The sequence below is a fragment of the Paramormyrops kingsleyae genome, chromosome 6, assembly GCF_048594095.1.
Source record: "Paramormyrops kingsleyae isolate MSU_618 chromosome 6, PKINGS_0.4, whole genome shotgun sequence".
Lineage (NCBI taxonomy): Eukaryota > Metazoa > Chordata > Actinopteri > Osteoglossiformes > Mormyridae > Paramormyrops > Paramormyrops kingsleyae.
The window spans coordinates 22,575,339-22,863,696 of record NC_132802.1 but is presented as its reverse complement, the minus strand read 5'-3'; the positions used below and the strand labels follow the sequence as shown (position 1 = coordinate 22,863,696).

At 42.2% G+C, this 288,358-nt stretch overlaps 6 protein-coding genes across 22 annotated transcripts; 3 read left to right on the top strand and 3 right to left on the bottom strand.

The window, feature by feature from the left end:
• The first annotated feature begins 17,303 nt into the window (after positions 1 to 17,303).
• Positions 17,304 to 31,350, top strand: LOC111842268 (synaptoporin-like). The gene is made up of 5 exons (XM_023808684.2): positions 17,304 to 17,523; positions 21,366 to 21,490; positions 27,246 to 27,444; positions 28,814 to 29,005; positions 29,925 to 31,350. Exons 1-5 carry the CDS (start codon positions 17,500 to 17,502, stop codon positions 30,201 to 30,203), a joined length of 819 nt encoding a protein of 272 aa, XP_023664452.1. The 5' UTR covers positions 17,304 to 17,499; the 3' UTR covers positions 30,204 to 31,350.
• Positions 31,351 to 45,751: 14,401 nt separating this feature from the next.
• Positions 45,752 to 94,451, top strand: LOC111842282 (ataxin-7-like). 4 transcript variants are annotated; one of them, XR_011991912.1, is made up of 13 exons: positions 45,752 to 48,808; positions 48,971 to 49,039; positions 60,057 to 60,161; positions 77,837 to 78,083; positions 78,393 to 78,628; positions 80,210 to 80,292; positions 80,389 to 80,654; positions 80,827 to 81,022; positions 81,268 to 81,389; positions 83,904 to 84,903; positions 85,232 to 85,557; positions 93,538 to 93,630; positions 93,782 to 94,450. XR_011991912.1 is itself a non-coding variant. In XM_023808728.2 (12 exons), the coding sequence occupies exons 2-12, from the start codon at positions 48,592 to 48,594 to the stop codon at positions 85,247 to 85,249; spliced, it is 2,559 nt and encodes an 852-aa protein (XP_023664496.1). In that variant the 5' UTR covers positions 45,752 to 45,914; positions 48,584 to 48,591; the 3' UTR covers positions 85,250 to 88,943. The 4 variants fall into 4 exon arrangements, 2 of the variants coding, with proteins under 2 accessions (XP_023664496.1, XP_023664495.1); XR_011991911.1 differs by having other exon boundaries at positions 93,538 to 94,451; XM_023808728.2 differs by lacking the exons at positions 93,538 to 93,630; positions 93,782 to 94,450 and having other exon boundaries at positions 45,752 to 45,914; positions 48,584 to 48,808; positions 85,232 to 88,943.
• LOC111842284 (26S proteasome non-ATPase regulatory subunit 6-like) lies at positions 89,285 to 92,215 on the bottom strand. The gene is made up of 8 exons (XM_023808729.2): positions 91,888 to 92,215; positions 91,277 to 91,482; positions 90,856 to 91,001; positions 90,544 to 90,763; positions 90,331 to 90,439; positions 90,047 to 90,215; positions 89,805 to 89,882; positions 89,285 to 89,699 (listed from the first exon to the last, which is right to left on the bottom strand). The coding sequence occupies exons 1-8, from the start codon at positions 92,030 to 92,032 to the stop codon at positions 89,603 to 89,605; spliced, it is 1,170 nt and encodes a 389-aa protein (XP_023664497.1). The 5' UTR covers positions 92,033 to 92,215; the 3' UTR covers positions 89,285 to 89,602.
• Positions 94,452 to 97,833: 3,382 nt separating the features above from the next.
• LOC111842287 (uncharacterized) lies at positions 97,834 to 104,624 on the top strand. Its single transcript, XM_023808743.2, has 7 exons — positions 97,834 to 97,980; positions 98,983 to 99,078; positions 100,024 to 100,112; positions 100,197 to 100,390; positions 103,160 to 103,245; positions 103,904 to 103,993; positions 104,210 to 104,624. Exons 1-7 carry the CDS (start codon positions 97,978 to 97,980, stop codon positions 104,384 to 104,386), a joined length of 735 nt encoding a protein of 244 aa, XP_023664511.1. The 5' UTR covers positions 97,834 to 97,977; the 3' UTR covers positions 104,387 to 104,624.
• A 1,681-nt stretch (positions 104,625 to 106,305) lies between these two features.
• On the bottom strand, positions 106,306 to 159,099 carry LOC111842286 (prickle-like protein 2). 7 transcript variants are annotated; one of them, XM_023808735.2, is made up of 9 exons: positions 159,043 to 159,099; positions 158,466 to 158,539; positions 115,509 to 115,692; positions 111,806 to 111,919; positions 111,581 to 111,718; positions 110,499 to 110,702; positions 109,938 to 110,124; positions 108,797 to 109,726; positions 106,306 to 108,533 (listed from the first exon to the last, which is right to left on the bottom strand). In XM_023808735.2, the coding sequence occupies exons 1-9, from the start codon at positions 159,091 to 159,093 to the stop codon at positions 107,701 to 107,703; spliced, it is 2,715 nt and encodes a 904-aa protein (XP_023664503.2). In that variant the 5' UTR covers positions 159,094 to 159,099; the 3' UTR covers positions 106,306 to 107,700. The 7 variants fall into 7 exon arrangements, with proteins under 7 accessions (XP_023664503.2, XP_023664505.2, XP_023664504.1 ...); XM_023808737.2 differs by having other exon boundaries at positions 108,869 to 109,726; XM_023808736.2 differs by having other exon boundaries at positions 158,466 to 158,536.
• Positions 159,100 to 170,383: 11,284 nt separating this feature from the next.
• Positions 170,384 to 282,407, bottom strand: LOC111842290 (membrane-associated guanylate kinase, WW and PDZ domain-containing protein 1-like). 8 transcript variants are annotated; one of them, XM_072712895.1, is made up of 24 exons: positions 281,628 to 282,407; positions 238,451 to 238,567; positions 208,041 to 208,160; positions 207,077 to 207,274; positions 205,568 to 205,784; positions 201,651 to 201,733; positions 201,060 to 201,095; positions 199,515 to 199,572; positions 198,259 to 198,344; positions 197,282 to 197,401; positions 195,755 to 195,940; positions 195,008 to 195,631; positions 189,761 to 189,792; positions 188,087 to 188,366; positions 183,765 to 183,856; positions 183,236 to 183,428; positions 182,115 to 182,423; positions 180,079 to 180,282; positions 178,182 to 178,278; positions 177,444 to 177,510; positions 176,855 to 176,998; positions 176,582 to 176,720; positions 175,391 to 175,479; positions 173,250 to 173,444 (listed from the first exon to the last, which is right to left on the bottom strand). In XM_072712895.1, the coding sequence occupies exons 1-24, from the start codon at positions 281,923 to 281,925 to the stop codon at positions 173,388 to 173,390; spliced, it is 3,846 nt and encodes a 1,281-aa protein (XP_072568996.1). In that variant the 5' UTR covers positions 281,926 to 282,407; the 3' UTR covers positions 173,250 to 173,387. The 8 variants fall into 8 exon arrangements, with proteins under 8 accessions (XP_072568991.1, XP_072568988.1, XP_072568989.1 ...); XM_072712890.1 differs by lacking the exon at positions 175,391 to 175,479 and having other exon boundaries at positions 170,384 to 173,444; positions 201,060 to 201,092; positions 281,628 to 282,386; XM_072712887.1 differs by lacking the exon at positions 175,391 to 175,479 and having other exon boundaries at positions 170,384 to 173,444; positions 281,628 to 282,385.
• Between the last annotated feature and the right edge of the window lie 5,951 nt (positions 282,408 to 288,358).

Sequence of the window (288,358 nt, the reverse complement as noted above, 5' to 3'; positions counted from 1 at the left end):
ACCAAACACATCAAGCTGGACACAGAGTCAGGAGGACCTAATCAATACAAAGAGTTTCTTTATTAGTTTTGTTTTATTTATTTTGTTTGTTTTATTGAGTCATGTTCAAGTTATGAATATGACATATGAATATCTCATCAAATTCTAGGTCTGTCACGGTTGCAGGAAGCAGGGATGCCGTGAGGTCGGGTGAACGGGGGTTTATTTGGCATAAATAACCAAAAACCACAGGGCACACGCAAGGCCGACGTCAATGACCAGACAGGGGCAAGAATGACTAGGGAGCACTTAATACACAAGACTAATTAACAACAACTAGACACAGCTGGGAACACCGGGATTCCACACAAGGTAAATGAGGGGGTGTGGCACACGGGGGGGATCAGAGGAATTGGGCATGACAAGGTCAAATTAATGCAAGAATCCAGAATTTCTTTTTCGCATCACCGTACATTTATTGGAGCAGCTGATGCTGATATTCAGTGCTTTGCTCATTTCTACAGCTGAACTGTTTTCATGAGTAGTTCATGTTTAGGAAGTTGTTCAAGGGCACAAGGACCCCTTTAGCGACACAAGTACAAGCCGTCCCCGAGTTAATAATGAGCAACTTACGGACAACTTGTACTTCTGTGCAGACTCCCATGAAGCCTATTGTATTAAAAATTAAGATTGAATACAGTTGCTCGATATAAGCCAACATGCGCACTACTTTGCGACGCTCATGAAAACATTGCACGGCTTCAGGGGTTCATTGGCTTGAGGTACAGTATACTATCCTTTACTTTTATTATTACCATATAATAATAATACTTATTATTAGTATGTACTGTATTACTATTTTTGCAATTTAACTACATATTCAACTTAAAGACAGACCTAGGGAATGGGTCTTGTTCGTACCCTGTGGACTGTCTGCATGCAGCATTAGGCCGAAAGGTTGTGTACCTTTCATTTTTCTTGACTCTTGATTTTATGAAAGTAAACAGCTGCATCTAAAAAAATTTAATGAATATGCTGTATTTTACATCTGTCAGAAACAGTTGTGTTCCTTTGTCTTGGTTACATGCTTCTCTTTGGGGCTCTTTATCACAGAAAAATTAAAAATGTCTTTTTGCCATAGCAATTCATAATAGAAATTGTAGTAATCAATAAAAAAATAAATCTGACAAGTACCCCTGTTGCTGGAACCATATTAGTTATTGTGACCTTGAAGATTGCATTGAGGTTTCTCCATTTGTGCCAGGAAACTGACCCAGGATTGTGTATTTTAATTTTCTCTGACAAGCCACACAGTAGTCTGATGTTTGACATGTGTCTCTCAGACTGACAAAATAAACAATTGAACGTCATGCTTATCTTCAACTTGAAAATGTTCCCATGAATGTTTGTTGTAGAACATTTTCACAAAATAAACAAGCAAGGTATTTTTACAAATCAGCCATTCATAATATGCCTAATATTTTGGACCTAAATCAGAGGGTGCATGTTTATCTCAGTATTATTCTCTGCTACCTGCATTGAGTTAGTTATACCTTTTTTGTTTACTAAGAAACATACATGGATAAATTCAAGGAACCACTGGGTAATACGATACACAAAAGCTGCTTATAAATTTGTGAGTTTAACACTTTTTAATCTAAGTTTGTTCTCTTTATTCCAGATTTAGGTCTCTTTGCCCAAGGAGGCCTGATATTTTTTTTTCAATATCTAGGCACCTGCAGACAGCAGTATCTTATTTAGCAACGAGAAGAAAGAAATAAGGTCCCAAAGTAGTTTACCGACTGAAACTTTAGAGCAGAGTTTTTCATTTTAGACTGAATTAAAATGCATGAATGGCAAAGTTCACTGTGAAAAGAACGTGCCAGTGCAGCTAACAATATCTTCTGCTGCAAATAATTTCTAAAGCAATAAAGGTGAATACAAATCAGGTTTTGTATAGTTCACTGCACAGATATAGGACTCTTATGTAATCAATGGCAATATTTTATTTATAATCTATGTATATATGCAGCCTTTCATCAGACAATCACTCTTTGTTCCGCACAGATTGCACAGCAAGAAGCAGTAGAAGCCTAGATCAAGACTTAGTGGTCTTGACAATCTACGATCCCGGCTTTGATGGCTGTGAGCTTGTGAGTTGGGCATGGGGGTCGTCGTGCAGATCACACTGCACATTGCAGCTTCCTCAGTCTCCTCACTGCAGCCTTGTCGGGTCTCTCTTCTGCTCAGGCCTTTCGAGGGCCCTGAAGCCACAGGGTTTGCGTGGGTTTCTGGGAATGTTTTCCTGAGCTCATGGCACAGTTCCCATTATCCTCATCCTCAGGCACTGAGCATCTGCTCCTACCTTCATGGGTTTCGTAAGCAAAAGAACACGTGTGAACTATGCATGGTAGGAAGAAAAGGTCTGGAAATGAATCAATAAAAGGTAGCTAAATATTTCTACTTTTAATGTATGGTTAATATGCAAAATATAGTAGTTTACAGAAATGATTGATATTTATATAATGACTCGATCCAACAAAATCTAGCTGGTATATTTTCTTCTTTAGTATCTGAGCATTAAGCAGGCTGATGAAGATGCTCTATCACCGGTTTATATTTTGTATGACCATACTGTGTATTAACTGTGACCCTCAGCGGGAGCAATGGCAGCAAAAGGAGACAAGATGTGGTTCAGGATCTGTGCTGAGCTTTGCACTACACACAGCTGCCACCCTGTGGAAGTAAGCAGAAATTGTATATGATGACATATAACGTTGTTATATAATTCCTACATAAGAACTGTGAATATTTCTCAGATGATAAGAAAAAAAAACATATGCTTCATTTAGCTAAATAAAAGTGTAGTAATATGTGGCATTAGTGCTTGCATCTATCTATCTATCTATCTATCTATCTATCTATCTTATTTGCTTTTGTTTATGTGTTTATTATATATCTGATTTGCTTTTACCAAAATGCTGAATAAGACTCTGGCTCTTCGTGTCTTCCTGGATAACTCACTTTTCACCTTAAGCACAAAATGCAAGTGTGGTCATTCTACAGTTACGCAAAATGAAAATTCTGGAAAACTCGGCAAACCCGAGGAAACCAATTTAACGCAGCTCTGTGGTGCCTAACCACATTCTGTACACATTTCAGGATCTACACCCATTTTTCTAGATAATGGATACCAACTTCACAGAGGAATAGTTGTTACTGCGTTTCAGAATGGATAGGTCTCATTTGAATAACTGCTACTTGGCTTGAGTTTAACTGTTGAGTTTAATTAAATGATGGGGGTTCCCATTTCCCATGTCTGTACAGATCCTTACAGCCTTATAGGTCAGACACTTGATGAAAATTTATTAAGGAGAGACCTCTGTCTTCACACTGAAGTGTCCTTTTGACGTTACAAAACACAATTGCGACCTTCTGGTTTCTTTGAACTGGAGTCTTAGATGTTGTTACTTGTTGTAGTAAGTGGAATTGAGACAGAACATATGTCATTTAATTTTAATTGTGTACATTATGTGATGTCTGTGCATATGGAACACTATGAAGGCTATCTCCTGAATAAAAGCTATCTGTTGATTTCCAGGCCTGGGTCTCTGGCTCTCTGGCTATTATTATTATATTGTTGTTGTTGTTGATGCTTTTTTGCTATCAGACAAGCAGACAAACACTTTCAATTTTGGTATGCCTTAATGTATGATGACATTTTTTATTAATATTCTAATTAATATTGACTTATGGAAATGAAGGTAAGGTAAGCCTCAGTGCGCCCTAATATTTGGCACTGCTTTCAATCAGACTTATGCTACTTGCAATAGCTGAGAAAGACTGGAGATGATTATTGTTACCATTAGTTAGCGCAGACTGTCAGCATGAGCACTGGTTAAAGGAAAGCCTACAATTAACTGGCTGGTTTGGTCCAATATGGTCTATTAAAGTAGCCAGCTGGATGTGGGATACACGATTTGATGACTAGCGCAGCAGCACGATCGCATCCGGTTTGGAAGCCTTGGCTCTCTATTACCCAATTAGAAATCATATTGCGCGCAATGGCAGTCGCAATAAAGCCATTCTCCTAGTGATGGGTTAGTCTGAAGAAACCAGGCTTCACAAACACATTCCTACCTGTGTATTCAGCCAAAGACAGCCAGCTGCTGATCAGATTACATCATCATTCTCTTTAAGCTGAGAAGTGTGCTCATTCCTTACGTCTCATATCAATATTGATCCACACTTCTGCTGATGATAGTAAATAGTGTAACCAGTCCGATTATCTAATTGAATGCTGGCCAGTGTTTACCCCCATTAATCCTTCTTAGGATGTCTGGCATTTTGACTTTTCAGTAATTAAACAATACCCATCCATGTATATCAGGTCTGGCATTACTCACAGTGGCGAAAGCCTCTCTTACAGCCATCGCCCGCCGGGATACTGGACGTGGTTTTTGTCTGGGTTCTGCGAGTGAAATTAAGCAAGGAGATTCAGCTTTATCTACATTCTCTGAGTCCTGCATGGATTTCTAGAGTTCCTCTGGGGTCTCCACCATTACACTGGTGATCCATCCATCTTCTAACCCAAGCGTGGGCAATCTAATCCACAGAGGGCCGGTGTGTATGCAGGTTTTTGCAGCAACTTGCTAATTAGATTACTAATTAGAGTTCTGATTGGCTGAAGAGTCCACACACCTGGGTTTGAACAGCTGACCTAAAGGTTATCCCAAAAACCTGCATACACATAAGATTACCCACCCTTGTTCTAACCACTTATCCTGGTCAGGGTAATGAGGGTATCTGGGGCAGCACAGGGCGCAAAGGCTGGGGTACGCCCAGGGTGGAATGCCCATCCATGCACATACATGCATATATTTACATACGCAATCATACACTATGGGCAGTTTAGAGACACCATTTGCCTGACTGCATGACTTTTCACAATGTGGGGAGACCAGAGAAGCAACACAATGAGACAAAGAAGCTGCACAGAGTCAGAATGGAGAAAGGATTTAAGCCCTCAAACCCTGGATGTGTGGGACAACAGTGCCAGACACTAGGTCACTGCACTAATTAAGCCATAACTTCAAATAAAAAGAAATTCTACCGGATTAGTATTATCTGTGTACCAGTAAGTGTAGCATTTTCATTTTGTCAAATTCTTCTTCAAGCAGGAAAAAAGTGTGATTAATAAACAAAGGACCATATGTTGTATTTCTTTTTATATGTCTGAAATATAGAAATGTAATTTCTGTCATTTCATATTTGTCTGTTCTCTTTAAACCTTGACCAGGGGCCGATGGGTTTGTGGGCCAGCAATTTTTTTTTTAATCCCGGTGCTGCCATGAATTCCAATGTACTAGTACTTCGGTACCTGTGCAAATAGCACATAAAGTTTCAATTAAAATTCAATTTAATTCACGGTTTGTGAAGGCTCTGTATATTCTTTCCATGAGACTTCCAGACTCTCTGGCTTCCTACCATAGTCCAAAAGCATGCAAGAGAAATTACGTTTCTCCGTTGCCTAGCGAGCGTGTCTGTCTCCTGTCATGGACCGACATTCCATCCATGGTGTACCCCAGCCTTGGGCACTGTGCAGATATCCAGCTCTCCCACAACTCTGTACTGGATCAACTATTGACATATCTGTGGCTCACTATACATAAAGTCATCTCCTACAAATTTACTGGAGGAATTAATTGATTAAATGAATTATGTAGCTATAAGTAGAATCCTCTCTGGAGCAGTCAGCACAGGCTGTGGTCTCTTAATAGCGGGAAGTCAGAGCTGTTTGCTGCTCCTGGGTTAACCAACAGTGTTGCCATGTCACAATAATGAACCATATTCATCTTGTTCATGTAAAATGGTTTAAATTAATGTTTCTTTCATGAGCTCATCCTTGATTAAACATGGTCTTTTTAAGCCTATTTGACGATGATCCATCCATTTGTCCATTTTTCTCCCACTGTTAAAATGTTTGTATTACGGTACTGAGATGGAAATATTGTAGAAAGAGAAATATAGAAAGAGAAATATTGTGTGCATTATGTCGTCAATGGTAGGAGGGCTATTTTTACACTAAGCAGTAATATGAGTGAAACCGCAATGAAAAGGTGGTGAATAAGCCATTACATGCTTTCAGAGTAGATGAATAGAGGAGAGGCTTCTATACATTAGGAGCAGACTTGAAAACAGCAATTTCGATAAAGAGCTACTTAATAATGGGGGCTCTCATAGATTCGCTTTAGTAATGCGCTCTTGACCCATTCGTAATTTGCTGCCAACTCTATTGGCAGTTATATTTTTACAGCAAACGAAATCAAGGAAATAGTCAATACCTGAAAGTTAAAAACAAAATGTTATGTTATGAAAGTGGCATGGAGGAGCGAGCTGCTGCTCTGTACCTCTCAGGCTGTTTGAATCTGACTGCTGCTCTGTACCTCTCAGGCTGTTTGAATCTGACTGCTGCTCTGTACCTCTCAGGCTGTTTGAATCTGACTGCTGCTCTGTACCCCTCAGGCTGTTTGAATCTGACTGCTGCTCTGTACCTCTCAGGCAGTTTGAATCTGACTGCTGCTCTGTACCTCTCAGGCTGTTTGAATCTGACTGCTGCTCTGTACCTCTCAGGCTGTTTGAATCTGACTGCTGCTCTGTACCTCTCAGGCTGTTTGAATCTGACTGCTGCTCTGTACCTCTCAGGCTGTTTGAATCTGACTGCTGCTCTGTACCTCTCAGGCTGTTTGAATCTGACTGCTGCTCTGTACCTCTCAGGCTGTTTGAATCTGACTGCTGCTCTGTACCTCTCAGGCTGTTTGAATCTGACTGCTGCTCTGTACCTCTCAGGCTGTTTGAATCTGACTGCTGCTCTGTACCTCTCAGGCTGTTTGAATCTGACTGCTGCTCTGTACCTCTCAGGCTGTTTGAATCTGACTGCTGCTCTGTACCTCTCAGGCTGTTTGAATCTGACTGCTGCTCTGTACCTCTCAGGCTGTTTGAATCTGACTGCTGCTCTGTACCTCTCAGGCTGTTTGAATCTGACTGCTTCTCTGTACTTCTCAGGCTGTTTGAATCTGACTGCTGCTCTGTACCTCTCAGGCTGTTTGAATCTGACTGCTGCTCTGTACCTCTCAGGCTGTTTGAATCTGACTGCTGCTCTGGGTGTGTGGAGTTTGCATAGTTTCCCCGTGTCTTCCTGGGGTTTCCCGCAGGATCTCTGGTTCCCCCCCCCTCCGAAAGTGCAGAAACACACAGTCAGGCTAGATGGCATCTCTAGATTTCCTGCCCTGTATTTATGCATCACTGGGCACCAGGCAATAGGTTGGCATCCGGTCTAAGGTGTGTTTTCCTGCCTTGTTCTTTGAGCTGCATTGGAGAGGCTCCTCCCCCCCCCCCTCCCCCAACCATGTCCAGTATAAGTGGCTGGAAGATGGATGGTTTGCAAATAAAAATAGGTACTCTACATTAAATCCCTCTGTGCGCATGTTTGCACGTATAGATTTTCTCCAGAAGGCTCTGTGTTTCTCCTTAATGGGCACATGGACATGCTGGGTGAGCCCTCAGGGAGGGAAGGCATTAAGGTGAGTCGAGCATATGCACTGGGAGTGCTTTATATGCAGACCAGTAGGAACCAGTATATGGAGCATGTTTAGTGAGCTCGGGCACCATGACCAGATGGCCATAAGTCTGAAGAGAGTGATTTATTCATTCATTTATTTGGAGGTGGGACTATTCAAGGTTCAAGGTTTCTGAGGCTTAAGTTTTTACTGTCCCGTGTGATCTGAGGAACACAGTGAAATGCTGGTGCCGCACTTGCAGGGTAGCAGAATGTTACATGGAAGAAGTGAAGAAAGGAAAAAAGGAAGGACTCAAAAACTGCCTATTAGGGATTAAAAAAAGCTCTGGAGGTCCAAGGTGGAGTGGCAGCGCAGTGAGTGCAGCAGGGTGGCTCTGTGCAAACCTCTTGGGTTTGAACGGCGTCTCGCTGGTTCATAACCCCCGGTGCTGTAGCCCTGCCTCATGCCCCTTACTAGGTACCAGGGCCCCTGCAACCCAACCCAATTAGAACAGAGTTTCCCAATCCAGTCCTTGTGGACTAAGGGAAGTACTTAGAGATGAATGGATAGGGGGGCTGAATCTTTACTATGACTATTCATGACTTAAGCCAAGAAATATTTATTTCTTCCAACTGAGCAAAAACACGGACTGTCTGCAGGTCTACAAGGACTAGATTGGGAAACACTGAATTTGAAGAAGGATGGATACATATTCTGTTGGGAGTCATTTTATTCTTAAATTGCACACAGAACATATTTTATTCTGTGCTATGAGCGCAGGCAGCCATGACCAGGTGTTCTGACCAGGAGCAACAGGATCAGCTGTGATTTTTGGCTTCCTTCCACACCTTTGCCTCCTGGGCTCCTCTCAGTTACAGTAGCTACTGCATCTATGGTGCCTCGAGCCCATGGCCCGTGCTGGGTGCTGAAGGCAGCCAAGTTCAAGATCAAACAGGACAAGCAAGGAGTCAAAATCTGAAAGGTAGACCATGCAAACTCCATGCGCACGGAGTAGAAGTGAGACTCGAATCCCCAGCCTTATCAGCCCTTCTACGTTTACCATATTTGGTGAGACGAAAAAGAGGACGTGTCCTGGGATCAAAGCATTAATGAGTTTTCACGTTTGCAGAGCAATCAATCAGCGCTTCTCTCATGAATATTAATGAGTTTTCCCTAACCACCCTGTACAATGAAAATGGGGAAACCCAGATGTATGGCAGCCTTGCAGTTAACTTTCATTTTACAGTCTGCACACAATGGACAGATGCATGCAAGTCTTTTTCACATGAAAACAAAAATTAAGAGTCAAAGTGGCAAAAGTTTCCGGAAGTTGACCTCACTGGTGAGCAGGGTGACATGTAAGCACGTGCATATTGTTTCATTTTTAAAGTAAACGTGTGCATGAGCCTTGCAAACGCTGTGTGATGATACTGAGTGGCTGATGTATACTGAAAATTGGTGCCTTTTCCTTCACCTGGTACTCCGCTGTAACTTGTGAGACTGGGTCACACGGATCACAGCACTACACCTGCACAAATCGCCGATGTTTGAAAATACGTCTGGACACCTGGGCAGGGGCCCAAAAAGAGAATGTGTCTGGGAACCAACCCACCCCCCCCCCCGACAGATTACAGGCCTCATAAACATTACTCTACTGCTCTTTACGTCTCACTGCAGAGCTTAGGCCCTTCTTCTGAGCTCCTTCTCTGCCAGCGTCAGTAAGCCCTCGGTTAAACTGGCAGACTCTGCATCCTGGGACGGGACTCAATACACTCATGAAAGGTGGCAGCTTCACAATTGAATAGTAACGCGAGGAAATGATGGCACCCTAACCTCTGGGGGCAATCTCATCTCACCGGAACATGCCCCCCGAGATCCTGACAGCTAATAAAATGTGGAGCTCACAGATCCTGCTTTTAAAGGTCCTTCCCATAAACCGCCGGAGCCGCAGTAATGGAACGCAGCGCCCTGGAGCAGCCAAGCCCTCCTCCAGCCTCTCAACTCAAATTTACTGTGTGTCAGAGACAGACGGCGGTAAATGAGCATTCTCTTAATAGGGCCCATTCTGACAGCTCGCCTCCCGATTCTCAGAGGAGGACGTCGTCATTATAAGCTAGTCTATGGCCCTCACTGGTCCTTTGGTGTAGAGGATAAGTAATCCAGACTGGAGCATGAAGCAGACCCAAAGCACCTCATCAGAAGTATCAATGCATCCATACATTAGTTAAAAATAGATTATTTGTCAATCATCTATGTAAAAGTAACTCCCCTCGAACTGCAGTCCTTTAGAAAACCCCCGCCCCCCTCCCCGCACAAGCCCTGCTTTGGCCCTGCCTGTGACTTGAATGCTCAGGACACGTCTGACACCATTTCACTTGTGCATCATTAATTGAAGCCCGGCATTTGGTCACACAGCGATGGGTGTGTGTGGGGAGGGGGGGGGAACATCCCCCCCCCCCATAACGCTTCAGGGTTGTTGGGCGTTATGCCGGCCTGCGTGTGTGATTTAGGAAGAAAGCTGTGGCTGTTGCAACGAGTAAGCAGAGGGACTGGAGACCATCAGTGGGCCTACAGGCCTCACCGACATCAGCATGACATCCCCCCCATACCCCAACCTCTTAACAGTCTAACCCTAACCCCTCACCCCCCAACACATGCACAGAGACACACAATTATTTCACCTTGAATATACGCAGCAAATCATTGCATTAAGTGTTGCTCTTGTTCATTTAGAGCAGTGTTTCTCAGCCCAGTCCTCGGGGAACCACAGACGGTCCACGTTTTTGCTCCCTCCCAGCTCCCAGCCAATCAGGATCACCGAATGCCTGGAACAGGTGCACTGGGAGCTGAGAGGAAGCAAAAACGTGGACCGTCTGGGGTTCCCTGAAGTCTGGGTTGGGAAACACTGATTTAGAGCAGAGCTTGATTCCAAATCCAGGCCGTGTTTTCAGTTCTCCCAGGTAGTTTAATAATTACTGATTCTGATTGGCCAGAGGCTTCACACCTGGCTCAGAGGTAAAGGAATGCTGGAAAACCAGCAGTGCCCGGCCCTTGAGAATTGTGAATTGAATAGGCCTGATTTAGAGCAATGATGGTGAAACACCAAATGAGCTCTCATCTGATTTATTGTAATAAGTAAAATAAAATAAAACACATGTGGCAGCAGATGTCTTTAAGGTTAGCAGGTCTCTGATCTTCTGCTAAGCTTCTCCTGTTTTTTCATGACTCCTTTTTGGACAGTAAATCATTTTGCTGTCACCTTATCTCAGAACCAGTCAGATCACCAGGACGAAACTTGCCAACAATCCCTCCATGCTGTTTTTCACCAGTACTGGATTTCATGCCTCCTACAGAATGTTCTACAGTGATGGCAAGACACAAGGTTACAAACAATGCCTGGTAATAAAGGTCTGCAGCGTGTAGGAAAACAATAACTGAAAAGTCTATTTTACATCCCAGTGATAAGATATTTCAGATCTAGTTATCATATGTATTATTTATGCTAAAAACAAATATCAAAATCTCTGTTTCATGCATCTTATTCTGACCTGTCACTAAATTCAAATGGATGAAATGCCATGCAGTACCTGTTATTGTCAGAGGGTGGCAGCCATGTAATTTGAGCGCAATCTGGAGTGAGACCCAATCCATGAACTGACAGTTTCTCTTGGAGACACTGCTTATCAGTAGATGCTATGGCAGAGAAACACCTAAAGGTGTTAAACTCTGTTTTGCTCCCACGTGGTTCTGTATGTCTAGTGTGCTCAGTTATAGATAGGAATTATCTCTTCAGTGTTCATTTAACCATGAAGCCTTGATTTCTTTTTTTACCATAGGGAAATCCAGGTATGTGTGTATGGTAATAACAAAAACAGAGTTTGATTAAAGATATGATTAACTCTGAGTTAGCATTAAAATTGTTTTCTTATTGGTTCTTGAATTATTTCAATATATATTTCTTTTATTTTAAGATACATGAGCCCTAGATAGAGTGTTTGTCATTTGTTCCCCAAAAACCAGTTGAAGTATTTCCAAAGCTATAACCCATTGAACAACTGATTTATGAGATTGATCTAATAGAGATCAGTACAGAGAGACTCTCATCACACTGGGAAATGCTAATTAATGCTCTCAGGACAGTTGCAGCAGGATAAGGGGGAGGAGAGGCTGCGAAACAGGGCCTCTGTCAACGTCCTTAACGTGTACCTGGAGTTGGTGTTTCTGCGGTGCCTTATTAAAGCCTGGTTTGACGGCTCTTTGGAGTGCTTATAGCTAGGGGAGGGAAGCTTTCAGGCTTTAAATATGTCTGTGTGAGGCAAAGCAAATGACAGAAAGGGCTGTCAAAGCATGCGTGATGCAGAAGGGCTTAACCTGCATGTAAGTATTCTGTGAAACTTGTGAACGTCACCTCTTGTTATGCTGATTGTTAGTGGTGAAGGGTCTTATTAGGTTTAAATACACTCTTGTAAATATCAGTGTAATGTGCATGTGTATGGGTCCGTTGAGCATTCAGTTCCTGTGGTGATGTCTTATGGATATCTTATCTTCCCCCTGGTGTGATTGAGGTTCTGTTTTACATCTTCTAGGAAGACCAAACACTGCCAGAATCTGGAGAAAGCTGATTGCGAGGTATGTTTTATCTCCTCCATCGTGAAATCATTTCCTCTGGCAAATCACCACACAAGCGTTTAACATCTATAGTATAGATCACAGGTTGGCAGCCCTCTGTCTGGACCCCCCCCCTCCCCCCCAAGTAACTCCAGTTTTCCCAGATTTGCTTGGCCTTGTAGCCTTGGCAGCTGTGTTATTCTGTGAACTTCTCCTATTAAGAAGGCAGGGTGACTTGTGGTAGGCGCCTGTCATGTTAGTGACTGCCCCCAGAAGGCAAGAAGCTCTGAGAGCACCGATCCATCTGGGTGACATTACATCACCCCGCCCTCTCTGCCGTTTCCCTCCATTGCTTTTGAAAAGTGCGACACGGTGACATTTAATCACGCGAGTCTCTAAGAATGGCTGGCAAACGATCTGCGATTGTTTAATTAAACGGTTTGATGAAAGGCACGCAATGAGGTAAAAAAAATTGCAGCTAAACTGAAAATGCCATCCGCCATCAAACTGTGGCTTACAGGAGCAAAAATAGCCAATCAGTGCAGAAGAAAGACTTTCCACGTCTGGGTGCTGTTTGTTTGCTAGCGTCACCGGTATATTAAACCTGTGCTTAACATGGGGAGCCTTCAGAACAGCACCTGTCGGTCAGCCAAGACCGGGGTTTTGTTTGTATGCAGCGTCCTCCACATGATGGAACAGAGCAGCTTCTATCCAGAAACAGGAGGGGGCTTGCTGTTGGATCTCCTGCACCTAACTGACAAGTTCCTGTGCCTCCGGCCATATTTTTATCTTTAAATAAAACGGGGGGTGGCACCTGTAGCCTGAGAAGATTATTTGTGCTTGCATCCTTGCATAAAATGTACGACCTGTGTTTGTTCTAGAAAAAAACCTTGATTAAATTTTAACTCCGCTGACGTAAAAGTAAAGACGAGGCAACAAAATAATATTCATAACGAAAACGGTGATTGTATCTACTCTGGCAGTCAGGCTGCTCTCCTTTCTTGAAACCGAATGCAGCAGATCATTTTAGCGAGTATCCGAATAAAGGCTCCACCCAGGGACCATGCAGAGACGGAAACTGAGCTTAATTCCATCACAATCACTTCTTAGCCTGTAGAAGCACAGAGACATTCCGTTCTTTGCAAGCCCATCGGTGTAATATCAGTGTGCCTTCTCTGTCTACCTGACATCATTGCAAAAGCTGAATTCTAAGAATCTTGCTGAGTGTGACCCCAGCAGTGTTTGATGAGTTTGGGTGTCCTCTGAAAGTCAGTGTCTCATATAGTGCCTGTTTGAATGCATCTTTGCCATGGAAACGGCTGTTGTATGGCAGTACAAATGATCCTTTTAACACTCTCCATAATGCACACAATGTGTCTGAGATGTTATGCAGCACTACGCCTGTATATCAAATCAAATGGCTGTATATCAAATAAGGTTTTCAATAACAGTTTCTTTTTTAACTCAGCTGCATTGCATATGACCTCTTTCTCAGTACATAAAGAATCTCAAAAACACATGTTTTTTGGTGGGGGGGGCAAATGTCATCACCTACTGGATGGGGTCCTACGGATCATATCACCCACTGGATGGGATGCTGCGGGTCACATCTATCACTGCATGGGATGCTACGGATCACATCCTCCACTGCATGGGATGCTACGGATCACATCACCCACTGGATGGGGCGCTATGGATCACATCACCCACTTCTCGCAGTTCCTTTGAACAGCCATATGCGATCTTTTTTGTTTTCTTTTTTCACTGACTTACTGTCATGGGTGTCAGCAGGGTCTTCATTACTCACAGACATCATACGATCAAAAATAGGCCGAGAAAGTCAAATCTGATTTTATGACGAAGATGTCTGTTTTATTTTCTGTACTCTTGTTGCTGTTGGTCGAGATGTGCCCAAGATTCCTGGAATAAATGTGAAGATGGTGAACAAAAAAATAAAAATATACATGTATATATAGAGTGACTATGGAGTAACAGTGTGGTTCCCACATATAAATATCAACTTTACATCTTTTCCCAGCAGCCAGCCAGCTGCAGTGTTATGAATCAGCTTGACCTCCAAACGATGGCGACTTGGGTTGACTGGCTGGTATAGCTGGCGCACATTTGGCCAAAGAATCTTCAGATATGTTACTAAAATCTCTCAAGTTGCCCTTTTTCAGACCCATAGAAGCCAATAGCATAGATGACTGGGCCCTCTCCCATAATGTTCTGAACAAATAGGCTATATGAGAATATGTTAGGTACTATTCCTACTGTCTAGTAAATACTTATTCTTTGTGATTGGAGCATTTTCTTTCTTGGGCTTAATATGTCTCTTTTATTAGAATGCAGAATGAATTCTGTATAATTGTTTTGCACAGTATGATATCTATTTCCAAATAAAGCAATTATCCTGCCCAGAAAGTCAATGAGCAGTTTAACACGAATGACTTTAGTTACCCAACTTAAACCCATTCAGAATTTTTGTGCCAATATTACCATGGCAACTTAACAGAGGGGATGCAAGTTACTAACACATTTTTGTGTTAAAGTAAAACATTCTGTTCTGCGGTGTAGTGTTACGAGTCACAGCAGGAACAGTAATGCTGCTGACTGTTTGTTTTGCTCCCTGAAATCAATCAGTAAAAATATCTCACAAGAGGCACCAGCAACCAGTGAAGTACATTATATAACATCATGACTGTCTGTGAAATTGGGCAGAATATTTTACCAGTCCCTCACGTGTATTGTAATTTTAGTGCCGCGCCGTGTGTACGCGGAAGGGAATTCTGCAACCGAAAGAGTATTTATGGTCATCTAAACAACCCCCATCCATCCATCAAGCTCAGCGACTCTAGACTACTTTTTTTTCTGCTCCAGCAAGCTGGCTGTCCAGCTGTTGCTAATAGTGAAAGGAAGCTGAATGTTAATTAGATGTCACCGCTAATTGCAGTGATTATGTTTTAAGGAGCCTTTGGGAGAATGCACTCCTTGACCAGTATTGCATTTTTGGAAGGAACTTGCTGCTGCAGTATAGGAGGATCCGGCTTAATGCTGCCTTATTTTGCTGCGATGCGAGCCTGGCCGCCTGAGATTCTGCCCCGCAGAACCTCTTCAGTGCACCTTCCGTTGCCCTGCTCCTCACCTCCTGACCTGGCTGCCGTGGTACTGAACAGTAAAGGTTAGCGATGCGCACTGAATCAGGATCCGGTGGTTAGAATGGCCTTCTGCTCAGAGAACAAAGTAACCCATATGTTCAGTCATGTCCTCTCCGCCCATGTAAGGTCTATTTTTGTATCTGGTGCCTCCTGGCAGGACGATATATGTCCTGAGATGTTAGCATTGCGTTGCTGAGCCTCTGGGAAGACAGACGCTGTGCTCCGACTGTTGCTATGTGACTGACTGATTGACACTTTGTTGGGGGTGGGGGTGACAAACCTACAGGGAAGCTTCGAGGTCATGTATGCCAAGCAGCATGGCAGTATGGTGTCCGCGCTCTCGTCAGTGTGAGCCACTCAGGCCGGCAGCCATGCTGGTTTTAATAAAAGCACCTCGCCTTGTTCCGCGTGTGTGTTCTTGGTGTTCTGGGTGACCATCGCCTCACACTAAGGCTCAGTTCACTTGAAAATCCCATGGATTTTAGGCGACTCCTTCCTGTAAGGGAGGCAGTTGCCTTTTCTTGTTATATTCTGCATTTCAATGCTCCACTTTCAACTGCTTAATTCCTCTCTGTATTTGTCCATTCTTTTTGCTGGTCTTTCTTCCAGTTTAAGAACTTCTATGTCCACGCAAGTGCTGTGACGGGCAAGCAAGCGGTTTTCCTCATGAGGGTAGCAAAAAAAGTGTGACATAATCCCTTCAGCACTCCGTCCTCCTACTTATTAATGCTTCTGAAATAGATTTACTATGGTTATTCTCCAATTCCAAGCCAACACACTGTGGCATATTATAATTATAAAGACAGACATTCCAGCCAGCTCCCTCTCTACAAACCAGTCAGGGACCAGCTGGCATGAGGACTTACAGTGTGAGAACAAGAAAATGAGGTGAGGACTCGGAGTGGGGTAAACCTCATAACTGGGAGGCAAATACCCCAAACTGTCTTTACGGAGATTCATCCTTAAAGTGGCCGTTCTCCTGTAGCACTTCAGAGTGTGACGAAACAGCTCTCTCAGACTTTTGAGTGAAACCTAAGGGAATTTTAATGGATCAGTGTGAAGATCAGCTAATCAATTTATCTTAAATATTTAAAATATTACTTGAACATTTGAGACGTTTTGCGATACAGAAATCCTTCCCAGTTTAAAATTCAGTCAATCTGCTTCAGGTGCATATCCAGCAAGTTCTCATGCTTTTATATTGTATTCTTAGAATTTTCTCTAGCCTTGACTATTGAAACATTGTCATTGTTTATTACAATGACTTTTATCACACAGTTGAAAAGAGCCTCCTCTTCTAAATGATCTTCATAACGAAGGAATGAGTTTAAACACCAACGCTAGGCAATACTCCAAAATGAGGATGCGGAGGTTCTGCATTGTCTGCGGATCCCATCACTTTCCAATCACCTTTTATTTGATTGTTCTGAGGTCCCTGAGGGATTGGGGGGGGGGGAGGCTACTATCAGCACAATAAAGCCCCCAGGAAATCCAAGCCAATAGAAATACAGCAATAACTAAAAACAGTCACATGCAATGAAATACACACTAACTAACTAACTAACTGAGAGTTTTATTTACCATCACATGTTTAAGTAGCATGTGGGTTACCTGTAGAAAATGCAATGAGCAAATTAATTTTCCATTATATTATGGCATGTATGTATGTGTTTAGGCTGTATTTTGCTGCAATTATTGGATATTTACGTGCATTTTAAGAATCACAGTCTGTGTTTTGTCTTAGTTTTTCTTTGTTGCCACATTCTCAGCGTAAGTGGTTCTGAGTGGCAGTGCGTCGCTTTTAGCGGCATAACGATGATGTCTAAAGCATGCCTCTCATTCAACGACGTCCACCACATTCGCCTATGGCGGCTTTGGTCAAGTGTGTGGATGTTTGTGTGTGTGGGTGTGTGTGTGTATCAGACAGAGAGAGAGAGAGAGAGAGAGAGAGAGAGAGAGAGACAGGGGGGGAGTGGGAGGGAGAAGCCTGAATGTCTGATAGGGGCTTCTTCTCACTTTGTCTGAGCACTGAATCTCAGCCTTTCTCTCGACTCAAAGGGAATCAGAAGCAATTCTGGAGGGATCTTTTAGAGACTGATCTTATTAGAGATCTTATTAGCAACAGCCACTATATTATGAGAAGGAGTCTTCACTCCTACTCTGGACTGAGTTTGGATTGTCTTCCATTTTTTTAAATGTGTATGGTGATATTTGCTCCGGTAAGTTGTTGATGGCTTTTAATTTCTCTCCAAGTTTCCAAATTGCCACACTGGTGATCAGGGACACATTTACAATCATTCTGCTTTGAGAATGTAGATTAAAATATTAATTATGAACAGAATTTAAGCTGTTTCACAGTAATTTTACCTAGGCAATGAGGCATACTATTTATTCATTTCTTTGTCATTCTTAAAATTCAAGTTTTATTGATTTATTCCTCACTGTCTACCAAGGCCGTTATTGTTCTCAGTTTAGTCTCATTGAGTACTGTCATTATTGTGAACTGCGTAGTATGAAGCTGTTATATTGATGTGAATTTGTGAGCTGTATGTAAGTCCCCCCCCCCTCACCCCACTCTGTGCAGTTGCTCCAACCCTTGATTTATTAATAATGTGAAATGGGATATAAAGAGATCCACAGATTTATATGCCAGAGCTGTTTACTGTCGAAGACCCAGAAGCACTGGAGGTGTCTTTATAAAGGGTGACACAGATAACAGCTGTGAGATTCATTATTTACCACTGTGTCACCCATCTCCATCTTTTGTGCAGTAAGTCTCTGCTGTTTCAACAGGTTAAGCTCCCCTACTCTGCCTTCTGCCCCCCCACCACTGTCTCTCACTTTGCACTCAGCTTCGGTCTGAATTATTAATTCGCTTGACAGTTTAGCTTGGCAGTGCAAAATTTTGGTCGTTAACCTCCTTGCGTGCGTCCATCAAGGGAGAAAGTGGAGAGTTTCTCCTTTCTTGAGTGCCATCAAGTCTTGAAAGTGTCACATTGTGTTCCTGTAGCTTTTTTTTTTTTTGTTTTACACTGAGATGTGTGTTTTAGCATTACTTTCATGTCTTGCTATTTCCATTTTTTAAATTTAATTTAAAGTTTATAGAGAAAGCAGAACAGCACCAAATCTCAAATGAGGCATGCAAATGAGAATGCGTGCCGTGTCGCAGTTACACTCAAAGACACGTTTATCGAAACCTGCATAAAGTCAGTCTTCTCTGGCATAATGTTTATTTCATAATGGCAATTACAATGTTTGAATCGATACAGCATCAGTCAGCAGTATTTGTGTGTATTTACGCCTTATATTTCAGCTCTCTGCATCCAATCAGGGTTTGGGGCAGTGAAAGGGTTAGGAAGCACATCAACCATATTTCATTAAAACGGAAAGGATGAAACTTAAAAGTTGAAACTAAGGATGGTACTTGTTAGAGTTTTTTGAGAAACTAAAATGTCATTGTTCCTGTGAACATATTGGTGTAGGGGGGCTTTATATAGTAGCGTTACGTAGAGTTAATTCATTTTGTTGTGATTTGATGCATGTCAATATATGTGAGAACAGTTACCCTGTTCTATATACTTCTAGGTAGTTATTGCCTGTACATCCATCTCCCAGTTGTTTATGCTAAACTGACTTGGGGGGGGGCGGGGGGGTTGCAGTGTAGTGCACAATGCACCAGACAGAGTTCCAGGGGCTAATTGCATTATTTTTAATAATGCAATAATGCTATAATATTTTTATAATTTTGTTCATCTCTAATATAATTACTTTTAAAATTCAATTTATTAAATACATACAAGTTGTATGACTCTGTAAGAAATCATGAGTAACCCATATTCAGCTACACTCTCACCAGGTTTTTGTAAACAGTCTAGCCAGCTAGATTAAATATTAAAGAAATGTACCAGTCTGACTGAGACTGAAGCCATGGAGATAAAAATGAAATAACCCAGTTATTGGCTTAAATATCCTTATCCTCAAACTTTGGAATAATAGGCTATGTACTAGAGTTACACTGATCTGAGATTAATAATGTATTCCTGCATAATGAAATAGCACACAAATTATTGTGAAATGATACGAAATTTTAAATACAGTTTATAAATGTAAATTGAAAAAAAACAAAAAACAACTGCGATTGTGTTGCAAGGAGCTTGCAAACCCTCCCTAATCCACTTTGAGCATAAACCTACGCTGTGAAATCTGGAAATCTTAATGAACATCCCACTAACAGCAATACTCCTCGGAAGAACTGACAATTTATGGAAAGCATTATTAGGGACAGAAGTACAAGAAGAATCCCAGCAAAAACATGAAGCTTGCCTAAGATGATGTTATAGCTTTTTAAAGCACGCTACTGGTTCCTTCAGAACATTAATTAGTAAATGAGAAGCAACAGAGAAGATTAGGGATGATCTGAAGCAACCAACAGCCCAGTCATCTAGAAGGTAGCTTTTACAGTGTCATATTGTGATTACAGTCATGCATAACATGACCTGCAACACTTCGCATATTCCAGTTTCATAAATTAAATTATTGGAAACTTGACACCTATTAAACCTGACAGAAACCCCCCAAGCTGCTGCCCTACCCCCTCCCACATCTTTCCTGTAATGCATAAATTGTTTTTTTCTCATGGGATTTCCGTCAATCCATCTCTCCATCCCTCATGTTTTATAAGCAGAACTTCCTGTGTGAAATGAAGAAATAAAAGATGAATGCAAACATGTTCCGTGAGCGTCAGACTGAGTTATGATAACTCCTGCCTGCCAATGTCAGTCCTGTGAATATTAACCTGTTACACTGGCCCTGGCGCCTGGAGTGGCCAGTGGCTGCTGGCCTTTGAACACTGTGGGCTGGGAACTATTATTAGACAGTTTTGAAGTCAAGCCATTTCATTTCTAGTTGAAGCCTCTATTGGGTCAGCCTTGCTGGTAATGAGGATATTCTGTTAACCCTGTATTCATTCATCAAACATGCTTCAAACATCATGTTAGCGCAGTTGTCTGAATAGCAGAGGGAATACTCCCTCCTTTCCGCTGTGCTGTACAGAAATCAGTACTGATTACCTGTTAACATGGGAGAGACGTGTCTTAATTGAAATTGACCAGCCTCATTCTGTCACCAATATCACAGCCAGAAATAAACCAGTGGGGGATGTGGCAATTAGCGGAATGTACCTGTTTACCCACATAGAGCAGACTGAGAAAACATTTTAACTGGGAGCTACAAACTTCTCAGATAAATAGAAGCAGACCATATGGCGTGTACATCTATTTTTACATTCGTGGTTATAAAAACATGCGTGTATAGCTTTTAACACATGTTAATTATTTCTTCTTGTTTGGCCCTATGAATTAAACTTTCTCTGAAGGTAAATAGGATTTTAGCATACTTCCACAAATACAGAGGATTTTCGATAAGTTATCCTGATTTTATCAAAGTAGAACTAGCTTATTATAAATAAGAGACTTACTGGGGTGAGCAATAGTCTCTTTTTCAGGTTACAGTAATTGTGTATATTGGGCCAAGTGGTCACAGGTAAGGCTAAGGAGAAATTCAACAGACAGATATATTACCAGACCAGAATCCTCGTGCCCTGCTGAAACACCCCAAGGTCCTCGCATTGCCGTTTCTGTGCTTTCCATGCTAACGGTTTCCACACTGACCAGGGGAGCTTTTGCAGAAATGGGATTTTTCCACACATGCAATTCCTGGGGAGGTACGGAGGACTGACTTTCTGGAATAAGCTCTAACCATCATACGACAACCATCTCCATAACGAGTGTGTGTCGCCCGAATGGGAGATGCTGATATATGCCGACGAAGTGATCTTTTTGGGAGGTGCATTTTAGTCCGATTGAACTTGTGGGCAGAGATAAACAAGTGTGTCATTTTCATTCCCCAGTTCAAACTAGCAATCCATATTGCAGAAGTGATATTTGGTTCCTGGCAACCTATCATCTCAAAGGAAATTTGACACTGAAGGGTTTGGAGTAAATGAATAAATGAATGAATTAGAATGAAAACTTTCCTGCTCTTTTCTTTCTCCCCCCCCCAGCTTTTTGCCATTTTTGCTTTTGCAACATGCGGCGGATATACAGGCCAGCTGCGGGTTAGCGTGGACTGCATCAACAGGACAGAGAGCGACCGCCACATCACCGTCAACTTCACCTATCCATTCAGGTGACAGTCCCCAAAACTAGAACCATTCTCTGGTCCAGGTCTGTCTTCAAACAAATTATTTATTTCAGGATTTCAAAAAGCCTGAAATAAGATACGGTGATTCATCATTGTGTTATGCCTAAGAAGGTATTTCTGTCTAAACTTCCATTTGCCACTGGCTTTTAGGTGAGGTCTGATTTTATTAAAGACTTGACACTGCATTCAGTGAGAACCATTAATGTATTCTGAAAGACGTGCCATATGCTGTCAGAAGAGGTGTAATGGACATTAAGCGGGTTATTCTGGTCATCTGTGTTCACAAGGATAAAGGCTGGATTAAAAATTAATAAACAACTGCTGCTTGCAGAAGAAACCAAAAACACTATAGCATCTAAACCATGGCTCTCCAAATCTGCTGTGTTTTCAGTTCTCCCAGTATTTAGTTTAATGATTACTGATTCTGATTAGCCAGAGGCTTCACACTTGCCTCATGGGTAAAGGAAGGCTGGAGAATCATCCGTGGTCGGACCTTGAGGACCGTGATTTGAAAAGCTCTGATCTAAACACTACAACAAGTAATCGATAAAATGCAAAGCAGTCACAAAGTAAATGCAGTGCTTTACCTTGCAACATAAATTGATATTTCATGGATATTACGACTTTTGACCTTTCTTAGATCAGGCAGTTTGCCCTAAGAAGCTATGTCCCTCTGTGGCCCTCTATGGCCCTCTATGTCCCTCTATGTCCCTATATGTCCCTCTATGGCCGTCTATGTCCCTCTATGCCCCTATATGTCCCTCTATGGCCCTCTATGTCCCACTATGTCCCTATATGTCCCTCTATGGCCGTCTATGTCCCTCTATGTCCCTATATGTCCCTCTATGGCCGTCTATGTCCCTCTATGGCCCTCTATGTCCGTCTATGGCCCTCTATGTCCCTCTATGGCCGTCTATGTCCCTCTATGGCCCTCTGTGGCCCTCTATGGCCGTCTATGTCCCTCTATGTCCCTATATGTCCCTCTATGTCCCTCTATGTCCCTATATGTCCCTCTATGGCCATCTATGTCCCTCTATGTCCCTATATGTCCCTCTATGGCCGTCTATGTCCCTCTATGTCCGTCTATGGCCCTCTATGTCCCTCTATGTCCCTCTATGGCCGTCTATGTCCCTCTATGGCCCTCTATGGCCCTCTATTACCTTCTATGTCCCTCTATGGCCCTCTATTACCTTCTATGTCCCTCTATGTCCCTCTATGGCCCTCTATTACCTTCTATGTCCCTCTATGTCCCTCTATGGCCCTCTATGTCCTCTCTTAACAAAGCCATAATTTGCCATCAATACCAGATTCATCCTTTAAAGAGCCTTGGATTGTTACACCACTTCTTTTTTATTGTTAATTTATTATCAGTCATGAATTAAGGAGCTTTCCCCAGCTAGGACTGGACAGCCGTTATTTGTAGTGGTAGTCTCCTGCTTTCTGGAGCAGCACTCTTGTGGGTAGTTAACACTCATGCTTGACAGAAAATAATCCGCCAAAGGGAGCATGTGATCTTCTCAAGGTCAACAATGTTGCCATCAAGGCTTTCAGATGAGGCTTTTGTTTTCTCTGAAGAACCTCAGAAGCTGCCTGCAATCTCTGCCTGAAGCACAGAGAGCAGTGATAAAACACAGTCTCATCGCCCCCCCCCCCCGTACCCACACACTACAGCAGAGGGTCCTTCATTACAGAGGCTCTGCGTGTGTGGTCTGAGAGGTCCTCACTGGGCATGACATTAAACCTGGGGTCTAGTGCACATTGCTTCTCATCAACCTCCCCACTGTGTGGCCTCAGAAAAAGTGATTTTAATAACCTGAGCCCTGTGGCTATAGCTGGTAATGTTGTGAGGTACACTTTCTGTTAGTGACAAACTGTGAGATGCGTAAATGTGCCGTATTTGTAACATTGACTGTACTGTTCTCACCCCCCCCCCCCCCCCCCGCAAAGTAGCTCAGATGAGGAGCTCATGGTGATCAGGGTATTGCCATTATGTTTATCAGTTTTGGCATTACTCACACTGGCTAAAGCCTCTCTTACAGCCATTTTCCGCCTGGATAATGGAGGATGTTCTTTTTTGGTTCTGCTAGTGAAATTAAGCAAAGAGATTCAGCTTTATCTACATTCTCTGAGTCCTGCGTGGTTCCTCTGGGTCCTCCACCCTTACACATGGGGAGGTATTGACTGCTCTCATCCATCCATCTTCTAAGCATTCATCCTGGTCAGGGTCATGGGGTGCTCTGCAGTCTGTCCCAGGCACCATAGGGCAGAAGCGTGGAGTACACCTTGGATGGAACGCCAACCTACACATGGGGAGGTATTGACTGCTCTCATCCATCCATCTTCTAAGCATTCATCCTGGTCAGGGTCATGGGGTGCTCTGCAGTCTGTCCCAGGCACCATAGGGCACAAGCGTGGAGTACACCTTGGATGGAACGCCAACCTACGGAATAAACACAACCAGACTCTACGGGCAATTTAGAGATGCCAGTCAGCCTCACTGCATGTAATTGGACTAGTTTCTTTGGACTGCAGGAGGAAGCCAGCATGATTCAGAGAAAACATGGCCACATGCATAGAATGGGGGCAGGATTCAAGACCCAAGCCCCAGATGTGGGAGGCAACACTATTAATGAAAGAGACACTATTCCACCCTACGGTCATCATTAACATGTTCATTTCTGGCACAGAATAGCAGTTTTACATTCAGTAAAGCAAGCTTCCAAAAGTCTGATATGGACCAGAAGAGTTGAGTTAGTTTAAAGGAAAAATCATTGTTTATGTAAGGTCAATGTATTTGAGGTTGACACTACATGCGCAGGAAGTGAGACTGCATTTTCCTGTTAGAGTCCTGACATATGACATCATCCTGACAGTCGTGTTGTCATTTGTCTGTGTTATGAACTCATCAGGAGCCCTGAAAGCAGCCTGTAGAGGACAGAACAGCAAATCAGTCCTACACCATTCTATGTTTAGTCCGTGCTGATTAAACAATCCACATCATTCTTCATTCATTTTCACCTGTTTTTAAAATTTGTGGGATTCCTTGCTCTTCATCTATGTCTACATAGAATTTCAATTCAAACCAGTGTTCTTACTGAAAATCTTTCTGAAAAATGCCACCATACAGAGATCCTTACCGTTCCTCCAGTTTTACACAGTATATTATGTTGTGCGGCTCCTGTTTGACAGAAGCGCTCACGCCCCGTTAAAGTCCCCGCAGCCTTAGCCACCTCCTCTGCCAACCCGCTGCCAATCTACCACCACTTTCGCCCACATCAAGCAGTCAACGCCCCTCTCAATGCTGTTTACCCTCCTCCTTCTTCACAGAGATTCCAGTACGGCTCCTGCCAGTAAATCATCTATTTTTTCAGATGATTGGGAGCCTTCTACCATCTCTGTAGCATAAGCTACACTTCACATCATTATGTGTGGTCCCTGATCCATGGAAGTGATTATGTGAGGAAACTTCAATACTCTCATTATCATACTGGGTGCTATAAACTCCAGTTCATTTCATTACCTGCATCTACTGATGTCTGCCATACTGTTGTGCATTTGATAGATAAACTTTGACTAGACTTGACTTTCCAAATATTATCAGGCAACTTTTTAAATGCATCTTTGCGCTGTCTTTTCCATCATTTCCATCGTATGACTTAATTAAACTACAAGTCATGCCACGTTTCATATGTAGGCTAACAGGAGAGAACTATTTACTGTAGTGTTTCAACAGCAAAACATACAATATTTTGATTAAATGAGTGACTCATAAAATGAAGATATCTTGCTACATTTACCTGCACGCCTAATTACTGCCAGCTTCTCTCTTTTCAGGCTGCATAACGCCTAATGTACTGTGCATGACATTTGTGTACATGATTTTACTGTCTTTACCTGGCCATCTGCTCAACTGTCAGCAATCATCCCACCCAGGCACTTTGAAATGAAGATTGCATTTACCAACATTACTGCAAATTGAATGCAACCAGAAAGTGCGAGACACAGCAGAGGTAAATTGTGATAGACATCAGAGTCCTGGAAGCCCAGCTGAGTTAATCGTTACAAGATTAGGACAGCACTTGAGTCTCTCTGAGCAAAAAAAAAACGCCTCCATTGAAACCTCTTACATCTTGCGTCTCCGTAATTTGTGAAGCTGAAGGATTTCATAGGAAACAACTGGATATGAGATTAAACAGAAATCTGTACCCCATTTTTCATAACTGTCGACCCAGAATAGGTTCTCAATGAGCCTGAAGTCTATCCCCAGAAAGACAGGATAGAAGGCAAGGTATACCTCAGATGGGATGCCAGGGATCGCAGTGCACATTCGCCCATGCATAAACACATACTACGGGCGTTTTGGAAGCTTCAGGCCAGATAAGCCAGTTAAATCTTTGGATCAGGGGAGAAAACCTGTATGCATGACAACTTTGAGACATACGCAAACTCCACACACACAGTACTGGTAGCAGGGATTAAATTCACAACCCTGGTGGTAAGAAACCACAACCAGTGTTGGGCATTTCAGGTTCAGAAGCTACAAAACCAGACCAGGATTCTGTTTTTACCAACCAGTTCAGCATAAGGAGTCACTGTCACAGAGTACTCAGCTGCTGCGTAGAAACAAAATCATGGTCTGGATTTGTAGCTTCTGGACCTGAAATGCCCAACACTGGCCACAACTCAAAAAAAGATATTCACAGATTATCCATTTAACCAAGCAACTAAAAATAAGTGCACTCTCAGAGGAGTGACGCAGTGGTGCAGTGGTTAGTGCTGTTGCCTCACACCTCTGGGCCCCGGGTTTCAGTCTCCACCATGTCTTCATGTGTGTTGCATGTCCTCCCTGTGTGGTCAAGGGGTCTCCTCCAGGTCCTCCAGTCCCCTGTCATAGTCCAAAAACATGCTGAGGTCAATCAAAGTTGATGAAATTCCTGTAGGTCTGTGTGAGTGTGCCCTGTGATGAGTTGGTGCCCCATCCTGGGTTGGTAGCCCATCCTGGGTTGGTGGCCCATCCTGGGTTGGTGGCCCATCCTGGGTTGGTGGCCCATCCTGGGTTGGTGGCCCATCCTGGGTTGGTGGCCCATCCTGGGTTGCTCCCTCCCTTGTGTCCATTACCTCTGGGATAGGCTCCAGACCCCCCCCCCCCCCACTCAGTGCTTTTAGTCATTCGGAGTTCCTTCATGTTTACCTGCTTATTTCCATTCACACTGGACTGTGTGCAGTATCAGGAAATGTCTGGGAGCTATAACATGTCTTTCCTTGGATTTAACCTTGATGATTGATGCTCTGTTGATCCCCATGGAGAAATTCTCTTCATGCCTCCCCCAACTTGTGCTCTGTAGGTGAGAGCAAGCTGACTGCAAAGGGCAGCCATCCATAGCAGCACCCAGGAAATGGGGGGTTAAGGGCCTCACTCAAGGGCCCGCAGATCTACTGAGGCGAGACTGGAATCTGCAACCATCTGATCAGGGGCACAGAGGATTAGCACACTAAGCCACTTGCTGCCCCCTTAATCAACATAGTCACCGTGAATTGAATGAATAAAAGGTAGAAGACAGGGGTAACTGGGAAAAGCAAGCGTTCCTCTGTAAGAATGCAGAGGGCAGGCAGAGGGACAAGCAGGAAGACGGACGGATGGGGTGATGAGTGCAGGTGTTTTTGTGGTCTCATCTGCATGCCTGTATGTTTTGGCTGGTGGGTCAGTTTTGCTTTAAGCTTTTGTCCTTTTGGGCCACAGGTTAGACCAGGTTTACTTTGACACCCCCATGTGTGACGGGAAGCGGCGCGAGCGACTCCACCTGACCGGCAACTACTCCGCCTCCGCCGAGTTCTTCGTCACCACCGCCGTCTTCGCCTTCTTGTACTCCTTGCTGGCTACCGTGGTCTACATCTTCTATCAGAACAAGTATCGGGAGAACAACAGGGGACCCTCACTTGTAGGTCACATGCATAGTAATTTGGACCTTTGCTCTTGTTATTCCAGCTTCTCTCTTTTCCAGGACACATATTTGTATTAATAAGAATGCTGCCAAAGGTTTGTGTAGGGGGTTAGGGAGTCAGAATTTAGTATCTGCGGAGTCACAGTCATTCCTCCCTGCCCAAAAAAATAAAAGGCAAAATTTATTGACTGCTAGCAAAGAGAATTTTAATATCTTTTCCTTTCTGGAACTAATGTAATGTAATTATGGATAAGGCAAATCGGTTGGTAATATTTCTGAAGTATGAAAAAAGATTAATGACTGTAATCAATTTTTCTGCAATAAAACAAAACACCTCTTCCCAGAAAAAGTCCTGTATCATCTAAAATAATAACAGGAAAATGGTTATTTCACTTGAAGTTGAAACATTTATTATGATGTTGTTACGTTCTGATGAACCCATCGTAACTGGAAAATATCGTAAGTTGAACATGAATATGACAAGTAAATAAATACCTGCTGAGTCACTGAATAAGCAAAAATATTACTGTAACTGACTAAATATCAGTAATCAAAAAATAAAGTAGTATAAGTTTATTGGCTTAAATACAGAAAAAAAACAGTACAATACGTTGTTAAACGCTGTATTAAATATCTATACCTGCGATTGCTGCAGAGACAGGAAGCCTGGATGCTGCCATTGCCCAGCATCAGACGGGAATTTTGTACAGCCTGTCATTAGCACAGAAAGAGATCACAGTTCAAAACTGGCTACTGAATGTGCATCACCATAGAGTTGTAAAGTCAAAATATCATAAGTCGAACCACTGTAAAGCGAGGCGCATCTATACTTTGGTTTTCAAAAGGGGGGGGGGGGGTGTTGTAATAAACACGTATGATAATCTATGTCCTGGGTCTCCTGACGTCAGACGTACAGCTTTCTGTTCCATCAGAGTGTGCGTGATCGTAGCGCAGACCTTGATCCAGGATGATTCACTGTTTATCGTTTCATCTGCTACTTATTCTACAAACAGTCAGAGCAGCTGGATTTTTGCTGATTCTTGGAACAAAGGTAAATCCATCCTGGATTCCAGCCACAGCTGTTATGCTCAGAAGTATGAATTAGACTAGATCAAGGTCTATGCTGTATAAATACACAGGGGCCATGGCACGCAATTCTGACAATGCAGATTACCCAGAAGCCAAATGTGTCCACTTCTTTGATAGGGGTTTGTACAAGGAATTTTAATTCACTAAAACTGAATTGCATGGTGATTTGGAGAGACCTCTTCACTTCCCCAGACATGATGCCAACCTAGTCTATTCTCAGAAGCTTTTGCTGGTCCACTGAGTAAAATATTCTCTCACACCCCCCACTACAAACCAGGATTTCATGGTGACTGTGGTCTTCTCCTTCGCGTGGCTGGTCAGCTCCTGTGCCTGGGCCAAGGGTCTGTCTGATGTCAAGCTGGCAACGGATGCCAACCAGATCCTGTTGCTTGTCTCAGCTTGCAAAGTGCCAGCTAACAAGTGTGCCTCTGTGCATGGGCCCGTCTGGTCTGGCCTCAACACCTCTGTGGTGAGTCACAGAACCACCGCTGAGAATGTTTACAGTTACATTCCTGCATCTAGTTGCAGCATGGAATGAGTTTGCATAAAATCATGCAAAATATTGTTGCTATGCTTTTTATTTTAACTTCCCAGCGCAGTCCTTAGCAGTGTATTCAGGTTCCACACAAATTTATACAAGTAATATCTAATATTACACTTCCGTGTAACCCATAGTTTGTGGTAAAATGTTGCCCAAAGAACCAAGAGTATTTCATTTATTACTGTATTTTCAACTGAACAGTTGGACTGTGTGTGTGTGTGTGTGTGTGTGTGTGTATATGTCTGTGTGTGTGTGGCCAACATTGTGGAAACACGTAGCATATCTGGCATTACGCTTTAAAAATTACTGCATACATATTCATAGCAATGTTTATAAACAATCAAAGAATGTTTACAAATATATATTGGATGATTAACTGGAGCAATGGTTGAATAAAATTTTGTAATCTCTAAAAATTGGAAGTGTTTCCACAATTTTGGCAGTTTTTTGTGTGGATTATGTTTATATTACATTGCGTACAATGCAATTAAAACCTGTTGTTTTGACGTTGTGGAGACCATTTTTCAGGTCCGAAAAAAGATCTGTTAATGTAATCGAAAAACTAAAAATGCCAAAACTGTCATATTGAGTTTGGTTACTTCTGGTTATGGTTATTGCTGGGTAGGGGTTGTCGTCATTTTTGGATGAGAGTTTTCCCCATAGAAATGACTGGAGACTCCCCACAAAGATATAATTACAAATCTGTGTGTGTGTGTGTATTATGTTGATATTATATTTAGTTTTCAAATTATGAATCAATTATCACCATATTCACTGATCAATAGATATGTTTTTCTGTTGTTTTCTTGCTCCAATTTTCTTTGTTGGCTCTTCATTCTCCCTCCAGGTCTTCGGCTTCCTCAATTTTTTTTTGTGGGCCGGCAACATCTGGTTTGCCTACAAAGAAACAGGCTGGCACCAGTCGAACCCGAGATACCCCGCGAGGAGCACCTCAGAAAAGCGTGCCAGCAGCTTCCAGCAGAAGCCCTTCGAGTCACAGGCCAGCGTTGACCACTCCGGTGGAAATTTCAGCTCCCAACTGGTGGACCTGGGACACCATGCAAGCTATACCCAGATGGGCGAATACAACCACACTGGGCCCATCACCTTCACCAATCAGATTTGACCGCTTAGCCATAATTGTATTTAGTGGCCACACTTGCAGGCAGATAGGTGATCAGAGGTTGTTGAGTGGTGACAGGATTACAGTGGACCACAATGCATTACTGGTGCTGATGTGGAAAAGGAACATAGAGAGGGTGGAGCGTGCCTGACCTCCAGGGCAAAGACAGGGGTGTGTACCAGAAGGACACATAGTCAGGCTGCAAAGCTGGGGCACTAAGGTTCACTGTTTTCAGTAATGTACAATGCAAGGTTTCTGTTTTCCTTCACCGTTAATGTATTCAATATTTTATTGTGTGTGATTTACAAGTATTTACAAGTGATTTCTGTTCTGCTATTCTGTACTTGTTCGTTTGTTTGTTTATTCATTTTCCCAATAGATTTTTGCTCTTGTCAAGGATACCTTGGTAATTTGTATATTTATTAAAGATCTGACTGTGGATTATGCATGAGTGTGGTCAATGCCTGTCTGAGCAAATTATAGTTTTTTTTACATATCAAATGGCATTATTGTGAAATAATGAATCTAATAATACTGCTTTCCACTTCTCATACCATATGGGCTTCATTCGTGGGGTCATGTTTTGATAAGATAGTGATTCTGCCTACATATGAGATATATGCTTATGGTACCAATTTTGAAGTATGACCCTGGGAGTTCTATGAAAATGACTTAGTGAAGGTCTTGGATATTCTGTTTAATTAGTTTATTTTTTTCACATCTGAACATTTCTACATGTTTAAAACTTACTATCTCTGACAGAAGCTTTCAAGTGTGTTTTCTTTCTACTTATACATTTATAATAATATGCATAAACAATATTAAAAATAATAACTGTGGATTATTACTAATGCTACAATGTACATCACATAAAAAAGAAAAAGGTTTACATACTGCTGATTTTATTTTGTCTTCTGCCTTTAAATTTGTGGTGGGTGTAATTACCACGGGAACAGTATTGATATAAGTGTTAAAAAGAAATTCATGATGAATACTATTCTCATACTCTTTGTCTTCTACCACTGCTGTTGCATTTTAATGTGAGAAAGTCTGGATTCCTATGCTTTCTGTAAAGTGTTACTAATCATAACGTGTGAGCAATATTGTTAAAATGGTTAACAGAATGTGAATAAACTTGCACAAACCTTCAGCGTAGAATGATCTGTTTACATGGTTGAGAACTCAAAATCCCAACCTGACAGTGCAAATCGTCTCAAAAATCCTGGTTTAAAGATGAAATTTACCCAGATCTTTAAAAATTCAGTGATAGCAACTGCTTTGCATCTGATACTCCAGTGTATGAGCTTCCTAACAACAGAAGTTGTGAATATTAGGTCAATCATGCTGCTTCTATAAAGATCCTTGGTTGAATGCACAGAGATGTCAGGGGTAACTGGCATATACGGTACCAGTGCGAGTTTCTGTATTCAGTGCCATCGCCGATCTGTTTGCTGGAGCCTCCGCAAATTAAATAGCCCTTATGATTTTGCTGTGCTGAGTGGACGTATGAACTACACAAAGATCAGCGAGACACTGCAACTCTTTTTGTCCAAATCTGTACACAAATGCAATATTTTGATTTTTAACATCTTTGAATTAACTCAACTTTAGTTTTCAATAGTTCATCCTGTTTGTGCTATATAAACATTTATAGCCATTTTGAATTGCCATTCATTACTAAGTCACCCGAACTGGAAAGTTGGGATGGAAGATTTGAACTCTGTAGGGTGCAATTATTGCCTTTGTAGTTCAGATGGCTGTCTCAGCCAATATGAATAATAACTTCACTTTTTTAAGTATAAGAAGTTATTTTCACACAGCTTCTTGTGTCTGCCCCTAAATATTAATGATGTAAAATGCAGTTTGACATGTCCTATTAGAATTAAAAACCACAAATGAATCTATTGCACTGCTTGACACAGAAGCTAGTAGGGGGTACTTTTGATGGAAGAACTCCTTCAGGAACACTTGAACTGATTAATCTCTGTTCCTGTGGAGTCCTCTAGAATGCCATTAAGCATTCCATGGAGGAACATACTTTCCAGTTACGTTCCAGCGAAAACCACTACACCTTTCAGATGGTGTATGTTCTGTGTGCTCTCTGTTTCGGATTAATATAACCAGAAAACGTTCTATTTGTACTGTAAACAAAAGAACATTCCAAAACATTCCAAAAAAGTGCAACTTTTCTAGATTTTGGACCAGCCTTTTAATCTCACCTCACTCTGATGCCAGTGTCCCTCAAATCAATGTACCATATGTTTAAGTTGTCATGGCTCACCACACAGGGTGAACACAGATTAAAGTGAGAAGAGTGAGTCACAGCTGTGCATAACTGACCATTATGGTATCCATGAAACTCTGGACTCTAAATGACATAATTAATGTTCTTTATTTATTTATTTTCAGCAACTGTCAGACAGCGATCGGAGACATCATAAAGTCATGTCTACACAGGCATGTTAGTGTGGGACATAAGGGGAGCTAATCCAATCTTAATCCATCCAGCAGCATCCGGTGCGTGCAGCCAGCCTGGCTAGATGCTGGCAGGCTCCATCCCTCTCTGCCTTTGCACTCCAAACTGATTGGCCGGCAAGCTGCTACAAGGTTCGGTCCAACCTGACATCCCACCGAGCTCCTGTATGCTCTGAGCACTCAGGCCTACCTTCTCCTCCAACTGGCAGTCCTGTTACCATGGCAATGGGGGTAGATGTGATGTGCTGCTCTTTCCTGTGCTCCTGCGAGGGTCTCGGCGTGACTTCGGCAGCCTCTTGGTGAGAGAAAATGAGACTCGCTGCTCTTTGTTTCCATGGCTGGCTTCGGGGGTGGGGTGAGGTGGGATGGGGTGGGTGCTCATCTCATTTGAATTGAATTGTGCTGTTGTGTCTATGAAGGACTCCTGATTATTACACTGAGATGCTGTCTTTAATCTTAAACCTTATTGTCCATGTATCCTCCGCAACCACAAAAACAAAACACCGCAGGTTGTAGAAAAAAAGAATGCAGTGGCGAATTCCCAAGGAACTGCCCTATACTCCCAGATCTAAAGAGTAATCAGACTGTGAAATACACTTTACAACTAATGAACTTCCATGACCAAGATTATCCAGAGGAAGTAGGATTCTTTTTGACAGCCTTGATTAAAACCAGAGGTGATGCAGCAGTTACTGCTGCTGCCTCACAGCAAGAAGGTCCAGGGTTTGGCCCCCGGTCTGCATGCTCCCCCCGTGTTTACATGCATTTTTACTGGGGGCTCCGGTTTCCTCCCACGGTCCAAAAGCAAGCAGGGTAGGTTGATTGGTGTGTCTCAATTGGCCCTCTGGTTGTGTGGGTATGTGCACCCTGTGGTGTGTTGGTGACTGCCCAGGGTTGGTTCCTGCCTGCACCCATCGTTCCCAGGATAGGCTCTAGTGACCCCAATTGGGATTAAGTGGTTTCAGAAAATGGATGGGTGATTAAAATCAGTCATAATAAGTATTGTTACTTTTGAGGTGGTTGTTGCTGTTATTTTCTTCTTATTATTATTGTTGTTTTTCTTCTTGTTATTATTATTGTTGTTGTTGTTGGTGTTGCTGTTATAATCCACCAGAGAGATTTCACCTGTGTTTTTGTATTCCTACCTAAACAGATTTTCCCTTCCAAAAAGATTGCAGTGTGGTGCAATGGGAAACTCATAAATAACTTTGTATTAAGTTTTATCAGGTGTCACAATAATTATGATGATGATAGTTATTAATATTGTTCTTGTTGTTGACATAATGTTAATATAGGGATATTATCCTACATTTCAAGCAATACATGAAAATAGTTCTGAATATATCAACAAGAATCACAGCCAGTGTTCCATATGTAGTTATTAAACTAAACTAAAGCTCAGTTTTGTAATAGGAGTCTTTTGTAGAACAGTGTTAGGAAATCTTAGACTCTGTGTAAAGGCACTGCATCGGTGACTAATAGAAGCAATATTATATGTGAATTGTCATATATTTGAATACTAGGGTTTTAAGTGGTTTTTCGCTGACGGAAAGCAAGATCCACCAGACTAGAGAAAACATATGGAAACAACATAAAAATCTTACTGCAGAGATCATTGGATATGAAGTCTCATGTGGTCAATGACCACATGGGTCAAAGGGTATCGCCACAAATAGTTTTCCTCAACTGTGTTGGTGGAAATGAGAACAGTATATTTCATCCACACCACCCATAGATGTAAATACAGCACAATGAAAAGTCATTACCCTTGCAACCTCACTAATGATAGAAGACAAGAGGGGTAATTATGGTCTCCCAGAGTCAGAAGAATAAACGCAATGTTTAGAATACCCTCTGCAGGTGGACAGGCCACAGAGCTGTAGATGACTCTGAATTACAGTATAGATGCCCCATAATATGTAACAATTAGGCTGAGGCTATTGACAGGAAATTAGGGGTTGCTTCGTTATTCCTTCTATGCTTGTCTCCAAGTAGCAATTTCACAGTAAGCAGCAAAGAGGGAACAAAGAGCATGGTCTCTGGTTGCGCTTGCAGATTGTGACCTCTCAAGTCTGAACAGTAACAAAGTAAATATATATAGCAAACTTAGTGTAACATAGGGAATCCTGTGAACCAATAGTGTTGACGTGTTAATACTTTTTCATTTTCAGTTAAAGATAATAGCAGTTAATTTTCAGATGTATAATGCAGTCAACATGGTGCCTAATTTGTTTATTCAAATATTAATTTCAGCGGAAGAGTTGACATCTCTTTCATGAGAACAAAATTATTTTGCATTATTTTGTGCAATGCAAGTCAGCCTTAAAGGTTAGAGGTATCCATAAATTCCCCTGCCCATTTACAAATTTTGCATCCATCCATCCATCCATCCATCCATCCATCCATCCATCTATGCATCCTCCAACCACTTGTTATTAGTAGCAGTTTGTTAATGATCAAAGGGTGTGACTTCACATTGGTGGCAAGGAACAGCCAGTCAGACTGCCGTTGCTGCTTCATGCATCTTTTAATTTGAGGAAAAGATAGAGAGAATGTAAAAAGGCCGGGAGGTAATGATGCATTCTCCATTGACATCAGCAACATTGATTCCTCTGATGATGTGATTCATCATCACTGACATACCTCAAGCGCCACGCGTGACTTTCCTTCCAAATAAATGGCCGCGTTCTCTCTGTAGTGAATTCCTTGGATATCTGAAATTATTTTAATTTGGCTCCCGTGGTCGATGTAAATAGGATATTTAATGAGGAGCCTCCAAGCCGGCTTCAGGTGTTCCACAGCCAGCAGTGGCATACTAAACAGAGAGAAAAGCTCTTAACAGAGCTGGCTGGCACTGTACAAAAACTATATTTTACAACTTAATTAGCCCCAGTGAATTGTCTGGGAATACTCATGGAGATGGCTTTGTCACCTGTGCATTACAGGTATCAGTTTAAATGCATAATTATGAAATAGATTCCCACATAATCAGGCGGGACTTCTTTTTTAGTCCCACTTCATTGGAATGACTGAAGGATGGAAGGCTTTGCTATTTTTTTCCATTCATTGACCCCCTCGTCCCCTCCTTCGGAACAGGCTCCAGTTTTCAGACCCATCTGTTGTCACTGGCTGGGAAGCAGAACTTCTCTCTCTCTCTCTCTCTCTCTGTATCTTACTCTCTCTATCACAATAAACTGATGAAAGCCTCACTGAGCTGTATTTGTGTCTAACGTAGCTGTTCTTGCTCAGTCAGAACACACAACAATCTGGGGCGCAGCAGACGGCTGGAGAGCATCCATGGAAAGACACCAGAGCTTCGTGAACCTGAAGCTCACCGTGATAAAGTAAAAAAAAAAAAAATGGACCAAATTTTAGGTGGTGTCTACTATCCTAGCATCTTTTGCTCCCACAGTTGTACATTTTAACTAAATGTGCATTTTATTAGCTTCTGTGGGCTTTAGCAAACACTGTTTTAAGTGGCCTCTTTAGCCAAATAAATCTCATTTTCTTAATTAGGAACCAACCAAAGACCTGTTCAGGTTACACGTACCAAAGATCTATGTAACAAACCACTAACTTTGGAATGAACTAACCAAATGGTTAATAATGTTTATAAGATGGGGAGAATATAACAGATGTCCAGTGAGAGTGGGCAAAGTGAACAGAAGAGCATGTAATATAAAATTAGCTTCTGTGTTTTTCTGTGTTGGTCGATCCTACACTGCTGTAGCAATTACCAAGACTGCACACCCATTTTCATCACCTGTATGTTTCCTTCATGCTGAAGCAAAATCTACTGTCTTCAATTTTCGGCCCTGCTTTGCTTTCTGAAATGGAAAAAATTAAGTAAAGCTTCATTTGCAGAGGCACAGAGGAGTTTTCACATTTTGCTCTTCTTACAGTAGCAACACACACACACACACACATTTTTGAAGATTGCAGTCAGGCGTTTATTGAGTGCCCATGGAGATTATGTAGGGAGTTAATGTCCTTGTTCAAGAGCTTAAACTAGACATAACTATTCAGTCGAGCAGTTAAAGCGGTGACTTTGCCAACAGAGGAAATGCTCCAGGACACAGGGCCTGTTGGTCCTCCTCCACAGTAAGTTATATGTTACTCTTACAGCATTTTATGAGGTACAGATTGTTTCATTTATGTTTATTTCAAAATAAAACTTAAAAAATGCATCAAATGCTATACAACAATATTTAAATATGCCAAGTAAACCATGTATTTTAATTTTGTAAGTGACATTTTAAAAAGATTTTATAAACATAACATAAATTTACATTATTTGACAGTTTATAAATTATTCATTGTAAAACAGAGGTTAATTGGAGTTGCCAAATTGCCCAAAAGTGGATGTGTGTGAGTGACTGGTGTGTGTGAGTGTGCCCTGCGATGGGCAGGCCCCCCATTCAGGGTTGTTCCCTGCCTCGTGCCCATTACTTCCGGGATAGGCTCCGGACCCCCCGCGACCTGGTAGGATAAGCGGGTTGGACAATGGATGGATGGCTGGACGTGTGTGAGTGACTGGTATGTGAGTGTGCCCTGCGACTGGTTAGTGTCCCATCCTGGGCTGTTCCATGCCTTGTACTGATAGGCTCCTGACCCCCCACAACCGTGAACAGGATAAGTAGTTACAGAAAATGAATGGATGGATGGATTGCATATTAGGCATTGATTAAGAATACACTAATGAATATGAAAACCAAGCCCTTTTTAATCAATGCACATTAATATACCATTTATGCCAAGCAGATTCATGACAGCCATAGAGCACACTCTCTATGGGATACCAGTCCATCACAGGGCATTATGGGAATTTCAGAGACATCACTTATCATACTGTAGCTGCATGTCCTTGGACTGGGGGGGGGGGGTGTTTGTGTAGCAGGAGGAGAACATACAGTGCCCACACGAAGGAAAGGAGGGATTCAAACCCCCACCACCAAAGGTAAAAGGCAATAGTGCCACCCTCTGAGCCACCATCAGACCGAACTGGAAGCCATTTTACTGCATTTTATTTATTCTTCTGTTTATCTATCTATCTATCTATCTATCTATCTATCTATCTATCTATCTATCCATCTATCTATCTATGCATTTATCCTCATCTGCCCTCAGTATTTTTCCAGTTCAGTGGGTAACAAAAAACTAAAATTGTGATGTACAGAAACAGTATCTATCTAACCCTGGTGTTAATTGACATTTTCGTGCTGGTACTCATGTCTTTCCCCATTATATCACTCATTTATTTCCTCTTCAGATACTGTGTTGCATCCTAAACATTCTTCATATACTGTTTATATTCATCCGTCCATCTTATCCAGTGCAGGGTCCCTGATAGCCAAAAGTCAGTTACATAACATAAGGTTAATTAAAACTGTGTGCAGTTTAGCATCATTTCCACTTATATTTAGAAACAACCACAGAAGTATCAGCAAATGCACTTTATTAAAAGCGAAACGCATTTCCTGTGTTATTTCGAAGAGCAAACTGACTGTTTGAAATCTTGATCTTCAGGACCACCCTACCTGGAAACATTACGGTATTGTGTTCACATTTCATATGCTTAGCAGATGCTGTTATTGGAAAGCACAGCCCCCTCGCCGGCTGATCCACAGCACCCTCGCCGGCTGAGCCCCAGCACCCTCGCCGGCTGATCCACAGCACCCTCGCCGGCTGAGCCACAGCACCCTCGCCGGCTGAACCAAAGCCCCCTCGCCGGCTGATCCACAGCACCCTCGCCGGCTGAGCCCCAGCACCCTCGCCGGCTGAGCCCCAGCACCCTCGCCGGCTGATCCACAGCACCCTCGCCGGCTGAGCCCCAGCACCCTCGCCGGCTGAGCCACAGCACCCTCGCCGGCTGAACCAAAGCCCCCTCGCCGGCTGATCCACAGCACCCTTGCCGGCTGAGCCCCAGCACCCTCGCCGGCTGAGCCCCAGCACCCTCGCCGGCTGATCCACAGCACCCTCGCCGGCTGAGCCCCAGCACCCTCGCCGGCTGATCCACAGCACCCTCGCCGGCTGATCCACAGCACCCTCGCCGGCTGAGCCACAGCACCCCACACTGCTTTTGTGCACGGTAAGTATGCCTTGAAAATATTTTTGTACAGGTGGCCAGAATTTTTCTGCAATTAAAGGATCCAAGAATGCACAAATCTTATTTATTTAAGTATTTTTCTATGAAATTATTTGTATGAAATACATATGAAAGATAGTTCTTGGTTGAACTTTAAAGTCACTTATGTTTTAATTACTCATTAATTACATTTTAACATGTAAGTTGTTAATCTGATTTTCATTCAGGATTCTAACACACCTGTACCATTACTGCATGTTCTCCATGGTAATGTTCATTATGTCACTTGGCCCTCCCAGGCTGACCTGGCCCCCTCCATCCAGTCCTATCTTGGCAATCACATCTACAGAAGCACTTCCATAGCTACAGTACTATTAGTTATTTTGAATATGTCATTACCTCAGGACCAGATGGCAGAGTCAGCAGTAGAAATGCAAAAAAGGGAAAAAAAATGATTGGCAGAGTTTCAAACATTCATGTAGGGTGGAAAGAAAATGCAATTATAGCCTTCTATTTGAAGAAAGACTTTCTAAAACTCTCGAGAAGTGCCAGAGAGGAGTGTTGGAGAAGCTCCTATTACATCTACAGTGTCACAGTCCATATCTGCTAAAACGCACACTCACCTGGGGAGAAGGTGTGGGCTTTTTTTTCAATTCGAAATATTCATGCTCTGATTTTGAAATGCATCACGACAACGGTCTCACAAAAAAATTGCTCATTGTCTAGATCAAGAATTGCAGCACAGGTAAAGTATTGAAAAAATATATTAAATCTTTTACTTTTTGCTGTTGTCAAAGGGGAAACAAATGAATGCAGTGACATCTATACTCAGCTAGTAATCACAATCTCCCTCGACAGCCTGTTCATTTATAAACTCAGCATACACCGTCACAAACACATCATCTTAAACACATCACAAAAGCTCATCACAGTCCATTTTGAGTCTTTTTGGTCATTTCACCTCTGCTATGATTTTAGAGAGGAAAATTACAAGCATACACAATACTACAGCTCAACAATAAGTAACATGATAAAAGAGCATTTATATTACATCATCCTTCCCGGAAATGCTTATAACAGTGACATTTCCATGTACAATATGGAGCGAGGCCACCCTCACCTGGAAGGGACTGGCAGAGCGGACTAACTGGAACAAGAGGTTCTGATCTTTTCTATGATTATTCCCTTGGAGATTCTCGTGTGAGTGGAGAATGAGATATGATCAATTGTTGCCTTTTGTGTGAGTATATATTTTTTGCATTAAGATGATGTTTCTGAACTGGATACTACTCAGCTTGCCTTTCTCTTAGCTGTGACAATATTCCTTCAGCATCCAATGAGACATGGAAGTTAGTTCACAACTCTCTAAAAGCTGACCCTATAATATATAATAATATATGTCCTATAATAAATATCAGAGGTAGAGATTTCAGGTCCAGAGATTACAAATCCAGAACAAGATTTTGTTTCAACCAACTAATTGCGTATTCTGTGACTGTGACTCTTTATGCTCAACTGGTTGGTGGAAACAAAATCTTGGTCTGGATTTGTACTCTCTGCATCTGAAATCTCCACCTCTGATAAATACCATCGACTAACATCTAAATCAGGGTTCTTCAAATCTGGACCTCGATTCCAAATCCAGGCCTGTTCTTCCAGGTAGTTAGTTTAATAATTACTGATTCTGATTGGTCAGAGGCTTCAAACCTGACTGACAGGTAAAGGAAGGCTGGAAAACCAGCAGTGCTCGGACCTTGAGGACCGTGATTTGAATAACCCTGATCTAAATGCAAGAATAGGGGAAGGTCAGTACTCAGTGTGCTCAAAATGATGCCTTTAATGAGGTCTTGCCTAAACCTTTTAGGGACTCTTGACCTTTCTGGAAAGCTATACTTAAACACTGAAGTTTAGTTGCCTGTTTCCTGTAGAATCTCAGAAAAGAGAGCATGTGGGGTTCTGAATCACACTTATCCTTCTTTCTTTGTTGTGATACATGAAGGAACAGGCTAAAACAGCACATTGTGATAATAACTATGAAATGTACACACATTGCAGATTTCAAGTTAACTTTCATTTGCATTTGCAAATAGCATCACAGACCAAACAAATTATCAATTGGGTGCATCAAACAAACTTGAATTCAAGACTCAATTAACAGGAATTCATTTTACATCACATATCACATATTTGCACAGTATTTCTAATATGGTGCCCAAGCTGGTATTCTTATACCAGCAATTTTGCCATTATCTTGTATATTAATACAAATAACAAGCTAGGTTTTTATAGGATAGTGCTAATTGGTATTATGATTGCATTAGTGCTTCTCTTTTTGTTGCAAAGGAAAGAAAGGATTGTGATTGCCATTTTGATATTTTAAAAGTATGTATTTGATGGTGATCTAAAGAGAGAACACAGCCTCAGCATATAGAGAAAATTAAACACCTCTCAGTTTAAGCAGTCAGAGTATCCTTAGTTGTCTAACACTCATTGAACTCCTGCCTCTGAAGATGCTTTGGATATGTTACTGTTTACCAAGGCAATTACACAGATGAAGAGCTTCTACTTAAATCTCAAACCCTTGCTAACACCCTTATTGAAGAGTTTTTCTTTAACTTAATACATTTCTAATGAGTTTTCAATATACATACATATACAGTGGTACCTCAGTTCTCGAACTCATTAGAACTCGAATTTCTTAAATGTCGAACCAACCAGTTCGAAAAAAAAATTACCTAGAGCTTAATCTAAATCTCAGAATTCAAACCAAGAACGCCGACCAGATAACTTGTACGCGCGGGGAAATGAGTCACGCCGCACTCCCTCAGCGGAAACAAAGGGTAATGCTTCAGTCTCAGCCTCGCATTCCTGTGATAGCATCGTGCATGTTTACACTAACTGAATGCATATATTTAGACAGTAAAAATACATTTAGACAATGATAGACAGTAACAGTAATTATATAATAAAATACATTTAAAAATAAAGATTTCTTATTAATTATTTTCATATTAATAAAAAACCATTAATACGTTTAATTATAATAATATTGTTGTGCCGATCGGGGATGGAATGGAGACAAAGGCGCAGACGTCAGGGTATCGGGAATACGGGGTTTAATTACAGGTAAGGCAGGCAAAACGCAGACGGATAATACAATGACCGGACTATGGAAACAAACTGAAACGCGGATGAAATACAGAGGACTAATGACAACAACCAGAAACAGCTGATCACACGGGGATTCCACACAGGGTTAACGAGGGGGCGTGGCACAAGGAAGGAGCGGACGATTGGGGCAGGACACATTGTTTGGATACATTTATTTTCTTACTTTACAAATTACTGTTTTCATAAATGTGCTTAGATGTGTTTAGTACAGTATATGCTTTTCTTGTTTTATCTGGTTCATTTTGTGTTTAAATGCTTAAAAAAAACATATTTAGATGTAATTTTTTGGGGCCGGGAACCAATTAATTGGCTTTCCATTATTTCTTATGGGGAAAATTCGATCACAACTCAAACTTTTTAGGATTCGATCCGGAGTTCTGAACAGATTAAATTCGAGTTCTGAGGTACCACTGTACATTCACACTCAAACACACATTGGTCTACCTATCTAAATGGGGACCGTCCATTCATTTATATGGGAAAATCCCTAATCCCAATCACAACACCCTTAACCCCTAACCAGCCCTAACCTTAAGCATAAGTAACCAACCAAAAGACTTTTGGCACTTTTACTTTTTTGATTGCATTCACAGATTTTTATAAAATTGAGGTTATCCAAATGGGGACCTGAAAAAATGTCCCCAAAAGTAAGGAATTTTCAGGTTTTACCACACTCTTTGGACATTTTGGTAACCAAATGTGATCTATGCAAACCCACACATAAAGACACACACACACACACAGATACACTCAAAGTGATTTATTTTGGCAACCTTTAATCTTTATGCTTATTTAATGTAATCTGTCATCTTCCCTAAGCAGTATATCACATATAAATTGAATTTGGTGCAGACACCTTTGTTAACTACATTATTTGAAAATTATTTTTATATTGGCCAAATTTTATATAGTTTTGTCCATCCATCCATCTTTCAGAAACTGTTTGTTTAGCACACAGTATTGCTGAGCTGAAGCATGTTACATACTAGAGACATTGTCTGTGGTAGGTAGCTGGAGAACTGGAGGAAAACCACACGAATACGGAGAAAACAAAGCAGCCCAACACACCACAGGGGCCGCAAACAAACAACCTGAGAGGCAGCTCCCTTTGAATCATTTTCTGCTGTCTATAAATAGCGACGGCATTACCTTTTAACGCGCCATTCCGGTGGCCTGAGGTAAATCAGTGAGGTAGGAGCATCAGGTACGCTTTGCCTTTCATTCATTTTAATCACAAGTTGTGTGTAAAATTAAGTCAGACTATTATTTTTCTCTTAGTCCACTGTGAAATCTAAACGTCCCTTTGGGTTTCAATTATGGCTATTAGTGTCAACGAGATAATTAGTAGTGCAATTACATTTTAAATAGTTTTGACCATTGTTTGGCTTAGGCTGTTAGCCCCTGTTTCATTGAAATACTGTGCATGGTTTATGTTCATCAATATGAAACACTGCGCTTCGCCATAGCTCATTAAATGACTACTGCCATCTACTGAGGACCAACGTGATAAACCTGCACGAGCCAGTCCCAGTGGACCATTACATCTCTTTTCTTATTCATTACACACCTTTTTGAAGTCTGGATTTTACTGTATACAGTATACAATGCACAGAATGTGATGCAAGTTTGAAACTTCCCGCAAGAATCAATAATATGCCTTTGAGAAAACGTTGGAGTTGTTAACCCTGAAAGACTATGTTTGTGGAAATAAATTATACTGTGTTTTGTTATTGACCTGCTCTTTCCAATATTATCACGAGAACCTATTTTTAGAAGATTGTGCCTTTCTTATCCTGTGGCTTTGCACAATAGCAGGCCATTTATAGTATTGGCACCACTCCATGAAATGGATTAAGCACCGGAGATCAAATAACGCTAGCTTTTGAGTAAACCGGCTGTGTGTCCAGCACAGAGGAATGTAAGAGGTTGCTTAGGAACATTTCTCCACACCTCAGTCATGCAGAACTTATGGGGTAACAAGGCGCTGGGCCATGTCTGTGAAATATTATTACTGAGGCACCAGAACAGAGCATAAGGTGAGGTCTGATGTATGGTGACCTACAATTAACAAGTAATTATATAATGTATATTATAACCAAAATGAGATTAGATTATTTTGGTGATGTGGGAGATAATGAGATAAATGTCCTGGTATAGTGCTATTCTACAGATAGAAAAATATATTTTTGCGATATTTAGTTATTGATTATCCTTCGCATTCATTGTTAATTGTAATGATTCATAATAATTTACATAAATTTAGGAGGAACAATGAGATCATAAGTTTCTCTGCAAATTTTTATGATTTCAAATGTAATCTATATATTTCCAGAAATAATTAAATTATCGATACATGTCTGTATCTTTCTTCAGTTTTAATTTTCTTTATATTATTTAAAATAGCCTACGGCCATCCGTGTTTATGGTAACTCAGCTATTTTTTTCACCATAATGGGTAATGAGTTTTGATACTCTTTCACAGACCGATTTCATTGATATGATGTTTAAGAAACAGCTACATGTTGATTCTCCTCAATGCAATACTTGATTACAGTTTCCAATAATTGCTATTGCTATTTAAATATGCTTTAAAATTGTCATAATGATACTTTGGAAAAAAAATTGCTTGGTCTTTTTGGGTTGTGCAGGATACACAACAAGTTTTTTTCTCATTTAAAATGATGGAGGTGATGTTTGGTGATTTTCAGAAACGAATCAGTAACTCAAATAGGGGGAAACAATACAATATTGTGATTTTTATTTTAGTTATTTAATATAATGATCTGATCTAATCAACCAAACTATGTACAAATATAGTACATTATCGCCACCTACTGAACCACAATTTTAGCAGCGCTACAAGTGCAAATATATCCTCTACTGGCCGTAGAGTTTCAATATCATTTATCTGCATTACTGCCCCCTGTTGTAAAACAGTAAAATCGAATTTATGAACAGAACTGTAGCCCAAATACACATATTAATGTATGATATAAAACAAAAATGTTTACAGGCAAATATATAAGCCTAGTCATTTACTAAATCACCAAAAGCGATAAAAAAAATAAAGCAAGAACCCATGAAAAACGTGAACTGCATAAGATGTAACTAAGTAAATCTCAACTGCAATTTTAAGAAAACGAACACAATTTTATTACTGTAAATTAAAGCTATGACAAAATAGTAATAACAAGTTTTTAGAGTACAGCTTTCGACAGTTGTTTCTTGAAAAAAAAATATGTAGAAAGAAGATATTTATTTAAATATATTTGAAAGCAATTACAAAAATACCGACTTCATGCATGCAATATCGGCATCGGTCACACCAGTCATCACATTTTAAGATGTCATCGTAACGTAGGACTATTTTTTAAATATTGTGCATTCTTATTTTATTTCTCTAGTGAATAGTCAAATCATACGACGAAGGTGATGTGATGGATATCGAATTTCATATTCATATTTGGTTCATATGCAGATGAGTCTTTCTGTACAATGAAACATACTGGGATATACCTGCTTCTTCTCATTTGGAATCACTGGCAAATTGGTCAATAGTCATTAGTTGGCGCCCCGCTTTTGAAAGTGGTGTCAGAAAAGAACCGAGGTTCTCTTTGATAACGTGAATAGGTAAAGCAACTACATTACATTTTCCACCATGTTGGCTCTAACTATATGGGACTTGTGTGCACGAAGCTCTTAGAGCGAGAACCAAAATGGCGTCAGTTTCCTCATCAGTGTGCCCATTCTGTAACTAGCTCGCTGACCACAATCGACGTGCAATGCGTGCGGGAAAAGTTACGTACATGTCCCAGAATGCAGTCCGGTAAACAGGCATGGAAGCACCTGGTTGAGACCTCTACTATCAGTAAAACGTTAAATTAGATCTTTATTTTCAGTATTCAGTATTATATTGTCCGCTACATTCTGCGAATAAGGAGCGACGGGAAAATATAGTCCCTTTGACAAAGTTCTGCAATCAGGTAAGGTGTTAGCAGTTAATGACTGATTACCCAAAGCTAGCTAGCTCAGCGGCAGTGTTGTTCGGCTTATCGTTATTGGTTATGTTCCAAGCTAGGTCTATAACCACAATAAAATTATGCACTTTTCAGGATAAAACCAACAAAGGTACTTAAGCCGCCTCTTTTGGCATGTTTGTTTGATAGAGCTTTGCCATTATTTGAGGACTTTTTAGATGACTTAGCCAATAGGAGTATAAATCAATGTTAGACTTCTCACTAGCATTGACATCTAAGAAATGCATTATATGCTACCCTCAAATTCAAAGTTATGTTTTTTTCAAAATGTCTGCAATGGAATATGTATGACCATTCAAACACATGGTACACATTCTTGACGTCACTTCATAATTTGTGATGGTTGACAGTAAAAGAATTCTCGGTGAACTTTTGCGAATTTTTATATTGACTGTATCAATTTGTAATGTGATAATTAAGACAGCTTACTTAAAATATGTTTCGACTAATCAGTAATTTTCATAAACAAGCTACCATTGATTCAGTTTCGCTGTACTACGTAATCATTATGACCAAAGCAGTTGTTTGCTTGAAGGAACCTTCGAAATCTGCTTTGTGAAAAACAGTTGTTTAGATTAATTTGTATAATAAGGGCGTATTGAACTGTGAACGTTAGTATATTTTGTGGTTAACAGTGGATACGACATATCGGATTGGATTGCTGGTTCTTGCTTAAGTGACCAAGCAGCCCTGTGATCTCTGTGGCCAGGTTTATTCAGAACAGGCAGGTTGTCTGTAACAAATGAATAGAATTAATCCCTAAATAACAATGAATTATTTGAATCTTTCCTACATTCTTTGTTTGATACTGTATTAGTTTAACCTGACTACTTTTGCTGGTGGTGATCATTTAGCAAATTCATTACTTATTAAACTGAGCTTGAAGGTCACCATAATTTAACAGCTCCTTACACTGATGATTTTATTATTTCAAACACAGATTGGACTGTTGTTAGATCTGACATGACTTCATCTGTTTATAGCTGTTTCCATCATGTGTCATATTGCTGTTTAATGTTTCTTTAATTGATTCTAAATTTGATGAAATCTTTGCAAAATACCACAGCTGCCTTCTCCCCCCAGTTAAATTACACCATAGAATAAAAACCAAAAATGCAGCATCAGCATTTCTCAACTGGGAAGACACTAATTAGCCTTGGAGGGCATGAAACCATGTCCACTGAGCTTGGACCAGGCTAAGGGTGTGTGACAGCACAGAACACCACATGCAGCAATTCTAGATCGGATTGACGGAGATCTACAGCTTTGCTCGCGTTTCAGAAATATTGCAGAATGTTTTTTTTTATTTGAGATGAATATTGTTATCATTGCCAGTGAACATAGGCCTATTATACATTCAACAAATTCATATATATTTAAGAACTTTTCTTGGTTCAGTTATATGTTCAGTTGATCTCATGTTGAAGCCACCCTGTGATTTTTTTTTTTTTTAGCTTAATGAACATAATGACTTTATTTTTAGTTCATAGTGCTATTGTATAGCCACTTCACTGTACTGGATGTGCTGGAATGGTATGCAGGGTGTACTTTGGCTGGTGCCCTGCCCATAAACATGGTTGATGAAGTATGTATGGATGGGTATTATTAGTGACGATGATAAGGATAATTATCATGTTCATATCATGTCTTAAAGAAGTATAGTGTCTGTACACTTAGAAGCCTCTGTTCATTGACTATGTTCAGCAAACTATTATCATTATTATTATCCAGTAACCAATTTATATATTAAAATGTAATCATCTTGGTGATTTTCAGTGGATTTTATATTGGAATTCTCGGGACTGTAATTAAAAGCACTATAATATATTATAGCTTAATTCATTCCCTGTATAGCGTCTCCGTGTTGGAATTTGCTTTTGTAGTTCACTTTCATCTTTGCACTCTTCCATTGCCACTTTAGCTCTGACTAATAGAATTACGAGTTTATACAGGCTACTGATTGACGGTGGGCATGGAAACATGTTACCGGCGACCAGTTAACGAACGAGAAATAATGAAATTTAAAATAAAATGTTTTAGTAAATCGACGTGTTCCGCAAACTGCATCTTAGACATGCGTGTTCTTGAGGAAAGTTAGCTTTTATTTCAAACTTTTTATTAATGTCTTGGACCAGTTGTTGTTTTATGGCACTTCTCTGTGAAGAGGCATTGCTTGAAAAACTGTCCTTTTCACATGTAAATCTTAATTCTCGCACCGAGTCCAAGGCGCTGCTAGATGCTATTGGTTTAAATGGACGCTAATGTAAAATGTGGATCGTTTACCCTAAACGCCCCCGATTTGCGCCGCATTTGTGAAGTTGGCTTGGCTTCGCAGGTGAGTCCCCTAAAGTTTCACCGCGTCAGTACACGATCGTGCGCCGCACACTGCGCGATGCGCCTCGGCGGCGGTGTCATTTGTCAAAGCGGCCGCGACATCCGAACACCGGCCGCCTTACGACTCGCCGACGTCCGAGCGGCGCAAATGGGGGCGGCGGGTGGTGTGGTGTTAGTGGGTGGCGGTGGGGCGGGGGACGCTGTTTACGCGGCATCAATCGGTCCAGCGGGATCCCTTGTTAACCAGCTGGAGCGCAGATCGCCGTTTTGTTACATTGTAGCGGAAAGAATGTCGGAAAGGGCCGACGATGACGTCAGGGGGGAGCAGCGCAGAGCCGCCAGGCAGCCAAAGCAGCAACAGCAGCAGCAGCAGCAAATCCAACAGGGAGAAGGATCCACAGCAATGGCGACCGTGGGGGAGCGCAGATCTCTTCCCAGTCCCGAGATCGCATTGGGACAGCCCTGGAGCGAATGGATTGATGCTGCTAAATTGTACGGGAGCGACGGTGAGTTGCCTGCATTTCAAACCGAACCATCTTAACGAGCACGGCTGATCACGATTTTTCTCTTTTAGATAACGTGCAGTTTGAAGATACGCGAAACGCCAGAGACGAATAGTGCGGCACCAGCAAGTGTAAGCTAACTATTCCTCTGTGTCACCCGTTCAGGTGCCGAATCCGAAGAAAGTTTGAAAGAGTGCGGGAAAAATCGCGAAGCAATGAGGCTTTGCAGAGATGGTGAGCGTTTTCTGTTTTTCTTCCTGATTATTTGTATGAAGCTGTTTACTTTTGCGGATTTTTGTATGGAAAGACCTACTGGCTGGGGGGGAAAACGCTGCGTTCACTTTGAAGCAAGTGCATTAGTTGAGCCAGGGGTGGCAGAATGGGCCTAGAGCGATGAACCTGATCTACGCAGCTGGGACAGCATTTAAATGTAGGGAAATGCACGCGCACTTCTGGAAACAAAGGCATGCAACTTCGAACACGCCAGTGGGGATGAGCGCTCTGGGGTAATATTATTAGGCTGTGTTGTTTACTTTGAAGATGAGCCCCTGACTTGTTAGAGATACGATTTCAAATGTAAAATTGGTGCAGTGCTGCCGGTTGACAGTATTTACAGATAAAAGAGCTGCGTTGATGTAAGCTTTACTGGGCTTCTGCATGAGCTGTCACCTATAGTGTCACTAGGCCAGGTGTAACCGCTGGTGCACGCTGGCTTGCATGTATTTCAGCATTGCACATTTAATATGAATTTAGAGTATTTTTGGATATGACAGTGTAACACAACAGTTTTTTTGCAATTCTGAGAACGTGTCGTCTTTTATAGTAATTTTTGCATGGTCTTTTTACATACTCGACTGCATTATGTGCACCTAATAAACCATAAACTAACTGTAACCATCATACCAAGTGCACTGCAGTTAGTCAAAGCTTTCTGTTTTGTATCTGTTCACAGTAACTTTTTATTTAGACTTGGTAGCTTTGTTGTTGGGGGTTTGGTTGCCTTTCTGTTCATTAACATACGGCGCTTAAAAGTCCCTAAGCAGCTGCAGGCCCAGTCTCCCGTCCAAGTCATACCGTATATTTAAATAATGCCGTCTTGGAATTCGGAGCCAGCTGAGGGGACCGAACCTCTTGGGACGGAACGGTGAGACTGTGGTACACAAAGCTGACTTGCATTACAGAAACCAGAAAAAGCCGGGAAGCTGCAGTCTCCTCCGAGCGGGACTCGGCATGTCAATGTGCCTCCGCGGAATCTGGTGATGGCAGAGTTTTGTGTCGGTCTGTGTCGTGACCCTTGGAGTGCTGGTGTTTAAGGTTTTGGTGCTTATGATGGACGCAAGACAATGTGACATCTTTAGGTTTTCATGTGAATTGTAGTTGTCAGTTGGCTTAGTAGGTTAGGTGTTCGATCCCTGACTCTGTGTATGACCTGATTGCTTGTTTTACATGGGCTTCCTCCAAGTCCTTTGTGTTTCTTCTGTAATCTAAAACATCCAGTTAGCTAAGTTGTTGACTAAATTACCAATTGTGTGTGTGTCCTGCGATGGGCTTCATCCTGCCTTATTCCCTCCGCTACGTGGGGTCGACTACAGAATCACCACAGCCCTGTGCCGGATAAACACTTATGGAGAACTGACGCATGGATCTAAGGTGAAGCTTCTCAACTGAACGTAACCAAAGGTATCCGACCATGGATTGAATCCTTTAAATCATGACAGAACGTTTTGTTTAACACCACTGGAACCTAGAATGGCACCTTCAGAAGATGAGCACACAAATACACCACCTGGAATTGCTATGGAAGTCTTGAGAAGTCCTGCTTCACAAGGAGGTCGCTGTCAGTGACTTTCTTTATGGACTCCTGGGAAGGATGCCGTGTTTTGGGACGTCAGTATCAGAAGCCAGGCTGTACATACAGTATCATGTCGAACATGGTAACGTTTATGCTGTTTAAGCCAATCGTCCGAAGAGCCTCACCAAAGCCCCACAGGAAATCTTATTTTCTGTCAACACCCCCCACCCCTGAACCTCTGTAAATTGGAAATGGGGAATAAGATCAGGTGGAACTGGGATGATCAACACTGAAACCGCTGAACATATAACAAACCCTGAACTCTCATATTGTTTTAATGTGCCGGAAAAGAGACTGACATGAGAGCTGTGGATGCATCCATCCTGGATTTGGGGTGAAAGGTGTTATGAGGAATTCCTTCCTGCAGTGCCTTCTGGGACTGTTCACTGAAAACCCTTTTCTCCAGATTGACCTTCACCCTGGTAGTCGTCATCACAAGGCACCCAAGAATGATCCACCCCTGAATGTGCAGGAATGCACATCATGTTCCTCTCTGGATTCTAGTGGAACTGGCGTCGGTCTGGGAATATGCTGGGAGCTGGGGAGGCACCTTTGCAGAATGTTATACTGCCTCTGAAGCTCCGGAGTCCAGTGGATTGACCAGAGGGTTGCAGATTAAATTCAGGGATAGCCAGGCTGACCCCCCTGTGGTCTCTATCGGCCCAGTAGTGGATGAAAGGCAGTCGTTTACTGTCTTCTGATATTGTCAAAGTTGCTGCAATGAAAAATATTAGCCAGATGAGTGGACAGTTCTTTTTGTGGTCCATATCTGCATGGAATGTCGCCTCTGTTTCCTTTACGAAGAAGATGGTCGAAAATCAGCTGCTGCATATGTAATATGCGCACTACTTGCAATTACACAAAATCACAAATCTGAATATCATCTTCTGTTACCTGTCTAACAGCTAAAAGTCAGGAAAAGGGGGAGCCCTGTAATAAAAGTCTGCTTTTAGCACCTTAATCAACGTGAAATGAGAAGGAACTGTACAGTGGCTTAGCGGTGGCTAGGTGGCGCGCTGCCCCCGGTGGCCAGGTCAGGTTTGCGGTTCTGTGCAGCATTCACCGGGCCTGCTGCGTGCTGCTTCACAGCTGCTGTTTTTGTCAGACACTGTGCTTCCCTCTCAAAGCCCTTCCAGGCCTGACGAGGCGCCGGAGGTGATACGCTGGGCAGGGGGCCGGTGTGGAGCTGCTTCAGGGTTTTATTAGAACCAGTAAAATGTCAATATCTCAGAAAACATAAATTCTAAGGTACTTCTGCATTTAATATTTTGGATTTCCTTTTTAATGATAAAAGGCTGTAGAATGTGTTCTGTAGAGTGTGTGTGTGCGCGCGTTCGCACTTACATGCATGTCAATATGTTTACATATATAATGTAATGTAATTGACTGGCTCCAGGGAGGTCGGGACGAGGACAGGAGTGGTGATGAGTTTAATAAAAACAGCAGGTAGGAAAAGAATTGGCAGTTTTGGCATCAGCACTAGGAAAATGGTCACACAAGACCCAAGAGGGGTATGGGGTTGGTGAAGGTCACAGATGGGTGTGGGGTCATGCATTGTATGGCTGTAGCAGTACACATATTCGCTTTGTCCAGTTCGGTACATTTTTTGTTGGTTCGGTGGGTATATATTCGAACCCGGATATATGTTGTTGGAAACGCATCTAATGTGCTAATTCGCTGGAGACGATGTCATTCGAATGTGTGTACAACTGGAGCAAAGGCAGAAACAGCCTCTACAAGTTGGTCTTCCTAAGGGATTTAAGGCGTTTTTGCCAGGAAATTCGGACCTGGCTAACAAAATAATTATGGCTTAAAGTGATGTTTATTGCTACAGATATGCAACCACGCTCAGTAGAAAATAGGATTTAGATGAGATTTAATTCATTATGATTATGATGTTATATTTTAGATTTTTAAATTTTACATATTAATTTTTACAATGTACTAATAAATGTCTCTTACATTTTATTCAGACACTGACAGATGCATTGCTTTGGTTTACAACTGTTCCTAGTTGATTTGCAGTGTTAATAATGATCTGGGAAGATTTTTTTCCCTGCTGTGCAAAAGTTGCACTGAACAGTGAACCTAAAACCAGGCTGCTGTGAATTTTGTGTGCCGTTGCACCTCTAATGCATTGGGGTCTGGTACACGGTGCACTAGTCGGGGCATGAGGAATGGAAACCTCAGGGTTGCATAATGATTGAGAATACCTCCCCAGGGGAACTACGTGAATGTGCTGGATGTACATGTGGTCTCCTGAAAGGCAGGTGCAAAGCTTGAGATTGATGCCAGGTGGAAGGGGACATCAAGACCATAATGTCTTTTTGGTGTGTTATGTCTGACTATCACCTTAAATTCAGGCTTATCTTAATTTCAGTAGTGTCTTGTCAGTGAAGCTGGTTTGGCCTTACAAGATTGTTACATCCACTTGGGTGAAGGTGAAAGCCAGAGTATCTGAGAGACGCTGGTAGCATCCTTTGTGGGAGGTGTTTCAGGATATGGCGAAAGCAGCATTTGCCTGGGGGCATTCTGTGGTCTATTATACCGAGCTGCCCCAACATCAGCCCGTAATCTGCTTCACGATGTATTTCATCCCAAGTACATTCAGCAAGCTGTAAATTTGTCACCTGCCCCTCTCATTATGTCGTTGTTATATCGGCGATTAAGGTTCCACAAAATTTCTGCCTCCCTGGTAGCCCTTCAGGCAGGCGTTCTTCAGATTTTTGTAGTTCGAAATGAATTTTGACTAGCTGGATGAAGACCATTTAAAAAAATATATATGCTGGAGAATGTGTAATAAAAAAATTAAAGAATTTGTTGTGGAAGCATATTTTAAAGGCCATTTTTGTCATTTCACATTACCAGCCACTATATGACAGAGGCAACATTAACTGGGCACCAACAATAACTATGGGATGGAGTAGTCTGTCAGTATCACGGACATCAGGAGTGGAGAGCAAAAAGAAACTCAAATAGTCCTTTCAGCCAAATGAAATCCAGTGATAAATCGATCAACAATTTACCTTTAAAACACATTCACTTATGTACGATCAATCCAGATATTTTGTAATAATGACAACAAGCACAGCACTGTAACATTAACATTAAAGCACAGAGCAACGTAATCGCTTAACGTGACGAAAATATAACGAAGACATATAACAAATGATGAATAAGCTCGAGATTTATAGTTGTACTTACCCCTGAATACAACAAAATATTTTGTCCACGCTTTTCCCCTCAGTTACCCAGCCAGAAATACAGAAATTAAACCTCCAGACTTATCTGCTTTCTTTTGCTTCACTGTTAGCCATTACATTTAAAAAATCAGACAATTAACAATATCCTCATTAATGAAAACAGGCGGCTCACAACCATTTGTAACCAAACTTTTACTGTGTATGGGTCCCACCCAGTTATTTTCTCTCTTTACCATTATATAAAAGCATTTATATTACATTATTTTGTATCACTATATGCAGTGTACTGAATATGACTGGTGTGATGATAAAGCCCAATGGTTTGCATTAACATGCTTGGTGTACTCTTACTATGACCGACAATGCACCAAGATGGCGGCGTGAGGCGATGGCGCAATAAAATGCAACCCTCCTATGAATCAGGCTTTGAGCATACACTTTATAGCAGACAAACCATCATCACGATCAACATCTTGTTTCATAGGTGATCAAACTTCCCCCCCCCCCCCCCCCCCAAATAGCAAGTCAAAAGTGTAGAAAAGGCTAATAAAGGATGGAGTTTTATTTTACTTTGGGGATAATTTTTGATGGCCTGTCTGGCAGGTTGTCACCCAATGGGGAAACTTGTTCGTCTTGTGCTGTTGGGCTAGCGATTTTGCGAGCCGTGCGCCAGCAGTCAAGGAATATGTTGCAAACTAGCAGAATCGATCAGGATATCGTGTTTCTGTGACTGATGAATGTTAAAGCTGGATGATTATAAAGCAGGACAGGAAGAGTATCTGCACCCTAGAACATCTAATAATACTGTGGACTGCAAGGGAAATTAATAACTGGGATCTTAATCAAATCAAGCCTGAATTTTTACTTTAAGCACAAATAATCAAGTTTGTGATGAGAAGCCCCAGTGCATTGGAAAATACCATAATAATTGGGAAAGTTGAAGGTAGAAGTGGAAATGGATGGGCTTAGTCTTCACAACAGTGAACCTGTTATTGGGAAAGCTCAAGAGTCAGACCGGAGACAGGATATTTTGAAGGAATGTTGGCTGTATGGGCGGCATCTAATAATAACATGCAGCTAATGGACTGATTTAATTGCAGTGTGTGTACCATGTTAAAAGCTAGTTTTAAAGGAATTGTGGACAGTTTTCCCCCCTTCTTTTCTATAAGGACGAAGGCCTCTCCGCTCTGCTGCTCCTGCCTGGGTGAACGTGGCTATCAAAAACCCAGATGGACATCTTGCCGAGTGGCAGAAATTCTGCAGAATATCCTCAAAAGTGAACCACGTCATGATCCCCACGGCGTCCCTTAAGTCCCTGGTCGAGTCGCAGATTACGCAGCCTTATGAAGGTGCTCACGAAGCAGTGCTTCAAAGGAGCTGTGGGGAAAAGCCCTTTCTGCCCTTGATGGAAATGGCAGGTTACAGCATGAAACGCACATCAGTCCAGTTTGGAATTATCTAGGGTTTGTTTGCCTGTGTGAATGTTCCTCACAGTGTTGAAATTTTGGCAGTTTCAGTATGAGTAGATTATTTGTCCTGTGGATGGTTTAAGGCACCGAGGCCTTTGTGTGCTTCTCCTTCTAACCGGCCAGTCTAGTTGGGTCTGTACACGTCCGTTTCTGTTTTTAGCCAGTGAGAACACCCTCGCACAATTGAATCCCGAATGGCTGTTGCACTCAAGTTTCATGTATCTTTTTCATTATTTAGCGTAATCCCCCGCCCCCCCCAAAAACTGAAAAACAGACCTCGATTGTGCCTCCACTCTCTTTGTCCCTCCAGCAGAGGTCACTGAGGGCTTACGAGTTTTTACACCTGAAGGCTGTGCTTCGAGATATTTAAGGACAGGAAATGATCTTTGTTAATTTTAGGCTGTGGGCTGCTGTACTTATTTAAAAATGTCTGAGGTGAGAAAATGTCTAAAAGTAAATGAGCAAAGACCCCTGAATATAAACAGTCCCGTTTGCTGTGGGTTTGAAAACTAGCCCAAGTTTTCTTTATATCACTGTATCCTTTCAGGCTTGGAGCTGAAGTATAGCTCATCGGTCTTCTCAATAACTACTTGTGTTCCTGCATTCTGTTTTTGTATTTAACATTTATGGTTATGTTTCTGCCAGGAGTAAATCTGTGTAGCTGATTGCCCTGTAGGTGAGCCCTTGGTTTATCTGCTATCATAACCATTTTTAAACCCTTGACAGTGCTGCTCCGTATGGAGAATTGCGTGGGCCTTGGGATGCGCTGAAGTGCTGTGAATATCCGTCCATTTGTTTTGGAAACGTCCATTGTTTTGAGTCGACCGTCAGCAATAGAGATGCACCGATTGCAATTTTCTTGGCCGATTCCAGGTTTTTTGTGTGTGACCGGCCGATCCCGATTTTTGCCGACTCTGATTTTCTTTCTAAGAACTGTATTTGACAGCATATAAACAAAAATAAGCTTTTCTTCAATGAAAATTTTTATTTTCTTAATAAAAGAAATGATTAAACTTTACATTTTCCCCCAAACTGCACAAAGTTATGGGATCTTCTCTCACTTAAACAATCTCAAAATAAAGTGCTCTGTAACCAGACAGAGGTACAACTAACACTTAACTGAAAACTGTTCACGCAGCTTTATCCGACATATTTTACTTTACCAAACAACAGCAGGTGCAACAGATTTTAACAACAAAACAAATGACAGTTACTTATAATTTTCTAGTATGTTTAAATTCATCAGATAATTTTCTCTTTATTGGTGGGTTTTTTCATGGGTTACAAACCTTCAAATAAAACTGAAGTGTGCTATACTATCTTCCAAATAATAGGTGCAGGGTAATGTTATTAATACCAACATTGCATATCATGCACATACAATTATTACATCACTAGTAAACAAGATTAAGATTAGGCTTTTTCAAACCTTCATACTGTATGGACATTATAGCGCAGGGAGTTAAAGTTTCAATAAAACATGTTTACTCTGCCATAGGGAAAAAAAAAACCTTTTGCTACCGTAGCTTTGCAGTTTAATGGTTTCTTCTTTTCAGGATTATCTTGTACATGTTTAATAATCAGTTTAAAGTTTACCTCTGTTTCACCATGTTTTTGTGGGGATTCCCCACGGTTTACTTTGGCTTCACATGTCATACAAAGTGCAAGCCTAGTGTCATCTTCATTCATAGTGAAGACCTTCCATGTTACATGTGACACTGTTTCCTGCGCCGTTAGGTGTATGACGTGTGTTGCATGCATAAAACGGTCCGGTATGGTATCAGAAATACGGGAGACTGATCAACTGAAAATCGGCTGATTCCGGTGCCTGGCTGATCGACCGGTGCACCTCAAATCGGCCAACTTGGTAACCTCATACGACCTGTTCTTGTGGACTGAAGTCCTGCAGGTTTTATGGAATGCATTTTAATTACTCTGAAAAAGATGGGTGAGGTGTTTTGGTATCTAAATAATGACCAAATAAAAAATTCATGGCTCAGGTTGAGTGAGATCTGACATGCTGTGGCCCTCAGAGATCAGTGTTGGGTTTCCACATCATAGCTGGTTGTCTGGAGCTGAGGTTGGGCTTCACTCCTTTGTTGTGCTTGTCTTAGACTGCATGGAATGAGTCTGAGCAGTGCTGGCTATAACCTTGTCCACATTATTTGTAGTGGTGCTACATTACTCACTAGTGGTATATGTTTACTAGGGCTGAACGATTTATCGATTTCAAATCGAAGCTGCGATTTAGGGATATGCATTGTACAGCACATTTGAACGAGGGTTAAAAACTGTCTGAGAACAGTTTTACAAATTCATGCCATGCTACTTGTGTGATAGTCATTCTCACCAATCAGAAGTGCCGTGCTCCTCACATGCTAATCATGCTCACCAATCAGAAGTGGCCCAAGGTGGCTGCAGATACACCCACAAACAGCAAACGTGACACCCAAGGAAAAAGTTACATTTGTGATGCAAATATTGATACTGCTGCTGAGCTATAAGTGAATTACCTACTTACTGCATGGTCAGAGCTCGGCAGTAACTTCCTTTAACCACATACTTCTGCATATCACACCTTTCGTTTTTGTTATTGGGCCATCGTGTTAAGAAAACAATGGGACAGTCAGTAATCCTCACAACAGCTATCACCCTCAAAATGACGTAAAACCCGTAATACTCGTATTTGTCAAATTGTCATATATTAGTAGTCATTGAGGCACCTCTTTACAATAAGGCTCCCTTTTGCCACTTGTAAATACTAATAGTAGTAACTCATTAATAATAAAAAAACAGTGTTATAACTTATTTAAAATTGTCTATTAATAATTTACAAAGTGTTACAACGTAATTAATAACCAGATTATAAACCATTCATAAACCCTTTATATGGGTAGCCCTATTGTAAAGTGGTACTGTCATTGATTTAAGTATTAGTTTTGATTTGATTAATCTTGTGAAATTAATCTTAATGTCACTCTGGTAATAAAATAAAGCCTTTTTTAATATAAATACCAAATGAACTGATCACTTTAATTGCTATTACTGTAGGGGATGGGCGGTCATTTCTAAAAGATATAAAAATTGACACTTATGTTTTCTCATTCATTTTATATTTGTCGGAATAACGCAAGTTGCTTCAGTCAAACAGTGCTTTTTGCTTTTCATTTCAACTAAAATGCAGGGTTGCTAACTTTGAGATTTTCAATTCGGTTCAAGTCTGCACACATGTATTTACATATATGTAATAGTTTTATTACCTTGTAAATAGTGTGTAGGGTTTGCAAAGTACCCCAACGGTTTTGATGTAGCTAATTTTAAGTTCATAATATAATAATAATAATATAATATACACATACATTGCCCGGCCAAAAAAAATCACCATTTGAATTTATATCAGCAAATAGTTAAGAGCCAATGACTGTATCATTATTACAGCTCAGCAGCGTTATACAGCAATAAAGTAAAGTCAACTGAGTACCTGAATCTTCTGAATGGCCAGGTTACACCTCCGTCCATCATCAATGGATTTTTTTCTTCCCTGTTGGCATGGGAATACTCCAGGACAAGAATGCCAAGATTCATTGGGTTCGAATTGTCAAAGAGTGGTTCAGGGAGCATGAGGAATCATTTTCATGCATGACTTGGTCACCACAAAATTGTGACCTTAACCTCATTGAAGGTCTCTGGGATGTGATGAAGGAGGCTTTATGGAGGTTCAACTCACTTGTCAATATTGGATCTTGGTGAGAAAGTAATGCATTTTCTGGATGAAAATACAGGATGAGATGTTGCATAAGCTTGTGGAAACAATGCCATGACAAATGTGTGCCATAATCAAAGCTAAAGGCGGTCCAACAAAAAATTCAAATGGCGACTTTATTTTTTGGCCGGGCAGTGTATATTTGCCATAAGATTTACTTGAGCATGAGAGTCTGAAAGCGTTAGTGTCATGCCAGATGTGTGAGAGCTGGCAAACCTGAAGAAGAACATTTTAAAATTCGCATTTATATAAAAAATAACATTACTTTATACAATTGTTAACAAGCAGAAACTTTGAACATGAAATCACCAGTAAACTACGTCTATTTTTTCAACGTTTTATAAAATGCATACGTTTGAAAACACTTCAGCTCTACGATTTCAGGGCAGAGCAGCCACTCTGTTAGGGTCATTACGGCTTTTTGGTTAAGAATGTTAGATTTCGCTGCTGTTATTAACACCGATGGCACATTAGCACAACAGAGGGCTGCATACGTTGCCGTACGTCTTGCTTGGAGGTTAAAGAAGGTAGACATTCATTGGCACGGGGACCGGCAGTTCTTGTGTTTTAGGGGTCCAAGCAGCATCAGCTGCAAGATCGCAGTTTTTCTTTTAATTGGAATTTTAATTTTTAAAAATAATTTTTACTTAATTTAAGTCGAAGCTTTTGTGATAACTGTCTTTTTTAATTCCTTTTATTTAATCTTGGCTGATGGAACCTGGAACAGCACAGTCTGATTATTGGCTTAGATTTATGTAAGGAGGATGTTTCCAAATTGTTCCATCACCTGTCTACAACGATAAAACAAAAGTGTTGCAGTCCTGGTTCAGCTGGTAAACTTTTTTCTGTCTTGTCTGCTCCATGTTTCAGGCTGAGATGTTGCCAAATCTGTTAACCCCTTTTGTTCACAAGCAGTTTTTCTCTGGGAGTAGTTTTTGATGCTATTTGTTTGCCTTTCACTCAGACATGCCCATCTTTGGCCAGTGTCCTGCACAAGATGACTTCTACTTGGTGATGTGCAGCCACTGCAGTCAGGTGGTGAAGCCTCAGGCCTTTCAGGCGCATTACGGTAAGTGCAGTGAGACCTTCATTACTCTCTGTACTGATTCTCTGACTTTGATATGGCTGTGAAGCTGAAGCTTCTCAGAAAGAAGGTGAACTGGCTTAACAGTCTAATCCACTGTTAGATCAGGATTATTTGGGGAAGGACCTTTACTTTGTAGTATTCATTAACATCATGGGAAGTAAATGGTTACAACAGTCAAAGCAGGGGTGCTAAGACAACTCTGTCTTCTTGAAAGGTCAATGTTTTTGATTTTGAGAATGATTTTATGTGGAGCTGTTAAAAAGAGAGTACCTGGCTTTATTGGCATGTAAAAGATGTGAAAGCACAAGTAGTAAATAATGTAGCAATTGTATTACTTATGAGGATTTGCCCCAAGAATATATGAAATTGGTGATATGTTGTCTTTACTAATGGAACAGGAAACAAGGGTGATACTTTCTTTTGTTTGTAAAACTAAAACCAATATAATGCATTTATAGACGCTCCTCTACTTACAAACTTTCAACTTATGAACTTTGAGACTTACGAACGAAGAGGACTCTAAGTCCAAATTGTGTTCATTGGGCTCCCATTTCCTGTCCGCAGCATAATTTTTTTTTTCTGTGCTCCAATTCCGCCTAGTATTCTGGCCACTACTCCCGCCGCGCAGCAGCGTAGCGTGCGTACTCCCAGCATCCTAGTTCTTTGTACTTGCGTATACCCTTAAAATGATGTTGAATACTGACTTGAGAACATTTCAAGTTACGAAACGGCCATTCGGAACGTAACCCGTTCGTAAGTAGAGGAGCGTCTGTATTTTGCTTTTATCTTGCTTTGTTGTTAGTGGGTCTTCTCATTGTGGTTTGCTGGTATTGGCTGATACTCGTTAAAAACTATGACATTGGCATGAATCCAGTACGTCATTCTTGACCCTTATTGCCGACAAATATTTATACAGTCGAACCCACTTATCTCATCCTCGGTTAACTCGCCAACCCTATTAAGTCGACGTTTTTGAAGTGGAACCGCCAAATTCCCTCTTTGTCTTAGCATTTTCTCATCGGTTATGTCGATTCTTTTATGTCGCCGAACCCTAATATCTCGAGCACAAAAGAGGGCCAAAATCGCCACTTAACATCGGTTATCTCGATCCCCGTGACGATTCGTCGGCTTTTAAAAATGTATCACAAGTGCTAAACAGCGAGTATTCAAATCGCATTCGCATGGTAATTTGCTGAACAACGCAGCGGTGAAACGCGATCCAGGTAAAACTGTTTTAGACAGCATAAATAATATTGAAGCATTTGTTTTCAAGCAGACTGTTAAAGGCAAAAGCAACAAAGCATTTTAGACTTTGTAAAGAAACCATAATAACCGCTAGGGTGCATCAAACCCCCCAAGTGAAAAATATTTTCATGGCTATATAAAAAAAATGTTCTATCTGTACTAAAAACACACTGTGCAAAATAATTTGAAATTTGGATAAGTTCTACCGGGTCCACAACAGCCATGAAATTCTGAAATAACAGCAATAATTCATACTTTGGAATAGTTATACTGCAAGCATTAATGATTTCATGTTTTAGTATTTAAAGTGGTTAATAGTGGATATCGATGGCACCGGGGAAAAACCGCGTATCCAACAATTTTGTCAATTGTACAGGGGAACGTTTTTTCTAAATGGTGGAAGTAAAACGTGACCTAGATTTGAGAGCCCTTGTGAACATACTGAAAATACTGGTGCTAAAATCTGAGCCTCGTCCATGTTCACAAGCTACTCACTTCCAAATCACAGCACAGACTGATGTCCCTTACGCGAAAATTGCATGATATGAAATGGATGTGGTTTTGTTTAGTTGCTTTAGTTTCGTTCCCGCCCATTTTTCACTTACGCGGATTGCGCCATACTATAGTGCACTTACGCGGTTTTTCCCAGGTGCCATCGATATATCAGTCTTCTTGATGTTCACTATCAGTTCTTAAGATAGACATACTATTATACTTGCCAAGAAGTATATTGCTATTATATTGCTGCTGGAAGTATTGCTCTGTAACAGTAGGCCTATGCCCTATACACCTGTACCAACTATATCAGACATCAGACATGTATCACAATAATTTAATAATTTAATTTGTGCATTTAAAATATATTTGTGAACTTCTGAAGTACCTTCGTTTTTCTTGCGTTTATCATTATTTTTCATATTTTCAATCTAGATGTGGACCCGGTAGATGTTAATCAAAATTAACGAAATTTTGCCCAAATTATTTTTTCATCCGGTAGAACATATTTATTATACAGCCAAAAACATTTTGAAAATCAATGGGGATTTGATGCACCCTAATAACCGCGTGTATGATACTTTTCAGAGCTGTGTCAGAGCGAAATGACTCGTGAATTTAATTTTGACACTGGTTAGCTTTTTGTAAAAACGAACTACAGTACACCCCGCAGGTTTTTTGTGATTTTGTGAGCGATCTTTGTGTTTGCAATGTTGGAGAATGTAATTAAAGGTTTGTATCGAGAAACGACGGTGGTTTTTTATTGTATACAGGTAAATCTCTGCTGTTAGTTGGTGTACATATGCCTTTTGTTAGCCAACATGTATGTACATATTTATAGCATGCCGATCGCGGCAACGCCAAAAACACCAAAAACCCGTGCATGTACATTCTCAGTTACTAACGCACATAAATAAATTTCAAGCACATGTCAATATATTGCTGCCATATTGGTTTTCGGTTATCTCGATCATCGGTTATCTCGATGCTTTTTGGCAACCCCCTAGGCCGGCGACATAACCAGGTTCGACTGTACTTCAGTCAATATTCCAAGTTGGCAGTACCAGACTTAAAGACATAACTACAAAAATAATGGAGATGATTGCATTGGACAATCAGGCATTTTCCATAATAGAGGACCAGTGATTTTGTTGGCTCATTCACCAGAAGAGGTCTCAAAGTACCAGCAAGATTTGGCCCATAATATTGTTTTATATGACCCGTGACATGGCCCTCAGAATGATCTCTGTGGAAAAAGCTATCTACAAAAACCCTTTCACATTTGCGAAGGTTAGGGGTGGATGGTCCCCACAAATGTCAAAATTAGCAAATAATACTTGCCCCACCTGACGTCAACCCATAACAGTCCGCTAGCCTGAACAATACCATAAAAAGTCTATTTACCAATTTGTAAACAAACATTATTTTACTGTACACTTTGTATGTCAGATTAGCCATTTCCTATGAATAAATTTTTATATAATGTACAAACCATCTAAAGTATGCCCTCATATGTGTAAAGTTACTACTGTGCGCACTGGGGTCTCTACATTTCGGACTTAGTAAAAATGCTAAATTAATGCCACAGTAAAAATTAAGTGACTGCGTAAACTTGAGATTCCATGGTCACAAAAACTGTTAATGGGAGAGAGGCTGATTTCTGAGACAAAGCTGTGCAGTGTACCCAAGCCTTTTCAATATTAAAGATATAGTATGTACTTACATTGTAAGTACAGTGTATACAGTGTATTACTAATAGGTATATACAGTCAAGCACGGAATTATTCATACCCCTGCCAATTTTGACTTAAAGTTACTTTTATTCAACCAGCAAGTTTCTTCTTGATTGGAAATGACACAGGCATCTCCCAGAAGATAAGACGATGTACAAGAGACATCATTGTGGTAAAAAATATTTCTCAGCTTTTATTTACATTTTTTGAACAAAAAGTGGCATGTCAAAATTATTCATACCCTTCTCGATAATCAATAGAGAAGCCTTTATTGGCCATTACAGCAATGAAATGCTTCCTATAATTGCCGACCAGATTTTTGCATGTCTCCACTGGTGTTTTTGCCCATTCATCTTTAGCGATGAGCTCCAGCTCTTTCAGGTTGGAGGGTCTCCTTGCCATCACCCTGATCTTTAGCTCCCTCCACAGATTCTCAATGGGATTCAAGTCAGGACTCTGGCTGAGCCACTGCAAAACGTTAATGTTTTTGTCCCCTAACCATTTCTTCACAACTTTTGCTGTATGTTTTGGGTCGTTGTCATGCTGAAATGTCCAGTGGTGCCCAAAGCCAAGTTTCTCTGCAGACTGCCTAATGTTGTTGTTGAGAATCTTGATGTATTGCTCTTTTTTCATGGTGCCATTTACTGCGAATAGGTTCCCTGGTCCATTGGCTGAAAAACACCCCCAAAGCATTAGGTTCCCCCCACCATGTTTGACAGTGGGGATGGTGTTCTTAAGGCTTCTCCTTTTTTACGCTAAATGAAGTATACATCATTGTGGCCAAACAATTCAATTTTTGTTTCATCTGACCATAACACAGAAGACCAGAAGTCGTCTTCTTTGTCCAGATGAGCATTTGCAAAGGCCAAGCGGGCTTTTGTGTGCCTTATCTGGAGACGTGGCGTCCTCCTTGGTCTGCGTCCGTGGAACCCAGCATTGTGCAGTGTCCGTTGGACGGTGTGCCTTGAGACGTTGCCACCAGCAGAGCCCAGATTCACCAGGATGGCCTTGGTGGTGATCCTTGGATTCTTTTTCACCTCTTACTATCCTCCTGACCAACACAGGTGTCACTTTTGGCTTCCAACCACGTCCTCTGAGATTTTCCACAGTGCGAAACGTCTTGTATTTTTTAATAATACTTTGCACTGTAGCCACTGGAACTTAAAAAACATTTAGATGTGGCCTTATCGCCCTTTCCTGACTTGTGAGCAGCCGCAATGCACATCCACAGGTCCTCAGAGAGCTCCTTTGTCTCAGCCATGACTGTCCACAAACCAACTGCAGAGAGCTGCTGTTTTTCACCTGTTGAGTTGATTAAAACAGCTGTTCCCAATGAATCAGGGAAATTAGGATGCTTTAGAACAGCTTGCATTATTTGGAATGGTATAGAACTTTGGATTTTCCCATAGACTGTGACAGTTTGCAAAAAGTATGAATAATTTTGGACATGCCACTGCCTGTGTCATTTTCAATCAAGAAGAAACTTGCTGGTTGAATAAAAGTAACTAAGTCAAAATTTGCCAAGGGGTATGAATAATTCCGGGCTTGACTGTACTATATGGTTATATGTGATCCAACTCATTTTCAATATTGTCTTTGGCATCTGCATGATCTCCAAGTTTCTGTGATTTTTTTCGCTCCAGAAATTTAAGCTTCAAAAATAATCCTGTTTAATCGTCCATGGTCAACTTATGAGTAACCAAAGCCACGAATGTGAAGGGGTTACTGTAATGTCATTCCTGCAAGCCCACAACCTCTCTCCTCCCCCCTGTCTGGGCAAGTTTCACTGCCCGCACAACTGGCCCAAAGGTCAGCCAGTTATTGGTATCAGTCATATTAGGTCAGAACATGCAGTGCATCGCAGCTTTATGCATATGGGGCTGCATATCCAGAGACTGGTCAGAGTGCCTGGTCTACTTTTCAGTTTTCTGTTCCATCAGGCGGATGGCTGAGTATGTGTGCGTCCCACCTATGGGTGCAAGGCAGGGAATAACCCAGGATGGGACGCCAACCCATCACAGGGCACTCACACACCATTCACCCACACATGCACACCTATGGGCAATTTGGTAACTCCAGTTAACCTCAGCATGTTTCTGGACTGTGAGGGGGAGGGGGGCATGACAACACAGGGAGAACATGCAAACTCCGCACACAGGACCATGGCGGAGACTCGAACCCTGGTCCCAGAGGTATGAGGCAACCGTGCTAACCAACGCACCATCATGTTGGCCCACTTCCAAATTCCCTAAATCTCAATCCAGTCGAGCATCTGTGGGATGTGCTGAACAAACAAGTCTGAACTGTGCAGGCCCCATCTCGCAACGTACAGAGCTTAAAAGATCTGCTGCTAATGTCTTGGTACCAGATACCACAGGGCACCATCAGAGGTGTTGTGGAGTCGGAGCTGATTTGGTGGCACAAAGGGGGACCTACACAATATTAGGCAGGAGGTTTTAATGTTATGGCTGATCGGTGTCTGTCTCTTTAAGCTTTTTCGAAGAGAAAAGGAGCTCTGTCATCAGTCTTATTTCATGTTCAGCTTCTCTTGTGGTTATAAGATTTCTTTAGTGTATTGTTTTGTATGAATCTGTGTTATTTTAAGAGTATGAGTTTCCTCTGTTAGAGAAACTGATATCAATCAGTAAAGAGTATTGAGCTAAAAGTGTCGGTGTCTGGGGGGGGGGCGTGATATGGCCAAATCACAATCCATGTTATAGATCACGTTTTTTTTTTTTTTGAGATGCATCAATATGATATTCATTTGTACAATCAATTGCACGACAGTTCTTTCCCATTTTAGATGTGTGTTTTGTGGGATTCAAGCTGAACACTAAGGTTGCCAACAGTCTTGTTGCCACTCAGTGGGTGTGAGCGTAGCGACTTCTGCCTGCTGTGATGTAATGCGCATACCCTTTGCGGTACAAGGTGCATAAGAACATCGTATAAGAGGGTGACGATCTGGAAGCATTTTACGCTTTTAACAACTAATAGCACAGTGATTTGCCATCTTTGTTAAAGCAAAGTTTTTAGAGGTGGAAGCAGGGTTTACCGGAAAATCCCACTGAACAAAGTGCACTGTATTGTGCAAGACTACGCGAGTAATATGAAGAAAGCAATGGATGATTTGGGAGTCATTTTGCACAGATTGTGATGCATGAGGGGCTGCTATTGTAACGAAGTGTAAGTGACACTGTTGCCAGTGGGAGAAACATCGTGGGGCATTTTAAGCATTCGCCACTGGCGTATCCTCCCTTGGAAGATATTCAGATTGAACCACAAACGCCTCATAAACGCTTAAAACAAGATGTACAAATGAGGGAACAGGGCATTATGTATGTTACCAGTAGCCTATATCTCCTAATATCTAAAGTATAAATATTTATAATATATACATTTATTATATTAAAATAAAGAGCTCTTGTATCAGAATCTATATCGGTATGGGCAGATATGTGACGGATTCAGATCGGAACTGGAAAAATTGTGAATTGGTCCATCCCTATTTTTTTGTATACGTCTGCTTTGGAATAAGTTCAACTTTTTAGCTTGGTATACAACCTTTGTTTGGAATATGACTCACGTGCTAGGACTTGTATGGGTCAAAATGAGTCACGACACCACGCGCTGCCCTTGTTTACCTCTCGAGACAAAGCCAGGACTGCCCACCAGCTTCACCACCATGCTTTTGTATTTACGTATTTTAGTATTAAGCAGTGTTTTTAAATTATTTTAAAGAACCCCATCAATGTATAATATGCCAATAAGAGTAGATTTTTTTTTCCATGGGAACGGATTAATCATTTTCCCTCTATTTCATATGCGAAAAAATTGTTTGGTATACGTCCTGTTTGGTATAAGTCCAAGGATCTGGAACGGATTAATAATGGTATCGAGGTACCTCTGTATGTATTTTTTTTATTTACAAGCCAGCCAAATTGGAATGTGTGTAGTAATGTTCACCACTTAACCAGAAATTCCGTACTGAAACATTGCTTGTACCATTATTGTAATAAACTCAATTTATTAAGTTATGTGAAATACTGTACATATAAAAGAAACTGACTCCTTATAACAGAAATGCTTTTAAAAACTATACTGAAGTTTGAAGTACAAATGAACATTTGAACTTTGGTTTATAACATACACTTTAGAACAGATACAAACAAGTAATAGATGAATGAATTTCGTTGTGTTGCCCTTGAGATTGCAGCTAGAAACATCAGCACCTTTAGTATAAATTCTGAGGTCAGTTGGGGTAATGACCTATTTATGTATTTCAGTGCATCCTCTGGGAAATGAACTCTCTCTTTCCAGCCAGATGAGATTTTGAATATATCTGGTTATGCAACAGGCCTTATCTCATAGATCTCAATGAAACTACATTTTTTAAAAATAAAACTCAACAAGGTTCTCTGATGATTTTTAAAATTCTTAAAAAAAAATTCTGCCTACATTTGGACCATATGTGATCAGAGAAGATCTGTCCATGTCCGCCTTGCAGTATTTAGGGAAAACCGTTTTGTGGGGTTTCTTGTCTCTCTTGTGGCTTGTTGGCCATCATAGATGGGTATGAAGAACAGCCTCAGTGTACTGTTGGTAGTATTTGGGGCTGTAATGGAACACACATTCATCATGTGCCATTCGGTTACATCATTTTGGGTTCGGAAGACACAATGAAATGGATACATTTGACACAAGTGGAACATAAATGCTAATTCTGGCTGTGAGTTGGTTATGGCTAATGGCATAAATAAATTACACCACGGAAGAGAAAATGTCCCCACAAGGTAAAAAGTTCCAATCTGGTCCCCACAATGTAATAATTCCAAAACAGAAGGTTGTGTATTAATGTAATGTCTGTTCCCTGATTCACTATTTATTGGTTGCCCCTCAGGTGATAAGGCATGGGTGCTGTTTGTTTTTCACTGTCTTACGGCCTTTTTTTTCTCCATTTTCATTTTTAAATTCGGTTTCAGAAAAGTAGGGTTTGTATGTTTAGGTTGATTGCAGTGTCTGGCTGAGTGGGATAGTGCTGGTGTTTAGAAAGTCGATGGTTCACACTTACTAATATTCCTTGGCTAAAAATGAAGAACAACTTTTCAGCAGAGCTGCACAATGTGTGATGTTAATATGGACAATGCAGGTTATGCATGTACTGTGGTAGTCGGCTGGTTTGAGACCATCAAAAAGCTGCATTAAAACATTTTACTCTATCATAGGAAACAAAAAAAATTGACTATTGTTCCTTTTCTAGTGTTTCTTAATAAATTAGTTTGTTTACCGCTGCTGTTTTCGTGTGTTAGGGAAGCATAATCATTCTTGTTCTTTTGCTGGACTCATTCATAGACAGTGTGAAGAGTTTGTGAGAAATCTAGCTAAATTAGTGAGCAGAAGATCTGCTCATAAGACATTTGTCTTCCACTGTATGGATACATTTTGGATTCCATAGAGACGATATTCAGCAGAAGCCAGTCATTTTTTGGCACTGCTTTGTGTCTGTTGGCACAATTCCTGGCTGCACCTCTAACTTATTTGACAAACCTTGTTGGTATATAAGTTACATGGCTATTGGTTATTTAGGGTAAATTTTCAGCTCCTTTGTTTTATAGATTTTGCAGTATTTATCACAAAAATGTGAAATATAATGTGCATTTTTTCCAATGTTTTGCAGTAGGAGTGCAAATCATTGACCTAAGGTGGTTCGATTACAATTGATGAGGAAATGGTTTGATGCACCAGAAACCATTCACTTCTATAATGATTCGGTTTAATTAACACATTATTCAATTTATATTGATGATCTAAATTCAAACTATTTTTTTCCATCACAAATATATCATAAATATTACCACAGCAACTTAAGTACACGATTAATGGAATACTGACAAAGAATCTTACAACATAAATTTTTATTTTAGATATTAAAGGGGCAGTTCACTCCAAAACTGAAAAAAATGTTTGAGGGGCTATCTATCCATCTAGGTTGTTCTGCTGTTGTTTCTGTTGAATATAATAGGAGTGAAAGGTATTCTTTCTGTGGTGATTAAAGCGGTCAAAATACAATTGAAAAATGTCTCTTTCCAGAAATCATGACCAAGTTACTCAAGGTAATCCACAGACTTTGTAGTGAGCAGTTAAATGTAGGAACTATTTTCTTCTACCGAACTCCACGCATCATTTCTATCGCTACAAAGAAGATATGAGCACAAGCACCCTGCCGATATCGTCTGTGGATTATGATTTATGGTAAGCCACATTGCTACTGAATTTCAGATGTATGTTTTTGGCGCTAGTGTTTTTATATATTTTTTTGTGGAAAATAACAGATTGATCTGTGGGCCAAATTTCAGTCCGTTCTAAACATGTGGGGGGCTTGTACTTTAGGACCTCATTTTATTTTAGTAGTTGTGGCTTTAGCTCTGGTGCTGCTAACTTTGTATACTAGTAAAGTTGTGACCGAGATTGACACATCGGAATAATGACAATATCTTTATTTTGACAAATATTGATATATTGTAAGCTGTATTCAAGTGTTACTTAAAGTGATTTTTGCACTAATGTTGGTCTGCTAGATCTGCTGCTGCTTTATCTGGGTGTCATTAAAATCAGATTCCAGCTGCACAAGTTTTCTCCAGTGTTTGATCAAGACTGACACATTGGACCAATTGTCAATATCTTGATTAACAAATATCAGCCCTACTTCTAAGCGTTTTCCCCTGTCAGGGAGGTCCATTCCTCACCATAAATGTTTAAAGAGACCATATCTGGGCTTTATTAGATGGTTTTCTGCCAATGCCAATAAATTTTCAGAATTTAACGACTGACTGATCCATCTCGCTCTGCTTTGTTTGAAAGAAAAAATGGTTCTACTCAGCTGTTGAACAGCTTCCTCGCTTTGGTTTGTTCCCCGTGTCAGGAGCTTAAGTTGCATCTAATGGGTTTGGTATTTAAGTCAGCTATGAATGTTTCCATTTTTTCCTGATCCCACACACATGCTAAGTGTAAGACATTGATTTCTGTAACCTGTAGTGTTCCACCGGGGCGAGTGGGGAAGCGAGAGAGAGAGGGAAAAATTTGCAAGCTGGTTTCTCTATGAGAAAATTGTAAATTTGCATGTAATTTCATGCCTGGAATCAAATCCTTAGAAATATGTTGCAGGTTTGTCTTTTGCAGTGCAGCCACAGGGTTAGAAAAATGGCCTTGGATTTTAAAGCCAAATGGAGGAATTCATTTGGAGGAATTTTTTCACTCAAATGGTCAAATTTGTTAATCTGAAGGTTGTTCCAATACATAATGTATAGCTTCCCTTTTAAATTCTTTCACAAATGTGGTTTATAGTTTATTTTAGGGTAAATGCTGTTTTAATTTATTACATGTAATTTACATGTATAGAGCAGTACAATTGCCATCTTGTAGTAAAATGATGGGTATTGTTTTATAAGGTATGAGCACACCGATGATGGGAAACAGTTGGAAATGTATGTGGTGCAGGAAATGCCGGGAATTCTGTAGGCTAGTTCATACACCAGTTAGCCACATACACCAGTTAGCCACTATGCACAGACTTCTGCATGGTACATTTTGGGGCAGACTGTCATGGTTGGCACATGTGTACAGGATTGATGTTACACTCGACTGGCGGTCTATCAGTTCCTTACACACGATCAGTTGAAACGTACCAGTGCACAAAAAGTCCGCTTGGCAAGAAGTCTGCGTGGACACTCCTGATGAAGAAATTTACGTCATGTGTAACAGCATATAGACAAGTGGCAGAAACTGGAGATAAATTAGTCTGAAGTTTTTGTTTAAGGGCAAAGTAATTGTTTTATTATTTGAAAGCACTTGGACAGTTAGTTCTCTTTTGGTGTCGCATTTGATATGGTTTCCTGTGGGCATGAAGGAAATACGATTATGGTCGCGATCATGAATATCATCTTGAGGTTAAATTACTCTTAATGATGTTGTTCATTTGCACCTAGTTTCAGGGGGGCAGCTTGTGTGAGAGGATTGGCCGTATCATCTTGCTCTGTCTCTCATGTCTTTGTGTTTCCGTTTTAGATTATATAACATCCAGGGGTGCTGCTAGATCCAATTTAGAGTCACGTACCTGTAGCAGGGTACAATCATAGGAAAAAACCTTAATGAAGATGGACATATGCAAAGATGGTGTGAAGAGTGAACAGTTAGGGTTCCCTATATTTTATTTTCATTTATTTAAGAAATTTTGCACAATAAATTCCCTAAAATCTGTTTTTCATTGTTGTAGTTCATGGCAGAGTAACTTTAATAGGGGTAATGGGGCCTGAAAAACATGCACATAAAAATAGATAAATTTGTGTTAAGCAGGTTGTTTACCATATACATAATCTGGCAAGCAAAGAGGCTGGGCTGTACCCCTTTAATTGTGTTTCGGATCATCAGTACAGGTGGTTCACCACAGCGATTGCTTCCGGACATGAGCAGAGGGCGCCGGGAAGCTTCCGCATCCATTGAGGAGATATCAGAATGAAATTCTCCATTTGCATTACTGCAGCGCTGCAGCTGTGTGGACGCCACGGCAGGGCTGACGTCTTCGGGGTTCGGAGGTTCATTCGTGACCTCGGGTTTGTGACAGAACATTGGCCCTGTTTACCAGGATTACCCATCATCCCCAAAATTAGCGCTAGGTGATGTGAATAAACAAACGGCTTATCGTCAAATTTTAAAGAAAATGAGAAACTTTGATAAACTATGCATAAAGAAGAGTGTTTGATAGCACACATCGTATTACAGAAAGGAATGCAATTCCAACCAATCATAGTTGTCTTTTAAGAACAAACTTATTCCCAACAAACATACGGCAAGGTTGATTGAGTCAGCGAAGCACGCCACATGCTACAGTTCTGGTAATATATTATGGAAGAGACAAGCACTCCCTCAAAGGAAACTTCCTTGTGGCTATTGAGCTGTCGACCAACAACTTTTTTTTAAAAAAGGAGATGTTATGGGTAAATAAGTTAAATAGACAGTTGTTTGGCGGTACTTTGGATATTTAAAGTCCAACTTGCAACAGACTGGTGTGGTATAATGCACATTCTGCCAAAACTAAACTGGAAATTCTGTGAACTTATTTCACCACTTGAGGCTTTGCCGTTCAATAGAACACAGAATGCAAGCGCTTACAGTCAGACACCAGCAGTTACGGTTCCCGCTTTCAATCTGATGACACATCTCATCCTGTATTGCTTTAAAATGTGACAGCATTTTGTTCTTTAGTATGGGATGGATGGCAACCGGGGGTCAGCATTGTGGCGAATTCTGACACATTGTAATCAAAATAAAATTTTTCAACAGACATGATATTTAAAAATGTAGCCTTCGTTTTTTTTGCTTGTTTTTTAAGTCACTTGCCAGATAAGTCTTTCTAGGGACACAGCTGTCAATGTACGGACAGTTTGACGATTACTGGTGGCACCTGTGCCTGAAATATCAAGTCCGTCCCCTAAAACGAGGACCGTTACAGTCAGAGAGAGACAACAGACCCAGCAACAAACCGCACCGTCAGCGTTTTCTGATGTTATGACATGTTTCTGTATGATTTATTCACAAAATTGGATTTTTGTCCATGCAATTTGTCCTAATTTTTTTATGTTCTGAATCTGTTTAAGGGCAATTATAGGGGAATTTGGTCAAAAATGGAGCCTTGAAATAAAAAATAATGATAATCATCACAATGATATTAATATTGACAGGTATGAAAAATGCCACAATAAAACATTTTGCCGTATCGTCAAGCCCTACCTGGAATGCATCGCCACTAATTCCTGTGACTGTTGGGTAGCTGAAGCCTTCAGCCCTGCCTGGCCCGGGGTTTGAGGCGGAGGGCTTGATAGGCCTTTAACTCCCTGTCAATGAGCAGCCGAGCCGATATCTCTCTGCGGGGATCTGGTTTGGTGGCGTGCAGTTCAGCAGGTAAAGGCCCCTGTCACTGGCTGAGTGATGTCACTGCTTTTATCACCCGGCCGCCCCAGGGACCGTCTGACCCTGCCCTCTCACTTGAAGAAAAGTGTCTGCTAAATTAATAACATTTAAAAAATGCTAAATAAATGTTATGTAAGAGGAGATGTTTGCGGAGTATCGTCTTGGGTAACTCCTGAAGGAGCTGTATTGTGATGCAGTTATTCCCAGCAGCAGTTTTGCTAAATGCGTCAGGATTTTCATCGGATTGATTCTGCACAGTGCAGTTCCTGCGGCTATGAGATGCGCGCTCTGAGCAGAGCGCTGCCGGTTCGCAGCGCATGAAGAGTGTTACCTGTTAGCAGGCTGCTCTCTTACAGGCCTGGTGAACACTTCGCTCCCCAGGCGTGTTCAGCCACAAGCTGCATTTTTGCTGGAGGGGTTTATTTCACTTTAAGGAAATTGTGGGCTAGTTCGCAGCTAGTAATGCAGCAGATGAGAACGAGAGAGAATACGAGTGCATTAATGGTCATGTGTAACAAGGTAGGCTGATGTAAATGCAAAGATGCCATTAGCTTGGTGTAGTACCTCTGCTGATGTCTCTGCTTTGCTGCCCCCCCCCCCACCTTATGTGTTCAGTGCTGACTGTGAGCAGACACACACGCACCTACCAATGTATTTCCAGTTTTTGGTCTTAAATGCTACCTGGTTACTATTGACTTGATCAGCTTTTCGTTAAACAATGATTCCTAAAAAGTATAGATTGCATGAAGGTTGGTATAAAGATGTTCTCTCTAGAAAATGTTTTTAAGGGAGCAATACTAATGAAATGCTGATATCCTTCTGAATGAATGAATGAATCTTTGTCATCATACAAAATACAATGAAATTGGATGCAGTCCCTTTAGTATGTAGTATGTTTCTTGTATGTAGCTTACCACAGCATTTGCTCAGTGCTTGTAAAATGACTTCCTGAAAAGACTCCAGAGGAATTGTACTGTAGTGCCCTCTACTGCTGCTTTGGAGAATTACACAAGGTTCACATTTCACTAACTCGGTTCTTTTACTCAGTTAAGGCTTCTATCGGAATTGATCCACATTTTAGGCCATTTGTGTCATATTCAAAGTAATTTTGCTAAGGTACAGAGTCAGTACGGTAAGACCTCGGACATTCGCAAGATTACGTTCCAGAACCCGTTGCAAATGAGGAGGATTCGCGGATGTTTGATAGTCACTAAAAATGGTTTTTCTAGGTTATACCCTAAATATGCTCCCAAAACACTTAAATTTAATTTAAAAGTTAACTTAATACATTACCTTTAAAAACCAACCCTTTCAGTGTTTATAGCAAATGCGTCTCGAGAGGGAAATCCGGGATGCATTTGCTATGTATGTAAACATTAGCACCTTTCAAGAAATGCATAATTTTTGTGCGTTGAATTTACGTTAATGTGTACTTACTATTACAAAATAGTATATTAACTATTTTCTAATATTTATGTAACCATTAGCATTCCTGTCACGTATTGCCGGGGCACGGACCGGGGAAGCCGGGACAGGACTCAAGGAATTGGGGAACACGGGGTTTAATCAAAAGGTAAAGACAAGCAGGACAACGGAACAGGCAGCAAACTCAAAATGACGTTAAATGACCGGACTTGGGAAACATACTTAAATGCAGACTTAAATACACAGGACTAATGACAGCAACTAGAAACAGCGCTGATCACACGGGGATTCCACACGAGGTAGATGAGGAGGCGTGGCACACGGGAGGATCAGACGAGCAGGTCATGACCGTTCCAAAGGGAATAAACTTTGCGAATGGGATTCGTATCTTGTAAAGGTACAGTACAGTATGTACATAAAAAGGAACGCAGATGTGCAAAAAAATCGCGGATGCAAATAAGTTCGGTTCCAATGAAATTTTTGCGGATCTGTGAGTTCGCAAATCACGAAGCGCAAATGCACGAGGGCTCACTGTACTCTTGCTTTGATCAGACCTGCACTCTTGCTGCATGCAAATTGTCTTTACACGCTATTGAAGATTTATATCTTAGAGGTTTATATTTAGGCATTTAGAGCTTAAATGAAGACAGCAATGCTAATCTAGTGTCACCAAGAGGTCTGCATGCTCGTAATCCTCTTGCAGCCTCTTCCCTGAGCTTAATAGGACTGAGTAGGGTATTACTAGATCCTGGTGAGGACCATGACACACACGCCGCTCGTCTTCCTGTGATCTGTGTATGAAGAAGGCTAATAAAACTGAAAATCATCCAGCACTTGTGTCTTTAAGTATCATATATTATTATGGCTCCTTTTACCATTTGCTCTCTGAATTAGTTTGAACTTGTACTGTAGTATAATCAGTCACAACATAGATGCCCCCCCCCCTCCCCAAGACCTGCTGTATCTCCCTGCTGATGCCGGGTAATAATAAGGCCACCACAGCCTGTGCCTGTTACATGTGTGCAGCAATAAAGGCTGCCAACCCCCCGCCCAGAACGGGAGTCGTCCATTTGCATGAACAGGCACTGGTACGGCCCTGTTAGGTGGAGGGTGACTCCTCCCACAGACTTCCTCTGAGAGCACGTTGGCGCCTGCGCGGTCTCCACGCCACCAGCAGAGGGTGCCAGCGGGGCGTGACGCCAAGGCTTTCTGGAGGTGTGTGGACAGGAAGCAAACGAGTGTGGGCTTCATCTGTGGGACGGAGGATGCCATCTTGTACTAAAGACTGGGTGACCGTTTGAGGGCCGGTATAGCGGGCAGCCAGTCCGCGCGCTACTCCCTATTCCTGAGCAAGGGCCCAGCCCCCCCCCCCCCCATACTGGCCGCATGCCCAGATCTGCATGGAGTGGGAGGCAGGTGTGGGGAGTTGCCCGGCAGGACCGGTCCGGTGGGGAGAGGAGCAGGGTGGGACGGCCCCATGGCATTACCTGCTCGTCTCGCAGTATCTCGTGGTGGCACTCGCACCACGGCAGGTTCCGAGCGAGCTATCAGCTCCACACCGCTAAGCCCGACACCCGCAGCCCTGCCTCTGCATTACGCCGGGGTGCCGCTGGGCCGTTTCTCTGCGTCTTGTTTGAGGACCCGTACTGACGTCCATCACTCTGTTCTGCTGCTTCAGCCCTGGCTTGTTTGTGTGCATCGGTGGGATCACATCACACTCTCGTCTCCCAGTTTGCGTACTGAAATCTGACGACTGGTATTACTGCGTTTATTGTTTAGCAGTGGTGGAATAATTTCTTCTAATAATTGCAAAACTACAGTTTTACTCGTAATATGTGAAAGTGTGACCATCTGAAATGTGAATCTGCATGCGGCTGATGCACAGCACCCGAGTGTCTGCAGCTCCCCCTGCTGGATGTATTGTTTTATTCTGCGGGTTGTAACGCTATGCTTTATTTAGCTGCCAGAATGCAGTCGCTGTGGGCTTGTACTCCGCTAGAGCGACTCGTAGGGGTTTGTTACAGGTGAAATGGCTGCTCTTTCCCTCCGCACGCTTTTCTTGCCATTCGTCCTGTAGCTTTCATGGACTTCAGAGCTTGCGACTCAAAGCTCTTGTTTGCTAGATGGCAACCTGCGGAGATCTCCAGGCTGGGCAGCTGAAGGATTTCCTGAAGATCCGGACGCTTATTTTAGAAGCTGAGCATTAACTAAATGGATGCGGAGATGCCTGCTTATCTCTGTGGAGACCATTACTGTGATTATGAATATTCATTAGACTTAGTAGAGAACTTCAGCTAAACCCACTTGCATAGTTTTATATAATAAAATATTTTTTATGTGATGTGCTAGCAACATATTGTATAATTCACTTTTGTATTTGTAATTGTGTAGAGTCTCTGTTGCATCGTCTCATGCTACATCAGGAATATACTGCAAAATTAAGCTACCAGTGTCACAGGCTTATACAATATGGCCACCTTCTGTATTAATGTTTTGTTCTCTCGTTATTTTTGTGGCAGTGTGTCAGAATAAACAATGAGATCAGCCAGGGCAGCATGACAGTGTGGTTCTGTTGGCTACAGCCTTACAGCTCTGCTGCTTTGTCATAGTTTTTGTTCCTGCATCAGTTAAATTCTGTTGCTTTTCGTTATCGGAATGGAAGCCCCAGCATCAGCCTGTGGCCCTTACTCCCGCGTTCCAGGCACTGCCTTCCCTGGGTTCCTATGGAATTGTGGGTAAATTGGCTTATGGCGTCACACATGACCTTTGACCTGCCCATCCCCCCCTCCCCCACAGAGCGAAGGCACAGCTCCTCCAGCAAGCCCCCATCCTCCTCCATATCCACCTCCACGTTCCCCCTCTCCACTCTGCTGACCAGCTTCAAGGCCGGGGGGACCGGGGGTATAGGGGGGGCCGGGCGTACCCCCAACAGTAATGGCTCCTCCTCCAACTCCAAAATCCCCAAACTGGCCAAAGAGAAGTTTGCACATGGCATCCACAACAGCAGGCCCATGCTGTCTCACAAGGTGCTTCCTGATAAAACGTAAGTGCTCAGTGCTGGACTTTGACCAGTGGGTTTTGGGTTCAAATCACCCGAGGTCATTGCTGTGCTCAATGGCGTATGGCTTAAGAACTGTCGGGTGTTGAAGATACTGGGCAGGGACCTCCACTGCATGTGAGCAAAAACTGCGTTTATATGTTTTCATCACACTGCATGATGACAGTGACTTTATCTCGGCATTAGAATCTGCGAAATGCAGAGAGAGTTTGTGCAAAGCCAGCGTTTTAGTTTGGTAGGATTTTCAAAGGTGGATGGATTTCTGTTCAGTGCGTCCTCCCTGTTCCTCTGCAGAATAAGCCCCGGCGTGAAAGTGGACACGGCACCGGTGAAGGTGCTAGACACACCTCCCAAGCTGATCCACGCTTCCCCATCCTCTACCACTGTGAGCTCCAAGCCCAGCCTTACCTCCATACCAAAGGCCGCCCTGCTGGCCCCAGGGCCCATTCCCAATGGCAAAGTGCTCCTGTCATCACTGGACAAGAAGCAGGAGAACAGCACCAGCTATAAGAGGCAGAAAAGGATATCTGGTCAGTACTGAAACTGTTTGTTCCTCCACTGAAATCACAGTATGAGTAACAAATCAGGAACAACAACTAAGCTACCAACGAGCTGTGATTTGGGCTGCACCTGATAGCTGTTTTTGTAAGCTGGCAATTAGTCGATTAATGGACTAATTTGATGAATAATCCCCAAAAAAATTTGCGCTATTATAAAACTAAACACTAAACATTGTATTGTATAATAAAGTATAGTAAGGTTTACAAACTAAAAACTGTTTCAAATACATCAAATGAGGAATAAAGGGCTGATAGTAAAAGCAGGACAATTTTAATGAAAGTAATGCAGTTCAAGCAACACTGGATTCTCAATTTGCCAACAGTACAAACAGTCTGATAAGGTCTCAGGTTCAAGTAAAAATACTGTTACATAAACTCAAATATTTGCAGTATGGAGCAAAATTGGGCATCATCAGAATATGGTATACAGCGTTATTTTTGTTTGGCGAATGAACTGTTCCTTTTGAAAATACCATGTGGCAAGGTAAGTGACAAGCGTGATAGTTAATGTGTTACAAACAGGGATTGATGTTGCAATTACACAAGTACACATTAGCAGTATAAAGGGTTAAATTCACAGGTAATTTCTTGTCTTATCAGAACAAATGCATTCTTCCATAGTTTTTATTAAGAAAAACTTTCTTGTCATAACAGTGCAAATGCACATAAACTGTCCTGCCATGACATTGAGGGGTCAGCCGCCCAAGCCACACTGGATTGGTTTCGCAACGAGAACCGTCATGAGTCAAAGTTCACTTAAATGAACTCTGAGTGGAAACACCACTGTGCAGTTGGAATCTGATTTTGATAACACGCCGATGCGATTTAGCAGTCCAACATTAGTGCAGAATTCAGTTTAAATAACAGTTGAATACAATATATTAGTGCCAGCTAATATTTGCTAAAAATCAAGTTATTGGCATTATTATAGTGTCTGTCTTGGTCATTATTGTCAGCCAATATTGAAACTTTATATTTAGAGATAACAGCACCAGAGGTAAAGACATGTGTAGTCAAATAATGGAGGTAATTATATTTGCCATTTTCTATAGCAGAGGATGAGGGATTTCGTCAATTCATTCAGCACTTCTATGAGGTCTCAAAGTACTGACCAGCGACATCTCTGTAGTGCATTATTGAATCAGAACCACAGAGCAATCTTTTGTTTTTCACAGACTAAAAAAGGCAATGTAACGTTATTCCGCTAATCTCACCAAGCAAGCTCACCAAGTTTCACCACTGGCAAATGTTATCGGTGTGGGAAATCAGATAAAAATATGATGATTATCAGTATTATTCGGTGCTGCCGCTGCCTTTTTGCCCTTCGACTCACTAGTAGCTGGTCGGGGGCCTTGGACTTTCCCCCAAGCAGCCCACTGCGGCAGGGCAGCACCCTGAATGGGGTACCAGTCCATCCCAGCACACACGCACTGTGAGCGATTTCGAGGTCCGGGTGGCCTAATTCCACGTCAGATTCCCTGGAGGAAGCCGATGCAGATCAGAGAACACGTGCTCCTCAAATGACTTATTTCTCCTACCCTCCTCCAACAGAACGAGAGTTTAACGCGGATTTTCACTGTGGCGTTCTGGACCTGGTGACGCGGAAGCCATGCACGAGATCTCTGACATGCAAGGTGGGAGTCGAATCAGAGCCCCTGTCGGGCACGGTGATGGGTTAGTGTGACGTAACGGCTGGCCGCCAAGCTATAACTGGCCCGTGTGTCCCACAGACACATTCCTTAAGCCAGCGGAGGGCCGTTCAGGGCCGCAGGAAGCGCTTCGACACCCTGCTGGCGGAGCACAAGAGCAAGGCCAGGGAGAAGGAGACGCAGCGAACATCGGAGCATCCCCAGCAACCACCCCTTCTCAGGGACCCCCACCCCTCCCCGTCACGCGTCGTACATGACCTTCACCAGGGGGCGCCAGGCAATGGCACCTCCGAGGCCAAGCCCTCGCTCCCCAGCAAACCCAGACCTCACAATCAGAGTCTTCCAAGGTAGGTGTCCGGAAGCTTCCGTGTTCTGTTCGCCTTAGGCACCTCAGAAACCGTGGGCGACAAAGTTGGATTGGGCTCCCAACAGGATTTTGTGTTTTACGGAGGTGCAAAGCAGCACGAGATTGGACATGAGAATCGTCTTTTTTTTTCCTTCTTTCTAACCTTTTTGAAGGCTGCACTCCTCCTCGCACCCCTGTGGGAATGCCCAGGGAGAGCCCGGCCTGCTTCAGGACTCACTGCATCCCTCCACCGTGCCCCCCGATGGACCGCCCCGCCTCTCCAGCGATGAAGGCGAGAACGAGGAGAAGGAGGATGGCACAGACAAGCTGGACTGCCACTACTCAAGCCATCACCCCCGGCCGGCAGCTGTGAGTGTGCCATGCCCGGGTCAATTCTATCAGCTTCGCAAGTTGGCATGGAAACGATGGGTGGCGCCCGGCCGCTTTTCTCGTAAGGGGGGGGGGGGGCTCTCTCATGCCCTAACACTGAACGTCTTTGGCTGTTCCTACAATAGAGAAAGCCCATAAATGAAAGCCAGTGCCGTTAAGAATGGATGGTTGTGGGGTGCGTTTAGTTGGGTCTTTCATCATTTGTCATTCCCGCCTCTGCACAGTTCTGCACGTTTGGGAGCCACCAGCTAGGAAGGAGCTGCTTCTGGTTCAACCGGCGCTTGGACAGAGTCCGCTGTGCCCTCAGCGCTATGGTGGATCGACACATCAACACACACCTGTGGAAGTAAGCTAGTGTTTGGTGTCTTGCTCTCCCCCCCCCCCCCCCCCCATCTACCCCTGTGTCTGGCTGGCTTGCTCTCTCTCTCTCTCTCTCTTTCTCTCTCTCTCTCTCTCTCTTTCTCTCTCCTTGCATCTGACAGGACCCCCGCCCCTACTTTATATTTTGGGCTGAAATGAGCATATTTTGGACAAAGAGAGTTTTCATGGATCTGAGTTTGACTGAGTGTTCATTAGTACCCTGAGACAGACTTGGGGGTCTGAACTTCATTGCTCAAACGAAATTCAAATTTAAAATTTTTTTAAATAAGCGACGGCAAAATTCTATATTCGAATTTTTGAAGATTTATTTGGGCTACTATTAATCAATTAACACACATTCCCTCATTTTTGTTTAGTGACAAGAACAATGTGACAATACAGAAACTCCCAAAAACCTGAAAGGTGTAGTATAGCAGTCTGGCCACTCGGAAAATTTTATCACCAAAATTTGAGAATAATGGAATGTTGTTGCTATTGGAAATCCACCAAAATATTCTATATAATGTCTGGACAGAATGAAATATTAGAGGCTGCCCAAGCCTAGTCACACACAGACTAAACTGGAGCCAGTTTGATTGATGTCGATATGATGATGTTTAGCTTTTAAGCTGCAGACGCCGAAGAGACCACAGCATAATCCCCCATTTGCCGATTTATAGGTGTGTGCCTGTGGATTATATCTATATATCTATCTATCTATCTATCTCGCCTGGTTCTTCCCTGTTTCTCATTAATGAAGGGCTTCTTCCTTGCTTTATTGGACTTCAGTCCTGCTTCTAGGAGTCTGATACAAACTGTCCTAGCAGTGCACCTCACACCTGCACTTAATGTTTCCCATTCCTTTTGAAGGTCACTTGATGTCATCCTCGGATTCATGTGAAACTGTCAGATAAGTTGACGGTCATCTCTAGCATTAGAATGTCGCTTCCGCCGTTTACACAGGCTGGTTTCTGGTCGTTCCCTGTGTCTCCTGCTTCACCTTATTTTTGTGTCCTGCTGTCTTAGAAATTTTGAATTTTTCAAAACCATGATTAAACCAAGACTTAAAAATGCAGATTGGTTTAAAAATAGAGTGGTCTCTTAATTTTTTTTTCCTTGGCTGTATTTCATTCACAAAAGCCTATCTTAGCTGTGTATCAGTCATTTGTTTTAATTGCATGCCACAAAAAGCTGTCTCTTTGTTGCTGCTGCTGACATTTCTGTCCTGTGGGTAGCTAAATACATAAAAATGTGTTGTTACATGCTAGCATTATTATGGATGGGCTGATCCGCATTTTTTCAGTTCCAATCTGATTCCGATGCACAACTGCCGATACTGAAGTCTGATACAGGAGCTTTTTTATTGTAATATTTTAATTAATAAATAAATATATTATATTAATACTTTATACGTCATTAATATTTTTAAGCCAGTAAATACGGATGAAAAAATGTATGCCAAAATTTTTTTTTTAATTTTAACTGGCTACTGGTAACATATATAATGCCCTGTTCCCTCATTTGTACATTTTGTTTTAAGCCTTTATGAGGTATTTGTAGTTCAATCTGAATATCTTCCAAGCTACGATACACAAGTGGCGAATGCTTAAAATGTCCCACGATGTTTCTCCCACGGGCAACAGCATCTGTTGCTCTTCGTTGCGACAGCAGCCCCTCATGGATCACATACTGTAGCGAGTGCGCAGTTAGCGACTCCCAAACCATCCATTACACACGGCGTCTCGCACAATCGTGTGCGCTCTCTTAAGTGTGATTTTCCACTAAACGCTACTCCCACCTCTCAAACCATATTGTTTTTTCAAAGATTGCAAAACCTGTGCTATTAGTTGATGTTAAAAGCATAGAATATTTCCAGGTGGTCACCCTCTTATCTGATGTTCTTACGCTCCCCCTACTGCGAAGGGTACGCGCATGACGACATATCAGGCGGAAGTCACTGCACTTACGCCCACTGAGTGGAAGCAAAACAGAGTGGCAGCGTTAGCATTCAGCTTGGATGCCTACAAAAAACACAATGAGAAAGCGCTGTCGTAACATCGATCGTACAAATAGAAATAGATTTAACATGAAACAGGAGCTTTTTTAGAGACTGCCAGAAACGGAATAAGTAAGTATCATACGTGGATCGGTCACATATGGCCAATACCCGATACATCCAATAGGCCTGGATCAGCACGGATACCGATCTGAATATCGGATCGCTGCATCTCTGTTATATATTATTACCTTCTCATCATTATCCTCACACAATGGGCTTAGGTTGCTGTGCAATGATGTGCTAGGTGTTTAGTATAGATTTATAATTAATATTGGAATTTCTTCGAATGAAAGCAGTTTATTATTCCTACCCTGTGATATTTGGAGTTCAGCACAACGAAGGGGCTGCCTTCGCAAAAGCTTGTAAATCGTTGTATTAAAACATTTTTTGCAGCGTTTAAGAAACCCTTTGGTGCTTCATTACGCCCGTGATGTTTCCTAGGAAAATCCCGCCGGCCCCGGAGGCGCTCTGCTCCCCGCTGCCTCACAGGACCAGCACAAGCTCACAGCCGGCGCCCCCCTGCAGCGGCAGTGCGACCAGCTTCCCCTGCAGCGCCTCTCTCACCTCCTCCCCGGTGCTCGTCCCGCCGCCGTACGCGCAGTCCTTGGACAGCAAGGCGGTGCTGTCCTACGGGACGACGCTGAACGCCCGTGTGTCTCCGGGCGGCGGCATGGAGCCCCCCGCCTACGGCGCGCCCGTCCGCCAGGTGTCCCTGTGGCCGCAGGTGCCTTTAGGCCATTCGGCCGTGCCCTCGTCCAGCAGGTCCCCTAAGTCTAAACCCAGCAGCAAGCAGTTTAAGTCTCGGGACTCCTCTGGCACTGTGCTGACCTCCGCTGGCGTCGGCTCCGGGAAGAAGAGGAAGAGCAGCTCCCCTCTGCCCGCCCATCCGATTTCCTCGCTGCAGTCTTCCTCCTCATCCTCCTCATCTTCCTCTGGTACCTTCAAGAAGAACTGTGCCACGACGCCTGGCACGCAGCACCACTCGCCGACGCCACCCTCTGCTACCCACATTACGGGCCACAGCAGTGCCCCCGCAGGCAGGACCAACTCTGTGAGTGTGAAACACGAGCAGCCGAGCCGGGGCCCCCCGTTGGGGAGCCCGGCCGAGTCCATCAAGCGCATGAGCGTGGTGATGAACAGCAGCGACTCCACGCTGTCTCTGGGGCCATTCGTGCACCAGACAGTCACTGAGCACACGGGCAATTCGCACGCCGGCTCCGCGCACGGCTCCTTGGAGCACCGGCTGGAAGGAAAAAGGCGCAAGATGCCCCTAGGCTCGGCCGGCATGGACGGAGGGAGCAGGGCGCTCGGAGGGGGGGCTCCCGGCTCGGGCAGGTCCATCAAGCTGCCCAAGGCGCCTACCATCAACAACATCCACGGCAAACATGGCCGCCCCATCTCTGGATTGCAAGGGCTTCCCAACAACTCCTTCATACAACAGGTGACTTCGCCCAGCTGACAACCTTCCCCTGATTTTATACGGTTTCACCGGTGTGCGTCGCCAGTCTGAGTGCTGCGGAATGAATAGGGGTGCATTTGGCAGAAGCGGAGATGAAACATGGGTTAGTGTTAGTGCCGGAGCAGTGCTGCATGTCCGTGATGGTGCTTTTAGGAGCTGGATCTGTGAGAGGATTCTCGCGCATGTAGAGTCACAGGTACTTAAGTGGGAAGATAAACAAAGGAGATGCAGGCGGATGGGAGCCTGTTGGCCCTTGAGGTAAGCTGGTAAAGCACGATGCTAATCGGCGCTCGCTTTTCACCTCACGCAGCCAAAGGCGCGTCCCTGATGACGGCTGTGCGGCCCCCTGCCATGCTGAGCGCCGGGGCTGAACGCTGGCTTGCCCTCGTCACCGTGACACTCTCCGCTGGATGAGGCCTTTCTGCCATCGACTGTTCCCGCGATCCTCAGGGGTGGAGATCCGACCGGAGCGTCGACGGCGCCCAGCGAGAGTCGCCCGATGAAAAGCCATGTCCGCGAAGGAAACTCACGTCGCCGGGCGACCGGGCCAGGGTCTCGCCGGTGATGTGGACGGGGCTCGGCCACTCTTCCCTGGAGGGGGCCACGTGCCCTGTGACCGTGCACTGAAGATGTGAGGTACGGGGCTAGGCCACTTTGGGCCTCGTAGGTGCAGAGTCGTCAGAGCACCACCTAGTGGTGGGACTGGTAAGGTTCTGCCAAACCACTGGAATATTAAGAGACAGGCATAGACGACCTGAAACAAGCCTCTGGGGGAACAGGACGGTCGGGGTAGAAAACTATCAGGAGTTACCGCCATTTCACACATTTATCATTTACATTTTTTTCCCCGTTTTTATTTTGCGTGACATTGACAGTTACTACAGGTCCTGAAGTACCCTAGTGGTTTAGGCGAGATGGAGGAGTGGGGAGTGCAGGATGGAGGCCTGAGGAAGGGCCTGAGTGTGGGGCTGGTCCAGCTGGGAGCTGGGGGGGGACTCGACCGTGCCAGCGGTGTGGATGCAGGCTTCACACAGGGCCCCAGCGACCATCTATGTTCTGATTCAGCTTCAGCTAAAGGGGTCAGATTGGGCCATCATGTTTCTCTTCATTCTAGAGAAGACCTGTGTGTGTGTGTGTGTGTGTGTGTCTGTGTCAGTGTGTGTGTGTGAGAGAAACTCCAAACCAAACTGCTGAATTGGGAATTTAACAACCTCTGTTTTCAGTGTTACTGTACTACCTGGGTTCACCCTAAAATCAGCACCATTGTCAGACAAAATGCCAGCACACTGAACTGTTGGCATAAACATGATGATGGCATGATTTTCTGCACAGGTTATGCAATTTTGTTTCTCTGCCTGCTCGCCAAAATTGGAGCACATTATGTAGAGGAAGTAGTTCTAGTAAAGCATAAACATTTACTGTCAGATAATAATCTTTAAGATGGTCCTGATCCTACTCCCAAATACTGAGCCCATCTTAACTGCACAACAGTTAGAATGTTAAATGTACAGATACAGAATGTCACAGCAATTCATTTCACTCTCAGCATATAAATTAAATGTTTACCTGTGATTTAAATGATGATTCTTACAGAATCCCCCTGCTGGGGTTTTAAGTTGAACCTGCACATGCTTGGGGAGAGGACGCTTGAGCTGGACTTGGATGTGACGCAGATTCCTATGTTGATATCCTCCCCATACCACTGTAATGACCCTCTGAAGCATTTTGGCAGCCATCTGAATGTGGCCACAGAGCTGCCGGCCGTGGCTGTTTAACTCCTGTAGATTTCTATACCATATTGATGTCAATCAACAAGCGTAGCTGTAAGTCAGTCCATTTTTATTCTGCTTCGGGGTTTTTCTTGTATGTATTATACAGATAATGAAATTCCAGAATATGTATTTTGTTAAAAAAAAAACTAAATTGTACATATTTAAATATGTATTTTTGCACAAGAATTTTTTCCTATCCATTTTGGTACAATTGAAATTCAATATGTATTTAGTCGAGATTACTCTTTTGTTTTAAAGTGGTTCACTGCCAAGCCAATAATGCAATATGCCTATAACACACACATAACATCTCTTAGAAGCATGGTCAGTCCCTTGGAAGGTAAAGTGCTGTCACTGGATCCCTGTTTGTGGCGTCTGAACACATTTCTGTTCTCCCGAGGGCCCTCTGATTGCATTGTTTATTCAAAGATGTTTATTTTACAGCTGAATTTGACAGATTAATGAAATTCTGCTGCTAAGCTCCAAGCTGGTTTCAGAATCAGGTCTCCAGTGCTGGTGAGTTTTTAAGGGCTTTTGGACTGTGGCTAATGTTTAGTTCACAAGAGCACCTGTTTCCCATTGTCCTATGTGGCCTGTTGGAATTTCATGCACCTCAGCACAAAGATCCGCAGGGTGCACTTAATATATTCAATAATTTACTTTTTAAAAATGCATTGGAACTGAAGCTAAATTGGACAGAGGAATTAGCTAGTAGTCTCTGGTTACCTGTTTGCTGCTGTCCCTAACACAGTACCTACCCCACATGCTTCCTTTCAATTGGTTTTTATTCTATCCAGTGTCTTTCAGATTGAATATCTTGTAATAAAAAAAGTTGTTACCATAACACAATTTGATTCATTTGTATAGTACAATTTAGTATTCCACGTAATTAGCTTTATCAGTCATTTAATCATTGTTAATTATTCTGAAGCTGTTAATATGAATAATTAATTCTAATTAGGTTATAATATATTGCACTATATTCAGGGCAATAAAAACTAATTTGTGCATCTTTTTATTGATAAGGACCCTTTACATGAAGTCCAGAAATGTCAAAATTGATTCATGTGACAGGGGTAATAAAAACCAGCACATGCTGGGAGTTATCCCAGTGTCAGTAGGATAATTCAGAGCCAGTCCAGCTTTGCCAGCCTCTGTTCTCATATGTGTCGCATGAGAGTTTGACTTGAGTGGTTCATTCAACAAAAAAAATCTCACTAGAAGCTGTGGTGGCCTTCAGAATGTCGACTGGTTTACGAGCGAGGTTCTGAAATCGCGCTTGTGTGGGTCTCCAGTCTGGGTAGGCGCTTAAGCACCAGGCGAATCATGCTAACTAATCCAATGTAATCCTCTGTGCCAGGAATATCGGTGATTAACCAGTTCAAACTGGACCTGGACTGAGGACGGCCACCTTAAATTGTGACCCTATGCAGAGAGCAGTGGTGACAGCTCCGGCAGCACTATACCTCAGAGTTTAGGAGTAGGACAAGGACTAAAATAGGAAAGGAGGGGGCATTTCAACACACAAGTGCAGCTTTTTGCATCATGGTTGCCAAACATTTCATTTGAAGCACTGCTCTTACTTTTAGTATCTTTTGCAGCTCTTAGAAAAAAGTGCCTGAAATACTTACACTATGACTGTTTCCCATAGCTGTCGTTCATTTTGTTATGACTTGAAGGTTAGAACTTGCCTTTTCCTACCCCCATCTGTCTTTGGCTCCCAGTTGTGGTAACATTTTGGCAAGTGCCATAGTTTTTTGGGGGAGGCTAATGAAATAAATGGTGGGGGAGGAGTTTGCCACCTTTTGTTAATCTGTTTAGACTGCTGTTAATTATAATGCAGAGTTCTATCTAAATGATAAAAATCTGTTGTTAAAACCGGAATATGACCTGTGGTCTGGAATGTGAGTGAGCAAGAAAGGCGCCCCCTCCCCAATTTATGTCTGGCAAACCTACTTATGCTCCATGTTTTTATACTCGAACAATAGATGTATTTGATTTGGCACTACAGAACTGTAATGTGAATCAAAAACTGAGAGAAGCTTCTTTTTGGGAATCCTTATAAATGCAAACTCCACTGTACAAGTGTGTATAGTTGATTTTTGGACAAGTAATCACATGCATCTGATCAGCTGGACTTTGTGTTGGCTGCTATATTCGACAAATGTAGTTGAATAGATTTAAATATTTAAAGATTGTATAGCCTGTTTTGTAACAGTTTTCTGTAAATAAAAATAATTTATACTGTTATTTATACGTTAAAATTGGCTAACCTCTTTCTTCAATACTCGTCAGTACTTTTTTTGGGCTGGAAGGATGCAGTATGTAACTTGATAACCTTGCAGTGATTTTTACCAGGCATTACCACAAACAAAGGGCACTTCTCTTAAATGTATAGTACTAATCTGAGCCACTGTCTTTGCTGACAGGAATGAACAATATGATGTTGGTAAATCAACGATTCTACCTCACAGGGGTAGCGCATGGGGGCTGGCTGCTGAATAATGTGATATACAGTCATATGTGTGTCCTGATTCACCCTAGAGAATTCCTGTCATTAGACAAGCTGTTGTAATTGCTCCTCAGCCATATGCGTAACATGTCCAGATTTATTTTTACAAGACAGAGTAAAAGCAGAAATTGCTTCAAAATGAGGCATCCATTACTTGGAAGTGGCAGAACCACCCTCATCACATCAGTACTAAACTTCAGTCTAGGTTTTCATATGTCCATTATAGTAAAGAATGTGCCTTTGAAAAAAGTAATATTCGTCAAAAGCAACCATTCCTGTTTGTGGAAAAAATGTATTATATACATAAAGTTTAAGCCCCCACCCCCACCAAAGGCAGCCAGTCCTGGACGCGAGGTCTGCACTGCCCCTGAACCCGAGGAGCAGAAGTCATATTAGGTTACATGTTGATGACTCTGGAGAGCTTCTGGACTCTGTTCAGCAGCAGATCTCCTTTCTTTATGGTTTCCTGGTACTGCCAGTTCTTACTGTCAGGCCTAAAAAAAAACAAAGTTACTAAATTAGCCTTTGAAAACCAACACATACTGCTGGAAAAGAGCCAGTCAATGGATATTTTTTGTCATTGTGAGAATACACTGCACCTGTTTGTCTCAACGATCTCATTGACTTTATCAATTTTGCAGTGGAGTCGACCGGCTGCAATAAATCGTGAGAGTTCCCTAAAAAAAAAAAGTGGATTGTTTAGGTACTAGTCACTACAAAAAGTCAAGACAGAAAAGGTTTAGGATATAGTTTGTGCTACACATGTATGATCCAGCAAAGCCTGGAGATGCATTCAGTACTATTCCTTATGAACAATCCAATAGCATGAGCAGGAACTTACTGGTCAATAAACTCCGGGCCAACGCCAAAGGCTTCGGCCATGTAGCCCAGTGTCAGGGAGCGGTAGGACTCCAGCAGCTGACTGTAGGCCAGGATCCGCATCTCACGCACGTAGAAGCGGTAATGAGGGGCAAAGAGCCAGTTTTTCTTCATCTCCTGCTCCACTGCAGCTGCATAAGCCAAGACACTGCTCATAACACCTGGAGTTCACTGGGTCAGGCAGCCATTTTATGCTTTAAGAGTCTGACATGTTGAACTAATGCAAAGAAAATGCTGTTTACTCACCCAGGGATTGAAAGAACACTGAATACCTGCACTCGTACAGAGAGAACAGATACTGACGTACACAGGGAAGACTGTGTAGCACCTCCAAAATCTCTGCACCCTTTATTACCTGCAATTTAAACATAAGAGGGCCGGTAGTTAGACTTGACCTCTGTCCCTAAGCCAGCAAAGGACCTCCATGAGCCCCAGTTGCAGCTAGATACGCCCACATACCTTCTCCCGAAGGTCCGGTCTCTTCAGCGCTATCATGCTGACGTACACAGTGAATGTGACAAAAGTTTTGTAGTCCATCAGCTCGTAGGAGGTGAACGTGGACACGGTGTCCAGAAAGAGCTCTGCAGCCTCCTTGAAGTCCCTGATGGCCAGACAGTAGAGTCCCTGGTACACTTTCAAACGATTCCTCCTGTCCCAGTCACCGCCTTCCTCTATTAAACTACGGGGAGGGAAACGTTAAGCAATGGTTTAAGGTAAACATTTTACTGCACATGTACAGATGTGTATATATAGACATCAAATTCTCCTTACCTTTTTGCTTTTTCAGTATTCGTTATTATGAGATCGCTGTCCATGTAAAACAGCCCAATTCTCAGCAAGTAAAAAACAATATCTAATCTATGTCCCAGAGCAACAGTCTTGTCATAAGTCTTCCTGAATGCTGTCAGTGCTCCTTCCTATATAAAGATAAAAAAACAAATTTGATAAGGATTTTCACTTCTAAAACAAGTAATGTCTAACGCAAAGGTGGGCAATCTCATCCACAAAGGGCCAGTGTGTATGCAGGTTTTTGGGATAACCTTTAGGTCAGCTGTTCAAACCCAGGTAAGGACTTATTAGCTAATCAGTCCTCTAATTAGTAATCTAATTGGGGAGTTGCAGCAAAAACTGGCCTAATATGAAATGTTATGCTGATGGATAACCACGTGAAGTAGCTGCCATTAGTACCCACCTTGTCACCAATGCGAATGAGGTACTCTGCTTTTTCCATCATTGCGTCGCGGATTTCACTTTCGCCGAGGTTCTTCTCAGCATCCTCCAGAACATCATCCAGGCGCTTCTGCACCTCCTCATTCTCCTTCTTCATTTTGGTCAACAGGTCGGTGTCCACCTGCCACTTCAGCTCTTTGCAGATAACTTCGTAGTAAGGTGCCATGTCTAGAGTAAACGTACGCAGGCAGGTAAACAGGAAGGACGATGACTAACAGGGGAGCTTGATAACTTTTACACAATTTATGCAAGTGCATCAGATGTATCTGCCCCATTGCTACTTGCAGGCAGAGAGTCCCTAGCAAAGCCGAAACACAATCACACCAGCACAAGCATCCCAAGTAGCAAGTTACAGAACCAGCCCACAGTACTTTGGTTCCATGTTAAGTCAAACATTTTCGCTACTAGTAAGTTTCATAAAGTAGCTTTTCGGCAGGCCGAGGTTTTGTGAACATTCAGAGGCAATTTACTCTGACCTAAAATGACGCTGCAAATCTCTGAGGCAGGAAAAAGTGTTAGCGATCTGTTCCCCCAGCCCCCAAATAAAATGGAACTTCATGCTTCTGTACTTACTGTTATGTTTAATCGCCTCCATAAGCTCCGTTTTAATTTCCACATCTTGCTTGTTTTCTTCAATCGTAAGCAAGAACTTGAGCTGGGCGATTCGCAGATCGGGGTTTTTAGGCAAGCCCTCTTCCTCCAGATTTTCTAACGGCATTTTAGAAAACCTTGTTAATCGCTGCTATGAACAGACACGACAAATTATATCTACGAAGACCACTTCTACATGCAAAATATGACAAAGGAGAAAAAAACGAAATGCCTTATTTCATATAACTCAGCAGCATTATCTCCTCTTTTGATTACACCGGAAGTGAGTATCTTCTTCCTCCTGCTTTTTTTATCATAAGGAGAAATATAGATCGAAATGCATGGTGCTGCCCCCTGGTGTCCGGCTCCCGACAGCGCCTTATCCGGTGAGACGAGACGAGACTTCGTTACTGCATTTACTTTATTGATCCAGAGGAAAATTTAGGCAGCCAGTACCTTACATATATAAAAGGCCACAATGCAAAAGAATAATTGGAAGAAGAATAAAGAATACGATTGACAAAAGTGGTAACGGTACCAATAATTAAAGATGATAATAGTGAATGATACTTTGGTAAAGCTTTATTTGACGAGGCTCAAATAGCATATGCTACTACTTATGTATTAGTTAACCACAAATTAAGTCTTAGTTACATACTGATCTTATGTTAATTCATCATTAATGAATCATGATGCTTATTTCATCCCAACGATATCACTATATGTTACTATACGTGTTCATTTTGTAAACCCTTGTGAAATACTGAAGGAACCACTGAAGGAATAACTAACGAATAACCCGTGAAATAATGTCATGTTTGTTCATCATTAATGAATCATGATACAGCTTTTATACAAGTAGCGATATTTGTTCATGATTTCTTCACGATTTATACTTCAGTAGTAAATGAGTTATTACTAAGTATTTGTGCCTTGTAAAGTGCTACCAATACATTGTTACTTATGCTGCATACATCTATCGCATTAAAACCACTGACTGTTTTAGTGAACAACATTGATTATTTTGTTACAATGGTACCTGTCAAGGGTGCCATTATATATTAGGCAAATGCACAGTCAGTTCTTGAAGTTGATGCTCTGGGCAATGTTCTGCTGGGAGACCTTGGGTCCTGGCATTCATGTGGATGTTACCTTCACTCAAACCACCTACCTCAGGGGTGGGGAATCTTATCCGCAAAGGGCCGGTGTGTATGCAGGTTTTTGCTGCAACTCCCTAATTAGGTCACTAATTAGAGGATTGATTGGCTGAAGAGTCCTCACACCTGGGTTTGAACAGCTGACCTAAAGGTTATCCCAAAAACCCGCATACACACCGGCCCTTTGCAGATAAGATTGCCCACCCCTGACCTACCTAAACATTGTTGCAGACTATATACAACCCTTTATGGCAACAGTTTTCCCAGTTGCAGTGGCCTCTTTCAGGAGGATAATATTCCCAGCCACACTGCCAAAAATGTTCAAGAATAGTTCAAGCTGTTGACTCCAAATTCCCCAAATGTCAATCCAATTAATCATCTGTGGGACGTGTTGGACAAACTAGTCTGATCAATAGAGGCCCCAACTCTCTACTTACACGACTTAAAGGATCTGCTGCTGATGTCTTGGTGCCAGATACCACAGGACACCTTCAGAGGTCTTGTGGAGTCCATGCCTCGATGGGTCAGAGCTGTTTTGACAGCATGAGGGAGACTTGCACAATATAAGGTAGGTTGTTTTAATGTTATGGCTGACTGGTGTAGAGTTAGTTTGTATACACACTGACTACTTTGAGGCTAATGCTTTTCTCATGGGCAGACATCTGATTTATATACTTACAGCATCTTACTAATCTATTCCTTTCAACCCCAAACTCCAGGCCAATCCATAAACCTGGCCAGAGTTGGATGGATGGATGGATGAACAGACAAATAAAGATGAAAATTCCATTCACATTGATGCAGAATATTAACTATCTTCATATACTACTGTGACATACCATAAAGATCTGAAGCATTTACCGCTGTTTACCTTGGGGGACGGTGTGATGCTCAGTGGCTCAGGCCTCTCTGCCTGTCATCAGGTTGCCGGTCCATATCCTGTGTTCGGCAGAATTGATACATCTCTACTGGGCCCTTGAATCAGGACCTTAACCCCCCCCCCCCCCAAATGCTCAAGGGATGCCAGATCCTGTACTCAAACTCCAAGCTTCACTATCAACTGTGTATTTCTGCATGTCATAAAGGGGTGCAAGAAGGAATATGGGAAAACTAAGGAACTCTAATCTATCTGTACTCACACTTGTGAAAAATGGCAGTTAAAGCATCATGATTTCATTCATTCATCCACTTTTCCATGAGAAAGCAAAAGAAAAGCCAACGGCACTGAGCAAGCTTTAAAATGCTAGATCGCTATCACACATTGTAGGGTACATTGCGCTAACACGCCCACAAGACTTCTCAATATAGCACTGCTCTGTTCAGCTGAATGTTGAAAACGACATCATCCAGGAGTTTGGTGGCCTTGAGCAGAATTATATATACAATTGTGATCTAGTTACAGTAAAATTTCACACAATCGATTTAAGATTAATGTGTGTCTGTATGTGTGTTGATTTGTCATATTGTCAGATGTTGTCCAACAGGTATATGTAGGTAACTGGTTGAAAATGTGAATGCAGTTTATACTGGAATAGCAATTTTTTTTTGTCATGCTAATATCAGTTAAATAAGCATAATATAGTTTAGTATCCCAGATAGTTTAGTATTGCAACCTAATGTAGTTTAGTGTCCCAAATAGGTACTGAGACTGAAAGGACTTTTTGTTTATATACATAGGAGTGCAGTGAAAAGGAAAAAAAAGTGCACAAGCACACGTATCTTTAACTGAAACACCAGTTAGCAGTAATATATTAATCATTTATCAAACCACTTTCAGTGAAAAACCGCTTTAATTTTACAGTGCAAGCAACCACAGGGTGGCGTTTAAATGTTGCATGCAAATACATTTATGAAGCTGGTGCTTTGTACTGGAAGAAGAGCCAGCCCCCCTCAAAAAGGCAGCTTGCCTAGATAAAAACAGGTCAAACGATAAAAAGTCACTTTATTTATACAGTGTAAGGAAAAGCAGTAAAGATGCCCCAATGTTCTTGGTTGATCATTTGGATACAGACAGTGTTAGCAATTTATGACCATGGGGGAAGTCAGGGAGAGAATGGGGGTTCTGGTCGGCACCACTAGGGTGATAAGGAAGATAACTAAATTACAATGATCATAAAAGTCTCCACCCTGTCCTGCCCCATCCCTGCCCCAGGCTCCTCACAGGCCAGGGGGGTCACTCTTCATATGTAAATTCACTCACAACACCTACACACAGCACCTTGGCGGGGAGGGTCTTTTGGGGTATAAAGGGGGGTGAAGAACTGCCCTTAATTTGTATTAATTTGTTCAATAAACCACCATTTTGCTGAAACTGCGGAGACTCTGCAAGTGGATTCCTTACAACAGTGTCTCCTTAGGTTACGATGGATTGTTCTCAAACTGTCCTTATCTTCTGCAGTTTGAACATGACGCTTGCATATCATAACATATGCCATTATGAATAAGAACAAAAGCAACCAGGTGCCATTAAGCACTAACAGAGATGTGGAATATGGTCGTATAAGTACTTCCATATTTTTGTATTTGCAATGCAACAGACACAACTTGAAACAGACTAGCATATTAGCTAGGTAGCTAGTGTAGCTATGCTTAAGGCAGATGGTTAATGTGGCATAACTTATATACATAATGAGGCTTGGTTGCTAGCTGACTGGCTGTTTGACGTCATATGACACAATCACATTTTGTGCCTACTGTCATTGATGAACAAAGTTATACTAGCACACATCAGCTTGCTGAGTATCTTACCTTCAACATGCTACATTGTGATTGTGATTGGCGGCAACACAGTCACTGGCCTGAATGGGCCAGCGACTGGCTAATCAACTTGCCCAACATACTTTTTTACTGGCCCTGGGCTGTTAGGCCATCGCTTACGTTGAAACCTGGACGATAGAGCAGGGGTGGCCAATCTTACCCGCAAAGGGCTGGTGTGTATGCAGGTTTTTGGGATAACCTGTAGGTCAGCTGTTCAAACCCGGGTGTGAGGACTCCTCAGCCGATCAGTCCCCTAATTAGTAATCTAATTAGGGAGTTGCACTGAAAGCCTGCATACCCAATGGCACTTTCTGGATAAGATTGGCCACCCCCTCAGTAGAGCAATGAAGAATATCACGCACCAAGGGATGACGGAGAAATGAAAATCAAACTTTTCATAAATTTTTATGACACAAGATGCTGCGACAACGTGATGGATTTCGTGTTACAGCCTGTACTCACTTGGTAGCCGGTTTGAAAGTCATGAAGCATCTGAAAGGATGTTCAAAACGCTTGATTGTCACATTGTTCATGTAAACTTCAGATAGTTCCAGGAAGTGTTTGGCAGGCAATTTGGATGCATTAAATACGAAAACAGAACAGCAATTTTTGGTAATTAACATTGATTTATATATATAAATGATATATTAAAAATCGATTAAATTAAATATGTATATATAATATATAATATGTATTTAATTGTATAACACATCAACATGAAATATAATTCATAATATACACATAATATGGGGTTACCTTGACATATTTTTGACTTACCTTGGTTAAAGAGTGTGTTGCTGCTGCTATTGCTTTGAACTCTTCTTCTAACTGAGGACAAAAATAATCTTAATGGCTTAAATGCTAATAAACTGGGAAACATGTCACGCCGTTTGTCTGCACCCTTTCCTCCACGATGATCTTGCATATAGTCTCCACCATGGTTTGCTGTACTGTTAGGGGGATGCTCCAGTTACTCAGAGTGCAAATGAATGGTTACCCCAGTGACACAGAGAGGAGGAAAGAGTGGCTCAAGTCACCATAACTAAAAATTCCAACAAAAAAAAATTCAAACACTCCATTTACACTTTTTCACAAAGAGCACACCACTCGGAAGCTTAATGTTTGGTTTATTGAAAATAAAGGACAAAAAAATGCTTGCAAACCCCAGCATGCAGGGTGAGAGCTGGAACACTGGATGGAATCCCCTCCCACACCGCCGTGTGTCCTCCAGTGTGATTTGCTGCCTTTTCCCCTTCGTGGCCGTGTGCCTGTCGGTGCCCAGCAGCAGGCCTGGGAGGACCAGGGTGATGGTGGACCCCGTGTCCTCCAGGGATCGGCAGGACGTCCTGTCCTTCAGGCAGCCGACATACAGGGCCACAGGCCTCAATCGCTCAGCTGGCCCATTCTGGCTGCAGCTGCAGGGGCTGGAAAAGAAGGCCAGTTTTACTGCTTCTTTAAACAGCAGTGCTTTTCACCTTGCTAACAAAGCCGGATAAGGGTTTTCTAATGAAGAATCAGCATTTTAACATCATGTAGTAGGATTAGCTCATACGATGTGCCGCTGGTACACAGGAGTGATGGTTGCTGAAATCTGACCTTTGTATACCTATATAGATTTTCACTAAAATCAGTTATGTGCAGCATCACCAATGTCCTGATTACATTTTTGATACAAAGTCATTTTACTTTGACTGAAACAGAAAGCAAGGATATTTCTTGGTCATTCCAAACTTTTGAACAGTAGCGTGTGCCTGCCCAGGTCCTGTGCGTGTGCGTGTACAAGCATTAACCAAAATTAACCATTATCAGCACTGAACAGAAGATATTAGCTTAATGTTTCGCCTTTTAATAATTGATATTCACTTTACATATTCTGGATATTGTCTGGTGTTAATATGCACAAAATATCTCATAATTAAATAAGGCATTGAAGTATACTTTTTAGCTTTAAATAGGTAGTACTTATTTAAATTTTTCAGTGGGTTGTGTGTTTTCATGTGCCAACTTGATTCTGAAACTATAATTAGACATGGCTTAGAAATCGAAAGTGAAACTTTTTTTGATTCTTCCTCCTCTTTCAGTACGTGGCAGGCAGGAAAGGAACAATAAACGCTGGAGACGTCGGTGCAGCTTCCAGCATTACGGTTTTGGTATAAAAATGGTATGAATGATTTCGAGATAACTCTCCAATGTACTACAATATGAGCTCGATATAGTGTGTATTTCTGTCTTTCCTACGATGTCATCATTATTGCATGCCTGAATTTAGGACTAGTTCTAAATGAAAACAACCGTAATTTTTAGTTTTGCTTTCTCAGTTGTTTCTTAATAATATGCACGAAACGTGCGTTTTTTCGGGCATCTTTTTTTGGCAATCCGCTGCATGCAACGATTATAAAACGCGTTTTCTTCTTAATTGTACTTTGCCTTTCTGCTCCGAAAAATAATTAAATCACATGGTTTAACCTACTGGAATCGAACACAGGTATTTTTTTCCGATATAATGCGGTTCAAGCCAATTAACCGAACACTCAGTGCGCGCAACACTATGTCCGGCTCTCTTCTTTGTGCATAATTTATTAATATAATAATAATAATACTATATACATATATATAAAAATATATGAAAATATATATATAAATATATATTTATATATATATATATATATATATATATATATATATATATATATATATATATATATATATATATAAAACCATGTGTGCGAGTCTCATTTGAATTATTGGCTTCCATGTCTGTGCCACGATCTTTGTAAACTGTAATAAGTCAGTAAAGTCTAATTTTTCCTAATTAAATGAGACATGCTCATTGCAGTGTGTGTTTGTGCTTATGTATGTATTACATTGTGGGGACTAATATTAAATGTCTGCACGAGGTGATACAAACCTGTTTTTTGATGTTGCGTGAACCATTTTTTTTTTGCTCACCATGAGGAAATTCCAATTACTTGAAAATCTATCACTGCAATCAAAAAACTAAAAATGCCAAATGTTTTTGTTTGGTTACTTATGGTTAAGGTTAGGGTTGGGTAGGGGTTAAGGCTGTTATTGTTGAAATTTTGCCATTAGAAATGAATAGACGGTCCCCACAAAGATATGAGCACGCGTGTGTTTATTTTACTTTAATTTATTTTGCTTTCAGACTACTTTGCAACAAAGACAGGGCGAAGACGAGTCCTGTGGCGGCAGGAAAAAGTCCAAAGAACAAAGAGAGAGTTTTGCTAAACGTGACCACAAGGTGCTTGAGTTACATTTATAACATATGGGCCGTTCTGCATATACGTCACTAAATGCATTTTTACGCATGTGCAGTATGGAAAACTTTGAATTACTTCATTATTAAGAGTATTTTTCTTCATACATATATTTATAGCCTATATATGATTTTCCCTGGGCGTGTCCCACGCGTGTCAATGTTCACAAGTACCGAGTTTTACTACCTGTAGTCCTACTGAAATAATTTTCTTGCTTTTTATTGCAATATTTAATATTAGGGTAAATTAGTGTTAATCAGCTTGCTTAATGCTTTGACATGAACTGACAATGATCTATAAACAAGTAACTATTTCGTTAGGGAGCAAACCAGATGAAAGTTTCACAGGAAACGAAGTGACTGTGGTATATTTAAGGCAGAAAAAAATGTGCTAACTTTTTTTGTGGGCAGCGGGGTGCTATTGTCAGAGAACGCGAGAAATATATTTATAAACATATTTTGTGTACAGAACTGTGCTAGTCTTGGATAGTCAAAGAAAATGTTTGAAGCTGTTTTTCAGCGTAGTTAGTGTATATTTGGTCAGGAAAAAAAACAATTTCATATTAGAATGTATGTAAATGAACAGTAACACAACAAAAAATAAAGTAGAATTTCTTCTCTTCTGTTACTGATTATCTTGTTGGATTGTTTCAGTTCCCAAACCTCTCCCCTGGGCCACCCCAGTCGTTCCATGTATTCATTAAATTTCACCAAATAGTGAAGAATAGCCAGTTGTCTAGGACCCCTAATTATTTGAGTTGTGGAGGAAGTGAAATTATCATCCTTTTTCTTGATAGAGAGGCCTCCCGAGTATTGTTTTGCCCCTGAAAGGTAGAGGCAGCTCTGTCTGTGTAGTATAGAGAATTAGTTGTGATGTTAAAAATAAAAAAAAAACTAAAAATTGTTTTTATGTAATTTTCAATCATGTAGAAAGATAAGACGCCTTTCAGAAAAAATGAAAATGGCTTTCATGCAGCTCCATTTAGACCAAGATATGGCGGAAGATTTTTCAGATCACGGTAAGTATACCAGAACTTGTGTACTACCAAAATAATATTCTGAGAGCGGTCACTCTGGTAAACAGTGTGTTTTTCCTTTTTCAGGTTCATGAAGGATGAACCATATTTCTGGAGACCCGGGTTCAGCTTTCGGTACCAGAGGTATCATCCTATGGCAGGTGTGAGGACTTATCACCGGCCTTTCAAAGGATCTGCAGGCTTCCACTCGTTTACCTCCCAGTCTGCTCGTGTGAATAATAGTGGGATGGACTGTAAAGGAATGTCAAAGGACCAGAAAAGTAAGTCTCCTATTAAGAAGCGGCCATCCATATATCTTGCAGTCTAAAACTGTCATTTAATTTCGTGAACTCTCATTAGGATTTAAGAGATGGCAGTCTTTGCTAATGACGAGTAGGTTTGTTGTTGTAAAAATGCCATATTTCCTGAAATGGTTGCCAGGGCCTTTATTTACCTAAGCCACAGAAGTAACAGGCCTTTATTTCAGGCAGGCTAGAGTTAGAGGCAGGCCTTTATTTAACCAAAGCTGCAAAAGTAACAGGACTTTGTTTGAGGCAGGCCTGAATTAGAGGCAGGCCTTTACTTACCTAACCTGCAGAAATAACAGGTCTTTGTTTGAGGCAGGTCTGAATTAGAGGCAGGCCTTTACTTACCTAAGCTGCAGAAGTAACAGGTCTTTGTTTGAGGCAGGCTTGCATTAGCTTTTGCTTGAGGCAGGCTTGTATTAGAGGCAGGCCTTCATTTTTATTTCCCTCTGTTACTGCAGTTCTCTGTTAATACAAATACAAAGTGTCAGTTTGAATCCTATTAAACAAACTGAGTATATTTACTTGTAAATATTCTCTTAAACTTTATAATGGTCGATTACAGTAGTGCAAGGACATCAAAAATTTAAGAGCTGGCTAAGGGTATAAATAATTGTTTCCTAAAAGTATATTCTTAAAAGTCAGCTTTCCATAAGCGTCATGGAAATCATACATACGATCAGTTTAACTTGTGTGAAATATGACCAGACATGTACTGGAGTTTACTGTAAATACGCCAAGGTGTCATAACACAAAGCACAAAACATTTAATGAGTTTCTACAAATATTAACATTAATATATATTTCTTTTTTACAGCACAGTCAAATATCTAATAATTATCAGATCTAGCTGCAAGCAAAGTCTGAACTGAAAAACTACTGTATTACCTAAGTATGGTAGATGTATATTTCTATCTGAACTCTAGATGTCGCTTTTTTCTATTTTTCTCCAAAATGTTCACGTGACCCACTTTAGGTATGTTTTATTCATGTTGTTTCTTTATAAATCCTAAAATCTTCTAGTATGAATATGCATATGAATGTTTCTCGTCTATTTCATTCGTACGGAGCCTTTATAAATGAGCCCCCAAGAGTTTATCCACCCTTATCTTTGCATTTTTTGTCCCCGGCCTGTATGTGGGATCCAGCCATTTTTTGTTCCTTTTGACCACACCCCCAACAATCATCTGAGACCCAGCTTTTAGCTGAATTCCAGTTGCTATTTAAAGAAATGTGGTACTACTACTACTACTACTACTAATAATAATAATAATAACAACAACAACAACAACAACGATGATGATGACGAGGATAATAATAATAATCTTCACACTGCTTTTGCTGATGAGGCTCTTCCTGAGGTCACAGTAATAGCCCACCTATCAAACATCTCTCCAAGAGAAGACTGTATCTTTCAGGATAAGGCCTAGCAAAGCCTTTTGGATATATAATCCCTTCCATCTTTTCTCTGCCTCAGCCAGGGCCTCTGACCATTAGGACGTACTCTGAATAGCTTAAATGGAACTCAACCAGGTGGTATTCTTCTGAGATGCCCCAATCATTTCAGCTAGCTGCTCTTGAGTCGAAGTAGCAGCATAACTGTTTAGAAGTCCCTCTACATCTCAAAACTAACTTATCCTGTCACTGTCTGGCAGGCCTATAGAAAAACCACATGTCAGCCTCTTATTATCAGAACCTTGTCTTTCTGGTAATTATCCACCACAGGTGAGGAAAGAGATATAGATGCAAATCGGGGGCTACTAAGCGCGTGCAGACTGTGTTTGCATCTTCCCATGAACCCTCATGCTTGTGGGAAAGGAGAACAGTTAGGGCATTTTTCATGGCCAGGCTGGTATTTGCATTGCTGGGCCATAGGCCACCCTACCAGTCAATACTGTTTACTGTTCCACCACCTATACAGCTGATTGTATCCTCGTTGATTGCCTGGCTTGGCTGTATAGGCATTAGACTCAATCAAAAACATGGACTGGCTGTGAGTGGGATTCGGGGGGGGGGGGGGCTGTGACCCACTGATCAGAACAAACAAAGAATGAAACTCCATGCTATTAAACACCATATTCTTTTGATTATTTCTGTCCTTTCCTTTTCTCCAGTTTTCTGAGATAAGATTTGTAGCTGGGAAGCTACTTTCTTTTAACTGCGCCGTGCAGTTTAATGTGGGCAGTGATCACATGACATGTGCCTTTGACTCAGAGAATGGACGCATAAAAAACTATTTTAACGGTTTGAAGGGGGAGAGCAAATATAATGTTTAACTTTTGATGTCTCCATTAGTACTTTGCTCTAATAGAGTGGGTTCATCAGGTGGGACTAAGACTTTAAAATGGCAATGTTTTTTTTTCTGATTATGGTATTTTCTTGTGCAATGGAGCTGTAAAGTCCCTGAGGAGGACTCTGAACAGGTTGCTGTATGTGCCTGTGGGAGATTAAATGGTGACTCACGGGTCTTGCGTAAACGCCAGCTGATGGTATGACTGCACAAGTAAGGAATACAATTCTATGCTCTGAGGCAAATTCTCTTAATTGTCCTCAATGGATTTGTCCAGGTTATGTAATGTTGAAAATTTACTTAGATGGCATGAGCCATTTGGTTTCTGTTGCAGTGGCAAAAGCCACAACAACTGCGTGCAGCACAAAATCGACCACATGTGAAAATGAATATATCATGGTCAATGTACCAAATGAGACGCTTGACCTTTCCCTATGTGTGTCATTGTTTCCAAGATTCTCTTCAGTCGTCCACGAGTTCAACACCAGCAAAAGGAAAGGAGCATCTCTCCTTCACAGTACAATCCAAGCAGGTCTCTCAGGTATGAGTGTTGTTCAAAGCTCACTGCAGTTTGCTCACAAGCTGACAAAGGTGCCATCACTGTAACTTTGGTGGCTGCATTTGCATTTAATTTTAACTTCCAGTTAGCATCCAAGCGATATGGTCTTGAAATTATTCTCATTTGTTTGATAAAAAGAACAGAAAAATGTTAGCTAGCACTGGCTTATGCAGCCTAGGACAGTGTGGGTGTTTGGCTATGAAATAAAGACAGATAGCATGTTTATGAAGATATAGTGTTTGAGAAAATTAAAAGGAGTATAGTTACAACCTTATGAATTGATATGTCTACAATTTTTCATTTGTAGCTGAATATTGGATTGATTATCTCTCCATTCATCCATCCATAGATCCAGCCATAACCATTTATGCAGTGCAAGGCGGCAGTTAGCCTGAGACCTGTCCCAGAAAGGGCAGGGACCATGGCACTTCGATTTATGCTTCTATTATTCCCTTTTAGAACTATAAGGGTCTATTACATGCATTTTAAATCTGCCATTTAGCTATATTGATTACTCCTGGCTAAGCACTACGTAACAAAATGATTAAAGAGCTCCTGTTTAATAACGGCTTGCATGATCATCAGATCTTGGTCTCTCTCCCTGAGCGTTTCTCATGTCCAGTTTTACTGCCTGACTCAGGACTCACAAGAGCAGAACATCCCGGGATCTGTTAGGAGGGCAGCCATGCGGAGTCGGGCCATCCAGCAGAAGAGGCATGAGATTGAAGAGGTGGGTGTCTGCACCAGCACTGCCAACAGAGCTCTATACAGGAGAACACGTGGACGGCCAGTGTGCAAAGCCTGCTCACAATGGCTGCTACACACTTTATATATTAGTGGTTTTACAGGACACAGGGCTGCAACACTGGTGGCTGAAGCTCATAAGAACCTGTCCTATTTTCAGCAATTTAACATTCTCTCTCTTAAACTCCATTGTGATGAACAGGTCTACAAGCAGGACTGTGACACATTCGGGCTTGTAGTGAAGATGCTGATCGCCAAAGATCCATCTCTTGAGCACCCTATTCAGGCATCGTTGCGGGAGAATCTGCAGGAGATCGGCCTGCGGTGTGCGACAGCCATGCAGCAGTTTATTCACGAGTACGACTTGGTGCATCCATGACCCTTGATCTCATACAAACAGTTAGACTTTATCTCATTGGCTAATGGGTCTGTTTTTGTCTGTCTGGGTGCCTGTCACTGCTGTCAGTAATAAAGCTTAGACCTAAATTGTATTCATCCGTTAAATCTCCCACAAAAAACAGCCCAGATGAAACAATGTTTCTTTTTTATATATATATTTAAACAGGAATGCAATTCTTCTTGCCACCTGATTATAAATAAAAGTGTATTCAACCTTGTGTTGACATTTAGATCTATTTGGTTCATTCTGAGTTTGCATTTTGTTGTCATGGATACCTGAAGATTATGCAATCCTTCACAATGTACATGTAAGAGCAGACATGTGATGGATCTTTCAAAGATCATTGGCTGATTTTCCCTTTTCTGCACTATCCCTCTCAGCAATGGAGATAGTCGTGTCGTGTTTGTGTATTTACACGCAAGACCCATTTTTGGATTGAAAAAAACACAACAAACACTGCCTAAGCGAGATTTTAATGTTGTACCCCAAGACTATAATATAAAGATTGACACAATAAATGAATGTATCCAGTATTTTAATGTACATGCTAACGAAGATACATCTCCCATTGACACCTTTATGTCCCATGGAATACCAAACTTCATTTCCCATGTCTTAAGGTTAATGTTCACCTGCAGGCTTTAGTGTTTCTTTTCAAACCAGATTAGAGAGTTTAGTGTTTAGTGTACCTTGAACATGCAATCTCAAAGCTAGGAATATCATATTTCTCCAGTCACATGGGCTTCTTAGGTTGGACTTCAAAAGAATACTTAGAAATCATATGCACACATAAAGTTCCTTCACAAAGGGACTTTTTGTGTAAGATTTAATTTAAAAGGGCCATACCATAAAATTCTGTATCTCCCAGCTTCCTCACTAAGCTTTCTCAAGACGATAAGCCATTCATGAAGTATTAACATGTCTTACCCAGAAATTGCCTCAGATTAGATAGCATGTCAAGCACAAGACCAGAAAAGTGACCCAAATATGACTCATCTGGATATCTTCCAGGTTGGATGATCTGTAGAAAACTGGATGCAACTAGACAGATGTCTTTTTGCTGCAGGCAGCCTGGAAAAGGGTCTGCTTGTACCTCAGACTCGTCAAAATAAGCATCATTCATATTTTTTTCGGTAAAATGGGTGATCAGAATAATAGCAAAGGAAAAGATTATTTACCTACCAACATTTCATTGAAAACATATTCCTTTAGTATTGTATGGGGTATTTGTTACATGTTATGTAAAGGACATAAACGGCTGGGGCAACTGAATTTCCTGTACTGTTACAGTATTTTTAACCGTCTCTCCATGTTTGAATAGGCACTCCTGTGTACTCTCTGATATGTGCATATCCATATAGAAACAATTTTGTTTCACTTTTCAGGGGTTGTTGTGCAAATCTTAACCTGGTAAATGGGGAGGAATGTATTTTTATGACACTCCTAAAGAATTTTCTATCAATGTCAAAATGCTATCTGGTCCTTTTTAAATTATACTCTTCATGTCAACTATCAATAGAAAGTTTAAAAATTGTTATGGTTACTGGGTGGGTCTCTGTTCAACAAAAAAACGCCCATGAGAAGTATGTATTACGCGATAGTTGTTTTTCTCTGTGTGGATGGATCTCTCTTAAATCTGTCCTTTCAAACTGCTCATTTGGGCATCTCTGACAAAAGAAATGGGAATGTCTGTTCAATACTGGTATTATTAAAGCATCAAATTTTGCCAGGAGGCCTTGTTTCCTGTCTCGGTTCAAATTAAATTTCATGTGGCCTGACATTTTGGAAACACATACCCTGGATTGTGTAAGTCACCTATGTATGTGTAATAGGAGCATAAAAGCATTTTAATGAGAAGTGTAAGAGCATCATGAAAGCCCTCTAATGACACAAAGAAAAACCATAAAATGCCTTTTTATTTTGGTTTATGCTGTACATTCTTCATTCAGCTCCAACAGTGGGTGGTGCTGTAAGGGTGTCCTCGGCGTCCCACGTCTGGCGTGATGCCAGGATGCCAGGGCATCACCCGCCGGCCTTGACAAATAAACCAATAAAAACATGACAAATGGGCTGAGTGGCATCATCGAAAGCAACACACGTTGTGCTTATGCCTTTATTAGAGAAGCAGATGAAGATCCTTTGCCAAAGAGAGCCCATTTTAACTGTCACAATGTGGAACAGACACCTGCCGCAGAAGTAAACAGAATACAGAGGACTTACAGTTACGTACTGCATTTGTTTGAAAGAAACCCGCCTGTGAGTTATATCTCTGTGGCGTTCCTGTTAAGGACACCACGGCTCACAAAGGTTCATTTAAATACTCCTGAATTCCAATACACAACAATATCAACAAATAAAACTGCATGCACACCTATCTCTATTATGTAATACATTAAATTATGTAAATATAAAATATAAAAAATATGGCAGACTTTTTCTATTTACAGTAAGACCCCTTTTAAATTAGCAAATATATATATATGTATATATATATAGTTTATAAAACTCAATGAAACTGTAAAGCCAAAACCAAGACCATTGCATAAGAAGCAGGACTATACTGAACTATACTGTGCCTCGACAATTTGCTTTTGCACACTCTGATAAAACACCAGCGCATACATGACATCAGTGCTATTTTTACACATGGTAGAAGGGAGGACAGAAAATGCTAAGTTGAGCTATTGTTTTTTTTTTTTTTTTTTTTTTTGTCTCCACAGAGGCTGGCGGGCCGCACAGACGAGCTAAATGTAAAAATCTTCCCCAGCACTGTGGCCAGTACACTGGTTCACAGCTGGGCATTGGCCAGAATTTGGTTTGGGGGAACTTCTCAGTGGTCCATCACCAAGATGCTGATCTAGAGCTCTTTCAGGGGACACTCAGGCGCTAATTTAATGATGGTTACATTCTTTCTTTCTTTCTTTTTCTTTCTTTCTTTCTTTCTTTCTTTCTTTCTTTCTTTCTTTCTCTTTCTGTTTTCCCTCACTCCTCTTCTGGTGGTCTGTGCCTCACAGCCGGCAGTTTCATTTTCAGAAGTGTGACAGTCAATGTACGGACCTGACAGAGTTCCTGGTACACATGCGAAAGCCTGTGTGCTGCTAATGGGCATATTACACCGGACATTTGTCACCCACTCATAAACCTCAGGACACGATAGGCATTTACAGGCTGTGGCATCACTTGTCAAAATCAGAGCATAGAGAGTAAGTCAATAGAAACCATCTGAGAAAGACCAAAAGACAGTGCGATGTGAGACGAGGGGGCTGGAGAAGGTTCCGGTATCTTCTCCCGTGCTATGAGATGATGCAGTTTTTAGTCTTGCGGTGTTTGCGGGTATGCAGCTGCCCCCGGCCGCCCAGCCCCGGGGAGCCATACTGGTGGTGCCTAAGCTCCTCCCCAGTCATGTAGCGCAGCCCAACGGCGCGGGGGATGGGCTCGCCCAGGAAGTAGCCCTCATCATCCGACTGTGAGGATGAGGAGCAGGTGGAGCACCACTCCTCCCCATCGCCGTACCCGTCAAAGTGCTGCCCCGGGTACCGCTCTATGGGGTTCTGCAGGTTGAGGTCAGAGGTCGTCCGCGGACACGGCCGGCAGGGTTCCGGTCGATACCAGTTAGCCCCGAAGAGGCCCCTGTTGGGCCTAGCTTGCGGGAAGTGGCCATAGTCGTCGCGCAGATGCTGCGGTGGCAGCGGGCCGTGGGCGGGGGTTTGTCGCTCACTCACCAGGTGTAGGGCATTGTCGGAGCACGAGAGGCGGGAGCGGCGCGTATGGCGGCGGTGTCGACGCCTGGGGGGCGGGGCCTCGGGGGTGCGGGCGCGCCTCCGGCTGCTGGGCGTGCGCTGGGCACTGTAGCCACTGGCGTGGCCATCGTCCCCAAACTGGAAGCTCTGGGGCGATTTGTAATACTGAGGCGGGTACTGCAGCCTGACCGGCAGGGCCACACTGGGGAACGGGTGCACAGACGTCAGACTCTGCAGCGACTCCGAGCTCTGCAACTGCAGCGAGGAGTTCAGCGTGCCCATGTTGCTCTTCTCGGACATGTTCATGCCAGAGTCTTTGCTCAAGTCTGGCATGGAGAACCTGGACAGATGCTCCTGCCTGAACTTGTCACCATCGACCGAAGGACCTGTGCAGTGAGAGTAAAGTTAACTGGCAAACTTGTATAAAACTCAACATGGATGTCACTTATATATATATTCTATGTTACCGCTAAGAGTTGACCTGAATGGGACATTGTTGCTTATCATGCTGTTAAGTAAGCCAAAGGAGTATGATAACTGGAGAAAGACAATTAAGAATAAAAAACAGGAGGATGAATGTAAAGTATACAGTTTTAAATTAGCATTGGTTTCAGAAACATTTCAGAATCCTAACAAATGCAGTATATACCTGTAGCGTTGGATAGCGCTAACGATTCTACTGAGCTCCTTGGCGTTTGTGCTAACGGGGTGAGCTGCTTACTAAAACTGAGGCCACTGATGGGGTTCCTGGTCCTGCCCAGCTGGGGTTCTACGTCCCTGTGGAACCCGTAAAGACCAGCGGGCCTGTTCTCTGAGAACCCGCTGCTGGAGGCCTCGTTGAAGCTCATCTGCGCTTTCAGTTTCGGTGGGAAGAACTCGTCTCGGCTGCGGTGGATCCAGTCCTCGTTGAAGGAGCGTCCCTTTAGGGCGGACATGGGGGGCCTCTTGACGTTGAGCTGGTCTTTCGCCCATGGGTTTGCTTGTTTTCCCAGGGAGGGGTTTCCCGAAGGGTTTGCCTGACTGTGGGCGGAGCTTCCCTGGTTCTGGGCCGGATTAAAGGGCGCCTTCGGATTGCACTGGCCAATGACCTGTAGGGGGCTGGCCGCGAGGTTCTCAGCGGGAGCCTCATGTGTGTTCAGCTCACCCTGGCTTCTCCACACACGCTGGTCGCGAGTCAGCCCAGGTGCCTGGCTGGAGAGATTCAGCAGGTCCATCCTGCGGGTCAGTGGGTCCAGTCCGGCGGAGTAGGGGCGCGATGCGGCCTCCCGCTGCGCCTCCCGCTGAGCCTCCCGCTGCGCCTCCCTCTGGGCTTCGCGCTGGGCCCCCCGCCTCTCTCCGTTCCTGCTCACCTTGGCGCTACGACGGGACTCGCGGGAGCGCGCGCTCTGGAAGGCAGAGTCTGATGAGTCCGAGTCTTCGGGGTCCTGGTCCATGCTGCATGAGCGTGAGCAGAAGATCTGGCCCTGCTTGGGCAGGAAGGGCCGGCCCAGGAGGGACTTCTTGCAGCGGGCGCAGCAGAAGCAGGACTCGGTGGCGTGCCAGTGCTGCCCGTCGTACGTCATCTGGCCCTGGTCAACACCTGCAAAAAAAAGGCGGTGAGATGAAGGAAGTGTGCAAGGAATGCTGGGAAAGGCGGACAGGGACCCAATCGGCACACAAATTGTGCTCAAAATGCTGCCTGAGCGCTAAGAAAAAAATGCCAATCAGCACACTGATTATGCTCCTTTTCTCTGACTCTTTCCTCTAATTTAGTCTAATTCGAGGATGTGAAAAGATCAAGAGGCCGTTACCGATGTGCTCGCCGCAGGCGTCGCAGTACTCGGCGTAGAGCGACTCGAAGCAGGCGCAGCAGTACGGCCTGCCCTCCTTCATGATGTAGCGCTGCCCCCCCAGCATCGTCTCGCACTCGAAGCAGCAGAAGTGCTTCATGTGCCAGTGGCGGCCCTCTGCCTCCGTGCACTCGTCTGCGAAGATGATCTGCGGGGAAAAGGCAGCGCGGCGTCCCTCAGCAGAGAGACGTGACCAGCAGCGAGAGGCTCTGCCTGATTAATGACACAGTGGCCGTCCTGCTTTTAAGGGTGATTTAGGTGGACGGTATAAGGCCTGTTAGCTAAGATATGGAAAGTTAATCAGCTCAGAAAAAATGACAAAAACATTTTGCCATTCCAGTCACAGCTCCCTGCTAAGTTAAGTAAGAATATGTAGGGATACTGGTTTCAAAATGCTTTAAAGTCAAGCAACGGGCAGCACGGATGTGAGATGAATGTAGGCCTAAGGGGACTAACTGAGAGGGAGACGCATGGGGGCAGTGTGTGTGTCTGTCGGTGGGGGGGGGGGGGCGGTCTGCTGACCTCGTCACAGGCTGAGCAGCGGGGCTTGAGCTGCTCGGCATGGTGCCGCCCACAGAAGATCTTCCCGTCCTGGTAGAAGTAGATGAGGTCCACCAGGAGCTCGGAGCACATGCTGCACACGAAGCAGTGGGGGTGCCAGCACATGTTGTGGCCCGCCCTGGACACGAATACGGCGACGTCGCCCCCACTTATCTGTCTGCCGCACTGATGGAGGGATACGGGGAAAGGTGGAAGAGAGGAAGGGATGAGGGGAAGGATTGTGGGAGGGGAAAAGGAAGACAAAGAATGATAGAGGGAAGAATATCAAGACATAAATGAGGAAGGGATATGTGAAAACTATGTGCTTATTTTACTCCTTACTGATTTTACTATATAAACAGAGGTTTTGAAGGACGAACGTCAATAGGGGAATTTAAGACACTTTGAAGGATACAGAATTAATACATTTAGACAAGTGCAAACTGTTGCACTTTTGAAATAAATGAATGGGGTTTATGCACCACTAGTTAAAAGTTTTTGCACACACTGAGAATTTTTACATTTGCATGTTAATTAACATTTACTAAAAATACACTCAATATTCTTTACTAACAAATAAATTTACAGTATGTTCACCATTTGAGTATCTTTATTAGCAAGTAAAATATGTCTCTGATTCATTACAGTAAAATTCAAGGCATTCCTTATACAAGGGACATTAAATACTGATCTGTTTCATGGGATGAAACACTTAACTAGTGCATTTAAAGTTAAAGGACAGCCTAGAATTTGACTCTGCCATCACCACACAACCAGGTAATAGGATGCCATACATGCACTGTTACATACTCTCTCCATGTCATGAAGGAAACTAGTTTTATTCTACTTGAAAACTATTTTCATTTATAGTTTTTACTGAACATTCCAGTGCTTAACAAGAATAAAAAATGTGCAGTTTATGAAATAAATGGTAAAAACCTGTGGTGTGCAAAAAACCTTTGACTGGGAGTGTTAGAAGATGGGCCTGAAGTGATTTGGCTTTCCACTGAAACAGTAATGGTGGGGAGAGACGGTGTCGGGCGTGGAGGAGCCCTGGCGGGTACCTGCTCACACACAGCCCCGGTCACGGTCGCAGGGAGCATCCGCACGCTCCCCCTCCCCAAGTTCTCCCGCTTGCGCTGGTCACTGAACATCTTCAGCTCCCTTTTCTCCTCGCTGTCCAGGGTGTTGCAATACTGGATCTGCGGGGGCCAGCAGAGCGATGCATGGCCATTGGTTCGTGCCCCTGCCATCAGCGGCGATTGGCACCTGAGCGCCAAGTCACTCACCTCACTGTCATGGGACGGGAGCTGGTGTAGGAGCTGTTTGATTCGGTGCTTCTCGCCCGGACTGTTCACATACGGCACCTTGTCCTCGGGAAGTGAACTGTAATACTGGTGAACCTATGGGGGAGCAGGAGCTGGCATTGGCCTGCGGGTGGCGCTTCAGCTTAAGCACAATAACAGCCTGCCAGTCTTCATCAGCATGATGGCCCTGCTGCTGTTATGAAGGCTGTCTCAGTCAGTCACCCAAGACTTGGACCGCTCATCTTCTTCTGTCTTGAGACCGTGTTAGTTTTTAAGGTCAGGGGCTGCAGGACACGCCGATGCTGTGTGGAATCTGAGATTGTATTTAAGACCAATTTAAAGACTATATTTCAAGCAGACCTCACAACACCCAACTCAGGATGACTGACAATCCTTTGACACTTAATTAAATCCAACCCTGGCTAGCAGAAACACTCCCTATTTATTTCCAAACACGACGATTTGGATTCTGGGGATCATTATGCACATTCAGATTTCTGATGAAATTTACATTTTCTCTTGGTAAGCCAAGGTTTCAAGAACTCAAACCTAATAAGGGATATCCAAATGCACAAAAAAAACAAAAAAAAAAAAACCAATGACCTTCATTAAGAACATAATGAAATGTCATTATTTGAGACTGTATTATGCAAGAAGGCCAGGACACCATTTTGTGTTTGCTATATTTTTATATGTGTAAAGCAGACTGGCTGCTAAGCAGCCGGTTCCCTATTGTTTGCACACATATGCCATGTGTGCTACAGAATTCTGCTGGTACATTTGTACCTTATGTTATAGCGGCTGAATATTGCAGAAGGATGCTTACAAAAGATGCCGTTCGAGTACAGTGCCCAACCAAGAGGCACTGAAATCGCCTATCCTGGGGTTTGATAGCTGCACACTGCATCGTCAGCGTAGTCATCACCGAATGACTACCAGAGGGTGTTTCACTTAGAGTCAAACACTCCTAAAAAAATAGGTTCTAGTTTAGCTCTGCACAGTATATCGATAAAGAGCTTCAGAAAGCTCAAGTCAATCATGCAGGAAACGGGCACTGTAAGGATCCAAATGGAGCCAGAAACCCGGCTTCATTTCCATTGCATTAAAATTCACATTTCTAAAACCTATTAGAGAATGCTCATCACAGTCTGCCTTGCGTAATAACATAGGAAACCATAGCACAAAAAAAATGTGATTGGCTAGGCTTCCATTTTGAAAGCAGGCACACTTTTCTACAAATTTCATTGCAATTAAGGAAAAGGCAGGCAGTGGGGGGCACAGTGCTCACTGACTCATAGGTCTTCCGGGCACCTTAGCCGCAGTCGCTGGCATTTTTATTCACTGGAAGTCCTCCGATGCCACGGCAAACATATTCATAAAGCACAGGCGCCAACAATAACGCGATGACAACGACAATAAATAATTTCCATAATTTTAGACTTGCTTCAAAGGCAGCACAAAAGCATGTGTCAGTGGAATGTCTCAGCCTCGCACTGCTATTCACTGCATCTCAGAATGTGGCAGCCGCTGACACGCAGTGCTGCATTTTACGCACTGCCATTGCCTTCACCCAGAAGGATCTTTTTCCTCCAGTTCACCAAAGCCATTTTATGAATTTTGGCAACATATATCTGCCACCGTTTTTGAGACAAACAGCCGTTTCCGCCATTTGGAGTCGCCCACAGCGACCGAGTCACGTCGCTCCGCCAAAAGAGGCGTTTAAATCACATGTTAATGACAACAAGCCTGGTGGCCACATAATATTAATGGTGAACAGAGCCACTTCCCCTGTCCCCCTTAGGAAACCTTATTTCTTCTTGCTGGATTTGTCATAACGGCAGCATGGATGTCATACCCAAGAAACAGCTTCCTAACCTTGCAGAAAACTCACAGCGGCGAATGAAATGCTTTCTAGAAATCGATAACTGGAAGATTTCCGTTTTTATTTCAGCAGATAGGTTTTGTAACAACCGTTAAAATCGAAACATCTGCCGTTTGCCAGTGTCGAATGAATTTTATCAGGCCTTCACTCAAGGTACATGTTTGCTGCTGAAAAGGATCCTCCACAGAATGTTTGTTTCTCGTATATTTGTCTTCTGCAGTTTCATCATACCTCAAAATATTAGGCTTACTAACATTTTATATATTCTTCTATAAATTATGGTATTAATGTGTCAGTTAAAAACTGTTATATTTCAGAATCTAATTTTATCTGCCAAGTTGCCAACTGGCTTTTTTGATAACAAAGTCTGAAGGATTTAAAAATACTTTTATTTATTTCATGTATTAGGATCATGATATTAAATTAATGTATGGACTATATATTTGTAATTTGACTCTATCATTGTCTCAAGGCTGCCTAAAGCTCTACTCAAGCTGTATTCAAGTTTTCTATTAGAAATGTTTAAATCTCTCATGTTATTTATTTTTTTGTTTTTGTCAAGCATGTTCACCCTTGGCCATCATGTTTTTGATATTCTTAAGAACATAAGCACATCTTACACCCTTCAGGGATGATATTCACTATTGAAAACTATATATGATCACATAATGGGTAGCAGGGAGTCAAAATTAATTTCCACTTTAAGACAAACTGGAGACAACAGACAGGAGATTAATTACTAACATGGGTTAATAGAAACATTATAAATACCAAATATATTGCACTCTGGAAAAGTCAACTATTCTGTACATTTCTTCATCCGTGATCTGAAAAGTTCACAAATAATTTCTTTTACCTTATTAAGCATAAATATCCTGCAATTAATTGTATGTTAGAATATTCAATACAGTTTTTATGCCAGTCATGCCATTTTGAAAATATTTATGAAACTGCAAGCCTGAATAAAATAATCTGACCTGTTCCTGTATGTGCATGCCACCCTCAAGCCTGCTTTTAAACTCTAGCTTAACTATTCATCTTTAATATTGTCCACCACACCTAAGCACTGCATATACATTCCTCCCTTAACTGTGCTAGCTGCCAGTCCTCACTGCTGCACTGTACACTGCTAACCCTGGTGAAAGAATGACCGTCTACCTTCAGTCCCCTTATCTGGTCAAGCCGTTTAACTCATTTTCAGCATCAGGGATGGATATTACATGATCAGATAGCTGTCTCCCTTTTTGTGAATTAAAAAATGAATAGAAAGGCAATTAATATTCTTACTCCCTAATATACCATATTTACAACGTTTAAATCTGTAAAATGCATCATAACTTCATTATTTTGTTGCTTGGCAGATTCTTTTATCTGTGAGCTAAATAGTTTATTTTAGGCAGCAGATGTTAACCTGAGTCTTGAACCAGTTACAGTGATTCTGCTGGTTCATAAGCATACTGTATATCGCCTACTTCATAGTAACTTCATATCGCCTTCCTTTCCAGAGTAACCATGTGTTTTACAAATGCGACAGTCAGAAGTTAACTGAAAGCAAATCACATAGTCACCTAATCACAAGTGCCAGTCGCCCATAGTTACCTGGTTAATTGTTGATGATCCTTGCTAGAGTATGCATGCAAAATTATTATAAACCTCGTCAGCAGAAAATGACATAGAGTAGTTAAAATTGCCTCCATTGTCTAATCCAGGTCAGGACCATTCGGTTTGAGAGTCATACTCTGGAAAAATGGGGGGGGGGTGGGGAGTGGTAGGAGGAGATGATAGGAGTAAATACAGGAGTACCTGCTCAAGTTTGAGGCCTGGGGGGGCCCAGACGTAATCCTCCTGGGCACACCCAGAATCGTCATCGGAAGTGGAGTTCCTCTGGAAGTCAAACATTAACTTGTTGACAGTCTTCTCCATCTCCAGGGGCATCACAGGCGCGACATGCCCCTCCCTGGGGCACTTGCAGTGGAGGCAGATCTTTCTGAGATGATGAAAAGCAGAGCTTGAGAATTAGCGAAAAACAGGCACCGCAGCAGGACAGTGAAATAGTAAAAATGCTACATTATTCTTTTATTAAACATTTTACCACAAAGAAACATGGCATGAGTTTGATCAGTAAAGCAAGTTTGAGTCTGCAGGATTAATGTATGGCTAGGATTGATTCAAAGTTCATTTATTTAGAAAAGGATGGGGAAGAAAATTGACTTCAGTATTATCATACTGAGTAGTGGCCTCAGTTAATCAGGTGGAGGTGACCCTGAGATCACTGACTGGAATTTAAGGGATAAAATATGACAGAAGAGAGTGACCTTAGGAGATGGGAGCAGGACAATCCATATCTGTGCTCCTCACGTGTAAACACCTCAGCTCCTGGTGTGGCTACATTTCGTAACGTGAATTTATAGTGAAATTAACCCCTAGATGTGAGTTATGCAGGTATCCACACTCACAGTAAAATACACCATACAAGGCATTTTCTGCACCGTATGATTTACAGATATCCCATGAATATGAGTCAAAAATATGAAAGTACTGAGAAGTATTAATATATATGAACATAATGAAATATGCAAAATTCAGCAAAACATCTATAATTCAACATCATGCTCCTCAGGCAATGCCAAACTATTATGAAAAAACTCAGAATTCCTGATGCTTTTATATTTAAGTATAATGGGATAAGCTTAAAACCTCTCTGTTCATGTAAGACTGCAGGGCTTATTTACAATCCCATGGCAAAAATCACGACAAGATCCTTACTCTTCTAAGAAATGAAAGCAGGAATAAGGGGCAAACGAAGAGCCAGCGAGCTGGGTGGGGAATCGAGCCATAGTTCAATTAAAAGACAAAGTTGCACTGATCATATTTTGAGATGTATATAAACAAATTTATCAAACCCTCACATGTCAACAGCCTTTGTCCTCCATGGAGTCTATATAATTTCAGTTTAGAGTGTGTGAAAAACATTGATTTAGTTTGAACAACTGGGTAAATTAAAAAGGGGCAATATGGGTTACTGGTGGCTTCCATGGATTGGAATGTAATACATTTACATTCCCTTTTTGAGGCAGGAAAGAGATTCCCTCACGCGAGCAAGGGTGTGGAGACTGACTGCAGCGGTCCTGGTTTTCAGGTGAGATGGAAACACAACTATGCACTACAAATTGTCAGTCATTACACAGTATTGCAGATCACCGAGGCAACAGAGAATAAGGTGCAAGCTGAATGCCTCTCTGTCCCCTCTCCTCTTTTCTAGTGGAATGTTCTGTCTTGTCCAGAGCTGCTTAGCACTGGTCTGGACTGTGTAACCTGGGGCTTCATCCAAAAACATAACAGATGTGGAAAGATGTTACAGTGTGACTTTTCTGCATCGCCAGCGAAATTCTGATCCCCTGAAGCTTTTATATTTCATAATTCCTAATAGATTAACGATGTCTTAAAGCGATGCCTCTAAAGCAGATTTCAAATATTCAAACAGCCTGTCTCAATCAGCAGCTGCTAATGGCTGCAGGAAGAGGTCGGGGGGGGGGGGGCGGGGATGGATACTTGCCTTTAGATTCAAATTCTGAAGAATAATCAGGTGGTTATTTGATGCAAATGTAATCGCCATAAATCGTCAGATTTACCGACAAACTTGACACGATCTGATGCCCATTTGAAAACACAGCAACAAAATAGGTTATTCTTTCTTTCAGCAGTAACACTGAAGCAGTAGCTCAGCTCCTCCTGGTTCCTTATAGCTGGGTGACTCGACCCCACTGTGCTAAGCATGGATACATCAAGTCTGGCAGTAAAACTGGTGTCAATTATCGGCAGGCCAATTATAGCGGAAAAAAAAACCCTGCGTGTATTATCAAATGAAGCCAAAGCATCCATTTTCCATTGCTGACTCATAAACCTGGGAATTATCTTTTGCGGTAAGGCAGCAAGGTGGAAAGATGTACTGGAAAGACTATCTGCATATTCTGCTTCTAAAAATGCCAGGGAACAGGCTCCCTTTCTCTGCCTGCGGTCAACAGCTTGAGCCGGTGACAGAGCTGTTTGTGTGAAGCAAGAACGAAAATCCTTTTTTTTTTCTTTCTCATGTCACGCATCCACAGAATTTTACTGGTTCTGTGTGGGTGTGGATGAGAATGTTTATTTTTCTCATCTGAAAATCAACACTGGGAGAGATTTTCATCTGAAGTACTGATGAAGATTTGTTTGGCTAAGAACATCACCAAAGACACTAAGCACCCTGGACAGCATCTGTTTAAGTTCCTCCTATCAGGAAGGTACTTCAGGTCAATTCCCAGACGCACAAATAGATTTAAAAACAGCTTCTTCCCAAAAGCTGCAGCACTACTGAGTTCAAACATCTCACAGTCTGACAGACTGATGTGCTGCTACCACTATTGCGTATATATTTTTTTAAACACAAATTATGCATACTATTTTATACTAACTATATATAACATTCAACACTACTAATTTACTTTTATTCCATATCTGTCTATCGTGCCCTTACTATACTATTTGCTGGTTTTTGGAACCCTGATGTCAGTTATATTTTATATTGCCTGTAAATATTTATTCCTTGGACTTTGTACGTGAACAGTACTGATATTTTATATTCTTACATGTCTGTTTTAATTATTCTTTGCATATATGCCTAAGTTTAAAACACAAATGCACCATTTGTGGTTAATGCAACTGTAATTTTGTTGCGCTTGCACAATGACAGCAAAGATTTTTTCTGAGTTGCCTCTCCGAAATATTCCTTGCAGCAGCAGTTGTAGACTCCTGCTGGCTTTAATAGAGGTGTTTCTGTCTCTATTGCAGGTTTCTTATCTACAAAATGTTGATTACAGTGTGTGAAGAGAGCACTGGCAAACACACTCTCCCTCTTTAGAATACTGCAGAGCATTCCGGAACATTACAGAAGACACTGGAAGGTACCCTTGGATATGCCATGAATAAAATGAGCCAATGCACACACAAACATGGAGAGCTCCTCAGAATCTGCACAGATATTCAAATTCAAAGTAAAAATATCGTGAAGTAAAGCCTTATACTTTCACTCGGATCTTGCGTTTGATTACGAAGCCTTTAAAACAGCCCACTGCTCCGTCTTACAAAATATAGCTTTCTTGGCATCCTTAGCATATGAACTGAAGCTAGATCATAAATATTTATGTTGTTCTGTGTAAGTCTTGTTTAAACCACTTAGAAAGGAATAATATCATACAAACTATTTTAAAGCAGAATAGTTTCAAAGATATACATATGCCCTGTTTCAGATATACTGTATTTACTGTCATACAATGGATTGTACAACATTCTGTGCCTCAAATACTCCAGTATTTCTCGACCAAAATGAATCAGCTGCATTAAGATTTTGTACAGCAAGTTCACTGGAGTAGCTGTGCTATTAGAAAGGGACCATCGGTGACTTATACCAGCAATCTGAAGCTTCCATATCCACTGCAGCTTCCATATCCACATCTGTAAACACTTCCAGGCAAAATGTCCTGGTTGAATTGTCCTTAACAGTAAATGGCTTTGAGCAAAGACATTTCAGAACAAATGAATATGCTATTAATACAAACTAATACAATTTGTCATTAGCAGTAAATAGCTTGCATTTAAGATATTTTTGGACCAAATTAGTATGCTATTAATACAGGCTAATGTTAATAAAACTAATCCAAACCACCAGACTTAAATATGGGTCTTTGCACCTCAAGCTTAGTGTCTTACCTACGGTACATACAGCATTCTACAAAAGTCTTAGGCAGTAAAAGATGTTGTTATTTACAGTATCTGGGTAGTCAGGGTATATTTGCTCAGGAAAAAGGTAATTTGCCCAGGAAAATAAACAGTAGCACAAAAACCAACAAGAATTTCTATTGTTCATCAAAAAAATGACCAATATCTTGTTGGATGGCTAGATGAACACCACTTCAGGTCCCAAACCTCTCCTCAGGGGCACCCCGGCCATACCATGTATTCCTTAAATTTCACCACCAGCTCACTTAATTGATAAAGTTGATGAGTTAAATAACCTGGTGAAGTATCGATTAGCCAAACATGAGTCAAGAAACATATGAATATATTGCATGATTACGACAAATACTGGGATGAGTGACATATAAAATCAGAACTGTTCACCAACAGCTTCCTGAGTTTTATGCTGCCATTTCTGATAAACAATTAGATTTGTTTACAATTAAATTGTATTATTCAAAAGTGCTCTGTACTCTGTCCCACGGACAGTAACAGAGTGACTTTCCAAAGTGCCATATTTTCTGCATAGCTTTGATGTACTGGAATATAGTTGACTATAACCTGTCATCCATGAACCACAGAATTTCTATATGACATCACTGATTTTCCCTGGGATGAAATTACAAACACATATAGAACTGTCCTTCATGTCAAAAACAGACAAAGTGGTTCCGAATGAACTCAGACATTTTGCAAGCCTGGTCGAGCCAAGTTGACATCTTACAGAATCTTACATTTGTCTTAAGACGGGAGAAAGGAAATAGAATAGAATTACAAAAGCCTTAAAAAAAGAAAAAGCTGAAAGGTCAACAATCCCTTTTGTTTCATGTTACCATCTGTTATACCGAGCTTCACAGTCATTAAAAGCTAACTGATTATTGATCCCAAAGGTGATAACAATAGAATATTGACCACTTTTCCATTTAGGTAAGAAAGTCCGGATTATTGAGTGGAGGCTAACCCAGCTCATTTAATCCCTCAGAGTGCTGCTTGGGTTGGAGCTCACTAAAAGAAAAGACCATTGGAAACTATGACTGAAAATCACAAGAGCTTCCTGTTCCACCTGAACTGTTATCTGCTGTCAGAAAAGATTCTGGTTTTGTGGGCTAGTTTGAAGACACCTTTATCATCTGATCTCTACCTGCCAATTGTGTATAAAGATATCAGCAAAACCTTTATCCATGTGCATGTCACAAATAGGAAACAAACCTGGAAGTCCTAACGCAATTCATGTGACAAATTTGAGCTGCTAAAGATTTTGGGCTCCATAAAATTGTTGGGTCCCCTAAATATGTTTCAAATCTTTAGGGCTCCTGTCACTCAGATGCCCTTGGAATTCTCCTAACCCCCGCCCCATTTAAGGCACCCCTGCTCTTTTTTTGAAAAACAACAGTTCACAAAACCACATAAGATATTTTCCCAAAATCTCAAAAAAAAAAAAAGAAAGCCAATATGATCATTATCTTCAATATACTATATCCACAAGTCCCTTCAAACACTTTGCTAAAGTAGCACTGCTGGACATATCAAAAAGTCAACAAAGCCTTCTTGTTCCACCTGGTTTCTTCTAACCTGACCATGCCATTCAGTAACGTTTTTCGAGCTGAACTCTCCATACCTGCCTAAAACCCATAACATGATGGTAGGGGGGTCACCATATTCTCTTCCTCTCAAAGGAGCTAATTATGTGTGGAAGACAGAGAAGTTCTAGAACAGAACACTGTCTGTCTCTCTCCCTGTCCCCCTCTGTCTCTCTCTCCCTCTCACTCTCATTTTTAATATAACTGGTTGTCATGGTGCCCATCAGAGTGAGTATCCACGGTAACCTACTTCACTTCTACCAACCAGAGGGGAGTGATTAAAGTGAGCAAAGTCAACAAGGTGATTGCTGTGGTGGATGAACGAGGTATTCGTCGTTTGTGAATAGTGTGTTTGTTATTCAAGCAGGGAACAAGCGACCATGCCAGAATATGCGTGTCGTAATGTATGTTTGACAACAAAGACGAAAATCATCCAACACAGCCAGAGCCAGGAAGTTATAAACATTTACAATACAGTTTGGTTCTATTTGGTTATATTGTAAAATTTAAGTACCCCCAATTGACACATGTGGTAGATGGTAGACCTTTTAAGGAACGATTTCATATTGTGAATTTTTACATGATAATTAAGATGACACATTATATGACATGAAACAATTTCCCGAATCAGTTATATTTTGAATTACAATTAGAATTATATGATTAGAATTATACCACACATTAGACTACCCAAAAAATTATGCATACAATTCTGAACTATTCAGCATAACCAGTGAGACTCAAAACACAAGCATCATTGCCATGGCGAAAACAACAAGAACAGAAAGAAAATCTGCACGAGGCTCTTCAGCAGTTTAATAATACCAGGGAAAAATAAGTAAAAATGAAAAAAATAAAAGATCTCACAATTCATTCTGAAGGGTCATACTTCTTCTGAAGCAATTATTCATACAAAAACTGTGAGAGGATTAAGGACAATACTGAAGAGGCTTTTTCATAAAATGGTTTAAAAGCAGGTACTCCAGTCAAATTCTATAATCTAACTTTGATCAACTTGTATAGATCTTAGGACTTCTGAAAGACAGGCTTTCTCCTATATTTGACAGGGCTTGGTGAAGTTGTGCCAAGGACATATTCTGGACATGCTACACATGATGTGTACAGTTTATCCGCTATCCACCCCCCCATCCTTCTCTCTTTTGACCTGCTGTAATTATGGCCTGTCTCGTGTAGGTTTCTCATTTTCCAGCTGAACACGTCATCTGAGCTGGCCTGATGCTCAGAAAAAATATCCGTGTCGTTTTTAAACTGTTTCTTTTGGCTTCATTTGCAGTAGATTGTCAATTGGCAAACAAACAGGCAATAAATGAGGGAGCAACAAGCTTTTCAAAACCAAATTCCAACTGACACATTTTAACCTTTAAAAACACAAGATGTCCATTCATTCTGAAAATAAATAAATAAATTAATGGTATTATATAACACCAAGAACAGGCTCTATATTATCTAATCATACTCAACACCGATTTTTGAGACTTTTGGCTGCTAAAGACAAGGTGGCATGTTTACCAATCCGAATGTTTCTGAAGCCATTTTACATTTTATGTTTTACTAATTTGATACAAAACATATAAAAAAATCCAGTCTTACAGTTAAGCTGCCAGCAATTTACACTAAAGGATTACTTTGGGGAAACCGGTTCAATTGAAACAATAAGAAAAATCATAAAAAGTCAATAGCAAGCTAAAATTAGCCATGACTGCTGAGAGTTTCTTCCCCAAAATCATTATTGAATTGGGGTGTGTGTTGTATAGAACTGACTATTATAATCTCATTCTCATTATATTAAAATATACTCAAGAGACCAAGAGCTTTGGTTAGCCTTTTCAATAAACGCATTAAATCTATCTTTTATAATTATAATTATTACTACAACTACAGCATCTTAAATAATATAAATATTAATCTTAAGTAATATAAATATTACTGCTGTAATAACTTTTTACAATGATCACACACAAGCACCATTCTACAGCAATTTTATTGTGTGGTATATATGGAATTTAAAGAGTCCGTCTTAACGGTGATCAAAAATTCAGCACGGTGATTATCTCCTGATGCACAGGCACACAGCAGGTTAATTACCTCGTGCCAACGCAGCAAGTGACGACCCCAGCAGAGTGCAGAAATCGACGCGGCAGCCTTGGGGGAACCTCGTGCAGCACGACTCATGCTGCCTGTTTCGCAGGCACAATAATCGATTCCAGAGCGGCGCCACGAGTAGCAGGCGCAGGCAAGCACGACAATCAGCAGCAAACAGTCACCTCGATCATTTCATGCAAATAAAGACTTCCTGCTATAATAGCATTCTTCAACAACTAAGGAAATACCAAGGATCAGATTTTATATAACTGATAATATTAAGATGCCCAAAAGGCAAATGAAAACCAATAAAGACCTGAGATGCAAGTGCGCATAAACACGTGGCACATATTCCGATTTGCTTTTTTTTACCTTTTCCATTAACACTTGACATAATATCATTCATTTTAATCTGTTGAGAAGATTTGATTCTCTGCTCCTGTATTTTTTATCATTTTAGCTCATTATAAATTGAAAACAGCCCATTATAAATCAAAGAATTCTGCCTTGATAGCTAATGGCACAAGCAGCACTGCCTAGACAATGTGCCACTTGCTGTTATGTATTATCTCAGAAGAGCCCAAGGGGCAGAAGATGAGAAAAGTGGGAACGAACAAAAAAAGAAAGACCACTACAGTACAATTAATAGCGCGCTCATCTTATGCCAGCTCTATATACCTGCTTCATTTTTTTATACCCCAAACAGCCCCAAAGAGGGTAGCACTTCATCCCCCCCCCCTCCCCAAAGGGGGTAACACTACCAAAAAAAGCCACAGCCAACTCCTCCTGACCTACATTTGTTCCCCCCCCACCCCACCTGAAGGAGTTCCTCTTTCTGTCTTCTTTTTCTCTACCACTGGTATCCATGTGTTAATAAAGCACGGTAATCCAACACACATATGCACACACGTCCACATAAATCTTCACACTATTCAAAACTTGCCCCTTCTAATGTATTTTTTATTTTTTTTTTATATTTTCACTATAGGTTCCTCTTTCGATCGCTGGGGGAGTGCATCTAATATCTGGAATAACGCAAGTGCACCTAGACTCGAGAGAGATTTCTGAGGAAGGGGAGAGCTGTAATTAAGTGGTGACAAATTTCTGCCTCCCCTCCTGTGTGTGTGGGATGTCTTGACAGCATAGCACATGGTTTTCAATAGGGAAGGCACATACCAATGGGGAGGGCATATCTATAGAAAGGCATTAACAGGATCCACAGGAGAACATCTGGATTCTGTGATGTCTCTTGGCATACTCAAGGTTGTAAAATTGACACCCTGATCTACAGTGCATGAAAGTGACAGGCTACAGAAACCATTTTCAAAAAATAAAAAAATTAAAAGGCTGTTAGAACAAATTAAAATACCCTCCCCCAGTAAAAACACATACAGTGGAAATTCCTCTCTACCTTTTTTTTTTTTTTACAAAAATTCATCACTCCAAAAGTTCTGTTGATAAAAAACAGTGTTAAAAATGCAGAGCCCGCCTGTTAGAGGGTGGAATCTTTAATCGCTGTTCATCATTATTCACGCCTGTTGAGTCAAAGTGACTCTGTTGCTAAGCTTCTTCATCTGTCGCTCCCACCATCTACTTCACAGGGAGCAGAAGCAAAAGCTCTCATTCATGCAGGCAGTGCATGAAGCCCCTCCATGGCTGAAGGCTCACCCAGCACAACAGCCACGTTCACCCTTCAGTGGTCTTTGGGTCGAAAACTCCTGTTATCCTGGCAAGTGAGGCCAGGAATTCAGGCATAGAATTGGATGAGGGGGATGATGGTCGATTTCCTACTAGATCTTTGGCAGGTTTTAACTGGAATCTATTGCACAGGGATGTATATTTGATTATTCTCTAAGAATTTACTGGATAGCAATCATCATTATTGTTATCCTTCGTTATCATTCCTATGGCTATAAATAACTGAGTGAGGTTAATTCTAAAATGCTGAAATGGCAAGAAATTGAATGTATCCCAGAGGTTTTGGGCTACATGAATCTGACCATCTAGGGCATGATGGCTAAAAATAGCACGATACAGTCTGCTTCCAAAAGCTGGCGGTGCATTTGTTCAGCTGGTTTCTTACTCTGAAGAGCAGATGACAGGGACCAGTCCCCTCGCACCCTTTGGAATTCCCCACCCATTATTTAGCCATTTTATAGCTTAATGTTAAAATTCAACCCTGGCAATCAAGGGTTGCACGTCAAAACCCCTTCAGAAAACATGGGGGCTTTCACTTTTCTCTTAGCGACATGCTAAAAATCGCTCATTCCGTGTAGCGTGTTTGCAGGCTTCCATTTACTCCGCTTCGCTAAGTCCATAATGACTGCAGTGAAAACCTGCCCACCCTTCATTTAAAAGACGCCTTCAGAATGATCTTTTTCAACCAGCTGTCTTAAGATGTGACACCGGTGCAGAGCACTGTGCTGGATATAGGGCAGAATGATAGCCTACCAAAATGTGTCGCTTGTAACTGAATTCTGTATCTGCCCTTGTGTCAGTTACTTAGGTCACCGTCGATCTCTGTGGCCCATCTCAATATTTTTTCTCTTCTAGAAATTGCTACAAGCAAGAGGATACCTGTAACAGGTGTTAAACAGGAGTGGTGCTGCTATGCGGCACTAACAAACAGCTTGGCACCTTCTGAGAGTGGGAAAAAGTGGAATATTGGGGGAGTTTCTCCAAGAGCACTGGTGGTATCAACAACAGCGGGCACACACATGGCACAGCCTTGAATGACATGAAGGGTCAAGAAATGTTGAGTTAATGATAAATTTCCTTTGGGATCAATAAAGTAGCATCCATCCATCCATCCATCCATCCAATCACAAGCACATGGGGGCCCTTGGAATGCACCCAACACAAGCCTCAAAGCAAAGCACAGATGGACAACGCAGTGATAAAAGTTTCAAGGTTGGCATCAAGTCTCACACCAACATCTTCTTAGGGAGTTTCACTTGCACAAGAAAATGCTCTAAGGGCAGAATGAAAAATGACTGGTTCAGAGAGTTAATCAGATTGTAAAGGAGGTGGGTCCAAGCAACTAGAGGAGGTGGGACCAAGACATCTGATAAAATTCTCATGAGTTCTTCTTAGAGTCCATAAGATGGAGTGATGCAGCGGAGGGTGGTCAAACAGTTCTATGATTGAAGGCTAAAAACTAAAGAATAAAAATAGATCTCAATTTGATTTGTGTGCAACAATTTCCTAAATAACGTGATTTGCAGGCAATAAGTCTAACCATATTTATATAAAAGCCTGTAGAATTTCCCCATCTCAATATATGAGCCATCACCAAAATGAGAAAAATATTGTAAAATTTAACCTGGTTTTGCAGTGCCAAAATACAGACCTAGTAGTAATACAAAATATAATAGCAAATTATATACATTCTGAGAAAATTAAGATGTTAATAGGCTGCCAGAAGCACAAGAAGAAATTATTAGCCAAAGCCAAAGAAATTGTTAATGTCAAAACAATACAAAGAATTCAAAATAAGGTGTCATCATACAGTAAATGTCAACATAAAAGTATATATATATATTGTGTTATGGCTTGAAATAGCTTGTGTGTTATGTATTATTCATGAACATACGCAACAAAGGCAGGTGTGCAGATGGACATGACAGCAAGTTTGCTGAGTGCTGGAGGTTATGAGCGGGAGGGACAGCACTCATGTGCCGCCTGCAGTTTCCGGCCGTGGCTTAGCGGGGAGCTTTATTGTCGAAGATCTCCGAACCTATCTCTGCTCTCCAATTAGAAATGTAAAAAAAAAAAAGATGGCCGACGAATTCCAGAGCCCTAACCTGGTTATGGCGAGCAGAATGCTTCCTCGCCGAGCTGCTGCCTAATAAGAATGAATCATGTCCCTGCAGCAGTAGAGAGAAACTGCTGCCGCTGACATTAATTGGCTTAAAAATTCTGGCTGCGCTGCTGGCAGCTGAGCACAGAGAGCAGCGTTCCGTGTGGAATTCTGATCTATTAAACCGGTGACGCTGTGTATTTCTGTAGTCAGCGTGACCCTCGGTGACGTTTTCTTCCTCTCAATAACGAGACCGACAAGCCACACGCCAAATGCGCTTCAGACCCACTGACGAGCCAACAGACCGACTCTTTCCAGAACCCTTGGTACAAATAACTAGGGCTGGGTGTGACAAAATGCTCAAAGGACTTAAAAAAATAAATTATATATATATATATATATATATATATCAGAGAACTTATTCCCTGAGACTCAGTTCAATTACTTTACGATATTGGTTGTGGCAGAGAGGCACACAGGTGACTGATGAGGAAGGAGACGGCATGCCAGCCCAGGGGGGCCTGCTCTTGTTGGGCTTGTCTCTGCTCCTTGGCTTCTTGTACTGCCAGGCGGACACATGTCAGAAAGCCAAGGCCAAACCAAATACATCAGAGTAGCAGTCAGTCTGAATGGGCCAAAACCCCCAGCGTGCCAAGGGGGGGGGCTGTCATCTGTTATGAAGAGGCATTATTCTGCAGGGCAGCTCTGACCGCGGCTCTGCCCTGACAGGCTACTGCAGGTATTTGTATGATGTACATAGTACTGTTAGCATGAAGGCACAGCCCTCACCACCCCACCCCCCCCCCCAAAAAGGCGTGGGATCCAAATCCCGGCCCTGATCTATGGGTGTGTGGGGTCTGTATGCTCTCTCCATTCTGCGTGGGCTTCATCCAGCCACTCTGGTTTCCTGCTGCAGTCAAAAACATGTAAATTGGCTTCTCTAAATAACCCATAGTGTGTGTGTGCTCCATGATCTCGGCCAGGGGCCCCCCACCCTGTGCCCTGAGATCCTAGTCAGGGTGCCCCCCACCCTGAACACCCTGTACCCTGTGATTGCCACAAGGGAGCCCCCCGCCCTGTACCCCGTGATCCCAGTCAGGGTGCCCCCCACCCTGTACCCCGTGATCCCAGTCAGGGTGCCCCCTGCCCTGTACCCGTGATCCTAGCCTGGGTGCCCCCTGCCCTGGACCCCGTGATCCTAGCCTGGGTGCCCCTCCACCCCCGCTTACGATGCCGAGTGCCCGCGATTTGAACCCACTGCCCTCGAATCCTATTTCCATACCTACGATCCCTGCGGAAACTTCATCTCGGTCCCACTGCACATAAAGTGAGACTTAAAAAAAAAAACAAAAAAAAAAACAGCCAGTTCGCGTTATGCAAGCAGTGTGGCATGTGATGTAACACCACTGCTTATCTCAGAGCGCCCCCACCCCCCACCCCCCGCGCATCACAGGCCTCTCTGCCATGTGTCACTGCTGCAGACGTGAGCAGCTATATCACAGCATGAGCATGAAATGCAGAGGATACAAAGAAGGAAGATTTTAACTGCAAATGGGAGTAAAAAAAGAGGCAAACTCAATCCCCGCATTATTCTTTAGAAGGAGGTCCTCTGCCTACATATGTAACTAACAGGCTGTCCACCTGACTGGCCAAATACCTTATTACATGTATAGTTCCAAATATCTCAATTCTGCATTCTGATTGGCTCCTCCGAGACGACCGTCACTGCACCGTTCGGCCAAACTTCATTGCATAGCCAAAGTGGGGCCCGGATGTTACTTCATGCTTGTTCAAGGCGGGTCAGGAGATTCGGGGGGGGCGGCAGGTGCGATGAACTGCAGAGGCAGCTCCGCTTTAATTTTTTTTTCTTTCCCACCCAGACTGAACCAGCAAGGCCTGACTGCGATTAGCTGCAAACTGGCGGATCTCTGCCTGCCATCATCGATTCAGAGAAAAAAAAACACAGAAATAACAACATTTCAAAAAAAGACTTGAAGTCACGCATCAGCTGGCAGGGCCTGGATCTGCCAGGGCTCAGGTGAGACACCTCTGCTGGGACAGAAGGCCTGGATCTGCCAGGGCTCAGGTGAGACACCTCTGCTGGGACAGAAGGCCTGGATCTGCCAGGGCTCAGGTGAGACACCTCTGCTGGGACAGAAGGCCTGGATCTGCCAGGGCTCAGGTGAGACACCTCTGCTGGGACAGAAGGCCTGATCTGCCAGGGCTCAGGTGAGACACCTCTGCTGGGACAGAAGGCCTGATCTGCCAGGGCTCAGGTGAGCCTGATTTGCCAGGGCTCAGGTGAGACACCTTTGCTGGGACAGAAGGCCTGATCTGCCAGGGCTCAGGTGAGACACCTCTGCTGGGACAGAAGGCCTGATCTGCCAGGGCTCAGGTGAGACACCTCTGCTGGGACAGAAGGCCTGGATCTGCTCATTTCATCATTCACTGATTAAAAAATACGGATGTGGCCATAATGGAGTGTATAATAACTGCTTTACATCTAACGAGGGAGGGGGGGATGACAAATTTGCACTTGGTGTGGCGTGATGTACCATGAGAAGCAAAAGAGAAAAGAAATAGGCAGGAGTAACTCTGCATTCCTCGCTTCCCTTTAGCTCATCAGACTGATTTGCATTTTGTGAAATGATTAAAAGAAACTGCAGTCTTTGGTCTGATTCCAAAGACTCTAGAGTCACCAAGATGCCATCAGTGAGAAAGAGTGAGAGAGAGAGAGAGAGCGAGAGAGAGAGAGAGAGAGAGAGAGAGAGCAGGGGGCAGCGATGACTCTCCCTGACAGTTCACAGAGCTGCTCAGACGTTGAATATCAATGTTATATAGTACACTAGAGAGTACAAAAAACAGCAAAGAAAAACCCACAAAACAGTCATTTTTGTTATAACTTTATGACTTATGAAATACTTCAAGGTTAGACATTTGCTTGTCCCTAAGTCTCCAGAAAAATAAAACATGATTACAACAAAGTAAAGGACATAGAAGCATCAAACATTTGCTAACACCTAATCTAACACCATGTCACATTCCCGCTCCACACCTGTCATGCATGAATATTAAGTGGCTGCATCACTGCATCTGAGAGATGCTGCAGGAACCGGAAGGAATGTAATCCTGCGCTTCTGTGCTTCATCCAAGAGACTGGGGCTGCTTCGGGTAAAGGTACGCTATCACCACATCCGCCACCAATGTGTCAGCACACCCATGCCAGGTAGCCATTTTACACCTGAATGCCCATCGCACATCTGTTGTGGTGAGAAAGCAAGAATCTAATTTGCCAGTCTGTCCGGGGGATGATAAAGTACCCGGTTTGAGAGAGCTTGCATGGGAATTATGCCAACGACTAAGGAAAATATCACTCCATTGATACCTGATGGCCAGCAGGGAGCAAAGGATGACCACCACGTCACATGCTTCGGACCCCACAACCTCCTGCGCAGAGAAGAAAGCTAAGCTTTAAGTCAGCAAGCCCGGGTCAACAAGTTTCCATCTTAAGGCTCATTTTAAAGATGAGCAGACTGGAGGTGGCAGTGCAGGTTTTCTTGCCGCCCATTCGCTCTATGGCCCCTCAAGCAGGGCGCTAAACTGAAAGAAGGACCTTCATGCCCACCAGGACACTGCCTGCCCTACACAGGAATTCCAACCATCTCTGCATCTCTGATACCAAAGCAGTGCTGTGATGCTTCGTGGAAAAAAATTTGCACTTGAAAGGATTTGGTTGATAGGCATGAGCCTAACAGCATCCTCAGTGAGTTAACCGGACATTGCGACTTACTGGGCGCTAAGCGTGGGGTAAACGAAAAAGTACCAATAATTATACCTTACGTATCTAATTAAGCACCACTCGGACAGAGGCTGCACACTGTTGATAAAAGAGGAAGCTTGTTATGTTGAAGGGAGGCTGTGAGGTTCTCTTTGGACACATGGCCAGTCAGACAGACTACAGATTATGCAAGTGAATAGTCATGTCACTGTGTGTTATTTTAACAGGATCTGAAGGCCATGGGCAGCATGACAGGATATGACAAAATATCAAACTGCTCTAGCAGGCACTGTCCTTTACTTTCACGTATTAGAGATGATTCAGAAATGCTGTTTGCTTGGTTCCAATTCCCATATAATTCTGCGCAGGGGAGGTTTGAATCCTCCAAATTCGACCCTGGGCACCATCGATGACGACAGCTAGAGAATCTGACAGCAGCTACCTGAGACTCATGGTTTAGGGGGTGGGGGGAGGGGGGGGGCATTAGTGAAACTCGGCAAGACTTAAAATTACAGCACAGTACATAGAGAGTCTCATGGAAGCCTAGATCCCAGTGTGCTGGATAGCAGAGTACTTCCTTCAAGGTCGGCTCTCTCTTCCTTTTTCCTCTGGTGGGCATGTCACACCTCAACTGGACATTCTGCTAGTATCACATGCCCCCTGAACCCATCGCCCGCCAGGCCTATTTTCAGCCTCTGTCCCCGCACTGCCTATCCGGTGTCCGCTTTAAAAACGTCCTCGAGCCTCTCCTCAGTCCCACTCCACCCAGAAACTTACCGGACCTGAGCCTGTACGCACATTACTGTATGTGAGCCCTGTGGCATGTGATGTAACACAGAACTCCCGCCCCTTCTGCCATGTGTCACTGCTGCAGACATGAGAAAACACAGCTATACCACGAGCTCCTTATGAAGATCACACTGGATACAGGACACATTTCATGGATTTTAAATTAGAAAATGAAAAAAAAATAATAATTAGACAAAACTTTGCCTCCCTGCATCAAACCTTATATGGTTCTCCTGCCCAAACAAACACGGCAGAATGAGCATCTCCAGCTGCCTGTCACAGGGGTGTGACTGCCTACTGCCAGACCCCACCCCCTTTTTCTCACTTCCACATCCTCATTCACTCCACCCCCCAGACCTGACTCCGCCCCTTGATGGCCTTGCTGCACTTTGAAGCCCTGGACAGACCCTAAATTTGCCCGCATGGCAGTATGGGCGCAGAGGGATGGCAAATGCCCTGGGGAGCCGGTTAACGAGCCCCGCTGTCCGTCCGTCCATCACCACGGGCTTCTGCTTCCTCCTTACGCCTCCTGGCGCCTCATTTATACCGGGGAGGACAGCAGACATGGAGGGTGCCCATGTCGCACTGTCAAAAGACCACAATGTAGCTCCGGCCCGGAACGAATAGAGCACGGCTGCTCGAGCGGAGAAGAAAGTTCAGGAAACAAAAGAAGGACATGCGCTTCGGTGGGGCTGACGGCTCTGCATCTAGACAGCCGACTCGGATCCCAGCGGCAGAAGCGGCGGGCGCGATTCGAGCTGCCTGTGCCCACCTACCCACTCACATGGCACACGGCCCTGGCACAGAGGCAGGCCGTTCTGGGGACGGCTTTCTCTACCAGAGTGCTGCGCTCCACTACATTCTCCATAGAATTTTTCATGTTTCTTCCCCAGCACACACACACGCGCACACACACACACACACACACGCACACACACACACACACACGCACACACACACATAGCTGAGGCAGGGTTGCAGGCAGACAGGGCTCCTCTGTCATCGCTGCACTCTCACTGTAATTTGGACGCCCCTCCTGACAAACAGACGCACTCACGGAGAAACACGGTGATGTGCGTGATGACAAACACACACACACACACACACGTAAAGTAGTGGGGGCAGAAACACATGCACACCCACAAGCGTGTGTTATGTCACTCTGACAGATACGGACCAAAAAAGATTATTCTATATCACCCACACCAGCACCACCCCCCCACCCCCCCCAAGATCTGCGCTATAACTGTGATGGCTTTGTTACTCTGTGACTCATTCACAGCAGCTTTCATCAGAGGTACGCCAGCGCATTCCAGCGTTAAAGTCGCCCCCCTACCCTACCCCCCCCCCCAGGTCCTGGTAAGGAACCTCTGGCACAAACTAACATGCTGAGCCTCCGGTGCCCAGATGATTCCCAAGACACCCAGTGGATGGTTTGGCGAGATCCAAGTTCAGCCGTGTGCGAGAGTGTGCCACTGGTGTGGCGCGGGGGGGTGTCCCTCCGCCCAGCGGAACACGGCAAACCGAGGTGCAGCCTCCGGCCATGCCGGTGTGTCCCAGGGATATGCGGAGCACTCACCTTTCTCCCCCCTCTGCTCCACAGGACACCGCAGGGCAGCGCTGCGGGGGGGCGGCCGTAGCCCGCGCCGCTGGAGAAGTTCGTCCGCGATGCTTGTTGAATGCAAACGACCCCGGTGGGGAGGGAACGAAGGAAGAGTGAGCACCGCTGAAGCCAGGGGCCCCTTTCCCACGATCGCCGGGGTCCCCCCCCCACCCCGGCTTTGTGGAGGCTCACGGCGTAATGGTGGAAACTCAGGAAGGTGCGCGCTCTGGCTTGGTTGCTGTGCACAGTGCTTAAAGCAGAGGAGCCTGCCACCTCGCTCAAGAGGAGAAGCCACGCCCACCACCCACCCTCCTACCTACTGCAGTCAATCAAAGGCAGCGACTCAGCAGCCGCCGGCCAATCACAGCCATCGGGGGGTGGGGCCTGACTGAATTCACGAGGCTAGGCACAGTGGCTGCATCTCCTCGGCTGTCAGAAGGAGAGGCAGAAGACAGCAAGAGAGAAAACAGTCTCTGGGTTAATGTTTGTGGGTTACTGGATTTTTCTCTGATATATTATGTGGTGAAGGGGCACATCCCATAAATAAGTGATGCTAGCATTCCCAAGGTAACTGACTACAAACCACTAAATTAAATCACCTGAGACACATTATTCCTGTGTTTCCCATTACAGCCTGACAGTGTGCCTTTTTTCCATTTCCTTCACTCTCTCTGGGAAGCAGAGAAAGCTGATACTTTGCCCCCGAGATAAATAGTTTGCTGGTAAATAGCTTTTCTCTCCAGTTGACATACCGCATAGCTTTCCTATGTTGCTTGATCCTGAGCAGAAGTGCTGGATTAAGTTTACCTCTAACCCTAATCAGAATAATGTACCCTTTATCCCTTTGCTGAGATTGCCAGTGATTTAAAAATAGCAGAAATGGCTGCTTAAATGCAGCTCTTTAGTATTAGACTGAAGACTGTTGGCTCTGAAGCCGAGGCTTTTTCTGGACATATGCATGATGCACACAGCAGATAACATGTATGTTCTCTAGCGGCAGGGCCACTAATCAATGCGGCGGCGGACTGTATGAGGCAGTGCATGCGTCACATGCAGAGGATACTGTAAATTGCGTCTGCATGTTCTGCAGCCATTAAAGCAGAGATCAAAGGCAGACTTTCTTCCTCCTGGAGTGCCCAAATCCTGCATATTTCACAGGCTGCTAATTGGTGACGCCTGTATTTATTGAAAATTGGAAATGATTAGGAACAAAAACTGGTTGAAGCCCTTCAGGGACTCCAAGACAGGGTGAGAGAGAGACCCTTCCTTTTTGACCCCCCCCCACAAACACACACACACACACACACACCGTTTCCCGCCTCCAGGCTATTCAACTCGTTTGATCCCACAACAATTTGCAGAGACAATTCCAGATGCACTCGTGTGACATGTTGCATTGCTGTACTCGGTATTCCACAGAATATTCACTACAGAGATATCATGTTCAATTTTCCCTTGAGCAAACACCTCTTGAAAGATTTTAGGAATCACTTAAGCTCAAAATACAGCACCGAATTTGTGTCATACTAAAACATACTTAAAAACAAGACTAAACTCACATTACAAGTAACATTTTTCTGAGATGAAAACACAAACATTTACATGTTCCAGACAAAGACACGTGCATATGCACACTTCAGTGACTGTCTGTCTTTTCACCCCCTACAGGAGATCATTACTGAGGGCCAAGGGGGTTCACCACAGAGGGCGTGGGGAGTGGGACGGTGCTTTGGGGTCAGGTGGGTGGGTAGTCACACCAAGGTGTGAACTGAAGGGTCTCATCAACTGCAGTTAGTATTACCATAAACACTTAACTCTTTTTATTTTTTCATTATTTTTCTGTTTTGCTGCCAGAACATAGCCATTGCTTTACAGTCTAATAGTCAAACAATACAGATCATAATTAATCAGGATGGTTAATTTTCCATCCATCCATGCTCCCTTATTAGGTACAAGGTCATGGAAAGCCTACCCCAGGAAACACTGGGAGAGAGATAGCCAATACGGACAGCCAGTCAGCCATAGTAAGGCAGCGACACACATGCAAACACAATGGGGAATTTAGCGATGCCAAATCACCTCACCATAAGTCTGTGGACTGCGAGAGGAGCCCAGAATCAACCCCTGCGGCATGGAGAGAAGATGCGACACGCATATGCGCAGACAAAGCTGAGTGCAGAATTCGAACCCCCAGAATGAGAGGTGAGGCTATACAGTTCCAGGCAACAGGCTAATGCAAAAATGTATGGCTTGTTTCAGATTCGAAAATAATTAAGAAATACAGAAACAAACAATGAATGCAACAATAAAAATGAAGTAAAACCCTACAAAGAAAATGTGCAATGGCCATAATCTTAAATCAGAATAACAGCCTCAGCCTTAAACAAATCAGAGTAACAGCCCCAGAGTTACACCCATCAGAGTAACAGCCCCAGTGTTACACATATCAGAGTAACAACTCCTCAGAGTAACAGCCCTAATCTTACACAAATCACAGTAACAGCCCCATTCTAGTACAAATCGGAATGGCAGCCCCAGTCTTACTAAAATCAAAGTATCGGCCCCAGTCATACACACATCAGAGTATCAGCCCCAGTGTTCCAGACATCAGAGTAACAGCCCCAGTCTTACACAAACCAGAATAATAGCCTGAATCTTGCTTGTGGAAATTTTCCAAAAATTGTGTGGTTGGCAGACCGAAAAATGATTGGTTCAGAGAGATAACCAATCAGACTATAGAGGAGGTGGATCAAAGCAATTAGTGGAGGCAGGACCAAAACATCTGATTGGTTGGTCCCGCCTCCTCTAGCTGCTTGAACCAACCTCTTCTACAATCTGATTGGTTATCTCTTTGAACCAATCATTTTTCGTTCTGCCCTCAGAACATTTTTGTGTAAGTAAAACCCCCATGAGCCAGAATCTTACATAAATTAGAGAAACAGCCCCAGTCTAGTACACATCAGAGTAAAAGCCTCAATGAGTCACACATCAGAGCAACAGTCCCAGTCTTACCCAAGCCAGAATAATAGCCCGAATGTTACACAAATCAAAGTAACAGCCCCAGTCTAGCACACCCCAGAGTAAAAGCCCCAGTGTTACACACATCAGAGTAACACCCCCAATCTTACACACCAGAATAACAGTCCCAGTCTTACACAAGCCAGAATAACAGCCCAAATCTTACACAAATCAGAGTAACAGCCCCAGTCTAACATATACCAGAGTAAAATCCTTGGTGTTACACACATCAGAGTAACAGCCCCAACCTTACACACCAGAGTAACAGTCTTACATAAGTCAGAGTAGCAACCCCAGTTTAGTACACAACAGAGTAACAGCTCCCAATCATACACAAATCAGAATAACAGCCTGATTTTTGCACATATTAAAGTAACAGTCCCAGTCTTACAATCGCTTTCCCTTGTTCCAATGGAAGAAAAAAAGAGCCTGAAAATTAATAGAAATGGCAGCTTTAGCTGTTCGAGATGTTGCTCTTTTGTGGATGGCTGAGCTTTGCTGAAAATAGGCATTTTGATTTTACTCACACAAAAGAACCCTGAAGATTACAGAGCCCACTGCTTCCTTCCTCCAGGACCTTTTGTTCTTTGTAAATCACCCCCATTTATTACACTTGCAGCCAAAGATAATGTAGATTTCTCATCAGTTTAGTAAAAATATGTTGAGAATGAAAATTTTACCTGTTGCCTCACCTCTTCAAGCAGTGTTTTCTTCCTTGACGAGAGAAGTTTTTGACAAGCAGATAGAGTTCAACGATTCATGTGGGTCAGAAAACATGCCTTACAGTTTCATAATGGATATATCACCAGTTTTACAAACAATACATTATCAATTTAGGAGATGCTTTTATCCATAGCGACAGGCATTTTTTTGAGAAAGCGGGGGTCAGGCAATCTTCGGAGCAGCTGGGGTAAGGAGCCTTGCTGAAGGACCCAACGGCAGTGACATGCCAGTCGTGGAACTGGAACCAAGGATGTTCCAATCATGGGCACATTGTCCAAACCCGCTGAGCCGGACACCGCAGCTCCTGTCTTGTGCCCTGTAGTTCCTGGCATAGCCTCTGCAACTGGGATAGGCAGTAATGGAAGATGGAAGATTCCAGATCAAAAGCAATAATTGTTCACAGTGCAGCTCTGAAACTGGACACCACTGCAAAAGCTCCACTTCCTAACGTTAAGCTGGGGTCCAGATCAAGCGTGAGCTGATCACCTCCTCTTTGACCTGTTTGCAAGCCTCCAGATCAAGAGCTGGCATCCTGTGGAGCTAACATCTGCTTCTTTTCCCAAAAAATAATCAAAAAAAAAAAATCATTCATCTTTTTAATATATTTGGAGAAGCATTTACCAGCCTTTGAACACACAACACTGTAAAAGATTCCCTTCCTTGTTGCTGCTCCCATGCTGAGAGAAACCAGGGCCACAACTGCATGAGTGCTACATCACTGGTTTGCCCCCTAAGGAGTGAAATCTACGGCAGTAGAAACCTCTCAGCTGGTCCTACCAGAACAGGCAAGTTTGACACTGAGGCGCCATCCCTCTCCACAGAATAGTCTGCAAGGGAATCAGGGCCAGAATTCAAGGGGCAATTTTTTTTCCACTGCCATGTGGAAAGTGAGACAAATTGTACTGTGAAAAAACTCAAGTGAAAAGCGGTTATGCTTAATCTTAAAATGACGCGCTCTGCAGATTGCTCATCTGGCTTCTGACCTCTCACATACGCAATAAATGTAGATGGATGAACTCAAAGTTTGTGTGAACTTTACATGGAGCCAAAAACGTGAAGCGTCAGCTTCTTATAAAAACTCCAAACGGAATTTTTTTTTTTATGATCCCAAGCAAATGCACGTGGGAAGCAGCTTCTGATCGTCTCCACATCAACACATCCAAGCCACCGCCAATCAGTCACTCTGTCACCCCTTATTTTCCCCTCTTAATTAATTTAATTTGAATAATCGTCTTATTAGGTTCTGGCTGTGTCTGAAAGATATTGGGTAGGTTCTGCTCCAGCACTGCTTACCTGGGCATTCACTGGAAGCTCAGTCTAGCTGCACTGAAATAGTTGATTCCTTGACAGCATGCATGTCTGCAACATGCTATTTCCCTCACTTGTACATCGCATTCGACAGGCATCTGCTACATAAATAACTGTAAAGGTAAATGCAAAGCTAATGGGATTTAAAATGTCCACTGCATTGGGACCAAACACCAGGAATGTATCACTGCTGGCATTCTCTCATACTACAGCTCTCTGATATTTTGACATTCCTTTCTACCCCGGCTGATGTATGCAAAGCCTGCCTCTTAACAAGCAGCGACCGAGCATTGACCCCCCACCCCCCACCACGTCCAGAGGACACAGCCTTGGCCATCGCTCCGTTCTGTAGCCTAGGACGCCGCTATGGACTCAGGAGATGGATCTTTTCAGCTGCGTGTGAGTCATCCGAGTGCGCAGTCTGTAGCGGGGGTGCAAAACGATACAGTCATCTCGCACATTCGCATCGAGCAGCCATATACCTTACATGGAAATAAGACAGAGCCTCGCCACAAAGCCAGAGGATGCTGATGTGCAGAGCCTCCCTGTGGCCGGATAGCAAGGTCCGTGAGGAAGGGGGGGGGGGGCGTGGCCCAGATGACGGGCGCAAGGAGGGGCTGTTCTGCTCCCGAGCAAATCAGCTGGGGGCTGAGCTTTTGGGCATAAGGGGTCTCGCAGAAAGCGCTCCACTACCCCCTTCATTAGGGTGAAGTAAAGACAAGCTGGGAGATTAGGAGGGGATTTCAGCCGTGTCCACAATGCTGGTTAAGTACAGCCGGGATCAGTCTGGTGTGCCCACCCCCACACACATGTCCGCCCCCTGTCGTTTGGGCCACACAGGGCACATTTTCTGCCAGAAAGGAACAGTGAGAATCACCTTCACAGGTCCCCCCCTGCCCCCCCCCAGAACATTGGACATAGAACTGATACAGCCTTTGACGATCCCGGCACTGACGCAGTGTCACCAAGTCACACAGGGTCCTTCTCTCACAGCCTGAGGCGGTTTTCACCAGATTCGTGTTCTTCACAGTGCGGGGGGTGAGGGGGGGGGTGGGGGGGAGGAGAGAAAATGCTGAGTTCAATACTGTGAATACAGAGATAGCAGAGATTTCTTTAGCTAGGGAAGACTATGCAGAAATGGAAATCAAGGAGACAAAATGGCCCGGAGCAAGAGAAGGCAACGCGAGAACTTTGATGGAGAGCCTTTGAAAAAGGAGGAAACCGCAGCCGCAGCCGCAGTCGCAGCCGCAGTTGCATGTGAGATGTCAGGGGCTGGCTCCTATTCACCAGCCAGGCGGGAGGGAGCCACCAGCGTCCATAACAATGGTGCGGTGCTGCAGAGCTGCGGTGCTGCGGAGCGCTCCAGCGCATCGTGTGAGGCGCCGTGCGTTGGCCGCGAACTGAACCTTTGCGAATTTAAAACAAAGACATCGTCATCTGCCGACTCTTAAGGGCAAAGCGCATGGGGCATGGCTGACACGCTAGCACCTGGAGCTTGCTTCCAGTGTTTCTCAGAACAGAACAACAGCACCCTCCCCCAGCCACGAGACCCACTCGCTGCTTTAGTAAGAAATATGAAATAGTAAGCAAAAAGGGCTTCTCTCTTACCGTGAGAGTGACGGGTGCGCCCCGGCTAAAAGAGAGAGCACAGAGAAAACAGGCATTTCAAAGGGGGGGGGGGGGGGGGTAGGAATTAACACCTGGATGTAATTTCATCTTAAGCCTGTGCAGCTCCCTCGCACAGAATCTTTGGCAAAAGCCCCCCGTAGGGAGATGCGCATAAACACCATCCACGAGGCGTTTTGCAGGCACTGTCCAGAGAATCAGGTTTATCTCACTCTTATGCAATTGGTCCGTTTCCTCAGAATCCCTCCCATAGACACTCCATTTGTTTCCATAGCAACAATTTGAAGGACACACTTCAAGAGAAAAGGGCATCTAAAAATGCAGCAGGTTGCTCCCCCCCTCCTCATTTCCCAACACATTCTTCTGACACAGACGGTCTCAGAAATCAACTGAAATATTTGAGTCTGCAACAAAAACAAGCAACATTTGAAGACATTTTTCTTCCAGATCTGAGGACGAATACCATTACAGTTTAACTGAATCACGGCTCAAACATCAACCATCTGGGTCAATGCTGCATAAATCAGAACACAAACTTCTACAGGAAGTTTCATCGGGGGTGTATCTCATAGACTATGATTTATATGGAAAAGGAACACAACATAGGGAATTAGTTTTACAGTCCATCTGTTGGGCTTCTGAACATCATTTGGAAAATGATGCTGTAAATTTGTAAATCATAGCAGCTGGAAGGCCATAATTCATGGTCATGTTGTAGGGTGGTTTTATAAATGATGTTGACTAAATAAACTGCTAGGAATACACGTACTGGTCTAACTGGATTTTCAAGTGAGCCTATCCACAGTTGGTTTTCTGCGTGAACATTCATCCCAAAAAAGTGAACCAAATTATTCAAAATAGTGAGGGAACAGCCCTTCATTCCTAGGTCCATGTGCTAATCTGACATGGGAAAACGATGGTAAACAAGCACAGCCTACTGCTATGATGGGCTAGGTGTGGCAGTAAGGCGTGGCAGTGATGGGCTAGGTGTGGCAGTAAGGTGTTGCAGTAATGGGTTAGGTGTGGCAGTAAGGTGTTGCAGTGATGGGCTAGGTGTGGCAGTGATGGGCTAGGTGTGGCAGTAAGGTGTTGCAGTGATGGGCTAGGTGTGTCAGTAAGATGTAGCAGTGATGGGCTAGGTGTGGCAGTAACATGTGGCAGTGATGGGCTAGGTGTGGCAGTAAGGCGTGGCAGTGATGGGCTAGGTGTGGCAGTGATGGGCTAGGTGTGGCAGTAAGGCGTGGCAGTGATGGGCTAGGTGTGGCAGTAAGATGTAGCAGTGATGGGCTAGGTGTGGCAGTAAGGCGTAGCAGTGATGGGCTAGGTGTGGCAGTAAGGCGTAGCAGTGATGGGCTAGGTGTGGCAGTAAGGCGTAGCAGTGATGGGCTAGGTGTGGCAGTAAGGCGTAGCAGTGATGGGCTAGGTGTGGCAGGAAGATGTGGCAGTGATGGGCTAGGTGTGGCAGTAAGGCGTAGCAGTGATGGGCTAGGTGTGGCAGTAAGGCGTAGCAGTGATGGGCTAGGTGTGGCAGTAAGATGTAGCAGTGATGGGCGAGGTGTGGCAGGAAGATGTGGCAGTGTGTGCTGTTTTATTTCTGTCATCTGCAGACCTGTCATCTTAATTTTCAAAAGAGAATCTAACAAAATAAATAAGCTTTCATGTTACGGTATTTTCATAATTCCAGGGGGATCTGGCAAATTTTGAGCGGAGGTTCAAACTCGCTATATTACTACCTGGCTACGTGCTTGGTTGGGAACAATACATTTTGGGGTGGCGGAGGGATTCAAACCTATAATTGTACTACATGGCCATGTGGCTGCAAGAACAAACCACAAAAATATGATTAAAAGCCATCCAACTACCTACAGCAGCTACAACAGCCATCCAAAAAAGTCATTTGTAGGCCATACAAGCTTTTTCAAAATAATCTGAAAATTAGAGACCAGTACTTTAAAATCCTTGATAAAATTAATCAGCTGTGCCTCACAATTACAAGGCGAAATGTGTCAATGCATCAGTGCTGTTAAGTATCGTCTGCAGTCGGTCTTTGGTACTCTTGCCGTGAACAGCGAACCTGCCGAGATCCTTTACTGCTTGGCATTTGGTCATATACATATACAGTATATAAGAAAGAAAAGAAAGAAAGAAAGAAAGAAAGAAAGCCAAATGACAAAGGAGGAACTAAAAACTCACAAGTGGGAAGAAAAAAAACCTAAGGTCAAATAGCTGCCCAACCTCCCTCCCCCCAGGCATGCTAACATTATTGAAAAAGAAAGAGTGGGCTTGCTTGCCTTGCATAAAGCAAGGTGTGAGCTGTGATCAAGGTCAAAGCCAAAGTCCTTCAATGAGTCAGTTCTCCATGCTGGCCTGTGTAAGGTGGCAGATTGAAGGCTGCACCCACGATGTTACAGTTCGAAAATTTATGGTGAATTCAACGAGCAGTGGAGGCCGTGTAAGATCACGGAATTCCCAAGACACCATGGAATCTGCTGGCACAACACTAACACCACTGAGCTAAAACCAGGCGTAGATGAGGTATGTCTCCATGCTTGTGCCACCAGGTCTTCATAGAGGTGTTACTCTGTGTTTCTTTGCTTCTCTAGCATTAATTGAACCTTCCAGAGATGGTCACACAATATCTCTATGCTACCAAACAACAAGATCTGGGAAACACTCAAGAATAAGTCCTGAATGACCTTATCATAATGAACTGTAACCTTGTTTATACTACATCTACCATCTTTGACTTCGTTGTTACATTATTTGTTTCTATCTGTATAATGTACGTATGCAAAAGAATGACCCTTTGTGCCTTACATCCATTTTCTATACTTACTTATTCTACGCAGAGGGTTGCAGATGTCTGGAGCCAATCCCAGAAGCTACAGGCACAAAGCAGGGAACAGACCAGGACAGGATGTCGACCCATCACACAGTGCAGTCACACACCATTCACTCACACACCATTGACTCACACACCATTCCCTCACATACCATTCCCTCACACACCATTCCCTCACACACCATTCCCTCACACACCATTCACTCATATACCATTCACTCACACACCATTCCCTCACATACCATTCACTCACACACCATTCCCTCATATACCATTCACTCACACACCATTCCCTCACATACCATTCACTCACACACCATTCCCTCATATACCATTCCCTCACACACCATTCCCTCACATACCATTCCCTCACACACCATTCACTCATATACCATTCACTCACACACCATTCCCTCACATACCATTCACTCACACACCATTCCCTCATATACCATTCACTCACACCATTCCCTCACATACCATTCACTCACACACCATTCCCTCACATACCATTCACTCACACACCATTCCCTCACACACCATTCACTCATATACCATTCACTCACACACCATTCCCTCACATACCATTCACTCAAACACCATTCCCTCATATACCATTCACTCACACACCATTCCCTCACATATCATTCACTCACACACCATTCCCTCACACACCATTCACTCACATACCATTCACTGACACACCATTCCCTCACATACCATTCACTCACACACCATTCCCTCATATACCATTCACTCACACACCATTCCCTCACACACCATTCCCTCACACACCATTCACTCACACACCATTCCCTCACATACCATTCACTCACACACCATTCCCTCACACATCATTCCCTCACATACCATTCACTCACACACCATTCCCTCACATACCATTCACTCACACACCATTCCCTCACATACCATTTCCTCACACACCATTCCCTCACACACCATTCACTCACACACCATTCCCTCATATACCATTCACTCACACACCATTCCCTCACACATCATTCCCTCACACACCATTCACTCACACACCATTCCCTCACACATCATTCCCTCACACACCATTCACTCACATACCATTCACTCACACACCATTCCCTCACATACCATTCACTCACACACCATTCCCTCACATACCATTTCCTCACACACCATTCCCTCACACACCATTCACTCACACACCATTCACTCACACACCATTCCCTCACATACCATTCACTCACACCATTCCCTCACATACCATTCACTCACACACCATTCCCTCACATACCATTTCCTCACACACCATTCCCTCACACACCATTCCCTCACATACCATTCACTCACACACCATTCACTCACACACCATTCCCTCACACACCATTCACTCACACACCATTCACTCACACACCATTCACTCACATACCATTCACTCAGACACCATTCACTCACACACCATTCACTCACACACCATTCCCTCATATACCATTCACTCACACACCATTCACTCACACACCATTCACTCACACACCATTCCCTCATATACCATTCATTCACACACCATTCCCTCATATACCATTCACTCACACACCATTCCCTCACATACCATTCCCTCACACACCATTCACTCACACACCATTCCCTCACATACCATTCACTCACACACCATTCACTCACACACCATTCACTCACACACCATTCCCTCACATACCATCCACTCACACACCATTCCCTCATATACCATTCACTCACACACCATTCCCTCATATACCATTCACTCACACACCATTCCCTCACATACCATTCACTCACACACCATTCCCTCACACACCATTCCCTCACACACCATTCACTCACACACCATTCCCTCACACACCATTCACTCACATACCATTCACTCACACACCATTCCCTCACACACCATTCACTCACACACCATTCACTCACACACCATTCCCTCACACACCATTCACTCACACACCATTCACTCACACACCATTCACTCACACACCATTCCCTCACACACCATTCACTCACATACCATTCACTCACACACCATTCCCTCACACACCATTCACTCACACACCATTCACTCACACACCATTCCCTCACACACCATTCACTCACACACCATTCACTCACACACCATTCCCTCACACACCATTCACTCACATACCATTCACTCACACACCATTCACTCACACACCATTCCCTCACACACCATTTCCTCACACACCATTCCCTCACACATCCATTCCCTCACGATACCATTCACTCACACACCATTCACTCACATACCAATTCACTCACACACCATTCACTCACACACCATGTCCCTCACACACCATTCACTCACACACCATTCACTCACATACCATTCACTCACACACCATTCACTCACACACCATTCACTCACACACCATTCCCTCATATACCAATTCACACACCATTCACTCACACACCATCACTCACATACCATCACTCACACACCATTCACTCACACACCATTCCTCACAACACCATTCACTCACACACCATTCCCTCACACACCATGCACTCACACACCATTCCCTCACACACCATTCACTCACACACCATTCACTCACACACCTTTCCCTCACATACCATTCACTCACACACCATTCCCTCACACACCATTCACTCAAATACCATTCACTCACACACCATTCACTCACACACCATTCACTCACATACCATTCACTCACACACCATTCCCTCACATACCATTCACTCAACACACCATTCCCTCACACACCATTCACTCACACACCATTCACTCACACACCATTCCCTCACACACCATTCCCTCACACACCATTCACTCACACACCATTCACTCACACACCATTCACTCACACACCATTCCCTCACACACCATTCCCTCACAACACATCCCTCACACACCATTCACTCACACACCATTCACTCACACACCATTCCCTCACACACCATTCACTCACATACCATTCACTCACACACCATTCCCTCACACACCATTCACTCACACACCATTCACTCACACACCATTCCCTCACACACCATTCACTCACACACCATTCCCTCACACACCATTCACTCACACACCATTCACTCACACACCATTCCCTCACACACCATTCACTCACACACCATTCACTCACACACCATTCCCTCACACACCATTCACTCACACACCATTCACTCACACACCATTCCCTCACACACCATTCACTCACACACCATTCACTCACACACCATTCCCTCACACACCATTCACTCACATACCATTCACTCACACACCATTCCCTCACACACCATTCACTCACACACCATTCCCTCACATACCATTCACTCACATACCATTCACTCACACACCATTCCCTCACACACCATTCACTCACACACCATTCACTCACACACCATTCACTCACACACCATTCCCTCACACACCATTCACTCACATACCATTCACTCACACACCATTCCCTCACACACCATTCCCTCACACACCATTCACTCACACACCATTCACTCACACACCATTCCCTCACATACCATTCACTCACACACCATTCCCTCACACACCATTCACTCACATACCATTCACTCACACACCATTCCCTCACACACCATTCACTCACACACCATTCACTCACACACCATTCCCTCACACACCATTCCCTCACACACCATTCACTCACACACCATTCCCTCACATACCATTCACTCACATACCATTCACTCACACACCATTCCCTCACACACCATTCACTCACACACCATTCCCTCACACACCATTCACTCACATACCATTCACTCACACACCATTCCCTCACACACCATTCACTCACACACCATTCACTCACACACCATTCACTCACATACCATTCACTCACACACCATTCACTCACACACCATTCACTCACACACCATTCACTCACACACCATTCCCTCACACACCATTCACACCTATGGACAGTTTGGTAACTTGTATTTGGACAGTGAGGGGAAGCCAGACAATCCAGAGGAAACTCCACCACAGGGAGAACATTCAAACTCCACAGCCATGGAACCAGGGCAAAGATTCAAACCCTAGTCCCAGAGGTGAGAGGCAACATACGTTATTCTTGTATTTATGGCAAAATATCTAAGCAATGTGTTTCGAAGTGTATGAAATTACTAATGGACTGCTGGTGTCCAAATAGATGAATAATGCTAAAAAGTTGCTAGATAATCAAGCTGGTTGGAGATCGCTGTTTGTAACCTGGTCCATGAAATAGGTTAAATTACAAGAGTCCCTTTCCAAATGGATATAAAGTTCACCACAGGTTTACCTTCAGTGCAGATCATTAAAAGCAGTACTTATTATTTACCCACAGAGTGGTGACCTAGCGTGCGCCGCTGTGGCACAGGTCGCGCAGGCTAAACCACTACAGCACATTCCGATTTTACACTGTTCCCGGTTTATTGATGACATGCAGTGCGGCAGGCATCACCTCAAGCAAACCAACATAAACACTGCAGAGCAGCAGTGCAACATAAGTCTTTCTCCTCGCAGGCTCCATCAGGCAAGCCTGACACATACTGTTCGATCCCGGGGTCAGGACCGGCAGGTATCACACTGGCATGCTATCATCTCCCATCCATCTAAACCCCAAAATCAGGGTGGCGCTACTGAGGCAGTCAATGTAGGGCAGCCTCACTCAAACCCATGTGTGGTTGTCTTCAGGATATATTAAGAATGCATGTTTTTTGCATTCTAGTTTGGGCTGCAGCTTATGGATGGATGGATGGATGGGTCTCCCTAGATTTATTCAGTGGTATTTTTTAATTCAAAATCTCACAGCATCAGTGTTACCAGAAATACAAGCCATGTATTATGCATAACTGCAAGGCAATCAAACGCATCTTTATATAAGCACGAATACTTTCAGCCAATTTTCACAATTCCGGTATTGGTTTGTTTTTATTTTTGTTTAAACGATTCTTGCCGTAAATGAATTGGTGATTAGCATATCAGTGGGTGGGTCTCATTAATATAAATACAAGCGCGGTGTGGGAGATTGCTGCTCTCACAGACAGTGATGAGTTTATCTACAATTACACCAGGCCACCGGAACAGGTTCCCTGCCATCGAACATGATAGCCCTTCGCAATATCGGCATTTAAACGCGCGTAATTCCAGTCAGGGTTAAGTCCCATATATGATGGGAAGGAGTCTCGTAACCTGAGAACTCTGACGGCACCCAACTAACGAATAATTCGCCTCCCTGTCTGTCTGCACGAGGGCAGGCTGCCATGCTGGCTTCTGTGGTGTGGCACGCACGCTGTCGGATTCGTCATGCCTGGTGACGAGAACGCGCGGCTCGACTGAGTCAAGCTGGGGAGTAGCGGGGCAGGGGCCCGCGGTCTGTGGACCACCCCCTCTAGCTGCCTGAAACAAATGAGCAAGCCCCTTGGGCATCAAGCAGAAAGGGGACAAGACACAGCCTTAGCATCCTGCTAAATTCAAGTGTCGTATCATTGACAAAAAAAATTAAAAATACGAGAGTATACGAGAATAAGAGAGTGACAAAGCGCAGCTGCATCCCACGAGCCCTGACACATCAGCCAGGAGCAGGAGGAGCAGGAAGGAAGTGCTGCAGTGAGATAGTTCCCCTTCACAGACAAAAAAGAGGGAATTGATTGTAAAACCAGAAAACCAAAATGTATTATTTAATAAATAATAAAATAATCTCATAATTTCTCATTTTACGCAGTGGTTTAGCTGTTCCACATATCAGGGGCTCTCCATTCAGATGTGTGTCTAGTATATATAGTTGCAGAGAAATTGATGTGAAAAGCACACCTGTGGCTGCACAAACTGAGCTTAGCCCACAATACGAAGACATCAAACCTTTCAGCATATCAATATGCAGGGCCAAAAACACGTCCAGATGGTTTCATTTTTCGTTTTTAATGACTATGCTACCTTGCTAATAAGGTCCATAAAATCTTAAAAGCCATTAAATACATTGTTCACCACATTCAAACAAAACTTTTCCTCTCTTGCAAAATGGACAGTAAATTGGACCAGCACAGTGGTCTTTGGGTCTTTACAGAATATATTTACAGGAAAATTAATATTTAGAAATAACTTAGGCTACATGAAAACATTAAAATAATGAAAATAATTTTGCTCAGGTATCTCAATATATGATGGAATGCGGAGAGATATAAATCATATTTCACGTAAGTCAAGGTTTAATCTGGGCTTATGTAGGAACAGGCAGCATAAAGCAGCAGGAGCTGAAGCAGCTCATTCTGCGCAACAAGTAACGGCAGTAAGTCCAATCCAGATGGTGACGGTGAGGAACCTGCTTCTGTCGGATCGAGTCTGTCTTTCCTCGGAGTTCCTACAACCCATCTCTATTTTTTTTTTCTGAATATGTCTGCTTTTACTATGCATACGACTGCCATATATCAGTTTTGGCATACCGTCCAGATGATCGCATAATAATAATAATAATAGACATAAAAAATTAAATGGTAATCACAGTTCAATAAAATTACATTAAAAACTAACCACTCGAAACCTTGAAGGTCTCTAGAGATACAGTAGAAGCACGGAAATCCCGCGATCTGCGTCATTTCCCATCGAATCATGTATCTACTTCACGTTTTGAATTGTCCTGATATTTACAAATAACATTACGTCACTAAATTGATTTCACAAAATACATTTCCTAATAATCAGTACTCACATATGTTTTCATTAGTGCACGCTATAGATTTACGCTATAAAATGGAGTCAACAATTAAAAACCAGAAATGATACTAAACGCGATGCAGCTGCAATGGTTTTCTATGCAAGAACAGACATCTATGGCATTCTATGCGTTTGCAAAATGTAAGTCGATCAGCTAAGAAACAGGCAAAATTTCATTTCAAACACGATATATTTTCCCTCCTCTTAGCGCCCCCTGGTGTAAGAGAAATGCACATTCTAACATCGTCAGGGCAAAGCTGCCGAAACCAAGAATGTATCGCTGCAACCGGGAGCCAATTGTCAAGTGGGAGGGGCAATGTCAAGAGGGAGGGACAATATCGAGTAGGAGGGGTTTATCACGAGCAGTAGGAGGAGTTTATGGCTAGGGTTGGGGTTAAGGTATCAGATAACAGGCCCCTCGTTATAAACCCCTCCTACATTACACCTCCTACTCCACATTACCCCTCCTATTGGACATTGCCTCACTCGACATTCACCTCCCAGCTGCAGCGATACGTCTCTCGCTTGGCTACAAGATAAGCACTGATGATGAGTATGGATCAACTAGACAGACACGAAAAGCATGCTTTTGCTTTTATCTTGAGAGATCAGAGGTGTCCCCTCAGTGTAAAAATTCTAGTTATTTATTAATCAGGGTAATTGTTAACCTGGAAACTATGTGAGGACAGAGCAGCAACAACATAGGGGACACCTCATCCAAAAAGAAGTGGACCTAAAAGGGATTTCCAAGACAGATGTACATCTATTAAATGTATAGTGAGTTTGCCCATAGCCATTGTTTGCCACTGTGTTTTTTTAAGTATTACTCCTTCTCTCATGGCATGAAAAAGTAAAAAAATAAGTCTAATAATGGACAGGTTAGTTAAAACTTTCAGCTGAGTTTCTTCATTACAGAAATTCCAAAAGGTTCTACAGGGAGCACCTGTGATACAAGGGTATCAGATCATCTAGTGGTCTAATCCCAGCCTCTGTCAAGTACCTGGGTTTGGAACCTATGGCACCTAAAGAAGGCAAACACTTTGAGGGTTACCTTCCCTAGTACCACTTTGTTTGCTGTGATGTAACATTAGTATTGGTGCCATAGTGTTTATAAGGAGGCACAAAGCTCTGTGCTGTCTTCCTAGTTTAGAAGCGCAAAACACCCTTGCAGAACGAGGCAGACATTCATCTTTATGAATCTATAATATGTGTCCAGACAGTATACTCTTTAATGGTACTGACTGAGAGAGCACATACATCTGTGAGCACATGGTCTTTTGCTTAGGGTAGCGTACAGCGAGATGGAGCAGAGCAAAGCTCTGGCTTGTTCCACCTCAGACAAAGCGATCACAGCATGTGCCTGCCTGCAGGAGCGTGTTCCACATGTGATCCGGTGGCAGTACAGCATCCCAGGAGCATCTTATCAAAGACACCGGTGGGCTCTTATTGACCAGCATGGTCAGGAATCTTGATGCTCCTTCCAATTAGAGTGACAGGAAGGTGTGAGGGGAGTGTGCCTTGCAAGTGTGCACTCTCTGCCCATTTTACTTCCGGAGTGTGCCATGTAAGTGTACACTCTCTGCCCATATTACTTCCGGAGTGTGCATTGCAAGTGTGCACTCTCTGCCCATTTTACTTCTGGAGTTTGCCTTGCAAGTGTACACTCTCTGCCCATTTTACTTCCGGAGTGTGCATTGCAAGTGTGCACTCTCTGCCCATTTTACTTCCGGAGTGTGCATTGCAAGTGTGCACTCTCTGCCCATTTTACTTCCGGAGTGTGCCTTGCAAGTGTGCACTCTCTGCCCATTTTATGTCCGGAGTGTGCCATGCAAGTGTGCACTCTCTGCCCATTTTACTTCCAGAGTGTGCCTTGCAAGTGTGCACTCTCTGCCAATATTACTTCCGGAGTGTGCCTTGCAAGTGTGTACTCTCTGGCCATTTTACTTCCGGAGTGTGCCTTGCAATGTGCACTCTCTCCCCATATCACTCCCTGTCTTTAAAAGCGGTCCCTACGGACAGAGCCGATGACAACCCTGTCCTAGCCTTTTCGTAATTCCAGTTAAAACATTTACTGCATCAAATGCATTACAGCTTAGCAGACAATTTAGCATAAAGTTATACAGTATATACAGTATACAGGGATTCATGAGGTGTACTGGGATTAGAATATGAAGGCATGTATTTACACTAGTATATTTCACATTATATATTACACACAGAACAAACTGTGACCTGAGGGCTGAATGCTCAATCAAGAGAAAAAAAACTTGAAAGCTTGATAAAAAGTTGCTTTCTCATACAAAATCAGAGATTTAAAGGATCCCTTCTGGGCAATGACTGCAGCAATGTTATATGACAGCAATAACTGCATTCCTCATATTGAGGACACCAATTCACTGAGGTGATTAGGCAGCCTTTTCATTAAAAGGTTATTAAAACCACTTGCTTATAGGATGACCAGTGGCAGATTTCAGCGAAACCAGGGGTGAATTTCCCGAAGCCTTCTTAATGCTATGTCGTTTGTACGTGACCTTTTATATTAAAAGATAGAACTTACGAACGACATAGCATTAACATAATTTCTGGCTATGTCTGTGTAAGTTTGTTCTGCTTGTGCCCTTAGCTGTCAAGGGTGAAGAAGAGACAGCAGACCCAGGAATCCGGAACAGAGAAATGACAGAAGCTCACAAGCCACCATTTAAGCCTGTCGTCAGAAGAGCCATCTCCACAAGACCAGCTCCTCATACAACAAACAAATTAAAGCTCAACCAGTTTTTATTGGTAATTATGCCTACAAGCATGCTTAGTCTTAGTCTGCTAGCATTTTCAGCAGAGCTGCCCATCCCTGCTCCCAGAGATCTACCAGCAGAACTTGGGTCCTAATTGAACACACTTGTTACAGATAATAAGGCCCTTCTGTAGCATCTTAGTATTAGAGCCAACTCAGGTTTAACATAGCTGACTGTAATACTGAGATGCTAGAGAAGAGCCTGATTATCTGTATCAGGTGTGTTAAATAAGGGCAGCCTCTAAGCTCGGCTGGGTGGCAGATCTCCTGGAGCAGGGTTGGCATCTCTGCTATAAATGCTAGCAGCCCTGATTTATAGTAATGACAGCAGTTTAAGGGGTGTATGAAATAGTGTTGGAGAGCAAAGCTGTGCACTCATTCCTTCATGTGTTCTTGTTGACGAAGCGCTCGTGATACACTAAGGGCCGTGTGTCCCTCGGGTCAGCCGTGTGTCCCGGGGAGGCCTGGCCATACGTGGCATCTCTGCAGTGCATTAAAGCAGCGATGGGGGCCCGTCTGGTAAACCTTAGCAAGCTGTAGCCCGCTAACAAGGCTACAAATATCAGGGCAAACGGCACGTCGCCCCCAGGGCCGTCAAGCAAGAAAGCTGTTCTGCTCCAGGGGAGCCGTTGTAAGATGGCTGCTCTAAGCACAAACCGCTCTCGCACGTCATCTGCAGCACTCATAGAATGTCACGGACATCCGCAGCACGCATGACTTCATACCTACAGCCTCCTCGCCTGTCGCTTGCATCCGGGTAAGAACCTAAAAGTAGCATCTGGCAACAAGCAAAGAGCAGTGGGGGGCCCCTCTGCCATGCAGATCCTGAAAAGGCATTAGGCTGGGGGCCTCAGGCACAGCAGCAGATCATACTGATGCCAGCTCAGTCACAGAGATGCTCCATGCAGATTGACCTCCTTTTCCAATTCGTTTTACATCTGGTTTATAAGACAGATTTTCCTTGTAAATTATAACTCAATTAGCAGATTGTTCAGTACTGGGAACTAGGGCGCACAATTCATACCTTCAGTAATGGCGAGCAAACTCCATGTATCTCTTCAGTGTTGCTATTACTTGTTAATTACCGCAATTTTACCTCGTCTGTATCAAACGTGTCTCACCACCATGAAAATGTAAATGAGATCCCCCTAATAAGGCTTTATGATCTTCATGGGTCCATAGATTCCTTACATGTAAGCAATTTAAGTCCATGACAGAGCTACTAATGCCTGCGTGGAAGTTAAACAATTATGAATTGTGAGAAGATTTTTTTGATTCTGAGCTGAAGAGGGCGCCGGACTGAACTCACAATTTCCTTTTGCACATAACAGTAGCAAAGAAATAGCAACTGCCTGGCATCACACCACAACTGAAAGACATAGATAAATGCATTCGACTCGTTCTTGGGATTAAGCACATATGTAAAGCAGAGAGAACCACATTATCAGGTCTGTTATTCAGCTAAACATTTTAACAAACGTTTACATGCAATGTGTTCGTCCGCACTGTGCTGCTGGAATTCTTGCCACGGGGAAAGTGAGCAGGTGCCTGCAGGAAACCATGGATGTACATCTGCACATATGCTGCAGGCTTCTTTGGCTGAGAATTTACCTCCGCTCCTAGCTGAGACATCCTAGGGGTACCACCCATGGTAAACCAGAAATTAGGTAATTTCGCAAGAAGTATTGTGAAACAGCCGGCTCACTTTTCTGTCATATTGGGACCAAGGTTATTATCTTTAGCGCAAACTGAAACAGTGACAAAGAAACAAAATTAAAATGAATCTAAAAGCATAACTGATAAAAAAAAAAAACTGATAGAAAAATGAGTGCTTTTTATTTTTTTTACTTCAGTTCTTGAGTCAACCTATGACATCCTTCCTCAAAATAATCAACAGTCAAGGTACTGTAGCCTATGCTAAACATTTCAAATTAACAAAATTACGCATCCCCCCCACTAGATTAAACCGTGTTCCACACAAAGGGATTAGGTTCAACGTGGACATGCAGCAAGCAGGATGCAAATGTGAAAGCAAAATGTGGAACCATTTTGAGTAGGATGCAAGATGTAGTAAGAGCAAATCTGTTGTGGCTGTAAGGAATCGAGTTTGTGGTGCAAAGTTTAAGGGAACGAACCCAAGTAACGTGAAGACATACCTAAGTCACCACCACAAACAGGTTAATAATAAGATAGATGAATTTGGAAAAAAAAAAATATTAAAATAAGACCTAATTAAAAAAAATGTAACTAAAATTACTTTGGTTGGAACACTTTCTGAGGAGGAGGAGAAGCAGAAGATGATGAACGTAACATGGCATCTGCTTCATGGGAGAGGCTATTAGCCTATAGGTTCACTGTATGAGCCTGTACTGGGTAAGATGAAGGTTTACTGGACAGCGCCGGCGACACGGCCTACAAATAGTGGCACAAAGTGTACTGGTGCTTTTCCATCTTCCCGGAGACAATCACTCGATTACAGCATTTCTCAGCTTTCTGTGACCGATATCTTTTGTGTACATCCATGCTGAGCCTGATAAGCATCTACAGGACGGTTTTCAAGCAACTGTCAGTTGATTTAATCAGCTAAAGCAGTTTGCTTAATGAGAGTCTCCGGGAGTTTGGCTTTGCCAGTCAGGCCCGTATTTGTTAATGATATTTGGACAAGGACTTTCACACTCCCAGCAGACGCCTCTACGCAGCCATGCTGGCCGCCCCATGACTTTCTGCAGAGCATCCGTGTAGCTGCACCTGAGCAGTGCTGCAGCTGTTTCGAAGCACAGTGTTGCTATACCTGGGCTTTCAAACAATCTACCTCCAGTGCGGCAGCTGTTTCGAAGCACAGTGTTGCTATACCTGGGCTTTCAAACAATCTACCTCCAGTGCGGCAGCTGTTTCGAAGCACAGTGTTGCTATACCTGGGCTTTCAAACAATCTACCTCCAGTGCTGCAGCTGTTTCGAAGCGCAGTGTTGCTATACCTGGGCTTTCAAACAATCTACCTCCAGTGCTGCAAGCTGTAGATTTATCAGACTAGTTTCTGACTATGTACAGGGTTTAATATTCAGTCCTAGGATGCCTCAACATGCCCTTCTGATGCACTGCGATAATTATCATTGAGCATTGAGCTCATTCCTAACAGCCAGCTCTCTTCATTTATACAACAATCTTCCTAGTCCAGTCAGTTTCTCTGACCACACTGTATTAGTTCTGGTATGAAACACAGTTTATTTATTTCCTATTTTGCCACTTTCATTGACAGGACAACATTTTGTACTATATTAGTGGCTGGAAGGCATAAATGAAATGACATCACTCTATGTTAAATGAATTATTTAGCAATTTTTACATATATTTCAGGAAGCTTTAAGAGAAATTTTACAAAGCTGTATTTTTGTGGACGTCAGTGTAGATGCTTCCCGAATAAATGCAGCAGAAAACCGTGCACCTTACACTAAACCAGTGATTCTCAACCCGTGGGTCGTGACCCAAATTTGGGTCATGGCAAGTTCGGAAAAGGTCGCGAGGCAGAGTTGGAAATGTAAGCATTTTAAAACCAGCAAGCTCCTATGCTGATCCACGATCAGATTTCCCAGCCCAATCCCAGAATTAACCTATATAAATAGGTCTTGGGTCTGCGAATGCTTAGTGCAAAACTAGTGAACACTCAACCAATCTGAGAAGCCAAACCACAGATGCTTAATTTAAAATTTACTGGTACATCCAATCAGATTTGTGCGATATGCATTGATTGCCGTAAATTGCAGAGTGTACTGCGTGTTTGCTTATAGCATTAATTTAAATCTATATCTGATACAGGGTTGCGACTGAGCTGGCATGGTACAATTTGGGTTGCAGTGCAAAAAGGCTGAGAATCACTGCACTAAACATTACCCAAAATGCTGGATCAGAGGTTCCTTCAAGAACTAAGCTTGAATACCTCATGCCTTCAACTCAGTGCTTAAACGGGTTGATGCAAAATATTGACGATAACCCTCTTATCAAATGATCCAGACTGGGAGGGAGAAGGGTGGAGGAGAGAGGGTGAGACAGAACAGAATGATGAAGCCATGCTGACCAAGGTTCCCTAAAGCTTCACCATTACCTGCTTCGGGTAAACATCAAAGCCTCTGTTCTACAGTATGCTGCTGCTCATGTTTTAAATTGGAGATGGCACTGATTAAACCCTAACCCTAACCCTAACCCTAACCCTAACCCTAACCCCAATCTGGCTCAAACACTGAAGGAAACAAATCTATATTACCGCATATTACTGCAATATATTTCCATGTTAAGGTCAACTTCTGTTACCTAGAGTCTCAAATGGTTTTTGTAGCACAGGATAGTGATTTATTTTGAAGAAAAAAAAACATTTTGAATAATATTGTATGTGAATTTCTAATAAATTGTAAAATGTATGTAAACCGTATCTAAGCTGAATAAAAATACTTGTATATTGAATCATTACGTTTAACATGTTTTTTTATAGTATCGTACACCATGTATCTAGATGCATATCATATAATTGAGAGAAACAGACACCGTAATCAGGGTTAAGCAAACCTAAATATATCTGGAGCCCCCAGTAGAAATTACCCTCACAAACAAAAAGTTTCCTGCAATCAAAAAGCATGAGCTCTTATCTGTTACATTATATTAGAGAAATCTCCAAGATTATGAACTAAGAAGCCAATGTTGCACATATTTTTTCATACTGAGAATACAGTTATTGCTTTGCTGCAACACTGCGGCAAGGCCCCCTAGAGGTACTCTACAAAGGCCCCGAAATGGATTCAATTATTCTATATAACATGTTGAGAGTCTTAGCGACAATTTTATCTAGTCGTATTAAACCAGGAGGTATCTACCAATCTCAGGCAAATGTTAATTAAAAGGCTTTACTTTGACTTACATTCTCATTTTATTTGCTACGGGGTTCCGATATTCATTCATAATTGCTCACTGAAGTGTCTTTTTAAAATACATTTTTTCATCCACGGTACTGGGTGTAGTAAATGTTCAATGTACACTAAATATAAACAGTTAGAGCAGACAAATTAATGTCAAATTAATCAGAGGCATTTCTTTAATATGTATTACATATGAATGGGGAAAAATGCTTATATTCTATAGTATTTTCAATAACATAGCAATTAGAAACCAGTCCTGAGGTCACACACATTGCTGTGTATGCTACTTCAGAAGAGGGAGACATTAATATCACTAAATAGGTTGTTTATTTTCCTGATGATATGGCTGGAAGGGAAAGTACTAAATAATAACATAAACATTATAAAACGTGATTTTGATAACCATGACAAAATTAGGCTTGTCTATTTCTAGCCCTCTATAATTAAAGTAAATAATCAATTATTTTTTGCACATCTACCTTCTACCAAACGTGACTACAAGTGCGGTGAGTCAAAGTTCATTCAGGAGGGATGATTTAGAGCCAGAAAAGCTGGCGGAAGGAGACGGGCAAACAAAGCATCTCCGCAACCAGCAAGAGGAACAGAAACTCCACCAGCCTTGGATACAATCTTAATATAGCTCTGAGACACACACACACACACACACACACACACACACGCAGACACACACACACAGACACACACACACATATATATCAGGAAACAAGAAGCAGATCAGCTCACCATATACTGAATATTTAGACAATAAATATTTTATATCACCCTGAGAGATACAGATGTTGACAGGATAAAAGATGCAGGTCCCACCACTAGGGCATCCAGCTTATTTTCTGGAAAGTTCCACTAAAAGAGACCAGAGACCAGTTTTGCCTATGTTTATTCCTTATTTTGTTTCCATCTAACTGAGCATGTTGTACTACAGGCTTTTAGCACTGTGGTGTCGCACAACTGTTAGGCTAACCAAGCTATTATACAGAAGACACTGCAGACTAATGTGCTAATCCTCTGCTAGACTGAGATGAAATTTAAGTTCTGGAAAACCACAGAAAACTATGCAATCCACACACTGTGGTTACGGGGAAGGTATAATTCATCCACAGGGTAAATGTTCTGTCTGTATACGAGGAAAAACAGTCAGTTATTCAGACTGACACGGTCACCTGCAGTGTTTCCATTAAAATGTACAAGTCAGAGCCATGAAGATGGATGAATGGATGGATGATTAGTTCCCTTTAATGTTACCAATATCAGGACAGTTTTTCCATTTTACGCAGCACCACCACAATGAGTTAAACTATAACAATGCGCATTAATAACAAGGAAACTTTAGAAAGAGACTGATTAAATGAGACGCTGTACCTCCATCTGTGCATCATGAAGCCTGGGCACTGATCTCTGCACATACTGCATGGCTGTCCCCAGAAGATGCTCTTCTGGAGGAACGGAGGGGTACCCTTACTGTCCTTCACGAAAGAGTTTATCAGACACAGTCTTTTCACATAATTATAATTAGTTCATTGGGAGGCAGCATTTTGGAAGTCTCTACTTTTGTGGGCGTCTAACCGAAAATCATAACTTACCAGCCACGCTTCAAACTTACCATAATGCACTCTGATTGCTATTGACGAAATTTAATATAAAGTTTTGCATAACGGGCCAGAAGCCATGGTGTTTATAATACCAAACCCGTCTATAAATAAGGGCACATAAACGTACACCGAAATGTTAAACAAACAGTACATATCAGACTACAATCTCATTACCCTCACTGTTAAACTAACACATTTAATCGTAGGAGATATCCCTGTCGCTGCCTTTTAATTGCATCGGCGGTCCCTGTAGTAAACGTCCCTGCAGCTCCCTGCACTGCACTCTCATCACCCCTTATGAAGCTGCTAAACACCATTTCAAAAATGCAGTGCATAAAGCGACTCACCTGCACGCCGGATCGCGTTTTCCTGGAGGCGCAGGTAAACATGATAAACATGTAACTCGGGGACGCAAAGGGGAGTCCCGCAAAAAGCAAGGCGATATCACCGCTGCAACACCTCCACCCAGACATAGAGCGTGGAGCAGGCCGTTATGATGAAATTCTACACCTGTGGAAATTCAGGCGCTGGGATTGGCTAAAGGGTCTTAAGTTGGCAAAAAATAAAATCATCATAAACATAAATTATTATTATTATGATTATTATTATTATTATTATTATTATTATTATTATTATTATTATTATTATTATTATTACATACACTTGCTGCCTGGAGAAAAGTTCTCCATTTGTTTTTCATTTAGAAAATCACTCGACTGAAATGACTGTTAATTTAAAAAAGCAAATGTCATTTTTGTTCTCCATTTGTTTTTTAAATACAAACTATACATGACTCAAAGGAATAACTGAATTTTTCTTGAAATAACTGACAAGTTTTGGTTTGTTTGTTCGATTACTCAGAAGAAACTGAGATTCTGTAAGAAACCCCCCCCCCCCCCGTCCCCCCGTCCCCCACACCCGACCCCCATCTTCAGGTTGCTTACCCAGTACATTGGGCTCCAGGAGGCCGGCAGGCCCAGCCTGGTCCGTGACAGACAAATGTTTGGCCCGCTTGTGCAAATTTGACCCTCAGAGAAAAATAATTGGGTAAACCTGCAGCATCGAATCACAGCCTATCCCAGGCGACAGAGGGAACAAGACTCCAGACAGGATGATGTAGGAAAGATTAAGCATGACACTTTCTTGTGGTATCCAATGGGTAATTTGGGTTACAGAGACATTCAATTGTGTGACAGTCCCACCGCCACATCATTAAAAGCTCATTTAATATAAACTAAGAGACTGCTGCAGGTGTCTCAGCTATTTTGGCCAGGCAGCAAGGGGCCTGAGTGGGCATGTTTGCTGGGAGTGCTGACACGACACAGCGCATTCAGAAAGCTTTCCATTAACCTTTATTCAACTACAAGAAACAAATTTTTCTGTCACAATTAATCAGGACGACACGCACTATATACTTTACTGCTGTACTTTATTTTGAGTTAATCAGTTGGTTTTGTGTAAGATGTACATTATATAAAAGCACTGCCCTACTGGAAAATCCTCTTCATTTTCCCCACAATATTTCTCCATTAAATTCTCATTAAAATTAAAAAGGAGATTCAACAGACCTGAGAGCAGCTGGTTATTGTATACATTTAAATGTAAATATGAACAAAAAAATCTAAATCTATGCACGTCATTAATGAATTGTTAATTAAATAATTGCTAATCCCCCCTACATCCAAAAAACATCCTAAGGTGAATTGACTGAAGGAGTGCATGCATGAGTGAACAGTGTGTGAGTGTGACCTACGATGGGTTGGTGCCCCATCTCTGGTTGTTCCCGACCTTTTACCCATAGGTTCCAGACCCCCTCCAACCCTGAATAGGATGAACGGTTACAGAAGATGGATGGATGGATGGATGGATGGATGGATCAGAGGGGCAAGACAGATTCACAGGGGCACTTGAATATGTAGAATTGTAGGTGACATCTTGTCAGGGAGCCCAGAATATCTAGGTACACCCTGGACTATTGGCACCTCAGAAAAAAATAAAACATAATGAACAGCAAATGAATTCAGGAGGAACAGCTGCATGCCCCATTCCTTCTGCAGCAGAACTTAATTGGTCTTTACCTTCATACACATTCCATCTCTCGTACGGCGGCTTGTAGAAAACTCGACAGCCTCTATCCAGCTATTATCCGGACGATCACATTGAACATGCTGATATTACGCAAAAAAGGGAAAGGAAAAAAAAAACGACTGTGCTGACATCTTGTGGACCAATTGTGAATGCTATAAGGTTAAGTGAAAAATGAAATTTGAACTGGGGTTCACCCGTCCTTCCGCACATCATCCAACCGAGGTATTATAAGGTTAAAATAGATTCTAAAAATACTGATGGACTAACGGGACGCAGCAGACGTAAGCGGTCATGCATGTACTTCAGGTCACTTAAATATATACTTGAAGAGCGATCTTTTTTTCATAAGGGAATTTTATATTTATAGGCTTCAATACCTTTGCAACTGCATGCGTGTTTGTCATATTTTGCATTACTTTCTTCATTAGCGTATGTCTTGTATTTACTTTAATCCTCTTTCCATATCTGGCGAATCTGTGCTTATTTGGCACCAGTTAACGGGGTCGACGCGTAAACCAGCGCTGCTGGATCACAGGTAAAGAGTGGCGCGGTGGGTAGAATACAGAGAATACAGCAGCAATTAATTAAAAGAATTAGCAATAAATAATAATCTATTTTAGGTATTAGGTATTAGTTACTTTAATGGGGGTAATGGGGCCATGTTTGTGTTAAGCATAATCTGTGTGTGCCCCAGTACAATCTTGTGTCACAGTAATCATGTCACTGTTGGGCTCTTGAGCAACAATCGACGCGTGTTATTTCATTTAGTGTCATTTTTCTTTTTTAAACCTATTTTGACCAGCAGAGGGACCTCATTCCCGTTTTACGTTTTACTTTTATTTTCGTATAACGAACATTCATGACGCAATAGTCTCATGGAGTTTGCCTATTGGTTAATTGCTTTAATATTTGCTGATGTGTAGATATACGCACAGATATATTTCCAATGAGTTATTTTTAAATTGATCATATCTCAGTCTTCGGTAGTTGATCAATCCAGCTCCTATAATGTGTGTCATTTGTAGAGTTTGAAGCTCAGGTTCAGAAAGCACAAACCCAGAGTAAGATTTCATTTCAACCAACCAGTTGAATACTTTGTGGAAGAGACTTTTTATGCTCAACTGGCCTGTTTGAACCGAAATCTTACTCTGGATTAGTGCTTTCTGAACCTGAACTTTCCACCTCTGGTCATTTGTCTTTCTTGTTTGTGAAATGTGTGTCAAGATGCATGACGGCTTGTCTATTTGCAAACCAAATTTACCTCTGTGTACTGATAAAGTAACCTAAACCTGAAACGACCTTAACAATGTATGCCCTGTGGCCCTGGACGTGCACTTGAAAACCATCGTTTAAAAATCCACTAAAACATCACTGAACAAATGATATTTGGTGTCTGTTGGAGCATATTTTCTACTGTGTATACAGAACTCAACCCTGCATCAAATAAATGTTAGCGCGAATGACTGGCTGGGAAGATGCCGGAGACTGTTTTGCTCTTCGTAGAGAAGTAATGTTATCCTTGAGAAAATAATTTTCCGTTCTTTGCTAAAAACATTGCCTTTAAAGGCCTGCACAGATATGACCCCCCCAGCCTTATAACATTTAATTTCCCCTGCTGTGTTATGTAGCCAGTGACAATGAGCCACTTTGCAAATATATGCTTGTCTGTGTTTTAGGGATTTATTTCATAAATATTTAAAACATATTGAGTATTGTATGGCTTTGTACAACAGCTGTTTTTTGTGTGTTTCATGCAGATTTATAATCTGTGACTAATGACTAATCCCGTAGTTGGGCTACAAAGAAGTAGGATACTAGACTCGGTGAAATGCTGAGCATACTTAAGTTAATCAGCAAGTATAAACTTATATTTAATGTGATTTAGATTTATGCTTCTGTACCCTTTATTTGTTTAATCCATTAAAAAATATAACAACTTTCAAGTGCTGTAAAGTGAGATCTCAGATCTGTGTCTTATTTCCACTTCCAAGTTGTGGGTTCTGCTCCTATCTGTGGCATGGTGTGTGATTCCAGATGGACGTGAAATGGTAAGGCTGTGGAGTGACAGTACCTGGGTTTACTGCTGGCTGGGAGTGGCTGTTTAGGGGCATGACTGCCATTCAGCATTTTTGATTAATCGTATTTGTATGGATACTTTTTTGAAACTGAATGCAGTTAAAGGTTAAATTTACCTTAGTTTGTCCAAAGCTTCGGGGGGGGGGGGAAATGAGTCTCCTGGACCAATAACGGAATGCTATCAAAGAGGAAATGCACAGGAAGCCACTGAGCCACTTGGGTCAATATAAGTGCTTTGCACTGTAATAGTTTTTCTTTGCTTATCTTTTATTCATTAGTAAATATGCTTTGTTCACACAAAAAATTACAAAGTAGTTCAGCATAGCAGTGTGAGCTGTTTTAACAGTGTTGACAAAGGAATCTGGCACACAGCTCTTGGTACAGGGTATTTTGGGAAAACAATTGCCCAGTAGATAGTTAACAACTTTAAATAGCAATAGACATTGTTGAGTATACTAAGGTTAACTTAGTGTAGTCGTATTCATAGCAGCTGTGATCTTGGGTTACCAGTCCACTATACTTTTTCACCCTGGTTTTCTGGGGATGATCTGAAAAATGAAGGATATCAGCAAGGAAAGCAAAAAATTTGTAACATAATTGTATCGGTCTGGGTTGGGGCGCCAAAATCTCCAGTGATGCCCCTATTGACAGCCGCTGGGCAAAAGTTTATCAAGGGGGCAAAGGCAGTGGACGCTTTTGGTGAGTTTTATTCTTAATACCTTGCTGACTTCATCAAAGTTACTAAACTATACTGATCTGTGTTTATCATCCTACTTGACACAGCTCATCCCAGGTGAGTTTCTCTGATTGCTCTGCTGGCTTGTCAATCTTAAGTAAGGTCCACAGCCAGGTCCTACTTCCTTTGATGGTGTCTGTCCAATTAGAAGATGGAACGCCTCGTTTTGAGGAAAGCTGGGATTTGAAAAGATGCTTTATTGTCATTGTACAAGTACAATGAGATTTTGTAACTTGTAACATATATTAACACTACCTCCTGATACCCCTGAACTTCAGATTGAGGGGTCAGAAATGCTTATTTATGTATTCTTATATAAATTTTGTATAGGACATTCTTCATACATGACCTGAAAGCTAACAACACTTCAAACGCAACATCCTCACACTGGTTTGTCTTTGTCGGGGTTGTGCAGGTGCTGTTGCAGCGTCCTGGACAGACTTGCGCGGATGGCTTTACTGTTTCACTAAGCCATGCTAGATCTCTGCTCTGGCAGTTAACATGTTCTTTCTGATCCTGACTGGCTGAGGTGGAATATCCTCACCATTAATCACACAAATCTGAGGATGTTTCCAAGCTGCAACTTTCTGAACCTCGCTCTAACCAATCTCCTCATGGTCTTGTCACATTATATTTATTTAGTGGGCGGTGGACGTTTTTTGAGAAAGCGAGGGTCAGCTAGTCCCGGGAGCTACTGGAATTAACGAGCTTTTTGCGCATACATCAAGGAACAGCTATTCTGGTGCTTGTTTAACGTTGCACATTTATCTTATAAAGCAATTCGTTCTTAAAACACAACATGTCTCTGTATCAGCTATTAATACAAGATTATCCAGCCACAAGAGTCACAGGGGGCCCTGGAGCCTCTACCAGCCAGCACGGGTCACAAGGCGGGGGACACACCCTGGATGGGATGCTGGTTCATCACAGACCACATTCACTTTTGACAATTTAGAGATTCCAGTTAACCGAACTGCTATTGATTGCAGGAGCAAACAAGTACCTTCATGTACATAATAATAATAAATTATAATAATAATAATAATGTCATTTTTTATCATTATTCGTATTCTTCTTATTATTTTTATTAATAATAACAATAATAGTATTCACATAATTTATTATTATTATTATTATTATTATTTATTGTTATTAATAAAAATAATAAATAAATGTGTTTAGTTTAGCAAGGTGGGAAGGTCATTCTGTGTTGATTTAGAACGCGTGGCCTGGAAGAGGTGAGAGATGAGTTTTGGTGATGAAGCTCTCTTCATGTACAAAGAAAGGCATGCATGACGCATGTACAACAAAGAGGAACAGCCTTTCGGCAAGCACAAAACACATCACGGTGCTCTTCATCTGGCCCTCACTGCAAACAGCCAGATGGACACACTGATTCAGATATTTCAAAGAGGAAGCAGTGAATTAAATAAAATGAAAAGGCCATGAGGGTTTCAGTCATAGCCCCGAATGCAAAGGAAAATAAACACATGGACATGAACTCAAGGCAATTATCCATCAGAGATCCAAGTATTCATTATGAACGGATGTGCAAATAATACACACTCACAGCACAAATGGTACTTCTAAGAGAAAGATAACATTATCTGCTTGTTATTTTATATAATCACAATATTGATGCACCCCATCTGCTGCTACATTGTGTAGAACACATATTAGGAGAATTTTTAAAATAAAAATAATAGTTTGACAGTAAATATAAATAAATTAACAAACAAACAAACACATCAGTAAACACAAAGTCATTTATTGTGGCAAATACATGCTGTGTAATTATATGCTAGCCTGGAAATGCAACAGAAATACTGTACCAAGCTGTTGTATAACAAATTAACGGTTAAATGTCTCTGTATGTATAAGCACTTGTTGTTGTTTGTTACCAGTGTGCATAAAATGTATATATGACTGCTTTATACAATTATAACCAACCATGCATGTAATATAGCCAAATGATCAATTATTTACAAAATATTTTGCATTCATTTTACACTCCTTGTAACCCTTTATGTCCGTTTAATGCAATGATTTTTTTAAATAATTAATTTTGTTGGTCATTCAAAATTTATAAAAGTAGATTTCCTAATCATTTTGAGTAATGGGTCTATTTCACATGTGTGTAATGCTATGACGCATGAATGTGGCTTGCCTATGTAAAAAAACACATTAATATACATACTCCTCTGCTGGTACCTGATAGCATGCAGCCCATGATATAGACAGAGCTCTTGACATACTTATATGTGGTTAAACATACTGGGAAATTGTACTTGGTAGTTATATTGCTTAACGCACATGGACAGCAGGAGCGTTTATGATATTTATGAAAAGAGGGTCTGATTTCAATGAAAATAAATGAGAACGTGCTTTTTAAGCTAATTGGTGCACATTTATTTATTTATTTATGGGGGGGGGGTTGTTAATGCCCCCATATTAGAGCCTTAGTGACATCCTTAATAGGTGTCTGCTCTGCTGGATGATAAAGTTAAAATAATTACGTAAAAAGCAGTAGTGGGGGCAGTAAATCTGCCCTTCGTTTTATATACAATGACACCTAGTAGCGTCTATATCAAATATTTATTTTGTTTCTATTAGTTCAAGGCCTTTTCAACCAGGAGTACAGGAGCCTGCGGAGATCTCAGCTTTACATGTTGTGAAAAATACCCACCCCAGTCCTGTCATTAGTTTGTCATGTGATCAAACATTAGTTCTGTTCATACCAATTTTGTGCCTTGTTGACTGTTTCTGTGCACTAATAATGATAAATGACATCCTAATGCGCATTGCTTTTTCACTTTTCCATCTTGGTTTGGGTGAATAAATGCAAGCAGAACGAACATTTAAAACACACCTTTGCCATATATTTTAGCCACAGTGGGGACCTTGTTAAAAGGCACAGCTCATCCCAGGGGATGATTCCAGGGGTGGACATCAGTCAGAGTCAGTCAGAGGTGGAAGAGATTCACTGTGGGCCCAATGCATCAATATCTTTCACGCACACTCTGGTGTACCTTTATAACTCAGCCATAATGACCTTTGTGGTAGTCATAGCAACACTCATATGGTCAGAACTGTTACAGAATACAGATGCTCAGTCATCCGCTGCTGTCCTCTAGAAAAACAATCCAGAGTGAAACAGTCTTCTGTCGACTCTAAGCCCCGATCGAGGAGATAAAATGACTGATAACATAAAGCATGTCCCAGTGTTAGTAATTCTGATTTTACCCTTCTACGCTACAGACTTTCATTAATACATCCATTCATCAAAAGGTTGTATATGTTGTATATATAATGATGTATGAAAAAAATATTCCTTTGCAAAATTTTCACTGCCTTCAGCAATGATTAATTATTCTCTTGGTTCATTACGATACTCCTTTTTTAGAATTCTCCTTTCATGCAAGTGAGCCGGCTACCAAATGCTGTAGTCATCTTGGTTTTCATAACATATCTGACCTAACACTATGGAATTCATTTGTCTGTTTCCATGACAACTACCCATGAAGGTAAGTTAGCCTAATTAACCTATTGCTGTTATGAGACTATAATTACAATGGATGATTTTATTTGCATTTTTGCAAACAATGGTTAATGCCACACTGTCACTGTTGAAAATATGCACAATAATCTGAACACATTAATCATTAAATTCCCACGTGAAGGAAGCACATAGAATTTAGTGTCAGTAAAGTGAGGACGAGGTCCCGTTTTGCAGATAAGATTTTGATAAATGTAGAATATTGTTTCAGCATGAAAGGAAAGTAATGAGTTTATACAAAATTTCTGTGTTCTGATTGAACATGTCCTTCAGCTTTTCCATTACAACGGGACTGTTACGGCTGTGTGCTGTGGTGAGATTTCAGTTTGAAAGCCTGGTGGGGGGGTGGGGGGGGCACAGGGCGGGGTGAGGTTAGGGATCGGATGGTCCTTATCAACAATTCCGTCCACTTCAGTTCTCTCGACCTCAAATCCTATGTGGGAGAGCTGATTAAAAGATTGGGTGAGGAAGCATTAATATGTCTCATGTTTTTCTTCCTTCCGTCTTTATTCAACATCAGTTGGGGGAAAATATTCCTGTATTTCCTAATTAAATTCTTCTTATTCAAGAGTGGAAATTCTTAATTAGTAATATATTTACATTGTTACAGTATGCATTCTAAACCAAACACAGACTGTAAGGCTGGGGACTCGCCAATGTCCGACCCTGGCACTCAGCACTGGGGCTCCACAGGGCTGCCCGACCCTGGCACTCAGCACTGGGGCTCCACCGGGCTGCCCGACCCTGGCACTCAGCACTGGGGCTCCACCGGGCTGCCCGACCCTGGCACTCAGCACTGGGGCTCCACAGGGCTGCCCGAACCTGGCACTCAGCACTGGGGCTCCACAGGGCTGCCCGACCCTGGCACTCAGCACTGGGGCTCCACAGGGCTGCCCGACCCTGGCACTCAGCACTGGGGCTCCACAGGGCTGCCCGACCCTGGCACTCAGCACTGGGGCTCCACAGGGCTGCCCGACCCTGGCACTCAGCACTGGGGCTCCACAGGGCTGCCCGACCCTGGCACTCAGCACTGGGGCTCCACAGGGCTGCCTGACCCTGGCACTCAGCACTGGGGCTCCACAGGGCTGCCCGACCCTGGCACTCAGCATTGGGCTCCACAGGGCTGCCCGACCCCAGGGCTGCGCGCTGAGCCCTCGTCTTTATTCCCTATATACCCAGGATTGGGTACCAACACACAGGACAAATAAAATCATCAAGTTTGCTAATGACACCACTGTGGTAGGAATGATATACTGTACAATGGTGAGGAGTCTGTCTACAGGGATGAGGTCAGCAAACTGTCAGAATGGTGCTGCATCAACAACATCAACACGTCCAAAACAAAGGAGCTGATTATCAGCTTGAGGAAGGAGGAAGAGGAACCTGCTTCTCTATGGAGACAGTGCCCTGCTTTAAATTCCACAGCACATACATCTTCCAGGACCTCACGTCGTCTCTCAACACAACCTCTCTGGTGAAGAAGGCACAGCAGGCTTCTACCTCTTAAGGATACTGAGGAAGGCTAACCTGTCCAGGCAGGTGCCGGTGTCCAGCTATCGCTGCTCTGTGGAAAGCAAACTCGCCTGTGGCATCCTGCTATGGCATGCTAGCTGCTCTGTAGCTGACAAGAAGAAGCTCTTGGGAGTCAGCAAATCAGCACAAAAAATTACCAACACCCAGCTACCTTCACTAGAGGACGTATACAGAATCCGATGTCTTTGACAGGCCACGAAAATCATCAGGGACCCATCTCACCCAGGCCCCCACCTCTGCACTCTGCTGCCCTCCGGAAGGAGTTACAGATACATTAAGACGTGCACTTCCAGGCTACTGAAAAGCTTCTACCTGAACACTATCAAAGAACTGAACTCAGTTAAATAACTGTTCATTGCATCAAAGTGTTAAGTGCCCCCCAGTCTCACACCCATCACTGTCACCCAGGGCATCAATGAGATATAAGTACAATATCCTGGGGCAATTATTGTAAATGGAATTTGTTCAACATTATTTATATACTCAAACTCCCACTTTGTATATATGTATGCACACAGAAATACTCAAATTTTTTTGGCCCATATTGCTCATAATTTTACTTTGTATGTGTGTGTAGCTTAATATGCAGAGCTATGCTAATGTAGTGTGGAATCTGTTTCAGGGGACACAATTTCATTGTACATTCGTGCAATGACAATAAAAGGCATTCTGTTCTATTCTATTCTAAATACAATATTCACAGTTCAAACCATTCTACATACTGTATGTCCGAGCAGTCTTATACCCAAGGAATAAACAATTATAGTACTGATCAGTAAATGTTTGAATTGTTCAGCATATTCATCGTTGAATCATATTAATCATTAAGATTCCTGATAGTTTACACAGAATGACACAAGACCAATGACATTAATGAAATTCACCCATTTATAAAGGGTTTGATGAAAGAAAAGGCAAAAGATAATGATGGGGAAAAAAATCCAGTCCATGTTTTACTGTTAATTTTCCACTTGAATCAAGTGGATTTGGACAGTTCCACATGCGATGCTCTTAGGTATTTTTATGTGACGATTTTGTGCTGAATAGTTTATAGAATATGTTATGCGGTCAGAAACATGGTGTCCATGGAAACAGAAATATATAATTTCCAATTTCTGAGTGCTACTTTTGGATTGAAAATGAGGCACTTGGCTGAGAGGTTGTTTGCTGCTATGTACTATCTATATACTATCTACGGACTATGTAGTGTTGCCACTGCAACAAGCCATGAGAATCACTGCTTATATTAAAACAATGGCACAAATATATATGTTTTTGAAACATACAACATAGGTGTGGAGATGTGGAGTTCATGAGAATAAAACATCCCCCCCAAGAGGCAGAAAAAGGAGTCCACACAGCTTAGCTAGCTATTGCTTTAGCAAGTCAATGAAGCAGCAGTTTTGAAGCGCTCCACAAACTGATTCCCATTTTTTTTTTCTATTTTATGTCTTATAAGGACCCACAAAAAACATGGTACTCACCAAAATTACAGCCTGATTTTTCTATCTTAGCTGACTCATTGATTTCCCCTTTATAGCTGGACTTTATATCTTCCCCCAAAATATCACTGGGTCATACTCTGTGAAAGTAAGTTACACATTTTCAGTACTGATGCACAGTGTATATATACAACAAAGAAAACACGACTCCTTTTAATCAATTCGTTCAGGAGACTGTTATTTACTGTGACACAGGCTTGAATTTGTATGGAAAACTTTATTTAATAATAAAAATAGCATTCACAGACTTTTCGATAGCTACATATATATCGTGATCCATCTCGGGGAAAGAAGCTTTACTCAGGTAAATCCACATCTACTAGTACTCAGACTAACGTTATGTATAACCCCATGGGTCAAGTAAAGCTATGAACAATGTGGTATTTATATATGCATAGTGTTTTTATATCAAAAAGATTGGCCCATATACATGTAGTGTTTTTTATATGAACACAGAAATAGCATTAAGTCTGGAGCACACGCTGCAAGAAGTAATTTTTAAGAACACAGACTGCATACAAGTGCTTTATAATACAAAGGCAGGCTATAATCAGGAGAAATGTTCCAACCAGCAAACAGTATGCGATCGATTATTACAGTTCATTTTAAAACGTCTTTATAAACCTGATTCAGAGTACATTAGCATATTTCCCATGAATCACCTGTTCCATTTCAGAAATAGAAACGCGTATCACATTCCTCAAGGATGAGGTTTTTCAATAATTATCTATTATACAAGAAAAAAAAGGCAACATTTTCTTCTTCAACTGGCTTGATACGTAGCTCTGTACAGGTGACGATTGGTCGCTGAACTGTTACAGTAGCATGGCGACAACAGTGATAAAACATTTTTTTTTCTTTTGTGAAACAATCGACATACAGTACATATACAACACACTGTACAACAGCATTCGTACTTCAGCAGTCTGACAGTAACTGAGAGAATGGCTCAGCTTGGCAGGTTGGAACTCAAGACCTCTGTCCCATTGGCCACCGAAGCAGACCTTCACTACACTTTACAGACCTAGTAGTCTTGTAAGCAGTACTGTATGTGGGTCTCCGAACATGGAAACCACAAAAAGTTGTGCCCAAAGGTGTCTGTCTGGAATAGTTGCAGTGGACTGTTTTTGTTCTTCTATATTCTAAACACACACACAAAAATATGTGGTTTGGCTATTGACTCCGTCAGCCGCCTCTTCACTGCCATGATGTAATACAGGATGTGGATTTCCTGATCATTTACTTCTTAACTATTTATCCTAATGACGTAACCAAAAACAGACACTATTGGTTAGAAACTCATACTGAGCTCAACAAGGCCTATGGGCCAAGTGGACAAAAAGGATTCATCAGCAGGCATCTTTGTGGAAGCAGGCAAGTCCCCTCCATCCTTAACGATGCCTCCTCACCTCACTCATGAGTGAAAATAATACGGGTTCCAAAGAACAACAATGCCTGTATCCACCACAATCCCAAGTACCAATCAAATTTCCCTTTTGTTTTGTCACAGAGAAGTGGTTTGGCAAGGCCACAATACCTTTCACGCAAAAAAAAAAAAGCATCAGCAGACCAATTTAGCAGATCACAATAGTCTTTGTTCATTTGATTGCATTTCTGCCCTCAACACTGGAATTGGCAAATTCTCTGCCTTTTTAATTACATAAATATATATATGCTTAATGTTTGAAAGAAGAAATTAAATATATTATTTTGCAAGCAATTATCATTCCTTGACACAATTATCATAGTTTTATTATTTTTCTTCCTCATTTCTTCTTTTTCTTATAGTCTAAATATTTATATATTGTAAATGTTTAAAAAAAAAACACATTTTGGTGAAATGGTGGCACCGAAGGAAAAAAACGGCATTAAAACCTTAAGACATGTAAAGCATAATAAAAGCACCAGTTTCAAGAGGCCATTAGGTGCATCTATAAACTGCCAGGGACAGAATATTACAAAAACAGTTTGCTTGATTTTTTTTTTCCTTAAATAAAACCACAAATTATGGTACTGTTAGGCACGTAATAATATTTTTGTTATGGAGTATTCTGGAAAACATATTAAAATATGCAATTTTTTTTAATTAACAAACTAAAGATTGTACTTTTGCCATTCACATCTGCTGGAAACAAAAAAAGGGGTTGATCAATAATTTAACACCTTCCAGAGTCCTGGCTTCATATTGTTGACAGGACTGAGCCTTGCATTGAATATAATTTGAGGGTTATCTGATCAGGTATCTGAAGCTATCTGATCAGATGCTAAGGTCCTTGTGGCTCTCTTTGTATGGCCTCCTCTTGGGCACTGGCAGCTGTTTGCAGCTCTGGCCCGATTCTGTCCTCAGGGTGTTGTAGTATTCCTTGAGCCGGGGTGTGGCCACTTCCTCACTGCTGTAGCTGGTACTCAGCCCCGGGTTCTGCAGCAGGTTCTCCGCTACATGGTGTCTCTTGGGCGACCGTTCCCTCACAGATTTTTCATCCCTGTCCCTCCCTTTGGGTAACCAGTCCCTCAGTGCATTGCTGTTATTTTTGAAGGCCCTGTCGGTGGCTCTGCCCCTTGGAATCGGCAGCCTCGTCCCTCCAAGACCATCGAGGCCATCGTCTTGGGTGGCTGGTTGACCGTCTTCTTGGAAGAAGCGCTGGTTGACAGGAGGGTCCTTGAGTGGATTCTCGTCGCCGAAGCCCCCATCCCAGTAGGCCCTCTCCCTGTGTGCTTTCTCAGTTCTCCTGTCCATGGACTTGGCCCTGCGGCGGCTGGGCGAAGACTCCCGCCCCCGGCTTGGCGATCGGTCCAAGGAACCCCTGCGGCCCCCCCTCTCTCGCCTTCCATTCAGGGTGCCGCTGCGGTGAGAGTCGGAGTCCCACTCCGTCTCTGCTGCCAACTTCTTCTTCCCAGACCTCTCATCATTCCTCAGCGTCCGGAAAAACTTGGAGATGCCGTTCTCCTCCGACTTGCGAACGTGCTGCTGCTGAGTCTTCCTGCTGTCGGGTGAGCCGTGTCCGGAGTTGGGTGGACTGCCATTGTTTCCATGGTTGTTCACGGTGTGGTGATGGTGGCTGGCTTGCAGGCGGCGGTCCCTCCACTCTGCCCCAGCCCTCCTCCTCATCCGCCCTTCCTCATTCGGTGATGATTTGTGAAGATCTGGTGGATAGCTGGACTCCGATGATGCGTGTAATCGGCGATTTGGTGGAAAGGTTTTCACTTCCGAAATATTTTGTGTACTGGTGGCGGGAGTGTTCCTGTCATTGCTGCCGTCTGTAAGATACACGAGGAAAACAAATGAGCGGAATAATAGCAAGCTGACTTGACATTAACTGCAGAACCTAATGCAAAGCTAATTAGGACGGCTTCTTCCAGAGCTTGTAGACACTGTATTTTTCATAGATTTCAAATGCAATTTTCTGGCTTAAACGGCAGTGTTTATGAGTTATGAGCATTAAAAAGGGACTGTAGTACAGGAAAAGAAAAAAGCTTACTGTATAAAAAAATACAGTGGTACCTCGGTTCTCGAACTCACTCGAATTTCTTGAAAGTCAAACAAACCAGTTTGACCTAGAACTCGATCTGAATATCAGAAGTCGAACCGTGAACGCTGACCTAATATATATTGTACGCGCCAGGAAATGCATCATACTACAATGCAATTCTTACTTGAATGCCTTCACAGACTGGACAATTAACCAAATAAAGCAGCGCGACATTACAGTAACTAACAATAAATAAACCACTGACTTACGTGTACTATTAGAGCATTTATGTCATTTATTTAAACTTTATTTTACCAGGTAAATTAACTGAAAACCAGTTCTCACTGCTTTACATGATATTCAGAAGAAATAGCAGATTACGCAACGGAACTGCCTGCGATACAAACGTCATGTTGGGATAAGATCTTTATCATTTTGGAAGCCATTAAGAAAAAAATGCTCTTCTTGTTTTATCCTGTTCATTTTGTGTTTACATGCTAAAAAAAAAAAAAAAAAAAAAAAAAACATATTTAGGTGTAATTTTGGGGGGCCGGGAACCAATTAATTAGTTTTCCATTATTTCTTATAGGAAAAATTCGATCAGAACTCGAACTTTTTAGGATTCGATCCGGAGTCCGGAATGAATTAAGTTCGAGAGCCGAGGTACCACTGTACTTTGAATGGCAACCTTAAGCAGGAGAGATCTGACTTAATAACTTGCAGCATTCTGGTGATCACAAATCCACACAGTTCATGCCATAGATGTTACATTCTGCACCATCATGCACATGTGAGCCTTAAGACAGTAGTTCAGTAGAATAAAAATCATTTTTTCACATTAGCAATCAAAACCAAGTTTCAAACCTATGACCACAACCAACAAAAATTTACGAATGCAATCTTTAAACCAAGAAAGGGACGTGATATGATCCACAAACAACTACTCATGCAAACATTTAGCAAAGAACTTCATTTTGATGCCGTGCTTCGAATGCGGCATTTGCATGGCATTTGACGGCAGATTTTCTGAGACAGCGGAAATCAATGCATGCTATGTGCAGTCATCACATCAGGAAGATTTGTTATGCTGACTCTTGTCCGAATTAAGCAGATCGTGCTGAGCAGTCCTACAAAGTTCATTAAAAAAAACAAAACAAAACAAAACAAAAAAACACATAAGCAAGAAATGAGGATGGAGGATTTTTATAGACGCCTCACTAGTGCAGAATAAATGAAAAAGTCATTGAACTTTTTATATAGCTGCTGGCCGCCTTCCTGTGCTTGCTGCTCACGCCCGAACTGATCTGGGGTTGCTGCATTAATAAGCACATGGCTATTCAGTAGTACCAGGTCAATGTAGCATTGGGGCTTGATGGCACAATAGGCAGACTATAAGCTGGGCAAGAATTAATACAGAGCTAAGGAAACACTAGTCTCACAGAAAATACAGCAAATCCATACCTTTTAAGGCTATAAGAGGAAAAGAGAAACGTATATAAAGCCAATACAGCTTTCACATTTTTTTCAGACGACGTACATTCCCAGAGATCAAATGAGCGGATTGACGGCGTAACTGCAAATACATGACAACTGCAGCTAATGCAAACGGAGGTGAAGGTCATTCTGGGTAAATGAAATCGAAAGCACATGGAGCACAATGCTGGTGAGTCAAACCACACTGCGGGGTTACGGGCGGCCAGGGGAGGGGCGGGTGATAGACTTTCGTCTACAAACCGTGGTTTGATTTTGGCCCGTTAGGAAGAGAGAGGGCTCAGTTCCCTTGTCATCTCTCAAACATGCAGCGAGATGAGGAGGCATCATCGCTGGAGAGAGGTGCAGGAGCCCCGTGAAAAAAAGGGATGGAGGAGGAAGATGGAGAAAAGAAAACATAAAGTCAAAAAGAGAAGAAGGTTTAGATACTCAACATAGAAAAGAGAATGAAGAATTATCCGTCAGGCTTCTTTTTGAGGCATTTTTTCAATGAACAGCAAGAAAAAAACACAACATCTTCTTTTGAGTTGCATCATAAACCTAAGCAGTAAAGATAAAGAGAAGAAGAAAGAGAGGGAAAGAGAACGAGAAAAAGCCCCCCCCCCACCCCCCACCAACAATCTCCCAAAGAGAAAACACAACTACTCATCACGTGACAAAAGGACGACTGCTATCTGTACGTGGACATTTATAAATGTATTCATAATACTCCATAAAATGGATATACTGCTGTTTTGTGGTTGAAAAACAAAAGATCAATAGATCAAAATATTTATTTGAATTTTTTAGATAATACATTATTAATAAATAAATAAGAAGTCTGCCTATCCATCATCTAACCAGTTATCCTGGTCAGGGTCTTGGAATCTGTCACAGGTAGTATAGAGCACCAGGTAGTCAACATCACACACAGTCATATGCTATGGGAAATTTAGACACCATTAACTACATGCCTTTGGACTGTGAGAGGAAACCTGATTAATCAGAGGAATCCTACACACAAAGCGGAGGTGGGATGTGAAGCATATATATTATATGTATAGTTTTTTATGTTTTATATTTAGTCAAATGACGTCAAATGACTGGTTGGGTTCCGCCTACAATTTCATACAAAGTGAAAGTTCCAGGACACTGACAATGGGTCCTAAGGATGCCTCAGTAATGGGGGGGGGATTCTAGAGCTTGTTTCGCCCTTTTCCCCAGATTACCTTGCTTTTTCATCAGCAAGCATGTCCTCCTAAACATTTTTTTCAAAAGCATATCACAACGGTAAGAGATATCCAGAGGCATTTGATCATTTAGATGTTGAAAAATACCTAAGTAATACCTAAGTGAGTAATTAACAAGAACCAGAGTCCCACTTGGCAGCTGAATTCGGCAAACCTGCCTGGCACCATGGCATGAGAGGGTTTGGGGCATGGTAAATTGACCCACCGTATTCAGGCACGGAGCCGTCCCCTCTTTTGAGGACCAGGCGGGCCCGGCGGCCCCCGTTTTTGATGAGCTCGATGGCACGTGCGTGCTTCATATTTTTCGTGCTCTCCCCATTTATCTCCAGGATCTCGTCACCAACCTGCAAACACAGACCGGGGGCCAAGGGACATACCCCATGCATGTTAATCAGTACAACCAGAAAGCCTATTGACTGGTATGTTTTTGCTTAGAGGATGCTATGCTGAAGACTGCTCTCCTTTTAGGGTCACGCACCCTCATCTTGCCATTGCGGACAGCGGCGCCATCTTCAGCCAGCCTCAGGACATACAGCTCCATGTTATACTCGCGGCCTCCACGCAGGCTGAAGCCGAAACCCTTGCTGTCTCGTTCAAGGTCAACGGAGTAGAATTCCGCTTCCTGAGAAACAAAATCATTAACAGAGAATAAACATACAATTACTATTACATCACAATAGAAAAACATGTACAAGTCAAAGGAAATCAAACACTTCCTGTGGACTGAAGAGGGCAATGTTGTTTCACAGTAAATCACTCTACATTTAGAATAACTGACTGGGCTATTATTCACAGAGACAAATGATTAAATGTATCTCTGACTACAATTTGCGAATTTGTCCTAGAGGGCTAAAAAGGAGGAAGACTGAACTTCGGGTTATGAAGAACATGCAAAACCTTTCGCAGAACTTTTCAGAAGTTGTGGCCTTTAGTTTCTCCATGTAGCAGATAGTCCAAAGAAAAAGCTTTGCTTAATTACTGCTTACTGTCGAGGTTTAAAGGCTATCCACTTTTAATGATTAAAAGTTTGGCATGTGATAAGATGAACGGATGCTAGAGATCCTTGCCTGGGGGGGTGGGGCTTGCGTTGGAGCTGGAGGTGGTGGGACCTGTGGCGGTCCTTTTGTACTACTCCTGAAAAAACATAAATGAAAGAATAGCCTAGTTTACCCAGTGATCTACCTCAATATGATGCTTTTAGGTGGTTAGCTAACGAGAGCTTTAGAAACTAATGCACAGGTGAGCGATCGTCCTTCCAGGCATGAGAACATGAGCCACATACACCTGTAACCTAGATGACCCAAGTTTTATCTTTTCTGCACATGACAGTACAGCACGTGCTACGTGGCTCCTGGGAGTGGGTGGTCTGTTACATTCGACCTTCAGTTAAGGGCAAATAAAAAAAAAAGCATCTTAAATAAGGTTCTCACATATACAAAAACATTCAGGTGCATGCTAAAAATAATCAGCTATTTTTATGAATTTTATTCTACAAAGCATTAAGGCATCTGAGAACATGGTAATTAACAATGCTACACTTTTCTATCCATGTCTCATAGCCCGAACTGTGGTGACACAAGTGGTAAATTAAATGTTCATAAGTAAGTGTTTATATTTTTAGACGGTATTTAAAAATGCACGTAATAAATATTTCCTGGCTATATAAATACCCTACAGCCAATTCACATCACTTCATTCTCTTGGAGGTGGAGGTGTACTGCAGGATGATGGACCTCTAACCACATTGTTAGCGTAGGGTCGAGAGAACGGACACATCTTTGGGAATGACGCTCCGAATGACTCACCGAGGCTCCGAGGCAGACTGCTGCTGCTGAGGTGTGTGTGTGGTGGTGATGGTTGCGATCTTCTCAGCATTGGTCAGAAGGGATGCATTGGAGGACTCTGTCAAAAGAAAGGTGAGGTAGGCGTGAGAGAATGAAACCCCTTGTGGTGACCATCCCTGTACCCTCAGTGCACCTATTACCCTTCATGCTCCCTCATCTTTCCAGCCAAGAACGTTCCGCTCCCCAAAACACGCTCCAAAGACTCACACGAATCTGCTCTGGCCACCTACGCGCTATCGCCACCTACTCAAATCTCCTTCCTACTCACTAGCCCCTGTAAGTATTTACCTGCCCTCTTCTATTCAAATCAAATTTCCTTGGATGTGTGCTTGCTTAGTTTTGACCACAAACACCTACATGTGACTTTCTGAAGATACAGAGAACCACAACCTTCAAAGATCAGCAAGTGTGAATTCCTATCAGCTTGTTATTTGCTGCTCTGTAAAAGTCCTCTTATTGAACATCATCGATGTGGAGAAATGGGAAAACAGAAAATTGCGAACGTTCATATTTGACCTGTGTGAATCATCGTTCGAATTAAAATGCAATTCTCAGCTGGAGTGTTTTCACTTGATGTGTAATTTGTGCTTCACTACAAGCCTAAGCAAAGCAGGAAGATCAGAGACCCTGATCCTGACAGCAGAAGGTTGGTTCCTCCGGCTGACTCATTCCTCCTCTTTCTGTGACACTATGACAGGTCCTTGCTGTTGTGTGTGAAGTTGCTCGGCATTCTGGGAACAAAGCTAGGGCAATTTGAACAAAACAGGCCGAACGAAAGCAGACTCATATCATATGGATCAATGCTTCCAAAACAAAAAAGGCAGAGAGACCTCACCATGAAATTTTTACCATAAACTGTCACGGTTTATTTAGCAGCCAGTTTCTAATGCATGCCGCTGTCAGTCCAAAAACGCTTATCTCTCTTGTAATTAGGCAGCATTTGTGAACCTCTCCTAAGGGCACCTCAGAGCAGAGCTGAAGACTTTGAACCAGGGAACACAACAGGAACAGTAATGATCAAGAGCTTCTTTATCACAGCTGGTGACTGGCCTTTGCGTCTCACAAACTGCATCATTATTTCTGAATACAAAACAATGTGTGCAGGGTAACTCACACAGACAACACACATTCTGTATGAATGTACATCCTGGTATAAATATCACCTAACCCCTGCCTTAGGCTTTAAGGGGCAGTAACACCTGACACTAAAATTATGAAGGAGCCGTGGACAGGTAAAACACGGGGATGATGTGGGATTCTAGCAGAGCAGATTCTCTACTTCTGCTCTGATCCTAGCTTCTGTCTACAAAGTAAGGCATCAGCATCTTACAGGAGACACATCCATAGCCAGACTCAGTCATTCCAACAAAGCTTCTGCAACAAATTACAGTAACACTTTATTTAAGGCTATGATTTCAGTCATTTATAAACACATTCATAATGCATTATAATGCTTTCATAAAGTGTTATAAACATTGTTATAAATATTTATAAAAAGGCGCAACACATTATAGCCATGTTTATTATGCATTATGAATGCTTTATGAAGCTCTCATCTATAACGCACTATAGATACCTTTATAATCCAGTACAAAGCATCCTTAATGCTTATAACGACCATTATAATGCATTATAAAGGTATGTGTAGTGCACTGTAGAAGAGAGATTCATAGAGCATTCATAAAGCAATGCATTATAGGAATGCATTATAATGTGTTATGAATGTGTTTATAAATTCCTAGAAACAAGGCCTTAAGTAAAGAGTTACCCAAATTACACACACCACACAAAAACGACACAAAGCGCTACAAAAAAAGAGGAAAGAGGTGGAGCCCAGAGGAAGGGCGGTTGGCCTCACCATCCCCAGGAATTATCCGCAGAGCGACAGTGTTTCCAGCCTCTTTGATCAGGTTGACAATGTCCGAGTGGGACTTGTTGGTGATGGAGCAGCCATTAACGGCCAGGATGCGGTCGCCCACCTTAAGCTTCCCGCAGCGGTCCGCCGGGCTGCCCTCGATGATGCGACCTATTTTGTGGGGCATCGCCACGCACGCATTGGCAACTGGCACACCAGTGTTCGTGTGTGTGTGCGTGATTGATTTTATACCATTTTTCCCCAAGAGTTGGGGTGAAAGGAGGACAAAAAGAAGAAGGCAGAAGCAAAGGGAGAAAATGCGGATTAATTTCCCGAGCCACCAAGCTGAAAGACCTGCCAGTGTTATAAACAGAATCATTGTGGAACAGAATAACAGTAGGGAGCGTTACATAAATCAATAAAGACAGGAAGACAACTGTCCTTGGCTGTCACTACACATTAGGCTAGGGTGCCACAGATTAAATCACCTATAATCATGGAATTCCACTCCAAACATTCAAATTCTGAACCAAATTCTCTGCTCCCATTACAAAGCTAGATGCTCAGAAATCACTTTCCAATCTCCTGTCTCCAAACTGACAGTATTTTCAAACATTTTGTTCTGGTGAGGTTCTAGGCTTCGGAACTGAAACAGAACATCGCCTCTAGAGTGAGGCCTGCAGCACAGCTGCTCGAGTTCCACAAGTCATCCATATTTATGAAATACCTGCAGTCAGGCCCTTGCCATGTCAACACGATTGAGAAACACACACAGTGGAGTTCTGGTTTGTCCTCTGTCCCCATCACTCTATTCATATACAGCAACGACCTTTAGTATTGAATAGCAATGTCACAGCATTGCTGGCAATCGGGGTGAATATATCTGTCCTTAACTGGTCAAAGAAAACAGATTTACCCCAGTTTGCCCAGTGCCACCCTACTGGGGATGAGCAACCTAAAAGTCCATGTTCTTTACACATTACTGCCTCATCAATTCTTTTTCCAAATTCTGGATAAGCCTAAATTCCAGCTATGTAACAGGGCAGCAGAGGTGAGAGGAAACTAGACTTGGGCAGTATGTAACTTTTCAAACAGTCATACTGTCCAGACATTATCCCGAGGTATCCTGTATTTTGATGGTATTTATAAAAGCAATACCATTGTGATATTTTGATATCTTGGTCATAAAATTGGCCTTCAGGGAGGGTAATCCCCACACCTACATTCACCCACACCAACATACCCTAATTACTGTAGTATACTGTATTACCCTAATAATGCCCAAGCCTAAAGGAAAGAATAAGGAAAGCGGAAATGAACTCAAGAGAATGAGAACACAGGTGAAAGCAGACCAGCAAAGAGGAAGGATGACGTGCATCTGCACTAAGATCTCAGAGAACACATCAATCACTATCATCTTACACTATTTACACTACACAATAGTAACTATTCTTACATAAATATAATAGCATTTTTAAATTGTTTCCTGCGATTAACACTCCTCTGAGGCTACTCGTGCATCCTCTATTAAAACAGCATCTCAGATCACACTGAAACCTTTTCATACATCTGTTTTTCACGGTTTTGCAACCTGACTACACGAGTCCTTCACGATAGCTGTCTGTTTATTCTCTGTAAGGGGGTGTAAGGTGTAAATGCCTCATGTTCTGCACACAGTACACAATACACTATATAGTCACCCCTTCACATTCACGAAGGTTAGGGGAGGAAGATCTCCATGAGTGTGAAAATTTGCGAATGATGTCAATATTAAAGATACAGTATGTACTTAAACTAACAAATATTAAATAACACGACTATTTATATATTATATGAATTTATGTGATCCAAATCATTTTCAGTATTGCAAAAATACTTTTGGCTTATGACATCTGTGAGTTTCTGCCATCTTTCGGCAAGCCCCAAGAATACTCCTGGCGTGATTATTCACGGCAACTTGCAAATACGCAAAGCTGCGAATATGAAATTCGTAAATCTGGAGGGGCGATAGGACAGATGGAATCAGGTGAGGATCCTACCAAAGGTGGCCCCCGCGTCGGGCCGTGACACCGAGGACACGATGACGAAGCCGAAGCCCTCGTTCTCGCCGCGCCGGATCTCCACGTCGTAGGGCTGTACGGCGGCGGGCACCACGGCGCTGCCTCCGCCCCCCCCGCCCCCCCCGCCGCTGCCGATGCCGCTGGTGCTGCCGCTGCCCGAGCTGACGGTGTTCAGGGAGTTCTGGCTGCCCTGTGACGTGCGCTTATCCTCCGTCAGCGAGGGCGCCTGCGTGCTGCTGTGATGGGAGGAGGCTGGTGATGGGGGCACGTCAGCTTCGCCTTTCGCCACTGCGGGGTGGGGGGGGGGGCATGGTCAAGCAGAGGAGCCCCTATTAACTGGAAGCCTGGCTTATTTAAGTCACACACATTGCTGACGCAGGTATATAATTAAGCACACCGTCCACAATCTCCCACAGGAAAGATTAGCAGCACAATGGGTGATTGTGCAGGAGAGGTTAGTGACTTTCCACTTGTCACCAACACAGGACTCCTTCAGTTTGCCCCTTTTCTACCCGCTGGAGCTGCGATGGCAATTCAAGCCATTGTGAGGGTCAGATTGGGAAATGGGAGCCACACAATCTCTCAGAAAGGGACCTGAATGGTGGCAAATCCCACCAGCAATGTTCCAACATCTAACAAAAAGCCTTCCTTAAAAAGCCAAGTCCAGGGGTGAATCTCAATCTGCGTGCTAGACTGTACTTGTGTTCTCATGTACCATGTTTTACATCATCTTCCATTGCCGAAGACCAGTTCCAATACTCAAGAACAGAAGTACAGAGGATGGTGAAAATCCCCGGAAGTCATTCTTGCCCCGCCCCAAATGTAAAGGATACATTGGTTGCATCCGAGGGCAATCCCATGATTCATTGTGCCGCAAGTTAGCAAGAACGGTCTAGCCAAGACCACAAGTACAATCCTCACGTTCCTGGTATTGAGAGTCGCCCCATTATAGCAACAATGGGTTGATCACCTTCATATTAATACCCTTGGTTTCAGAATGAGATGTTTGACGGTATAGTGTAGATGCGACAGGGCACCTTGGGGACCAGCCGCCCATTCCTGAGACCAGTCACAACCACAAGGCCGCAGGGTGACCTCACCTCCGTATCCAATCTTGCGCCTGACAGTCAGGTTGACGTGGCCCTGCTTGGCCGCCTGCTGCATCAGCTGCACCACCAACTGGTGGGACTTGCCCACCACGGCCGTGCCGTCCACACAGATCAGCTCGTCACCCGATCGCAGCCGGCCGTCCTCGTCTGCAGCCCCATACTTCACGATGTGGCCGATGTATATCTGATATCAGCACAAGAGCGGTAACACTGAGCTCAACTGAAAACGGCAAACTAAAACCAGAACTGTCGTTAAGAGGGATTATGTGATGCAAGGAGTAATTAGAAAATTTAAAATTAGAAATGGAAACAGAAGAATATAAAGACTAAGATGAGACCTGGGGGTGAACTGAATAGCTTCCAAGCGTCTTACATTAATGTGGAATACGGTTTTGTCACGCATTAATGCAAATGGCTGTATAAATGATCTCTATGTCTACAACGATATGGACAAGTTAATATTTCATCAGCCATTTACATGGGAAAAAAATGTAGGCTGAGACAGAAAGGCTTTTCTCACCGGTTCCCCGGGTTCATTGCCTCCCAGAATCCGGAACCCGAATCCCGTATCCTTCCGCCACAGGAAAATATCCTGTTCCTGGAAATCGGGCACTGAAAGATTTAAAGCACAAACCGCATCATGTCCAATGTCCAGCAAAAGATTTCTGATTAAGTAATGTCCCCTGTGGCGAAATTACAAAACGGTGTACTTAAAAAAAAAAAAAAAAAAGCTCAGTATTCTATTCAAACACTTCAAAAGATCTGGACATGTTCAAGGGCACGGGCAGACTTTGCTGACGTTTACTCTAAAAGGGACTGGTTTAAGAATTAAAGAATGGTGGTCTTTAACAGACTTCAACTGAGAATCCTACTGGGAATGTGTGTAAAGAATCGAAGGCGAGCGTCTAAAAGCAAACCCCACAAGCTACTCAAGGAAGCTTCCAGCAAAACTCACACAGCCAGACTCACCCAAAAAAGAGCCGCAGCCTAAGGCACTAACAGCAGACAGTGAATTCTGAAGACTTATGCAATATATTTCAGTTCTTAGTGGTGTTTGTCATAAACGATAACCCTTGAGTAATATATTAATTAAAAATTCAAAATACTAAAAATGCAAACGTAAATGTATCATTTTCTAAGTTTTTGTGAGGCACTGTTTTAAGTCTTAATGTGTATGTCTGCTTTTCTGACGGTCAGAAAAGGGAGGGATATTTATAGGGTTTTGAAGTAATAATCCTCAAGGCACCTCTTGTCCTATTACCCATACTCCTCTGCTGTCGTGCTAATACCAACGCTAAAGCTGACATGCTAACAGGCCCCTTCGCTCTGCCCATTTCTTTCTCTAATTCTTTCCTGCTCCTCCCCAACATTCTGGCTACATTTCCCTCTCACCCTCTCCTCAAAGAACAAGATGGAGAAGCAGGCAGCGATGGGGGGAGCTAGGAGAGTGGGCGTACGTGAAGCAGTGATGAAAGGATTAAGAAACAGGGAAAGCGGAAGAGAACGCAAGTTGGTGCTGAGCTCCCCAGGTGTCTGGCACAGAGAACATCACGCGGAACGTGCTTGTTTATCACTGAGCTGCCATTTTTCTCTAAGTGTACTTTTTCCAGCCTTAATACACCCAAAAAAAGTCAGTTTTGTTTTTATTACATTTAAAGGGCTCTTTTCAGCAGACCGAAGCCTAGAAATAATGCAGTCTTTCTAGTACACCTACATTTTCCTATGTAGCTTCCAAAATCCCACCTGCATGATAACAGTGCCGCCCAACAGAATCCACCATTTTAAATATTACAGTTCATATTTTGACCACATTTGAGTGGATTTGTTATATTGTGCATTTAGATGAATAATCTACAACGGCCCATAGTGTGTGATTGCGAGTGCATGTGTGTGCCCCGCAGTGCACTGCTATTGCAGTGGAAGGCGCCCACTGCCTCATGCCCTGTTTCCTGGGACAAGCACCAGGACCAAGTGGCTGCAGAAGATGGATGGATGGAATTATTTGTAAATTTACATTATTATTATTATTATTATTACTACTATTATCTCCTTTCCAGTGTCGGGTCCAAGTCCATCCTTCCATCACCACTTCTGGACTGCAGGACTTCCAGATTGAGTGTCAGACTATTAGCCCACTATCGATCTGTGTGTGCGCATCAAGGCCCGCTAAGTCGAGCGCTGATGGCCCCGATAGCTGCTCTCTGGGCAGCCCATACCGCTCAGTGGGACAGGGCTAGACATAAGGATTTAGGAGGGCACAGCCACTTTGGCCTTGGCTATTCATATTTTTTCTAGGGCACAAGGCCATTAAGCCTGGGCACAAGGCCAAAATCTGGAGTAAATTAGCTAGTGTGCAGTGGTATTGTTTTTTTGTGAAGTCATTGACAAATTAAAAATTTTAATTTGAAAAAATGTTTTTTTCATTTACTTAAATTTCATAGGACACCTCGGGCCTTGTGGAGGAATTTTATTTCCATAAAGGATGCATTTTTTTATTTTCAAAAAAGCAGAAACTTTCCAAAAAGGCATTGGGCCAATACTGAGTCACTAATTACCAATTACTGTAATTACCAAGTTTAGACAACCTACGCAATACGACCTTCGATTTGAGACAGAATATATACAGTATATATATTTATAGATGTATATATAGCTTTATTTCAAAAAACAAAATCCAACAATAAAGGAGCCGTCAATATTTTTGTATTTGTTTGCTCAGAACACCCGTATTCTTTTAGTGTACATGACAATTGACTTGACGTTCGTTTTTTGCACACTGCACGCTACCAGTCCTATATCCTCCCAGCAGAGCTTGGTACTTCTCTGAGTCAAATCTGCTCTGCCTCGGCAAATGTTTTTTTACAACACCATCTGACACTTACCTGAACGAAGTAGATAATTTGCAATATTTTGCGGCAGTAGCCGCGAGTTCAGCTTGCTTTCTTTTACGTTCTCGATCTTTGCGAGGCATGGTGACAGCATAAGCAGCAGACGACAACTACACGATGATTACCGAAAAGGACACCTATCTGTTATTCGGAAACCGTAGGATGGCTTTTCCAATCAAAAACGTAACCCCCGATGATGCACCATTGTCATTGCTGTGGCTCCATAGTAGGCTGGACGATACATACCGTACCAGCCAATCATGCGACGAACACATGATCGTATTAGTCCAGAATTCATTGCGGTTCATTCAGTAGTAGGGAATTACGAGATGTGCGGGTCGACCTCGTTTCTCGTATCGAAGGTTGGGTTCGGGTTCAGTACAGATGCATCGATTATTGACGAGGTAAAGTGGACCGTGTCGTGCGCAAGTCTTTTGTGTAATGAACGTTACTTTCGGTAAAAAGGGCGCATACGGCCAGACAAACATTAAAGGCAGGCCAATCTTGGCCGTAAGGTACTTCAATTTTGAGGAGGCGTGCGGCCAATTTTGAAAGGCACGACGGCCATTGGCCGCGGTGCCGCGGCTTATGTCTAGCCCTGGTGGGAGGAAGAGACGGCTTGGCAGCCAGTCTGGCCAAGCCAATGGAGCGTACCATTTCCCCTGCAATGGACAAAATGGCTACTACAGTGGAGATGAGCGTAGCTAATGGCTCTGTCCCGTCGCCAGCCCTATTTCCATCCTGCCGTCCCCACGGCCCCTCCCGCTAACCAAACGATCGTCACTGTGCATCCCAGCACTTCAGCTACCCGGCCTCATCCATCCCCGCACTGGCCGTATCCGCACAAACAACAGCCGGCTCCTTAGGGGGTTGTTGCGGCAAGAAATACCGATCATCTTACACTAGCTTTAAACGACCCAGCATGCTCAGACCAAGGTTTCATATTTTAATGGCGGCAGACCTACATTTCTACCGAAATGTAATTATCTTCCACTGTGGCTCTGTGCCACTAACTGGGGGTAACCAAGGAAAAACACTCTGATTCTGGGGTCGACATAGCTAACAGAATCCACCCCATTAACACACTTCAGGGCTTGGTAGGGGGAAAAGATTCCCATCTGCGCAAGGACTATAGAAACACTGCCTTTCAACTGGTCAAGACTTCAATTTCATTATTGTTTCTTTCTTAAATACATCAGACACAATAGCAAATTCCACCCCTCTCTCCTCCAAGTCTTCACCCCAGACTCAGTGAAGGCTCCCTTCACTATCACTGGCAGTTCTGCTTCCTCCTTCTCTTTGCTCCATGTATCTTTCATGGTACAGCTAGTGGAGACCGTCTTCGCCCTCAGGCATGAATAATAGAAGCGTGGTTGTGAACGTGAACTAGCAGGAAGAATTATGAAAGCACACCTGAATCCTGCCACCCCATCCGGCCCTTGATGGCTGTCTGACAGAGGATGTCATGAGTAATCTTTCCCCAAACCTCAAAAAACACAAACTTCAAAATATCACTTATTTGTTCCCAACAACTAAGTGTGTTCAGCGTGGAACAGGAGGAGAAGGCCACTTGTTTCCCCAAACTGCAATCGCAAAGCACAACGCCTTGGTGCCTTCGGACTTGTAAAGAAACCTCATTTTGTAATTTGATCCAAATCATCCTCTTTAGCTGCCCAAATAAATGTATTTTTTTGATGAGACTTGGGCAACCCTCTCGCAAAGCAATGTTTTCCTCGCTGACACTGGCCGTCTTTATGTCGGAAATAGGAGCTGTTGATTTATAGCTGGAAGAGCCTGAAAACTCCTCAGCCAATTTTGGTTCAGCAATTAAAAATGCACGGCAGGCTGCCAGCAAACCCACCCCCCCCCCACCCGCCGAGGCTTTTCCGCCCAGACTGTGCACACTGCGCTGCCTGGCGTGGGTCGCCATGTACGTGAAGAGGTGCGTACTCACGCCTGCTTTCATACATGCTCCTGGACTGTGCCCAGATCTTGAAGGGGTCCGGTTTCTTCTGGACAGTGGTGTCTCCGGGGTCCTGTGGGGGCAGTCCTGGCAGCGGCTGGGTGGGGGGTGGAGGGAGGGGCGGAGGGCCGGCGGCAGGTGCGGTGGCTCCGGCGGGAGCGGCCTCGCTCGGCACGGCAGCGGGGCGTCCAGGGGAATCGGTGTGGGCGCTGCGATTGCTGCATACGCTGTGCTGGGAGCTGCCCTGGCTGTCCTTCCTCTCCAGTCGCTGCTGCATGGCCAGATAAAGGAGAAGACGAGAGGGAGCGGGGGAGGAAAAGCATGAGTGTGGAAGGAGGGGGTTAACATCAAGGAAAGAGAGAAAAAAGAAGGAGCAACAGCAACAGTGGGAGTGTGAAAAGGGAGAAGAAACCACACAAGGTCATCGCTGCAAACGCTGCTTTTGTTTGTGCCGCCTGCTCCCTTCAGAAGTGTGCGCAGCTACAGCTCACTTCAAACCAGCGGGCCAATCAAAGTCAGCCGTGACACGGGGAATCAGCCGAAAGGGGCCTTTGTCCGAGTGCATCTACGTCTGTGCAGCGGCGTTTTCTGTTATTAACCTTCCTGGCAGAAAGCGAATTGAGTCCTAGTACAAAAGACCAAGAGCGTTTGACTAAAAGTGACATATCTGCTTCTTAATGGTGCACGGAGAGCTCAGCTTTGTAAAGCTGAATGTGTTTATGAAAGAAGGTTTAAAATTCGTATTTTCCTCAATATACTGTGGCAAATGTGTATGAAAAGCATCAAATATGCTTCACATATAAGAAAATAAAATTCATTAAAATTCATTATTCTATTGGATAGAAACACATCTGGATATTCATTCTGCAGACATTTTTGAGTCGTTGTCAGACTGCATCACCGACCTCTACCTTTAAAGTAACACTAAAGCCCATACACCACAGAAACTTGGCACAATCAAGGGGAAACGGGTGGCTTTTAAAAACACTTGCATATACCTTCATAAGAACAAACACTTGAAAAAAGTATTAAAATAACATTCACCAACTGCATACAAGAACACATTGTGCACATACTAAGAATACTTTACCTGAGGTGAAATTACTACCAGCCACTGACAAAGACATAGATCCAAAGTGACATCCCTGTGACAGCGAAACATGACTGTCCCCAGCAGGGACCGACTGGAGATGACAGGGTCACTGTGCCTTGGTGTCCCTCCCCTCCCTTCATCACCTGACGGCTCAGAAAATGATAAGAAGCTGGCTCATCCTTAGCTCCCTCTATGCTCTCCTCTGCATCAAGGGGAAGATGTGAGCCCAGGACCCACCTGAAGTCCTGACGTCACAGATCGGTACTCCTAGGCACCTCAAGCGTGCGGGAGAGTGATGCTCCTGTTTCAGTCTTGACTAAAATCATATAACATCTGACAGAAACACGCTCCTAAAGTGCTTCAACTGAGGGACGTCTACAGGGTCCCGATGATGAACAGCCCCCCCCCCCCAGCCCTCACACTCTCTGACCGGCCCGCAGTTCTTCGAGCATGCAACAGGACCCATCTCTATGGCTTTCTGCTACTTCTACAAACTGATCTCCAATAAATCTAGACACAGTCTACAAGGACAGAAGAACGGACCCCGATCAAGAAGGAACATGGAGACTCACCAGCTTTGGGCTCCTCTTCACAGGCACGGCTCCTGTAAAGCACCATCAAAGAGAGAGTCAGTCACCGGTGTGGGAGACCAGCTTCCCCATATCAGCACGACGGCCAGGAGACGGCGGCTGGGAGCGCGGGGCCTGGCTGGCGCCGGGATTGGGGGGGGGGGGGGGAGCGGGATTGTGATGCTGGGAAGGCAGTAGGGTGGGGTTACAAGGGGATCTATCAGCATCAGGAAGCCCCGGCGGGCCGACCCACCTCACCCCCCACCCCCAGCAGCGAAGGCAGGCAATGTGTGAGATCAGAAATCTAAGCTATTACCCATAGAGAACGAGTCCAGCAGGCGAAACATCACGTTAACAGCAACAGTCAGCTCTCCCCGCACTGAAACCATCTTCTAAACAGTGGAGCCCCCAGCAGCTCGCCGGTGAAGGCTGTGTGCATTCAGAGACAGCTCGCCCCCTCTCTCTTCCCCCTCCCTCCGTCTCTCTCCTTCCATCTCTCTCTCTCTCTCTCTCTCTCTCTCTCTCACACACACACTCACTCACTCACGCTCCATTCCCCTCCCTTCACAGTGGGTAGTTAGCACCATTCCCCTCCCCCACAACTCCCACACAAATATAGACAGTTATACACACACACAGGTTTGTAATTATATCTTTGTGGGGACACTCCATTCATTTCTATGTGGAAAACTCTAATCCCAACATGACGACCTTAAGCCCTGTACCCAGCCCTGACCTTAACCATAAGTAACCAAATAAAATACAAGACTTCTGGCATTTTTAGTTTTTTGATTGCAGTCACAGATGTTTTATAAAATTGAGTTTCCCCTTGTACATAACAAACAGGAAGTCCCCACAGCATCAAAGTAACAGGTTTTTATCACATTGTGGGGGACGTTCTGCTCTCTTCTTGCTCTCTTTCATATGTGTGTGTGTGTGTGTGTGTGTGTGTGTATATATATATATATATACACTATATAAGTAGATACATTGTTACAGAGATGTCCAACATCAGCAGAACACAGAAAAATATTCCGATTGCTGGTGAGCTCACAAGAAGGGGGGGGGGGGGTGTGTGTCACACTGGTGTCAAACTCTTACATTTACTTCCACAAAGAAACTTCCACAAAAAATATGCAAGCACATACATCTCCGTCTCCATGTAGACGACAGACAAATCAGCAGGACAGCTTACAGTCTTTGCTGATCTTTAAAGTGATTACCGCGCCGCCGAGACTGCCTCACCATAATTTAGCGATCTGTGATTCCTTGCCGTAACTGTCCTGAATGAACAATGAGAAAATAAACACAGCAAACCGCTCGATACTTTATGCCGTTGCGGTAGCCAGCCTAATGGCTCCAAACGTAGCCCCACTGAACCCTGCCATCCACCCCAGCTCTGTCACGAGATGTTCAGCTAAAAAACCATAAGTTATGGGTCTGCTGTAAATCAGCTCAAGCACTGTGGTCTGCCAGTCTCAGACGTTATGATGTGCTAAAAATTTCCTGCAATTGCACAACCCCCTCCCAGCCTACATGATTTATAATTGATTTAGGTTCTTACTAATGAGGACAGAGCTGAATTTCTCTTTTTTCCATGCTAGGTTATTTTTAATTGCTAAAAATAACTGAGATGCATGTGCAGCAGATCTTTTTTTATTTTATGATTTTTTACAAAATGTTATGTCATTTATTGGTCAACTATGCTGATTGGAATAATATTCATGCATCGATTGATATGATACTGACACCATCTCCTTATGAAATGACCTGGTCATATGTAGGTCCTGCTGTATGCTTCACTTACTCTTGAATTTCAGACACGCCATCCAGCAGGGGAGCTGGACACCGGATCGCGCTGACGATTCGCCATAATTAAAGCGCCACTATAACAATACGCCGCTTCCCATTTCAAATGGAGCGTGAACAGAATAGCACGTCCCTCCTCAGTCCTGCCCTTTTATGCACTCATCCTAACATATAGCAGGTTTCTGTACGTCCTGTGGATGAAATGCTCTATAAATAATAACGGCAGCCCCTGCTCAATAATCCAAGACGGAGCAATGCAGCCACTTGGTATTACCTCAGCTGAATGCCCGCGAATGCCAGCTAGAGGGATTAAAAACCGAAACCCCAAAATGTACGGTTAATTAACCGTGAACGCCAACACTGTCTCTTCCCCTGAAAGCCGGTGTGATTTAAACAGAGAGGGGATATATGCGAGAGGAGCGGCAGCGGAGACGGCTTTTGTCTTACACGGCCGCCTCCATTTCACTCCCACGGCGACTGAAGATTAGCCGCGAGCCTGTTGCCTCGGCGAGGCGCTTCCCGAGCTCGCCGGAATCGTGTCACGCCCAGCAGCCTTTAATCAGGAGCTTTTAGTGGCCCGATTATCATGTACGGCGGGGGGTTGGCCCTCTGTCACCGTCAGCCTCGAAAGAGCCGCTCCCAACCGGCCGCGCCATCTGTCACAGGGACACAGTGAGCGGACAGCCGCTCTCTTCTGATCAGCTTGTGATCCGACCAGCATCAGCATGTCATTTGTACACACGTACAACTTGTACACATGCCAATAGTGCCATCCACTCTGGACTTCAAGAAAGAGAAATTTCACAGGGATATCATTATGTTCTATCTATTTGTAATTTCGTACTTATTCTTGATTAATTCTTATGGGGCAAACTGGCTGGATATTTCAGATTTAGGTAACAAGGAGTGAGATATGGGACAGCCCTGATCACTTCCCCTCGGGACAGCCACAGTGTGATGCAACATTGTGCAAGCGTCCATCTCGATAGGAAGCAGCTGGAACACAACGCAGACCTTGTGCTAGACAGCCCAGGGCTCAGCACACGGCTGTCACTCAGCTCTGGGCACAGCAGGCAGACGTGCAGCGTGCAGGACAGGGCGCTGGGGTGGAAGTAGAGAGCAGGAAATCTCATCGCAGGCCTTCAGAGGGGTGGAGGTCGGTAGAACACACGCACCCCCCACTAATGTAGCCGTCCACGGATGCATAACACACTCCCAGATTCCCCCATTGCTTTTAAAACTTGGTGGCTGTCGAAAATGTTATAATAAAATAAATAATAATAATAATAATAAAACTGATTCAGAACCCTAGTACACTGTTGATAGAGTACAGTACACTGCAGCCTTCACGTTAGTGGGAAGTACTGACTGAAATCTATTAGTACTCTTTTTTTTCCTGTGAGACTAAATACCAAACAAAAATTCCTTTCCCCTAAATGTAATAAATATGTTTATCAGTCATGCCCTACAATGCCATGAATCTTTCTCTGGATACTGTTTTGATACAGTTAATTTTTAATTGGACAGTAGCTATTTGCAAATGAACCATAAGCTCAGTAACAGGATTTATGATGTTTCAGAAACTGGACATGTGACCAGTAAATTTCTATTTTGCTGGAGGGGCTCTTAAGTTGTACCTTTGAGCCAAGTGCTTAAATTGATTTGCTGCAGCAGATCTATCCAGCTCTGGAAACAGATGAAGAGTAAATCTGTGTGTCTGGATATATGTTTTGCCAAAAACACAGGAAGTATTAAATAAACATTTTCATGCCACTAATCTTTTTACAATTTTTGATGATTGTATAACTTTGCAAATGGTGTCTAAAGTTGCAAAGCCAAAAAAATGCTTTTATTACTTTTTTTATCATCAGTAACAATTCCCACTAAAATTAGAACAGACAAATAAAATGACTGATTATATCTAAAATTTTAGTTTCCTTTAATTCTTAATTCTACCATTATGTCTTTCGGTCTAATGCTTACTTGAATATTCTGATGCCTTGCCTGCACATTTTTTTTGTTGACCTTTGAGTTTCTCCTGGACGCATAATACAGGGCTCTCCAACTGGCCCAAATCAGCCATCATCGATCGACGAAGAGTGGAGACAGGACACATGGCACTGATTGCCCTCTGACCTTTCGCTTTACGCACGCTCAGTTTTTTCACGAGGCGAAGACGGCTGCTGTTGTGCTGATGTCGCTGTGGAAAACCGCCCAGCGGGACATGTGCCTTCTGCTAATGAACCGCTAATAATCTGCATGATTGGTCAACATACCCATTATAACAAAGCGCAGCTGTGAAGGGACCTTTTTCAACGTGGGCAGCTGTCTGCCATCAACTAAACTCTCCAGGAGTTCTCAACGGTATAACAGATGTTGGCAATAAGGAGGGGATCGAGAAAGCTACTGCTCACTGTGCAAAATAAAACACAATAACACGTTTAAAAGACCAGTGTCAGCCTGACATGCAGGAAACTCAAAAAAAATGTCCACATTCTCTGCAGCACCTCCATTATGGACACAAAAGCAGTTCTACCAAGCAATGTGGCCAGTGGGTGAATTTATAACAAATTCTAATAATTGTGATCAATCATAATTTCATGACTATTAAGATTACAGCATATTCTACAGAGTATTCATAATGTTCCAGAGGCTAATGGCAGCAGTAATACAATTCAAACACTTGCAATATACCTGCTATTCAGGAGCAAATCTCTGCTCCACCACTACAGATATAACCTGTGACTAAATGACACATATGTAATATTACTCATTTTTTAAACCCAAACTTTAATTCAACACCAACGTGGGAAGCAGTGCAAGTAAAACAGTTAAACTGTGCATGCTTACAGCATTTGTCCTAAAGCATTGTGACTCAGAATCTCCTTTTTCTGCTAAATGGCACTTCTTGGATTCAAATGTCAAAAAATTGCCCACTGCGTCAGTTACCCACTCAACAATATCGCAAAGACACAAGCAGAGGACGCTGGTACAGATGAAGTCATGCTCCAAGCACACCCCCACAAACTCATGACAAGGAGGAAAAAATAAGGGCCAGCAGACAGAACAAGAAGTGTGTACAAACCAGGCAATATGGCAGCCATCATCTGCCACAGCTCACTCGTAAACTCATCCGTGTCCAGCTTTCTGCACCAGCCGGTCTTCCTTAGTCATTTGTTCATTCAGTTCTCGTTCTCACTTGTTTACTCTGTACCAGCGTGATAACTACACTGCCTCGCCGTCTCCCCTTCATCTATGCCCATTCACTTGATCCACCTACCATCCAGAGGAACAGAAAGTATGGGACCAAAAGTAATAGATACTTACTAAATGGATAGGATTGGCTCAGCCAAGCCGTTCTAAATGCTAATTATGAGGTGGGATAATCTTGAGAACGTTCAAACCCTCATCACATATTAATTCTACCAGCCCAGTACATACCTCTCTGCACCAGCATGGTGACCTCACTTCCTCTGGGACACTTGCTCAGCAGGTCCACCACTTGGTTGTGAGTCATGCTCTGGACATTCCTCTTGTTCACTTCCACCAAAATGTCCCCCTCCTTCAGGCCCCGGCAGCGGGGGTAGTCGACGATCTGCTTGACCCTCTGGCCGCCCCCAGATGGGCTGTCGGCAATGGTGAAGCCGAAGCCCTTGTCGCCCTTCTCCATGTGCACGGTGATGAGTTCGGGCTGCGTGGCGATGGAGGAGGCGAGCGTCACCACGTCATTGGGGTAGGGGGAGGAGCCGTCAGAGGCCACCTCCGCTGATGGGCTATAAGGCCGGTGCTCCTTTGCTCCACCTACGCTGTTGGCAGCTTGTCCACCGTGGTTAGATGGTGGGTCGTAGCTCTCCTGCCCATTGACAATGATGGGCTCTTTGTCCAGGATCGCCACAGAGGTGACCAGGCTGGTGTTGGGGTCATCGGGGTCGAAGGGCAAAGGGTAGCCGCGGCACAATTCAAGGTCCACCATGGAGCTGATGGGAATGGACTGGAAGATCTTCACCACTTGGGCATGCGTGTACCCCAAGACGCAGGTGTCATTCACGCTCACAATCACATCCCCTGCAAGAAAGCAGAGGATGGCTTTTATGAGGTAAAGGAGAAGCTCCGTGACACCAGACAGCTAATAATTAAACAAAAATCTGCCTGTGTTTCCTTATTGCCATAGAAACTGTTGGAACCCACCTGTCTCCATCTTCCCATCCAGAGCTGCTGGGCCATCCAGAACCAGACTCTTAATCTGCAGGAACTCATCGGGCTCGTCTCCCCCGACCACGGTGAACCCAAATCCCCGGCGACTCTTCTTCAGTTTGGTGTGAATAAATGTCCCTTTAAGCTCAGAAGGGTTCCGGGTGAAGAACGGCTTTCCTCCTGGAATGGGTCACAAAAGCATAACTGTTTATGATACCAGGAATAAGCCTAACCTCAATGAATTAACATCACTGAAGGAAAACATTTTTGTTAATACAGCTGTTAGGTCAAGTTAAACATTAGTTGATATTGAAAGCGCGTAAAAGACTAACGGCATTAGTCACCCAATTAGCATTCACAAAGATCAAAAATTCAAATAAGATCCAAATACTCCCTATAGTGCTAAATCTGGGGTAAACAGACAAGATCTTTCTGAATATGGAAAGGAAGGCGGGAGGTATTCATTTCTGTCACTTGGGGTAAAAGACTCTAAGAACAAAAGCATTTCCAAAAATAAGCAGCAAGAAAGCTGAACCTATGCACTAAAGTCACGACTTGCGAAGGTCAGGCAGAGGGCACGCTGTCACTCTCTCACCACACAAGAATGACAAGATAAAGCATCACAGAGGATTTGCTTTAAAACAATGTATTACTCTGTCTTACTATCTTCCTAAGTGGTTGCATGCCATGGCTTGCCCATTTTCTTGTCTAATTCTGATATTGTGCAACTGACAGGATATTTCTACCTGTACCCATTAAGAGAGTATTAACCAGGAACTGAATCTGTCAGTCATGCTGGTTCTCAGAATCACTCTTGCACAGATAATGCAGAAACACACTATGTTTCTCTGATTGGACTCAAACAGCACTTTGAGTTATGACTGCATGAGAGAAGCAGGTCATCAAATATAAAGGGCATCATAACGCCCATGTAAGCCAGAGAGGGTACATTTTGCACAAGGGTTGATTTTTAAATCATCATAAAGATGATTTAATGCTGTGCTATCAAACTGTACAGCAGAGGCTGAACATAATAAGCGAACGCCATAAGTGCTTTTCTGTTCCTAAACTAGGACACATAACTAAGGCTCTTCAGGTTAACTGCCTTGTTCAAGAACATGACAGAAGGTATGTTTTATGCAGGCTGCCCCGGCATTGTTTTGGTCCTTCAGTCACCACATGCATTCAACCCAGCCAAACACATGCTTATGCAATACTAGGTGTGTGATTTTCCCTGCTTTGTGGTATAGAGAATATGTTTAGAACATATTCTCTATCTCTGACATAGCTACTAGTAAATCCAGCAGTACAATACACTACCAGTCACAGTAAATCAGTCTTTATGAAAGTTTAATGACAGAATAAAATGTGTACTGAAGATGGAGGATCAGCTGATACTTAAGTGAGACCTTCTAAAGCTCCGCCCCCACTGCATTTTCCTCGACTCCTATTGGCCACCTGTTCTTACACTGTGCTTTCTGGTCCTGTGCCACAGTGGCATTCACCAAGAAAACCACTCACGTTTGGGCCCCTGCGGGAGTGGCACTGCAGGGCCAGTCTGAGGGTCCCGATACGTCTCCAGGTGGTTGTTGGCATAGCTGGCAAGGGGTACCCCAGCTGCTGAGTGCTCCTCCATCCATTCTGAAGAGGGAAGAGAAATATTTCCTTGTGCGTCTGATGCCAGAAAACACACACACACACACAGACGTTTGTAATTATATCTTTGTGGGGACTCTCCATTCATTCCTATGGGGAAAACTCTAATCCCAACATAACGACCTTAACCCCTACTCCACATAAGTAATCAAACAAAATATAAGACTTTTGGCTTTTTTTTGATTTTGATTGCATTCACAGATCTTTCTGGGGACCTGGAAAATGGTCCCCAAAATGTCAGAATAGCAGGTTTTATTACATTGTGGGGGACATTTGGTCTCCACAATGTAATATAAACCACACACACACACACACACACACACACACACAAGCATATGAACATATGTGGACAAACACTACCATAGATACTATTGCTGAGCCCATACAGAAACCGTATAGTCACGCGGAAGGCACGCACAAAATTATTCTGCTCACAAAATCAAGTGGCACATGGCTGATTAATGCGCACGTAAGCAATGACTGCAAATTAGGAAGCTCCAGCCTTTAGGTCCCACTGCCCCAGCCATAATTTGGCTTTAACTGTTCAAATTAGTTAGCTGGCTGAACATTCAAAGAGTCGCTGTATCTACAGCCGTATGGCATAGTTTAAAAAAAAAATGGTGTGATGAAACACTTCTGCTCAACTTCTACACTGACGCAGACATTACACTTACAAATACTGGCAATGCAAAGCTTGTAAAAGCCACTGAAAGAAAAAGAAATCTTTAATGAGGGTTCATCCAAAGATTACGTAACAACAATTGGCAGGACAATCAAACACAAGGGAAAAGAGAGAAGTGATGAAGGCCTGACTAGGAAGGAGCGGTGAAGACGGCGCTCACCTTCCGCAGACTGCTGCTGCTGGAGCTGCTTCTGTCGCTTGGCCTCCGCGACAGGATTCTCATACTGCGTCTTCCTATTAATGTGGCTAAGAGGTGAGAGGATTCCATTGGAAACTCCATAAAACACCATTTATGTCACTTCCACATAAGACAATCAAGACAGAGCGATAATGTTTTGATCCCCCACGTTTGTAACTGCTGACACTTTGATTGCAGTTATTATATCTACAGTACGTCAAATATGCATTTTATCATTGCTTTAAGGGCCGGTCTTAAAAGTCCGCCGAGAATTCAGTGACGAGTGGAAAGTAACGAGCTCCCTTCTTCAGGAATCGTGTGTGCATGTTGCATTGTCCTCCCAGTACAGTTGCGGTAGTGTCATTTAAAAACATTTTAAGAAAAAGAGGGCTTTTCTTAGATCCCTGTTTGTGCTTGGCTTCACTGGATTGCAGTGTTTAGTAATATGCCCATCACCATGTCTCACATCTGCAGAGGCCCCTTACATGCACTCTGAATGTCAAACTGCTCCGATTGCTTTCTCTGTAAATACTGCCCTAAATATTTTAGTGTTTACCCAACCCACATTTAACCATCTGATGATGTATTTTCAGGCATCCTACTGCTCATCTCTTAAAACTAAAAAATAGCTACAATTACAAAACAGCATTGGTAGGAATTTAAAAAACTAATAATGGCAGAAGATCTGTATTTTGTTTGGGTACTTAAGGTTATGGTTAGGGCTGGGTAGGGCTTAAGGTTGTTATAGATGGGGTTAGGGTTTTTCCCATAGAAATGAATGGATGGTCCCCACAAAGATATGAATGTGTGTGTGTGTTTCCATGCCCACCCAGGCTGTACCCCAAGCTGGTGCTCTGTGCAGCCTGGGAAAGGCTACGCCCCCCCTCCCCCCAGGAACCCGACCAGATTCTGTGGTTAGAAGTTAAGTGAAGAAAAGTGAAGGTGTCATGTATTCTTACAATAACTTGAGAAGAAGTTGGCAGCAAAGTACACCTTCAACAATGAAAAACGTTAATTGTCTGTCCTGTCAATATGGCATCAAAAATAAATTATGGATAGCCTTCAAAAGTAAAAAAAAACAAAAAAAAAAAAACAAACAAACTTACTCCACATAGTACACTCCAACCAAACAAACTTACTCCACATAGTACACTCCAACCAAACAAACTTACTCCACATAGTACACTCCAACCAAACAAACTTACTCCACATAGTACACTCCAACCAAACAAACTTACTCCACATAGTATACTCCATAAACCGGATCATCAATTTTCTCCCATCCAGCAGGAAGTTCTAGAAAAAAGAAGAAAATACCACATTATTACTGCTCCAGTCCAGCAGTATAATATACTGCAAATAAACCTACAGCATAAGCACACTGTAGTAGCACAAAGTACATTAAAAAAAATTGACAATTATGAATTTCCAAAGCTGCAATAATTTCAAAATTTCAGTTAACCATCAACCATGGGGTGTATTACATGTGAATGTTCTTTTGTATTTCCATAATTATTGGCACTAAACTTTATTAAACACCAATTCAGCTTTAGTGATAACTCATATACGAATATCAAAGAATTTTTTATTTCATTAAAAAAACATTTCTTACGAGGGAGTATTTCAGTGAGCAATGCACAAGAATTCATGTATTATACTATATCAGAAACAATTAGTGTAGTCAGTTTGTACCTCAAATAAAAATCACTATTATACGTTTTGGGTTAAAGGAGAGTGTTATGAGGGTCTGTAAAACAGGGGGCTAATCTATGTGTCTAAAATGGAGAAAGAGGTGAACAGACTTCCTGCAAGGACACTGGAAGAGAGCTTTGAGAAAATGGCAGCTGCTTCATTATGACAACTCATTGTCTATGGTGGGCTTGCACTGTAAACAATGATGCAGTGCTTTATCATTGCTGTCTTATCTTGTGTCACAGCTGGCATAAGCTCTTTACATCTCTCTCTGTCATTAACATTTCCCACAGCCGATACGCAATTCACCTGAAGTCATCCTTAAAATGCGTCCCTGAGGATTAACCCTCTACTGCACAGTGCTGACATGAGGAAAACAGAAAAAGTTTGGAGTTTGGAGGTCATAATTATTATTTTTTATTAGTAATTATATTTAAACAATATCAGAGAGCCTCCAGCTTGTACAAAACAGGATGGATCATTTTTTTATACTACAAATAAAAATCTGTGCAGTAGAGACTTAAAAAACACATCAAAACACTCACCACCCCCACAGAGTGTCTGCAATGGGTCCAATTTCACAATCAATACTGTTTGGCTGCTCTTGTTTAATCTGTCTGAGGGACGCGTGGCCATATGACCGGACGCTTACGGCTGACAGGACGTCTGGGAATCCAGTGAATGTTGGATCTTCTCTACTGCAACACGAACCAGTCTATGTACCAGCTCCATGTATGAGTCATTAAAAAAAAATCACCCAGACTTGACCACACTAATCTCCCATGTGCCCTCATAAAAATGCCATTCCTTTATAAATATGTTACTTAATTATTTATACATTTAATAAACGTTAAAGTGCAAAAAACCATCCAAAAACGATGGCCTCAGATTAATAATACATGCCCCAATATGGGAGATTGAGACTAAGAACCCATTTCTAAAAGAGTAAGAAACAACGATAAAAGCATCAAAGAGAAATTTGGGACCACCCACTGTCACACAGCCAGTGAAATGTCAATAGGAGAAAATCACGGTTTTCAAAAAAGGCTATTAAGAGGCACTCCCTTATAAAGAGGGGAAGAAGACCCTACCCAACTCATTATCCGGCTCTTCAGTGTGTACCCCTTCTTCTCCAAGGAGGCGGTTGCAGGTGTGTGCGGTGGACGAGCAGAAAGGAAATAGGGAGATACAGAATTAAGTGAAAAAACTGAGAGAGGCCTTGCTGGGTTACATTTTGATTTTATCAAATGCAGTTGGAGGCTAATAAAGGACTGGTCACTGATTAGGGATCAACACCCAAAGAAATCATCTGACAGACAACAGGAGTGCCTAATGGAGATATTTCATCCAAGAGGGGGCAAATTTCAAAATACATGGATTTTATGTGGTTCAAATATACAGATTTTGCATAGATGCTGCCGTTTTAAAAATAGATATTATTAGTAAACAAGGTTCTTACAAGGTTCTTCCGTGTGGAATAAATTTGTGTGTAGGAACTTGTATTTCAGCCAGAGAATGCAATCACTCTTATAGGGTTTTTAGTCAAACAAACTCAAAAATATGACTGTCAAAGCTCAATTGTACCATCTGTGGGTTACAGGAGTGTACTGCATCGGCCTGCAAACGTGTCCAAGCACTGCCAAATAGTGACACATCAAAACGAAAAGCACAGCATGCCCTACCGTCATCTTCACATTCTTCCAGCGGCTTCTGGAGCTTGTCCACGCACCTGGGGTCGATCCAGGATGTCGTCTTTGTGTTATGGCTGCAAAGATAACAGAGGCATATGTGACCAATTCTTTGGGGTATGTGACAATTTCCTGAGTCACACAAGCAAGAGCATGTATGAGGTGCAGCTCGTGGAAGTCACACCTGGAGATAGCTGTATCACCTGGGTACCTCCTATTATTTATTGTGCAGCTTGCGCTACTTTTGGTTTTGTATTTTGCCCATTTATGCAGCTCTCAGAGGAATAGCTGAGATGAGAATTACAGAGCAATCAGATGCGCTGCTCGAGAAGACAAAAACAAGAAGTCCTCTGGAGATTTTAACAGAATATGTCTCAGTACTATATCTTCTGATATCTGTTACCAGCAGCTGCAACATACGTTGCCATGGCAGAGTCACCCTATGGCACAGTCACCCTGTGGGAGAGTCACCCTGTGGCAGAGACAATGTATGGCAGAGTCACCCTGTGGGAGAGTCCCCCTATGGCAGAGACACTGTATGGCAGAGTCACCCTGCAGGAGAGTCCCCCTATGGCAGCGTCACTGTATGGCAGAGTCACCCTGCAGGAGAGTCCCCCTATGGCAGCGTCACCCTGCAGGAGAGTCCCCCTATGGCAGAGTCACCCTGCGGGAGAGTCCCCCTATGGCAGAGACACTGTATGGCAGAGTCACCCTGCGGGAGAGTCCCCCTATGGCAGAGTCACTGTATGGCAGAGTCACCCTGCGGGAGAGTCCCCCTATGGCAGCGTCACCCTGCAGGAGAGTCCCCCTATGGCAGAGACACTCTATGGCAGAGTCCCCCTATGGCAGAGTCACCCTGTGGGAGAGTCCCCCTATGGCAGAGACACTGTATGGCAGAGTCACCCTGCAGGAGAGTCCCCCTATGGCAGCGTCACCCTGCAGGAGAGTCCCTCTATGGCAGAGACACTCTATGGCAGAGTCCCCCTATGGCAGAGTCACCCTGTGGGAGAGTCCCCCTATGGCAGAGACACTGTATGGCAGAGTCACCCTGCAGGAGAGTCCCCCTATGGCAGCGTCACCCTGCAGGAGAGTCCCCCTATGGCAGAGACACTGTATGGCAGAGTCACCCTGCAGGAGAGTCCCCCTATGGCAGAGTCACCCTGCAGGAGAGTCCCCCTATGGCAGAGACACTGTATGGCAGAGTCACCCTGCGGGAGAGTCCCCCTATGGCAGAGTCCCCCTATGGCAGAGTCACCCTGCAGGAGAGTCCCCCTATGGCAGAGACACTGTATGGCAGAGTCACCCTGCGGGAGAGTCCCCCTATGGCAGAGTCCCCCTATGGCAGAGTCACCCTGCAGGAGAGTCCCCCTATGGCAATGCGGATGACCAACTGTCTGAATAGACCAGAGTACATTCACAGAACATTCGTTATTTTGCTGTACAACATGCTGTGCAGTACCCAGTACTATTTATTTCTGAACCATTACTACGGATTTCCGTGCAATACTTTTGCTGACATACTTGCACTGTTATGTTAATTATAATTTTTTTTTGTTACCATCTATTAATGTCAAAGTGTCTTTTTCACCGTCTAAATGTGTGTGTTGTGCTACTGCATTTTCCTTTGGGTCAACAAAGTATCCATGTATGCATGCATCCATTCATCCACAGGTCTTTCATTGAACACTGTCTGGCTTCATAATCTTTGCCAGTCTCTGGTTTGACAGTAAGACTCACTCTCTGTACCTACATCTGGCATACAGTATTTTGAGTACAGAATATTCAGCATTTTTGGTCCATTCTCAGACGAATTACAAGGCAATCTCTCTGTCATCTTTCTAGCCTTTCCGAGAATGAACCGACAGGCTATTGGAAGAAAAGCTGACATCAAAAGATTTTCAAGGAATTCATTTAAAATTTTCATGTTTTACAGTTTTGTAAATATTATACTGTACAATATGTTATAATTATTGTATCAAGCGAAATAATCTGTAATCTCCTGGGCACTGGTTTTAGCAAAATGCCCCATCTTTGAGTAGATACTATGTGTATCAGCAGTGTCCCCCATACTCTTAACTTCCATTCATGTTTTCCAGTATTCTTTCAACCGAAGTATGAAATTTATTGGGTTTTTATCCGGAAACAGCCAATTAACAACCACCATATGTACACTTCAGTATATGTATATATGTAGTCGACACATAGTACTTTAATGTGAGGACAGTGTATACACTATAAAGCAGACCTCTCTATGCCACGTGCCTGTGATGGACCGTCACCCTGTCCAGGGTGTCCCCTGCCATGTGCTGAGATGGACCGTCACCCTGTCCAGGGTGTCCCCTGCCATGTGCTGTGATGGACCGTCACCCTGTCCAGGGTGTCCCCTGCCATGTGCTGAGATGGACCGTCACCCTGTCCAGGGTGTCCCCTGCCATGTGCTGTGATGGACCGTCACCCTGTCCAGGGTGTCCCCTGCCATGTGCTGAGATGGACCGTCACCCTGTCCAGGGTGTCCCCTGCCACGTGCTGTGATGGACCGTCACCCTGTCCAGGGTGTCCCCTGCCACGTGCTGAGATGGACCGTCACCCTGTCCAGGGTGTCCCCTGCCACGTGCTGAGATGGACCGTCACCCTGTCCAGGGTGTCCCCTGCCACGTGCCTGTGATGGACCGTCACCCTGTCCAGGGTGTCCCCTGCCACGTGCTGAGATGGACCGTCACCCTGTCCAGGGTGTCCCCTGCCATGTGCCTGTGATGGACCGTCACCCTGTCCAGGGTGTCCCCTGCCACGTGCTGAGATGGACCGTCACCCTGTCCAGGGTGTCCCCTGCCACGTGCTGTGATGGACCGTCACCCTGTCCAGGGTGTCCCCTGCCACGTGCTGAGATGGACCGTCACCCTGTCCAGGGTGTCCCCTGCCACGTGCTGAGATGGACCGTCACCCTGTCCAGGGTGTCCCCTGCCACGTGCTGAGATGGACCGTCACCCTGTCCAGGGTGTCCCCTGCCACGTGCCTGTGATGGACCGTCACCCTGTCCAGGGTGTCCCCTGCCACGTGCCTGTGATGGACCGTCACCCTGTCCAGGGTGTCCCCTGCCACGTGCTGAGATGGACCGTCACCCTGTCCAGGGTGTCCCCTGCCATGTGCTGAGATGGACCGTCACCCTGTCCAGGGTGTCCCCTGCCATGTGCTGAGATGGACCGTCACCCTGTCCAGGGTGTCCCCTGCCATGTGCTGTGATGGACCGTCACCCTGTCCAGGGTGTCCCCTGCCATGTGCTGAGATGGACCGTCACCCTGTCCAGGGTGTCCCCTGCCATGTGCTGTGATGGACCGTCACCCTGTCCAGGGTGTCCCCTGCCATGTGCTGAGATGGACCGTCACCCTGTCCAGGGTGTCCCCTGCCACGTGCTGAGATGGACCGTCACCCTGTCCAGGGTGTCCCCTGCCACGTGCTGAGATGGACCGTCACCCTGTCCAGGGTGTCCCCTGCCATGTGCCTGTGATGGACCGTCACCCTGTCCAGGGTGTCCCCTGCCATGTGCTGAGATGGACCGTCACCCTGTCCAGGGTGTCCCCTGCCATGTGCTGAGATGGACCGTCACCCTGTCCAGGGTGTCCCCTGCCATGTGCTGAGATGGACCGTCACCCTGTCCAGGGTGTCCCCTGCCATGTGCTGTGATGGACCGTCACCCTGTCCAGGGTGTCCCCTGCCATGTGCTGTGATGGACCGTCACCCTGTCCAGGGTGTCCCCTGCCACGTGCCTGTGATGGACCGTCACCCTGTCCAGGGTGTCCCCTGCCATGTGCCTAATGCTGCCTGTAAGAGGCTCTAGGCTCCATGCAACCACATTTTGGATAAATGGTGGATGGATAGTATTGTGTATAAGGTAATGAGAAGACAGCACATACTCTATGAAGTAGACTTCTCCATTCTCTGTATAGGCCATCTCCCAGTTTTCAGGCAGAGGACCAAGGAGGTCCTCTTCGGGAGGCTGGAGGTTTGCGTGTGTCTGCTGGGAGCTGTCCGTGGTTGACACCAAGGCGTTGCTGAGGCTGTAGGAGGGAACCTTCTCTTGTGAGGGCTGCGGTCTTAGTGTTGACCGCTCGTCCAGTTCAGTGGAGTCTACTAGGAAGAATGCAGGAGAAGTTCAGGTAATTGAAAGACATGACAAAGCTGAGAATTGCTTCAGTGGCAGATCGCAAAACATTGTGAAATTCAAAATCACTGTTAACCAGTAAACCTAAATACATTTATCTCAGCGGTGTCCATTTGAAGTTCACTGAATTGCACTGTACTTTCCTCTGCATGCTTAACTAGACAGTTGGAAAGCATCCGTTTATTAATATCAGAATTGCCCTGTATGATAAAATCTGCAGTGGAAAATCCAAAGAAACTCCCTTTAACAGTCATTTTACCTAATGAACTGCACCAAATTTTGTATTTTTCTTTACGTTTTCTAACATAAATCAACCATGTCTTTTTATTACTTAGCATGCTATGCATCTTGCAGATTGATGGATATCTTCACAGAAAACAAAAAATATGCAGGAATAAATAAATTTAAAAAAACACCCAAACTGCATTGCTTACAATTAAGAGGTATATTTTTTGCATTTATGAAAATATAACTTGCATGAATCCAAGTATTATGCTTACAAGTCTTGTGCAATGTTTCAGAATTCCCTAAGAGAATACAATAGAAGCTACACTGTAACTGTCACGTTGCTGGTTCTTGGCATGAGCTGTTTGCTGCAGAGATCCAGCAGTGTGGGATAAAATATCTGGAGATCAGTTTTGTGACCCAAGTTCTCTGCTGGCAGAAGTTGTAAATTCTGTCTTCATGTACGTTAGTTTGCTAATAGGTAAAGGAACGATACATACAGGCAAACTAGTAACACTGAATGTCCCTGGTGTGGATGATCACATGCACCCGAGTGAGTGTGCAATATAATGCATAATGTGCCTCATGCCCAGTACCCTCCCAGACACCCAGTGGTCCAAAATTTACAATAGAGCACATCCTCCTATTAAACATATAACTAATTATGGCTCAACTATATATAACATACTTCTAAACTATTAGAAAAAAAAATTTATCCTACACCACCAAAAAAACATTCTTTATAAAAAAATCTTTAACCATTTAAAAAAATCCTTTTTCATAAGTATGAATGAATTTCAACTGCGAGATAATTTCTTAGAAAATTATACAAAACAAATGCACATCACCATTCCCAAATCATAATAAAAATGAAGAGAACAATGAACAAGCGGCACAGACGGCGCGTTCACATACCCCATCTCACAGGCAGATGGCGCTGTCATTTGGACCCAGAAAGCAAAAGGCACATCAGCACAAAGGCATGATGTAACCGCCAGACACACAGTACCCACAGTGCAGGACCAGCTGCTTTTACCTGTAAAGCTACTGTTCATTTCAGGAAGCTCGTCTTCATTCTCCTGCTCTGTAGCCACTATTTGAACATTTTGCATGTCATTGTAGGACTCTGTGCGCTTAGGGGTGCACTGCTGCGAGCCGTCTTGCAAAGCATCACTGGTAATCACTGTCCCACGGAGGGGTTGGCTTGGCGGCTTGGGTGTTCCATAATAGTTGCCTAGGCAACAAGGGGACATTAGCATGTTTGAAAAACACAGAAGTGGGAAAGAGGATCATTTCATAATAAGCCCTGAAATTTCACTCAGAAAAGTGAAAGGATTTGAAAATCTTGTATGCACTAATGATGGATGTTTGCAGTTATTATAACTTAAACATGTCTCTGCTTAAAATGCTGTCATGGTCTGTGACATGCGGGAAAAACAACACAGAAATCCATTGTTACAGAATACTGAACACACACCATGTGTAGGACCTATAGTACAAAAGACAATACCTCATTAAATATAAATTTCAATGAACGTCTTTTCTCATTTCTTGGTTTAGTGCTCTTAACTATGAGCTTCAATTATGCTGCTCCAAGTGAAAATAAAAGATAATTTTGGAGAGCTTCATGCATACTTAATGCAAAGAGAATAAGAAAATAGGAACCCAAAACATTTTTTTACCCAAACAAAGCAATCCAAAGTGACCCCTGTGAGGTCATTAAAAGGGTGTATTAAAGTACTGAAATGATTTTCATTTATTTATGGAAAATTTGGACCTGCTTGGTACTATTCAGCATAGACGACATAGAAGCATAGAAAAAAACCTTCTGAGTTAAACTGCTGGCCGCCGTCTGACCCGACGGCATCTCATTAACTCCTTTCATTAGTGGGCTTAAGGCTGAGAGGACGACAGAACAAAGAAACCTATGGGATAAATTAGTGACCTCGTTGCAGCCATGTTTCTGTGAAAGAACACAGCTTTCCATTATTAGTAATTACCTTCGTATGTTCCTACTTCCAAAAGAGTGCCACTTTTTTCAAGGTTTAAGAAGTCCTCCACAGACAGGAAGTTGTAATCTACTCCTGGGACTTCCCCTTCTCGAGGGGGGCGGGTTGTACCTGGAGAAAAAAATAAAAGCTTGCTGAAAAATGACTGAATGTTGCAAATTAATAGTGAAACCCAAAAATAGCACTGGAGTTTACCCCTTGTGTAAATGGCAGTAGCACATTTAAATTTTGTCATTTTTCTTTAGCTTAAGATGCTGAAAGATAACCCATTTTACGTGCCAATTAACCTAACTGGTAGGAGGTAAGGATAATTGTCCCACACAAAGACATCAAGACGTTCTGCTTCCATACCGAAATGCAAGCACTCAGATGAATGAACACTGTTATTTAAAGCATATTGCAACTATGTTGCATGTACTGTACTAAGCTGTAACACTATAGCACTATGAGTTACTCAAGATGCAAGTGTGAGCCACAGCGCCACAGTGTGAGCAGACCTGCTAGACTTGATGAAAATGGCATTATGCGCGTTTGCGTCTGTTTCGCCATCTGGTTCATAGATGGCTGTGTGTTGAAAGTGCTAGTTCCCGGCAGACTGACAAGCAGTGTAAATCCCACCACTTAACGTAACTGCTAAACGGAAGAGGGTAGCTGTTAATGTCTCAATAGTAATTAAGATGAAGGAGCATTGTGCCCCAACTGATCATCACCTGTATCTCGCCCCAAAATGTATTAATATCACAATGAAGGTTGGAGGCACCAGGAGTCGATTGAAAATGGCAGACAGACAGGCAGATACAGCTATCTGGAAAAAGTAGATGTGTGTGATCACACTACGCACGTCTTAAATCATGAAATCGTGGAGCTCTGAGCTGAACTCAATACCATGGAAATGGTAGTAGGTACTGTATGCCAGCGAGCAGCGTTCCCTGTGATTCTGGCTGATACCATAAGTGATCGTGCCAAAAAACAATTGCTGCCTTTCTGGGATTAATTCAGCAATCGCAAATAGCATTGGATTGGCTTTGGGATTTCTAATGCAGGCTGTGTGGTACACTGAACAGGTTTTGTCCCGATGGCAGGACTAAACTAGGACTGAAGAACGAATTAAATGTAGGTGCTAAACATTTATACTGTAAAGGTTCTATATCATGATTTCAACATGTGCACCAACTTAAGACTTAAATGCACAAACATGATATCATATGTTAAGTAAAGTAATATCACTGAATATCAAGGACGTTCAAACAAATCTGATATATCTAAAAATGTCCTTTAGCAACCAATTCTCCATTAACCTGCCAAAATAAGATCAATTCTGTTCCCAAATCGTTTTCCTTCCTAGTTGATGGTTCTTTCCCAAACTCAACCCAATCAATCCATCCAACTTTTAACCTCTTTTCCAGTTCAGGGTGGCAGGTCAACCCACTCAATCAAGCTGAAATTTCTTAAAGAAAAAAAAAAGGATTAAGTAAGAATGACTGAACCTCAGATCACAACAGAAGCACATTCAAAAACACACATGGCGAGAATCACGCCTGCTCACGGTACCACAGCTGAATCTGTTTTTATACATTTCTCCCCATTAATCAAGCGTCTTTCATGTTTCCGGTGATTACAGCAGTCACCAGAGAATATTCTTCTCTGATACTAATTGGGTGTACAATGACCAGGTCAACCAAGGGCACTAGGCCACTGCATTAGGATATGCTGGCATATGTAATGTGCCAAGGACCTTTGTGGGATGTGGAAGGAACTTTGTGGGATGTGGAAGGAACTGGAAGGAACTTTGTGGGATGCGGAAGGAACTGGAAGGAACTTTGTGGGATGCGGGAGAAAATGGAAGGAACTTTGTGGGATGCGGGAGAAACTGGAAGGAACTTTGTGGCACGTGGAAAGAACAGAAAGGAACATTGTGGGATGAGGGGGTTTTATTGAGTCACCCAGGTGGTTTTGACCTGATGAAAAATTATTGTATCCTTGAATTTAGATTAGATTAGATTAGATTAGATTAGATTAGACTTTATTAATCCCACAATGGGGAAATTCTTTGAGAAAACAGCAGCAATAATGAAAAAAGACAGTACAAAAAAAGGACAGGATCCATAGGATCAGCAAAAAAATAACAATACAGATAATAAAAACAATAGAAAACAATTTCTAAAACTGTAAAAATATATAAGTAAAAATGTAAGAAAAAAAGAAACATATACACAATGCTAGGTACTGTATATGGATAGCAGCTGCTGAAATATATATATATATATATATATATATATATATATATATATATATATATATATATATATATATATATATATATATATATATATATATATATACATACATACATACATATATACACATATGTACATATACAGGGATTATATTTAGTTCTCAATTTCAGTTCCTAGGAATTATGGATCATGTATGGTAGAGAATTTATCATTTAAGCAGTTAAGTGACTGGTGCTGTATCGCTGGCAGCCACCATTAGCTACTATTAAGTTCTACTTCATAATGAAATAATCTGAGACTGGATACAGTACGCAAAATTAAGGTATTTCGAATAGGGAAGAAAACAAATCATAGAAATCACAGAAAATATGACCTGAGCAACAAAGCAAGCTTAAAAACTGTGCACCTATTACAATGAGCAAATGGAATAATAAATTCTTAGCCCACATACTCTCCGAAAGATGATACCTAAAGAGACTCATCAGTGCCACATTGTGCACAGTGCACACAGTGTAGTACAGTGTTCATTAAGGACAAGACCAAAGGTTACCATACTTCTGGTTTAATTTTTACATGGCAGAACACGACCAAACCACTGCCATTCAGGAATCCTACAAATCTCTGAACAAATTATTACTATTATATTATGGCTGATATGTGATCCAACATACGATACTAAATGATGTAACAGATGTGAATTATCGACTCCCAACATTTTAATCGTGAATTCCTTTTCGCTAATTTATATTTTTGGTAAAATAGATAATGATATGACTAATTTGTACGAGTGCTTATGAACTGATCTGTGTGCCATGGTAGCCATGGCAACAAGGCCTTTGTTGTTGACTTTTGGACAGGGTTCTGCAGGAGGTCATCCTTTGGTAGAATCAGCCCACAAGAGGAGCACACCTTAGTAATCAGAGGCACAATACTGCATGTATCTGGAGTATACTGGGAGTATACAGAATGAAGATCTGATAAAGAAAATAACTAGACAGAAGCACACAGGGACAGACTATACACTGCAGTATAACCATATATTTGCTGATCCTAAAAAATAGACAGAGGGGAAAATGGCAATATAAGTCCGTAGAAGTAACAATGAGAAGAGGCTTTCAAAGTCTAACTCAGTGTCATTTTGAAACATCGTAAGTCTCACCTGTGCAGTCACATATTTCATCTGAATAAGACCAGTGGTACCTCACAATAATCTACAAAAGAAAACAGCTATGTTCTATTTTATAGATTTTTGAATTTATGTTACATTCCACATACATCATAAAAATGTATAGTTTGGTGACAATGGTCATACTCATAAGCAATAAAAGCACAGCAGGGACACATGTTATATCCAGCAGCTGTTTAAAGTTTTACATTATAAGGATCAGCTGTCAAGGCCTCATTAAATTTCATATGAAGCTTTTACTTTGAGTTTAATAAACATAGACCTTATGTCATCCCATCCACCTGTTGACCTTTGCAATCGCTTTGGTTATTTAGGGACATATACAAATATAGGCTAAGGTACATCTGAAATTTGGCAAATCTAATCAGCTACGTAGTTCCTTGAGACACATGAGTTGCAACATCCTTGTGAAGTTTTTATCTACATTAAGTCATCAAAGAACTTTCCATAATCCAAATTCCCATCTACAGTCCCAAAATAAAAAATATCTGGTGTTTTACTGTATGACATGGTCAAGTCAATACACCGTATGTACGGAGTAAAAGTCAAGGTCAGATGCTGAAAATCTGCAGAGAGACTCTAGATCACAGGTGTCAGACTCCAGTCCTGGGGGGCCGGAGCCCTGCACATTTTTGGGTTTCCCCTCGTTTAACACACCTGATCAAACTTCTTTTGCTAATTACCACACAGCTCTTGAGCTGAATCATTTGTGGTGGAACAGGGAAAGAACTAAGCTACACAGGGCTCCGAACCCTCAGGACTGCAGTTTGACACCCCTGCTCTAGACAAAACAGACCTTAGACCTCAGGTACACTTCCACTCTATAAAGTCAGATGTGAGAATCTGTGTTTGACTAGCTAACTGATCATGGAAAATTACAAATAAAATCTTTCACTTTCTAAAATAAGTTATACTTTGACAGACCCCCTCCACCCCCAACTTTTTGTTGATGGTTCACTCTTTTCACCAAGTTGTTCAGGTTTTTAATCAACCATCTCATTGTTTTCACTCCAGCTGGGTTAACATGTGCACCATGAAATATGTAGATTAAGAAAATGCAGGACATAGTGCCCTCAGGAATTATTGGCACCCTTTGTAAAAAAATAAGTAAAAAGGGGGGAGGAGTACATGTTTATGGTCAATCTCCAACTGAAAGGTTTTGAGAAATGCAACTTTTACTAAGTAAATTTGTTTTTAAAAAGAACCCTTAAAAAATCACGTGTCACAATTATTGCACCCTCTAAAATTCTTAAACAGAATTTCATATTTATATTTTACTTTATTAGTTCACCTGAGTATTTGGGAACACTATTCCCTGACTTCCTGTTTTACTGGAGTATGAATATGACATGCCACGGAGGCCAAATTCATCAAAAAGGGTAAAGGTGTAGAATACGCAAATGACATGACAGCAGTGGGTTGAAAATGACTAAGATCACAAGTACAAAACAACTAAGTCATGTGAAACAACTTGGGCTGTAATGAGTCTGCCTGCAAGAGTTTTTTTGCCCACACACACTGAAGACAACGGTTAGAGAGACAAAAAAAATTCTCCAGGTATCACGGCTGGAGATTTGCAGAAGATGCTAGTTTCGTGGGGTCACTAGGTTTCCAAATCTACAATCAGACACCACCTCAACAAAGGTATCTGCAGGAAAGCATTCGCTATCATTAAGGTACAAAATTAAGCACCTGGATTTCTCTAGATGCTACTAGAACTTTAACTGATACTGGGTTTTATGGCCAGATGACACCGAAATAGAGTTTTGTGATAATAAACAATCAAAATCTGGCTGCCTCTTCCAAGAAGCTAAAACTGGGTTGTGGTTTGATGTTTCAGGAGGAATATAATCCACAACACACCTCTAAATGCACACAAAAATGGCCCAGTGACCCCAGAAACAAGCTTTTGCAATGGTCATCCCAGTTCCCTGACCTGAACCCCATTGAATATCTGTGGAGTGAACTGGAGAGGAGAAGGACCTATGACTCTCGAGGATGCAGGGAGATTCTGTATTCAGAAATAGTCTCCAATTCTCTGCTCTTTATTCTCCAAACTCATCAGAAATATCAGGAGACTATCACTTAGGATTCTTATTATTATATTCTTATGTGGAAATTTACTTCAGTTAAAGGTTGAATTTCTGTGAAATGTTCAGTGTGGAATTAAGCTACTTGACCATCAACACATTTTTCCAAAAGATTTTTAGTCAGTTGTACCAAGGGTGGTTGTGAGTTTCTTCATTAATCTCAGAATGCTCAATGCAGAATTGCATTCTGTGACATTATAGTTATTTACACTAGTAGTAACATTTAACCACGTTTCTTGTGAAACAGATGTGAATTACCTAGTTAGCAGCCAGATACCCTGGGCTACTGAACAGTTTTTAATATAAATAAATCGACAAAGTTTATTTTCTGCGGCTCTGAGGGGTGGGGCTGCCACCTGAAGGTCACCTAGGATGCCAGAACATCCAGGGCCAGCCCACAGTAAAGTGGAAAACTATACTTTTAGCAGTTATACATGTATGTATGTACAGTATATTCACAGCTTGTAAATCTCACAAGCAGTTACAGATTCTAATCTTTATGGAACTGTTGCACCATTTTAGAGAATTGCTATATATGTTCTTATATCACTGACAGATCTTTACATAATTGTCTACTTGGTCTTTTAATATAAGGTAACGCTTTACATGAATAGCAGAATGCATTAATTATGAATTTTGAGAACAGTCAGGACAGTTTCAAAATGAATTTATAATGCATTCATAGAGCATTCATATGCAGCATGTAAGTATACCTTAACATGTCTTAAAGCATTGCATTCATAATACTTCCAATGAACAAGACATGACAGCTTTAATATACGTTAATAGAAATGTTATAATCAAATAATCATATAATGTTTGTTATTAATGTATGTTAAAGCTGTTAAGGTTTGTTAGGATGTTATGGAATACTTCAATGCTACTTATGAATGTTATATGAATGCATTATGAAGGCATTATGAAGGTGCAGCTAATGTAAAGCATTACCAAATATAATGAGTATTAAGAAGGCAGTATTCACTACTCTCTGTGTTACTGTTTACTCTTGTCTGCTAATAGCTTAATAAATGTAATGATTTTATACCCCAGCTCTAACATCTTAAAAAATGATGACAGCTGACAGATCAGCAACGGCGAATGTGTTAAATATCTAATAACATAAGAGCATTTTACAAATGACCAAACAGGTCCAGTCTGCAAATGAGTACATCTAAGGCAGGCGTGCACAGTCATTTCCGCAAAGGGCCGGTGTGTATGCGGGTTTTTGGGATAACCTGTAGGTCAGCTGTTCAAACCCAGGTGTGAGGGCTCTTCAACCAATCAGTCCTCTAATTAGTAATCTAATTAGGGAGTTGCAGCGAAAACCCGCATACACACCGGCCCTTTGCGGATAAGATTGGGCACCTCTGATCTAAGCGGAACAATTTAACATGAATCTAAGCACTGTGTCTTTTCAACATTAAGTAAAACCAGTCAAATTCAATATTTTGAAAAAAATAAAGAAAACGTACTTCAGTGCATCTACAGTAGGAGTTAAATAGTTCAAATAATTTGTGTGGATATTACATTTCCATTACCAAAGCCACTGAACAAAAGTGAGAAGCCTGAAAACTACATCATAAAATAAAGCATGCGACAGACAACATTAACACTAATTAAATATGCAGCCCCCCCCCCTCATTTTCTGCCAATGAAACATGGAGGAAATCACATTTGAACTGAATACTGATGAACCAAGACAGACGTGAATGAGTACATCTCTTTCGACTTGTGCTGAGCAGCTAACGGCAAACAGCGTTACGCAGACGGTCAGGTTTGCCTTGCTACCTTGGAAACCACAAGCGTGCTCGGTTTAATTCTCGACGCGTTAAAGGAACACAATCGCCGCTCCTGTGTGCGGCACAATGATAAGGCGAGGCTTCTCATTTTCCCTTGGAGAACAGCGCTAGCAACAACATGCTCTCTCGATACGTGCTACATCTACCGATGACACCACCCAGCTGTAAAGATCTCCCTGTCTCACAAATGATACCACATCAGTGAATTAATAAAGGTGTTTGACTGGGGGCTCGGCGATTACTTTGGCCTTTCTTTAGTTCTGCCTGCATTTCCCCACAACCTAGTTTAATCTCTGGCAGATTTCAAACTAGATCCAAATCTATGGAACGAAATATCTTCCACCCCACTGTCTTCCAACACAAGATGGCTAAAAAATCACAAATGAAATACAGAGAGGATACATTTGGTTTGACATCCATATTCTCCGTATTAATGCACACAGCAGTGTACATGGGACAGCATAATATTAACAGTAATATTGTGGTAAGGTGCATAAATATCGACGTATCATTAAATTTTTAAGTGTGTAACAGCAATTGCAATTGTGGAAAAAAAAAATGTTAGTACATAGTGGAGAAAATAATGGTCACACTAAATTGGTGTCACCAATTGTGGTAGCCACTGGTCTCATGCACAGTCACGGACACAAACATATATGCTGAACTCCTTGGGCAGACTGGGTCTCAAAAATGCACCAACTTGAGGCCTTGTTATCCTGGATGCACCTTGTAATGTCGACAAGACCAGATCACATCTCTCTCTCTCCTGCCTATGTAAGGTAACTGCTTTCCCAAACTTTCAAAAGAGCAGCAAGGAATCAGAGTGCATTAGCATCAATGGCCCCAGCTCAGGCAAGGCAGACGCTCAAACACGCCACGTCTCTGGCTGTCCCATTCCGCACCAGGCCGTCAAAGGGCCGGCCTGCGTATCGCTGGCGTCTGACACCGGCGGAGAACTTGAGCCTCGGTGAACACTAAACTCCGCTTCTGTGCCAGAACTCCAGAGGCTCGTCGCAGTTCGCTAACACATAAGCAGTGCCAGGCGACAACTCCACCAGCTGTAACAAATATGGCTGTATCTCTGAGTCCTGTCACCCCTCCCTGCATGCTGCTCATATACCCCGGCCGCACAGGAACAGTCTCTATTAAGAGGCGCCTGATGGTTGTGAGGTCCAAGGCCCTCTCTGTTGCACCATGGATTTGTTTTCCAGGTGAAAAATGGCTGACCTATCATTTCACTCCAGCAACGAAACATCTGCTGTACATAGAAATGGAAGGACAACAGTAGCATTGCTACCAACGGAATCCTCGTCCAAGTGAAAACACGCAAAATCCAAAATGAATCCCAACAATGAAATAAATACTTTGGTCATGAAGAAGGATAAAGGAAACGCCGCATTACCAACACAACCCGAGCATAATTCAGTTCAGAACTAGCCAAATTATACTGGATCTTCCTCCCATACAAACACACACCAAGATATAGACACAACCACAAATATAAACATGCAGACACGCACACTGACACACACTCAGCTCAAAAAGCAGGTGTTATAAATAACAAAATGTGGAAGTGAGTATATTTTCACGCGGCTCTCCCAAGTCTCTGGAGTCCCTGCTCTGAGTATCAGCTGTGACCTACATCGAGATCTCTGAACACAAGGGTACTCTGAGGTTTGGTCTTCTCTGACGTGTTCACAGCTAGGAGGCTCTATTTCAGCTGGAGGTCAAACTCCTTGGACATGTCCTCCTCAGTGTCTCTGGCGCTATCGTTTACTATGAATAAAGGTCAATTAACACCGTCTGGGTCATGAAAGTTTCCATTACACAACGTGCCTCGAAGATGCTTGCACACCTGGGCATGGGCAGCAAAGTTACTAATATTACTGGTAGTAATAGTAACAGTGTTCTATTATTAAAACAATAATTATCCTCAGTTGCAGTAAGTAAGTAGGATGAGACTCTTGTCCATTGTGCTGCACAATGTCTCAGATGATTTAAGCCTCCTCTTAGGTTGTCTTGAAGGAATATACATAAACTGACAACAAATATGTACCTGCAGATGATGTTTACTATGGTACATAGGTATCATGGATGAGTGAAAGTAATATTATTAAGGTTTTAGGTCTGTACATCACATAGTCGGTAATTTGGGCAAAGCTACCCAATGAGCTGCTAGCTTGCACTTGCATCAAACTGTTACTACCATTTAAACCCCTGGATTTTTCTTACAGGGAAACTCGTTCCATAGTGAGATCTCTTGGAGAAGACATCTGCATACTCCTACCAGAGGCAGCCCTCCCGCTAAATTACAATTCATCACGAGTCCCATGGGAAATGCCGGCTTTGGACACAATTCAACCGATTTGTAGAGGAGAAACCCCCCCCCCTTCAAAGTACCACATCTGCAACACCCCGACATCCACAGGGGGTGTGCCTCTTCGGCCAAAAACGCTCCTCAGACCAAAGGGAGGAACCGGAGAGGAATGTTCCAGGTTTGGGTGGTGGGTTGGGGGGAGGGGGAAGGAAATAGCAGCGGTAACCGCTAAAAACGCGGCAAAGGCTGTAAATACAAGCCTGGACGTGCGGCCTTATTAATCACCCAAGCTGGATGCAGGGACTGGGACACGGAGCCATAAATCAGCAGCGATGACAGCATGAGGACTGGCAGCGGCACTGCTCCTCCCAGTGGGGAGCGAGAGAGGACACGGTCTCCGTCGTGACACCTCGCTGATAAGAGTCTGCCGCTTGTTATCTCGGGGTGATGGATCAAGCAAACTCCTGCTTCATTAATATGGACTGAACAATACAGTATAGGCAGAGCGAGCCCAAGAACAAATTAAAAAGCCTCTTATTGCGAACAACAATAATAAATCACAACCTACGAATACGGAACAACTCTTAGCTTAACTATTTATGCTCTGCTACTCCAGAATTCAAAATATATACAACAGTACGACAAATCAAACCAATCAGTATCATATATAATCGGAGGTTAATGATAAAAGAAGATACTTTGGTGACCGTAACGACAGTACTGTCTTATGAGTTCTTTTCTGGGTGGGTGGGCTTGTAAGAACTGATGGCGACATTGTAAGAGTTTTCAGTTGGTGAAAAGCTAGTATTAACTTGGCAAAAAAATTGATAATCATGGTTGCTTACAAGGCCACTTGCCACTGAAGGCAACTTCCATTACACACACAGCCCAACTACATGATCTCAGAACTGGTTAGACAAATAACCAAAATACCCACACAAGCACATAGCAAGGGAGTAGCTAATTGTATCGTTCTGATTTAGTTAATCTGCTCTCATCATATACCTGGTAACCTACTGTAACAGGGAAAATGAACTGTCAGTTTTTACAAATGCAAAACAATATATCTAAACATGTTTGACTGGTACAATTTATTTCTAAATGAATTAAAATGTGGTCTACATTTTCCCTTACATTTTACACATCCATTCCTCTATAACTTCTGACCTAAATTCATTACAAAAGAAATAGCACTTAAATGAAATCTAGCATTGTTCAGTCAAGGTTCCATAACAACGAGTGAAACACATCATAATACAGACACTGAAATATAATATTTGAAACGGCAAAACTACAGCAGGTAGTGTGTTTTTTAGCCTGTCCGGAACTGCCAGAACCCACTCTAACCTCTGCCTCAGCAAAGGCTGCACTCTCTTACCTGCAGGAAACTCACAGTATCAGTTTAACATGCAAAATGGATTATAGTGTCCTTGAAGGACGTTTTTCATTTTGTACTTTTCTTTTTCTTGAAAGCAGGCCGTTTGCATTCAGGAGTACTTTACATCTTCAAATACTGCACTAGCTTCAACTAGATATTCTATATATGAATGCTAGTTTTAATTTAACAACAATAGATTTATGTAACCAATGGCTTTTGTAAGAATCCCCTCATTATGTGTGTAATATACACTTACACATACATGTGCACATACGCGCAGAAAGAACATAAATTGATAATAGTTTTATTTGCGTATGTAAAATAAACTGACCGCAGCAACATCTGTAACATGCCTCCGGCTGCTGCAGGCCAAACAGGCTGCTACATTGTCTCACATTCAGATTTGGTTTCGCAAACTCTCAAATTTAGCTCAGTCTAACATCTGCCACTCTTAACCCCTGCTCCGGCGGCCACCACAGTGGGAGGGGCCTGGGGGGTCAGGCCCCCAAAGCGGTTTTCAGCCATTGCCATCCTGGGATGTTATGCAACAAACCAACAATCTGATATTCAGCAAATCAGATGAAATCCAAAATGCAGTATAGGTACAGTGAAACCTTCACCTCAAGCAGCCCAATGTAATAAGGGAAAAGAATGCATTGACCCATTGCTGAAAAAAATGTTAAACCAAATCTGTTCCCTCTACAGCCAAAGTCTTCATATCCTGCAATAAATCTTACACAAATATTGACTTGTGTATTAATCAGGAAGAGGAGGACACCTATTGGCTGTTTAGTCATGTGATATGCCACTTGGGAAATCATCTGTTAGTTTTAGGCATGTAATTGCTTTCCGGATGTAACAGCCATTGCAATTGTGAAAAAAATGTTAGTGATTGATCAAAGGGTTTATTATTGAAATATTACGGCTATGATTTAGTTTGGGAAATCAGCAGTTTTTTGTTACAATTTATTTCTTAACATTTTGACCTTGACCACATATATGAATGGAAAAGGGAATATCCTGAATGTTGATCATAATCACCACAGACCAGCATCTAAGACCTCATGAGCATATTTGAAATATTTTCAGCAACACCACAGACTAATGTCTACAGCTGTACTGACCGTTGTAATATTTTATTTAAACTCTTGGCTAAGAAATGGATGAATCAATTCTATGATTTGAATTTACGAGGCAGGCTTTTCTTATGACAAAAAGGCATTACACATTACACATTTTTATTCTTAAATCTACAGGGTGAAGCTGACAGCTGACAAAGCAGCTAGCTGGCTTTCCAAAGATTGGAACAAGGAAAAGTGATATTCAGATCAAAAGGAAACATACATTTCCAAATATTACAGCTTGCGTGAAACAATGAAAGTCTGCCGTCTGTGCATATTTGTGTGCGATCCCTTATATATTCCTTATGGACATTTGTTCTAATCAGACTGACATTACTCAAAGTCCAGCCCAGCTTCTGCACTAGACAACAATCCACTGTTAATCTGCGATTTCTAAGAAGGGGTGAGGAATCTCTGGCAGGTTCATTATGGCTACCATCCCAAGGCATGGGATAAAAAATAGATCACAATCAATCAATCTTCATTAAACTAAAAGAAAACTGTAAAGGTATGTACTTTACTTTAAAAGCTGGATCTTCCTCGCCTGAAATTCCACATCATGTCTCATCCACAAGTGGCAATTCCTTCAGTTTGAATTCTCAGAAGCTGACCAATCACATTCAGTGGCATTTTTATTTAAAAAATTTGAATGGTGGCAAAGACATTCTAATTATGCAGATTCATATACTGCCTGGCAACATATATACACAGACACAGGTTTGGAGCACATATGCAAGTACCAGAAGATTTCAGCATGGAACTGCATGATCTCAAAGTGTCGACGTGTAATCTGTACTGGGAACCAATCAGCAACGGCAACGGGCCTCACATGAAAAAAATGTGTCTGTTTCAAAACACTCAAAAATACAAGTCTTAGCGTATATCCAGTCCGGCTGAATTCGGTGTCAACTCCTGTTACTTCTTTCCTACCGAGAACCAGAGGGGTTTTAACTGATCATTATTTTTCAAAGACCAAGCAAAGCTTTGGAAATGGGGGTGGGAGGTGGGGGGATATTTTATTATTTTACAGAGGGGGGGCGAGGGAGAACAGGTGCTGAGCTGAGCCGGAGAGAGAGAGACAGAGTGAGCAGACTGAGAGCAGCTAGACATACAATAAGGCTCAAAACAAAAGTCCATTCTTTGAGCTTCAGCAACTCTATTATCTACCGCTCTACTCAGCTTTTGTCCATAAATGTATTTTTTTTTTTTTGGGAGGGGGGGGGGGGTAGGAAGTGAAAAAGAAAACAAAACAGGCTGGCTAAAGGCAACAGAAATATGATTCAAACTTTAATTATTCTGAAACCTGACCAAAATGCCATTTCTATTTTTTCTCTTTCTTGTCCGTTAAAGGCTTTGTCATGAAAGGAAGGCTGGATGCAGGATAAAGCAGGGGGAAAAAAAAAGGTTTAAAGCTTCCATTTAAAGGGACGGTTATGGAGAGGGGAAGGGAGGCAGCAGGCGAATGGAGAGACGGGGACAGAGGGGGAAAATGAGCGTGACGCTCCGAATGCCATCCCCGTATCAGCCGGCCTCCTCGGAAAGGTGCAGGGTGACGGCGCACATCAGGCAGAGAGACCGCCAATGGACGGCTGCCTGGATCAGCCCCGCATGTCGGCTGACGGATGCGTGTGCGCTCAGACACTCGCTCACGCGCGCATGCACACGCACTCACGAACACGCAGACGCGACACGGTGCTGCTCACACGCCGGGGCTCACCATCCTCACGCCGCCCATCGCCACGAACCACATTCCCAATCCCGAGACGACAGACCCTGCCTCACCATCTGCCCCCCCCCCCCCCCCAACACAGCATCATTCCACCGAGTTCCCATTAAACACCGGCCACCGGCCAGAGCGTGATAAATACCGTGTGGCTGCTGCCGCCTTCAGGTTCCAGAGCAGCTCCTGGGGGACGTTCAGGGGAGCGGTCCCAGCACCCTGGGATTCTGCTGGCGTCTCCCCCCTGCCGCCTGCCGATCGCTCACGTGCATCTGGGCAGGCTGCTGCCGACGCTGCCCCCCCCCCAGCCGAAAGCCCACGAGCTGCACGGATGAGTCGTCTTGCCCAGCTTAGACGCTAAGCCAATGTGGGGTTCGCATACTGAAGCACTTGTCTGAAGCCAGAGTCTGCAGCTCCACAGCATCCCCCCACCCCAGGACCGCCCACCTCAACCCAGATCCTCTCTCTCTCTCTCTCTCTCTCTCTCTCTCCCCTGCTCATACACACAGGCACACAAAGATATCTGTGCACATGCTCGTCAAACTAATCAGCAAGGCACCCAAGCAAGACTTCCTACGAGTCATGTGACCCTTGGGGGTCGTGATGGAGGTGTTTGGGAGGAGGGGCAGTGGGCGCCGTAGCAGGATTAGTGCTGAATGAGATTTAAAGATAAGGTGGGCCAGAGCGCTTGCTGTGCATGTGTGCCACCTCGTTGTGCTCGCTCAGCCCCGCAGCGGGCAGCGTCCCTCCGCAGTCGTGGGGTGGCTGGCTGGCAAACCTTCCCCGCCTTGCTCAGGAAGCTTTGCTCCACTGCCGCTCACAACTAAATGTACAGGAGGCCCAAAGTCCTACAAGGAGTTGCCATATTGTATGCTGGCAAGTCCTACAACTACACAAGGTGGTCACTAATCATCTTTTTTTCTTTCTGTCTGCTTTCTGGTATTGCTCTTGTGGTCCTGTGATGGTTGTAGGCAATCTAGGTAGTATGTCTTCGTTTTAAATACTGCCCCCTACTCAGTATTTACAGGCAAATTTATAGGCATCTGGGAGATCTCTCCACCGTCAACAAGTTAGTCAGGTATTACACTGCACTGAGCTGCAGGCTTCTTGAAAGCCTTCAAGTGGCAGATGTCAACTTGCATTGGCAATAAAAGGGTGACAATGAGAGGAATCATCACAGTTACGACCCAATGTCATTCTACAGTGAAAATAATTTGCAACTTGGAGAAAGGCCACCTTAGATAAGATTGGCATGTTAGTAGTCTCTATGCCTCTGCATTCAACTGTGTGGGACTTTACAAAATGCGTGATTTCATTAGTGGAGTCATGACCTTATGACCATTCATGACCATTCAGAAGGCGACGCTGAGTGTAACACAGGGTCACACACAGGGTGTCAGACAGCATATGGATGGCCGTTTCTGTCCCCTTAGAATAAACCAGAAATTAAAAATAGGTCAGTCACATACGCTTGAAGAGTGAGATATACTGCTGCTTGAAAGGATGGAGAAAATGCTTGCTATTTTTAGGACTGGGAATTTTTGTTTAGGGATTACAACTATCCCTAAGACCCCTTTCTGCATGTTTGTGAATTAAAAGTTTCAAAGTAACAATCCGCAGGCTGATAGCACTGACTGCAGTACAGTTTCCTCTACTGAACTGTCAGGGTTACAGCTGTAGTAACTGTCTGAGGTCATAAACAAAGGAGGTAGAGGAGTGAAATCAGTGGACTGTCCTCAGTTATACATATAAGCAAAGTCATCTACTTTTAAAGCTTTGACTTTGCTTTTTAATAGATCATTTATTTCATATATAACTGAAAAAATATTTACAGTTCCCCAGCTAACTGGGGAAGGTGCTGAGCTTTTCACACGCTTTCATATGTTCAGCACTGGCTTCATACAGGACCTGGTGATGCCCCTTCTCTGGACCTTAGATATTACTGCTCGGACACTATGGGGATCAATGTTATTGTCTCTATATGCCACATTTCATTTCTCATGGCTTCTGTTACCACTATTTTTGCTGGTGACACTTTACTCCCAAGAAGACAACAGCTCTCAGTCTACAGTAAATGATGCCTTGACATGTTCTCTCCGGATGAGCGATCATCATCTGCAAATCAAATTGTCCCAGATAGTGAAGCTCCACATCAGAACTGTACTGTGTGTGTTGAATTTTGTGGCATAAAACATTGCAACTAATGCCTGTAAGCTATTCTCATGTAACAGAGCCAAAAGACTGCAACAGTCCTTAAACTCCAATACCACCACAGCCTACCGTCTTTGAAACGTTAATCAAATGGCCAGAAATAAAAGCCTTCTCTCAGTTTTCCTGTGGCCCGTAAATGGTACATTGGCCCTTCCTGCACATCTAAGCCTTCATAACACCCTTCCCCCCAAAAAAATGTCTTTCAAACCACCAGAAATACTAAAGGCTTCTGTCTCATTTTTGTATTATATGAAGAATTATATAGCTACATTTGGTAGCAGTATACAGGAAACAATGGCAAGAAAATTCTACTGCACCATCTGATTCTGTGTCTATATACATGACCTCATATCTTATACGCCTACTACTGTACTTGTTCCCTCCATAAATAAAGAAATATATAAGTAAACTAAAGTCCTGTATTCATCCTATTTGCATTCCCACACATGCAGCTGACCTAAGTTCCGTGAACATCTGAAACCTTTTAAAATGTGCAAAAAGAAAGCATCTTGTTGCAACTATAATCAATGCTGTTTATAAACCGCATAAATATTCAGTTATATATTTCACATATTGTATATGATAAGAATTACAGTATGTAGATGAAGGCATGGAATTGAGAGTCTAACTAAGATATGCTATAGTGAGATTATGCTTAAAAAATAAAGTGCTAAGGTGTGCTGATCAAACCAGATGAGACAATAACCTGCACACTAATGACTATATGCACTGAGATACAAATGCAACTCGTACGGGATCACATAATAGCACACTCATGGTTTCCGAATTAATTTCAATATTGCTGAACTTCAGGGACTCTGGGGGATTTTCAAATTCAGGGAACATAGAATTGATAGCACTGTATGAGAGTGTTAACTTGCCTTGTAATTCAGTAAGAATTTAAAGTGTGTGTGTGTGTGTGTGTGTGTGGAAGGGAACTTCAGCTAATAATTATAAAAAACAGATGGTATCTTGCCATAAACATGTATTAATCCATGAATCATGCTGCAGAACAGAATGCAGAAAGAACCGTTTGTACAGCGATTCAGTTTCTTCTATTCTGTAGACTGAACCATTCCACAGTGATCTAGTATATTCAGTGGGATTTGAGTGCATTGCATTCAGGTGGACTGTGGTATCCAACAACCTAGTCATTTGCACCTAATGGTCTTTATAATACTATACAGGAATGGTCATGATTATGCTATTGAAAAAAATAAGTAAAAGTGCAGTTACACACACAACAAAAGCAGAAAGTGGGTGATACAGTGGTAACTATTTACTAGCAAAAATAGGATGTGTGCCAACAGAATCTGTGTGCCACTGAAATACAAAAACACAAAGTGGCTTCCTTATATAGTCCAAAACATGTGTTTAGGTGAGTGCTGATAGTGTCTGCCCTGTGATCTAGGCTCACCGCCCGCCTCTAGCAGAAAAATAGTTACGGAAGGACAACGACAGATATACGAAAACCCATAATTGCACCTGATTGCAATAGCAGTGCCCCCAATATGTCAAATCCATATACTCTACTTAGTAATGAATACAAGGATTAAAAGAACAAGAATTCATAGAGGCACAGCCTATGAGAAATTCATTCTCACAATATATTTTACTCTCATATTAGAGACCTTCAAAATAAGGTACGAATCATAGTCAGAGTATGAACTTTAGATAGGCGTTTAACCTCGATTTTTAATGGCTAAAATTAAGTGCCTGAATTATGACAACTGAAAGCAAGTATTGCGAGTACCAATGAAGTCCCAGATGCACATCAAAATAATGATAAAACAGCATACTCTTCTACCCTTAAGAATTACAGAATGAATCGTAACTATAAGCATCTATAGTGTAAATTTATGCAAGAAACAAAGCCGAAAAAAACTCTATGCAAATTACCCAGCCGTACGTTGTAACATTCAAGAGAAACGTGAGGCGTGTAAATAAATCGCATTTTAAATTGTCCGATGTGCAATGGAGGCGGGGACACTGCAACTATCGACCGATAGAAATCTGGAGTTTTAAGACTGGAGGAGACCGAAAGTACACCGACTATCGAGGGGAACACAAAGGCAAGGCGCGGGCGAGGAATCGAGCACTGCCCGCTAACGCAGGGTCCCCAAAGCTGAGGTCCGGGTACCATAGAGACAGGAAAAAATGGCTAGCTAGAAAGAAAAAAAAAAACATTAAACAGACAATCTCTGTGCTTATTAACTCGACTGCAACATAGTACCTCGCAGGAAAGGAACACTCTGCTTACGTTAATACATACAGGGCTTTAACTTTCCTCACCCCTCCCAGCCCTACTGTCTGGCTGACAATTAAGATAGAGTCATGTGTTATCAGCCATTGAACAAGCATCAGTTATACTGATCTACGAGCCACGGTAGCTGGGGAAACAGGGAGGTCTAATTCTCCAGGCTGACTGATAAAGAATGTGTCGGACATGGCTGATTACGGGAGCTGTATTGTGATGTCGGTGTGAAAGCCGGAAAGCAGAGTGCATGTCAGCATCTTAAGCGCGCACACGTACAAACGAGGCTGCCAGACAGCTGCCCGTCTGCATCAGTACGCTTTACGGATCACGCCGCCTGCCATTTCATTTCCAGTTTTTCTACACCTCGCACAGAGAGGGAGGCGCGTTCATCTTCCCTACTCGCATTTTACATTTCTGATCATCCGTCAGAGTCCGTGACATAGCTATTAAATAGATGGGGAAAAAAAATCTAGCCCACGAACTGAAAAGGGCATGGAAAAAAGAAATGCTTCCATTCACAGCTTACGGGGCGGCATGTGCTTCATTAAAACAGAGCTGCCTGTTTCCACTCTGCAATGCGGACGGACACTCACAATGGCAAGTGCCGTGCTTCCCCCCGCGGTCTCCTCAGAAAAGCCCCTTTGTCCCGACGGCATCTGGACCTGATCTTGGCGTATTCGTGGCTAAGCAACCACCTCCTCCTACTCCTCTCTGGCCTTAGATACAGCCCTCCCACTGGCCCCAAACAGCCCCCGGCTGCAGCGTGCCCCCACCTCATGCACCCTGAAAGGAGGGTCTGTGTACCAGTAGGCCGAATACAAAGCCAGCAGGATGAAAAAAAAAAAGACCACAACCACTGCCCATCTGTCCTTCTGGGCTGCATGTGCTGACCAAGTGTGCCACCCCTCCCCCGAGAAGCCATCCCTATGCCTTTACACACGCGACCCCCCCCCCCCACCACCCCACCCCCCGCATGCATTAAATGCTTCTCTAAAACAGTCTCACGTCGGAAGGCGAAACAGCGACTTGCACTTGCCTGCAGGGTCCAGCCGAGTATGTGGTACAGGTGCGGTAATTCTCCCTTTTGTGCAACTGGCAGAGAGACGACTTTGGCGGGTTGAGCGGAAAGCAGGAGTGAGGAGAGAGGCAGCGGCAGGAGCGTGCGAAAAAGCAGAGGAACGACACCCATAGGGAGGCTGACACTCCGTGCCAGATCTCAAGTAATGGGGAGGCAGACGCAGGCCAGTGGTAGGGGGAGGGGGGAGTCACTGCTGCTCGTACTTGGGGTGTGAGTTATGCCAGAGAATACTTTCACTAGAGAATACAGATGGTAGAATTTAATGTCACTTTTCTGACAGTGTCAGAAAATGGCAAAAAAAAACATCCATGGCTACGACTGGACTAGTGGGAAGGGGCACTCAGAAATGGACAGCCCCTTCCTGATGGTACGGCTAAAATCGACAAACCACCAATAAACACCTGTTAGGGTAGGGTATAAAAAATCCTTAAAATTGAATAGCACAAAAAGACAAATAGTCACAGATATATAAAGAAGAGGATGATTAAAAAAAAATAGAGAAAAGCAAAAACATTATAATAATGGCTTATCCGCAAACCCAAAAAGAAATCTTAAGACATTAATGAGTGATGCTGCACAGTGACTGCTGGCTGTCTATTGCTATACTGTCAGTTGGTGTGGAGTAGCTGTAGATTAACGGTTAGGTGTGGAGATGCACAGTTTTCATAACTTCAAACGACCGCTAAACAAAAGGAGCAAAAAAAAAAAACAAAAACACACAAAGGACCGGGAAAGGGCCCCAGGTCCTACTGGCCCGAATTTGCTACTGAATTCCATCTGGGGAGTCGCTGGCATCTGACACCTGTTGTGAGAGCGTTTCTCTCCTGGCAGATTGAAACAAAGCCTCTAGAGCCCAACCCCCCCTCATTCACCCCACCCTAACCCTGTCAGAATGTGTGTCACTGAGTGACACCCAGGCCTCCCCAGCTCTCCATTGTCACTTTCTAACACACACACACACACACAAACAGATTAGGCATCTATATCTTTGTGGGGACTCTCCATTGATTTCTATGGGAATAACCCAAATCGCAACAATGACAACCTTAACCCCTATACAGCCCTAAACCATAAGCAACAAAGATTTTAGCAACCATTTTTGATTGCATTCACAGATATTTATAAAATTGAGTTAAATTAGAAAAATGGTCCCCACCACGTCAAAGTAACAGGTTTTTATTACATGTCCCCATAATGTGATATATACTTAACTCACAGAGACACAGACACACGCACATTCGTCCACATAAACAAGCATCCCACTAACATACCAAAACACAAGTCTAAACGCCTAGTTGCCTGACACGTACTCTCCTCCTCATAGACTATTCTGGCCTTTTAGTTATACTTCACATGCGACTGTGGCAAATTGGTACGTCACACTGCCACACTAACAAAATCGTGTTTTGATGATACTGTTGTATTCATCAAATGGGGCTATCAGTCAAAAATATTTGTTCAAGTGATTTGTCTGGCATTTCTTGCAAAATTATTTCATAATATTCTGCATTTATCAGATTAATTAAAATACATATCAAAGGTTTACAATACAAAAAATTGAGATAATTCCTTGTATATTTATGCAAATATATGCAGCTTTCGTTTAGTTCAGAAATGTTTCAAACAAATGTTAGGTATTGCTGTACACATATTCTAGCACAAAGACGCATCCTTACACACCTGCTTCTCTTGTAATTTTTATTTATTTATTTTTTTACTATTATTTAACTTTGTTAATAATATAATGGATAGAAGTTGATTGCCACACAACCGAATTTGCATTTGGTACAATTCTCTCACATACAGGAAAATCATGTACAGTGAGACATGCAACATCGATATACATTACACTGGCAGAAAGACATTCATTCATTCATCCATTCATCTAATCACTTACCCTGGTCAGGGTCACAGAGGGGCCGGCAGCCTATCACAGGCCGGGGTGTATCTTGAGCAGTGCAGGTTATGTATAATCATACCATGAGCAATTTAACTGCATTTCTTTGAACTACAGGAAAGAGCCAGAATACCTGAAATAACCCTATGCAACATTCAGAGAACATACTAACACCACACACAGAGGTGCGAATGTAACCCCAACCCTAACCACAACCTGGCTGTGAGGCAACAGTGTTAATTCACTGACCCACCATGCACCATCGATAAATATGGGAATGTGTGTGTGAACTAGGGTTGTCACCAGTGGTGTATAGTGATATAGTGGTATTGGTGGTAACAGTTGTATTTAAAAAATGAAATACCAATACTGTGTTAGTAATAAATATATGATAATACCGTAAATAATCCAGTGCCATTAACTATTTGATTCACAGAGACCAACTGCGACCACCATTATATGAGTAGATGGAGCACAATGACTTTTAATGATACTACACATACAATGATAATGTGCTATTAATTACTTGTGACATGTAGCAATGCAATACAGACACACCTCAGTTAACGATCTACCTGTTTAATGGCCGCCCGGACTTACGACCAGCTCTCTGACCAGTCGATTTTGTAAGCTGTACGAGAACTTTGGTCGTGGAAACGGCAGCGAGGCATCTCAGCGCCAAGCATCTCATCTCGCATCACCTTTCTCAGACTCAGTCTTGTTAGCGCAGTTGCTCAATATTGACTACAGTAGCGTTCGCAATATCCAAGACTACATAAAAAGTAATTGATGGTTTCCACAGTTTCATCAGAGATTCAACCTGCATAATCAGAGTATCAGCGGTAAGGCAGCAAGCTCGGATGTAGAAGCAGCGGAAAATTTTTATAACCAATTTGATGAAATCATCAAGATAAGTTATCAAAGTTGGGGTTTCTTTTATATCTTAACTTTATTCACAGTAAATAAAACAATTACCTGTATTTACAATATGTAAACCTACTGTAAGTAATGTAGTCTATATTACAGCTGATTTCCGTTATTATTACAGTATACAGTACACTGCTGTATAAACATTTATAAATATACTAAACATGTTATAAATGGTGCAAAGGTGACGTTAAAACAATATCTAAAGATGGTTGACACAAACTCACTACCAGTACAGTATGCTTGAAATATCAGTAAAGGCCAGCTTCTCACTTATCGAGCAGTTCGCTTAACGACATACTGTAGTCGTAGGAATGGAACTTGGTCGTTAAGTGAGGAGTGTCTTGTTTTAGTGACCAGAAAGTGGAGTTTCTTGCGAGCCAGTGGTGAGGTTTTTCCTTTTCATATCAAATAACTATTATTATTAGAAAAACTAATATTATAAAAATACCCTGCCATTTTAAGGTAAACCATATTGTCTACAACAACAGTAAACTACAGAGGTTGCTTTGTTGTGTAGCGAGAACTGGTGCTTATGAATCTGCTGAGTGAAAAAAAATCCATTTTCTTTGCTTGTCATTTTAAGTGTTAGCTCTGGTTGTCTATGTCCAATTTTTGGATTAAAATTGAATTATTAGTTTATATTTCCTTCAGTTTCAATTTCTGCTATCCAGCAACATTTTGGTATACTCAGGCCTATAGCTCTGGTTCACGCTGAACTGAAATATAGGTTTAACATATATTTAACATAATACTGACTTCACTGCACCATAATTGTGGTAGCTATCAGGGATATATATACGGTCACCCCATGGTGACTGGGGTACCTAACGAGATCCCATAAACATATTAAATAGACAGAGGACACGGAGAATCCAAAAATTGGAATATCTGGCTGAATATCTCATTCTGGGCTGATGGAGATCATTCACACACAATCCATAAAATGAACGTGATATTGTTAAAAGGAATACTAATGGTGTCACTACAGGATTTCTTTAGACACCCCAGAATGCAGGAAGTGCCGATCAACAGTAAGCGCAAAAAGCGTAATTGTTCTATTTATACGATTTTATACAGTTATGGTTACAGACTCTCCACCTCACCACATTCATATTTTGAGTGTAATTCATTTGCCAGAATGAAAGAAACAAAACACACAATAAATTTAAAGATGAATTTGAGTAGTAGCATAATTATTTTGTTAAAATTGTCTATAGATATCACGATAATATCGTTATCATGAGTTCTTTTGGCAACAATACTCATGTAGTGAAAATCTAACGTGACAGCCGTAGTGTGAAAAGATAGCAATAATACACTACTACTGTACATTAATATGAGAGCACATGTATGGGTCAGTGACAAATAAGGGCTGGCAAGATGAGCAATTAAAAAACTTTTTAAAAAATTGATTTCAAAAGTATGCATCAGGTTTGTTAAAATGTACATTTCATATTTGAGTTATTTTCATGTCATTTGAAATCCACATTTGCACCACTTTAACAAAAGGTAACACTAAATGTACCTAAAAATGTCAAATGGTGTAACCACAAAAGAATGAAAAATATTCAACATTTTATACACAGAGTGTATGCAAGTGTACTCATAAAATAATTACTTCGTTTTAAAATATCACATAAAACAGATTTTATTAGTATTATCTCTAAATTTATGCAATATTGAGCAGGACATTTGCTGAAAACACCAGCATTTAAACAATCTTTGACAAATTATGTAAAAATGTTAAAAAGCATGCTAATATACTGTATTAGGGGATTGTGTTTTATTCCACATTAATTTTCCTATATATTATCATATTTTTATGTAAAATACTGGTTACACCAATTGATACAAACCTAGACGACACTTATTTTAGAAAATTCGAGAACTATTATAACGGAGCATTTTTGTCATCTTAGCTAGCCTGCACTAAAGAAATCTGGAGCTCGCCTGGTGACAGAGACTTACATAATATCTGTGTGCGGGGACATCTGACCATCTAGCAGAGCTGACACAGGCAGTAAGTCGGAACACAAGTGATCAGCTTGTGTGTGATAGTGTGATCCCAAGAGTGAGTGTGTGTGTGTGTGTGTGTGTGTGTATAAACTACCTTTCACTTCTTCTGGCAAGGTAATTGGCCCTAGTAAAAGGATCAGCATTCACTTTTGTTCTTTGATGAGCCACTTGCTTGAAAAGTGGCAACTATTAGGGGAAAAAAGACTATTATGTTGTACTTAGGGGTGGGCGATATGATCTCAAATTATTATCATGGTATTTTTCACCTTTTGGATGGTGACGGTATTATATGGAGGTTACTTTTTTGCAAGTTTTGGAAGAAATAGCATGTAGCTTTATGTAATTTTTTAAATTATATTTTAATATATTAAGTGCACTTTAAGATGAGTTTGGGAGGTTTTATTTCAAAAAGACATAAAATGTGTCATAGGTAATGTTTTCTCATATTTGTTTTAAAATTTTTGGAACAATTTTATAGTTCATTTCAAATAAAATGCAGGGTTGCCAACTTCAGTCAGCTGGCTGGAGTGAGATTTTCAATCGAGACAAGTCTGCACACATATGCACATGAATTTACATGTATGTAACCATTGTATTACCTTCTAAATAGTCTGTAGAGTTTGCAAACTACCCAAATGGTTTTGATGTCGCCAATTTTAGGTTTGTAATGAAATAATATGTATTTGCTGTAAAATTGTTTCTAGCATGAGCGTGATTTTGAAAGTCTGAGTGTCACGCCAGATACGTGAGAATTGGCAACCCTAAAAAACATACTATAGTTGTTTCACATGGGCTGATTTGTATAAAAATAATATTACTTTATACAGTTGTTAAAAAAGGTAAACAACGAACATGAAATAACCAATTATCTACGTCCATTTATCCAGCATTTTATAAAATACTGCGTTTGAAAACTTTTCAGCTGTAAGATTTCAGGACAGAGCAGCCGCTCTCTTAGGAACATTACAGCTTTTTGTTATATTTGTTGCTGTTATTAACATATTAGCACAAACAGAAGGGCTGCATATGCCGAAGCATGTCTTCCTTGGAGTTAAAGGAGTTCCACATTCACTGGCGTGGGAAACGGCAGTTCCAGTGTTAACTGGGTAGCTGTGCCTTTTATCACGCACCTTGCATGTACAGTAGGCAGCAGGGCATATATATGCTGATTTTGCAAATATGTTTTATTTTAATTTGGTACTTTAACCTCCTGAGACCCAAGGAAAAAAGTGTCCTTCAGCTTTAGGTTAATTGTGATTTTCTATGTCTTTGGAGGAAATAAGACATCTTTTTTCAAATTTATCTTTATTTTTAATTTCACAGCATGTCCTCTTTAGTGTACAGGAATAAATACGTTTCCTTACATCAGTGAAAAGATATATGCAAAAACAACATGTCCACTGCAATGGACATAAATGAATGGGTGCGGTCTCAGGAGGATATATTCATATGTACAGTATGTAACCAGGTTATTTTGTTTGTGCATAATTACACAAAATCTGTTTATTTTGAATTTGTTAATTTGCTACTGCTACACTTTGTCGGAGTGCATTTAATAGAAAGTTGATACAACGCAGATAAACCGGCTTTATTTTTATAAATATGCTGTTGTATAATTAAAATGCTGAATTCTCGTGGTGTTAACGGTATAGTGTAAATCTATATCGTGGAAGACAATCGCACCAGTAATGACTATGACCGCCCTAGGGGTGTAACTAGGGGTGTACCGCCCACCCCTAGTTGTACTAATTATGAAACAGCAGAAATTTAACATACCATTTTTAACAATTTCAGTCTTTGAGTAAAATATCTCCTATTTATGAAGTACTGGACATTTAGGTCCTTTAAAACTGCTGTCCCTGTTCAACAGTCACTGTTCACCCATTTCATTTTGCTACATTATGAATTACTTACATGTATTACATTACATATACCTACATTTATTACATTTTATATTGTTTACAATTGCAAATGAATGGAATACAAATATGCATTAAAGATAAACATTTGTAAAACACCAAGGTCATGTAACAATCATATTATCCAAGCCTTACAGAGCTTTGATAACAATGTTGTGGATAAATCGCTTTTTCCAAAAATATAGCATTGAACACTTAAAAATAGTTCCACGCAGCAAGATAGTTCATATTACATCTTTAACCAGCATCATAAACTACTGATATTTGACAAAATTGGCTTCTAACAGAAAGGCTTAGGCTAACCGGTTACACCATTTGACATTTCAATTTAAAATCAAATTTGACAGGCATTATCATGGACACTTATGCTAGCATATGACCTTTCTATGAATGTTTCAAACATAAGTTTTAAAATAATTACTCATTTTCATAATTATGATGAACTGTCAGTGTTTTCCTGGGGTCATACCATTTGACATGTAAACCTAAGCATTCCTGACCACACCCTAAAATGCCAAAATGATAATATTTTACTAAGTTACTAAGCTTGGCATGCAGCATCAACTCATCAGGGGTTCGTCTCTGTAATATTTACTATCACTTGGATTTCTTGCATAATAATGTTCCTTGAATGGTGGTTACACCACCTTGCCATTAAAGGAAGTTCACCCAACTAATGTGAATCGCAAAATGAATTATAATATTAAAAACAATGATTTTCTATTACATTTATTCTCTGTCAAATAATTCTAATGTAAGATTATGCCAAACTAGTTGATAGGGTGTTTCATTGAGAATTTCACCTTTTTTAAGCAAGGTGAATTATTTGGTACCAAGTTTTTACAGGTTACAGGTTACGCCTCATTGACATTTTTGCCATCATGCCCCAAATATTTTCTCAAAATTGATTAAAAGCAGAAATGTAAGACTAGATCCCTAAAAAAGAAAGTATGCAAGTAAATTATAAATTTATCTTCAAATTATAACACCTTTAAATTTATCTAAGCTATACAGACACAAAAAAAATTGTGCCACGTCATTGACCCATTTAGTAGGTGTGAGCATCGAGCAGACGGAGCTGTAAACGATGCAGAACTGCAGAGGGTCAGGTGTGATACGTATTACCAAGAACTAATAAACTCCGTTTTGCTACAGCTTATCCATGTATTCCTTTGCACTGGGCAATTTGATTCTTAAAGAGTTCACATATTATTTTTGCTCCTCCCCGGCATCTGAAAGGACCATCTGAGAATACCTTTCCTTCATTGTGGCTTTGTACTGAAATCCTGCTGTTTGTAGTTAAAACCCCCCCTCCCAAAAAAGAAAAAACAAAAAAACAACACACAGCGTCATGCAGTCGTTCTAATTCCCCTATTATAATAATGTTACAGGGATTCTCTGGCTCGCAAACATTACAGAATAATGTCCTGACTAAGCTCTGAAGGTTTCCATTGTACAATAAATCTTCCCGATCAGTCCCCTTTACCTGCTGTCCACAGCCTCAGCAGTTTGTATTACCATGGAGGGACTTTCTTTTTAAAATACATCTAGCATGTTCACTGTACAAAGGCGTGGGAATGCTATTTACCATGTAGGAATATGGTAAAGCAACACATGCAGGCAGCCTGAAAAACACAGGTCAATAGCCGTCTGGTGGAATAAAATTGAGCTGCAGACTGCTGCGCTGCTTCCAGCATGCAAATCAATGTGCTGTTTTTGTGGGGTGGGGTGGGGGGTGGACGATGTAATCCCTGACAAGTCACCAGCTAGGACCCCCTACCATCCGATGCATCTTCACTGAGCAATGCTTGCAGGAGGACTAAAGCAGGTGCAAATGGCTAATGATGACGTTACAATGCTGAGTGTAAAAATGGACAGGAAGAGTTCTGTGACTCTCAGTAAATCCCAGCATCTTTATTTACTGCTGGTAGGTAACTTGTTGATTAATCACAAAATCTCCTGATTCACTGTCATACTGCTGATGCTTAAGAACCACCAAGGATTATTTGGGGTAAAAAGGACAGACCCAATGCAACGGGCGGTTTCAGGAGAATGAAATTTAGAGCATCACATCATCTGAGATCTCTCCTGTCACAGTGCTATGTACTTGTATTGCAAACATATGACTGTAGTGTGACATTATGTAGAAAATGATAGCACTTAAAAGTCTGCATTTAAATAAAACTACAACATTAATACTCAGCTGCTATTCATACTGCAACAAAATGGTTCAATGCATAGCACTGAAGCGCTGTTGCGACATGTCCCGGGTTGGGTTTATGAATCCCACCCTCCTCTGCATGTGGAAAGTATGCATGTCCTCCCAGTGTTGCGAAGGTTCTCTCTTGATACTTCAGTTTCCTTCCACAATCCAAAAACATGCATTTTGGCTAAGTGATGTCTCTAAATTGCCCATAGTGCGTGATATGTGTACGTGTGTGCATGGGCGACATTAGGGGGGGCAAGGGGGGGCATGTGACCCCCCTATATCCCGATCATGGAATTTTAGAATTCACTGTTAAAATACTGTTTCAGAATATGTATTTTATGTGTTGTAGGTCTCCGTGTTGATAGGGGGCGACACAGCAAATTAAGCAATAGGTTGCGTCTTTATTTTTTAAGTTAGTTTGTTGTTGGTATGAAAATTAGAGAAAACTAGACAATCAATCGGGCAAAATGGCTAAGCGTCCCAATACGCTGGATAAGTACTTTTCCAAAAAAACAAAAACAGATAATGCTGATGACAGACAGGTAACGTTAATTGAGCAGAATGAGCACTTAAGTGTCAATCTTTAAGCTCTTCTTAACTGTGTCGATGAATAGCGCATCGCGCGAAAGAATTTTTTCTTGCTTGCGCCGACTGAAAACTTATATGAGAAACACAATGTGCCAGGAAAGACTCTCGGACATTGCAGTACTTAACATTGAACGGACCATTCACGTAGATTTGGATAAGACCGTTAATCGCTTTGATGCCGCGCCTGGTGGACGACGTTTAGCCCTTCACTAAGGTAGGATGTTGTTTTGATACCTACTCGTTAAAATGTTTTTCTTGCCCCCCCTGACTCAAGAGTCAAATGTCGCCCATGCGTGTGTGTATGTGTGTCACGCCCACAGGGGTGGGGCAACACAACTGCTAGCAATCGGCACAAATCGATACCTTTGTTAAATCCAAAGCGTACCACAGAGCGGTGCGAAGTATTGTTGCCATGCGAATGTCAGCTACTGAGCGTTTCATTGTCTTGTGTCTTCCCTGCCTGCCTCGTCGTACCCTGCCTCCTTGCCTGGTCCCGCCTGCCCCACTTGCCTGTCCTGCCCTGCATCCCTGGTCTGCCTTCCTCCTCTCTCCCCTCCCTTCGTCTCCACGTCCCGTCTCTGCCTGTAGGACTGAACTCACTGGCTTTCGATTCTCCGCGCACAACTCGACTACCCGTTTGGATTTCCCTTTTGGCTTTTGGTGAACTTGACTTACGTGACAATAAACCCTTCTCCCGCATTACGGGGTCTGCCTCCTTTCTGGTGTTCGGGCATCACAATGCGTGTATGTGTGGGTGGGTTCTTTATACATATATTACACCGTGGGGACCAAATATCCCCACAATATGATAAATACGTGCTATTTTGTCCTTGTGGGGACATTTTTTGGTCCACAGAAGGAGAAACTCAATTTTTGAAATATCTGTGATTGCAATAAAAAACTAAAATAGCCATAAGTTTTTGTATTTTGGTTAATTATTGCTGAGGTTAGGACTAGGTGGGGTGAAGGTTGTCATAGCTGGGATTGGGGTTTTATATGTGCATACAAATATTATGTGTGTGTGTGTGTGTGTGTGTCCACCCTATTATGGACTAGCATCCCATCTATGATGTATCCCAGCCTTGTACTCTGTGCTGCCTAGGAATAGGATGGATGGATGGATGGATGGATATACTTTTGTTACTTTGAGTTGAAATTATGAGTCCCAAGCGGATATATTTTTCATAAATTCAAATTGCCTTTCAAAAGCAGGATCAAACAAGGAAATACAGTCTGATAAATTTAATTTGATGACTTGGCATGTTACACACATAATTTATATATAGTTAAATGCCACCAATCAATCTTCATGATTCATTTAGCTGATCCTGTTGCATACCCTGACTTCTAACCTACCAATTAACTGCAGTACCATGACGAGTGACTCTGATATAAACACACCAATGTTCTGCCTCAGCAGAAGATGACAGTAGAGGAGAAGGACTTACAAGGCACAGCATGGCGATACAGGTTGTCTCTGATGGTCTGCTGAAGAGCGTGGTCTGGGGACATTTTATGAAAGCTCAGGCTCAGATAGTGTTTCAGATCCTTATTTAACTTGTTTCCTGCAGGAACAAATGAGAAGACGTACTGGTGATGTTACAAAGAAACAACAAATCAGCCAACATTTTGGTAGACCCAAAACACTTTAGTTCAGTTTTGTGTTTTTTCTTCTTTTTTTTTTTTTTTACATACTGAACTAAGAAATAATACCAAGATTTACTCTCACTTAGAGGGAAAAGAGAATATTTGAACTAGCATATTTCAAATGTGAATTTTTAGAGGCAGTCCAGTTTTCTCCCACGGTCCAAAAACATGCAGTTACATGAACTGCTGTCACACAAACTCCTGTTGTGTGTTGCTGTGCATCTTTCCAAGACTCTGTACACTGCACTTCTTGGGATGGGATCCAGGCACACTAGTGGTATGGGAAAATGATAGGTATTAATACCCGAGTAAAATACAAATTCAATTTCAATATATAGTTTCAATTTACACTTAGTGGCTACCTTATTAAGATCACGAGTACCAGGAAGGACCTACTTTAGCCTGAAAAGTCCCGTCAGTGGTAGATGAGTTGTGCCTTCAGAGGAGCCCGACTGCACATAACCGGTGTATTGAGTTGTGATATTTTACCTTGCGGCTTTCCTGTTAACGAGTCTGGCCGTTATCCTTTAACCCCTCTCATTAACAAGGTGTTTTCACCCACAGAACTGCTACTGACCGGATGATTTTTTGTTTATTGCATCACTCTCTGTAAACTGCAGACACTGTGCCGTGGGAGAATCCCAGGAAAGTGGCTATTTCTGAGATTCTGGAACCACTGTCTGTCACCAACAGTCACACCACATTCAGAATCACTTTCTGATGCTTAGCCACATTGAACCTCTTGACCTTGTTGCAGGGACATGTTATGCTGTTTGGCTGGAGCAGCTGTGTACACGTATTAACAAGCAAGTATACCTAATAGACTGCATGCTGAGTGTATGTGACAACACCATCTCTTCAAACAAGTTCGTCGCAGTTAAATGCTCGTTACATGAAAGAGAACTGATGCAGAACTAGATAAGAATCTGTTAACAATGCTCTCAAATATCCACCGCCTTCATTTCACATCAGTTACCGCTTCAACGGGGCTGAATGACTTAAAAATAGAGACTGGTGTCTGGTCAACTCCAGCCACCCATGGAATTCTGAGACTTCAATCGCAGAAGCAGGAAACATCCTTAACAGCCTATTTCCTTCCAGTACTGCTCCGCTTGTGTGTGTAACGGTGCAAAACCAATCCCTGAAAACCCGGGGCCACAATGCTGCATATATCCTGAGTGAGATGTCTTCCGTAAAAAGCCTCTGAGATCCATGGATACACAGGAATTTTAGGAAGAGCGCAGCGTAACTGGAGCAAACTCAGATGAGTCCAGGGAAAATGCAAACTGCTGTGTGGCCAAATTTTGAATGGAATTCTGGAATTGCAAGTCAATAATTTTAAATATAGGATGCCAGTCCATCGCAGGGTACACACACATACACACACACACTTCCAAAAAATATGGGCATTATACAGAAACACTCGTTCATCTAACTGTACGCAGAAACGGCAGTACTTGGAGGAAATTCATGCAACACAGGGAGAACATGCAAAGACTGCACAAAGAAAGCAGAGTTGGGGCTAAACTAGGCTTGGGTGGTATCTGTTTTTTCATACTGTCACACCTTCTAGACATTTCACCCCAATAAATGTATATGACTATATTAAAAAAAAATAAAAAATAAAAAATAATAATAATAATAAAAAAACATAAATCATGTAGGCTACTGTAAACTCCAGAATCAGAGAAAGCGCTGGGGAAACAAGGAGACATTTAAAAAAGTTAAAAACACTATCCTTCATTTATTGACACCACTCCACTTCGTTGTCACAGAACCCACCACGTAACCACCCCGTAGGGTGTATGGGAAACATAGTTATCCAATCTACTGACAGTAGCGCGAATGCATTCATACATCATAAGAACTTGGACAAAATCACTGAGAATTATATTAAATATTAGTCCTGCATGAAAATGGTCACCACAAGCAAATTATTTCTGCTGGCTAAGTTCTAATAAATTGCAATAAATCAATTTCATATTATTGTATATTAGTGTATTGAAAAAGTTGCACAATGTTCACAAATATTCTCAAGGTACAATAAAAATGGAACGAACAAACTGACTGGCTCCCCTTTATCACTGGGAAGAAATCCAAAATGCTCTCAAACAGGGGCGGAAACATTTTTCTTTTTTGCTCATCATGTCTTACTGCTACCACTGGCAGTCGTCTTCCTCACCAGTAGATTGACCTCTGGTGGTATGTCCTGTGCACTACAATACGTCTCCTCAATACAGCATCTGCATATTGATTTAACAGAAAGAAGTGTGTATTTTTGATGGTATTAAAGATTATACCTTCCGAATTTCTAAATACCGGGGTATACCGGGATATACCGTAATACCATCATACCGGCCAAGCCTAGGTTAAACCCCCAACTCTACCACGTGAAGTTGCCCCCATTTCAGATTTTAACCAAACCGGTCTTGATTGTTTTTGCCTTTTGTGTGAAATTTGGTGCTGCTTTTGTGCTGCTTTTGTTTCTGAGATACATATGTTTGTCTACATGGCAACATCGCCACCATGAAGTTGACCCCCCCCCCCACCCCTTCCGTGTCCAATTCGAATCAAACCAGTTTCTGTCATTTGTGCTGTTTGTATTGAATTTCTGCCGTTGAAATTTTCATTTATGCTGCTTTAGTTTCTGAAAACACTGTAGCACGTCATAAAGAAAGACAGTATGGTTTGCTGTGAAATGGCAGGATGAATGGATTGGGCAATGCCAGAAAATTCAACACGGCACATGCATGCTTGAAAATGCAGGCACATGTGCAAACATGAAGTACAAATTGGGCAAGGGGTACAGATCAAGTAGTGACACTACCTGCCTGATTTCAACCTCTCACCAAACCATATTTTACTACATATACAAATAAATAAAATCAATTTAATGATACATTATCAAGCCATTTCATATGTAAAAATGTGTTGAATAAAACATAAAAAATCACAATCTCCCAGTCCTACTTTAAGTGTATGCTTTCTAGTGAAGAAAATCAACAACTCAGTGGTGAAACTTTTTCCTCCAAATAATAAGTCAAAAGAGCATAAGAGGCTCATAAAGGAGGTATTTTTTCTACTTGAGAGATCATTTCTGATAGCCCATTGGGCAGGATGTGGTTACATTTTGGTAACAATGAGTTGGGAAAACTTGATTGTCCTGCAGTGTTGGTCTAGTGATTCTGTGAGTCTGGACAAAGTCATGTCCACTGGTCTGAGTCTGTGTGCTTGAGAAAAACTCAGATATAACTTTTGGTTTTTAAAAAAACTCTAATATTATTCAGGCTTCTATTAATAAAGTTTTGCATAAAATAATCTGTAATTTTTTTAATGACACTCAAGTTACCCAGACACAGGACTGCAAGCTCCACCCCATCCCCCCATCTCGAGGTCAGCAGTCCAATAATTAAATGGAAACGTAAATAATTAATCCCAAAAATATATCTGTCCATTTTAATTGAGTGAGCCTTTTCTCACTATTACTATTTAATTAAAAAGGTCCATTAAAAAGATTTACACTGATAATGCAGACAGAACTGAAAAAAATTTGAAGTTCTATTTTCTGCATAAAAGGCAAAACAACAGATTCATCAACAGAGTGCACTACCAGTCAAAGGACTCACAGAAAGCATTTTCGTAAACCTGATTATTGAAAAGAACTGGATGACATGACACTGACATCTCCAGATACACATGGTTTCTCTAAGCCTACTTGAAGTTCACCAAACATAGAAATGCATAACCTAGCACAAATCAGTCTAATGATGTCAATTATGTTGCTACTTATTAAACAAGCACTATTTTGTTTTAACATTTTACGTAAGTGCAATATTTATATACATCAACACACTTAAGCAGAATGACAATAGTTCCTGTCTTAACTGGAAAAAAACTACTAATTTTAACTACTTATCACAACTTGATTATAAATTCTATAAAATTAACATCTCCATCCCAAGCATCTTCCAACCCCCAGGAGCTCAGCCAAGGCACAAGGCAAGAGAAGACCCTGGATGTGATGACTGTCCGTAATAGGCATAACACCCACATAGACTTCAGAGGAAAGTCAAAGATACCTGCACTGCACAAGAAGAACATGCAAACTCCACAAACCGACAGAGAGGGTGAGATTCAAGCCCCCAACCCTACAAGCCACCCAGAATTACAACATCTAAGACAAAATACCAGGCAGATGCATCGTTAGTTTCCATGCAGAAAAAAAACAGATAAACACAGGGAAGAAAAAAACAGGTGTCAGGACTCAGTGACTGTGTAGCCTGTGAATTTACAATCATCACTATGCCGCGTGGAGAAAACACTGTAGGTGATGTATCACTGCTTTGTAAATGAATGCTGATTTGATGTGCGAGGATCAGTCTTTGAATGAATCAGATTCCGTGCTCCCAGAAAACCGTGTAGATTCTGGGTCTTGTGAGAGTTAGGAAGATTCGTTATACAGTACATGCCGATTTTAAAAAGTAACAAGACCCCACATCCCACCTCTTGATAATTCCAAATGTTAAAGATCTTACATACTGTAAAAGTGAAACAATGCCGACAGAAATGCATAAAAGTCCTTGTTGATAAACTGAAGCCTGCCGCGGGCCTTCTGAGTTACTGAATTTTGCAAAATATGAGCAGTTCTGATATTGCAGTTGCTGATCCAGCAAGGAGTAACGTCTGGGGTCCAGCTGTGATGGTGACTATATTCATGCTGTATTTGTAACCTGTTGTAATATGTTTCCCTCAGTTGGGGGGAGGCGGGGTTGATGGATTACTGTCATTAAGTGCTCCTTCTAAAGCTCTGATAGAACAGTCCTGCTGGATCTGTCCAGGAGGTTTGTGGGAATGGTTGTAAATCAATGCTTTGTTTATTATTGAGCTCCTTCATTCGCTACCCTATCCAAAAGTGAAGACAAGAGCCGAGTACAAGCATTTTGGCATTTCAGGGTTAATTTTACATGCCTAAAAATAGTCAGTTTTCAGGATTTTCTTTAAATTAACTCCTCTACTGAGTCCTAATAAGGTGGCATTACAGATTCATGAACACTTGCATTCTGCCAGCCCACGACAAAGACTTCATTACTTAGTACTGGGCTACATTAGGTTTCGTGAAAGCTTGTAACAGCTGCCTCTCATCAGCAGTCCCTGCAGCCGCGCCCGGCCAGACCACACCTTGCCTCACCAGCATACTCCGCACACTGGTGACCAGGCACTGTATGAGATCCTTCTCTGACAGTGGCTTTTGTTGAAGGATTCAGCGTGCTCCTTACAGGACTGTTGATGCAGGTGCTTGTCTGCAAGCTCTGGAATTCTTCCCTGTTTTCTGCATGTGACTTGCACTTGGTACTCCGTCACTGCTCTCACTTCACAGTTCAGCTCGTTTTGACCCTGGTTTTTCAGATTCCGTTTTTGTACACGTCATTTCTCGGAGTGAATCATAAAAAAACTGCTTGCTCTACCCTTGGGTCTTGGAACTCTTTCATTACAAGGACTATTTTCTATAATTCCTGAAAGCCACAACAGACAGATTCTGAGTATACACCTGCAAGTGTATACAGTGCTAATATTTAGATTTTAAATATAGATATACTTGTGTTTATTATCTTATTGTCTATACACACACACACACACCCCTGTTACCCCCCTGTTAACCTGCCACCCCACCCCCCAGAGTGCTGCGGGCGTTGTGAGCATCTTGTGGTTAGTGCTAGATAAATCCCTGGACCTGTTGCTTATTTTTCGTGCACACTCCCCCACCTGATGCAGTTTTAAAACCGCCTGCTCCCGTCAAATTTGTGTTGCTGAGACCCAAGACGAGATGGAAAGAGAGGCACACCTGGGTGCAAGAAGCTTGACTTATATTCTAAATCTGTGAAGAGAAAACACCATCAAAAAGAAGAGCTTGATTTTAAATTTCAAATTGTTGTAGTTAATGTTGTTCCTTGCCTTGCGCCCGTAGACTCCGGGTTAGGTTCCGGACCCCCCACGACCATGAATAGAATAAGTGGTCACAAAAAATGGATGGATGGATGGATGGATGGTAGTTTTTTTTACGTCATGTAATCATATACACTATATGGACAAGCGTATTGGGACACACCTCATAATCATTGAATTCAAGTGTTTCATTCGTACGTATTCCCACAGGTGTATAAAACCAAGCACCTAGCCATGCAGTCAGGTTTTTAAACATTTGTGCAAGAATGGGTCATTCTGCAGAGCTGAGTGAATTCAAGCATGGTGCTGTCATAGGATGCCACCTTTGCAATAAGTCAGTTCATGAAATTTCTTCCCTGCTGGATATTCCACGGTCAATTGCAAGTGGTATTATTGCAAAGTGGAAGCATTTAAGGAAGAACAGCAAATAAAGTCATAAAGTGGCAGACCACATAAAGTAAGAGAGCGGGGTCGCCGAGCGCTGAGGCGTAGAGTGTGTAAAAGTCACTAATGCTCTGTTGTCTCAGAGTTCTGCAGAGTTTCAAACTTCCTTTGGCATTAATCCCAACACAGAAACTGTGCCCTGGGAGCTTCATGGAATGGGCTTCCATGGTCGAGCAGCTGCATGCAAGCCTCACATCAGTAAGTGCAATGCCAAGCGTCAGATGGAGTGCTGTAAAGTACGCTGCCACTGGACTGTGGAGCAGGAGAAACATGTTCTCTGGAGTGACGAATCACCCTTGTCTGTATGGCAGTCTGATGGCCTCCCCATTTGATGAGTCTGGCTTTGGTGGATGCCAGGTGAAAGCTATCTGTCTGAGTGCAGTGTGCCAAATGTAAAGTTTAGTGGAGGAGGGATAATGGTATGGGGATGTTTTTCAGGGGTTGGGCTAGGCGCCTTAGTTCCAGTGAGGGTAACTCAATGCTTCAGCACAGCAAGACATCTTTGACAATTCTATGCTTCCAACTTTAAGGGAACAGTTTAGGGAAGGTTCTGTTCCAGCATGACTGTGCCCCAGTGCACAAAGCAAGTCCATAAAGACATGGTTGGGTGAGTCTGGTGTGGAAGAACTTGACTGGCCCACACAGAGCCACATATTTTCCTCCACTTGAGCAGCTATCTTGTCATAGGCGAGATCTCAAATCAGCCTTAATCGCACACTATTAGCAATACATTGATCCCCTGCCTATCGTGGAAGATGCATTCCAGACCCATCAGCGATAGGTGAAAATCCGCGATATAGAAACACCATATAAATAAACATTTGTATGTGATTCCATTTTAATGATGGCTTTATTCTGAGGAGTTGCCACCCTTTTTCCTGTTTGACTAAAGGAAAGTGATGTGGTGGCTCTTATATTCTTTTCATCCTTCTTGATGTATCGTACCGTTGATTCATTCAAGCCGTAATGGCGAGCGACGTCCGCGTAACGCTTTCCTTCCCAAAGCATATCCAGGAGTTTTACCTTCTCCTGAATGGTTAAGTTCTTCCTCTGGTGCTTAGGCTCACTACTGCCAGAAGGCTTAGAAGATGCAGGATGCTTGGGAGCCGTCGTAGGGCTTAAGACAAAACGAAAACAATGTGATCACAAGCAAGGTACGCGATACGCAGAGAACTGTGACGCGTCGGGGGAAAATCCACGATACAGCGGGGGATCACTGTAATGTTATTTAATAAAGCAGGACAAGTAATGTATGCTTTGGCAGGACTAAAACAACAACAAATGAATTCCACCTAATAATCAAGAAAATAATTCAGCAAACAATACAGTCTATACAAGGACTACAAAGAGAAGCTGAAGTCAGTTTCCTTTAATGAAACCAATCAGTTTGTGGTTATTATGAGCCATTCCATTTTTTATCCGTAACCAGCACCTGCTCTGCGCAATTTTGTGAAAGGCAAGCAATCAGGTAACTGTTACCTAGCAACCAGTCAGTGCGGACAGCCATTGTTAAGGTCCCGGTGGACAAATGTACAGACTGAAAAAGGGTATTTACTCTCAGGTCAAAAGCAGGCCCAATACTCCTCCCATATCGTGGGTAATGTTATACTATTAAAATTATACAATATTCACAAAAAATATGGCAGGTGTTCTTATCTAGATAATTTATACAATTTACAGTTTTATACCTTATTATATAAGCCATTATGTTTAATCTAAATCCTAGGGCACAGTCACTGTAATTTGTAATTTTTCTGGCTGTCCCCCGATATCCATTTTCATTAAAAAGCAGCACTTCTGATAAAAAAAAAATAATAAAGAAATAAAAACACTGAATGAGAAGACATTAAATATTTATCAGTGCCAAGAACCACTATGGTGCCACCAAAGTAAAAGCAAAACTTTACATTTTCAGCCTTTTTCCTTTATTTGATTACGCAACAGTCAGATAGTCATGGCCGTTTGAAATGTGAGCCGGGAGGCGATACAGCATTTGAGGTACCAAACTTTTGATAACATAATTTAATATTTTGTGTTGATATGCCGTAATGAAAAGGGAGTCAATTAAATCTACTGCTAGCATCTATTCGGTTATTTAAGTTTTCATAGGAGGAAAGTATTGAATACTACACACTTAAAGCCAAAATGCACCAAGAGCAAAAGAAAACACCTATGAAAAAGCAAAAGACTATGAACAATTTCTGCTAAGTTTTCAACACCTGCAACAGCTCACTAATCTGCTGAGTGTTTTGTACCCAGTGTTTGAACTCTTAATTACAACCACAGAGTATGGAGTAGGCTTGACAGGTAAATGTAGTTAGACCAATTAAACACAGAAGAACCTACATAAGCTTAAACACCCACGATTACACAACCGGGCCACGGACTATGGCGACAGGAGGAAGAGAGAGGTGACTGTTTTCTCTTCAGAGGCAACAGGAGCATGTGTTGCATGTATTGTCTTCAGAATGAAGACAGCTGTCTGCAGAGTTGGGTAATTCAGATCCAGAGAGTAAAAGTCCAGACTAAGATTTTGTTTCAACCAACCAGTTGAGCATAAAGAATCACAGTCACAGAATATTCAACTGGTCGGTTGAAACAAAATCCTGGTCTGGACTTTTACTCTCTGGACCTGAATTACCCAACTCTGGCTGTCTGAAGTAGTCCAAGGACAGTACAAGCAGCTGCAGAGCTTACATTAAAATGTCACTGTACTCCTTCTAAGACTCGTGACAATATTATTTTCCATTTTAGAACCACTCATAGTTTTTTCAGATTGATATGAAATGTCCATAATGCAGAAGGCATGCAAGTCAATGATGAATTTAGGGGGAGAGAGATAAAATGTCAACTGTGGAAGCAGAATGATGCACAGGATGGCCTGTTTCATCCAGAGAGATGATGGGTTTAACCCAAATAAGGCCAGACTATTTAATGCTTAAAAAATTACATAACAGTTATACAGTAGCTACAGGGCTCTGCACTCTTCAGGGTAATGGGAGAGGATGTCATCGTCCATAATTTGTTTAATATGCACATATATATATACAATATTTACAAAACAAGCAGACATATGACTTACTAGGCTTCATACCTGAAGCATTTTGTGATCAAGTTAACACAGTCGTGAAATGAAAGCAGTCCAAAGAACGATGTACATGAAGCATTGTGCCCCATGGCCCATTTGCAAATTGGAGAAATCTGTGAACGACTGGTCCCTTCACCGAGGAAGGCAAATAGGGAGGATGTTATATATGTTCATGATGTTCTTAATTAGAGACTGTGTGGGACATCTTTCGTAACGTGATGTTGAACCTTCTCCCAGGAAAAATGGTTAGATGCTATGACCATGAAAGTGGGGTGAATTGTAACAGGGCAGGTGTAAAAAACACAAATTGTGAAACTAAACACATTATTAGCAAAGTGTGAGAGTGCAGGATTGAGTTTGTGTGAGATTGAGTTCTCTTTTATTGATCTGTGACTTTTTTGCTGGGTGTTGATTTTCAGATGCTGCTATCCAAAGTGGCATGTTTTACTTTTTAACACTTTACCAATTTAATTATGCAGGTAGAAAAAAAAACTTATGGAAAGGGTACAACAGCAAGCCCCACTGTTAAACTACCTAATTTCATCACATATAGATTGGTGGCTTCATAAGCCTCATGGTGGTGAACTGTGAGCACTGAGAGCAATTAGTAAGGATCTGCCATAAGATCACAGACAAGGTCAGAACAGAGCCCCGATGAGGTTTTTGGGCAGAAGGTTGTATGGAGGAGAAAGACACCAGAAGGCATCTAATTCAACAGAACTTTTGCATCCTTGAAAAAGGGACTTAAATTTCTGTAGCAAAACATCCAAGAAAAAACTAGAACTCGCTTCCCATAACAGCATTGGCCGAGCAATGAAATTATAATTTACGCTTTGATAGCAGTAACGGGGAACAGGGAGGGGCGTGTACGTCACAGCCACACCAGCGAATTCCCAAATCTGATGGATTATTGATAAAAGCTACTAAAATATCGGGTCTCATAATCGGCTGCGGCTCATATGTATTTCTGCTTCCTATGTATTTCTGCTTCCTATCACAAATGTAATGAGGGTTATTTTCACCTGTGGGGAAAAGTGGGCACTGAGTGCCAGACAAATGAAGACAGAAATTTACAGGCCATTACAGAGAGGAGCTGAGGCCCAATAACCCTGAACATGTCGCTTTTATGTGATAGATGCAACAGAGCACATCAAGAGCAGCCCTCTTTCCAGTTTCTAGCCCTAATACTCGATCCATCAGGAACCAAAATCACCGACCTGTCAGTCAATAGATGGAGATTAAGTCTGTTAGGTAAGTTGCCTATGTTGCCTTAACTTGTCTGCATTTTTTTCCTAGAGACCTAGTTTTTTCGTCAAGTGAGCTCTATAATAATTAAAATGCTGTAAATATCTAGGTCCTAATAAAGCATACACTCCTTATTACAAATGTGTAACTCTAGTAAATTGTAAGTATAGCATAATTTAAGTTTCTAAGCCAGCGCTGTGTAATCATGGATGTGACTCATGCCCCCAATTCTGTATGTGTGAAGTCTGCATGTTCTTCTTGTGTTTCTGTGCGATTTCTCTCTCAGACAACAGACATAAAGCCATATTTGATTATAATCTGTGCCCTTTGATGGACTGGCATCCTTTTTGGGGCATCCCCTGCCTTTTGCCCTTTGATGGACTGGTATCCTTTTTGGGGCATCCCCTGCCTTATGCCCTTTGATGGACTGGTATCCTTTTTGGGGCATCCCCTGCCTTATGCCCTTTGATGGACTGGCATCCTTTTTGGGGCATCCCCTGCCTTTTGCCCTTTGATGGACTGGCATCCTTTTTGGGGCACCCCCTGCCTTATGCCCTTTGATGGACTGGCATCCTTTTTGGGGCACCCCCTGCCTTATGCCCTTTGATGGACTGGCATCCTTTTTGGGGCATCCCCTGCCTTTTGCCCTTTGATGGACTGGTATCCTTTTTGGGGCATCCCCTGCCTTTTGCCCTTTGATGAACTGGTATCCTTTTTGGGGCATCCCCTGCCTTGTGCCCTTTGATGGACTGGTATCCTTTTTGGGGCATCCCCTGCCTTATGCCCTTTGATGAACTGGTATCCTTTTTGGGGCATCCCCTGCCTTATGCCCTTTGCTTCCCAGGACACACTCCATGGTCCAAGCACATGGGTAGTGCTGATTTCAACAGTGACATCAGTTGATTTTTTTACATCCTTAACAGTCATGTATTCTTTAGATCCCTTATCTTGCTAATCTTTCCTGCTCATGTCGATTTCTCCTCTTCAACATCAGAAGGGTTAGTCCATTTCTTTCCACACAGACCACTCAGTTCAATCCCTCGTCATCTCGAGACTGGACCACTGTAACTCGCTCCTAGCAAGTCTGCCTCTGAGTACCATTCGTCCTCTGCAACTGATCCAGAATGCAGTTGACCGACTCATTTTCAACCTCCCCAAGTTCTCCCACATCATACCATTGCTACAGTCCCTCCACTGGCTTCCTGTAGTTGCCCGCATCAGATTCAAAACACTGATACTTGCCTACAAAGCCAAAAATGGAGCAGTACCCTCCTGCCTAAAACAAATTCTCGCACTGCACCACGTTCTCTCTAATCCACCAGCACTGCTCGACTGGTCCCAGCATCTCTCAAGGCACAAGGAAGACATGCATCCAGAGTCTTCTCTGTTTTGGCACCTATGGGGTGGAATGAACTTCCACTAGATGTCCGAACAGTCAAGTCATTGGGTGTATTAAATGTATTACTTGCCAACAGAGTTTTTTTAGAGTGATAGTATTCTTAGCTGGGTTCTACTGAACTAAAATCAGAATGTATTCACTGATGAGACTTCTAAGCACTTAAGTAAGTTGCTCTGGCTAAAGGCATCTGCCAAACGCTGTAAATGTAAATGTAATGTAACCTGATTAGTGACGTTTCCCTGAATTAATTCACTGTATGAAGTTATTTTCGCACCCTGGCTTTCTGAGGGGGACGTTTTTTGATGAGACACATGGGCAACTGCTCAAAGAGCACATACTATAGTCGGGAAAATGAATGGATTACCAAGGCAGCACAGAGCTACGTATGCAGCAGCGTTCAATACACATACAAAAAGAAGAAAAAGCAGACTGGCAGGCAGGAAAGGCTGATTTACTGTGTTTTCACATTTGAGAGCAGCAAAGCATAATCATTCTGAAACTGCACGGCAACACATAGTTGCCTTCGAGCAGAAGCTGCTAAGGCAGCCGACCTGTGCCTGCTGAGAGGCAGCACCAGAGCTGCAGCTGGGGTGTGGGGGGGGCGTGAGACCCCGGCCCTGCGTGCCTCTCTCTCGACGGGGGGGAGGTGTGCCTGTTGCTGATTGAGATTCCAAGCCGGCTCAACACTGCCCTCTGCGCTCCTCTTCACTGGGCTGAGTCTGCGTCACGGCTCACATCACCACGGCAACCTAGCATTATCAGCCTCAGTATGATACATTTCAGGCTTGAGTGCTGCCCCCTACTGGCAGTTCTATTTGTGCATTAACACAGGCAGCACTATGTGTCAAGTAAATTACTATTCTGCCATATAAAATCAAATAAGAACCATTTTCACTTTTTTATTAATAAGGCATGAAATTAGGATATAAGTTTTTTTTTTTTTTTTAAAGAACATAACGCAAGATATTTTTGGAAAAAAACACTTCATAGTTAAATAAATGACGTCATCTTCGAAAGGACTGTACTTCTGCGTCTGCTGGCGATGATCAATAAAAAGACCCATCCATCCAAACAAATTTCTGTAAGTATTTGTTCTGAGTACCCAAAGCAACTGGAACAGCATATGCCATGCAGATTGCTTGTATTGATTTGTAGCCACGAAGATCAAAATAAGCATATAAGGATTTAACCAGTGCGGAAATAACAAAACAGTTCAATATATAGTGGAAAGCCATCAAAATCACATATAAATGGTCAGATGATTCATTGCTTTGCCCTGTGTAAGGGGCATGATTATGCTTTAAACAGTTTGGAGCTATTTGCATTCACACAGCTGCGTACCTGAATAAACACCTTGCTTATAATTCTGTACCCTATGAACCTTCTCAGTTGTAAGCAGTAGCACACTACTGTGCATTTGTTCTGGAGATGGATCAAGTATTAAGTCCTGGAAGCCTAACAACAGCTCATATTACAGATCCCACTTCATATTGATAGGCCAATGCTGCAAAAAGACCTACTGTGATATAGGTAGTACCAGCAGCACCAAATACCACACATTTCAGAAGAATTATTCATTTTCCTGAACTGACATGAAATACACAGGATCTGAATCAAGCTACTTCCCTCTGAAGAGGAGATGAAGAAGACGCCCTGGACTGTCCAACAGGATTCAGAGTACAAAGCAAAGGAAGGCAATGAAAAATTCTCTGATGCTCGTCATATGAAGGCTGTGTTATTCCAAGTGCTCCTGACTACCTGGCAAATGGTCACATCTCCTATTAGAAATGGCAAGAGCTGTAAAGGCAACCATCCCTCCCTCTTCAGCAAAAGGACTTTGGAGGGTCATAGGACTCCATACGACCCCAAAGCTCTGCATATTAAAACAGGTCTGGGAATAAAGAGCCAGATGATGTCCTAGGTGAACATGGATGTATTAGCTGAACATGGATGCCCTAGGTGAACATGGATGCCCTAGGTGAACATGGATGTCCTAGGTGAGCATGGATGTCCTGGGTGAACATGGATGCCCTGGGTGAGCATGGATGCCCTAGGTGAACATGGATGTCCTAGGTGAGCATGGATGTCCTAGGTGAGCATGGATGTCCTAGGTGAGCATGGATGTCCTAGGTGAACATGGATGCCCTGGGTGAGCATGGATGTCCTAGGTGAACATGGATGTCCTAGGTGAACATGGATGCCCTAGGTGAGCATGGATGCCCTAGGTGAACATGGATGCCCTGGGTGAGCATGGATGTCCTAGGTGAACATGGATGTCCTAGGTGAGCATGGATGTCCTAGGTGAACATGGATGCCCAAGGTGAACATGGATGCCCTAGGTGAGCATGGATGTCCTGGGTGAGCATGGATGCCCTGGGTGAACATGGATGCCCAAGGTGAACATGGATGCCCAAGGTGAACATGGCCATACACTGGGGCAAAGGGTTCCGCTGTCAGACTGACACTAATTCAGCCTACTGGCTAAGTTTGACTCCATGTGAGTCCTGTGTACGAAAGGACTCACTTCTGTCACACAGAAGACTCCTGAGCACACCATGGGACCTTAGATTGCTCTGCCAAAATTAAGGTAAATACTGTTAAAGTTCATGGGAGCTCTGTAGCTCACGGCGCCTTGAGAATCACCTCCAGGCTTTGCTCTCAACCAGTCGAAACGGCAGCTGCTCCCTGGCACGTTCTCCTTGGCTGAATGTAAAGAGTATTCATGCTTCTGTCTGCCTGTGACCATCAGTGCATATTTACTCGCAATAAATGCTTACTTCCTCAAATGAACATTATTAACATCACACTGACAATTATTCTCCTTTCCTTGTGCATTACCAGTATAGCTGTGTAAATCTTCGTGTTTAACTGGGAAGAAGCACTGAAATCCAGGTCTCCACCTACATTAGCTCCTACCCTAGGTTTGCTCCTCCATCCACTTTGCTGGGGTTTCCTACTGCTCAACAGCTCATAATGGCTACCCTACAGTACCTCAACATTCACTCACTCCGCACATCCATCAGCTCTATGACCAGCCTCTTCTATCCAAGGACCCCCAGCCCTGACTCTGTGTAGCTGTGATGGAGTCATGGACTCCCTGAGCAGGCAGCCCGATATTCAGTCCCAAGCCACTGAGATAGAGTGAGACGAGGGGTTTTCTGTCTAAATTTAGCAGGATGGAACTTGAAGCCGAAAACGACCCATATGAGAGGCAGACTGAGGTATAGAGGAGCACATGTGCATTATCTTTTCCCCATTTCAACACCGTTGCACCAAAACACGTAATGAGATTGCAACAGTAGCAAAAATTTAATTAAGAACATCATGAACATACATAAAAATGTTTGTAACTCCCTGTAAAAACATAAAAGAAGTTAATTAAATGTGTATGCTGTTAGAACTAAGTTAGTAGAGGTATAGTAGCGGCTCTGGTTTCTGTGAGTGGAGTAAGTGGTGTTTAGCGTGTGTAGCTTGAAGATCACTCCAGCAGATAATCAGTGTCAATCACCTTCATTTACCCCTGTAATCAAACTGCAGGAGTTCACTCAGCACGAAGCAGGAGGGGGGCAAGGCCAAGCCTGGCTGGCTCTGCCCATTAAATGCCTAATTTTTCACAATAGACTTTCTAGAACAGTAGCAGAGATACCTAATATTGGTTCTCTGTGCTAAAGTAGCTTTTATACTATTTATGATTATTTGGCTTCATCCACAAGGCATTTACAGCTTGATTATCATACACACATCCATGTTTGGTATCTGCTTATCCAGCAAAGGGTTAGTTCAAGCCTGGAGCCTATCTCTGGCAGCACAGGACACAGAGGACATCCTGCATGCAGGATTAACTTTGGTTTTTTGCATTTAGCCCCTATATACAGTGAGTAATCAGACATTATTTCCACCTGTAATTAGAATTTTGTAGTGGCAAAATGACAAGAAAATATTACATAAATGCTTAGTAGGCAAAACAATTGAAATCAAAAAAACCTACAACATCCTCATTGCATAAGTGGGCACAGCCTATAATGATGAGGACTGCAGCAGGGTTCAGAGGGAACCAGTCACATCCCAAAGCACATCTAAAGCTAAGGAGCATTCACCTGTCTTCAAGAAAGTGATTCTGATTAACTCCAAATAAAAAAAAAAACAGATGGTGCTGTAGGATTTCCTTGAAACAGAAGGTTGCATCATCCTGGGATTGCAAGGAGCTGACAAAACAATTAGGAGAGGGAAGGAATATCATGGTGTTAGATGCACCATGGACCATTATGCAAACTATCATCAATATGGAGAAGATGTAGGACCACAGAGACATTGCGAATATTTGGATGTTGATGACAGGTCAAGAAGACTTATCACCTCAACATTAAAAGACGTGCAGGAAATTATGGTAGTTAGTAGCTACTTTCTGTCTGTCACAATAACCTCTCGTATTTGGCGCATGTCTGGGTTATAGGGTAACAAGACAGAAACCATTTCTCACTAAAAACTTCCATGTCTGTCTAAATTTTGCCAAAAACACAATCACTCCAAGCCATGTGGGAAATAAGACAACTGTTGGGTTTAATTTTGAGAATTACGTTAGGCAGAAGGACAACGCAGTGCATCGACCACAGAACGCCATACCTACCGTGACGCATGGTGCTTCAGGGCTGCTTCCCTTCAGCTGTGACAGGGGCTCAAGCCAAGATAGACGAGATAATGAGGAGCTCCAAATATCAAGATATTTTGGCACAAAACCCGCTGGCCGCTGTCAGAAAGCCGAAGATGAGGAGGAATTTCAGCTTCCGATTTCAAGAAGAGCGTTTACAGTTTTAATATCCAAATACTAAACTGAAACAACACAGGTTAAGGACTAAGTTTTAGGTCACTGCGCAGCCTTAAAAAACAGATAACTCTTCTGTCACAGGCCCAGCTGCCTGTGTCCAACACATACGTCCGTTGCTGTTGTTCCGCATCAATTATGCACACACTGCATAAGTAGTATTCCAGGTGGCAATACTAATCAGTGGTTTTTATGCAAATCTTCAGTATGGCTATTCCCAGTCACTAAAATGAATTGAGTTTTTGCTTATTCTCACCTCCCCCCACCTCGTGAAAAGCATCCAGACTCCGATACTTACAGCCAGTTCTGTATCCCAATGACTGTTTCATTTGCTTGCGTGTTTTTCACTGTACTGATGCCAAAGAGCTCATTTCGTCTCATTCCTCCTCACTGCTTTACTCAAACACAACTCCACTCCCGTCTCCTGATAAATCACCCATTCCTCCCTTTGACATAATTCTTAGGGATAGATTAGCGAATTCTTCCAAAAAATATGTTCTTGTTTTAGCACTGACGTAGAAAAAACATCCCACACCAATGTGAAATTATATGAAGTTTTCAGCGAAGAACAGCAAATGACAATGGTACTATCAGTCGTGGCTGTATGATGACAACATTCTCCACATCAGTCATCATCTTGGTCTTCCACCCGTGCGGTGAACCAGTTAGTCAAGCTGGTTATTTTATATTATTCTAATTACTATTAAAGCAAGGGAAGGGGGTGGCATGCTGGCACACCAGTTAGCATTGTTGCCTCACATCACTGAAACCTGCGTTCAAGTCTCCACTAAGGTCCCATGTGTGTGGAGTTTGGATGCTCTCCCCATGTCAAAGGGTCTCCTCTACATGCCTCAGTTCCCCCCTCAGCACAAAAACATGCTGAGGCTGATTGGAGTTACCAAATTTTCTATAGGTGTGCTTGTGTGAGTAAGTAGTGTGTAAATGTGCCCTGCGATGGGTTGGCACCCCATCCTGGGTTGTTCCCTGCCTTGCAGCTGTAGCCCTGAGGATCGGCTCCGGACCCCCAGAACCATAAACATGAGTGGTGTATAACCAGCCCCTTCTATCCAACCTGCTTTGGCCCTGACTCTGTGTAGCTGTGATCGAGTCATGGACTCTTTGGCCGGGCAGGCAGGCAGGCAGGCAGGCAGGCAGACAGACAGACAGACAGACAGACAGACGAGACTATAAATTTTCACACACCTTTTCCAGATCCTCTTTCTCAAAGACCCTAGCTCTTCCACATGCAATTCTACCCCATGAGGCCGCTCTACATGTTGGCCAGTCAGCTCCCGCTACCTGTACATAGCCTGTGCTGCAGCGCAGTGAATGTGGATTAGCCTGTAGTCTCTGAGTCATCTTCAGTGACCCTTGAGGTTTTGCTATAGCACATTCCAGTTTTCACCTAAAAGCAGTAAATTCTCCAAAAAAACGGGATTGACACTAAAGTAATAAGATATGTTAACAGGTTCACATAGGTAAAAAAAAAATCTTTAGTTTAAAAGTTATCATTCATACAATGTTATAAGATTAATTTGTCTATGTAACATGCTTTTAAAGAATATTTTAACTGTGTATTGTCTGCAATCTCTTATCAAGGCTATCTGCAGCTTGAGAGCTGATGTCTTCATGGTAGAAGGTCAGCCTAAATAAACAGATCCAATTCTGTGCCCCACTCGAATGATATATTGCAGTAAGGCAGCAGCACTGTACACGCTGTTGTGATAAAAAATGTCAAAGGTCACTGCTTCCATGATTCAACACACTATAAATCTTCACATATGCAGATGTGTGCTTACAATCTATTTGGCAACAAAGATATAACAAAGATGATGATGATAATAATAATAATATTTTGTCAGGATAAGTCCAGGGGGGTGTTCCACGAAGCAGGACTAAGGGAAAGTCTGATTTATTTCGACAAGTCTGGCTCATTTAAGTGAGAGTTCCGTTCCATCAACATGCCTTAAATGAATCCCCGCTGAGCTACCATGGACCCGGGGGGTATTCCATGAAAGTAGCTAAAGAAAGCCAGACTTTCCCGAAAATTTAATTAATCAAGGCACATGAGTCGGGAAAGCCTATAAAATGAGAGCAGTGTTTTTCGCCACCGCAGAACAAACGCTGTTATGGACCTGTATGGGTTCAATACCCATAGCCAACGGTCATTCTAACTGTACAATGTTATTCTGTATTAATCGATCTCAGTAAAATACTTTCAATCGCATCCGTGTGAAATGTTCTGCACAAATAACCGTATCTAGTCTTTGCTTTTTACTAATAAGGACTGTAACTAAACAAAATATATCTACCTGTTCATATTATTTTAACAGATTTTTTTTTTTCCAATTTCAGTCATTGCATTTCCTGTTTGACCTTTGTAATATGGGTACGCTTTTATTTTAATTATTTTGGAATTACTTAGAATTACTTAGAAAGGGTCGCTGTGTATGCAGGTTTTCACTGCAACTCCCTAATTAGATTACTAATTAGAGGACTGATTGGCTGAAGAGTCCTCACACCTGGGCTTGCACTGCTGACCTAAAGGTTATCCCAAAAACCTGCATGCACACTTGCGGATTACGATGGCCACCCCTGAGTTAAATGTTTAAATTAAATTATAAATAATAAACCTAGGAAGGTAATCTGTAGAATTACAGAAAGCCACCCCCCACTGCCGAGAGGTACTGATAATAACATTTGTGGGAGGGGTGGCATCCCTAAGTGTTACAGTGCCAGAGGTCCCAGAGGTCACTGGAGAGGCTAATAGTAGATGTGTAATCCAAATACACAAAAGAGATGAGCGCTGATTTGTCAGAGGCTCAACTCTGTTATTACAGAACACATTTCACCCAAAGTATAAACACAACTGCATAGCATAAATATTAAAAGCAGACACATGGAGATTTAAAATAATATCTACTACACTGGGGTTGCAGATGGGTCACTTTTGTCATTCCTGCGGCCACCCTCAAGGACAGACTTTGTACAAAGAACAGACCAAACTCTGTTCCCTTTTCACCAAGAAAAAAATGTGACCTTTAAACAAACCCAGGGCAAAGTACTGTATACCCTGTGAGTCGGGAAGGGCTGTGATTGTGTATGCAGAGTGCGTGTTTCAGCCCTGGTGTGATGGCGTACCGCGGGTGGTCAGATCAGCCCGGGAGGAGCCAAACCAGACTTTCCTCTCTCAATATCAGGGCTACCTGTTGTCTAAGGCACGCTGTGGGTTTCCAGAACCAAATTTTATAACCACACGCTCCAAAGTCATGCTGTCTTTAGGCAGGAAATGTAAGGGGGCTGTGTTCCCGTGGGAAAAGCCACATAACATCATCATCCATCCCTTACAAAGCAAAAATTGAGGGGGAAAAAGCTACAAATTACAGCATAAACCTACAGCCCACTATACAACAAACATCACTGCCGCATTTATTTGTGTCTGCACTCATATACGCAGTAACTTGAACAGCATGTAATTTTCCACTGTTGAGCTTAAGCAGAACTGACTTATTGACTTGAAATAAACTGACTTGAAACTAAACTACCGGGTCTGTGTCATTAAAACGGTACACAGGAAACAACAAGCAATTTCTATCTGTCAACCCTGACCCCAAATATCCACTATTTATGCATATATGTACCTCCCAGGAGAGGTCTTTAATTAAATAGTCTGGATTGTTCATTTTTAATGATGAAAACAGTTTTTATGATTTCTTTTAGTAACATTGATGTAATTTTAATAGTAGCACCAGGTAATTAACCATGACTTACTCTATTTTAATTACATTTCACAGGTGTGGCATTAAGTCCAGTATATACCAAGAAACCAATCATAATTAAAGAACTGAACTCATTTATTTCACTTTCAGATACATATAAAAAAATCAGGGTAAATGATGCAGAAGTAAAGTAAAAAGAGTCTTTATATGGGCATTCCATGTGCTTATTCACTTTTATTTAAACTGAGAGAGAAGCTATCCATTTTAAACTGAATGTGTGTGTGTGTGTGTGTGTGTGTGTGTGTGTGTAGGCAGCACAAGACCTTAAAGGGACACATGCTTCCTATACAATTTGTAACATGGTTTCAACTTCAGAGAGGGAAGCAAACCAAGTAAAACAAATGCCGGATGAACGGAGCTATTTCAACCGTCCCCAGCTGTAGGCCATAAAGATCAAAGCTGTGATGATGTCACCTTTTATTTTCCTGTTTTTAAATGGACACTGCACAGAACACTTATATGGGATTGGTAGGTTCGACAGGATGGGGGGGGGGGGTGGGGGGTCGTACTTTTCGGGAATGATCCACTTATATGAACAAAAGGGTTCTTTCCGTGATCTTTGGTACTCGGTGATAGGTCAGTGAGAGTGGAAAGGCACCTCAACCCCCAGCAAACTTTGTGCTAATCTCTAAACTGTGATCTCATACGTGTGGAACGACACTGACCTCACCAACCACTCGACCACTGTTAGGCCGTTAATGTCACGCCACCCACCCATACTGATACCCGTGTACATTTTCCTGCTACAGAACTTCGTGGGTTGCAAAAGTCACAATTCTGAACTAGCTTTATCAAAAAAGTTTCTTAAAGTAAGATGACAGCAAGAAATGTGCTTATGCTTCCTTGGACAAAGATGTATTCAACTATATCTTTAAATTTGAAGGAATGAATTGAGTCATAAGGAAATCAAGTCATAAATACACATGAAACATTTATAAGCTGCAGAAACGGCTGCCACACCTGCATGTAGTTTGTCTGAAGATATTCCCCCGATGACCTGGCCAACTCATGGCATCTCATCTCTCCATCTCATTCTCATCTGTGTGAATACACACCGTACAGCATGACTGTTTTTATTTATAGCTGGGAAGATCTCACTGACTGGAGTGTCAGTCACTGGAGCGTACCTGTCTAACAAGGACCAGGAATTTGCTGAGCTAACAAGGCTGTTGTTTTTTTTTTCCTTTTTCTTCCCCAGCTAGTCTAATGACAGCCCTCTGTGAACAGGCCAGGGTGCAATTAAAACCATATGCAAAAGCAGCCCTGTAGTAGATGAGAGAGGGCAGATGAAGGGAGACTGTAACTCATCGCCTTTACAAAGATGGATTGTTTTTTTTTCTTAAGTTCTTAGTTAATTTCCTCACTTCTTCGTCGAGTTAGGTTTGCACAGAGGGGTCACCTTTCGGGAGAAATACACATGATTTGTACAGGATTGTAAAGTGAACTTGTTTTATTTTCAAGAACATTCATCAAAACAATCAAAATTCTAGCAGTGAAGCGAAATCTAACAATAAGGAGTTTATTCTGTAACTAAACCTGCATTATCTTTGTCCTATGCTCATTTTTTCTCATGAGATATAATGTTTGAAAGTCTCATGGCAGATTCAGCTGGATCTAAAAAAAAAACTCTCTTTTCCGGGCCTCAGAAAATTCTCACTTTATCTCCACTGTCAAGACATCTTAAAATGAGATGTAAGGTGTTCTAACACTTCAACTGCTTCTTTTCATCACCCCATTTAAGAATAGTCTAAGGACTGTATTCCTCATGTAACTCAGCAAATGTCTTGAATCCATGTTTTTTGTTGTTTGCTTATTAGGAGCAGTTTTTGAATGTTTACTGAGAAGAAAATAAGATCCAGTGATGCTTCCACATCATAAAAAACATCATGGATTGTCTAGACACACTATATTCAACTGACGTGAAACAGAAAACAAAATATTCATGCACACTAAATCATTTCAGATGTGAACATCTTTAAAGAATCACCAAGCCTCGTGCTGGAGATCCAGCGATTCTTCCACATCATCAAAAGCTTCTCCATGGAATGGCCCTATGTCTAGACACACCATCTTCAACTGACATGACCAGAAACAGAAAAATGGAAATAATCTCACAGAAGAACATCTATCAAGAAGCACCAAACCTTTGTGTAGGTGCAAATCAAAGCGATTACACATCAAAGTGAGGTATATTCTTTTTATTTCTTGATACATATATTCTGTGAGGCAACCTCATTGTCCTATATCTTCAGTCAGACCTAAAGAAGAGAAGCACCCATCACCATCCTCCATAACAGACAAAATGAGGACCAACACTCACAGAATAGAAATAAACTCCAGGACGACGCAGTTGTACTACAGAGCAGGGTACATCGAATGTTCTGAAGTATAAGAGAGTTAGAAAGTAGCTTCAGGTGCAATGTGTTGACTAGGATTCCTGTAACTCCAGGCCATCTAGAATCTCTATTTGCCTCAGCCAACAACAGGCACCCCCATGTCACAAATTAAAACCTAACCCAGTTTGTTCTAATAGCAGAATAATAAATAACAAAAGTTTGTTATTTTCAGCACTTAGGCCTATGCATCAGATGTATTTTTTGTGTGGCATCAGAAGGACACAATCTGTCAGTTACAAATCAGTCACGGTAGACAATGCTACGAGTTCAAACAATGGAGAACAACAGACTTTACAGATCTGCTACTTGGGAAAGAAAATCCATGTTCACTATATCTGAGCCATTAACCTTGAAAACCAGACCACTGTAACAGTCAGCATTCTAGTGAAGAACCATGGCTCTGAATTAAAACACAAACACAATAGTCAATCTATTTCTGTAATACAGCATACACTGACCTGCCCTTGTTTGAGATTGTCTGGCATGGAAAATGGCACAGGGTGCATATTAATTACAAGAGTACAAGGTAATACCACGTTAGGCTATACAAAGTGAACAATTCTGATCATTTTGCATCTCAGTACTAAAAAAAAAAAGGTTTAAGTTGCTTGTTCTAGCAAAGATGATAGGCTTCCTATGTCATTCACCTCTCACTGTATCATGTGTCCAGGAACTGAAACTGGCCACTGCCAAATTCCAATGAATGAAGCCATGGACCACTGAATGCATCTGACGAAGGGGGGGTAATAGAATACATCTGCACAGGGGGGAACATGGTGGGGGGCTACCACACACCCACTGCAACTGCGTATAATGCATTATGAATGCTCTATGAAGGTCTCATCTATAACACACTATAAACACCTTCATAATGCATTACAACAGTTAGTACAAGAATTAATGCTCTGTACTGGCTTATGAAGATATTTATAATGCATTAAACAGGAGACATCATGATGTATTATACACATGACTATAATGCCTTTTTATATTTATAGTCGTAGGTATAATACTTTATGAACGCTTATAATGCATTATGAAGGTTTGTAAAATGCAATATAATAACTGCTTTAAGTGGTGTTATCAGACTTTCTTTGACAAAAACCACGATATATTCTACATATGTATATAATACACACACACACACACACACACACACACACACACACACACACACACAAACACCAGTTTAGGCCAATATCCTAATTAATCCTACGTTAACAAAAATAAAAATGATGGCTTAATTTCATTTCCATTTATTTAGTTTTAGAGTTATTAGCGCATTTATTTATTCCAATGCACACTGAATGTACAGTTTATAATTAGTAATAATTATATATGGAAATACTCCTCTGAAAAGGAGTGTGCATTGTCCCCCACAGTCAAATATTCAGAGTACACTTTACTAAATGTCTCTGTCTCATGTTATAACAACAGTTTGTATGCGTTTTTTTACTCCCTCTTTTTCCACACAAACACTAGGGACAATCATGTACAATTACAAAAACGGCTAATACAATGCAACATCAAAAACGTATGGACACACAAGAACGTGAACAAAGGCGAGAAGAAATGCAGAAAAACACATGCAAAAATTTTTAAACACAGTACAACGGTTTGTGATTTTCATTGCATATTTTTTGGCTTCCCTAGTGTAAACATACCCTTAGTGAATGTGAAATGCACGTCAACAAAAGTAATTAAAATTAATAAGAAATACAAGGGGTGTGTAAGAGCTGCAATTAACACTAAATGCTGAACCAACATCTCCTTACAGCAAGGATGGCTTTCATTCATTGCTATTAACAAGATTAAACACAAACAGTGCAATGGCATGAATCGAAAAAGTGATCTGTGTACGTTATTGTCTGTGTACTGGAGATCTGTGATAAAAAAATACCAGGCTTGCTTTTGTTAAAACATATACAGCCAGACAACTGAACATTGAATATGAGGCTAACTACCACTATGATGTAACAAGAGTGCCTTTGCAAGACATTAATTAATTAACAAAAGCAACCAGCACCTAAAGAAATGTTTTGCATAATAAACTGAACTGCAATCAGAAAAGATTGGAGGTCGGAAGAAGAGCCGGTGATCTTCCTGGGGGCTGTCTCCACCTCCACTTCTTCCCCCGCCGGGAGTCGGGAGAAGCCACTCCCAATTTTAAACCCAGCAATGTTTGCGCCAGCAGCCACTTCCACTGCCTCGGAGTGGTTTCCTGCGGCTTCGCCGCTGGCACCAGCAGCACACCCCTTTGTTGGGACGCGACTGGCTCTTAAAGGGGCTAGGTCTGTATGGGATGCCATCCCGCAGATCCCTAAGGTCCTTAAAGGGGCAACGCCTGCTGCGGAGGTACAAACCCCGGCTCCACACCCCGCGGTTCCTGTGCCGGTGGTTCCTGCTCCACCTGAGGTTCCAGTGCTAGCAGTCCCTGCCTCTGCCTCCTGCAGGACTTGCTCCTGTGACTCCTGCTCTGACCCCTGATGTTCCTGCTCTGCCTGTTCCTGCCCCTGTCCCCATGATTCCTGCTCCGCCTGTTCCTGATCCCGTGCCTCCAGCTCCTGACCCTGCTCCCACACCACCAGCTCCCAGGCCCCCAGTTCCTGTCCCTGCGGAGGTCTCGGACTGCTCGACCACCGCTCCTTCCCCCTTGGGAGAGGAGGAGTTCGAATGGGACCCCTCGGGGATTTCCCTGATGACCTCCTCCGCCACCACAGTAGGACAGATCCCAGCCATGTTCCCGCCTCTCGGTCTCCCGGATAGGGAGGGGACACCTGCGTTGGGGTTGGGGTTGGGGTTGGGGTCGGGTCCCACCCACCCTGCTCCCTTGCTCGCCCTCCCTGCCCCCTGGCTCGCCCTCGGTCTCTTTGGCGGTGGCTCGTGCTCCTGGTTGCCTTCAGGTCCCCCTCCGATAACTCGTCAGCCGCCTTCGGCCCTGCCTCCGACGCCTCATCAGTCCCCCTGCTCTGACTCGTCAGTCAGCAGCACCTTCGCCGGCTATGGTGCGCTGTCGCCTGCCGCGGCTTCGCCTCCCTCCTCGCCTGCGCCGAGGTTCCTTCTGACTTCCTCCTCGCCTCCTCTGCCTGTCCCTCGCCTGCCTCCTTGCCCCCTGCAAGGTCCCCTCCTGCTCCTACCTCGCTGAGGGTCCCTCCGGCTCCAGCTTCGAGGTCGCCTGCTACCCCTACTGTGTCCACTTCTCACCCGCTGGGGTTCCCTCGGGCTCCCTGTTTCCCCCCGCCTGTTGCCTTCCTGCCGCTTGGTTTTGTGCCCCCTGTGTGTGCGCCTCATCCCTCTGTTGTTTACTCCTGGCCCCTTTGTTCCTTCAGTTAGTGTTACCCCAGTGTCTCCCTTCTTGGTGCCCCGGTGCTTGTCTGCTTTCCCCATGATCAGCCGGCTGGTGTCTTAGCTACTGCCTTTATGCCTGTTCTGTGTGTCCGTTCTGTTCCTGGTGCCCCGTTTAATGGTCTTGTTTTGTTTTCCAGGTCTCGTGTCCCGGTCCCGTCTCTTCATTCCCCTTTGGATTTTTTGCACCAGGGATAATGTGTAACAGGCAGGCCAGAACACAAGCAACACACGAAAGACAGGGCACCTGGACACTGACCTGCACAATGTGGTCCATAGGGTTCAATAGTGGTATTCACAGCATGATATCTTCCCTAAGCCATCTGTCAGGAAGTACCTGCTTAACAGGTATGGCCAGCACACGGTGCCAATATCAAAACAGTCTATGACATCAGCAGCATGAGAGCCTAGGATCAGGCATACATCTTTCCACTGTTTAGCGCCGTTTTATTTCTCTGTTGAAATTCACAGCCTAGCACACAAGGTAGAGGAACTGAAACCGTACTGAAGGTCAGTGCAGTCAGCAGCTGTCAGGAGGCACTTCTGTATATACAACAGTGCAGACACATAACCTAATAAAAATAAAATGGAAGAGGGAAGAGGGAGCCAGGTTACGCTCCAAACGATTCCCACATGCAGACGTCTGTTAAAAGACACAAACGTTATGTATCCCTGCATAACTGGAAATACAAGTGGAGAAGCTGACCAGACCAGCACTATACCATATATTTTATACACACACACACACACACACACAATTATAAAATGAAGAGGACACAAGTAAAATACTGTAGATAACTGGAGACTATAGAATCTGGTGAGGATGAGAACAGGTGCCCACAGACTGGAACATAACTACTAGGGATGGGGGAAAATCAGTTTGCCTACAAATCGCGATTCTTCAGGGTGGGGATTTTAAGACCGCCACGAGTTAAAAATTGATTTTTAAATATAAAATTGAAATGCAAGTTACTGTATTTGTGTGGGTCAGCATTTGTCACTTCTAATATATTTGGCCAGCAGCACATGGCCCAATTTGGCTATGGCGGTGTGTCTCAAAGCGGCCCTCAGGAACCCTATCAGGAGCTAGGAGGGCGCATTAACCTGGATCATGAGTCTGGCACAATGTTGTCATGACTGACCAAGCATGTGCAGTGACTACTCCAGTGCTGCCTTAGTTTAAATCCAGAATTTGGGCAAACCTTTTAGTCTATAAAGCAACCAGACAGCCACCTGCAAGATTTACCACGATAAACTTAAATATTGTGGCAAAACCATTAACATTTGCACATCTTACTCAGACACCACCCCGAGCTGAACGGCCAAAACATGCAGCTCTCTGCCTAAAGAAGCATTCTAATACCCCAGAGCATGTAGACCATCTGTTGTTTTTGCAAAAAAAACCTCAATGCTCCCCAAAACTAGTGTAATATGGAATTATTTATTTACAAGATATTCTGTAGAGAATTTCACTCAGATTTAGTGTAATTTTTCCTACTGTCACACCATCCAGACATTATATATATGGTACTTTGACAGTATTTTCAAAACCAATCTTGACGATTATATTAACATGGTGTCTTCTTGCCGAGCCGGGGGGTTCTCGAGAGATTCCTACATAAGTTTCACTAAACTGCTAATTTTATCCCCAAGATTTCAGAATACTGTACCCAAAATACCGCGGTACACCTTATTAGCACAGACATCCCACAATTAACGGTACCTTCTGAAAATTTTGTGGAATATTCTAGAAATTTTTCATTCCACAATTCTTACTTACTTACTACCCCGCTGAAGTCAACAAATTTTGCCAGCATCCCTCCCCCTCCCAGTTGACAAATTTCTACCTCAGTGAAAGCAACATGCCTAAAGTGGTATGTATTTTTTTTGTGATCTTTTTTGTTGAAAGGCTTATTTGTTGAGCAGAGCTCAATAAAGGCTCTTTAATTTAAGAAGATAGAGTCTACTTTATATGTAGACCTCAGTGATGGAGGAATCAATTTAAAAGCAGCAAACATTTTAAGCAAGATTAACTTACCTTCAGCAAAATAAAAAAAAACTTTCAAAATTATAATACACGTCGGAACAGCAAACAAATATCACTGTAACACTGAATGGTGAGGTCATAGTGCCTCACTATAGCATTAATGTACAATAATAACTATTAGGTGTCTGTCAAGTAATTGTGGCTCCTAGCAAATATATAGACCATATAGTCTTCTGTATACATTCATACAGGTCTTCCAGCTTCCCAAAGATACGATCAAACTGTTTGTTTTCATTCTTCTCCAGGGGAGTTTGCAAAATCTTTGTGAGTACCAAAGTTCAATGGCATCAGATCCATTCCTGTACTTGTGTGTTCAAACACTGAAAGTAGTGTTCAAAACATTAAAATACCACACTAAGCAATTCTCATCTCTGTTCGTAGACATGCATCAGCACTCTTGAGGATATTTGTTTCCTTCATCACAGACCTGCGAATTGCCAGTCCTTACACTGTACAATGCAGGTACTATACAATTCAACGGTAACAGCAGCCTCTCGAGATGAGTTTCGGTTTACACCAATGCCTCCATGTCTTTGCAGTGCCACTGCTATAAAGCAGGTCATCACCTTAGGCCAGCAAATACTCTTTCGTCTTTAGTAAAGGCATCCGAGGATCAGTGATAAGGCAAACCAAGAGCATTAGTTCAATGCAAATCCTAATTGAGAAAGGCTTTTTTTCCAGCTTCGTAGTATCATTATAAATGCACTGTAATTTTAAAACGTGGCCCTAAATTTACAAAAATAAATCTATGACAAGTTATTAAATATCATTAAATGCATTTTAATGCTGTCTACTATTCTCATCTGGACATAAAGCCATATGGAAAATATCCTAAAAAGTTTAATTATTAAAATATGTGCAGTTTGTTGTCTGGCAGTAGAGCAGTTGGGTGCCGATAATGGTGTTGAGGTCAATCTGGATGCCTGAATGGTTAGTGGTGCCTCAGTGTGCAGCAACACCTGCAGGGCTGAACCTTGGATTTTAGCCACTGGCTCTGTGTGTGATGAGTTTCCTTAAATGGTCCAATGGCGTGCAGTTAGGAAATTTGGTATGTGTGAGTATGAATGCACTGCACTGGACTTGCATCCTGTCTAAGGCGTCCCCTGCATCAGGGTACAGGCTCCATAGAAAAAGGATGGATGGAAACAAATATGTAACATCCACATAAATACTGATAATTTAGTTTCCTATTTAAAATCAACTATCCAAAGGCATTTGTACAACATGCACCTTGAACTCCATCTATCCACCGTCCTCCCACTAATCCTGTTCTTGGCCTTAGGGGGACCATGGAGCCTTTCCCAGGCAGCATACGGCACCAGATCCACCCTGGACAGGATCTCAGTCCACTACAGGGCACATACATGCACACAACGGGCAATCTGGAAAATCATGCAAGGCACGTTCGTAACCTGGGAAACGCCTGTAAGACTTTATTGAGTCACATTGGTGTTTTTCAACTGGAAAACCTAAAAAGTGCAACAAAATCACATAAAATGCAAAAATAAATTCTTAATTCAATGCATAACTTTGCTGGAAAAGAACTTATGGCTGAGCAACTCATCTGCGATTAATGGGCTAAACTTCTGTGCCTGTGATCAGAAGGTCACCGCTTCAAGCCCTGCCTTAGCAGAATAGCCACGTCTGTGGGTCCTTGGGCAAGACCCTTAACCCCCAGCTCCACGGGTGCTGCTGCCCTTTGCTGCCATGTTTGCTCTCACCTACATGTGTGTCATGGGAAGCAAGATGAGGTAGATGGAAAATAGAGTTTTCTGATGGTGGTCAATAAAGAGTCATTATTATTAAATCCTGTTTTCTGCACCGTATTGACGAGGACCGTATTCTTCGCCATGTGGTACGCAACCACAGTCTTAATCTCTTTTAACTTAGCATAGTCCCTTTTGTGAAATACATCGTGTGAAAATGGAGCCGCTAATCTCCTTTGCTTTGGGAAACCACATTGGTTTTTGGCAGCAGGAGAAGAACACTGGGCAGTAGCTTGATGCATTCTTCATACTGAATGGTGTATCATATTTTGAGATGGTGGACTAGATTGGCTGCACTGATATAATTTGTTTGAGATATTTTCCAGGCATAGTTTACACATGACTGTGCTTTGCTAATCTCCTGATCTTTTGAAGCCAAACCATCCCCACATAATAGATCCGTTGCTACCGATTATTTCTGCTCTCCGAATCTCCATTAACTTGCTCAATTCTCTCATCAATTTGCACTATTGTGGGTGAGGGGTGAAATATGAAAGTGCATCAGAGGCATGGACTTCGTTACAGACAGGGGCAGGAGGAGGAATAATACACTTGGCTAAAAAAAAATAAAAAATCAATACAATGAGACTTTCCCAAGCTGTTTTGTATGTAAAAATGTACAGAATATAAACTGAAAATCTGATATAACACCCAGCTCTACTAGAGGTGTAAAGATGCATCATTGCATTGTGATGAACTGATTATATAATATATAGGTGGTGATTCAACTGCATCGATCCATAATATCAGAATTGATTTTGGGGGCAAAATCCTCCTTAAAGATACTCAAACTTCCAGATTGCACATTCTTGTGTTCACGTGCTGCAAGTAGACGAGCAAAGAAGCGGCCATGGCAAACGATTCCCTGAAAGGTACGGTGACAGGGTAAGGTTCATTAATATTTAAGAAGGAAGCAATACCTGATGATGTTTATGCTACGGTGATGATGTGCTGTAACACTTTTGGGAAACTCGGCCCCATTTTGTAGCACGTAATGATCTCTGTAACAGTTAAGTTAATCTCTTCAGTGGGTTCATGATGCTTTTGGGAAACGCTTCTCTTTTGTAGCTATGTTTTTTTTTGTTAGTCTTGACTATTGCTACCATAGCTATGTGGTAGCTAATTAGCTAGCTAAGTAAAAAGTGATGTTAACCTTTGAGATGCACCTTATATTAATGTGTGTTATCAGTCGATATTCAATAATCAAGATATCAGCACCAGTTTGATCTGACAGTCTTGGCTGATATTTAAGCTACTAAAATAATGATGATTGCCATTTTCCATGCAATAGTGCTTCCTTTTTTTCTGTATAGTTCAGTTAGTTTTGACTTACAATATAGCTTTTCCTCAATCCAATCTATTCAGTATTTATATCTGCCAATTCCATGTCCCTAACCAATATTTTAATAAATATTAAAATATGTATACATACTGTACAGTAGGTGTTGGTGCCTTCTTCAGTAAGCCTCGCAATTCTTACTATGTTTCTGCAAGTGCCTAATTAGATACGATGTATTCAAAGCCGCTCTGTTGCTACCTTCTCTTGATAGGGTGACTTTGCAAACATTGAGCTGTTGGGCTGCTTTGATTTCCCAATGAAAGAATTTCTGCATTGCTGATGTCTATGTAATTTGTAGGTTTCAAGCCAAGTGCCGCAAGGTTGTGTCATGTGACGGTAGAAAAGGCTGCCTGACAAAAACAGGAAAGGTTCTATGGTGTCGTTCAGCGGTTCTCTTACAAAAAAAAAGAGTGCCGATCAACATGTCTACACCTCTACACCGGATCTCAGATTCCCCCCCCCCCCCCCCTCACAAATTCCATATTAACCCCTGCTGAGCAGATTTCGATGTCCTGGATAATTGGGAGAAATGCTGGTCAAATATTATCTGTGCTTATTATTGAGCTTAAAAACAATTGATAAGCAGGCCATAGAAATAATGACATCATCAAGGCATGTAGATTTATAATATTTTTATTGAAAAGTAGGCTGTTTCAAATGAAAAAATGAAGATTCGTTTTTTTAAATAGAAAGATATGTGATAATATCAGTTTTAACCTATTTTAATATAATTCACAATTGTGTTTACAGGGAATTATTTTCACTAGACATTATGACCAGAGAGATTTGAATGTGTCAGATTTCAGCATATTTTCCTGGTCAAAGTCCGGTATTTACCAGATAATGGGAACTATGCTGTTGCTCTACTGAGATTTACCTCCTCACGGAAGGTTATGATTGAGTAAAGATAAAATCGTGTGAGACAGTCTGTGTAAACAAAAGATCAGCTGAAAACAGTCATTCTATTGTCTCGCACATGATCATTCATGATACTGTTTAATTACTGCCCACACACAATACAAATACACAATACAAAATAAAAAGCCGCGGAAGTAAACTTTAAACTGATTTTTAAACATATACTAGATAATCTTGGAAAGGAATAATAATTAAAATAGCAAAATTTGATATTTATATTTAATAATGTCGCACATTGGCCAGCCCTATAATATACTACAGCCATTCTTCAAATTCAATTCAAAATACCCCACCTCATGCTGTGATGTCATTCAGTGCCGGTACTGGTTTTTACACCAGTGGAAAACCACCCTGAAGTACCAAAAGTAAGGTACCTGGTGCAGTGAAAACATGCCCTGTAAAGAGAATGCCAAATTATGGAATGCTTGAGACTCTCTAGGGAAAAGTAGGAGCGCTTGTTTTAATCCAGTTGATGTAATAAAAATTTAGAAATGGATCGCATAGAGGTATAAATCGAGATCGTGGTTTTTTGAATAATTGTGCAGGCCTAGTTTCAATATAGTGCTGTATATTTTGCAGTGAGAATGAGAGAAATCATTAGCTTCATCTGATTAGCTTTGTGCAGTGAAAAAAACACTAAAAACACAACAAAGGACATCCAGTCCTATTAGGGCAGCTAATTGCAGCACCCTAAGTGTCACCACGGCAGCAGAAGATCAGCACCAAAACCAAGACATGTTTAAATAAACAGTACAAAGTTTACTTTAACCATGGAAAGTAGAGCATTGCCACACACTGAGAAGGAATGTACCATTAAGAAGAGCAAGCATCGGCTGAGGGGAAAATCATAAGATCTTTAAAACCTTATAGACAGAGAGGAATACAGGTACCCACATGCCATTCTAATGGTGAGAAAAGAGTAGAGAACTTCTACCAAATAAAAAAGGGGACATTAACAAGACACCACAGACTAATCCCAGCTAGTAGTAGTTGTAATAGTGAAATAACATTCTGGGATCATCAGGAAAACTGAATACTTTGAATGTTTCCATACCATAATCGTAATATTTAATAAACGTTCTTAGAATGAAAAAAAAAATGTTAGATGAGATAAGACATGTTTTAAATTGGGACACCACAATGAAAACACTTTTGGAACGAAATAATTCATCATGCATTATACACAAGTGCTTAACTATCAGAGTAATTGCAAAATCAGGATGAAAGAACATAAGAATTACAAGTGATCTTACACCTTCCTAAACCTGAAGTCCATAGAAACTAAGAGGAACACAAGATCTCCAAAGAAGGAATGCAAAGAAACTGTATGACACTCTGCAGCACCTTCAGTAAGCGCTATAAAGCATATATGTGTCAGTGTGTAAGGGCCCTTGCACTGCCAATGCAACAGCATAGCTGCCTTTGTGATACTGCCCCTAAATTCTCTTTTGGAATTTGTAAATGAAAGATCTACTCCTGAAAACTCTACACCAAAAAAGAAGAAAATCAGCTGAATTTCAGTTTTAGGGTAAAGGGTATACTGTCTGCAATTATTTTAAATAAAATGTATTTTATTTATGTGAGTATTTTTTTTAATAAATCAATCGCCGTCATGAAAACTCAGACAGAAAGTTAAAGCATGAGAAACCTAATACAAATTATTTCACAAGAGCTGTATGTAGATAATAAAAACAACTTTGCTAAAAATCTAAAAACTTGCTAAATTACTCGTGAAGATAAACAGATGCAGCACAAAAAACAAAGTAAACATCAGCAATCAGAATGCCACAAAGACAAATATCGCAACAGGATTCTGCAGTACCGCTAATGAGTCATGCAATATGATGAATCAATAAAATACCATCAGCTATGTGAAATTCCAAAGGATCTGATGAGGACTTATGACTGATGAGGAAAAAACTGGGGAAATAATTTTTCACATTTATTTTGCCTCTTGAAAAAAATTCATTTCACTTGTAGCCAAGACTGATCGGAGATCACATGAGCTTGGATATGGCCAACAGCAGAACAATGGCATAATTCTTTGATCTTCCTGGAAACGTTAGTTTACATTGACACATCTGCTGAGGAGAAGCATTCCAGGGTGAACATCATTTCACATCTGGAAGAAGTATAGGTATTTATGAGTAGGAGGCCAGGAAATGCTCACCAGGAACTCAAATTTTCCATTGATATCTTATATTTTCAGATACCTTTCAATTTAATTTTCTGTCAATCAGACAAAAATGCATTATCATTATGCAATATTTGCCTTTAGTGATGAATTTGACAAAAAAAATCAAAATTTGTCAGCTAGGTGGAAAGCTGTTGGAGATGTTAAATCTGCACAAAAAACATTTAAACTTGTAGAACGTAAAGTGTTTAATGTTTAGAAATGAATAAGTAGTTTGAAAGATTTAGATGCTTCCTGCCAAATTTGAAAACCTAGAAAAAGAGGTTTTCAAAAAATCTAGCAGCATTTTTAACTTCAACTCATTAGGCTAGAAAAGACCTCCTGAAGTCTTCAGGTTACAACCACCAACTCGTTTACAACCAGCAAAATGCTATTACAGTAGTTCTATTCATTTTATGCATCCTGGGTTCCTCCATTTATAAAATGTAATAATACCAACAAAATAGTTTTTAAAAAAAAAACCTCACACAGGAAATGTGATGAAATGATTCTATTTAGCATAAAAAGAAGAATGTCTGTTCTTATTCAAACACTGATGACTTCTCAAGGCTTTTAATTGACACATATTTGGAGAGAATTTGTTGCTGTTTCATATTTGGGTTCCTATGTATTATTTGGAAAGAACCGGTTATCAGAGTTTACTGCTGACTTTGCTATGGGTTAAAAAATAGAACTTTTATATCTTTAAAAATAAAACATTATTTCTACCTTTCCACAGAAAGCTTTTTCAAAAAAGAAGTTTTTCCTCCCGATCTTAAAATTTTAAATAATTCAAAAAGCAGACCTTTCCGGTTGCTTTGAAAGTGGATCTAAGAGCATGAGCAGTTTATGTGTAAACAAAACTCTAGGTTCAAAACTCAAGATCAAATCCAGTGCAGGAAATATCTGCTTTACCTTGATTCTTTTTACTAAGTTAAATGCATCTGCTTAGCTGTCCTCAGTAAAAACTCTCTCAGATCACAAAATAAATGGTTACAGCTCCTCAATCAGTGTAAACAAAACACAGACATGTGCTCTTGTTTACGGGAGTATTCATGGGTTTTCTTGACCCATTAAGATCCACGGAATTATCATATCGTTATCATATGAATAGCTCTATCTGCAAATGGGTGGGCGTTCAGCGCTGCTTCCAGCCTCAGTTTGGTTCCGTGGATGGATCTGTTAACTCTAGAGGGTTAAATGATGAAAAATGTTCCATTGCTTTAAAGACTATGAAACAGTCCAGATAAATCAGTTGACAAGAAGCCTGTATCAGGTCTTTCAGAGGTAAACATTAGCACAATGTGATGAAAGTTTTTGGGAATACAGACTGATAACTGAATGGGATGATCACACAGATAGCAGGGAAGATTTGGCACTATTTTTCTTAAATTCTTCATAGCTTACCATGACATCATCAACAGCCTTGAGTCATCTACATGAACTGCCCCCCCCCCCTCCCGCAATGGACTAGTCACACCTCCCTGGGTGGGGGTTCGCATCTCCGCTTTATGTGTATAGAGCTTGCATATTCCCCCTTCTTTGTGCAGGTTTCCTTCTGTAGTCCAAAGACACACAGTGAAGCTAAAACTGGCATCTTTAATGTGCCCATAGTGTATGATTTTGTGACTATAGTTACGTGCCCTGCAATTAACTGCCATTTCACCCAGGGTGCAGCCCAGCCTTGTGCTCTGTGCCACCTGGGACGGGCTGCTGGCCACACTGCCATCCTGCCCAGTTGTTAGATGGGTGGATTATGAGGTGATATGCAATTTACCATTAAACTGACAAAAATAGTATAATTTTTCCACTATCACTTTCTGCGCGAATGTCACTAAAGAAGCAATTAATTTAGTCAGGAAATTTAAACTGACTGCCTGTCACAATGTCCGGAGGTTTTTCCTTTTAGAAACCATCGACATATGTTTCAAACATATGTTTTTTGTGCATTATTACCATAAGGAACTGCACTGTTGCATGATTTCTTTAAAGCGGCTGCTGTCATTAACAAACAAGTAAATAAAATTGGTAACACTTTACTTGAGGGGACACAATGTAATACTACACACTTAATACATTAATGAACCATTAATTAAGTGTTAGTTCATCATTAATGAATTATGACAATTCATGTATTCCATGCAGGAACTATATTACTTATAAACTAATTAGTTAACTTTAATATAGTTCCTGAATTTAATACATGAACCGTCATGATAGGTCAATGATGAAAAAACATGGGATCATTGCCCAACTAACAATTAGTTACAGGTTAATTAATGCATTAAGTAAGTGTGTACTACTACATTATTTGCGTCCTCGACCATAAAATTTTACTGCAAGAAATAGACATCTTTTGCTTTACAACATAAAACAAAGATGACTAAGATGACTAGAAAAAAAAATTGTGAGTATTCTTTATAAACGGCTGCATAACATGGATGTCAAAATAAAAGAAACGTGTTTCAGTTAGAGAGCACAGATATAGCACAATGCTGTTTTCTAAAGAACAGATATTAGTTTGAATCAGGGGTGGCCAGTCTTATCCACGAAGGGCCTGTGTGTGTGCAGGTTTCTGGGATAACTTTAGGTCAGCTGATCAAACCCAGGTGTGAGGACTCTTCAGCCAATCAGTCCCCTAATTAGTAATATAATTAGGGAGCTGCGGCGAAAACCAGCATACACAGCGGCCCTTTGCGGATAAGACTGGCCACCCCTGGTTTAAATTATGTTGCTCAATTACTCTGTTATTTAGGAACTGAAAAGTGAGAACTTCACTTAATACACACTAGTCTACAAACTTCAGTGACAGAGAAGGGAAGAAGAGAATGGAAAAATTTTGTTGAAGGGGACCATATTATTTCCATCACTGAAATATGTAAACATTATTTACAGTGGATAAAAAGGAAAACATAATCCTTGGGAAGAAACAAAATATCAAGAAAATCATGATCATTCAGCAGTACATGATTTCTAACTGATGAAGAAGCATGCAAGGAACCGCACATCTTATAACAAAGCTTTAGGTCAGAGATTCTCAACATGTGGGTTCGCGACCCAAATTTGGATCACAACAAGTTCTGAAAGGTTTGCGAAGCAGAGTTGGAAATGTAAGCATTTTAAAACCGGCGAGCTCCTGTGCTGATCCATGATCAGATTTCCCAGCCCAAGTCCTAAAATTATGGGTCTTGGATCTGCAAATGCTTAGCACAAAACTAGTGAGCACGCAACCCATCCGAGAAGCCAAAGCACAGAGATGCTCAATTTAAAATTCAGTGGCACATCCAATCAGATTTATGTGCAGATTTAAGGCATTGATTGGCCTAAATTGCAGAATGTACTGCATGCTTGCTCATAGCGTTAATTTAAACCTATACTACAGGGTTGTGACTAAGCTGACATGGTAAATATTGAGTCGCAGTGCAAAAAGGTTGACAACCACTGCTTCAGGTGTCCTGCACTCTTTGTTTGATCTTATCCTCCTTCAGTGGTTTAACAAATTCACACTAGTTCCATCAATGGTATTAAGTCCAGCAATTAAATACTGTAGTTAGCATTGGTTCTACTCGATTTACCCCAACATTTCCCCCTTTATCCTGTGTACAATTGGCCCATAATTAGCATCAAACATATAGTGAACCTTGAAGCTGGGGGGGGGGGGGACGCCCTTCCAAAGCTGATGTGAGCACCCGATACACCTGCAGTACTCTAACTGTGGACTGTACACCTAGGGTCTGTTTTCTGAATGCTGATGAACCAGAATAATGTACCTCAATAAAAGAGCCAATCAAGAAATACCCAATAATGAGGACAGAAAAAATCCCGTGACAACCGCAGTATTCCACTGAGTCCGCACACGCACACCCTCTCCAGAGGATTATGGTGAGGCTGTCAACAAATGCATGGTAGCCATCAGAGGCCTGATCTGCTTCCATGGATACAGTCCATTCACTCCATCTATGCAGGAGTGCTTCGGCCCAAAGCAAATGTCCAGCACCCACATCTACTTTACAACATGCTTTCCTAAGCTAAATGTAGCATTTCATAAAGGGTTCCCTCTCTGAGTGGTGTCTTAAACTTAAAATGTCTGTGATTCTAATTTAGCATATCCATATTCTAATTTGGCATTCAGGAACCATCCATCCATCCAACCATTTCCTGAAACCGCAGAATCCCAACCGGGGTCGCAGGGGGGACCAGAGCCTATCCCGGGAACAGTGGGCGCAGGCGGGAACCACCCCTGGGCAGCCGCCAACACAGGGCAACGCAGGGCACATTCAGGAACCTAAATTTCAATTTCAAAACTTCATCAACGCACAAAACACACCATATCCTTCAAGATTTAATTTAAAGAGTAAAGGAGTCAGAAAGAACTGTAACTCATAATAAACTTCTTTTAAAAAGCAACAAAAATAAAACATTCTAATAATTTAAAGAAATTTTAAAGCACACACATTGTATCTCAACATAAATGCAAATGCTGCATTTAAAAATGCTGTGTCAATTTTTTAAATTAAACTCAATTTAACATAAGTACATGAAACAGAAGGAGCACACATTCAAAGGAGTAACACCATGATTCTACTAACTAGGCACATAGATTTTAACACCCTACCACCCAGCGCAACACACCTGATAACAAAAGACTCAACCAGTCAATGAAAGACCACTCTGCCAGTGAGAAATCAAACTGTATAAAGGGCAGTGAGCAGTGCATCTGAGCACCAGTGCCAGAGCTGAAACTCACTCATCGGTCCCCTTTTAGGTACCTTCTTATGTTTAACATGGATTTTAAACAGGCAGAAGTTTGCATTCCATTTTTCTAATGTGTATTCAGTCCCATTGGCACGTGTGTTTCCCAGGCCTTCAGGATAAAGCACCTCACCTGAACTGACAGAAATGACCAAAGCCAAATAAAACACCTCATTTAGCATTTTTTTTTAATGCCCACAAAGCACTCTCAGCTTAACAGAGGAGTGTAGAGTTAAACATATTTTAGAGAAGAGACAGCTAGAGCTACACTGCGGGTATTATTAAACAGAGACTATGCAGTCATGTAATGATATTATGACCTAATCAGACAAAAAGGTGTGGGTATTAATTAAATAAAAATTTTGATTTAATTCATTTTTAAACACTTTTTGAATTCAGGTTTTATGTCATTAAAAAGTACTGTAGTGTACGCAGGTAACATGTCGGGTGTAATAATAAAATTAGCATAATACATTATTATGCTAATACTTATGGTATAATTAACCACAAACTAAGTCTTAGTTATATACTGATTGCATGTTCATTCATCATCAATGAATAATGATACATGCTTGATTTCAACAATTACTGGCAACCTTTGTAAAGAACCTTTGTAAAAAAGGGTTAGAAAAAACATCCACCTTTTGAAGTAGCTTCATCTCACACTGAAAAAATGAGAAAAATCCACCCGTTCACTGAAATAAATTTAATCAAAGAAAAACAAATCCTTCATCAAGAAATAATTATTTTCAACAAAACCACAATTATTGGCACCCCAGCATTTAATACTTTGTACAGTCTCCCTTTGCCAGTTTTAGAGCACTGAGTCTTCTCCTATAACATTTCATAAGGTTGGAGAATACAGAGCAGGGTGGTTGCCCTTCGCGGACAACTTACTCTACAAAGAGCAAGTTGAGGGATCAATAAAGTGTCAATTATTATTATTATTTCTGGCATATATTCCAAATAATCTGTTAGCATGAAGGTGGCATCTGATGGTATTTTTGGAGATGTGGTAACCCCAAAAAATGTCTTTGTCTTGTAATTCAACAACAGTCATCCTTGGGGATTTTTTGCCTCTCTTACGATCCTCCTCACTATACATGGGGCCAAACTTGGGTCCTCTTCCAGGCAGGTTTGTAACAGTTCCAGTTGTTGTCCACTTTTTTATTATTGCCCAAACAGTAGAAATCGGCATATTCAGGTGAGTAGCTATTTTTTAAACCCATTCCCAGACTTATGAAGGTCAACACACTTCTCCCTCATTTAGTTTGTGTGTTCTCTTATCTTCCCCACATTGATGGATGACTGAGGGAATTTGGCCCCTATGTCACCTCACGTTTGTACCCCAGTTAATCAAGAAGTCATGGATTACAGCTTGAACATTCCTACACACTCCAATCAACTCAATGATGTACAATTTACATGGGAAACAAGCTTCAGTTACATTGTGTTCACTACTGTATAATTTTCAGGGGTGCCAGTAATTGTGGCACATGTGTTTTTGTCAAAAATAATTTCTTAAATTCTTTTCAATGAAAGGTTGGATGTTTCTAATTTTTCACTGTGAGATGAAGCTACTTCACCGAAGGGTAGATTTTTTCTAACAGTTTTTTTCAATCTTTATAAGGGGTGCCATTAATTCTGGAGGACACTGTATATTTACTATATCTGTTAATTCTGTAAACCTTTATGAACTACTGAAGAAACAAGTAAGGAACTACTGACAGAACAAATAATAACACAAGTTAAACACTGATCTTATGTTTGTTCTTCATTAATGAATCACAATTGTAACAAAACAAGAAAAGCATATACTGTACTAAACACATCTAAGCACATTTATCAAAACACTAATTTTAAAATAAGAAAATAAATGCATCCAAACAATGTGTCCTGCCCCGATCATCCGCTCCTTCCGTGTGCCACGCCCCCTCGTTAACCCCGTGTGGAATTCCCGTGTGATCAGCTGTTTCTGGCTGTTGTCATTAGTCCTCTGTATTTAGTCCGCGTTTCAGTTTGTTTCCCCAGTCCGGTTATTGTATTGTAAGTCTGTGTTTTGCCTGCCTTACCTGTAATTATACCCTGTATTCCCCAATACCCTCACGTCTGCGCCTTTGTCTCCGCTCCGTCCCCACTGGGCACGACAATATTATTATAATTAAATGTATTAATGGTTTATTATTAATAAAATAATTAATAAGAAATCTTTATTTTTAAATGTATTTTATTATATAATAATAATAATAATTACTGTTACTATCTATCATTGTCTAAATGTATTTTTACTGTCTAAATACATGTATTCAGCTAGTGTAAACATATGCACCATGCTATCACAGCCAATGCCAGGCTGAGACTGAAGCGTTACCCTGTTTCCGCTGAGAGACTTGCCCCGTGACTCATTTCCCAGTGTGCACAAGTTCTTAGGTCCGCGTTCACGGTTTGACTTCTGAGATTCAGATCGAGTTCTAGGTAAAAAAAATTTCGAACTGGTTGGTTCGACTTTTAAGAAATTCGAGTTCTAATGAGTTCGAGAACTGAGGTACCACTGTATTTGCGCCTCGTCCAACCATGTGTTACCTTCATGCTGTGCTGCATGTGAAAGGAAAGCTACTGTACACTATATATGTATTGTGCAGTGGAGATCTATTACTGCTCTGAGTGTTAAAACACTAATAGTAAGAGAAAACTAACTGCATGTTATTAATAATCACAGTCGCCATAAATAAACGCTTCAAGTCCGCTAAACGCCCATTCGCTTTGCACGTGGTTGTTATTCAAGGGAAAAAAACTGAAATGTCTTAGAAATTCAGACTTCCATCCGAATGCCCCCATGTTTAATTTGGGCTCCACAAAACATTAATGGAACAAGCTGGAACAGTCTCCGCTGCGAAATCAGACAAACCCTGAATCTGCACTTACTTACAATGTGCAATAACAGACCCATAAGGCACAATAGTGAGGACTGTCTAGTCTGTTTTATGTCAGACTGTTTGCTACTTATGAATGACAGATGATTGCTGACAGTCATATTCCTCACGTCACCTGTATTCCTTTCTGAAGGTTCAAACGACCTTCAATTACTGCCACTGACCTACCCGCTATTTTACAGGAAAAAAATATTATTTCATACACTTAAATATAAGCAAGTCTTACTCAAACTTGCTAGAAGTCAACCTATTAGACGATATAGGCGACGGCCTAGGGCGCCATCTTCTGAAGGGGAGCCGGTTTAGCAAACTGTACATTGTCATTTAGAAACAGTTTATAAAAAGCATAATGCCTGCATTTCCTGAATCAGACACCAGTCGTATCAACAGAAACCTATCAATTAAAGCACATAAGTTTGGTTCAACCACATAACACATTTTGCGTTTATACACCAGATACGACACTTCGAGTGTCACAAACCACAACCACTAATTGGGGAAATCTGACATCTCAAGTGCTCAGAGCCCTTTCGGAGATACAAAAAAGCAACAGAGAGTTAAGCATAGAGAATAAAGCCACATCCCCTACCTTGTCTGACAGTTCTGAACTCCACATGGTGCTTGCAATTTTTCATCATTGCCAATACGTCATATAGGGGCAATCCAGGCACCAGGAGTCCCTCAACTTCCAGTATTAAATCTCCCTCAGCCAGCCGACCATGCTGGTAAAGCACATTGTCTTCATCAACTTCCCCAATGTATGGAAACTCGCCGATCTCAGCTCCGCCGCTCAGTTCCACGTTATACTTCCCGTGAACGTCCCTGGATACCAGGCACTCCCTAAGCTTGCAGGTCCAATGGCTTTTCTTCTGTATTTCTTTGGACATGGTCAGAATCTTTATAAAAAGCAAATAGTCCAGCGGGAAAACGGGAAAACATAAAACGTTACTTCTCACTTATTAATCAGAAATAAGGCAGTCATACTCCGACGGTCCGCTTTAAAAAGTGCACGGACTTCCAGATCAAAACCACATGTTTGGATTTTTTGTTTCTCAAATTTAACATACTGGTTGTTTCATCAAAGTGATCTTAATCCAGTTTGTGCCTCTTTGGTTTTCCGTCATTAACGTTGACTTTTTATGTACTTCCAAAGTATTCCCTTTTCTACCGCAGACGAAGACTTTCAGTTCTTTCTCTTGTAAAATATTTGCAGATTTCACCTGTGCGCTCAGCTGGTTCAAGGCTCTCCGCCGATCGCGGCTCCTTTAAGCAGGTACAGCGCTGTCTGTTATGTTAGAGTTCATTGTGCTCCGCTGGTTCCTGAAATTGGGATTAACTGATAGTGAAGGGGACGCATGCGCCCTGCTGCGCTCCCGGGGCCCTGGAGCAGATCCAGGGCTTCACCTTTCACTGGGTCCTAACGCTCCAGCCTCGATCCAGCAGTGCAGTACGTACACGTCCTCGGATTCATTCTGGAGGAGGAGAGAATATTTAGCAAAAGCAAAAATTTCACTTCTAAATTATAAAATTATTAGAAGCGAAAGTAAATCGATTCACACTGACAATAATAATAATAATAATACGCGTAATAATCCATCCCTTTTGCAACCACTTGTCATGGTTAATAAAAATAATAATAATAATAATAAAAAAAATAATAATAGTAATAATAATAATTATTATTATGTGATTGTTAATATTGTGATGATTATTATTATTTTAGATTTTATATAATAAAAATAGTAATGATGATTATTATTGTTTTTGTTCATCTGTTATCTATTTGTAATATGTAAAAGGATTTACATTATATATATATATATATACATATACACACACACACTCACACAAACAATATAGCAATTGGCATATATTATTGTCAAAGCTTCCATTCTTATTTAAAAAATGAGTTCTAACTTGCAAATATGAAACTGGAGATAGATATGCTGTGAAAATGACTCCTTTAAACCACACCGCTTCCTCAGTAATTATAGTACACATTACCAGTTTTGCTCTGTCAATCATTGATTAAATTTCACATTTCCCATGCATCTATAGTGAAAGGCGATAGGTACTGTAACAGCAGGTAGGTAAAATATCACAAGGAAAATAGCACCCACTAAGTAATTTCACTATAATATTTTGGTTTGTTGTTTTGCAAATTCTTGAAGTAGAAAAAAAATGAAACAGTGAGTCTCCATGGAAGAGTATTTTTTCTGTTTTTCTGCAGTTACTATCTAGAGGTTGAGTATCAGTGAACAGTATATGTTTGAAAAATATACCAAAATACACTCAAGTTTTACATGCTGATGTTTTAACACCATACAATTCTGACCTGCAGAAGTATTGAAGTTCAAACTGTGGCTTCACCTGAAGATACAGGTTGGAGATCAGTATACTTTTATTGATTGCAAAAGGACCTGGAAATTCAGGGGTTGTTTATTTAAGCTCTTAATCATTTACTGAGAAAGCAAGCAACGTGGAAACAACTTTCACACATCTGAAGTCTATGCTTTTCAGCTCTGTAATGCCTCATAGTCTTTCATCAAATGCTCTGGTAATGAAATGTATGCAACCCCTGTTGCTGGGGAGGGGCAACCAAGCTCAAAGTCGGCCTATTTATCAGATGGTTTTGAGCATGGTTGCCCAGTGAATGGTTCTGATAGACTGAAGAGCATAGTAAGTATTAGGAGGATAGGGGAAGGCAAAGCTGAAAAATAATTCAGTTGCTGACTATGGGCGGGGGGAGGGGAGGGGGCATAAACCAAGTATTATGTAATTCTCCTCGTATTATGTAATTCCAACGACATAGAAGTTCTATAGAGGTTCCACAGCAGTATCACCTCGGCATTTACCGTGTCCATCTTTGGGGGATTTTTTTTTCTGACTGCAATAGACGCCTTCTAGAACATAAGGTCACAACTGCGAGGGGCACCATGACTGGTGTTTACGGAGACTGGAGACTCCCCCGGGAGTTTACTGACAGCCACACAGTACTGCTATTGTTTCTAAACAATCTGCGGAGAATTGCCTGGAGAATAAAATGGTGGATAAGCAGCTTAATTGAACATAAAAGTGATGAAAACTAATTTCAGATTGCAAACGTATTTCATTGTATTATATACTGACTATGCTAAGGGATTAATTCCAAGGACTAGTACATTTAGTGATTACAAGAAGCAAAGCTTTTCAAGCACATCGTTGTATATTAAGGTTGCGCTGGTGCTCTTCTACAACAAAGAATCCAACATTCCATGTCAAAATGTATACATTTTTATATCCAGCTCTGTTTGTACTGTAATGCTATACTCCACCTTTTTTCTCAGACTACACAAGTGACCATCATTCAAGGATTTCAGGACATAATCGATTTACACCCCTCACAGAACCAGAATTATGTTGTATAATTATGCAGAGAGGAGAGAGGATGCAAAATACCTTCTGAGGTGATATATAAAAACTTAAAAATACTACTTTGCTTTCATTGCTCCTAAGCTCAGGCATATTGCTGAGTGAATGTGTCCAGTCTTCATACGCTGATTACTTTACATTTAAAAATGTTACATGCTTTGTAATAGTGTTACATGCTTTGACCGCATGTTGTGTATAATTAATCATGTGTCTCACAGGGTTCTTACGGACTTGGTTGTTTTCATTTAGTTCATACCTCCAGGGTTGGGAATTTGAATCCCACCTACACTCTGTGTGTATGGATCTTACATGTCCTCCTTGAATAACATGGGTTCTCCTTGTATTGCATTTTGTATGGACTTCCTCTGGGTTCTCTTGTTTCCTCCTGCAGTCCATAGACACTCATTTAACTCATCTAACTCAATTAATTAATTCATTCTTCTCTAAATTCCCTGTAGAGCAGAACTGTGTGCCCCACTGGAATCCCATCCAGATTGTCCCATGCAATGTGCCCTTTGCTGTCTGGGATGGGCTCCAGTCCCCAGACCCTGACCAAGATAAACAGTTAGGAGATGAATGAATTATTGCTAAGGTTGTGTAGAGTTCAGAAATTATGAGTTGTGTCCCATTTCATTTATGAACTGGAATTAGAATTGAATTAGCCACACCCCAAAGAATACTGATTATGAATCTGAACTGGAAGGCAGAAAGAAGAATTTAATTTATTTCAATTCAAAGAACTTTAATGATCACACATGCCAATCACACAACACAAGATTGTCATTTAATGTAGCAAAACATAAATAATTACATAATAGATTTACTTTCAAGATGAATGATGTATATACTGTGCTAGTGTATGTGTGAATGGTAAAGTGTACTTTATATTTGCGTGATTCTAAGAGAAAAATTGTGCATAGAGTTTAAGCGATTCCACCAATATACATTTGCTTTATGTTGGCCCATTAAGTGCTTTTCCATGGACATATATTTATTGTTTTTGCATATTTAACTATTGATATGTATTAGCCTTTTTTGTGTATGAGCAAATGAAAGCATACTTGGCAAAAAGAATTACTGTGGTAATTTCACATAGTACTTCCTTATGTGCAGAGCAACAGAACCAGGGGTCAACAACATGGCAAAAAATATTGATGGACTTTGTGATCAAAATGCAATTTTTACCCTACATAGATTTCTTTTTACCACAGACTCATTAGTTCATATGCAGACAGGTTGATTATCCCTGTTTAGCACTATACAAAAAGCAAAACATCAAGGCAAATGCAATTATGCTTTATTCCAATACACATGATTCATTGTCCAATAATGTTACAGTTAATCAGCAAAAGATCTTCAAAGGTTTTATCATGTGAAATACAACATTTTGGCCAGTTACACTGAAGATTCTCCCAAAAGTTGTATACAGTAGGAATATCCGCTGACATCATAGGCAGCACTGAGTTTTGGGGGGAGATACTCAGCTTTTAAACGACACTTTATTGATCCATGTGAGGAAATTCTCTTTTCGCCCAGCCCAGCTTGCTCTCCATGACACGCAGTCACACATTTGTAGGTGAGAGCGAGCTTGGCAGTGAAGGGCAGCCATCTGCAGCAGCACCCATGGAGCTGGGGGTTAAGGATCTTGCTCAAGGGCTGACAGACATGAATATTCTACTGAGACTCTAAGCTGCAACCTTGCGATCAGAAGCATAGCCCCCAACTGTGAAAAGATGACAGCTAAATTGTTTACTTTATAGGTGTATCCTGTCCTTCTCAATAACATTACCGTATCTTAACATGTTAATGTGTAATTCATATCGAAATATTAATAATAAGACGTAGGTTTTTTTGTCCGACTCGACTGTTCCGACTCAGCTGTTTGGACATCTAGTGGAAGTTCATTCCACCACATAGGTGCCAAAACAGAGAAGACCCTCAGCGCATGTCTCCTTGTGCCTTGAGAGATGCTGGGACCAGTCAAACGGTGCTGGGGGATCGGAGTGTAATGCAGTGCGGGGTGAGATAAGTTCTTTAAGTGAGGAGGGTGCTGGTTCATTTTTGGCTTTGTAGGCAAGCGTCAGTGTTTTGAATCTGATGCGGGCAACTAGAGGAAGCCAGTGGAGGGACCGTAGCAATGGTGTGGTGTGGGAGAACTGGGGAAGGTGGAAAACGAGTCAGGCAGCTGCATTCTGGATCAATTGCAGAACATCCTTTAAACATATTACAAAATTTATTGCAAGCACAAACGCCCTGGAAAGTCTGGAAAGTTTAAAAGGGCCCATAATGTGTTCCAACCTATTTAAGAAGCTGAACAGGTGTGCTTAATGTGCTTTTCACATTTTCCAATTAGATTAAAAATGGAAAGAATTATTGGTTATTGTTGGCTTTTAATCTCTGCATTTTCCTGAGATTCACATGTACATTGAATCCAGGAGACTAACATTCTATGTTGTAATTATAACTTATTGAAATGTATGATTTTCATCACACTAATGATGATAATTTTGTCAGGAAAAACCCTTCAACACTGCTCCACCACTCTACCTGTGCCTTGCACAGGAAATTAAGAGACGTAAACAGTGCTGTTGTGTTCATGAATGAGCTTTGTCTGACTGGAAGGAAGACTGCTGACCTCACTTACAAAGGTCGGAAGCAGAAACATTGCGTTATACATGCTGTGCGTTTATCTCAAAGCTGGCTGTTTGGAAGAGATCCTGCTGAGGAAATAAATATGCTGTGATCAGATTTTGGGCATGGAAATTAAAATAATTCTCTGATCATTAGAATTACTAATACTGTGCCAATGTTAAACCCTGCTGTGAGATGCTAGGACCTCAACAAGAAAAATGTAACTGCTGTGCTACTAAAATGGTGAAAATTAGTGTTAGATAGTCCAACAGGAAGAGCTGTTGTCTTAATCACGGTCCAGTTAGAAGCCTGGTTATGGATGTACATGGCTGCCTTTTGGAGGATGTTACAGTCACTCAGCAGTAAGCATTGTCACTGCATTTTTCCAGGGCTGTGGGTTAAACCTCATTAATACCATCTGTGCTTATTTCACATTTTCTGCTGTGTTTTATGGGGCATCTCAGGTTGCTCCAGTTTCTTACCACAGGGCAAAGACATGCACTTGCAGTGACTCCACACTGCTGTTAGAATGAGGGAAGGTGTGACAGTGCCCTGTGGTGGCATGCATATGCCGTGCTGAATATCGCCTCGCCCTTAGGAAAACATATTAAGCCACAAGTTTTTGAAACAATGCTGCATTTTCTTGCCTCCTATAAGGATTCACACCAATTATCATGTCAAGTCTTGTCCGACCCGTATGCAGATATGAGTCGACTCGGTTGCATAGAAGCCGTCCCATCTTTAACTGCTGCAGTGGCATTTCCCAAAAGCATTGCAGTGCTTGGGAGACAGACGCCTTATGTCTCATTGTAATTCTGGGAGCAGAGAGAGGGAGCATGGGGTGATGGACTTGTGAAGGGGTGGGGGGCTTGGCGGGGGGGTGGGAGGAGGCGCAGACCAAAATGTGGGCACCCAGCCATTAATGCACCACCCCCCAGACCCCCACTTAAACTATTACATTTCTTGGAATAAAAAGTAACATGAAGCCATATTGTGAATATATGACTTTAATCAACATTTGTTTATTTTGGATTTTCGTCTTCTGTACACATCTTCTCGAAAATAAAATCCTGAAAAAATTCCCTGTTTTAGACTAGACACAGATGGCCAATAGACAAGCATTATTCTCTTAATGCGAAGCTTGTCAAGATGCAGCTCACAGACTCTTGTGAAAATGAACGCACAAAAGCCAGGTAATGATTTGTATCTGCTTCCTTCCCCCCCTGTCCATGATTTCCTGATGTCTACAATACATGTAGACAGCGCCGTGGGGGGAAA

Coding starts and splice junctions, on each gene's coding strand:
- LOC111842286 (XM_023808735.2), bottom strand. CDS start 159,093: ATGTTTATCATGTTTACCTGCGCCTCCAGGAAAACGCGATCCGGCGTG. Junction 111,920..115,508: donor CAGGCCTCAAACTTGAGCAG/GTACTCCTGTAT, acceptor GCTCCCCCATAG/GTTCACCAGTATTACAGTTC. Junction 110,125..110,498: donor GCTGCTCAGCCTGTGACGAG/GTCAGCAGACCG, acceptor TTTTCCCCGCAG/ATCATCTTCGCAGACGAGTG.
- LOC111842287 (XM_023808743.2), top strand. Junction 100,113..100,196: donor GGAAGATTTTTCAGATCACG/GTAAGTATACCA, acceptor TTCCTTTTTCAG/GTTCATGAAGGATGAACCAT. Junction 100,391..103,159: donor AATGTCAAAGGACCAGAAAA/GTAAGTCTCCTA, acceptor ATTGTTTCCAAG/ATTCTCTTCAGTCGTCCACG.
- LOC111842290 (XM_072712887.1), bottom strand. CDS start 281,925: ATGTCCAAAGAAATACAGAAGAAAAGCCATTGGACCTGCAAGCTTAGG. Junction 207,275..208,040: donor GGAAGTAGGAACATACGAAG/GTAATTACTAAT, acceptor CTTGTTGCCTAG/GCAACTATTATGGAACACCC. Junction 201,734..205,567: donor GGAGAAGTCTACTTCATAGA/GTATGTGCTGTC, acceptor TTATCTTTGCAG/CCATAACACAAAGACGACAT.
- LOC111842284 (XM_023808729.2), bottom strand. CDS start 92,032: ATGCCGTTAGAAAATCTGGAGGAAGAGGGCTTGCCTAAAAACCCCGAT. Junction 91,002..91,276: donor TCATTCGCATTGGTGACAAG/GTGGGTACTAAT, acceptor ATCTTTATATAG/GAAGGAGCACTGACAGCATT. Junction 89,883..90,046: donor GGCCCGGAGTTTATTGACCA/GTAAGTTCCTGC, acceptor TTTTTTTTTTAG/GGAACTCTCACGATTTATTG.
- LOC111842268 (XM_023808684.2), top strand. CDS start 17,500: ATGTGTATGGTGATATTTGCTCCG. Junction 17,524..21,365: donor GTATGGTGATATTTGCTCCG/GTAAGTTGTTGA, acceptor TCCCCCCCCCAG/CTTTTTGCCATTTTTGCTTT. Junction 21,491..27,245: donor AACTTCACCTATCCATTCAG/GTGACAGTCCCC, acceptor TTTGGGCCACAG/GTTAGACCAGGTTTACTTTG.
- LOC111842282 (XM_023808727.2), top strand. CDS start 48,220: ATGGACGCTAATGTAAAATGTGGATCGTTTACCCTAAACGCCCCCGAT. Junction 60,162..77,836: donor GGCCTTTCAGGCGCATTACG/GTAAGTGCAGTG, acceptor CCTCCCCCACAG/AGCGAAGGCACAGCTCCTCC. Junction 81,023..81,267: donor ATCACCCCCGGCCGGCAGCT/GTGAGTGTGCCA, acceptor GCCTCTGCACAG/TTCTGCACGTTTGGGAGCCA.